Here is a 288,358-nt window from a genome sequence, read left to right as displayed (position 1 = left end):
TTGGTTATAGGAGCTTTGATTTTGTTACTTTCTTCTGTTTGTATGTTTTGATATTCTTTGTCACCAAAGTAAGATTCTATACTCTGATTTTTTTCCTGCTGTTTGCTCATTTTCCAAGGTAATTACTTCACTTTTTTTAGCTCTTTGTTAAGGTAGATCTCTGCTTCCAGCATGGGGGAGGGCAGTATACTTTCCCAAGCTTCAGGGGTTTTGTGCAGCAATTTTAAGAGATATTGTTAGGGTCCTGTGAATTTTCAGTTCTCCTAAGGTTGTATAATGAAAGGAGAGGTGTTTACTTCTCTTCTGGTCTATGCTCTGTCTATGAATGACCACAAACACTTTTTTCTGCCTTGGAATTGTGAGGAGGATTCCCTCTCCTCCACCACCACAAGCTCTACCTCCACAGGGCTCCTTCTCACCCCAGGACCGCCACCTAGGACTGCAACCCAGATCCAAGCATGGGCAAAGCAAGAGAATATTGCCTCAGTGCCACCAAAGAGATCTCTGCAATCTACCTCTCATCAGTCACTGGATCCCCCACTGTCTGTGGGCTGAGAGCTCCAGAAGTAGCCATTGCTGCCACCTTAAGGTTGGGGGCAGACCATATTCCTCTCTCACCCAGATCCTGACAGACCTTTCCTACTGACCTTCTAAGTGACCTTTGGAGGTTGAGAAGTCTGGAAAACACCACAGCTGTCAGTGATTCAGTCTCCTAAAGCCTGCTCTGGCCCCATCTATCCTGGCGCAGCCCATGGTGAACTGTGCTCTCCTCTCAGACTGGCACAACAAACCTTTCCTGTTGACCTTCCAGGTTGTCTTGGGCTGGAAATTTGCTTTACTCTGACATTTTGTGGATTCTGCTGCTCTAGAATTATTATAGTCATTTTTACAGGTATTTGGGAAAGAGCTCAAGCAAGTCCCTACTTTTACCCCTCTGTCTTGACTCTGACCCCCCAATCCAGTATCTTTATTAAGAAAACACCAAATGGGGTCACAAAGATTCAGGCATGACTAAAATGATTTAATAATGTATGTAATAGTGTGTGTGTATTTATAAAATAGGAAGGGGCACTTAAATAATTTTGTGAATGAATAAATTATGTGGTTGTAGCAGATGACTTCTAAGGTAACTTCCAAATCAGAATGTTATCATTTTAAGGAGCAAACATTAAACAAATATGTTGTTCTGGAGTCATTTTTCAGTTGTATCTGACTCTTCATGGCTCCATTTGTTGTTTTCTTGGCAAAGACACTGCAGTGGTTTGCCATTTCCTTCTTCATAAACAAAAACAATCTTACATAAAAGTCTGAGTGATGATGTATGCTAGTGAGTTTCCTGTTTTTATTTTCTTTTTTCAATTTTGTTGCTATATTGCAAAGCCTTGAGCCTTTATTTACAATTTACAAATACCTCATTTACAATGTAGTTTCTTTAACCAAGCAAAATCTTATTTACAAAGATATACTGTTCTCCCTTTGCTGAAGTCTTTTCTAAATAAACAATTACAGCTTCTATTGAATAGACTGTGTTTCAATCAATGAACAAAATCCTACTATGCACAGTGCACTGTGCTTTGAGACATGGGGGCAAAGGAAGAAGCTAATAAAGCAAACCAAACAACCAGAAGCACACCTGAATAAACCTTCCAGGAGACAAGATGGTTCGAAGACATGGGTACATAGAATGATCCCAAAACAAATAGTGGCATCTGGAAATGTGAATAATTTTGTAGTGAGCAACAATATTACAGAATTAATGCTGTTATCTTGTAGCATTCAATAGGGATTGAATATAGGACATATGTGTAATGAGAAAATGCAAATATACAAAAATGGTTCTAATGTTTGCTTGAAATACTCAGGGTAATGAAATATAATGGCAAAGCAAGACAAAATCCCCACACCCTAACAACAGAAGTCCAACAATCTAGTTTTGTTTTCTTTAGAATTAACTCATAATTTATTTGCATCCATTTATCAGTAGGCCCATAATAACCAAGATGTGGGTTTTAATAGCCCTTCTATTAAAAGTAATTTTTGCCCAATAACACCACATATAGAGTATAGAGGAAACTGCACTGTAGGAAATCCAATGACTGAGATTTAGTCCTGGCTTTGAAATTGACTAGTGCTGTGAACCTGAATAATGACGATGTATCTTTGGGCTTCTCTAAAAAGAAGGGATCATAATAGATCAAGTGTTCTTATTTTGGGGGCCATGCATCCCAAAGGGATAGATTTCAGGTGGTTCATGAACATGAATGGGAAAAAATTACTTCTTATTTCAACGTAAATGGTTTCCTTAACAATCATGTGTATTTTATTTTATGTATTTAAAAGTCATTATTCTAAAAAGTGGTCTATAAGCTTCACCAGACCGCTAAAGGTGTCTATGACACACACAAAATAATTTAAAAGGACCTGGATTACGTGGACTATTTAACCGCTTCCTGCTTTTCTTGGTTGATTGTCCTCCTTTGACCCAACACACTCTTCTTTCTCCACACAGAAATAAAAAATAATATAATGCTATGAATAATTAGTATAAGTTTTCTTCTTAATATTCTGACTAATCAGGGATTAACATAAACTTAACAGATCACTTCTATTCTAGAAGATAAGGCTTGACTTGGACCTCTCTTAACCCATACTAGGGATTATCTTTGTAAATTAAGTTTCCCAGAGATTTTTTGGGGGAAAATGACAGATGATAGACTAGTCAAGAAACTTATCATAAGCTGAAGGAAATGATTAAGAAAAAAATTAAGAACCATTACATTTCTGTTCAGAATGTCCTGGTATTGATATAAAAGTTTCTCTATGCTATATTTCCAAACATTCCCTGACATAGTTCATTTATCTGCAATTTTGTGCTCAGTTTTAGGGATACTAACAAACTACAAAGCATCTAAATGGAGAAAATCAGAATGGTAAAAGGACATAAGTGAAAGCCATACAAGGATGAGATGAAAAATTGAAATGCTTAGCTTAGAGAAAAAAAGACTCAGTATATGGCTATATGGTAATGGTTGTCAAATACTTAAAAAGATATCATTTGATAGAGGGATAGAAATCTTTCTATTTGACCTTAGATGTATGCATGTATATATACATGGATGCATACATTTCTATATGTGTATGCATATGTATTCATGTATCTGCATTTGTCTATATATATATATATATATCATATAATCTGTATTTATCTAATATTAAACACACACACACACACACACACACACACACACACACACACACACACACCCATAGAGTCTAAATAATTAGAGACATCCAAAAGTGGAATGGGCTATCTCAGGAGGGAGATTGTTGTGAGGGAGATTAATCTTCTTATTGTGGTGATTCAAGCAAAGTGTGAATGAACAATCTGTTAGGGGGTATGGTATAGTCGAGATTATTTTTTAAGGTATGAGTTGAACTAGAAGATTTCTGAGGTCCATTCCAATCTTCATATTCTTGATGCTGCCTGTTTCCCCCATTTTTTTCCACTGATTCTGACAAGAGCACTAGAGACATCTTTTTTAAAATCGTTGATATTTCTCATTCTCCTTTCTCTTTACACTGTGACCACCCTAGTACAAATCCACTTTAACCTCCCTCTCCCCCCAGGTGAATTATTGAGAGAGCTTCCTATAGGTCTTTCTGCCTCTACACACACACACACTCTCTCACCTCCAATTCAGCTTTCTTACTGCTGCAGGTTTATCTTTATATTTCAACAATTGAGTTATTTTCCTTACCTGCTAATAATTCAGTGGCTCCCTAATGCCTATCAAGTAAAATGTAAATTCTTTTCCCTGATGTTTGAGATCCTCTAACAACTGGCAGCATGCTCCTTTCTCTATGCTTATTCAGTCAAAAGACTCCACTTAAGGATCTAGAGGGCCATATGTGGCCTTGAGGGCACAGGTCCCCAACCCTGTTCTATATGCTTCCCCTCTGTATTCTGAATTTTCCAGTCAAACTTGATTATCCCCTATAACCTTGAACATAGTCTGTTTTTCTAACATCATGCTTCTGCTCAGGATATTCCCTATGCATGAACATGAATAATCTCCCTTCACTTATTGAATTTTTACCCTTCTTTTAAATCCTAACCAATGTCCCCTCCTCCATAAAACATTCCTTGATGCTTATAATTTGTAATAACATTTCCCACCCAATCTATTCATAATGCATTGGTTACTCCTTTATAATGGATGTTTCATATGTTGCTTTGTATTGCTGTTATTTGTCTATTCCCATATTTCCCTACTAGACCATGAGGAAAGGGATTCTGTCTTACTAAACACTTTTACTTTTTTTTTTAATCCTCTCTAGATCCTAGGACAGTGGATTTACTCAGTAGGTATGTAATGAATGTTAGTTCAGTTGAATTCAAATGAAATGAGTTTTTGGTCTTTTATTTTTCAGGGTTGGCATAGAACCAGTAAAAATTATAGTTATGTTTTTGTCATAACCAATTATTAGACATCAATGTGTTGGCTTTTAACATCCTTAGGAAGACAATAACAGGATTAGAATGTCTAGAAAGAGGTAGGAGCAAGCGTTTCATTGTATGAATAAGTTTGACTCCTTTGCTGAATTTTACACATCAACTCAGACATATATTTTACCTCTAGTGATTATTTTCCCCTTTAAATCTGACATCTTAGCCCTTTGCAATAGAAGAAATCTGACTTCTGACTTCCCTTATCTTTCTCAACCTCCCCTCATTCAAGGGGAGACATCAAGTCAATGATAGCATCACAGTTTTCACAGGGAGCCTTTTGAACATAGCAACATCGTTTTCCCATGGAGCATGACAAAGGAAAAAAAATTGGCAAAGAGAGAATTTTCAGGCTACTGCTGAGTGTGTTGGAAACAGAGAGCAAATGATGTACTGTCAGAAATAGCCCACCATTTTACTGCCAAATCCTACCTGTGGCGCGCATACCCCTTAGTTTCAGACCTGCCTTTTTTCCCTTTAAATCAAAACAAAGAAAAGTCTATTGCAAGTACATCTCATCATCAGTTGCTGTCCTTTAATCTATACTAGAAAAAAGAAAACTTACAGCCTTCATTTCTTAAGGAACTAAATTATAATATTACAGAATTTCGAGCTGGAAGGAACTTCAATGGCCATATAGTCTAGTGGAATCCCTAATAACATACTTGATAATCAGTCATCCAGACTCTTACTGAAGACCTCCATTGAGGGAGGAAACCCATAACTTCTCAAGGCAGCTCATTCCACTTTTGAATATCTGTAATTAGGAGGACTTTCCTGACATTCAGCTTAATTTTTTTTTCTTTGAAACAGCTACTCATTGCTTCTGCCATCTATGGCTCTACAGAACAAGCTGTTCCATTCCATAATGCTTGCTACAAAGTGAATGTCAGAGTTTGTGCTGAGGAAACCACAAAATTGAAGATTTGTATGAAAAAAGAAATTTAAAGAACATTAGGGAGAAAAAGAGAGGAAGGAATCACTCTGTAGGAATGCTTATAGGGAAGAATAAGGGCCCAGAATACAGTGCAGTGACATATACTTATGCCATTTGGGCCATAGCTGAGAGTTCTATCATTCTAGGAAGTAGCAGAACCACAACTAAGATAGGTTGAACAGGCCTTTGCCCAAGACCATTAACATCTGGGAAGATCCCTGGGACATACTTTCTCTCTACATAGTCCTAGTAGTCCCTGATCTGGTGGTCTATGCTTCAATGTAGTACAATAGCTACTCCCAAACACTGGCTCCAGGGTTCTGTTTCTGCAGCAGCTCTTTTCTAGGACTTACTAGGAACTCCAAGCCTAATAGGGGTGGGAATTGGACTGCCTTTTTTTCTGGAGCTACTACACCAACGATCAATTTGGACCATCACTGACGCCTCTTTTTCCTCTCCTTTACCCCTGTATCCTCACGACTCTACTCTTTCCACCCCAAGTTAAAAAAAAATCAAGTCTTTAAGTGGCTATCCAGTTTGGGTGATTTGGTGTCAGTGCTACCACCTGCATCACTGAATCAACAGTGGCCAGGACCTTCCTCTGTATTCGATAAAAGGATATGATGAAGAAGCCTAACACTGCAGTCATACTTTATAGGACTTATCCAGTCAAGCTTAATTGATTTGGGCTGTGGCGCTTAGAGGTTAAATCAGCATGAAAAGCTTATAACTGTCAGTAAACTACTTTTCTGAGATGAGAAAAGATCTATCCCAGGTAATAATGAATAATGCAATTTTATACCTGACTTTTGGTTTGTCTCCTAAATTACGTGACCTCTCCAGATATCCAGATTACAATGGGAAAAATGGTTAAAATTGGACATAAAGAACAGGAAAAACAAAGCAAATCCGAAATAAGAAATTTCTATACCATCTTCTCCCCACTCTGGGAGAAAATATATATTTTCAATGCCCCAGAATACAATGTCAAGTAAAAGAAGTTGGGGTTTCCTTTTCAAATATTTTAGGCAATATGACATTGGAGATTTTAAAAAATTCTTTGGCTGTCATTTTTCTAACAAGCATACTTCTGCTATCCCTGTTAACATTTATTTTCCTTGGCTTTTCTCTTTTTTTACTCTGATCTCACTTTAAACTAAATTGGTCATTTTGTCTACCAAGATCAGATTTAAACTCAGGTCCTCCTGATTTCCAGTCTCAGTACTTTATATCCACTATGCCACCTTGATGAGTTTTTGACTATGAAGAATTTGGTTCAGGTCCTGGCTCTTCCACTTACTACTTAAATAAACTTGCTGAACTCAATTAATCTCCCTGTGACTCACTTTCCTCATTTGTAAAAGGTTATTTAACTAATGTTTGCAAAAAATAACGTTCAGCTCAAAATCTAATGTTCCATAATTCAATAGGGCAGAGTCCATAGCCTGTGATAAGGGAGGTGGAGAGATTCTGTGTCAGTTCTCACTTCAGGTTGAACTTGTTAGATAACAAGCTACCAAAGAAAGTGTGGAGAACAACTGGGTGGTTCAGGGGATAGAGTGCCAGGCCTGGAATCAAGAAGAGCTGAGTTCATATCTGGCCTTAGACACTTACTAGCTGTGTGACCCTCGGCAAGTCACTTAACCATGTTTGTCTCAGTTCCCCATCTATAAAATGAGCAGGAGGAGGAGATGGCAAACCACTCTAGTATCTTTGCCAAGAGAATGCCACATGGGGTCACAAAGAGTAGAACATGACCAAAATGACTGAACAGCAAGAAAGAGTCTGGTACTACGGAAGGAGGGCTGGATTTAGACTCCAAGGACCAGGTTTTTAATATTGGCTTTTGTCTACCTTTGTAATGTAAGCAAGTCATTTAATCTCTTTAAGTTTCAGTTTTATCTCTTAAATAGATGAGTTGAACTAGGTGTTCACCAAAGTCACTTGTCTCTTTAAGTCTCTGGTCCTACTCCATTTGTCCACAGGATGGAAACCTCTAGTGTCTGTAATAGACCGAATGACATAGACATCTTCAGTGTTCACACATGTTTTCTGAGCCCAGGTGCAAGGAAGGTATCACAAACTTAATCTTTGCACATCACATATATTCTAAAGAGAAGGATATTTACTCTCCACTGTGCCACATAATTATGTATTCTATTGAATTTCAGAATCAAAGACATAGAGATGGAACGTACCTTAGGGGCCAACTCATTGTAGATGTTTTCCCCAAAACATGGGACTCACTTTACCACAAACATGCATAACATCAATAAGAAGAGTGGACATACAGAAAGGCCCATATATAGGGGACACATGGCTGAACTATGGCTGGACAGGTGGAGAGTGACATATAAAGAATATGTGTGGCCAGTATATATAGAAAGAGAAATAACTCATATCCCTGTTTTTCCAAGAAATGTGTAAAGATTTGTTCCCATGATGTCAATATATTGCACTTTCTGGGGATCCTCCTCTCAGGCTTATAGTTTCTGCTGGATGCTGCTTAGTTAAACATAATGAATCCTGTTTCAGACTCTGCTGATATACTAGGATGGTTTGTCCTCTGGGAAGAGCAGGTTTGCCATGCTTTTCTAGATTAAAGCTCATGGTATTTTTTCATTAAAAAAATGCAGGAATGCTTGACTGAGACCAACAACAGAACCTCTTCTTAGATGAGTCTTGGCTACTGAGACCATGCATTTTTTGAGCAGGTTACTCTTAACCACGTATTTAGCACAGTGCTTGGCACAGAATAAGCACTTAATACATGCTTTTTCATTTTTTCATTCAAGTGACAAACACTTTGTAGTTGAAAAATATATCATCTTTTGTGGGATCTTTACCTCTTTCACTCTTTGGAACACATTCAATTCCCTTCTGTGGATTCTTGGAGGTGTGGAATAGTCTTGTCTCATTTGAATTTCTTTTCATTTATATTTGAAGGTCTTTTCCCTGGTCTCTTACAAAATCTATTTATTGTTGTTATTAACCATATATGTCTTGGAGTTTGCAGAATAGGTTTTCATTTGTTTGTTTGTTTTCCTGGAAGTGATCTGTGGATTCTTTTGATTAGCACTTAAGTTTGTGTGTATGTGTGTGTGTGTGTGTGTGTGTGTGTGTGTGTTCAAAAGTCTAAGCAGAATTTCTTGTATTATGTCCTTGGTATTATGGTATTCGGGTTTTTGACTTCTCACCCTTAGCTCACACAATGGCACATCATCACATTTTACACCCAGTTCTGCTCATCCTCAGTTGTACAGGGAAATTTTGAGAAGGCCAAGCCAGGGAGGACAAAATTTTCAGGGAAATGACCCATAGGATGTAGATGGTATGGTCATCTAGTTAGGGTTGAGACTCCCTTCCTTATTCCTGCATACTTCATCCTCTACCTTTGATGCCTTTGTGCCCAAATACCTCTAGCCTTGCTATCTCTGCTTTACCATCACTTCTACACTCTTCCCCATCAGAAATTTGGACTTTATCCTCTGGAACCTGCTCAGCCTTTGATATACCAGCTTTGGCCATATCTTACTCATTTCCAGGTCTACACAGCACTCCCGCCAACTCCTCAGCTTTCCTGCTCTTCTTTATGAGCTCACTTTCCAATCAGAACATAAATATCTTGAGGCCATGGAATGTCCAGCAGAATCTGTCTATGGGACTCTCTATGAGTCACTCTCTAAAATGTTTATTTATCTGTATTCCCAGCTATTTATACAGTACTTAGCAAATAGTAAACACTTCATAATTTCTGTAAGCATGCATGCATGCTTCCCTCTGTCTCTGTCTCTCTGTCTCTCTCTGCTTCTGTCTGTCTCTCTCTGTCTCTCTGTCTCTCTGTCTCTCTCTCTCTCTCTCTCTCTCAGTGGGGGGGGAGGTACTTTCCATGTCATTCAGTCATACTGTCCCCTTTCCTAGATTAATCATGTTTTGAAAAAGGATCACTCTTGCCAGCATGGGGTGGGGTGTGGATCCCAAGGACGAGAGTCAGGGTCAAGGCTAGGGATGGGACTTGTTTCCTACCCCTCAGATGATCCTGAGATCAGATTTGCTAACTCTGACCTTTGCCCTCTTTCTGAGTAACCCTATGGGAAAGAGAGAAGAGATGGAATTTGAATAGAGTTGCTTCCTAAGGCAACTAACTTCCACTCCTACTTATCATCTTGTCACATGCTCTGTTTGCCCTGCCCTTTGGTTCCATCCTACCTTCCTCCTTAAAGAAATATTAGTGCTATCAGTGGTCCTTTAAATTATCCCTTCCTGTTGGGACATTTCCTATTCTATAGTAATCCCAGGATTTGGTGCTTTAGCACTAACTCTGCTTTGGGTCAGAGATTAGTCTGATCCAAGGTCTTTCGGCCGAAGTCATAGAACTAGTTAATGTAGAAATATAGATCTCCCTTGCCTCCAGGTGCAGGACACTTTCCTAGTTATGATGCTTAAGGGAGAATTCAACAACAATAAATCTCTATCAAATAACACATGTACTAGGCACATTGGACTGGATAGGAAGTGAATAAGACATAATCTCTGGCCTCAAGGAGCTCATAGACCAATAATGAAGATAAATAATATATAATAACTTTAATGCTAAATAGAATATAACTTCCAGAAGTATTTGTATTCACATTCCCTATAGCTTAAAAGCTCTCCTCACCCCACTCCAATTCTCTTCCTACTAAACTCCTACTGCATAGTAGAATTAAAAGTTTACCCAAAAATGTATGAGGAGGGAAAGATCAGAGAAAGGTTCATGGAAGAGGCTGTATTTGAATTGAGTTTTGAAGGCTAAAGAGAATTTCAATAGTCTAGAGGAAAAGAGAATTCCAAATTTAATGACTATAGTTTTAACAGGATTAAGAATATTGAGATTGGGGTGGAGTTGGGTTCCAGGGAGAGATGACTTTTGGTTGGAGCAGTACTAGGAAATGATATGTTATCTGGGTTAAATAATTTGAATTCCTTTAGAAAGTGATGAGGACCCTTTAAAGACTGAGGTGACTACTTTGTGAAACTATTACACAATCCTCAGTGCTGAGTAACTTAATAGAGCCATTGTTTTATCCAACACAGGAAACTGTCTTGGGGAAAAAAAGAATTATGAAAAGCTGCTCTGTCATAATAATTTTTGACTGTGAGCCTATGTCAGAGACAGAGAAAGTTCTGTAGCATTATGTTCCATATTTCATTGTGGGTATCATCTTCTATATAAAAAAAGTACTGATTGTGTATTTTCTCTTTTCCAACTTAGTTTTTCTGTGTTTTTTTTTCTCCTCCCTTGTACTCAATATAATTAACAAGTGAGAATCTGCCCACATTACACCAACAGAGAACAGACTAACAGAGCTTTAAAAGTATTTCAACACCTGACTTTTCAGTTAATAAAGGAATGCAAATGGTGGGATTCTGCAAGCTTACTTCATCCTTCAGCCAATTAATTTACATAAGTTAAATTAACAGGTCTTAAAAAAAGAATTATTTTCCCATTGTGATGGTAGGTGTCAATCTCACAGCAAAATACAGCAACAGTTTTGGGTCATGAATTTTAAGAAGTGATAATTCATACTAGGAAACTGTGTCCCTAATAAAATAGTTCTTACTAATTTAAAGAAACATGTGTGTACATATAGACAGAGATAGATAGATACATAGATAGATAGATAGAGACACAGATAATCATATAATCAATGGTGATTTTTCCTGAGCATTAATTCCTTGAAATAATGAGAAGTTGCTAAAGGTATTGCTATATTACCCAGGATCCAGTGAGGATGTCATTAGTTCATTTGTCTAGGTTGAAAACCAAAATTTTAAATTGCTTGTTCAGAAAGTCACCAGCCATATAATAAAAGAAATAATTGGTTAGAAACCTATATTTGATTCTTTTTATTTTTAAGCTTGTTTTATAGGAAAGAAATTCCCAAAAGATTAGCTGTTTTACCACATTGCCAATTATTATACATTATGAGTAGTACTAAAGGGATTGTCTGGAGTGCTGTGTTTACCTCCAACAGAAATGCAACATTCTTCTGAATACATAGACCAAAGAATTCAGTGTATCTAGAATCACAAAATGCTAGATGAGGAAGAGACTTCGGAGGTCATCTAGGCTAACTCATGTCTAAACAGGAATCCCTTCTATAATAATCCTAAAAAATGGTTGTATGAATCCTTCTGGAAGACACCCATCAACAGAGAACACACATTACCACAAGAGGTAGGCCATTTCTAGTGTCTAGCAGCTCTCATTTAAAAGAAAATTCCCCTACATCAAGCTGAAATTTCTTTGTACTCCTACTCACTGTTCCTAGTTCTTCCCACTGGCCAAAGAGAACAAGAATAATTCCTCTTCAATATGACTGGCCTTCTCACACTTGAACATTTCTATGATGTAGCATAGAAATATGGAGCAATTGAATGAGCACTTTGAAATCAAAGGACTTGGGTTTTAATCTTAGCTCTATGGCTTACTTCCCATGTGATCTTTGGCTTAACCTTTCTGGAGCTCAATTGCCTTATCTATAAAGCAAGAAGGATGGACTAGATTGTTTTTAAAATGTCTTCTAGTTCTAAATCTATGATTATGTGAACACATCTCCCACACTTCCCCTCAAAATATTCTCTCATTGAGGTGCTCAAATACTAGTTCTATTAGAGAATTTATATGTTGCATAATCTTCGTTCCTTTACCCATCTTGGCAGTCTTGTCTATGTACTTCTTAAAGTGTAATGCTCATAAATAAATGCAGCATGTTATTGGAATTTGCCTTTTCAATGCAAACCTTACTCATTAAAAACCCATTTTTTCCTGGCTATTTTACTCAGAAATCTATTTCAAGGCATCTCTCTCAGAAGCATTAGCTCTTACATCTCTACATGTCACACATTCCCCTCGCCTTGTTCCCATTTTTACCCTATCAAAATCTTACACATCCTTCAAGGTCAAGTTTAAATGCAACTTCCTCCATGCCCCAATCACTGACAACAAGTCTTATAGTGTTCCCATAGCATGGTTTCTGTACCTCTCCTGTAATATGACTGTCCTTATCAGATTTCCTCTTCATGACCTGGGAGGGATGAGATTTGAATCAGTCTTAGATTGTGGCTGAGTATTTTTCTTGACATTACTTCTCAGTTTAGAAAGTTGGGGAGAATGGTCAGAGGGAGAAGTCTACAGGGAAAAAGGCAGAATCATTAATACAATAGACAAGTTCGATAAACTGTCTTCAAGGAGTTAACAAATGATTAGGGAAAATAAGACATACATTAGCAGCTATAATAGAAGACAGATTGTGGTGTGTTTATTGATGCTCAGAGTCAGCCATTGCCATGGAGAACAAAGAGAATAAGGAGGGAGCTGGAACTTCCTAGTTGAAAATAGTTGGGCAGGGGTGGGGAGGTGGAGTTGTTTACTACTGTTTAGTTAGCCATTGTCAGGAAAAAAATCTAGCTTTGGCTATAGATGGTAAGTATTTTTTTTTAATCTTAAGAGCCAGAGATGGTAAGTAGGATTTGAAATGGAAGCTGGGTCGAAAGAAGGATCACAACAGGGACTGCTTCATTTAATTAGGTGCTAAAGAAGCTACAGCCCTAGACCTGGAGTCAGGAAGAGCTGAGTTCAAATCCAGCCTTAGTCACTTACTAGCTGTGTTATCTGGGCAAATCACTAATGATTTCTCTCCCTCAGTTTCTTCATCTGTAAAACAGGCATAATAATAGCACCTTCCTCCCAGTGTTGTGAATATAAAATGAGTCATATTTGTAAAGCTCTTTGCAAACCTTGAAATGCTATATGAATTCTAATTGCTATTATTATTATTAAGTGACGTTCAAGTGTTCAAATATTAAGTGGTGAGAAAAATGGCAAGATGGAGAGCTTAGTAAAGGGTTCTTTCAATTTACCATATTTAATTGTTTAACTGAGGACTTCTAGGATTCATCCTCCATTCCTCACTATCTCTTGATACGGGGGCTTGACTCCCATTTCCAACCTATTGCCAAGGCCTGTTGATTTTACCTTTGCAACAACATCTCTTAAATACACTTCCTTGTCTCCTCTGATACTTCTACCACACTGGTACAGGCCCTTATAGCCTGCTGGTGGATCAACCTGACTGAAGTTTCTCCCCACTCCAATCCATCTCCCACTCAGCTACTAAAGTGATTTTCCTAAAGGCTCAAGTCCAACCATGTCATCCTTCTACTCAATAAACTCCAGTGATTATCTATTGCCTTCAGGATCAAATAGAAAATATTGTTTGGCATTCAAAGCCATTCAAAATCCAGCCCTCTCCTACCTTTCTAGTCTTCTTACACCTTACTCCCTACTATGTACTCTTTGATTCAGTGGAACAGTTCTCCTTACTTGTTGCACAGACATTCCATCTCCTGGAATTTTCTCTTGCTGTCCACCATTCCTCAAATGCTCTCTCTCCTCATCTCTGCCTACTGCCTTACATGGCTTCCTTTAAGTCCTGACTAAAATCCCATCTTTTATAAGAACCTTTTCCAAATCCTTTTAATTCTAGTGGTTTCCTTCCGTTAATTATTTCTTATTTATCTGTATATAGCTTGTTTGTATATTAGATTGGGTTCTGTAAAGGCAATCAGTAAATGAGAAGATCTTTCCCACCCGTTTGAATAGGCTTGGGTGGGTGGGTGGAGGGGCTCTCAGGGTCCTAGGGGGAGTGTCTGGGAATGGAGCCAATGGTGGGTGCCTGAGTTCTGGTCGCTCAGATGATGTTCTAGTCGAGGGGATGATATCTGGTGACTATATGAAAGGAGAGAACATAGCTTGGAGATGGAGAGGTAGTGGAGGCAGGAGAAGGAGAAGCAGTGGCAGCTGCAGCAGCAGAAGTGGCGGCAGTGGCAGCAGGCGCTACTGAAATAGGACTGACCCTCTTGCAGACTGAGCAAGTGCTTGAGGCCAGTTGGTAATCTTACTGGAGTGCCCTAGCATTGGGGGGAAGCACCAGTATGGCTTGGCTTGCTGCCATAATGTTTTTCTGTAACCTCCTGGTCAGTATCGTGAGATGGGTATATTGGTTTTGAAAGGTTCTTGCCAGGATATGGAATTGGGGGCACTGGTCCGTGGGTCTGCTACTGTGGAGCTTGAATAAATGCTTTAAGTCCTCTGCCTTCCACTTAGAGAATTCCTTATGTTCTGCAATTCTGGACCATTCAGGCGTATTCATGATTTTCTTTGAAATCATGAATTCTGCTGCAATGATATAAGATCTCATTAAAAACTAGGACTGCCTTTTGTCTTTTTTTCTTGTATCTCCTTTGCTTAGCCCAGTTCCTGACACATAGGAGGTATTTAAGAATAGTTTATTGATTGATGAATTACAAACATGGGCATTCATGCATTCAATCTTCATTTGATTATGCTCAGTTGAATGTGAACAGTCTCACCCTCTAGCTTCTTTTGAATTAGCTCCAGCTAAAGAGGGACAACCATTGCTGGCCACACCATTGTCCTTGGCATGTTTTTACTCTGTGAGTCACATCATATTTTGACTTGTGTTGTAGCCACTTGCAAATGTTTCTTGCTTTGTCTAATAGTCCGGCAGCTTTTTGAACATAGGCTTATTTCTTATTCTTATTTGTGTAATATAACTAACCTAAAATAGGAAAATACCCACAGAGTGATTGGAGCAATCCAGAGGGAATTTAGTGGAAGTTGATCCAGAGGTGTGAAGTAAAGACTCAGTACAAGGAGTTTTGAAGATGAAAGACAAAACAAGCAGTGGCATCTAAGTCACAACAGTTTCCCCTGCTACTAGAGATGCTGGACATTGACTATCAGGATTCAGCCAAGTAGGTAAAGTCTGGATTCTTTTTATCTACAGTGATTTTCAGATTCACTCACTTCCTCTGATGAAATTAAGAGATCCTTAGCCTAGGCAAAAGCAATGTACTCTATGATGAGGTGATGAGTAAGTATGCAATTTCATTAAACTCTCCCATCTATGAACAAATGAGATAATATTTGTAAAAATGTTTAGCACAGTGCCTGCCTTGGTTTTTATGCCAGAGGGTCCTCTGGGGTTGAGTAGTACACATAGCAGGTAGAAAAGAGCACTTGTTTGCCAGTTCCTAATCTTCCTGCTAATTAATGTCAGAGATTGGGCACAGTACCTCCTAGCTGCTACCTCATATTTGGCACCTACCAAATAGTTTTGTTTGTTTAATTAAGTTGACTGAATTGTCTGTGGTCCTGTGGCAGTGATTCAGTGGTTATTCTGGCCCATGTTGGAGGGATGATTTTTCTTTTCTTTCTTTTTCAATCTTCCATAGCTTCACAGAACACACTGTGAACACACCTTACCCTCTATCCCTACCCCACCCCACTCTTAAAAAAGATAGATGTGAGATTAACATTCAATAATATTCTTATTTGCTTAGGAGCAAAATGTAAACAATACATTCAAGAAGGGATTGTGATAATGAAATTGTGTTAATAAGTTAAAAAAAAACTACTTATCAATTTAATTCAAGTAATGAGGCATTAAACATCAACTACACAAAAAAGCACTAGAGAAAGACGAAGATGGAAAGTAACTTAGTGGATCATATGGAACTTACAAACTAATTGAGGTATTGAAGAGGGTTTGGGGTGAGGGGTGCTCGACACCCCAGCGTACTGACACACTGGGTCCTGCCGAAAGAATTCGACTCAAGATTTCTCAGCCAAGGGAAAAGATAAAGTTTATTAAGAGTTAGCCAAATAAGCCTTCCCCAAGAGATCCCACCCCTTGTGATGCCTGTAAGGAAAGCGGGCCGGATCAATCTGAGCTAGATCAGATCTGACCACCTTCATGGAGGCAAGATGGAGATTATATACACAAAGGTTGTGGGAGGGATTGAGGGGTGGTCTGGGGTGGCCAGAGGAGGGGTCTAGGGAGGGACTTAAGGAGGAGTCTAAGGAGGAGCCTGAAGGGACTGGGATGAGGTCAGACTCCAGGGTGGGGGAAATAGCTGAAGGCTATATGGAAATGACAGACCATAAAGGGCTGGGGTAACAGAGCTAGGGTATAGATATTTTGATCAGGATTAAGGATGGGAAACAGGATTAAGGGTGGGAAACAGCTGGACAATAGAGGACTGGGCAAGGTAGGCATTTGGGCTTAATGGTTATAGCCTCAGGCCAAGGCCAGGTCCAGTGGGAAGATTCAAGGAGAGTTCAAGGGTTCAAGGGGTTCCCAGAGACTGTGCCCTCATCAGTATGATGAATATAGCATGAATTCAGGTTATTATGATTGAATGCAAAATATGATAAATACAAAGAAAGAGTTGAAACCAAATCTAGAACCTGGGAGCATCAAGAAAGGCTTTGTGGAGGAAGTATCATCTGAATTGGTCCTAGTATTGAGAGAGGAATTTCAGTGAGATAAGACAGGAAATGGTTTGGGGGAGTTTATTCTAAGCCTGTGGGATAAGATAGGAAATTGTTGAGGCAAGTTTGTTCTAAACCCATGGGATCACATGAGCAAAGAGACAGAAGCTGATTATGTTATGATGAGTGCAGGGCATAGAAAGCTGTTTATTATCACTCTAAAATATAGAGTGTTACTGGGAACAGTGAGACAAGGGCGTAAAAGAGAGATTGGAGTAACCCTTTAGGAGGCCTTGAATACCAAATTATGATATTTGTGCTTTATTCAGAGCAGGAAGGAACTGTTAAAGATTTTTGAGAAGTGGAAATATTGAAGAAATGTATTTGGATAGATTACAAGGGAAATGATATAAAGCATTTAGGAAGCCATTTTCCAAAGAGAGGTAATGAGCACCTGATATAGGAGTTTTACAGAAAGATGTAAATGAAGAGATAGATATGAGAGATATTGTGAAGGTAGACATAAGAGGATTTAGCAACTTGTCAGATACTGGTGAGTGGGGAGGGAAAGGCAAGAAACAAAGATGACTCTTAGATTTTGAGTTTGGGCTGGGGGAGAGGGAAAGGATATGATGAGTTCAGTTTTAGACAGTTTGAACATGGGATCTAGCAGGACATCCAGATGAAAGTGTCCTAAAGAGAAGTAAAATTCTAAGATGTTTGACAATGGAGTTAAATATTTGGAATTTCTCAGAATATAATCAATAATGGAAACCATGCAAGTAGATGAGATTACCAAAGAAAAGATTGTAGAGTAAGAACAGAAGCAGATCCAGTGTGGGGGAAGGGGAAGCCTTGGTAGAAAGTTAGCTTTAATGTACAGGGGAAAGAGGAGGAGACAGGGAAGAAGTAAGAGAAGTAGAGAGATTAAAGAAAATCCACAAAAGTACAGTGTGCTTTTTTTTAAAAGGAAGGAGGGAGTATGAAAAGAAAAGAAAATGTTCAACTATGTGAAATGCAGTAGGCAAGGCAAGATGGATAACAAAGAGATACAATAGGCAATAGGATCAATTGTAACTTTGAAGTGAACAATTTCAGTAGTGTGTGCCAGATTAGATTACTAGAATCGTTATCAGAATCTGACATAATTTGATAAATGTAAATGTAAAGCTATGCAGTTGGATTAAAAAAACTCAACTTCATAAGACCAAGGTAGAAAGAAGCATGATTAAACAGCAGTTTATGTCATTTAGTATGGAATTTGGGGAACTAAAATCTGAATATGAGACAACAATTTAAAATGACAGCTAAAAAGCTAACGTGATCTTAGGCTTCACTAAGAGTGGCCGAGAACATAGAAGATGATAATCCTGCTATACTTTGCACTGGACATATTTAATTGACATCACAAGCATGTCTAAAAGGTATGCAATGACATAAACATGTATAATAATGCCTACTATGTGTCAGGCACTCTGTTAAGCACTTTTACATTTTTTTTATTTGACTCTCATAACCACCCCAGGAGGTAGATGCCATTATTATCATCACCATTTACAGTTGAAAAAACAGTCCAACAGAGGTTAAGCGATTTGCCCAACATCACATAGCTAGTAAGTGTCTGGGGCCATATTTGAATCTAAGCTCAGTGCCCCATCCGCTTGGCAGTAGCTTTCTCTTGTTAAGGTGCCAAAAAGGGTAAGATCAAATTTAACACATGCTTGTGGGTACTTTTTAGCACACCTTTCATAGGTTGCAGACATGTACTGAGCCATGCATTTGCTTAAAGATAGTGGGAACCTGGATCAACCAAGATGGTGGGAAGCGCTGATCATGCTATCAGAGAATCAGTTGAGTCAGCTGATTCTTTAGCCTGAAGAATATAATACTTATAAGGGAATTGATGGTTTCTTTCAATTATTTTAGAGGTCCATAATGTGAAAAGGGAAGTCTTGGGGCAGCTAGGTGGTGCAGTGAGTAGAGCACTGGCCCTGAAGGCAGGAGAACCTGAGTTCAAATGCGACCTCAGACACTTGACACACTTACTATCTGTGTACTGTTAAGGCGATCAGTACCTGAGAAACTCTTTCCCGCCAGTTGAATAGGCTTAAGGTGGGGCCCCAGGTGGGGTTGACTAAGGGAGCGAGGCCAGCTAAGAAGGTCTGATTAAATCTTTGCTCCTAAGTTTGCCCTAAACGCCTAACTACTAGGTGCTAAGCCACTGTGGGCATGAAGTTCCCAGGGTCCCAAGGAGAGGCGCTAAGACTGGAGTGAATCATAGGAGCTTAAGTTCTGGTTGCTCAGACCACGCTTGATGATGTCTGAAACTGTATAAAAGGAGAGAAAACAGCTTGGAGACTGAGACTTGTCAGAGCCAGCGGCAGCTACAGCAACAGGTGAGGCCAGGCCTGCTGAAACTGAAGCCAAAGGAGCTGAAGAAGCAGGTCCTGCTGATAGCAGGGCTGACCCATGTGGGGACTGGAGAGTGCTGAGCAAGGGCTTGAGGCCAGTCGGTAATCTTCTTACTGGAGGGGGGAAACATGAATATGATTTGGTTTAATGTCATCATGTCTTTCTGTAACGTCCTGGTTACTCTTGTGAGGTCAACTTATTGGGCCTGGAAGATTTTGGCCAAGATATTGAAATGGGGACACTGGTTTGTGGGTCTGCTACTTTGAAGCTTGAATAAATGATTTAATTCTTCTGCCTTCTACTTGGAGAATTCCTTATATCCTGCAGTTCTGAACCATTCAGGCATATATATGATTTTTTTTGAAATCCTGAATTCTGTCTTTGTAATATAATGACCTTGGGCAAGTCACTTAACCCCAATTGCCCTGATTTCTCCCCACCTAAAAAAGGAAGATTTGTTTTCTCTTTGGCCTCAAAAGCAGTACTAGACATAATGGATTAGGCTGGCTGGAAAAAAAAAACAAAAACTAACAATTAGAGATGTCAAAAGGCAGAATGAAATGCATCAGGAGGGAGCAAGTTTGCTCCTCTTGGGGTTCTTTAAGCAGAGGTTGAATAACAACCTTTCAGGGCTAAGCACATTTTTTTTTTTAAATAGGATAGACCAGATGACTTCTAAGTTTTCTTTCAATTCTTGTTGTTTAATATTTTTCAATGCTCCCTGCCCTAGGCTTTGTGCCCTATTCCTACCAATCAGTTTGATTTTGACCACTTGGGTCATATTGAAAATATTCAAGGACACTCAATAGCTTATATGATTGTCTATATTCCATTGCCTTCCACAAAACTAGTCCCACTTACTACCTCTTATGTTTCCAGCACACAAATCTGAATTAGTTTGTAAAAATCCTCAATGTTGTTCTCTGTTGTTCCTTTCCTCCTACCATACTGTTTACCTGAAATCTGCACCCCCCCCCCCTTTTTCTTGGCATATTGGAGTCCTTAAAGGGGTAGTTTAAATTCCTGCTCTATAGAGCTTCCATAGTCCACTATAACCTATGGAGTTGTAGGTAGTATTGCTAATACTTTTCAGTCAAGAATTAATTATAAATAATATTGTGATGCTTCTTTTATTATTGCCTTGCATTATGTAGTCATAATAATGATAATAGCTAACATTTCTATAAAACTTCATGATTTACAAATGTAAATTTGTAAATTTGCTTTACATGTGTAAACTTATTTGATCAGTATGTTTTATTATCATCATTTTATAGATGAAGGAGCAGAGAGAGGTTAAGTGACTGGCTCAGGGTCATACAGCTTTTAAATGTTTGATGCAGGATTTGAACTCAGGACTCTCTCATTCCAAGTCCAAATCTCTATTCATCAGAACTTGATGAGACTAATATTAAATATTATATACTTGGAAAGAATGTTGGGGAAATTACACTTGAAGAACATTTAATAGGTATACTAGAGAATTTATATATTTTTTCCAGGAGATATTAAACTTTTACAAAAATTACTTAGTCTTTAATCACCCAATGGGTGTTGCTTCAGAAAAACTGAGACTTAGGAAAAGACCTTAGATTAAAAAGAAGGCCAAGGTTTCTCACCACATTAAGGCAATCTCCAGTCTTTCTGACCAATGTCTTGCCAGTGGACTCTGAATGACACTGAAGTAGAGAGTAAGGCTGTTGACTTTACACAGCCCTATTTCACCTAAATCTAATTCACTTGCTTTATTTTTATTTGTTTATTTGCTTTTGAGGTGATTGGAGTTAAGTGACTTTCCTAGGGTTAAACAACTAGTAAATATCTGAGGCTGGATTTGAACTCAGGCCCTCCTCACTCCAGATCCAGTGCTCTATCCACGGAACCACCTAGCTGCCCGTAAAGACAATTTCATTTGTAAGTCAAGACATCCTCCTCCTGATATCATTGGTCCTCTTCCTGAAAGAAGGACAAATGACAGTGAAATAGAGGACTTTCAAGCATTCCAGATGAAAAGACCAGAACTGAATAGAAACCTTGACTTTCAAATATAATATAAGACTCAGGAGAAACATAAAAGGGTAAGCAGGAAAGAGAAATCAGAAGGGATTCAGTAAGGTTAAACTGTTTACATTCCTACATGGGAAGATAAAACTTATAACTCTTATGAACTTTCTCATTATTAGGGCACTTAGAAATTATATATATATATATATATATATATATATATATATATATATATATACACAGAGGTTACAGGCATCAGTTCAGTATTATGGGGTGACATCTAAAAATAAAATTAAGGGGTGAGAAAGAGGAATTCACTGAGATAAGGGGAAAGGGAGAGGTAGAAAGGCATAAATTATCTCAAATAAATGAGGCAAGAAAGAGCTTTTATAGAGAGGGGAGAGATGGAGGAGATGCTGGAGAAAGTTTGAACCTTATTTTCATTAGAATTGGATCAAAAAAGGAATAACATATACACTCATTTGGGTATAGAAATTTGTCTTACCCTAAAGGATAGTAGGAGCAGAAAGGCATAATAAAAGAGGACCTAAAGGGTCATAGAGAGGAGAGCAGATTTGGGGAGGAGGTAATCAGAAGCAAAACATTTTTGAGGAGGGATAGGGCAAAAGGAAAGAGAATAAATGGGGGGAAATAGAATGGAGAGAAATGCAATTAAGTTTCTCTAATTAGGGCTTCATCTTTCAAATATATAGTGAAATTAGTCAAATTTGTAAAAATTTGAGCCATTCTCCCACTAATAAATTATCAAAAAGATGAAGACTAAGTTTTCAAAAATATGAACAGTAAGTTTCAGCTGAAATAATCAAAGCTATCAATAGTGATATAAAAATGACCTAAATCACTATTGATTGGGGAAATGCAAATTAAAGCAATTCTGAAGTACCATCACACACCTGTAAGATTTATGACAGAAAAGGAAAATGGCAAATGTTGGAGAGGATGTTGGAAAATTGAGACACTAATGTATGCTTGGTGGAATTGTGAAATGAGTCAACAATTCTGGAGACAATTTGGAACTATGGCCAAAGATCTATAAAGCCATGTATGTCCTTTGACCCAGCAAGACTACTACTATATCGACCTCCCAAAAAGATTTTCATTCATTCATTCATTTATTTGTTTGTTTGTTTTTGAATTTCATCATTTTTATTTAATATTTTAATTTTCAACCCTGATTTCCACAAGATTTTGAGTTACAAATTTTCTCCCCAGTTCTACCTTCCCCCCCCCCCACTCCAAAATGGCATATATTCTGATTGCCCCATTCCCCAGTCAACCCTCCCTTCTCTCACCACACTACCCCCACCCATCCCTTTTCCCCTTGCTTTCTTGTAGGGCAGGATAGATTTCTATGCTGCATTCTCTATATATCGTTTCCCAGCTGCATGCAAAAACAACTTTTATTTTGAGCATCTGCTTTTAAAACTTTGGGGTCGAAATTCTCTCCCCTCTTCCCTTCCCACCCACCCTCCCTAGGAAGGCAATCAATTCAGCAAAGGCCACACATGTATCATTATGTAAAACACTTCCACAATACTCATGTTGTGAAAGGCTAACTATACTTCCTTCCATCCTATCCTGTCTCCCTTTCTTGAATTCTGTCCCTTGACCCTGTCACTTTTCAAAAGTGTTTGCTTTTGATTACCTCCTCCCCCTCTCTGCCCTCCCTTCTATCATTCCCCCTTTTTTATACCCTTCCCTTTACTTTCCTGTGGAGGAAGATACCCAATTGAGTGAGAATATATTATTCCCTCCTCAAATCAAATCTGATGAGAGCAAGATTCACTCATTCCCCCTCACCTGCCTCCTCTTCCCTTTCTACCGAACTGCTTTTTCTTGCCACTTTTATGTGAGATAATTTACCCCATTCTATCTCTCCCTTTTCTCCCTCTCTCAATATATTCATCTCTCATCCCTTAATTTTATATTTTTAAGGTAGCATCCCTTCATATTCAACTCACCCTGTGTCCTCTATCTATATATATGTATATTCCCTTCAAATACCCTAATACTGAGAAAGGTCTCATGAATTACACACATTATCTTTCTATGCAGGAATGTGAACAAAACAGTTCAAATTTAGTAAGTCCTTTATGATTTCTCTTTCTTGTTTACTTTTTCATGCTTCTCTTGATTCTTGTGTTTGAAAATCAGATTTTCTATTCAGCTCTGGTCTTTTCATTGAGAAAGCTTGAAAGTCCTCTATTTTATTGAAAATCCACATTTTGCCTTGGAGCATTATACTCAGTTTTGCTGGGTAGGTGATTCTTTATTTTAATCCCAGGTCCTTTGACCTCCAGAATATCATGTTCCAAGCCCTTCAATCTGCTACATCTCGTGTTATCTTGATTGTGTTTTCACAATACTCAAATTGTTTCTTTCTGGCTGCTTACAGTATTTTCTACTTGACCTGGAATCTCTGGAATTTACTAACAATATTCCTAGGAGTTTGCTTTTTAGGATGTTTTTCAAGAGGTGATCAGTGGATTCTTTCAATTTTTATTTTGTCCTGTGGCTCTAGAATATCAGGGCAGTTCTCCTTGATAATTTCTTGAAAGATGATATCTAGGCTCTTTTTCGATCATGGCTTTCAGGTAGTCCAATAATTTTTAAATTATCTCTCCTGGATCTATTTTCTAGGTCAGTGGTTTTTCCAATGAAATATTTCACATTGTCTTCCATTTTTTCATTCCTTTGGTTCTGTTTTATAATATCTTGATTTCTCATAAAGTCACTAGCCTCCACTTGCTCCATCCTAATTTTTGAGGTAGTATTTCCTTCAGTGGTCTTTTGGACCTACTTTTCATTTGGCTAATTCTGCCTTTCAAGGCATTCTTCTTCTCATTGGCTTTTTGGAGCTCTTTTGTCATTTGAGTTAGTCTATTCTTTAAGGTGTTATTTTCTTCTATATTCTTTTGGGTCTCCTTTAGCAAGTTGTTGACTTGTTTTTCATGGTTTTCTTGCATCACTCTCATTTCTCTTCCCAGTTTTTCCTCTATTCTTAGTTGCTTTTCCAAATCCTTTTTCAGCTTTTCCATGGCCTGAGACCAATTCATATTTTTCTTGGAGGTTTTTGATCTAGGCTCTTTGGCTTCGTTGACTTCTTCTGGCTGTATGATTTGATCTTCTTTGTCACCAAAAAGGAATCTAGAGTTCGAGTTTGAGTCTGAGTTCATTTTCGCTGCCTTTTCATGTCCCCAGCCAACTACTTGACCCTTGAACTTTTTTGTCAGAATATGATTGCTTGTAGAGTAGAGAGTACTTTGCCCAAGCTTTAAAGTCCAAGCACTGCCGTTTTCAGAGCTACTTCTACTCCACTGTCACCTCAGGCTCTGTCACAGCAGCGCTCCTCCTCCCCCAAGAACCACCAACCTGGACCGCAATCCAGATCCAAGCAGGGCATACCAAGAGAACTTGCCTATGTGCCAACAAAGCATTCCTGCACTCATGCTCTGATCCTCTGCTAGATTGCTCCCACAGTGTGAGCCAGGAACTTGGGAAGCAGCCTCAGGAGCTTCCTGCTGCTGCCACCGCCACCGCTGTAACACCTCCATCACCCCCAGGGATGGGGCTGTCCCACTCTGAACTCGATCCTGCAGTTTCCCACTAACTTACTTTTTGGCGTTTATGGGTTGATAAGTCTGGTAACTGCCACAGCTCAATGATTCATGGCCCTAAGGCTTGTTCCTGCCACTGACTCCAGGTCTGGTCTGTCCTGGCATGGGCCTCACTGGGCTGTGCTCCACTCCCAGAACTGTGTGATAGACCCTTCCCAGCGATTGATTCAGACTCTCCTGGGCTGGAGACCTGTTTTCCTCTGCTATTTCATGGGTTCTGCAGCTGTAGAATTTGTTCAGAGCCATTTTTACAGGTGTTTGGAGGGATTTGGGGGAGAGCTTAAGCAAGTCTCTGCTTCCAGCTCCCATCTTGGCTCCACCCACCTCCCCCCCCCCCTAAAAAAAGATTTTTAAAAGAAAAAAATGACCTATTTGTACAGTAGTATTTGTAACCACTCTTTTTTGGTAGCAAAGGACTAGAAATTGAGGGGTTACCCATCAACTGGGGAATGGATGAGCAAATTGGGTTATATGATGGTTATGAATACTATAAGAGATGATGAGCAGGATGCTCTCAGAAAAACTGGGAAAGACTTACATGGAGTGAGACAAAGTGAAATGAGTAGAACAGGAGAACATTGTACACAGTAACAGCAATACTGTAAGACGATCAACTATGAATGATTTAAGTATGCTCAGCCATTCAATGATCCAAGACAACTGAAGGACTTATGATGAAAAATGCTATCCAACCCCAGAGAAAGAAATGATAGAGTTTGAATACAGATTGAAGCATATTTTTTAACTTTATTTTGCTTGTTTTTTGTTTGTTTTGTTTTTTGGTCTATGTTTTTTCTTACAACATGTCTAATATGAAATACATTTTGCATGACTACACATACATAATCTACATCAAATGGCATGCCTTCTCAATGAGAAAGGTGTGGGAGAGGGAAAGAATTTAGAACTAAAAAAAATAAATTATGTAATTTGGGAAAATAAATATTAAATATTTTTCATTCCTTTATGGACTTTATCTCCTTTATACTGTGCCCTTCCATACTTAATATATAAGAGTATGATACAGCCATCAAAGCATAACAATTTATGGGCAGAATTCTTTAAAATTTTGTACAACAAAAAATTCCAGAAGAGTTGGACTTTGAGAATTCAGTTCAACTCAACTAATTTCAGTTAACATATGTTAAGTAGAACAGAGGCATCATGGTAGGGTGAAAGGTTGCTTAAACTTTTTTGTGTCATCTACCAAATTGACTGTCTGATAAAGCCTAGGGTTCTCTTCTCAGAGTGTTTTTAAATGCCTCAAATAAAAGTACATAGGATTAAAAAGGAAACCAATTAGATTGAAACAATTAGATTAATAAATTGTGAGCTCCTTGAGGTCAGGGACTGTATTTTACTGCTTTTTGTATCCCCAGCACCTAGCATAGTAGGTATTTAAATGCTTACTGATTGATTAAAATATATTGATTGAAATTTTTAGAAAACAAATTCAGACCCCAAATTTGTAATCTTTGGTCTATTATACAGAGAGGTGTACTTGGTGTTAGGAAGATTTTGGTTCAAATCTCACCCTTGATATTTCTTACTTGTACATCTTTAGTCAATTCTCTAAGACTATTCTCTAAGACTCTATTATGGCATCTGCTTTAGTTGGAGGGATTCCTAAACTAATGATATTACACATCATTGAATAACTAACCATCTATGCCAGTGTGCTTGATGTTTGTGGAGATGCAAACTTTGGGCTGTTTTCGTCCTTTTGGGAATACCAAGAAAGTAGATAAATACCTGGAAACAGTGGGGAAGCCACCCTAATCTTCCAACTATTTATGGATTCCTGAAATTTCAATTTTATTTCCTGGGGTTAGGATATTACTACCATTTAAAATACAAATAACCTTGAGGAAAAAATAACACGTTAAACCTTATTAAACATCATGAATTTAGTGATAATTATTTTTTACTATGTAGGTCACTACCTAAGATTTCCTAGCCATCATAGCTAACATGAAGCCAGTTTTTATAGAGGGGTGAAGGAAAGTATAGATAGGACCTAGAGCAGTGGTCTTCAAAGTGGTAGCCAGGACTCCTGGGGGCCATGATTCAAAGGTGGGGGTGGGGGTGACATAGACTGAACCCAAAGGGTATGTAATCAACTAATTATAGGGTGGAGAAATTCTCATATTGCCAATTCCTCATTCCCATAGTCAACTTTGGTGCTTGTCTCCAAAAAAAAAAACCATACTATACTTTTATTTTACCAACCTTTTTTATGCTACCCCCTCTGTCTCCTGTGAAAGCTACCAACTTCCTTTTTCTAAGCAGCGACAGTCCCTCCTTAAGAAAATTTCAGCCTAACTACTACCAGGTACTTACTAGCACTTCTAAGCTCTTGGATTGTTATGAAGAAAGCAGAAACATAAACTTTAAACAGCTTACTAAATGAGTTATCACTCTTATGCCTCATCACATTGAACAAATTATCTCAAGTTATCTACCTTTTGGACATAAACACATTTCCTTGGCAATGTTTTTATAACACTTTGTACACACAATTCATCATTGGTAATGCACTACATTAAATGTTGTGAACCATATTCATACAGAATTCCTATGTATGGTCCTGAGTGTGGATTGTGGGTTTATTACTAAACCATTTATGCCTTTTTTTTTGCTGTGCTTTCAAGTCACTTGAGTACTGTCACATAGACACAACTTAAACCACCTTTTTAATTTGTTACAAGTCTGTGGGCTGTGTATGGAAAAAGTCTCTGAAATCTGTATGAGTTGAATCACTATAGTTCAGTCACACTTTTTCAGCCAGAAATGAGAGCAATCAATATCACTGACTCACACAGCCCTGACTGCTGACAGATCTGGTGTTTATTAATAAATAGAAATACAAGAACAGTCTGTTTAGAGAAATAAATAGATATTGACATTGTTTCCTGTAAAAATCAGGAATATTAGGCATTTAGGGTAATCAAAGCACTAGCAATTACTTAACAAGCATTGCAGAAGAGTGGAGTGAAGTGCTAATGTGTTTACTTTTAACTAGATATTCTTACTGCACCTGATTTCTTTTAAGCATTATTAATGTTATTGATGCTTAATCATCTGAATTTTGTTTATGGTATGTTTCTTAGTCTGAAGATTAAAAACTATTTCTTGTCTTATATATCATCATAATTTCAAGCAATACCCCCTCCCCTTCCTAGAAAGCAAATTCATGTAGCAAATAATATTTTAAAAAATTGAACGGAAAAATAAAAGAAAGAAAACAGCAGAACTTACCAATGTATCAAAAATGTCTGAAAACACATGAGGTATACCACAGCCATGAACCTCCCATGCTTGAAAAGAAGTGGGATGTGGATGCCTTCTCACATCTCTTCTTTGCCTCTTTGCTTGTTCTTTATAATTTTGCAGGTGTTTTGTGATTGTGCATTTTTAATTGTTTTATGGTTGTTCTTCCAACTTACATTATTATAGTTAATGTGAATGATATTTTCTTGGCTCTCTGCTTGCTTCACTCAGCAACTGTTCATATAGCTCTTTGCATGTTTCTCTGTATTCTTCATATTTGCATTTCTTTCTGCATGGTAGTGTTCCACTATGTTCATATACCATAATTTGTTTAGCCATTGTCATATCAAAGGGTATCTATTTTGTTTCTAATTCTTTGCTTAACACACGCAAAAATGTGTGTTCGATTAATGTAAATGGAGACTCCCTTATTGTTGTCTTCCTTAAGTTATAAATGGCTTCTGTGAGTCAATGGGCATCAACATTTTATTAACTTTATTTCTGTAATTCCAAATTGCTATCCAAAATGGTTGTACTAATTCATAGCCCAAACAACAATGCTGTAATGAACTGACCTTGAAACCCTCCCAACATTTAGTATAGCCCTCTATCCTCATTTTCCAATGTTCTGGGTGCAGGGTAACAGTCTCAAGATTGCTTTGATTTGCATTTTTCTCATTATTGGTGACTCAGAGTTTCTTTCATACGTTATCAATACTTTTTAATTATTATTATGAAAATTCTTCCTATCCTTTGGACATTTGTCAATTGGGGAACAGCTTTTGGTCTTGGATAGCATTTGTTTTTAGAAATTAAATTTATGACTTCCATATTTTATAAAAAATTTGCCCCTCTACTTCCCCTAAATCTACCTCTCCCCCTCCCCCTGAAGCCAAGGATAGACTAAATCCAAGGTCACTTCAGAACTATATAATTAAGAAAGCTGTATCAGTTGACTATACAGGAATGTAGATGTGAGCATTTTGAAAAATAGTGGAAGAACTCTCATAGAGGAAATCTTTCCAGTTGGCTCTAGTCCAGGGACTTCTGCTATCTTTCTTTCCCTGAAACTTATTTTTTGAGGAGTAATACTTCTTTCTGACAGCACAGAGAATAAGTCCAATGCTAATTTCAAAAATTAGAAAACAGCAAACATCACTCTACACCTAGATGTTGCTGCTGCTGTTTATTCTCCAAGTCAAACAAAATTATTTATTAAATATTATTTACATCCTAAGGCTTTAATTCACTACAGAATATTGGACACCATTTTCTGGACATGGATCAGCTTATTTAGATTTATATTTAAAGTGGGACCCGTATAAATGAATAGTATGTGTCCTAAATGTCTAGTACAGTTCATCTCTGTTAATGCTTAAAACTGCACAAAGATTTTTGCGACAGTCCGTATAATGCCCCAGATATGGTTTAATTAGAATAGAATAGATTATAATTATCATGTCACTTCCCCTAGATTTTTATTCTTTCTATCCAGACCCATCATCTTACTTGACAAATAAACTCAATTGAGCACAGGGCCCTTATCAACACAGATGCACAGTTTTTCTCCAACATTTCATCCTTGATATTGCCCTCTGGTTCAGGGCTGTTCAAAAAGTGACCCGCGGGCTGCATGTGACCCACAGTGCAATTTATGCACCTGCCTACAAGCATATAAATTTACATAAATGTTTTAGTAAATGAAGCCAAGCTACCACAGAGCCCTCACTAAAATGGCAAATCAAAATATATTGTCTATTATTTCAATAAAAACCTAAGGTTGGACAGCCCTGCTCTAGTGTATTAATTTTCCTTCTCAGACTTGTGATTTGAATATAATTATAACCTTATTTAGTTTAAAGAACATGAAAATTGAAATCTTAATATTTTAGTGTGAATCTCAACTCTTACTTTTCAAATGTTTGACCAAGTTATTTCCTCTCTCTGAGCTCAAGTTTTCTACTTGGAAAATATTAAAGCATTACAGAAATCTCAACTGTTGTTACAGATTTACACTGGGCTAGTGTGGTGGTTAAAAAGATTCAAGAGACATAACTTCTGGGTAATTTAATCATTTTATTAATAATGCCCTCATTTTTTAAATGCCAGCATTTTAATAAAAGGATAGTCATCTGCCCTTCTCTCTTTTAGACCAAAGAGAATCATGGTGGTTGGCTCAAGGTTTATATATCCTTTTTGAAGACAACTTCTCCAAAAGATAGCAATAACTCTGATTGGCTAACAATTGATGAGAAAATGAATATTACAATGACGGGCTGGACCTGAACTTTGATTAAGTAATTTGCTTCTTAAGTTAACCCTAGTCTTGGACAATCTATTTAAAGAATTTATGCCCCATCCTAGCCTGAGCAGAACAAAATAGCTACCCTACCTAAGTTGGCAAATTTTTTATAAACCCTAAAAGTAGTCTATTCTCGTTATCAGCAATCTCCTTCATGCGACTAACAATTTAAAATTAAGAGTTGAGAATGGGGGGAGGACTCTGAATATCCCCAAATCATTGGTTATTAATAATTGTTTCTCTCAGCCAGTAATTATTATTTTTTGATCCAGGCAAATAGCCCACTTGAGAACAACTCATTATACTGTAAGACCATACAGATTTCTCCATACTTCTCAGAAGATATGGGAATCTTTGTAAAATTCACCCTTCAATCCAGCTTTGCACATAGTAGATACTTAAGTGTTGGACTAGAATTTTAATATTCTATGTCTATAACATTTACCTAATCCAGTTATCTAGCAGCCCTGTCACAAAAGGAAATGAGTAACCCTGGCCAAGAGTCTTATGAAAGTCTGTCCTGCTCTTCTTAGTTTCTTGACTTCCTGAGGGACCTGAGGCATCTTGGTTTGATTGTTTTTGCCTAGCTGAGATTTTACTTCCAGATAAGAGAATGCAACCTCATATGAGTATGTGTCCTAATTATGTACCTCTTCGAGTCGATGAATCATGCTGTGCTTTTTTGGTGGGTATCACTTCAGTTGCTGTTGTTTATCTTGTCACATCAGGTGACACCCATCTGGTTCACAGAAACTTTTCCCACAGTGTTTATTTGGAAGGGAGTGGAAGAAGAAGTGTAAACAGCCAGCTGACCTAGAATTCATGTACAAATCCTCTTTTCATTTATTTGTCTGTATGTGATACAAACTAATAGTCCTGTACTTTAAATTTTGATATGCATGGGATCTCATTGATGTGCATGCCCCCTCTGGCAACCCATCTACATTTTCTCATCCCTTGTGAATCTTGTTCATGTTCTCCAGAAAATCCCTGGCTGAAAGGGGAGTGGAGCAGGACCAACATGCTTGGACCCATGCTTTCAGTCTCTTCCTATTGTATCAATAACAATGAAACATATGGATTTTCTTTTGCTTATTATTCACTTTCAAGATATGACTAGCTCATCTCCTTCTCCAGTCACATATTGCTTTAACGTCATCCTTGCCATCCATTTCTCCTGAACAATTTATCATTAGTAATAAGTTTCAGATTACTCTTACCCACTATGGACCCCCTCCCCCCATTGCTCTTTTGATGACCTACAGCTTCAAATTGTCAGAGAATCTGCTCATGTCTTCAAACATACAGCATCAAAGGGGAAAAAAAAACTGATGTTAAAAAGATAGGTGTTTGTAATGATCCTAAGATCATTAAAAATACTGCACAATTTCCTAAATAGCATACAAATCACTATTCTTTAACTACTGAATTCTAGGCCTTCTTCATTATCCTACTGTATTTTCTATACAAGATATATGTACTGATGGAATAACTGTATGGATTTTTCATCCAATTTCATATCATAATACAGAAAATAAATTTTATCCACTTATTTATCTTTTTTTTCCCCTTTTGTATAGTATAGCTGGACTTTGCATCTGCAGTTCTGCCTGGTATCAATTCCATAGAATAAAATGTTCCTCCCAGGATAAGGTCATCACTTCTAATCTTATCACCTCCCTTAGCCTCCTTTCCAGGGGACGAGAAGTATATGACCAAACTCTTTCCAAAGCCCTTCTTTGTAGAGAGAAGAAATCAAACTTCCAACTCACTCCACTTTGCATCTTTAATTCTACCTGGTTACAACTCCATGGAACAAGATGCTCCAGTATCAGGTACCCTCTGGCTTTCTTCCACCCCTTTCCAGACCCCTTTTGTGTGCTGTCTTCTCCCATAAGACTGCAAGTTCCTTGAGGGAGAGTGCTATCTTTTCCATATTTGTATTCCCAGTGCTTAGCTCAGTGCCTGGCTATTGTAGGTGATTTAATAAATATTTAGTGAATAGAATAGTTTTGAACCTCATTTTGGAAACTGCAAATATTCTTAAGCTTGATGCAATCATCACAATATCATTTGCAAACAAATGCATGTGGAGGACTTTACCATAGGCATCACTTTTCTACTTAGACTCTACCCTCCCTGACAATGTCAAACACTTTTGTTGAAGGTACCTTTCTCTGTTTTGTGCTTGCTTTCATTACTATTTCCAAGTACAATGGTACATCAAGGTACCCCAGTAGAGCCATGAGAACCCCTGTAGAAGCAGACTTACAGAATTCCAGAATATTAGAGTTGAAGAAAAACTTAGAATCACTTAACACAATCACCTCTTGTTATAGAAAGGAAAACTGAGGCCAGAGGAAAGAAATAATTACCCAAAAGAGGCCCAGGTTGCTTGGTTGTAAACCCAAGTCTGAGGGGTTTTTTGGGTATGTGGCACTCACTGTCTATATACCCTGTTAATTATATCAGTTCACTAGGGAATATTAAATGTAACACCTGGGGGGTATCATCCAATTCAGATGCTGGTTCCACCAGACAAGGTTACCCCATTTCCAAGGTACTCTGGGCCTGTAAACAGAATTCTCAAAACTGGACCAATGCATTTTTTTTTCTTTTAGTAGGAAGATATACTTCATTCAAAGGAAAAACATTTAGTGAAATAGTTTAGTAAGAACGGCAGCAACGAAACTTTTTCCCTACCCTATCCAACCTAGAGCATACTATCCAATAAATACATGCAACATTAGTGTGACAAGTAGTTCTGCCTAATGCATATGTGTAGGAGAAACATATCCAATGGTCAGGGTACTGTTTGGAAAGGCATTCACAAAGAGAGCTTGGGTGGTACGTTATTTTTAAAGAAATATGGAACCAGGGCTTACATTTAGGTAGTTGATAGGGCAGCTAGATGGAGCAGTTAATAGAGTGTCAGGCCTAGATTCGGGAAGATTCATCTTCCTGGGCAAGTCACTTACTTAATCCTGTTTGCCTCAGTTTCCTCATCTGTAGAATGAGCTGGAGAAGAAATGGCAATCCACTCCAGCATCTTTGCCAAGAAAACCTCAAAAAGCAGTCATGAAGAGTTGCACACAACTGAAAAAGGACTCAACAACAACAAAAACAAATGCAGTTGATACATATGACCAGGGAAGGGCAGGGAAAATATCTGACCAAGGCACAAATATGGCTAATTTAGGCTTCTGATGTTGCATGGCCATGCATATATTCTGGTGAAGACGTTATTCTACTTTCACTAGGCCTACTCACCACTACTCTCATATGGTATCTCTATCAAACATGTGACCTCTGATGGGCATTGGCCCCTGGTGGTCTCACATTGCTAAGTTTTGAGATGCTCCAGTTGTCCTGTGCACACCACTGTTGACTAATGTTGTGGACTAAATGCTGGTCACTGCCAAGAATGACTACACTGGGCATAAGGCTGGGAACCTCTCCATACCCAGCTTCTGACTTTAGCTCAAATCTTAATCAGAGTGGCTAACTCTGCCTCATAAAAGGAAGAATGGGATACGATCTCTCTTTTAGCTTAGGGATGGGGTGGAGGACCTGCAGTGTTGAAGCCTCATGTGGCCTTCTTTTTGTTTGGCCCTTTGTCAGAATCCACATTTCTTGGATTCAACCAAAGGGCCTCACTCCAGTATCTAGATGGCCACACGGGGCCTGGAGGCCCCAGATTCCCCATCACTGGCTTAGGCTCAGAACTTTTTTTCTAGGAGTCATCTCCATAGGGATGTTAAACTGCCACCAGGACAACTTCAATTTAGGTAGCACAAACTGCTAAGGGCTTTCTGCATTCCACCCTGACTCCTCAAATCATTTCCCTCCTCCTCCCCAATCTGTGTTTTCTTAATCACGAGATTCTTATAGTTCCTCACAAAAAATGTGGGGGAAAGGTGGGGTGGTGGGGGAGTCAAAGGAACAAATCTAAGTCCAGGGCTTGGGGACATTGTCTTCCTCAAGACAAGCTGCTTTTCTGTTTTTCTAATGGAAGCTCTGAGTGGTTTTGACTAAAACAACAAAGTCAACAAAAGGTTAATTTAGCTCTTATGAGTGGGAGGTTTTACAATTATAAAGTAGATTAGGACCTGGAAGAATCAAACTCAATAATTTTTAATTATTTGAAAAAAATTGTAACTCTTTATAAGCACATGGTAAGCAGACTTCAGAATATCAGGGAAGCATGGGAGTTTTGATGAGAAATCAATACATTTATGGGCAAATGTGAAGAAGCTGATAGAGATTAAGATCAAGATGCATGAAAGAGAGTGTATGGATATTGGAATACAAGAAGATAAAATCAATGAAGGGTTCAGAGACTGGAATTAGCTTTCTTGGTGTGTAGGCTTATATTTAATCACAAAGAAGGAGGAAAGAGTAGATGATGATGCTCAAGATTTTTAAGAACTAGAAGTATGAGAGATGAGGGCCCTTCCATCAGAAAGCCTCAGTCTTCTGAGTGGTAGATGAGAACAATTTGTTCCAATAGTCATGAAGGAGCTGAAGAAAGCACTGTGGAGTGCTTCAAGCATGGACAGACATTGAATATCTAATCCACAGCATCCATAAGACTTTTGTCTTGCCACTGGAAATTGATGACTCTGGAGGAGAGATTGAGGCTAATGACTTTGTGCAACTCTGCCTCACTTAAATCCAATTTACAAGAGTCAAGTGATTACTCTGTGATGTCATCGGTCCTCTTTGAAAACAAAGGACAAACAACAAAAATAGATCTTCTGAGTGAACTTGGAAGTCAAGACACCTGTTATATGTTTGGAGATGAAGTTAGTAATGTGGTATACTGTAGTTGAAGAAGCACTTAACTTGGACTCAGAGATATAGCTTGAGTCTTGGCTTTTACTTATGGTGCATTATTAGGTAAGCCAGTTCTCTTTGCTTCAGTTTCCATTTGCAAAAATAGTGGGTTGGATTAGGTGACCAATAAGATCCCTACCAGATTTCAAATTTTATGATTCTGATTCTTCAGGGAAGAGTTGTTTGTTTTTAAAGCCATCTTCTTCATCTATCATAGGAAAAATATTCATCAAAGAATCATTCTTAGCATCCATAGCCCCACACAAGAAATGTGACAAGCTAGAGATTTATCAGTTAGTGAATATAATAATCATATAATGCTAGAAAAATAAGGGACATTAAAGATGATTTAGTCCATTCAACCATTTTAGAAATGAGGAAACTGAGACCCAGAGAGAAATTATTCAGTCAAGGTTATATAAGCAGTTAGTGTCAGATCTGGAACCTGAAGACAGACCTGATTCTGGATCTAATTCTCTTTCTGCAACATGTGTGTGCATGTGTGTAAATTTCTTGACTGTCATTCCAGGGTTCATTCTGACATACCACACTGTGCCACCATTTATTAGTTATGTGACCTTGTGCAAATTAGTTGATGCCTTGAGTCTCCATGAGTCTCAGTTTCCTCATCTATAAAATGGAAATGACATTTGTTTTACTTTCCTTAGAGAACTATTTTAAGAATCCAGTAAGATAATGCATATGAAAGCACATTGTCACCATTACCCACTATGATAATGTAAGCAATTGTTATCATTACATTTGAATGTAGCTTCTCAGAAAAGATTGAAGCTGCCTGTAATGTTGAAGTAGAACATGACAGCCAAATAACCAACTGCCTTTCATATCTGAATTTAGCATAAATTTCTAATATCCTTGACAGGAAAGAACAAGTGAATGTGAAGTAGATGTGTGTCCTCAAGATGCACATCAAAATGTTGAGGTCCTACAGTATGGTGATTGCCATGGAAGAAATCCATAGATAGATTTCTGACTGACAAACTAACATCCTGAGAGAATAAAATCAAAGATGGACTCACACACACACACAGAAAAAGGCATATACATATCAACTCATTCAATTCTGAAAAAAGAAGATTGCAAATATACGTACATATACACATGCACATGAGAGCACAATGCATACACATAGGGTAAAATTAAAGGTAATTTTGATGATATGATCTTTCAACAAATTATATATACATATATAATTATGTATATATACATATATACAAAATTTAATGAATTATTTATGTATATAAGTTTAAGAGGTTTAATAGTGAGAGGTTTATTCATCTAGCCCTATTCCCCAAAAGACAACTCTGTGATACACCATGTAAACAAGGAGATATAACTCTTAATTGGGAGAGAGAGAGAGAGAGAGAGAGAGAGAGAGAGAGAGAGATAAAAAGAGACAGAGACAGATAGACAGACAGACAGACTGTCAGATAGAGTCAGACAGAGACAGAGAGATGGGAAAGGAGAAGAAAAGGTATGGACTTTGAATTTCAAATGGGGGTGTTATAGACAAGGGCCAAAACACTGCATTTCTCTTTAATTCCAGCATCTGAAACTCCAGAGGTTGCTAAGAATGCATTGATAGTGTGAGATCACCTTCTCTCTCATTGAACCAAAATTTTATATTGCTCCCTAGTTGGAGAGCCCTTTTACTCTTCTGAATTCCTTCTCCTAAATTAATCTGTTTGGCTTCTTCGATTAATGTTTTATTGTTTGCCTTGATAAATATGCTTTTCGGTGGGAGGGGATTTAAGATTGCCAGCTGGTTATCATCCTTGTCTGAGGTGGACTCACTCCTTTATTCTCTTAAGAGACTAGGGGAAATAGATTTTATCCTAAACCCCGACCCCCCGCCCCACCCCAAAAAATACCAGAATCATACTGATGAGGTTTAGAGTTGGGAGAGCTGGTTCAGGTGTGAAAGAATTCACTCAGATCTTCTCTTTTAGCCAATGGGAGCTTTTTATTTTACAGAAAAAAGCATCACATGCTTCCTTAGCAAGAAAGCTGAGACCTCAATATTTGGGCAAGTGATGCTTATATAGATGTTTCAGAATGATGATGTAGTTTTAGAGGTTTTTATGGAGGTTAAAGATTACAGACAGGATAGGATGACATAGGATGAGGGAGACAAAGGAAATTCTTTGTGGTTTAAGGATTTATGGACAGGGCAGGAGGATACAGTTTAAAAATCAAAGGACCCAGAGAGCACAAGATAAGGAAGACAAAAGCACTTCTTTTGGTACAGGTTCAAGATAAGGGGGAAAGGACTTTAGGTCACTTTCAGGTTACTGCATAAACTAGAGGTTTCACAAAGTAATGGAAAAGCAACCCTTAATATTATTTTTAACCCTTAAGGCACTGTTTATATCCATATCATTTCCTCACTCAAACTCTAGGCAGGAGAAATCTTTCAGAAAAGGGGCAAAGGTCATTGTCTTCTTTGATCACTTTTCTGGCTGGTCACATCCTCATCTTAACTCCTGACGTTATCTCATGTCCTGCTTGCTCCATCTGCTTCAAGCACTCTTTTCTACCTCACCAATACCCTTAGATTCAGGTATCTGTTATGTAATAGCTAAAACTCCAAGCCCAGTATCCCTTTTGAAGAAAGGAGAATAAGCAATTGATTTCCTACCAACAAATATCTTCCTACCATCCACAAATGTGGAAATTTAGCCAACATAAAATATGGAGGTAGTAATTTAAGATCTAGCTATAAGCTATATATACAGATCTTCTGGATCTATATTATGTGGTCAAATTTTTTCTTGTAGAATGGTTTACACTCGGTAAACCACAGTGGATTTGACATGAAAAGCAATCAAAAGGCACACAGTTTACCGAGTATGGCAGTGACATGGTCAGAGCTACTTTTAGGAAATTGCTTTATTAGTTGTGTGGCAGATGGATTTGACTAAAGAAATACTTGAGGAAAGAAAACAGATTTGGAGGCTTTGTATTAGTTCAGATGGCAGACAAAAAGATCCTGAGGTAGGATTGTGCCTAGGTGTATAGAGAGAAGAGGATAGATGCAAGACAGAGAAATAAGAACTGGCCATTGATTAGATATTTGGGGTAGAGTATAGTGAAGAGTGAAGGAAAACATCAAGGTTGAGAACCAGTTTGACTGGAATGATTGTGGTGCCCTAAATAGAAATAAGGACATTGGGAGATGGATGATTTTTCCCCCCACAAGGGGCAAAGAAATGAATTTTGTCTTAGAAATATTGAGTTTGAGGTGCCAATGGTAATTCAGCTTGAAATGCCCAAAAGTAATTGGCAATTTAAAACTGAAGTACCAGGTAAAGACTTGGGCTAAGTGATGTGTGTGTGTGTGTGTGTGTGTGTGTGTGTGTGTACATATACAGTTTTCCCTTGCACATCACAAGGGTTAGGAGTGTGATCCAGAAAATCCATGTAAAAATTTTTGACCCTCCTCATACCAGATGTTTATAGTACCTTATTGTAAAATTTGGGTTAAGTATTTGGTCATAGGCTTTGTGTCACCTGCAACTTTCTTGAAACTCCCCCAAAAATCAATTTCTTATGCTAACCTGTGACATATTGAAACCTCAATGGGGAAAGTTGTGATGGGGAAGGGAAAACTGTATATCTATATACCTATATCTATATATTTATCTTACTATATATGTGTGTATATATACATATATACACAATGTGAGCAAAAGATTTTATTTATCCTTTATTAATATTGTTTGAAACTAGCTTAATATGACTAGGAAAGTTTCTATCGTAAAGCCTATGGTTCAGGCTGACTTCAGAGACACTCCTGGAAATCCAGATGGCTGCAAGAAATGCTTAGATTCCACCCAAGATACCACTTCTAGGGTTGTATCCCAAAGAAATCACACAAGAGGGAAAGGGACCCATATGTACAAAGATATTTATAGCAGCTCTCTTTGTGGTAGCCAAGAATTGGAAATCAAAGGGATGCCCATCAATTGGGGAATGGCTGAACAAGCTGTGGTATATGAAGGTAATGGAATACTATTGTGCCATAAGAAATGGGGATGATAGGGACTTTGTAACAACCTGGAAAAACCTACACGACATAATGCTGAGTGAGCGGAGCAGAGCCAGGAGAACATTGTACACAACCACAGATATATGGATTCTGTGAGGACCAACCCTGACAGACTTCGCTCTTCTCAGCAACGCAAGGTGCAAGGACAACTCCAGGGGACTCACGATGGAGAATGCTATCTTCATCCAGAGAAAGAACTGTGAAGTTTGAATGCAGATTGACGCACACTACATGCTCGCCTTTTTTCTTCTCTTTTGTTTTTGTTTTTGGTTCTGTCTCTTCTTTCTCATGATTCATTCCATTGGTCATAATTCTTCTCCACAACTTGACTAGTGTATAAATTAATTCAATGCGAAGTTGTACATGGTAGTTATATGAGATTCCATGCCGTCTTGGAGAGGGAGGGGGGAGGGAGGGGAGAAAATCTGGAACTCAAAATTATGTAGAGCTGTGTGTGGTAAACTAAAAATAAAAAAATATTAAAAAAAAAGATTCCACCCAAGTCTTGTTTTAGGTCTACTCAATACTTATTCCCCAAATTTGAATCCCTGTGCTTAACTGTTCATATACATTTCAAATTGCTGCCTACTGCCTATGTCAGGCCAATCAGGCAAATATCTTTCTACTTTTGTTTGAATCTATACAATGGTACCACACAAAGCTTAAAGAAAATCACCCCCTTTCCTGGCTCTCTCCTTTGCCAAATGATATAATAAAGTTATTCAGATTTGGGGATTTGTTCCTACTACTAACAACAGATAGGTAGAGACATATCTACATGTACACATGTATATTGTTAGTCATGAGAACAAACAATATGTGCCATACACACACACACACACACACACACATGTGTATATCTTCATGAAAATGAAGAAACTGGTTTATGAGGCCACCAAGAGTGTAGTGAAAGAAGAGAATGGGGTATACTCAGACTCAGATGGCATGCTATAGTAATGGATCATCATTGAAACTGAGCATGTGCGAAATAATAGGAGGGAAAAACAAAGATAGAACAGTGTCATGAAAATCCAAAGAGAAAAAAGCATTCAACACAAGATGGCTGGCCAGCGGTGATGAAAGCTGAAGAGAAGTTGAAAAAGTATAAAGCTTGAAAGAAGATTTGGTAATTGAGAATTCATTGGCGATCTAATTTTGGAGGGAGAAGTTTTAGTTTGGTGATGTGTCTGAAAGTCAGGGCAAAGGGCTCAGAAAAAAGAGAGGAAAGAATGTGTAAGCAGCAAGAAGTGTAGACAGTGTTTCCACCCAGAAATTTGGCTGAAAACAGGAGAATAGATACAGGATGATAACTTGACAAGGTGGTAGGGTCTACTGAAGGGTTTATTTTATTTTATTTGTTGGTAGGATAAAGTACATTTGAGCATGTTTGAAGGCTAGATAAGGAACAAGTAGTTAGGGAGAATTTGAATACTAAGAAGGGAAGCATGATCATGTAGAGAAGATAGAAGGGAATTGGAACAAGGGTATGTATACAAGTTTGATGTTGTTGGAAAAAAACGTAAATCAGGGGAGAATGGAGGGTATTGTCCAGAGGTTTGGAGATATAGAGAAGACGTAGATGTTCTTTACAATTTTTCTCAATAAAACCAATCAACAAACATTTATTCAGTAACTACTATGTGCCAGGCATATTAATTACTGGGCATACAAAGCCAGAAAAAAATCCCTGCTCTTAAGGAGCTCACCGTCTAATGAGGTAGACAATATGAGAAGAAGTGCATACAAACAACAGCAACTATACACCCATATATGATAAATTGGAGAAAAATCTCAGAGAGTAAGTACAATAATAAAGGCTTCCTGTAGAAGTTGGCACTTATATCGGACTTGAAGGCAGTCAGGGATGCCAAGAGGAAGAGAGGAGAAGGGAGAACATTCCAGGAATAAGGGATAGCTAGTGAAAATGCCTTGATTCTAGAGAAAACCTAGGAGGCCAGTGTCACTGGACTGTAGGGTACATGGAGAAGAGTAAGGCATAAAAAGACTGGCAATGTAAGAACGGACCAAGCCATGGATGTGTATATTTAATACCAGAGTTTTGTTTTGTTTTGTTTTTCATGGGAACAGAAGTTAAGGAGCTAGCAATAGGGTGAAGTCCCTAAAGGGGGAGAGGAGAATTAGTGTAAGAGGTTGTTATTTTTGTAACAGTCTAAGGACTTTTAGCCTAGTCACAGAATGCAAATCCAGACAAGTTTTGAAAATCTCACTTTAGCCATCAGTGAGCTGTGGCAGGAGCTATACATATATGAATAGAATAATTATCCAATTATAGGATTAGAGGAAAAGATAAAAGTGCTTAGTATTTCCATTGAACTGATAGATCCCTCAATAGTTAATGTAAAAGGTATTCAAAAGTTCTCCCAGGCTCTGGGCCTGTTCAAAATTTTATCTGGGATCACTAGGCTGAAAACAAAACAAAACCTGAAGTCTAATTGAATCAAAGGTGATTTTAGCTCCCAGAAGTTAACTAGTGTTGGAGGGTCTATTAACTTTCTCAGAAAGAAAGAGACTTTTAGGTGTAAGAAATGATTGTAGTATGTTAGAAGGTAACATAATCTTGATAGAGAATCACACTAGATTATTCTTGTGTTTTTTATGTTTTATCTTGGTTCATAATATCTGAAAATGAGGAGGCTTGGCTAGACAGCCACAGAGGTTGCTGTGGTCACCAGATCTAGGAAAAAAGAGAGCTGATTCCTAGCAATTAGCTATAGAGGCAGGTATGTGTGTGTGTGTGTGTGTGTGTGTGTGTGTGTGTGTGTGTAATAGATCCCTTTAGTAATTTAGGGAAACTTGTGGTGTCCTCAGAATAATTTTTTTAAATGATTGAGAAAAATGCTAATTTTCAGTTAGAGGCTAGTGAATAATAAAAATGTCATTTCCTCCCTACGTACATGTTCGCAAACCAACTAAAGTCTATGCACAGACCTGGTCTGGATAGCATGATAAATAATACAATATAGCATAACAATATAATATAATGAAATTGATGTAATATTATATGCTATATTACATTTTATATGTAATATGCATATATTCGTATACTTATATATGTTATTTAAACATTGCTGTACTTTTGCAGGTTCTATTTTCTTTCTATTTTGAAAAGGGAAATTTTTCCTTCCCTGGCTGTGATGTTACTTCTCCTACATCATTCATATGTCATTGGCAGCATTTCATTTTATTCATATCTTTCATTTCTAGTAATACCATAATACATAGTGTTCACTTCAACTGTGCCAGGCAATTCGAATTGAGCATGGGTAGCTCAGAGCAGCTTAACTCTTTATATCAGTTATCTATTACTTTGGGGCAGCTAGGTGGTGCAGTGGCTAGAGCACTGGGCCTGGAGTCAGAAAGATCAGCGTTCAAATTTAACCTCAGACACCGCTGTGTGACTCTGGGAAGTCACTTAACCCCTGACTATATAAAACTAGAGGAGGAAATGGCAAACCCTCCAGCATCTTTGCCAAGAAAACCTCATGGAGAGTTGATCTATGGTGTCACAAAATGTTGGACTTGACTGAACAACAAAACCAATTCCTTATTAGCCATTTTTATTTTGTCTTCTAGTTCAAAGCTCATTCTCTTTCATAGAGAAATCAGAAACAAAATACAAATTGAACAGCTCTTCTTTTCTCTCTATTATGAATTATCATCATCCTCTCCATTGCAATTGACATTTAATTATAAATTGTATTACCTTCTTTAGTGTCTTGCATAGTAGCTTAGATATATAGGTAATGAATACTTGTGGAAGGAAGGAAGGAAGGAAGGAAGGAAGGAAGGAAGGAAGGAAGGGAGGAAGGAAGGAAGGGAGGGAGGAAGGGAGGAAAGATCAATTATTTTCACTCCAGCCTGTTTCCCATAAAGCCAGTCAATCTGCAGGTAGACCTACTGGCAATTGTGCCAATGCAACCACCACCAAAGCAACTATTCATAAAGTGAATTGACATCTATGTAAAAATATATGTTTACATAAGCACCTGTTGTATTTACCTTGTAATACCATGGGCTGCTCTCTAGAGATTTACAATGTACTCAGATAGCCAGTATACAAGGACACTGACTGAACCCATTTTAGCACACTTGACTCCACCTACACTGTGCTATAAGAAATGATGAGCTCAGTGATTTTAGAAAAACATGGAGATACTTGAATGAAACAATAAAGAATGAAATTAGCAGAACTAAGATAACATTGTATACAGTAACAGCAATATCGTTTTAAAAATGACTTTGAGCAAGTAAGTTAATTTGACTATTATAAATACCCAAATTAACTATAAAGGACATATTAAGAAAGATGTTATCCAGAGAAAGAACTGATAAAGAGAAGTATATATAGAACAATTTTACATATATATATATATATATATATATATATATATATATATATATATACACATACATATATGTGTGTGTGTATGCACCTATTTATGTGTAATGGTAGCTGTTGCTGGGGGCTGGGGGACAGGGAAGAAAAAAAGGGAGAAAAAAGAAATTTACATGATAATTTTGTTGTATATTTGAAAGGAATAGCAAGTTGTATACAGTAGATTTGCAGTTTCCTGTGCAATCATCTTTTATATTGTACTATGTTACAGGAATGCTTGTTTTATTCCATAAATTAAAAATTAAAATAAAAAGGGTCCATTCACAATGTATTCCTTTATCTCTGAATATATATATATATAGTATATATTATATATACATATTATATATATATATACATACACACACACACACACACACACACACACACACATATATATATATATGTATATATATATATATATATATATATATATATATATATATATATATATATATATATCAAATTTGTTTTTGCTTTTTTTGGCAGGGCAATTGGCGATAAGTGACTTGCCCAAGGTCACACAGCCAGTACATTTGTCAAGAGTCTGAGGCTGGATTTGAATTCAGGTCCTCCTGACTCCAGGGCCGGTGCTCTACTCAGTGCACCACCTAGCTGCCCCCCTGAATGTATATTTTAAGTTGAAGATGAAGGGGTATCAAATAAATTGTATTAGATCGAGCTATTTGATTCAGCCAATGATAATTAGATTGAGAACTGTGAGTACTACTGGTTAAACACCTGACTTCAGTATTTCTAAGTAGGTAGCTACATCCAAAATCACTAAAAGTGCCTCCCTGATATTGGAAGCCCTGTAAGAATTATAATTTCCTTAGATCGACATCAGAATGCTTGGGGGAAAAAAGCACATAGTATGAAAGAATGGCCTGTGGCTATAGAGTCATGGCTATAGTATTGCTCCATTTAACTAATATCTAAGTTAAAAATATTTTACAACAAAATACTCTGGAGCTCCATTTAATGACGCCCATGGTTGTTTACAAATTATTACCAAATCCCCCACAAATGCTAGACTTCATTTGCATGTCTTACCAGTCTCAGATTCAATAGCAAAACTATTAAATTAAAGGACAAAAAGAGTATAAATAATAAGAGAGAATAAAGTGGTAAAATCTTTTTCTGTTCTTGTATAAGAAGTCCTAGGGACTTTTCTCCTCAGTTTTTTCTACCAAACTTTTTTTCTATTATGATTATAAAATATGTTGTATCACCAATGTTACAAGAAGCTGCTGTGGAAGTGTAAGACTAACAACAGTAGCACACAGGAGGGCTGCTAGCACAAATTATTTGATCTGCTTTTCTGAAGGAAAGCAACTTAAAGGTGTTTACAATCTCACTTTTATTAAACATACATATATCATTCACTTAGCTCAGGGGAAAAAGTCAGCACCCTGAACTTCAGAGAAAATACAAATAGAAATTATAAGCAGAAATTATATAAACAGAGCAAATAACATAAGTCAGCAGACAGGGCTTCTGTCTGTCCATAACAATAAATACATAGTTACCAGAGAGAGAAGAACCAACATCTTGGTTTCCAAAGCTGTTTAACGGCTACCCAGAGTCTCATCTGGCCAAATCACATGAACACTCTTCCAATGAGTGAGCCTTCAAAGCAGAATGCTAATCTCAGAGTACATATACACTTCTTCAGGGTGAGCCCACAGAGGGTGTCACAACCATGTAACTCAAACTCATGTTATTTAGGCTTTCTTGTGACATTAGCAGGTCATCAAAGACTCTTGATTCAAACAAAATCAAGACTCAATCAAAAGCACTTGATTGCTTTAGTGCTGAGAAGCACTCCAAAAGGAAGAACAGTAAAAAGTTCCACTTTGCTTGCTATCACATATTTCAATAGAGATAAAATATGACTGCATACCTTATAGTTCCCTCTATATATCAGGAATTCTCAATAATTTTGGATGGCAAAGTGACTCCAAAGGTTTGAGATCATATGAACAGGAGGGACTGAATAAAATTCCTGAGTTTGGAAGGACAGTAAAATCAGTGTTTTCTCTTTATCTATCCAACAACATGTAAACTTAGCCTGACATCTGATGACTCTCACAATGTGGTCTCAGCCAATTCTTTTAATCTTAACTTATACTAGTCCTCCTCATGTGGCCTATGGACTTGACAAATAGATTGGGTTTTTTATTGACATCTTCCATCTTTATCCCTTTACATTTTCATATCTAAAATGGCTTTTTGAGCTTTGCTTGTTGAAATTGTATCCTTCTATAGTGAGAATTAGTTTTAGTACCTCAATAAAATAGTATGAATAACTTTGACATTTTAGTGCAACTGATAATGTAGAGAAAATAAGTTTAGTTACCTTGATAAGATCATTTTTCAACTTAACATAATCTAAACTTTGGATAAGCTGTTTTTCTATAAGTTGAGCACTTGTGTAGTATGGTGTAGTAAGTAACATGTATGGTTTCTTAAATAACTGATAAACATGTGAATCTTCAGATAAAACAGATTACCAATGAAAATATTTATCCATAATTCTGAAGTAATCCATATATCAAATTGTGTGGTGGACACCCAGGTGCTTTTGTTGTCACTGTTGTTCAGTTGTTTCTCTTGTGTCCAACTCTTTGTGACCCCATTTGCAGCTATCTTGGCAAAGATACTAGAGTGGTTTGCCATTTCCTTCTCTAGATCATTTTACAGTTAAGGAACTGAGACAAACAGGGTAAAGTGACTTGCCCAGAGTCCCACAGTCCGTAAATATCTGAAGCCAGATTATAACTCAAGAAGATGGGTCTTCTTGAATTCAGACCAAGCATTCTATACCGTGTACCTTCTAGCTGCCCCAACCTAGCAATGCTACTACCTAACGGCATAACATATCCCCCTGAAACCTCAGCCATTAGCCTGTTCCTTGGTCTCCTCTAGGTCTAGCTCCTGTATTCCCTGAGCTTGAGACTGAAGTAAGTCTCAGTGTTGGCTTGAGGACAGTGCTCATTGGACGATCGAGATTTTGGAGACTTTCTAGACAGTTGCATTAAGAGGGGCACATGGCCTCTGGTTGGGTGAGAAGGAACCTTGTGAAGTTTGATATGAAAGGAACCCATAAGAACTTCTAAAACAGCAGATTGGTGGTTTGTTCTTAAAGGTATTATTTGCGTGCTTTGATTAATAAATTCTGATTGCTTGCATTGAGAAGTATAAATCCAATCAGTGTTTTCCTGTCATTAGTTAGCATTTATAATAGTATACTGGCCAAACATGTTCACCATACTTTATACAGTCCTTCAGGACTTGGGTGAAATAACACTTCCTTCATAAAACTATTCTAAAATCTCCTACTGCCTACTGTTGTGGGAGCCAGCCTGGATTTCATGAAAGCCCAGGAAAAATCTCTCTCAACATGAGGTCTGGAAGATTATTGAAAAGTGAGTAGCCAGTCTGAAAAGGAAATAATTTTATTAGTGAACTAAGAAAGACCACTTTGGCCAGCAGAAGCTTTAGACTTTTATGGTACATACAGGGCTTTCATAGCTTTTTAGGTTTGCTTAGAGTACACAGCCAATCAGTAGCAGAATGGAAAAGGGGGAAATGTGAAAGCCTTGGAGTCACATGAGTTGCTAAAGGTCATATTGGTTCCTGTGGGAAATGCATTTCTTTGAGGTTAGTCTTTTCAGAATGCTCTGTGTTGACAGGAAATCTCTAAGATAGTGGAGGCCTTTTTCAAGATAAAAGCAGTCAGGCTTATCCTGTTGTTGCCAATACTGAAGAGAATAAAATTAACCCAAGTTTCTCTAGTCTCCCAACACTATAGCTTGGTTTCATTGCTTTCAAAGGTTACTTTTCTGGGAAGCAGATGTTCTATTCAAATCAATGAACATTTATTAAGCACCTACGTTTTAGGTGCTGTAGATACAAATAAGAAAAAAAAAAACAGGCAAAAACAAAAACAGTTGCTTGCAATCTTATGGGAGAAGACAATGTACAAAAGGAAGCTGGCAATGGGGTGGGGGAGGGGGGAGAGGGCGTACCAAATGGTACCCTGTGTGCTGGTATCATGATCTGTGGAGCACAAATCAAGCAGAACTGCTTGGAAAGTAGAAAATGATCTGTATCTCCTAGATCTCAACCCTCTCTATATATAAAATAAAGTTTTGGGAGGCACTGAGAGCTCTGTTGTCCAGACTTTGAACAAGGGGGTGGAAGAGGCTGAAGGGTTTGAAAAGCTGTCCAGTATCCAAATCTGAATTAAACAGCATGATGAGATTTCAGGTGAATACCTTATCCTGGGTGGGGCATCATGTTCATAGGAATCCAAACCAAGTACAGCTGCAGATGGAAAGTACAAAGTGGAGATATTTTACCCAAACTCACAGTGCAAAGATTTAACCACTTGTCCCATGCTACCGACATCCAGGAATGATTTAATTCTTCAATGCACTACTACCATTACTGCTGCTGCTACTATAACTACTGCCATCACCACTACTACCAGATATATTTATAGCCGCTTACAGTACACAGAATACTTCTATATCCATTATCTCATTCATACAACAAACATGTAAGGTACTTAATTTAGGCATTCTCAGCCTTATTTTATAGGTGAGGAAACCAAGGCTGTAACATGAATTGAGCAATATCACATGTGGGTAAATAGCAACACCAAGCATTCTTTTTAAAATTTGAATTTCAGTACCTTCTTCACTAAACCATGATTGTCTCCATAGAACTCTTCTAGACTCTTCTTGTCTTTCCTATTGCATTCTATTTTGTATTGTGGTTATTAAAATAAAAATTTTATCATTTGTATCAGGTTCTTTTTTGAAGGCTGTGATCATCTATTAATTTATGTCTGTACCTATCTTTCAGGCCTAGCACAGAGTAGTAACTAATACTTGAAAGAAAGAAAGAAAGAAAGAATAAAAGAAAAAGAAAGAAAAGAAAGAAAGCCTGAGTTGAATTGAGCTTACTCTACTACTTTCTAAGAAACCTGGTAAACCACAAAGATTGTACTATGGAAACTCTCAGACGGGAGATGTATTGATCTATTTCAATCCATCAGTCAATCAACATTTGTTAAGTAACTACCTTTTTCAACAATTCAGCTAGCAGCTGCTTTTTGCATGAAAAACCAATATGAGCCCAAAAATAAGAATTCTGCAAGCCCCGGTACTTTTGATCTTCTTTGCTAAGGAAAGCAACGTTAAGGGTTTAACAATCTTACTTTAATCCGACATACAAATATTCACTCAGCTCAGAGGAGAAAGCCAGAACCCTGAGCTTCAGAGCAAATTCAAAAAGAGCAAATAAACACAAATCAACAGACAGGTTTCTGTCTGACAAAATCATAATATACTGTTACCAGAGAAGCATCAACATCAAAGCCAGGGAGCTAATAACAATGGCTGGCCTAGAGTCACACACCACTCCTGCTGTGGCTCAGAGCTCCAAAAGAAAAAAAACCAACCTCTGGGTTTATATATCTTGTTCAGGGTCAAAGGTGAGTCACACATGCGACTCACCCACATGATCTAAAATCGTCACAAAAATGCTACTTAAACCCACATGGTCTAAAAGCCTCTGATGTCACAAACCTGTCACTCAAACCCATGTGAACTAGGTTTTCCCTTGAGGTGAAGAGATCATCAAGGACTCCTAATCTAATCAAGGACACAAAGGCCAAACTCTTCAAGGGCACTTGGCTGAATAAGTGCTAAGAGCCCATCTTGATTCCCAATACACTGCCTACTGTGTGTCAGGTTTATATTGAGCATTGGGGACATAAAGACAAAAACAATGAAATGATCACTGCTCTCTGAGACCTTATATTTAATTTGTGAGACATGTTTTGTGGACACAAATATATATGGAACAAAAATAAACAAACAAAATATATGGTAGTTAACTATCAGAAAGGAGGAGAAAGTAGGGAACTAGAATTTGGGAGAGCAGGAAACCCTTGATGTAGAAATTGGTGCTTTGACTGAGTCTTGAAGGAAGGTTACATAAATATATACACACATACATATGTATATACATAAATATTTATATACATACAGATACTATTTATATGTGTATCTGTGTATGTGTGTGTGTGTGTGTGTGTGTGTGTGTGTGTGTATAATATACATTGAGAGAGAGAGAGACTCACACAGAGACAGAGACTCAGATAGAGACAGAAAAAGATAGAGACAGAGACAGAAAGAGTATGGCTAGTAGAGAGGCAGCTGGCCTTTGTCTCTTGACTTCTCTACCTCTGATTCTATGGACCATTTTTCCTTTTGTATCTTCTTGAAACTTTCATTTTGGAAAAGAGTCCAAAAAAGTCATCCCTCTTTCTCAGATTTTGCTATATTGGCCTTGTGTGGGTATCTCCCTCCCCAAACCTCAAATATCTTTTTCCTTCTTTGGGGTGTAGGGTGTGTCTAGGGAAGACTAGAACCTCTGTTGTGAGGACTAATGAGTCCCTTTCAGAGCTGCTTTCCACCTTTGGTGTCCACTTGATCCACCTAACTTTTGCCTGTGACTCCAAGAAGCTGTAACATGCACAGTGGTCATACGCTGGCAAATTGGCAGGCAGGCTAAACCAGGCTGGTTGTAACCAAGGGATCTAAAATCTGTCAGTGAGTTGGGGAGGTGTCTACCCTAAGCATGTGAACACTTCCCCTAGTTGAATGGGTGGATGACAATAATTTGTTCCAAAGTCCATGAAGGCAGCTGAAGTAGGTGCTGTGGAGCATTTCGAGCTTGGTTAGACATTGAAGATGCCAAGTTCATCCACCATAGCTCAAGCCATCACCAGTAATCTTGACTCTGTCCTGCCACTGGATTGTGATGACTCTAGGAGGAAGAGTGAGGCTTATGACTTCGTGCAACTATGCCTCACTCAAATACAAATTGTGGTTGAGTCAAAAGACATCATCCATACCATTTTACCATTTATACCTATCTCAAAGTCCTGTGGCAACAGGCAAGTGACAAAGCGGCAGGTGCAGATACACTTGGAGCTATAGTCACAACCCTGAATGTAGGAGGCCCAGGGTATGGCCATGGTCATCTTCTCACTGGAAACAGTAATGGAATTTTGTAGCCCCCTGGGTATGTAAGCAGCCTTTTAAAAATCTCAGTGCTCACTTCCTGTTATGGGGAAGGAGCTAACAAAGGTGCCCTAGAAATTGTCTGCTTACCCAACCCTGGCCTGTTTACTACAGGAAGGGTTTACATCCTGTGGTCAAAACACAAAAAAATGTGCAAAAACTTCTGCAAAGATGATTCTACTCATCATCTGTACATGGAATGTGCGCACTTATAGATTACACAAAATCCAGTAGACCTGAAAGATGAACAACTCTTGTTGTGAGAGAACTCAGCAGGTATTGCTTCCAAATAGGAGCCCTTTGTGAAACAAGGCTGGCAAATGAAGGCCAGCTTACTGAAGTCAGAGCTGGATATATGCTTTTTTAGAATGGTGTATTGGTGATCAAGATGGGCCCTTAGCACTTATTCAACCAAGTGCCCTTGAAGAGTTTGGCCTTTGTGTCCTTGATTAAATTAGGAGTCCTTGATGACCTCCTTGCCTCAAGGGAAAGCCCAGTTTACATGGGTTTGAGTGACAGGTTTGTGACATCAGAGGCTTTTAGACCATGTGGGTTTAAGTAGCATTTTTGTGATGATTTTAGGTCTTGTGGGTGAGTCGCATGTGTGACTCACCTTTGACCCTGAACAAGATATATAAACCCAGAGGTTGGCTTTTTCTTTTAGAGCTCTGAGCCACAGCAGGAATGGTGTATGACTCTAGGCCAGTCATTGTTATTAGCCCCCTGGCTTTGATGTTGATGCTTCTCTGGTAACTGTATATTGTGATGTTGTTAGAAATCTGTCTTTTGATTTGTGTTTATTTGCTCAGTTTGTATTTTCTCTGAAGCTCAGGATTCTGGCTTTTCCCCCTGAGCTGAGTGGATGATATTGGTGCGTTGGATTAAAGTAAGATTGTTAACCCCTTAACATTGCTTTCCTTAGTAAAGCAGATCAAAAGAACCTGGGCTCGCAGCATTCTGTGTGCTGGTTGTTGTTCATTTTACACCCCCACAGCAGCTGCTAGCCAAATTGTTGAAACAAATGGTCACAGTGAAAGGGAGCAACATAAAGGTGGTATAGGTTTTGCAATCAAAACTAATTTAGTCAACAAGGTTGTATGCCTAGTAAAAGGAGTGAACAACAGGTTCACGACAGACATGGCAGTGAGTATTGGGGAGGAATAGAGTTGGAAATAGCAACAACAGTGGTCACTTAATACTGAAGACTTATGCTTCCCATGGCCTTATCACCAACACTGGTTTGGATTTACCTAAATGCAATAAAACGTCGTGGATTCATGCTTGCAGTTAACATTGGCATTTAACAGACTATGTGATTGCAAGGAGAAGAGACATACAAGATGTGAGAGTGATGAAGGCAATGTACAGTGCAGAGTGCTGGACTGATCATAGATTTATCTTCCCCAAGTTACATATTCACATTCAATAGAAGCGGCAGCCCCAAGGCAAAATGATTACCAGAAGAATTAGTGTTATCAGATTGGAGTGCTTCTCAGAGAACAGTTTGTTGCTAACTTGGAGGGAAAGTTGAGCCAACACACAGCTGGTGACAGTGGAGCAGAAAATGAGTGGGGAGCTTTCAGACATTTGGTGTACAGTACTGCATCTGGGTCAGAATACTCACAAGACTAGTTTGAAGAAAATGATGGGGAAATTCAGAAACTGCTAAATGAAAAGTGAGAACTCCACAAGGTTTGCCAGCAGAATGGTTCAAACATCTCTAAGAAGGCAGCATTTAATTCCATCAAAAGTAAAATACAAGAGAAGCTTAAAGAGATGCAGGAATCTTGGGTCAGTAAAAAGGCAGATGAAATTTATTTTTATGCTGATGGTAATAATCCAAAAACAATTTTATTATGCCCTGAAGGCTATTTATGGGCCAAAGACCTTATGATACATCTCAACTACTCAGTGCCCATGGAGTCACATTGATTAGAGATAAGGACATGATCCTAGTGAAATGGGCTGAACACTTCCATAGTGTACTCAACAGATCAATCAATGCTGAAGCCATTGACTGTTTACCTCAGGTTGAAGTCAATCCCTCTCTAGCTGAAGTTCCAACTAAAGAAGAGGTTTTGATTGTCATTTAGTTCCTCTCATGAGAAAAAGCATCTGGTGTTGATTCTACTCCAGCAGAGATTGACAAGATGGAGGGTCAATTGCTCATACAAAAGCAGACTGAAATTTTCCAGGATGTATGGCAAGAGGAGGTTATCCCCCAGGATTTCTTGGATGCCTACATTGTCCATCTCTATAAAGATAAAGGAAATAGATTATTGCACTGGTAACTAAAGTGGGACTTTCTTACTGTTTTAGAATGATAAATTTAAGTCTCTTTGATTGAGCCTTACTAGGTGCAAAGCGCCAGGCCCAAACCCCTAATTGCTAGGTGCTAAGTCCATGTGGACTTGAAGCCCTCAGGGTACTAAGGGGAGTTGCTAAGACCAGAGCCAATAGTAGGAGCCTGCATTCTGGTTACTCAGATGACGTTTAATGGCAGCTAAAGGGTGTATAAAAAGAGAGAGCAGAGCTATTTGCTTGGGGCTCTGAGTCACAGGAGGAGTCGTGCGTGACTCTGGGCCAGCCATTGTTATAAGCTCCCTGGCTCCTTAACTCAGATGTTAATGGTTTCTTGGTAACCATGAATTGTATTTGGTCTGTTTATAATGTATGTTTATAATTTGTTTGTATTTACTCTGAAGTTCAGGGTGCTGGCTTTTTCCCCTGAACTAAGTGAATGATATTTATATGTTGGTTTGAAATAAGACTGTTAACCCCCTCATGCTACTTTCCTTAGTAAAGCAGATCAAAAGAACCTCTGCTGGCAGCATCTTTGTCGTTGGGCTTGTGTTGGTCTTTCACCCCCACAGCAGCTGCTAGTCGAATTGCTGCAACAATTGTCCTGTGACAATCATGGGGTGGGGGGTCTTTCTTTTAGTCATTGCTTGCAAGGTTTTTGAAAGAGTCCTCCTTAATAGGCTGATCCTTCACCTGGAAGACGGTCTCCTACCTGAGAACCAGTGTGGCTTCAGAAAGGGTCAAAGAATGGTCAATTTCATGTTTGCTGCCTGACAACTCCAGGAGAAATGCCAGGAGCAGAACAGAGGTCTATACCCAACATTTGTAGTTCTAACCAAGGCCTTAGATACTATCAGTCATGAGGGCTTACGGAAAATTATATCAAAATTTGGTTGACCAGAGAAATTCATCAGTATTGTATGTCAATTTCATGGTGGCACAATTGCCTGGGTTCTGGATAATGGCCGATAGTCTTGCAATTTCCTTCTCCATCTCATTTTCTACATGTTGAACTGAGGCAAACAGGGTTGTGACATGCCAAGGTGCAAGCTAATAAGTGCCAGCTAATAAGTATCTGAGGCTGGATATGAACTCATGAAGATAAGTCTTCCTGATTGCAAGTCCAGTGCTCTATGTACTTTGCCACCTAGCTTCCCTCATAGAAATTCAGACTGTCAGAATTGGAAAGGATCTTAAAGGTCATAGGACCATAGATTTAAAGCTGGAAGGGAACTTAGGGGCATCTAATACAATCAATTTTTGCAGATGAGGAAACAGAGTCCTAGAGATGTTAAGAGATTTTTCTCAAGGTTTCATAGGTACTAAGTGACAGAACTCTTATTGAATGAATGAAAAGACATTTTTATTGTTACTTAGGCCCTGTGATTCAAAATTGAGTGCTCTTACCATGGCACCCCTCTGCCTCTTACTCATGACCTAGTCTGGCCTCTTTTTTATATAAATGAGGAACTTAATGCTTAGAATGGTAAAGTGGTTCTTAAGGTCACACAATGCAAAATGAGGACCCAAACCTGGGTTTTCTGATTCTAAGTTCAGCATTACCTGGTGTCAAGTAGAGAAAGGCAAAGAGATGTGCTTGTTCACTTTTAGAGGAATTCTATATTTATAAGGAGATTATGGCTCTTATTTCCTTTTTATTCATTACCATCACTAAAACAAGAAGATAAGAATAATATAGTGGGGGAAAATAGACTCCAGTTGAGTCATAGTTCCAACATAAAAACCTATCTACTTTCTTAGAAGCATCATGCTAATATGACTTTACTCAAGTAAATATAAACAGAGAAATAAAGTACTATTAAATAACTATGCATACACATTGACAGTAGCTTTTTTTTTAATCTGAAAGCTCTGAGCAGCTTTTATAGGTCTCCTGTGTAAATAAAGCCTTCTATTCTAGGGATTTAATTTCTTTTCTTTTCTTTCAGTCATTCAGACAAAAGCTTCCTATCAAATAGCTACATCCTTTCGAATTTATACTAATCAAATCAGTAACTGAGCCCACTGCTTAGGGTGTACTTCTTGGGCTTCCATGCTCCTTTACTATAGAAATGAGTTAATCCTGCTTGTGTGCATTTGTGTGTGTGTGTGTGTGTGTCTGTGTCTGTGTCTGTGTGTGTCTGTGTGTGTGTTTGCGTGCTTCCCAACTGTTTTTAATCAGCTATTTCCCATCTTTTCTCCTTATAAGTCATTTTGATTGAAACAGACTTAATCTGTCTCCATGTTTAAAAAATGCCAACTACTCTCTTGATTTCTTCAGTGAAGGCCAAAGACCACAAATTAAGCAGAGTTCCACAATTTATTCACTGATTGAGGAGAAAAAAATTGTGTTGAACTTTTCACTTAGACTTTTCTTAGTAATTGTGCTTAGGGAGTTCTGATTCTAATGGTTATCGTAATTAGGGAGCTTCCTACTCCATTATTCTTCAATAATAAAAATTCATATTTAAATAACTTTGATGTTTATGATACACTTTCCTCACAAAAACTCAGTAGCATAACAGTGCACAGAGTATAGGCTAAGTGTGCTAGATGTGTATCCAGTGCCCTTGCACTGTAGGCAGTAAAAATATTATCTGTGTTTCCATCCTTAACTTTATCAGCATAGTAACTTCTTGGCATGGAAACTCCATTTAACTCATATGGAATACAGAGGTAAAGTGATTTACTGATGGTCAAACATTTAGTTTGAGTCTGAGGGAGGACTTGAAACCACATTTTCCTGACTTCAAGGATGACCCTGTATATACAGTTATCCCTTCCGCATCATAGGGGTTAGGTACACAGCACCCTCAAGATCTGGAAAATCTGCATAAAATTTCTTGGACCTCTCTTTGTACCATAGAAGAAGTCTGAATTATTTTGGTATTAAAAAGAAAAAAAAAGGTTAATATTACACAATATCATACATATATTTTACGCATTTATTAGTCTCTAAACTTTTTTTCTGCATCATCTGGCAACCTTTGTAAAACTCTCAAAAAATTCCTATTTAATTTCTTATGTAGAACCACAATATATCAAAACCATGACGGGGAAAGTCACAATATGGAAGGGATAACTATAATTAATTAATCACTCTGATTTTTAGAATATGTTATTAGGTAAGGAAACTGAAACTCAGAGAAATTAAGTGACTTAGCCAAAGGCACATAACCAATGCATGGTCTAAGCAGGCCTGAAATCATGTACTCTGGTGCTCAGTCCAGTATTCTTTCCCACTCTCTCCCTCATCATCAATGGCACATGATGATCCTTTTTCAAAGTGTACATTTTGGGGCAGTGAGAATTCCAGCAATGATAAACCTTCACTAAGATTTATTCATATGTCCACCTTTGGTTTTTTGATTGTTCTATGATGAAAGGATTAGGAATTAAATCCGGAAGAGACTTTAAAAGACATTAGACTCACCTAACATCCTACAGAGGAGGAAAATAAGGTACAGAATTTTAGTGACTTGTCTAGTGTCACACAGCTATTATGTATCTAAGGGCAGGATTTGAACTCAGGCCTTTCTGATTACAAGTCCAGTGGCCTATTCATTATGTCATGCTACTTCTTTCCTCTGTTTAATTTTGTTATATTCTTCTCTCACCTTATCTGAAAGGTAGAGATTTATAATCTATAATTTAGTCCTGTGGTGGTAATAACAGAAACCATGTCTAAAGTACTTTCAGAAGCTCTTCCAATCCATCAACCTTGTCAGATATGTAATAAAGGTGTTATCTAGCTCAGCAAAGTGAAGTACTATAGCTAGGTAAGGTTGAAAACTTGAACACAGTCTCCAGGCTCAGTTTAGTGTTCAATGTCTTACACCACATGCTCTTCAGAATTCACATACCCATATATACTAGTGGCTCCATGATCTCAGTATGAATCCTTCCCTCTCAATGATTCAGATTGCTATCCATTCATGCTGGATCATCCTGTTACCTACTTAACTTCTACTTCCCATAATTTTATCATTGGGTATCCTTTTAACATTCTGGAAGACTTCCTTTATTTCTCTTGACACTGTGAGGGTACTAATGGAGCACTTGGGTTATCATCTATTGGTATCACTTTCATCACATGACTAGCTCACCTTCTTTTTCAACCACATATTTTTCTTATGGAATCCTTTATTTCCATTCTCTTCATTGAGCCATATAAAGCTTTATAAGATTAGGACTGGTTATCTTGAGACCACAATGACAGTTTCATTTTAAGGGAAACTATAGCTTATAGAATCTATTGATGGAAAAAGAACTGGCAATGATATATCTTAACACTTGTACAGTTGTGTATCAAAAAAATACTATCTTTCTGTCAGTTAGTTTGATTTTCTCCCTGTACCTCTATACCCTCCAAATTCCTTATGTGCCCCAAACCCTGACATGCAAGGGGCCAGCTCCAGGTCCCCTCCAAAATCAGGGTATAATTATTCTGTCTCAGAAGGGTACATTGGAATATACCTTTCCAGCTCAATGGTCTCATGTCTCTGTGCTCCCTAACAAGGCACAGCCCTTACGTGAGTTAGACTCTATGTTAATGTGTGCCTGGGTTGTGTATGGGTCCCCTTACACTCTCCCCTAACCTCTGTTTGCCAATAAAGCTTTATATTGAACCGCCTTTCATTGTTTTACATATTATTCTCATCATTTATACTCGTTAAGGCATAATTTTCCTTGATATCTCTGGTTGGTCCACTGGCTTGCCTTTAAAAATAAACCAGATGCTTGGACAAGGACTTAACCTGTTGGTAGCTGTATCTGCAGTGGGGGAGTATGACACTATAAACCCAGTCATAGAAAGCAAGGATCAACACATGAACCCTATGTCCCTGAAAGGGACTTCCTCATGCCAGAGGACTGTCACAAAATAATAGCTAATATCCAGCAATAATACAGCACTTTACAAATATCTTATTTTCCCCCCTCACAACAACTCTGGGAGTTAAGTGTTATTATTCCAACTTTACAGATGGGGAAAATGATCCAGTCAAAAGTTAAATGACTTGCCCAGTATCACACAATTAGTAAGAGTCTGAAGTAACATTTGAACTCGTATTTTCCTGACTCTTCATAGCTGCATATCTATCTATCTATCTATCTATCTATCTATCTATCTATCTATCTACCTATCTATCTCTACAATGTGTATATATGGTATAGATGGATATATGTATGTGCATACATATGAGACAACAGCTGGTATACAGGTGGATCTGAGATTAAGAAAGACCTTGGTTCAAGCCCTACCTCTGATAAATACTCACTGTGTGACCCTGGGTGAGATACTTAACCTTTCAATTCTCCATAAAACTTGCTGAAACCTTTAAGTTGAAGAGTAGTATTTGAACTTCATTAATAGAGAGAAATTGTTTCCCACCCCTGGAGTTCTTGTATGACTGATATCAATAGGTGTGTGTGTGTTTATGAGAAAAACTGCTCATTTTTCTGGACAGGTAATAGAACTTATTAGTGATAGGTTTGTAAATTTGGAATAGGTTTCATAGTTTGACCTTTATGGGCCACTATAGAATTTTGAGGAAACAAAACATGAAAAAAGTTAAAAAAAAATGTCAGTGACAAACCACTTTTTCAAATGAATTGAATAGCCTGCTGACCAACTGTATAATTTCATGACAATAAATGTTGAAACATTACTATGGCAGGAGTAAAGGTTAAGAAAGGGATGACTGCTTCTGATACTTGATGGTCATATTCAGAATTTTTTTAGATCATAATATATAGATAGACATAGATATAGATATAGATATAGATAGATATAGATTTCTCTCTATATGTAATGTTTGCAAATTCATATGGAAAAGTTTCTCATTGATAAAAAGAATCAATATAAACACATAGATACACACTATGGGTGTCCATAGCCTTAAATTTTACAAATGAGATTATTAGAGTAAGCAGAAATAAATCAAATAACATACATAATTAAATCACATAAAAAGCATATCAAATGTGATAAGAAATGAAGCAGCTATGTGGAGCAGTGGCTAGAGCACTGGGCCTGGAGTCAGTAAGATCTGAATTCAAATGTAGCTTTGGACATTTGCTAGCTGAGTGATCCTGGACAACTCACTTAACCTCTTCACTCTCCTTAATGGAATGGAAATACTAATAGCAACTACCTCACAGAGTTGTTCCGATGATTAAGTAAGAAAATACTCATAAAGTGCTTAGTTCAGTGTCTTGCAAATAGTAGGTGCTTAATAAATGTTGTTTCCTTCCTTACATTTGCAAACCTTTAAATGGTATAAAAATGCTAGCTTTTTCAGAAACTAGGTACCACTAGAGGGAGCAGTGATGGATGGTCAGATACTAATTTCCAGTTGACTTCCATAAATCCATTCATTATGAACTAAATGCTGTTTATATATTGAGAGAGATACAGAATTTATAGACATGAATTTATCCTTTTCAATATTTATCTAACGACTCAATCTTGCATGGCATCTTTTGGAAATATGCCCTTAGCTCTGGAATTCTGTTCAGAGCTTCTAAGTATAATTTCTAAAATCTAATGATACTAAGTAAAGGTTGATTTATTGATCTGTTGAATCACCTTAAAAATGATCGTCATCTGTGCATTGGCTATTTCAGTAGTAATTAGTTCCAGCTCAGGATATATTTAGAAAGATTTGGATGCAACATGATCTATATTAGAGACCTCTTCTGTGCATATATTTGCGTATACCATGAAATAGTGGAGGTAAAATAGCTACTTTGTGAATAGTACTCATTGCCTTAGGTAATGCAAATGTAGAAATGCACTTCTTTGTGTTGGGAGTAAAAATCTACATATTATTATTATCATTATTTGGGCTTTCTGAGAAAGTTGTCATCATATTATTGCTTTAATTAATGTATATAGTGATTAATGATGTTCCTTTACTATAAACATGCCCTATTTTGTCAACAGCATAGTGATCAAATATTGTTTTGCAAAAGCTTTATTAGGGAGTGTGTTGTAATGGAAAGTATTGGACATGGAGTAAGGAAGCCAGAGGGTTCAAATCTAGCATTCACTTGCTAGTTTGATCATGGGTCAGTTATTTAACAACACCACTATAATAACAAATATAAATACATAAATAAATAAAACAATAATAATGCACTTTAATCATAATATACAGCACTGTAATAATAATGATGATGGGGGGGCGGAGCCAAGATGGTCGCATGAAGGCAGCCTCTTACCGGAGCTCTCTCACAAGGTCTGTCAGATTCCTATAAAAAAGTGAATTTGAGCAGATTTGAGAGAGTCAGAAACCGCGAGCAGTCTGCGTGGGGCAAATTTCCAAGCCGGGAGAGTCTGAAAGGCCGGAGGAACGAACCTGCAGGCTCGGAGAGTGCTCGGTGCGGAGCTGCTCCAGACCAAGACAGAAGCGGCCGGCCGGGAAATCCACGTGGGAGACGGGCTGGGAGAAAGCTGGACGCCCGAAACCGGCAGAGATCCCCAGGCCTCCCAACACAGGACGGCAGTCTGTGGGAGCGACAAGAGGCAGCGCAACGCCACCGGCCGTGAAAACACCCAGTCCTGACGCTTGCAAAACCCAGGACCTCGGCTTCTTGAACTTCCAGAAGACTCAATGGCCAGGTAAAAGGCTCTAACCCCTCCCCCCCTCACCCAGAGAATTCCTCGGGGAAAAAAAAAAAAAGAGAACTGAAACAGAGGAGAGAGTAGCGGGGCTTCACAGGACAAATACTAGAAGCTCATTAGTCCCAGAGGGGAAGAGTCGGCAGGGGGCCAAGCCAGGAGCCCAGACGTAACCTTGCTCCCCCAGGGGAAGCGCCAGTCATCAGCTCAAACAACAAACAGCTGAGACCATTGCTGAAAAGCAAGTGCTGGAGAGCCCCCACAGGGAGTGAGACACCAGGGAGCCAGACCCCTCCCCCACACCTCAGGAAACTGAAGGTTATAATTCTAGACTCACAACCCCCAGAATAAGAAAGCTGGGACAGAAAGCCCTGAGACTCACAGATAGAAATTCGTTGTAAAGCCAGCAAAAGGCAAACCAACATGAAGAAGAACACAAAAAAACCGAGGACAATAGATTCTTTTTATGGAGACAGGCAGGATCAAAATATCGACATAGAAGAAGATAGCAATGACACGGTAGATACATCAGATACCTCAAAAGCTAATATGATCTGGTCTCCAGCCCAAAAAGCACTGCTGGAAGAGCTAAAAGAGGATTTTAAAAACCAAATTAGGGAGCTAAAAGAAAATATGGAAAAAATGGAAAAAAGGGAGAAAAAATCCACTGATGAAATCAAGTCCCTAAAGAATAAGATTGGCGAAATGGCTACGGAGATTCAGAATCTAGAGAGAGAAAAGGACACCCTGAGAGGTGAAATCAACCAATTGAAAATGGAGGCTCAAAAGCAAAATGTAAACACTAACTCATTTAAAATTAGACTTGAGCAAGTGGAAGCTAATGAATCTATGAGGCATCAAGAAGTAATAAAACAAAACGTAAAGAATGAAAAAATAGAAAAAAATGTGAAATATCTGATTGGCAAAACAACTGACCTGGAAAATAGATCCAGGAGAGACAATTTGAGAGTTACTGGTCTACCGGAAATCCACAATGAAAAAAGGAGCCTTGACAGTATCTTCGAAGAAATTATCAAAGACAACTGCCCAGAGGTCCTAGAACCAGAGGACAAAATAGTCATTGAAAGAATTCACCGATCACCCCCTGAAAGAGATCCCAAACTGAAAACACCAAGAAATATTATAGCCAAATTTCAGAGCTATAAACTGAAGGAGAAAATACTGCAAGTAGCCAAAAAGAAGCAATTCAAATATCGGGGAACTACAGTCAGGATCACGCAGGATCTCTCAGCTTCCACATTAAAAGACAGGAGAAATTGGAGTATGATATTCCGAAGGGCAAAGGAGCTGGGACTACAACCAAGGATCAACTACCCAGCAAAACTAAGCATAATTTTCCAGGCAAGGCGATGGACATTCAATGAAATAAGGGAATTCCAGACCTTCCTGATGAAAAGGCCAGAACTCAATGGAAAATTTGATCTCCAAATACAAACCTCAAGAGAGACATAAAAAGGTAACCAGGGGGAAAAACCCCACAAACTTCATTAACCAATAAGCTTAGGTTGCTTACATCTTTATGTGGGATTATATCATCTTATGTATGTTTTTTACATATATATATATATATATATATATATATATATATATATATATATATATATACATATACATATATAAGTCATTCTTGAGAATGATACAACTATTGTGACAAATGAAAGGGATATACATAGGTTGTGAATGCCTGTATACATTAACTGATGTAAAGATATAAAATATAAATAAGAGATATAAAGGGAGGGCTATGAGGGAAGTGGTAAGGAGGTTGTAGAAAAGGGTAAATTACACCAAAGGAAGTGGAAAAAAAAACATATTATAGTACAGGGAAAGAAGGGAGGGAGAAGAGTAGTATTTGAGCTTTACTGTCATCTGATCTAGTTCAAGAAGGGTATAACATACTCTGATAAGTTTAGAAATCTAACTTGTTCTACGGGAAGTGGGAGGGAAAGGGGGGAAAAAGGGAGGGGGGAGGGCAGAAGGAAGAGGAGAAGTAGCAAGTGGGTAACGGTAAGATAAGGGAGGGGAATAAAGAGGGAGGGTTAACTGAGGAAAGCGGCGGTCAAAAGCAAAACGTTGTTGGGGAGGAGAAGGGGAAAGGGAGAAATAAAAGCATAAACAGGGGGAATTAGGATGGAGAAAAAGACACAGATAGAAATCATAACCCTGAACGTGCAGGGGATGAACATTCTCACAAAACAGAAGCAGATAGCAGAATGGATTAAAAACCAAAATCCTACAATATGCTGTTTACAAGAAACGCATCTGAAACAGGGGGATACACATAGGGTTAAGGTAAAAGGCTGGAGTAAAATATATTGTGCCTCAGCTAAAGTAAAAAAAGCAGGTGTAGCAATCCTAATCTCAGACAAAGCAAAAGTAAAGATAGATCTAATTAAAAGAGATAAGGAAGGACATTATATCCTGCTAAAAGGCACCATAAACAATGAAGAAATATCATTGCTTAACATATATGCACCAAGTGGTAAGGCATACAAATTCTTAGAGGAGAGGTTAAGGGAGTTACAGGAAGAAATAGACAGCAAAACTATAATATTGGGAGACCTCAACCTCCCCCTTTCTGAACTTGATAAATCTAACCTCAAAATAAATAAGAAAAAAGTTAAGGAGGTAAACAGAATTTTAGAAAAGGCACATATGATAGACCTCTGGAGAAAACTGAACGGGGATAAAAAGGAATATACTTTCTTCTCAAAAGTACATGGCACATACTCAAAAATTGACCATGTACTAGGGCATAAAAACCTCACAATCCAGTGCAGAAAAGCAGAAGTAGTCAATGCATCCTTTTCAGATCATGATGCAATAAGAATCATTTTTAATAAAGTACCGTGGAAAAATAAGCTAAAAACTAATTGGAAACTAAATAATTTAATTCTAAAGAGTGAGTGGGCCAAAGATCAAATCAGAGAAACAATTAATAATTTCATTCAAGAGAATGACAATAATGAAACAACATACCAAAACTTATGGGATGCAGCAAAAGCAGTTCTTAGGGGAAGTTTTATATCTCTAAATGCCTACATGAATAAAATAGGGAAAGAGGAGATCAATGATCTGGGCATACAGCTGAAAAAGTTAGAAAAAGAGCAAATTGAAAACCCCCAATTAAATACCAAATTAGAAATACTGAAAATCAAAGGAGAGATTAATAAAATTGAAACCAAGAAAACTATTGAATTAATAAATAAAACAAAGAGCTGGTTTTATGAAAAAACCAATAAAATTGACAAACCTTTGGCCAATTTGATTAAAAAAAAGAAAGAAGAAAATCAAATTACCAGTATAAAAAATGAAAAGGGTGAGGTCACCTCTAATGAAGAGGAAATCAAAACAATAATTAGGAATTATTTTGCCCAATTGTATGCCCATAAATTTGACAACCTTAGAGATATGGATGAATATCTACAAAAACATAAACTGCCCAGACTAACAGAGAAGGAAGTGAAATTTCTTAATGACCCCATATCAGAAAAAGAAATTGAGCAGGCCATCAACGAACTCCCTAGGAAAAAATCTCCAGGGCCAGATGGTTTTACATGTGAATTCTATCAAACATTTAAAGAACAACTAATTCCAATACTTTGTAGACTGTTTGGGAAAATAGGTGAAGAAGGAGTCCTACCAAATTCTTTTTATGACACAAATATGGTACTAATACCCAAACCAGGTAGAGTTAAAACAGAGAAAGAAAATTATAGACCAATTTCTCTAATGAATATTGATGCAAAAATTTTAAATAAAATATTAGCAAAAAGATTGCAGCAACTCATTACAAGAATAATACACCATGACCAGGTAGGATTTATTCCAGGAATGCAAGGCTGGTTCAATATTAGGAAAACTATTAGCATAATTGACCATATCAACAACAAAACTAGCAAAAACCATATGATCATCTCAATAGACGCAGAAAAAGCCTTTGACAAAGTACAACACCCATTCCTATTAAAAACACTAGAAAGCATAGGAATAAGGGGAACCTTCCTCAAAATTATAAATAGCATCTACCTAAAACCATCAACAAGCATTATATGTAATGGGGATAAACTAGATGCATTCCCAATAAGATCAGGGGTGAAACAAGGATGTCCATTATCACCCCTATTATTCAATTTGGTACTAGAAACATTAGCTGTAGCAATAAGAGAAGAAAAAGAAATTGAAGGAATTAGAATAGGAAAAGAAGAAACTAAATTATCACTTTTTGCAGATGATATGATGATTTATCTAGAGAATCCTGGAGAATCAAGTAAAAAACTACTTGAAATAATAAACAACTTTAGCAAAGTTGCAGGATATAAAATAAACCCACATAATCCTCAGCATTCCTATACATTACTGACAAAGCCCAACAGCAAGAGATAGAAAGAGAAATTCCATTCAAAGTTACTGAAGGCACTATAAAATATTTGGGAATCTATTTGCCAAGACAAACCCAGGGCCTATATGAACATAACTATGAAACACTTTTCAAGCAAATAAAATCAGATCTAAATAAATGGAGAAATATCAGTTGCTCATGGTTAGGCCGAGCTAATATAATAAAAATGACAATTCTACCTAAATTAATCTATCTATTCAGTGCCATACCAATCGAACTACCAAAAATTTTTTTTACTGAGCTGGACAAAATAATAACAAAATTCATTTGGAAAAACAAGAGGTCTAGAGTATCTAGGATATTAATGAAAAGACATGCTAGAGATGGTGGTTTAGCCACACCAGATATTAAACTGTACTACACAGCAGCAGTCATCAAAACTGCCTGGTACTGGTTAAGAAACAGGGGTGTGCATCAGTGGAATAGGATAGGTACACAAGTAGGTGAAATCAACAAGTTTAGCAATCTACTCTTTGATAAACCCAAAGAAGCCAGTTTCTGGGCTAATAATTGACTATTTCACAAAAACTGTTGGGAAAATTGGAAAATGGTAGGGCAAAAACTGGGCATAGACCAATATCTTACACCATATACCAAAATAAAGTCAAAATGGGTTCATGATTTAGGAGTAAAAGTTGATACTCTAAGTAATTTGGGAAAGCAAGGAATGGTTTACTTATCAGATTTGTGGAAAAGTAAAGAATTCATGACCCAACAAGAGATAGAGAGCATTACAAAATGCAAAATGGATAATTTTGATTATGTCAAATTGAAATGTTTTTGTACAAAAAAAGCCAATGCAACAAGAATTAGGAGGGAAGCAGAAAATTGTGAGAAAATCTTTGCAACTAGTATCTCTGATAAAGGCCTCATCTCTAAAATATACAGGGAGCTAAGCCAAATATATAGGAATACAAGCCATTCCCCAATTGAGAAATGGTCAAAGGATATGAACAGGCAGTTTTCAGAGGAAGAAATTAAAGCTATCTACAGGCATATGGAAAAATGCTCTGGATCGCTGCTGATTAGAGAAATGCAAATCAAAACAACTCTTAGATACCACATCTCTCCTGTCAGATTGGCTAAAATAACAAATCAGGAGAATGATAAATGCTGGAAAGGATGTGGGGAAATTGGAACATTGTTACATTCCTGGTGGAGTTGTGAGCTGATCCAGCCATTTTGGAGGGCGGTTTGGAACTATGCCCAAAGGGCTATAGAAATGTTCATACCCTTTGACCCAGCAATACCACTTCTAGGGTTGTATCCCAAAGAAATCACGCAAGTGGGAAAAGGACCCATATGTACAAGAATATTTATAGCAGCTCTCTTTGTGGTAGCCAAGAATTGGAAAGCAAAGGGATGCCCATCAATTGGGGAATGGCTGAACAAGCTGTGGTATATGAAGGTGATGGAATACTATTGTGCCATAAGAAATGGGGATGATGCAGACTTCATAACAACCTGGAAAAACCTACACGACATAATGCTGAGTGAGCGGAGCAGAGCCAGGAGAACGTTGTGCACAGCCACAGATATGTGGATTCCGTGAGGACCAACCCTGACATACTGCGCTTCTCTCAGCAACCTAAAGGGGCAAGGACAACTCCAGGGGACTCACGATGGAGAATGCTATCTTCATTCAGAGAAAGAACTGCGAAGTTTGAATACAGACTGAGGCACACTACATGCTCGCCTTTTCTGCTTCTCTTTTGTTTTTGTTTTTGGGGTTTTTTTTTTGTTTTTTTTTTTTTGTTTTTTTTGGTTTTTGGTTCTGTTTCTTCTTTCTCATGATTCATTCCATTGGTCAAAATTCTTCTCCACGACTTGACTAGAGCATAAATTAATTCAATGCGAAGTTATACATGACAGTTATAAGAGACTTCATGCCGTCTTGGGGAGGGAGGGGGGAGGGAGGGGAGAAAAACTGGAACTCAAAACTATGTAGAACCGTGTGTGGTAAACTAAAAATAAATAAAGAAAAAAAAATAATAATGATGGTGAGATATATCACTTCAAAATATTGTATAGATAAAATGATTGTTCTTTTAAAAAATTAAAAGTATTGGGAGATAATCATTTTTCTATAGTTTCACTGAAAGCATCCTCCAAAGAATGGAAAGCATTTTCGGGACCATTCCAGTAGCAAACAGGATGATGGAGGAGAAATGTGTTTCATTCTCTCTGCCAACATAAATTAGACTTCTTATGTGAAGTATTTTCAAATCTTTCTATTTGATGGCTATCTATTAGGGGCATATATTACAATTTTGTACTTATTTTTTTAATGTATCAAGGATCATATTCTTTTTGTATGGATCAAGGAAGTTGGTGTAACAACAGTGCTTCTAGCAGGTGCTGTGAAGGTGTAAGACCAACACCACCAGCATACAGGAGGTCTGCTAGCAAAGGATCTTTGATCTGCTTTTCTAAGGAAAGCAAATTTAAGGGGTTTACAATCTCACTTTAATTAAACAAACATATATCATTCTCTTAGTTCAGGGGGAAAAGTCAGCACTCTGAACTTCAGAGAAAATACAAACAGAAATTATAAGCAGAAATTACATAAACAGAGCAAACAATACAAATCAGCTTACAAAGCTTCTAATCATCTGTCCATAGTAATACATACATAGTTACTGGAGAGAGAAGCACCAACATCTATCTCTGTTTTCAAAGCCAGGGGAGCTCTTTAATGGCTACCCAGAGTTTTGTCTGGTCAAAATACCCAAACACTCTTCCAGTACATGAGCCTCCAAAGCAAAATGCTAACCTCAGAGGATATATACACCTCTTCAGGGTCAGCCCACAGAGGACCTCACAACCATGTGACTCAAACTCATGTGACTTAGGCTTTCTTGTGACTGAAGCAGGTCATCGAAGACTCTTGATTCAATCAAAGACTCTTGATCCAAACAAAGGCAAGGCTCAATCAAAGGAACATGATTACCTTAGTGCTGAGAAAAGCTTCTTGAGGAAAAAAAAACAGCACAAAGTCCCACTTTGTTTGCTATTACAGGCAATCAAATAAAATAATATCACAGTTCCAGCAAAATTTATTTTTAAATTCTTAGAGATATTTTGAGGTCTACAATTATAGTCTGGGATTTGCTATTTATTATTAAATAAAGAATAGCTATATCCTTATTCTAGCTAGCAGGTCATATCTTGCTCAGAATTCACTAAGTGCTAAATTTTTGCAGCCTATGGTGATGTTTTGCACAATTTTTACTCTTTCCATGCAGAAACTGGATAAATCAATAAGTCTAGACTCCTTCAGGATAACTTATCTAAAATTTAGGTGATGATAATCTTACCCTGAATTTTTGTCATAAATTCTTCTGCTACTATAAGCAAAGCTACATGATTCAGCCATTAGTTGTACACTTCTGGGTTGAGATATTTTTGGCTGAGTTCATTTGGATATCACCTGTGGAGGGGTTTTTGATTGCTCTCTTGGATCATAGTCATTTCATATATTCCATCCACAGGAAAACCATTTTCAATTACAGCCAAGTTATGAACCTCTTGTCAGCCTTTACTATTGAATAATGAAGTGAGGTCTGCTGGTTCCAAATTCATTTCTCTAAGCTTCTAATCTGTGTATCCAGTACTTTGAGAATATATTTCAATTTTTGTTCTCCCCTTTGACAGAATGTGCTAATATTTCTTTGGCACCTGTGTTCCATATTGTGTGGTTTTTATAAGTAAATTTTTGAAATCTGTTATTGTCCATTTTACAATTATGAAATTGTATGTCAATATTAGTATCATGCTGGTATTAATTACAAAAAATATACAAACATGTATTCTTTGTAATGGTCTTCAGTATCAGTCTGTCAGTCTTTTGAAATACACAGCTACAACTTTTCTTCATAAGTTTATGATTGTTGTATCTTCACTCAAGGGAATCAACATACTTGCAAGCATCCCTTTCTATTGCTTCACCTTGACCTCTTGTTGTAGGTATGGCAGTAATGCCATCATGATCTTAATTCAGACAAAATTTGGAGGTTAAATGAGGCACTTATCAATTGTTGAACAAAAGAGGTTTACCTTGGCCCAAAACAGCAAGGATGCACATTATGGAAACAGAAGTAATTACTTTTAGCTTGGTTGACAATGGCCACCCACACTTCCTCCCATAAACATGTCTGATCATCTAGTCTACAGGATTTGCTGACTCTCCTGCTATTAGGTACCAAACAAGTCCGCCCTGGAACCTTTTATGCCACCAGGCCTGAAAGCTTTTTCAGAAAAACTGAGGCCAATCAGGTTGGCAGTGTGGGAGTGGGGAGTTAATTGAATTTGGGAAGCTGAGGCCAATCAAGGGTAAGGAAGCTGGGGAAGCTATGTCAGGAAAAAGTAAATGTGAAGACTGTAGCCTCTATTTTCACAAGAGTTTTATACTTATTGTCATGTATAGGCATAGCTATATATCTATATCTGTATTTGTACGTGCATATGCAAATGTGTGTTTATATGTATAATATTTGGAGAAAGATTTCACAAGACGAAAAGTCCTTTAGCATGTTCTTCAATGGACTCATAATTTTTCCCATATTTTTATTATTTATTTAATATTTTTATTTTTCAACATTGATATCCACAAGTTTTTGAGTTATAAATTTTCTCCCCATTTCTACCCTCCCCCCACTCCAAGATGGCATATATTGTGATTGCCCCTTTCCCCAGTCTGTCATCCCTTCTGTCACCCCACTCCCCCCTCCTTATCTCCTTTCCCCTTACTTTCTTGTGGGAAAAGATAGATTTCTACACCCCATTACCTGTATATTTTATTTCCCAGTTGCAAGTAAAAACAACTTTTTTTGAGCATTTGTTTCTAGAACTTTGAGTTCCAAATTCTCTCCTGTGTTCCCTTCCCATCCACCCTCCTTGAGACAGCAAGCAATTCAACATAGGCCACATATGTGTCATTATGCAGAACACTTCTATAATAGTCATGTTGTAAAACACTATATTTCCCTTCATCCTATCCTGTCCCCCTTTATTCACTTTTCTCCCTTGACCTTGTCCCTTTTCAAAAGTATTTGTTTTTGATTACCTCTTCCCCCAATCTACCCTCCCTTCTATCATCTTCCCTCTCTTGTCCCCTTCCCCCCTACGTTCCTGTGGGGTAAGGTACTCAACTGAGTGTGTATGTTATTACCTCCTTAAGTCAAATCCGATGAGAGCAAGAGTCAATCATTCCCTTTCACCTGCTCCTCCTCCCAATAGAACTCCTTTTTCTTGCCACTTTTATGTGAGATAATTTACCCCATTCTGTCTCTCCCTTTCTTCTTCTCCCCATACATTCCTCTCTCACCCCTTAATTTTATTTACTTTTTTAGATATCATTCCTTCATATTCAACTCTCCCTGTGCCCACATATATCTATCTATCTATATCTATATATATATATATATATCTATATATATATGTGTATATATATATATATATATATATATATATATATATTTCCTTCAACTACCCTAATACTGAAAAAATTCTCATGAATTACAGGCATCATCTTTCCAAGTAGGAATGTAAACAAAACAGTTCAACTTTAGTAAGTCCCTCATGATTTCTCTCTCTTGTTTACCTTTTCATGCTTCTCTTGATTCTTGTATTTGAAAGTCAAATTTTCTATTCAGCTCTGGCCTTTTCATAAAGAAAGTTTGAAAGTCCTCTATTTTATTGAAAATCCATATTTTGCCTTGGAGTATTATACTCAGTTTTTCTGGGTAGTTGATTCTTGGTTTTAATCCTAGCTTCTTTGATCTCCAGAATATCATATTCCAAGCCCTTCGATCTCTTAATGTAGAGGCTGATAGATCTGGTATTATCCTTATTGTGTTCCTCCCATATTGAAATTGTGTCTTTCTGAGTGCTTGTAATATTTTCTCCTTGACCTGGGAACTCTGGAATTTAGCAACAATATTCCTAGGAGTTTTCTTTTTAGGATCTTTTTCAAGAGACGATGAAAGGATTCTTTCAACTTCTACTTTACCCTCTGGTTCTAGAATACCAGGGCAGTTTTCTCTGATAATTTCTTGAAAGATGATGTCTAGGCTCTTTTTTTGGATCATAGCTTTCAGGTAGTCCAATAATTTTTAAATTATCTCTCCTAGATCCATTCTCCAGGTCAGTGGTGTTTCCCATGAGATATTTCACATTACTTACATTTTTTCATTCTTTTGGTTCTGTTTTATAATTTCTTGATTTCTCATAAAGTCACTAGCTTCCACTTGCTCCGATCTAATTTTTAAGGTGGTATTTTGTTCAGTGGTCTTTTGGACCCTCTTTTTCCATTTGGTTAATTCTGCCTTTCAAGGCATTCTTCTCCTCATTGGCTTTTTGGAGCTCTTTTGCCATTTGAGTTAGTCTATTTTTAAGGTATTATTTTCTTCAGTATTTTTTTTTTGGGTCTCCTTTAGCAAATTATTCACTTGTTTTTCATGATTTTCTTGCATCACTCTCATTTCTCTTCCCAAATTTTACTCTACTTCTCTAAGTTGCTTTTCCAAATCCTTTTTGAGCTCTTCCACGGCCTGAGGCCAATTCATATTTTTCTCTGAGGCTTTTGATGTAGGCTCTTTGACTTTGTTGACTTCTTCTGGCTGTATGTTTTGGTCTTCTTTGTTACCAAAAAAGATTCTTTTGTCTGAGTCTGAGTCCTTTTACACTGCCTGGTCATGTTCCCAGTTCATATATGTCATTCCAGGTTGTAATGAACTCTATCTGCTCCTCATTTTTTTATAGCACAGTAGTATTCCATTACATCCATATACTGCAATTTGTTTAGCTATTCCCCAATTGATGGGCATCCCCTTGATTTCTAATTCTTTGCCACCATAAAAAAATCTACTATACATATTTTTATACATAAAGGTCCCTTTCCCACTTATCTGATCTCTTTGAAATATAGCCCTAGAAATGGTATTCCTGGGTCAAAGGATATGCACATTTTTATAGCCCTTTGGGCATAGTTCCAAATTGCTCTCCAGAATGGCTGCATCAGTTTGGAAGTCCACCAACAATGTAGCAATGTTCCAATTTTCCCACGTCCTCTCCAACATTTATCATTTTTCCTGTTTTGTCATGTTAGCCAATCTGACAGGAGAGATGTGGTACCTAAGAGTTGTTTTGATTTGCATTTCTCTGATCAACAGTGATTTATAGCATTTTTTCATATGCCTATAGATATCCTTAATTTCTTCCTCTGAAAACTGCTTGGTCATATGCTTTGATCATTTCTCAATTGGGGAATGACTTGTATTCCTATAAATTTAGTTCAGTTCCTGTATATTTTAGGTATTAGGCCTTTATGAGAGACATTGGCTGTAAGAATTTTCCCAATTTTCTGCTTCCCTATGATGTTTTCTCTAAGTGTCTTTTACTCAATCTTCTTCCAGGTCAAATCACCAAAAAGTCTACTCTGGACCTTCTTCTTCCTCTTTACTGTTTTGCTGAGTTTCCTCATCAGCTCCTATGGGTTCAATATTTTCATTATAAAATGATTGCCATATCTAAATATCCAGCCCTAATCTCTCTCCTGAGGTCTATTCTCACGTCCTCAACTGCCCCTAGGACTTCCTGAACTAGATGTCTCAGTGATATCTAAATTCAACAAGTTCAAAAACCCAAACCATTTTCTTTTCCTCAACATCTCCTCCTCTTCTAACTCTTCTCATTACTGTTCTGGGCATCATCTTCCTCTTAGTCAACCAGGTTCACAAACCTTAGGGTCATACTTGACCCCTCTCATCCTCACTCCGTATAGATAATCTGTTTTAGAATTTTACCATTGCTGTTTTCACAATATTTCTTTTATACTTCCCTTTCTCTTCACTCTGTCTGACTAGTTCATTTGAATACCTAGTTAGCTACAAAGTTAAATAGATTATTTATTAAAGGTGTCCTATGTTCCAGAGGATACAAAAAACAATAAAAAAATTCATGTCCCCCTAAAGCTAACGTTCTAAGTGGGGAGAGAGGTGATAAAAGGGAACTAAAACAATATGTAAGGAGGTAAATGGTATAGTAAGTTAATAAGGAGAAATGGTTCCAGACAAGATGAGGTAAAATATACCACCTGTCTTGTCTATCATCACCTATGATTTTGAGGACATTCATGCACAACAAATGATAACAAGATATTTTGGTTATCTCAAAAGTTAAAGTGTCTCTTTAACTTGGAAGCCATAGTCAGTTCTACTTAGGAAAAAGATACTTATCAACCACTAGAAATCAACCTCTCTAGGCAGAGCCCAAGAATTGTGTATATATCTGTGTGTATGTGACATTGTGTGTGTTGTGTGTGTGTATGTGTGTGTGAGAGAGAGAGAGAGATTGAGAGAGAGAGAGAGAGAGAGAGAGAGAGAGAGAGAGAGAGAGAGAGAACAAGAGACAAAAATCCAAGGGAAATTCAAATGTCAGTTGAGATTAGCCTACTTTGTTTCACCTTGCTTTCCAGGTTGTTCATTTTGGAGATAAGTTAACAGATTGAGATGATGCCTAAAAGATGCTAGGCAGAAAATGTAGTAAACTGACATGGGCTTATTTTTAATCTGAATATAGACATGAATTCAGGAATGACTTTAATCTCTGTCTTTCATAGGTATTCAAGATAGCCGAAATCACTAGCCTACACCATCATCACCAGAGACAGAGGAGTAGGAGGAATCTTCCTCTCTAAAATGTGTTTTTCAGTGTAGTAATGCATACATTTCAAATTCATTCTTTGATTTTTCAATTTATTCTTCTTTGAGGCTGGCAATGCTGAAGGGTTGTGCTGAAAAGAGATTAGAGTTGTGTAATAGAAATGGCAGAGAAAGTGACAATTGGTTACTGCCGTGGTCAATGTGAAAAATTATTCTATTTTAATGACTAGGATGTTGATGTTTGGGAAACACAACTGTCGGGTAAAGTGTGAAGTATTCAACTTTTTATTTAAAATAAAATTTAAATTATGGTTCATTATCTTTCCATATGAAAATTAAACTACAACAATTAAAACACAGGCAAGAAACATTTTGTATTTACAATGAAGAACAAGGTAGCAATTACCTATGTTGGATGATTAGAAAGTCCTTGGATCCAGAGGCTACACATTCTCATATGGACTTTAACTAAATATTATTTATTCAAAAAGATTTACATGAATTGTGGGAGAATATGAAGTATAAGTATTGTTTTTGAACAGGAAAGGGCCTACTGAAACGAAATAAGAACTAACAATTGTGTGATATTTTAACGTTTATAATATACTTTCCTTGCAAATACCCTGTAGTTGCAGCAAATGTTATTAATCCCATGATATGGGTTAGAGAGACTCCAAGAGACTGAGAGTCTCTGATAGACACTCAGAGTGATTAAGTAACTTACAAGTTTTTGTATTCCTACATTTAGCATAGTGTCTGGTGCATAGTAGGAATTTTATAAATGTTTGTGAACTGGCTGATTTACTAATGCCAGAGCCAGCATTTGGACCCTGTAATCCCGACTTCCCATCCTGTGCAATTTGTGATGTATCACACTTTATGACAATGATAATGGTAACACTGTCTACATCACTGGGAACTAATGGAAAGAGTAATGAGCTAGACATACTAACCTCAAAAGACAGTTGTGAGAAAAGTGCGTTGTAAATTTTAAAGTGCTAGAAAAAAAAATTAGTTCTTATCCTAATTATTGTAGTATTACACTTGATTAGAAGTCAATAGAAGAGGCAGCTAGGTGGTGCAATGAGTAAAGCAGCAGCCCTGGAGTCATGAGGACCTGAGTTCAAATACAGCCTCAGACACTTAACACATGTACTAGCCGTGTGACCTTGGGCAAGTCACTTAACCCCAATTGCCCTGCAAAAAAAAAAGAAAAAAGAAGTCAATAAGGCAGGGTTCTAAGTTTGGATTACATTTTTAAGTCGAATTAAGGACATAAGTATTTTTAAGAAAGTCACCTAACATCTTGGTTGTACAATTTTCCCTCCCATAAAACAAACAAACAAAGAAAAATCCCATAAATGGCGCAGTGACTAGTGCCTAATCTTGAGTAGTAGATGAAATGGAGCCTTCTTTCCTTGCCTTCTGTTTTAACAACCCAGCTAGCAGCTTCGGTGGGGGCGTAAGATTCCTCCCCCACAGCTGGCACCCAGGGGGCTGCTGGAACCCAGGAGGCTGCTGGGACCCAGGAAGCTGCCAGGAAAGCACAGGTTCCTTTTATCTGCTTAAACAAGGAAAGCACAGTGAAGGGGTTGACCAGCTTACTTTAATCCAGCATTCAGTTAGCATACAGACAACATTCATTTAGTTCAGGGGAAAACACCAGCATTCAGTTAGCATTCAGTTAGTTCAGGGGAGTAAGCCACAGAGTCCAGAGGCTCAATGAGGTAAGCTGAGTCACTCAAAGTAAACAAAGGCCATTCCAGTTACACTCCACCCCTTGTGCTCTAGGATACATGTCTTACTAGATTATGTATCCTAGAGCACACACATTATGGTCTAATTACAAAGGAAACTAAAACATGTCATTCACAGTAAAGCAAAACATATCATTCGGTGACATTCCCAAATATTGGTTTACGATTCAAATGTAATCCACCCCTAGATCCCAGCCAGATAATCTCTTCAATCAATCATCCCAAAATAATTATTAATAATTCAAATGTCTACCCCTAGATCTTTGTATCCATTACATAAGATCAATAATATCATAACAATAAAACAACATAGCAAGGATAACACAAAATAAGTACTCAGAACAGTATCATCCTTCCCCCCAAAAAAAATTGGGGCTCAAAATCTTGGGGTAATGGGTGAAGGTCTCATTTTCCATAGCTTCTTCATGCTGAAATTGGACGTAGAGCTGTGCCTGCCCCAAAAAGTCCCATTCCAGAGGTCAGTTCTTTCAGCGAGCTGGCAGGAATTCCAAGAACGCTACATGTTTAGGCAGTCACCGGAAAGTGCAGGGTACTTAAGCCTAAAGGAGACAGAACTAGCAACAAAATTAACCAAAACAAAGAACAAAAAGAGTAGGCAAGTATGGGCTATTATCATTTAAATAAAATCATCTCAAAGAACATAAAAAGTAGGCAAGTATGGGCTATTATCCTTCAAATAAAATCATCCAATATCAGAAGCCAAACTCAGGTGGGAAATGTTTCTTTTCAAAAGGAACACGCTAAGGAAGCCAAGAGGATCCCACCCTAGATGGAGACTAGGATTGTCCTCCCAGCCTTTCCCCAGATGTACAAGCTTTCCTCGGTTAATCACATGAGGCCACCTTCCCTCCGGGTATGACTTCATCTGGCTTCCGTTTTACCCATACCTTAGCTCCCAACATTATTCTATCAATGGAGCAAGACCATTTTGCTCCTGTTTCAAAACTCCATGTACAATATAATCTCAGGACATTGGTCCTTTCAGCACAGTCCTCCGGGGCCAGGCTTATCAGCTTAAGCCCTGGGAGGAAGGGATTATCTCCTGCTCTGGGCCCCTGGGAAACCTCGCCCAGCACTTCCACTCGCCTGTTTTTCTTCAGGCTTTCCTTACTCCTAAGGCTCCAAAGTACCCTCCTGTTTTCCTTGCTCCTGAGTCTCCACAGAACCATAGCCACCTCAAGTACAAAGAGCAGTCCAAAAACAGGGAAACATTCAACCAAACCAGCACCCCAAAACGCCATGCTCTCTTGTTAAAGCCAGATCCTGCCGACTACGCCATATGTTTTAACAACCCAGCTAGCAGCTTCAGTGGGGGCGTAAGATTCCTCCCCCACAGCCAGCACCCAGGGAGCTGCTGGAACCCAGGAGGCTGCCGGGACCCAGGAAGCTGCCGGGAAAGCACAGGTTCCTTTTATCTGCTTAAACAAGGAAAGCACGGTGAAGGGGTTGACAAGCTTACTTTAATCCAGCATTCAGTTAGCATACAGACAACATTCATTTTTTTCAGGGGAAAATGCCAGCATTCAGTTAGTTCAGGGGAGCATACAGACAAGCATCAAGAGACAGACCAAATACAGATTCATTGACTTACTTCAGGGGAAAAAAAAAACCAGCACCCTGAGGTTCAAAACATTCATTTAGTTCGGGGGAAAAACAAACCAGCACCCCGAACCTCAAAACCAAAATACAAACAAATTACAAATATCAACAGACAGACCCAATACAATTCATAGTTACCAACATCTGGGCTCGGCCCGAGAGCAAGGGCTGGCCCAGAGTCAAGCTTGCTTGCCGCTGCTCCCACACCAACCAGAAGAGGAAAGAGAGCTTCAAGCTGTCCTCTCCCCTCTTATAGAGTTTTTGACATCATCAAGCACCGCCTGAATGACCAAGGCCGATTGGTTCTTGACTTGGCCCCTCCCCCTAGCGTAGTACGGGTTCTGGAGCTAACACCTCCCCTCAGCCAGCCCCATAACTCATCACACAGGAAATTGATTCCTGGTATGATCGCTGGACTTCCTGCCCCGGGAGAGGAAGCCACAGCATCCAGAGGCTCAATGAGGTAACCTGACTCACTCAAAGAAAACAAAGGCCATTCTGGTTACACCTTCCCCCACCAAAAATCAAAATAACCAAATATCCAATATCCATCAGTTCCTTATGCCTCTTTTAGATAATGAACTGACCCTGATGCCTTGACTCTGCCCCTTTGTGAAAAATTGCCCAGATTCTTAAACTAGAGTAGGGTTAGTGAGGATTAACCACTCAGATCACCAGTCATTCTCCTTTCTATTTTGGCATAACTCTCCTTAATATATTATTTACTGTGTGCTATATTCTTTATATTACCCCTTTTCAAAAAAGGATATTATTTTAATGTATTTAATCATATTTCATGGTTTAAAAAAACAGCATTATTCAATACATAGTAAGGGAGGCATCACAATATAGTGTACAGAGATAGGGCCTCATAGCCAGGAAAACTTGGTGTTAATTCCTATGATTGATATACTCTGTTTGTATGATAATGGCCAAGTGACTTAACCTCTCAGTGCTCTAGGCAACTTATTAATGACCAGAAACTGTGCTAAGCACTAGGGGAAAAAAAATAAAAAGCAAAATTAGCCCATGTCATCAAGGAACTTATATTCTAATTAATTAGCTGGTGCTAAACCCCAAATTCAGGAACCCAATTCAGATGGTTGTCAATAAAGGTGGAACTGCCCATTTCTTGGAATTCTATTGCTGACCCATACTGACAGGAGGAAACAGAAGTTAAAAGAAGGTGGCTAGGGACTCATGTCCAGAGTCAGGTCACCCTAGGCAAGCATATGTTTTCCATTACACTGTTTCTGCTGCTGGAGGTGGTAGGGGTAAGAAAAATATCCTTGCCCTTGGCTCAAAATTGCTAGAAATGAATTTCAAAGCAGAAGGACCTAAAAAGAGCAGGAAAAGCTTTTATGACACCCTTAGAATCTATCCTCCTGACTCATGAGTCTAATCTCCTATCAGGCATCAATCATCTTTGACAAAACCTCCCTCCTCCCCCATCAGTCAGGAATTGCTTTGTCATCCCAATAAAATATATCTTTCAATGAGAAGACAAATCATAAGTTCAACACCATATGAGATACACTGTTCTGACAAAGGTACATGACATTTAATTATTAAATAGATCATAACAAAAAATCAGTTAATTTTCCCTTCGCCTATGGCTATACTTTCTTGAAATTCTAATAATTTTATGCTTCTAGCAATTAGCAATGTTTTTTTTTCTATATTTGTTTTGCTTGGTATTGTTTTTCTCTTAAAAGGACCTCTTTTCCTATTCTTCCATCATTCCCACTCTCCTTCCAATCATTTATTATGTCTGAAACTCTAATCTTCACAGTTTGCAAGAAAACAGAAAGGGGAGTATGCTTTGTTTAATGTTTCTAGATTGAGCTTACAAATAATTGTACAACCCTCAAACAACTAGGTAATTCAGTCAACTCACTAATCAAAACTCAATCCAAGTCAATGTTTGTTTAAATGAACAAATTTGAATGAATTACCAGTGACTGTTACTTTCCTTATACCTCATGGGAAATTTGAATAGTTTGAATGTTTTGAATAATTTTTATACATGTTGTTATTTTGAATAATTTCAATAATTTTTATACATATTATTATTTTTTAAAATTCCATTAGCAGTATTGCCACAAGAAGTTTAGTATACAGAAACAAAAAGTTCCAGGTTAGGTCAACTTCTTTGTTTGTTTTTCTTTTTGGTCATTTCTATATTAAACTGCTTTTTAAAATTATAGTTTCATTCCTACATAACATCAACTTAATTCTAGGAAATACTTTAAGCTAGCTAAACTACAAAGGAAGCTATATTTTTTAGCTATTTACAATTGAATTTACAAACTCAATCCTAAAGGTCAGAAGATAAAGTCAGTCCCCTAATGCCATTATATTTTGAGGATAACTCAGAGAAGAAATCATTTAAGGAAAAAAAAAATTCCAGCACTAACAGTTCGTCTCTGTTATGTTTGCTAATGCTGCCAGTTAGAGGAAAGGCTCTAGACAGGTAATTTGAAAATAGTAGACTACTTGTCTGACCAATGAGTAGATGAATAAGTTGTGTTTCCCCAAAATAAAGTAATTGTGAATGTCTATTAAATGTGGACAATAGCCAAAATGTTCAGAGTTAAAAAAAAAAAAAACTACAGACATGAAACTACCTCAAGTGTAGCAAGAATTTTAAAGTATTAAAATATTCCAATTCCTGTAATTTTTAATCAAGCAAAAAACTTATTTAAGATGTAGGTCCAAGTTAATTAACTTTTAGATGTTAACCCTTCACCCGCACAAGTTCTCCCTCTGTAGAAAATGAATTCAATACAACATTATTTTCTTATCATGAAGGAGTATTAACATTCACTGAACCAAAAAAAAAGTTATTAAAAGTGGAGGGAAATGAGGAATTAATCGGGGTGAATGGTATTTTTAACTATTTTATTGTTTTCTGAGTTTTGAGTCTCTATGTATCCAATTAGAAATGAATATTGGAAATTTTATGGGAGATAGAACATTAAACACATTTTTTTAAAACCTGAAAATTACATTTCCATTCCTCAAATTAAAATTATCTTTTAGGAGAAAAGATTTTGTTCGGTGATAATGCAAAGATATTAAGGGTATCTAGGAGCCAGATTATAGTGAATCCCTCCCTCCAAACTACAGTGGGTTGGGAAGAAGCTTTTCCGCTTAGACATCATGCAGCACTTTGATATGCAACTCTCTCATCAACTTTAAAAATGATTTGCATTATCATCCCTCTTATGCCCTTACCATAGCATAAGCTTAATGAGGGCAAGACCATGTCTTTAAAAAAAAAGATTCTTTATCTAATCCTATACTTAGAACAGTGTGTCTCACATCCAAATCACATATAAATACCTGTTGAATGAGCAAAGCAATGAATGCCTGATGGAAGAAGAGGCAAACTGTATTGTAAAATTCTTTAAAATGGAAACTTAACTTTCCCCTTATCTTTAGAGCTCTCTTAGTGATTACCTCAGTGTTCTCTATATAAGTTAGCTGGAATGCTTTTGAGCTTGAATGAATGTAGCCTTATTATGTGCCAGAACTCAAACAATCAGCACAATGTCACTTGCAAATGGAGAAAGTGGAGTATCTCACCATCTATAAGAATCCTTCTTCAATTTGGCCTTGGTCTTCTTCACTACAATGCTCAAAAAGATTGAATACCATAAAACAGAGAGAAATGTTTGTCAAAGTGAGACAACTGATATCTCCCCTACTGCCAACACCAAAGTAGAAGACAAATACAAACACAGAGGAAGGGAACAGGTGGTGCTTGAAATTTACTTTCATCTAGCCAAAGGAAAGATGAATATACACATAATTGTGACACTGAACATAGAAACTAAACTATTATCAATACTTAAAATGTATGCACTGAATGGTACAGTTTATAAACAATTAATATTAAATACTTAAGCTAAATTGATTTAGAAGCAGAAATAGTAAAACTTTAATAGCGGGAGACCTCAATCTAACAAAAGACAAAGGACTTAAAAATTTGAGTGGAATTTTAGAAGTTAGCTATAATAGCTCTCTCGTAATTACTAAATGAGAATAGAAAGAAGTACACATTTTTTTTCATCTGTGCATAACACTTTTACAAAAACCAGCCATATAATAGGGTATAAGAACCTCAAAAAATGTAACAGGCACTAATATTAAACACATCCCTTACTAAGCAATATGAAAATTAAAAATGTGTTCAATAGAGAGGCACTAAAGGATGGATTAAAATTAATTGATGATTTAATAACAATTCTAAAAAATTGCTGAAGCAAAGAACAAGTTATAAGGGTGAAATATAATCTCATTAAAGATACTGTCAACAATGAGACAACATGCCAAAATTTGGAGAATGTACTAAAAGTAGTACATAGGAAAAAATGTACACCTATTACACACCATTGACTAGAAAAAAAGAGGAAGATCAATGAATTGGTATTTAAGTTAAAAGAAAACAGAACCCCTAAAATGAAAAAAAAAAAACTCAAACACAAAAGTAGAAAATTTTAAGATTAAATCAGAGATTAACAAAGTTGAAACCACAGATCAATTCATAAATTTAACTTAGGCTTTCTTTCAAAAGCAAGAAAATAGTAAAGCCATTATCTAATTTTTTTTTTTTTACAGAAAGAGGAAAATCAAATTATCAGAATCAAAAAGGTAAAGGCGAATTCAAAACAAAAGCAGAAGGAATAAAGGAAATTATTAGAAAATAATTTGCCAAAGTATAGAACAATAAACCCAACAACATAAATGAATTAATATTCACAACAAAATACAAAATGGCCAGATTTACACAACAGCTTATTTAATGATTCCTTGTTAGGAAAAGAAGTTGAGCATGCCATAAAGAAGTCCCCAAAGGGAAAAAAATACTTTATAGTACAAGATTGATTTACAAGCCAATTCTATCAAACATTCAACAAACATTTAATTGCAGCATTATGTAATTTTTAAATGAACATAAGAAGTCTTACCAAATAGTTTCCATAATAAAAAAATTCATATACCTGAACCAGAAAGAGAAATAACAGAAACTAAAATTATATGCAAATATCTATAGTGAATACTAATGTAAAAATGTAAATAAAATATCCAAAAAAGTGAATATTTTGACTAGATTGTATATATTATGTAGAATTCGAATTATAAATGCAGGGTTATGTTAATATTATGAAAACTATCCACAAAATGGACCATACTGATAACAAAAATTATAAAGATCAAATAAAAGAATAAAAACAAATAAGATTATATCAATTGATGCAAAAAAGATTTTAGTAAGATAAAACACTCATTTTTTATTAAAATATTATAAAACATAGTAGTAGGTATACCTTCCTGTGATATAACAAGTAGAAACTATTTAAATTAAGAGCCAACACTATATGTAAAAGGGATAATAAGATCAAGGGTAAAGCAAAGATGTTGATTAATATCACTACTATTTTATTTAATACTAGAAATGTTAGCTGTCACAATATAAACAATTAAAAAATAAATTAAGGAAATAAAGATCATCAAAGAAGATTCAAAATTATTATTTTGCAGTGATATGTTTTAATTAGAGAACCTAGGAAGTCAGCTAAATTCAATTGAAACAAATAATTTCAGCAAAGTTGCAGGACATAAAATCACCCACAGAAATCATTAGTATTTCTGTATATTAAAACAAAAGGGAGCAAGAAGAGACGGAAAGAAAAGTACCATTTTATATTATTAAAAATGCATAAAATTATTTGGAGTCTACCTACCAGATCACATTGTTGATTGTTTGTCCTTCATTTTCTTCTTTATTATTATTATTTATTTTATATTTTTAGTTTTCAGCATTGATTTCCACAAGAGTTCGAATTACAAAATTTCTTGCCACTTTTATGTGAGATAATTTACCCCATTCTATCTCTCCCTTTCTCCCTCTCTCAATATATTCCTCTCTCATCCCTTAATTTGATTTTATTTTTTTAGATATTATCCCTTCATATTCAACTCACCCCATGCCCTCTGCCTATACATGTATATGGCTGACCCAGAACTCCTTTCACTCTGTCCCAGCAGCTTTTCCCACTAACCTTCTCTGTTGTCTTTGGCATTTTTGGGTTGAGAAGTCTGGTAACTGCCACAGCTCACTGATTCAGGGTGCTACACATATTCTGCCTGACCCTTGGTCTGGCTGGTCCGGGCTCTGCCCATGCTGGGCTCTGCTACACTCTGCTTCCAGCTCTGTGTGACAGACCTTTCCCAGCTACCATCCAGGCTGTCCTGGGCTGAAGCCCTGCTTCCCTTTGCTATTTTGTGGGTTCTACAGCTCTAGAATTTGTTCAGAGCCATTTTTAAGGTGTTTGGAGGGACCTGGAGGGGAGCTTAAGCAAGTTCCAGCTTCCCAGCCGCCATCTTGCGTACTTCATTTTCAAAGAAGAACAATGACATCACAGTATGGTCTTGACTTGAATGTGAATTAGATTTAATTGGGTCAGAGTTGCATAAAGTCCTCAGATGCCTTACTCTCTTCCAGATTCATTAGAGTCCAGTGGCAAGACAAAAGTTAATTTGACTGGTGATGGCTTGCAATGCAGTGGGTAACCTTGGCATCTTCCATGTCTAACCAAATTCCTGCTTTACCTACCATCATGACCACTGGAACAAACTTTTCTCAGCAGCTCATTCTTCACATATTTGGGGTAGATACCCCTCCCAACTCACTGAAGGGTTTGAGGCCTGTCAGTTACCCTTAACCAGATTTAGCCTGCCTGCCAAGACTGTTTAATGGGGTGTGGCCACCGCACTTGCTACAGCTTTTTCAAGCCACAGGTGAGAGTTAAGTGCTAGGTAAACACCAAAGGTGGAAGAGCAGTCATGAAAAGTGTTCAATAAATTCTCACACCAGAGGTGCTAGTCTTTCTTGAATACCCCATTGTAATGGTAATGTAAATTTGAAGATCTTTCCCACCCATTATTAGGCCCATGTGACCTGTTTATGTCATAGGAAGCCTAAGTCACATGTAGTGGGAGGAGCTTGCTGAAGGAGAAGGACAGGAAAGGGTGGAGCAGGAAATGCTCAGATCACTTAGAGCTGAGGGAGAGAGCAGAAACACGAGTGCTAGCTATGCTGTGAGTGTATTTGTGGGAAGGCCCCAGCAGAGGAGGTGGAAGGTTATGGGATGGCGAGGCTCCATGCTGTGAAATTGTGTATTAATTTCCTTGCTGTTATGACAAAGTGGACTTCCTGGTTTTGGGAGTTAGTTGCTGCTTGGAGGGATTGGTCTTATTGTTTCTGAGGTTTGGTTCTCTAGTGTCTGAACAAATGTTTTACTTCTACCTTCTATATGGAGAGTCTCTCATATTTTGTGATACAGAACTACATAGGCATATTCACAATTATCGTCGATGTTTTGTTTATTGCCTTGCTAATATTCCCATGTACCAGATCACATAGGAGAAATAAGAATATACATATAGACTTAAATAATTGTAGAAATATTAATCACTCATAGTTACACCAAGCAAATATCATAAAATTGCTCTACTACATAAATTATTTTACTAATTAAGTCCCATATCAATAATAATATAAAAAGATAATGAGGAAATTCATCTAGAGGAACAAAAGGTCAAGAATTTGAAGGGAATGGGTGAAAAGAAAATGTGAAAAGGGAGCCTAGAAGTAATAATAATAATAGCTAGGATTTATATAATGCTTTCAAATTTGCAAAAAATTTAAAAACATCATCTCATTTTATCCTGACTTCAGCTCCTTGAATTTCATATTAAAATTATCTCTATTTGTGAGGAAAATGAATTAGGCAATAATTAAGTAACTTGCCTAAGATGACACAACTAGTAAGAGCCTGAGGTAAGATTTGATCTCAGGACTTATTGACTCTAGCTCCTATGCTCTAACCACTGTGTGACCTGGCTGCCTCAAACTATACAAAGATAAAAAAAATCCTCAAAATGATTTTTAAAAGATCAAGAATAGGTTGATCAGTAGAATAGATTAGTTTCCACTGCTTGAAAACAAATAATAAATATTTGCTAAAATCAAGAACTTGGACTTTGTGGTAATACTTCACTGTTTGATAAACTCTCCTCAGAAATCTGGAAAACAAACTTGTAATTATAAATTAGTATCCTGTCTGTAAACCAAGATAAGCTCCAAATGGTTACACATTGACACATAAAGTATCATGTCATAAACAAATCAGAACAAGGAAGACCATACTTTTATGATCTTTGACATCTATGGTAATGGACCAAATAAGAAGCAGAGAGGATCACAGAAGATAACATGTGCAATTTTGATTACATAAAATTAAAAAAAAGTTTTAGTAACAACAAAACAAATTCTGTCAAATTAGAAGAAAAGTGAATAACTGGATAAACTTTAAAGCAAGTTTCTATAATAAGGGTATCATTATATACACACAAACATTCACATAATAACAATACACATAATAATAAAAGTGTCATTTCCAATATATGTATACATATATGTTCATGCATATTTATAGATTGAGACATATTCCTATTCTATCTCTACCTTTATATCTATCTAAATACTTATACCTACACATACACACATGTATGTGTCTATAATTCACATATTAAAATAAATATCAAAATAAAATCAAAATATCAAAAAGAGATGTTTATTTTTAATTGTATTTTATTTTACATTTTATTTTTCTAATTTATATTTATTTTATTTCAAATACATGTGTGAGGGAGACATTTCTCACACTGAAATTAGTTTTGCTTAACTATTCTTATTTGTTACAAGGAATGGCACGACAGGGTTTCTCTCTCTCTCTCTCTCTCTCTCTGTCTCTCTCTCTCTCTCTCTCTCTCTCTGCTTCTGTCAATGGAAAGAGGTGAAAGGGAAAGAAAATAAAATTTTGTTAATTTAAAAATAAAGCAAATTTTAAAAAAGAACAAAGATTACCTTGGATTTTGGCACATATAAGAACAAAGGGAAGTCCATATAGGAAGAACAATTCTGGCAAAAATATAGTGAGAAAACCCATGTTATATTCTGGGGACAGCAAGGTTATTCCTAGATTGTAGAGTGAATGGAAGTAGGTAGTAGAAGAATATTCAATCAACCAAAAAATATTTCTCAAATTCCTACTATGTGCCAGACACTAGACTAGGTGATGAAAATGCACTTGGAAATGAATCAATCCTGGTTGTCCAACTCCTTGTAATAGAAGAGAAGAAAGCCTGGAATGAGAAGGGAAATGAAATAAAATGTGTAAATGGTATTCAAGTTTTGCATAAATTTCCTCGAACATTTTAGTGAATCTTTGAGTTCATGACTGCATGTACTCTCTCTGATGATGTAGATCTGAGCCTGTTGAGTTCTTCACATCCTGTGCTATTTTTTTTTTTTACCAATCTCAATAGACTTCAGAACATACATTTCCCACCCCCTCCAAATGTGTGAAGGTGCCTCCTCTATGTCTCCAGATGTTGCATCAATGCTGATAGAACATGATGATTCTTTTTTTGGTTATCCTTTTCTTGCTATATAAACAATGCATGATTTTTACCCCAGTTATATATTTCTCTTATATATTTTTTGCCTTGTTTTCCTTGAATGCTTTCTCATTTGCAATATGTTGCAGTCCTTTCATGCACCATTCACCTATCAACTATTGCAGTGTGATTTATGCGGCTCATCAACAGGCATAGAAATTTACATAAATGCTTTAGTAAATGAAGCTGAACTACTCCAGAGCTCTCATTAAAATGGCAAATCAAAATATATTGTAAATTGCTTCAATAAAACTTAAGGTTGGACAACCCTGATCCATATAATCTCTACAGTGACCAGTGATCTCTTTAGTAGCCAGATCCAATGGTCTTCTGTCAGTCCTCATCCTCCTCAATCTCCATGCTACATTTCACACTGTTGACCATCTTTTCCTGGACATTTTTTCTTTTCTGAGGTTTCATGACCTCACTCTGTCCTAGGTCTCCTTTTATCTGTCTGATCAATCCTGTTTATTCTCCTATGCTATTGTATCATCCATATGCAGCCCTCTAATTATGGTTGCTCCCCAAGTTTCTGTCATAGGCTCTCATCTCTTCTCCATCTACACTCTTGGTAACCTCATCAGTTCCCGTGGGTTTAATTATCATTTTATTTTATTTTTAATTTAAGGAATAAAACAGGCATTTACATAAAAAGAACAATAAAAAGATGATTATACATGAAACTGCAAATTTGTTATGTACAACTTGATATTCCTTTTAAATATACAACAAAATTATCATGTATTTTTCTTTTTTTTCTTCCCTTATCCCCTTCCATAATAGAGATGGCTACTATTAGACACAAATAGGTGTGTGTACATCTATATACACATACAGACACATACATATATGTGTGTGTCTGTGTCTGTGAATGTAAAATTATTCTATAGATACTTCTATTTATCAGTTCTTTCTCTGCATGTGGATAGCATTTTTCTTCATATATCCCTTATAGTTAATTTAGATATGAGTAATTTGCAAAATAACTTATTCATTCAAAGTTGCTCTTCAAACAATATTGCTATTCTGTACACAATGTTCTTTTGGTTCTTCTCATTTCACTCTTCATTATTTTGTGTGAGTTTTTTTTCCATTTATATCCTAAAATAATCAGCTCATTGTTTCTTATAGCACACAACTTTCTTTATGAAATCTTTCTGGAACCTTTCCCCTCAACTTCTCTTGCCCTCTTCCCAAAATTCTTGTATTTAACTACATTGCATTTATATCTATTGATTTTATATGTATCAGCTATATATTTATTTGTATACTTGATGTCCTTCTCCAAATACAATAGCTTCATTGCTTGTGCTTGTACCCCAAGTCCTATCACACTATAGGAGGTCTAACAATTAACACAAATAAAACACAGTTGTTCCACCAGTCAGTATTATGCCATCCATATGCGGAACCATTGGTTATAGAAAATGAAGAAGTTTTGAATTTTGTGAATAAGTTAGCTTACCTTGGCAGCATAATTTCCAGTAATGTACACATCAACAATGGTTTCACACACACACTGCCAGAGCTAGATCAGTGTGTGGGGGGCTCTGAAGGAAAGTATGAGAGAAAAGAGGTATTAGACTGATTACCAAACTGAAGGTCTAGAGAGCTCTTGTGCTGATCTCATTGTATGCCTGTGAAACTTGGACAGTATAATAGCACCATACCAGGAAACTGAATCACTTCCATTTGAATTGTCTTAGAAAGATTCTGAAGATTACCTGGTAGGATAAGGTACTGGACACTGAGGTCATTTCTCAAATTAAGCTACCAAGCTTTCAAACTCTACTGCAGAGAGCACAACCCCGATGGATGAGCCATGTTGTTTGAATGCCAAACATACTCTTGCTTAAAAGACTCTTTTAAGAACTCACATAAGCACTCATGTAGTGTTCAGAAGTGATAGAAGGGCACTATCAAGGTCTCTCTGAAGAACTTTGGAATTGATTGCATAACATGGGAGACACTGGCAAAGGATCATCCAGGATGGCATACCCACATCAAAGGTTTTGTATTCTATGAGCAAAGCAGAATTGAAATAGCTCAAAAGAAATGTGGGATGCAAAAATTTAGAGAATCCATCTCAAATGTTCACATGGACTATTTGTGCCTGACCTGTGGTAGAGCATTCTGAGTTTTTAGGTCTGATCAGCTACAGCTGGACACACTATATCTTGACTCCAACATTGTGATTTCATTTTGTTCCTCTTTGAGAAGGACAACATACAACCTATCATAGTTCCCAGCACGCAGTCAGCATTTAATTAATACTTATTGGTTGATTGGATGGACAAATTAAATGAAGAATAAGTTGGTCCCTGTGCTGAAAGGAGAAGGAGAATAAAACAGATGGTCTGAGAAACAACAATTATTATTTTTTGACCCAAGGTTGTTCCTGAAACAAAGATATAGTTTTAATAGACTCAGGTTTTGAATATCTACTTTGGGATCAAAGGGGGAAGGCTTGAGAATTTTCCTCATGTTGGGCATTACTGCACAAATATTATTTCCTTAATAACCTTCTAATCCCTTTGATTTAGATAAAATACCCCATATCATATCTAGAGAGGAACTTTAATAAGGAATTATTACTAAATGAAACTAAGGTTTCTAATGTACTCTCAGTAAAAATTACTTGAATACTTTGCTTCTTAAAGAAAATGGGTTTTGAACACTAAAAAAATTAACCAAACTATTATTTGCATCTTTAAAGTGGGAAATCCATGTTTTCAAGCCAGATGGCTTAATGGCATAAGCAAGAAATGAGACTCTTGGGATGTATAGACATGAACACATGCACATTTAAACCTAAATATACTAAAACTGAAATCCAATTCAAAAATATTCACAGCTCCGGAACAAACTAAAGTCTGCAAAAATGCACTTAGGAAAAACATTTTTGACTTGGGATACATTCAAAAGGTGAATATTAGATTCTCTGTGGCTTATGATCATCTCTTCTTCTGACTGTTTCATTTCATGGAAATAAACAGCAGAGGAAAATGGAGTACGATAGACGACAGCTTTCAGAGCAACAGCAACATTTCAGAAACCCCAATTTAAACTAAAAAGTAAAGAATTGAAAGAAAAGCCTAAGGTTTGTATTATATGGTATTCTTCCCTTTTATACTTGCTCTATTAAGTTTTAAACTCTTTTATGCTTTAAATTACAGTTACAGTCAGGAAAGCAACTTGGAAAATACTACATGTTCAATATTTATTTTCCATCAGTAACTTCTATAGAAACTTGTGTGGTTTCCAAAGCCATATATTTGCAACTCATTGCTACAAATTCAGTCCAGAATGGGAGAGTCAAGCTTTGTTCTTTTTACTCTTTATAGTATCATTAGTAATAAAATGTAGTTGACTATCTTTCTGCTGATGCATAAGATAGGATTGAATTAAATTCACTGGCCAATATATGCAAACTCTCAAGTGCTTGCTCAGGTTTAAAAAAATGTCAGAGTAAGCAGATCTGAATCCAGAATAAGAATCTGTGGCTGATAGCTATGTCACATTCAAAGGTGACATTTTTATTGTATTGTTTTTGGAAGATCTACACTGATAATGTTTTGATTTAATAGCACAAAGAAACAAGCTTCTTTATTTCATATAATAGAAAACTATCTATTTTATCATTAGATATCTTGTACTTGTGAAATTATTTTAACCAAATGTAGACTTTAAATTGATTTCTATTATTTTTATCTGATTATATTCAGGCTTAAGAGGAAGTCTGACATGGTGGGTAGAGAGGTGGCTTTGAAATCAGGAAGACCTGGATTTAAGCTTTGCCTCTGACACAATAACTATGTGACCTTGCCCATTTCATTGAACTTTTCAGGACTCTAGGCAACTTTTCTTAGACCAGAGGTAAAAAAGAATGTACAAATAAGCACTTATGGAAGCAGTTACCTAGTGATTTACCTATATGAATAAACCACAATTTGAGTCCCTGATCTTTTTAGAATGCTTAAAATCATCAAAAATTTAGTGATTATAATAATAATGTTATTATCAGATACTGTGGAGGTGTAAGGCCAATAACATCAGAACATAGGAGAGCTGCTAGCACAGATTCTTTGATCTGCTTTTCTAAGGAAAGCAACTTTAAGGGGTTTACAATCTCACTTTAATCAAACATACATATATCATTAGCTTAGTTCAGGGGACAAAGTCGGCACCCTCAACTTCAGAGAAAACACAATAAGAAATTACAAGCAGAAATTATACAAACTGAGCAAATAAACAGAAATCAACAGATAGAGCTTCTAGCTGTCTGACCAAGACATTACATACATAGTTACTAGAGAGAGAAGCACCAACATCTTGGTTTTTCAAAGCCAACGGGCTCCTTAACAGCTACCCAGAGTCTCCACACCAATACTCTACCAATGAGTGAGCCTCAAACAAAATGCTCACCTCAGAGTATATTTGACTTCTTCAGGCTCAGAGTGCTTCACACCTCTCCAGGATTTCACACCTCTCAAGAGTTTCATACCTCTTGAGGGTTTCACATCTCTCTTGACCTAACTAGCAAAAGGGTGTGGGCCTTCCTACAAACAAAGGCAAGAGTCAATCAAAAGCATTTGATTGCCCCAGTCCTGAGAAGCACTCCAAAACAAAAGAAAACAAAAAGTCCCATTTTGCTTACCATTACAATGATCCCTTTCAGTTTTGCATCGAATACAAGTTTTATTATCATGTATTGTAGATGAGATCTAATTTAGGTCAGTCTAGCAGTTTCAAAGTTTTAAAAGCAATGAGCATTCATGGAAAATAAGAAGTAATTAATAATAATTGTCTGTCAACTTCAAGATTAAGAGGAAATAAAATAACATTTAAAACATCAACTTCAGCCTTAATAGTCACCAAATCAGGTCAGGAGAACTTAGGAGTCTCTACAGTGAACAACCAGCTCCTTGTTTCCCACAAGCAATAAATGCTAGGTAGTGATCACAGCAACCAGTAAGACAGGCATTCCCCAAAAGTACAACAAGCTCTTCAGTCCCTATGGCAACCCATCACCTTGCCATTCTTGAGTGCAATACTAGCAGAACAGGTTTCTCTGATGAAATATCCTACTAAGCAAAGCCTCTTTATACTAGCCCTCTCCCATAACTACCTTCTTACAGAGCCAGTATAACTCTCTTGCTGATGGAACAACTGCCTCCTATGAAAAATGCTGGGTGGGGCTGCCCATGGAAAATTTGAAAGAGAGGGGAAAGGAGCAAAAGGAAAAGAAGGGAGATGCTTTGCCAGTTGCACCTCCCACCTTCAACAATGCACATATATAACTCCTATCACAACATATTACTGGATGCCTTTATCCAAACCTTTAATAAAAGTTAAATAATATATGACAAAGCAAAGATCTCTTAGATACTGTACAAAAGACAGCCTTCAGAACTGACATAAAACCATTAATGATTATACATTAGGTGAAGGTTTTTAACTAGTTCTAAATCCACTTGATGATACTATCTTTTAGCCCAAATATCTTCATTTTATTGACAAGAATAGCCTGAGAAACTTGATCAAAGACTTTAATGAATTATAGCATTTCACTGCTTTATTGACCTAGTAACTATTGGAAAAGGAAAGATATGTAGTTTAGCAGGACATAACCTTGATGATTCCTTGTGGTCATCAAATCTTTTTAGATGTAACAACCTGGAAAAACCTACATGATATAATGCTGAGTGAGTGGAGCAGAACCAGGAGAACATTATACACAAGCACAGATATATGGATTCTGTGAGGACTAACCCTGATAGACTTTGCTCTTCTCAGCAACACAAGTTGCAAAGACAACTCCAAAGGACTCTTGATGGAGAATGCTATCTACATCCCGAGAAAGAACTATGAAATATGAATGCAGATTGAGGCACACTTCATGCTCACCTTTTTTTCACTTTTTTTCTCTTTTGTTTTTGTTTTTGGGGTTTTTTTTGGTGCTGTTTTTTCTTTCTCATGATTCATTCCATTGGTCATAATTCTTCTTCACAACTTGACTAGTGTGTAAATAAGCGCAATGCGAAATTATATGTAGAAGATATATCAGATTCCATGCCGTCTTGGAGAGGGAGGTAAGGGAGGGGGGAATCTGGAACTAAAAATTATGTAAAATTGAGTGTTGTAAACTAAAAATTAAAGAAACATTAAAAAAATAAAAAAATCCTATAGTAAAAAAAAATCTTGTTAGATGTATGCACTAGATATCCCTTTAATAATACATTCTGGATTCTTAAATGTAGCTAATACTTTTGATCTAAAGCCAAGAATCAGATGTGTATGTAAATGATATTACCTATCAGTTTTTCCAATAAGAATATAAGTAAAGCAAAGATGTCCATTATAAATTCCATTGTTTTACATAGTGCTAGAAATTCTAATTATAGCAACAAGACAAGAAAAAGAAGTTGACATAAGCATAGGAAAGGAGGTAATAAAATTATAATTTTTCCAGATTATTTGATCTTCATAGAGAATCCTAGATAGACACCTAACTGAATTAAGTGAAACAATAACTTTAGCAAAGTAGCAGGATAAAATAAACCCAGATGATTCAATAGCCTTTCTATATAATATCAACAAAACCTAAAGAGAGAGAAAAAGAAATTCCATTTAAGATAGGTATAGAACATATCAAAAATATTTATGAATCTATCTACCAAGATGCATTTAAGAAATATATAAATATGAGTACAATTTTTTTTAAGAGAAAGAAACAGAGACCTAAATAGGAGCCCAGATTTTGTTTATGGTTGGTCTATGCCAGTGAAATAAAAATGACAATAATATCTAAATTAATTTCCTTAACTCACTACTATGCTAAGAAAACTGACAAAAGATTATTTTAGTTAGCTAGAAAAATGATGCCAAAGTTGAAATGAAAAAACAAAAAGTCAATATTCCCATGGGAAATAATGGAAAAATATAGGAAAAAGAAGGGTTCCATAACCAGAAGCACCAGATTTGTAATGATCAGAACTAATCATCATCAAAATTATTTGTTAGTAAGACATAGAGAGATTGATTAGTTGGATACATTAGGTATACAATCTATAGTACATACAAACACAGCACAACATACAAACATAGTAGCATAGGTTTCCTTAAACTCAATGATACCAAGTCATTACAAAAATTACTGGGAAAACTGTCTGGCAAATTGGTTTAGACCAAGATCTGACAATATATGCTACAATGAACATAAAATGGTTATGTGGCCTCCATATAAACATTATATCATAAATAACTTAGAAGAGCAAGAAAAATACATTTCACAATCATGATAGGAGAAGAATTCTTAATTAGACAATGGTTCTAGTTATCATAACCAGATGGTCATAGAAGATAAAATGGATAATATTGATGCCGTAAAATTAAAACGATATATCTTTTTCATGAATAAACCCAATGTTGTTACAAGTACAATGGATACCATTAGCTGGGAAAACAATCTTTGTATCATCTTTGTCTGTTAAGATCAGATATCCAAGGTACATAAGCAATTGATTCAAATATATCAAAATGATGTCCATTCCCCAATTGATAAATGATCAATGATATGAAAAGAAATTCTTCAGAAGAAGAAATGCAAGCTATCAACAACCATAAAGAAAAAGAAAAGCAACTACATAGTTGACTCAGATAAATTCAAAGTCACTCTGAAGTTCTGTCATACCTATAAGATTTGCAAAAACGGAAAATAAGAAATAATTCAAGTCACAGTGTTGAAAAAAAGTAACAAAAGGTCATTGATTTAGAAAGAAGGTCCTATTGCTCTTTGAGAGAGCAATACTAATATCACAGTGATTCTACAAACCAAATTGTAGGGACTTAAGGAGAAAATGACTGTCTAGAAAATTGAGACAGTGGGTATAGATTACATGCTTGACAAGTCCAATAGCTAAAGGGAGAAAAGAGATTAAACTATGGCACAGCCAAATGAAAGGGTAGCAAAATCATGTAGAGATTTGATGCTTATAACAAGGACACCTATGCATGTTCAAAGGTGTAAAGGAAAAAACTCATGAAGGGAGAGTGGTATAAGATGCCAGGGATTCCATGTATAATTGTGGGAATAGTATCTTGAAGTATTTGAAATGGGATTTTTACACTTTCTTTTCTACAATAGTTTTTGCTATCCCTCTCCTTTGTCTTTATTGTTAAATGCATAGTCCAGACCTAGGTTTTACGCAACAGAATAGATCTAACTCTGTTGGCTATTCTCTCATCCTTTTACTCTATTAATTTGTTAATGTAATTAAAAATATTTAATGGATCTTAAATGCAATACCAATTTTTCTATGATCTTTAATATTCTTTCTATATTACCCCTCATACACATATATACTTGCTTTCAATCCCTTCTTTGGGTTCAAACCATCCTCTATTATCCCCAAATCTTAATGGACAATGAAGATCAAGAGTTTTCATATGAAGACTGAGTGAATGAATTGAAGATTGATAACCTAGAGAAAAGAACACTTGAGAAAAATATACTAGCAGTCTTCAAGGATATGGAGGGCCATCATGTGAAAGAATTTTTTTTTTATTCTGCTTGGTCCCAGAGGGTCGAAGTGGGAGTTGCAGAGAGGCAGATTTTGGCTTGCTACAAGGAAAGACTTCCTAAAAATAAGAGATGATAAATGGAGAAAGAGCTGCCTTAAATTAGTGGGTTTCCCCTCACCATAAGTCTTTAAGCAAAGGCTTGATGGACACTTGCTGGATATGTTGTGGAGTGAATTCTTGTTCAGATTTATGTTGTAGTACCTGACCTCCAAGGTCTCTTTCAGCACAGCTAAGGAAAATTGCACAGATCACAGAATACTAGACATCTCATTTCAGATAGTGAGCTTCTTGAAGCAGGGAGAGTGCACCTTAGTAGAAATCCTTAACAAGCTAGTATTTGTGAGTATATTTGCTGACTTCCATCCTGTTCTGCAAATCTATGTTACTTTTTCTCCAGCTGCAAAGGGAATGATAATGATGACAGTGCACATCCTGTGTCTGGTCTATGTAAGCTCCATCCATAAAAGAGCTGACAATTGCAATATTTATGTCTTTAAATGTAGTATCTTTGCAAAAGCTGATGTGGGTGTTTCAAAAGAAAATTTGATCACCCATTCTACAGGATGTGAGCTTAAAAAGGATATTGCTGCTGTGTGAAATTCATTGAGAGAAATTCCTATTCAAAGTGGCCACTGCTTTTATTTGAATAAGTAATCACATCAAAAGCCTACTTCGAATTTACTTAACACTTTGATCCTAAGTTGCCATGATATCAACTAAAAAGGCACAAGTATCTGAGGATCAAAGGTAATTAAGCCATTATGACATGCCACCCAAAACAGCCCAGATGGCTTGTGAACTAATACACAGAAAGCACATTCCTAAATACAGGATCAGTTCATTGCACATGAATATCGAAGCTATTTTTAAAGATGCTTTTCTTACCATGGCTTGTAATACACAGACTATATGGTTATTTAAAATAACTCAACTTTTATGTATTTAATAATCACAAAGTGCCTTTCTTGGAAGACCATTATGAACTAGGTAGTTGGTATTATTATTATAATTACATAAATGAAGACACTGAGGCCCAAAGAGGTACCTCATAGTTGCTAGCTATGAAGTTTCAGAGGTGGCATATGAACCTCATTCTTCTGATTCCAATACTCTATTCATTACACCATAATGTTCTTATGATGTCTTTACACGATTGCTCTATTGTCTGAGTGGCAGAAAGTCAAGTCAGTCTCATACATGTGGAGGTGACTACATTTTTTGTTTAAATGTATTGAAAGGATTTGCATAGGAAATGTATAGATTGAAGTAGTTTATTCAGAAACTAACATTGTTTAAATATTTTAAATAATGATGATAATAAAGTAAGCATTAATATTTGTGCAAGAGGATAGTATTTGCTAATGTAGCTATGGTATTGTGGCTACAGAAGTGGCCTTAAAATCAGGCAGATCCTGTTCTTACTCACTGTTGTTGTTGTTGGTCCTTCATTCTCAAAGAAGACCAACGACATTAGCAGGAAAATGTCCTTGACTTGCAAGTGAATTGGATTTAAGTGAGGCAGAGCTGTGCAAAGTCATCAGCCTCAGTCTCTCCTCCAGAATCATCAGAGTCCAGTGGCAAGACAGAGGTCAAGATGACTGGTGATGGCCCCAGAAGCAGAGGAAGACCTTGGCCTTTTTCAGCTAACGTCTTTTCTACATCTAAGTTTGTCTGGGGCAATGCCTATTCATTCTGGCTGGGTGAACCCAAATAAGTCAATTAACCTCTCCTTGCTCTTGTTAATTCTTTAAAATTCCAAGTTGAAGTGATCATGCTGAATTCTACTGGTAATTTCCTCACTCAAGAGTTACCCATATTAGCAAAATCTCAGGTCCACACCCTATCCTCTACCATTCACTAAGTCATGTTCCCAGAGCATAGCAAATAAGCTATTATTCTCTGGCACCAAAACACCCAAGAGTTACCATCAGGCCTTACAAACAAGCACTATCATCTTTAGCACATGTAAGTGCTGCACTTATGGGTGCCTGCTTTTTAACTCTTTGCTGTGACTTCTCACCTTCCAAAATAATGAAGTTCTTTTTCACTATGACTCAGTGCTGAATATAGGGGCTTTTTTGATCCTTGGCAAACGTTCGTTGGATTGAAAGTGACCATAGTCCTTTGCATTCTCGTAATAAAGGATGAAAACACAGAATGTTGGGGCTAATCATACTTCAGAGATCATTCTCATTTTGCAGATGAGAAAACTTAGGCCCAGTGAGGTTAAGTAAGTCCTAGGTCAGACAGCTAATAAGTGGCAAAACAGAGTAAAACTCAAGTCTCGTGACTCTTAGACCATTCATCTTTCCAAAATATCATGTTGAATTGGGCTTTGATATAGAAACATAAAAATGATAGCCTCCATATGAAAAAAAAATATTATTTGTAACTCAGGGACAGAAGGTTGATATTGTTTTCAAGAAAGATGTGAATGAAGTCAAAGTAAAATAATAGGCCACCATTTGGAAGGGCTTAATATGCTACTTAGTAAAATTCTTTCTTGGTCATAGATTGCCCCATAGTACAGGTCCTCCATCTTTTTAATATAAATTATTTGTTGTTGCAAGGTCTAAGAGAAAAGGAATCAAAGGATCAGTACTACTCCTGGACTAGAAATAAACCACTACAAAAATGTACACAGCCCAAAGAGTAATCTTTTTAGTAGCAGGAGATAGAAATCAGCTATGTGGGGTTATGATTCAGGTCCATACCTCACTCTCATGCCTCTACAGGACTTATTATTGCTGCTCGCATATCCTTTTAGATATATTCTGTGGGCCATAAGGCTGAGCAGTGAAGGGCCCAACCATAGACCTTTCAAAACACCTGGAGTTGTTAGACAGGTACACAGATATACCATATTAGATCCTCACTGCCTACCTTCTTCTGAAGAACTATAGCCAATACCACACCAAGGGAGACAGGAAGGGAAACCTGAACTACCACATCTGAGAAACTGCAAACTTTTGAGAATCCTACCCACCATTCATTTTTCTATTCCTTTAAACAATACATTGTGTTTCTACTAAAAGTATAGACTAATTTGACCAGAGTATAACAAGAATAAAAATCATGCTAGTCATTCAACTACTATCTGAGGCAGAATTCATAAGAAAGAACTTTTTTTCTTTTTAAAACTTATTATTAATTTTAAAAATTCTTTTCTTTTTAAATTTTGTGTTCCAGATACTTGCCCTTCCTCTTGTCCCTCCCCCACCCACTAAGGCAAGCAATATGATATAAATTATGCATGTGAAATCATAAAAAAAACATCTTTACTTAATAACCACAACACAAAAAGAAATAGAAAATTTTATTTTAATTTGCACTCTGAATTGATCAGTTCCTTCTCTTGAGGTAGAGAGCATTTGTTTTTTATCATGAGTCCTATGGAATTGTCTTGGATTATTTTATTGATCAGAGCAGCCAGGTCTTTCCCAGTTGATCACCGTTACAAGAATGCTGTTACTGTGCACAATTACTTGGTTCTTCTCCTTTCACTTTGCGTCAGTTCACATAGGTCTTTGCCATATTTTTTTTCTGAAATGACCCCCTCATCATTTCTTATACTAGCACACTAGTCTCCATCATAATCATATACCACAACTTGTTCAGCTATGCCTCAGTTGACGAGCATCCTCTCTATTTCCAATTCTTTGCCACCACAAAAAGAGCTGCTTTAAATATATTTGTATATATAGGTACTTTTCCTTTTGCTTTGATCTTTTTGGGCTAAAGACATAGTAGTGGTATTGCTAGATCAAAGGGTACGCACAGTTTTATAGCCGCTGGGGCATAATTCCTGATTTTTCTCCAGAACAGTTGGGCCAGTTCACTATTCCACAAAATGTCCACTAATGTATTAATTTTCTGTCATCTCTTCCAGAATTATCCATTTCTTTTTTCTATTTAGTATTTTCCCCTGAATTACATGTAAAAACACTTTTTAACTCTTGTTTTTTAAAATTTTTGAGCTCCAAATTCCCTCCCTCTCTCTGTCTGCTTCCCTCTCATTGAGAAGGCAAGCAATCTGATATGTGATACATGTGCTGTCCCTCAAAACATATCTCCATGTTAGTCATATTGATAGGGGAAAAAGATAAAAAAGCAAGAAAATGCAGAAATTAAGAAGAAATATGTTCCCATCTGCATTCAGACTCCACTAGTTCTTTCTCTGGAGGTGGATAGCATTTTCCATTAAAAGTCCTTCAGAATTGTTTTAGATCATTTTATTGCTGAAAATGACTAAGTCATTCATAGTTGATCATCATAAAATATTGTTACTACTATATAAAGAGTTCTCCTGGTTCAGGGTTTGGGAACCTGTGGTCTTGAGGCCATATGTGGCCCTCTAGGTCCTGAAGTGTGGCCCTTTGACTGAGTCCAAACTTCACAGAATAAATCCCCTTATTAAAAGGATAGGTTCTGTAAAATTTGGACTCTGCCAAAAGGCTGCATCAAAGACCTAGAAGGTCACATATGACCTCCAGGCCACAGGCTCCCCACCCTTGTACTTGGTTCTACTCACTTCACTTTGCATTAATTAATTCATGTAAATCTTCCCATTTTTTTTTTCTGAGAGCATCCTGGCCGTCATTTCTTACAGTACAATAGTATTCAATCACAATTATATAGAAACACTTGTTTAGCCATTCCCCAATTGATGGACATCCCCTTAACTTCCAATTCTTTGCCATCACTAAAAATAACAAAACAACGAAAACAAACAAAAAAGTGTTATAAATATCCTTGTACCTAGAGGTCCTTTTCCTTTTTGTTTTTTCCCCTCTTTTTGGAATACAAACCTAGTAGTGGTATTTCTTATTCAAAGGGTATGTCTGGTTTTATAGCCCTTTGGGCATAGTCCCAAATTGCTCTACAGAATGGTTGAATTTTTATACAATTTCACCAAAAGTGCATTAGAGTCTCAATTTTCCCATATCCCCTCCAACATCTGTCATGTTCCTTTTCTGTCAAATTAGCCCATCTGATATGCTTGGGGTGGTAGCTCTGAGTTATTGTAATTTGAATTTCTCTAATTAATAGTGATTTAAAGAATTTTTGTGTGACCATAGATAGCTTTGATTACTTCATCTGAAAACTGATTTCATAGCCTTTGACCATTTATCAATTGATGAATGGCTCTCATTTCTATAAATTTTACTCATGAATGAGGTCTTTATCAGAGCAACTTGCAGTAAATCACAGTTCTGATTACTATATACTTCCCTCTATTCTATTTCCACCGTGTTTATCCTATGCTTTTTCTGTTTGCTTTTATACTGTCCATTCTCAAAAGTGTTTTTCACTTTTCCTGGTCCATACTCTTTTCTCTCAGCCACCTGCCCTTCTCACATGCCCTTTCCCTTCTACTTTCCTGTGTGATAAGATAGATTCCTATACCCAATGTGCATGTATGTTATTCCCTCTTTGAGCCAATTCTGATGAGAGCAAGGGTCACATATATCTTCCCATACACTATTAAGATCTTTTATCAAAGAATTTACCCTATTCTACCCTTCTCTTTCCCCTTCTCACAGTGCAATCCTCTATTGCAACCTTTAATTTTATTTTTTTAGATAATCATCCCATCATATCTAACTCATACTTGTGCCCTCTGTCTATATATACACCTTCTAACTGCCTTAATATGAGAAAGGTTTTAGCAGTTACAAGTATCATTTTCCTATGTAAGAATGTGGACAATTTAACCTTATTGAATCCCTTCTGGTTTGTCTTTTCTGTTTACCTTTTTATGCTTTTCTCGAATCTTGTATTTGAAAGTTAAATTTTCTATTCAGTTCTGGTCTTTTCATGAGGAATTCTTGAAAGCTTTCTATTTCATTGAATAGCAATTTTTCCCCTGACAGATTATGCTGAGTTTTTCTGGGTAAATGATTCTTGGTTATGATCCTAGCTCTTTTGCCCTCCAGAATAACATATCTGAAGTCCTCTGATCCTTTAATGTAGAAATTGTTAAATCTTTTGTTATCTTGTGGCTCCATTGTTTAAAATGTTTTGGGGAGAGCTTAGGTGAGTCTCTGACTCCCCCAATATTTGCCATTTTTGATAGGTATAACTTAGTATCTCAGAGTTATTTTAATTTGCTTTTCTCTAATCAATAGTGATTTAGAACATTGCTTATATATATGTAGATAGCTTTTGTGGGTAGCTAAGTGGCAAAGTTGATAGAGTGCTAGGCTTAGAGTCAGGAAGTATCATCTTACTAAGTTCAAATCTTGCCTCAGATACTTACTAGCTGTGTAATACTGGGAAAGTCACTTAACCCTGTTTGCCTTGGCTTCTTCCTCTGAAAAATGAACTGTAGAAGGAAATGGCAAAGCACTCCAGTATCGTTGCCAAGAAAACCCCAATTTGGGACACAAAGAGTTGAGTATAACTCAACCAAAAAAATGATAGCTTTGATTTCTTTTTCTTGAAACTGCCTGTTCATATCCTTTGACCATTTATGATTTGGGGAATTTACACACACACACACACACACACACACACACACACACACACACACACAGATGAGGCTTTTATCAGAGAAACTAGTTGGAATTTTTTTATATTCCTTCAGGGTCTATGATGCATGTTAGGAAAATGTAGTTTCCCTGATTTTTTCTTTCAGTTAAGACTATTTTTCTTTTCTTATGTCTGAGGTCATGATTGACAAACATGCATTTTTTTTTTGCTTCAGTTGAATTCTAATAGATTTTGTTCCAGCCCTTTATTTTAAATTTGTATGACTTCTTGTTTTAAGTGTATCTCTTGTATATAATCTAGGTTGGATTCTGGGATGCAATCCATTCTGCTGTCCACTTCTGTTTTATGGGTGAGTTCATCTCATTCCCATTCACAGTTATGATTATTAACTTTGTATTTCTCACCATCCTATTTTCTTCTGTTTATCCTTTCTTACTTTATGCTATTTCTTCTCAAAACTCTCTTTTGTTTCTGACCACTGCCTCCCTTAATCCACCCTCCCTTCTATCAGCTCTTCCCTGACCAAGATATCTTATGCCCTCGCACTCCTTTATCCCATATTCCCTTTAACTGAGTGTGTGTGTGTGTGTGTGTGTGTGTGTGTGTATGTGTGCATTTCCCTCCTCATACCAATTCCAATGACAGTAAGGTTCAAGCATTGCCCACCATCCCCCCATTTCTCCTTCTCTCCACCATAAAATCTTCCTTGTATGTCTCTTTTAGGTGAGAAAATATTCCCCATTCTACCTCTCCCTTCCCCCTTCTCCCAGTGCATTCCTCTTTCTCATCACTATATATTTTTAGAGATTATGCCAACATCATCAACTCACATCCATACACTCTGTCTATATAGAAGTCTTCTACCTGTGCTAATAGTGATAAAGTTCTTAGGAATGGCAGCTATCATTTTCCCATATAAAAGCGATTACCTTATAATTAACTCTTTCACATTTACCTTTTTATGTTATTCTTGAGTCTGTGTTTGAATGTCATATTTTCTATTCAGGTCTGGTTTTTTTCATCAGGAATGCTTGAAAGTCCTCTATTTAATTAAATATCCATTTTCCCTCCAAAAGATTATACTCAGTGTTGCTGGGTAGGTTGTTATTGGTTGTAATTCTAACTTCATTGCCTTCCATAGTATCATATTACAAGCCCTCCACTCCTTTAATGTAGAATCTGTGAAATCTTGCATGATCCTGACTGTATATGATATTTAAATTGTTTCTTTCTGACAACTTGCAATATTTCCTCCTTGACCTAGGAGCTGTGGAATTCATCTATAATATACCTGGGAATTTTAATTTTGGGATTTTTTTTTGGGAGGTGATCAGTAAATTCTTTTGATTTCTAGTTTTAACCTCTGGTTTTAAAATATTCAGAAAGTTTTCCTTTACAATTTCTTAATAATTCTTAAATTATCTCTCCTTGATATATTTTCCAGGTCAATTGTTTTTCCAATGAGCTATTTCACATTTTCTTCTATTTTCTGATTCTTTTAACTTTGTTTCATTGTTTCTTGTAATCTCTTTGGGTTATTAGTGTCCACTTCCTTAATTCTAATTTTTAAGGAATTATTTTCTTTAGTGAGCTTTTGTATCTTTTTCAATTTGGCCAATACTGATTTTTATGGAGTTTTTTTTCCAGTGAATCACAGTGAATTACTACTAGGCGAATTCTGTTTTTTAAGGTGCTATTTTCTTCAGTGTACTTTTCTCCCTCTTTTACCACACCAATACTTCTCTTTTTATATGTTTTGCACTACTTTCATTTATTCTTTTCTAGTTTTTTCCTCTAATACTCTTATGTCATTCCTTAACTATTTCAAAAATCCTTGCTGGCTTGGGTTCTTTTACAATTTTTCTTTGAGACTTTGTTTATAGCTGTTTCAACAATCTGGCTAGCAGCATTGTGGGGGTGAAAGATCAACACAAACCCAACAACAAGCATGCTACCAGCTTGCTGCAAAATCCCAAGTTCTTTTGATCTGCTTTACTAGGGAAAGCAATGTTAAGGGTTAACAAGCTTACTTTAATTCAGCATACAAATACCATTCACTTAGTTCAGGGGAAAAAGTCAGCACCCTGAACTTCGGAACAAATACAAACAAGTTACGAACATCGACAGACAGACCAAATACAACTCACAGTTACCAACATCTAGGTTCAGCATGGGAGCTCATAACAAGGGCTGGCCCAGAGTAACACATGCCACCATGGCTCTGGGTAAGAGCTATGAAAAATAGAAAGCTACCCCCTGGTTTTATATCTTTTTCAGGGTCAAGGGTAAGTCACACATGCGACTCACCCACGTGACCTAAAATCCACAAAGAGGCAACTTAAACCCACGTCGTCTAAAAGCCTCTGAGGTGGCAGAGCCAAGATGGTGGCTGGTAAGCACGGACTAGAGTGAGCTCAGTACACGAGTCCCTCCAAAAACCTATAAAAATGGCTCTGAACCAATTCTGGAATGGCAGAACCCACAGAACAGCAGAGGGAAGCAGGGCTCCAGCCCAGGACACCCTGGATGGTCTCTGGGTGAGGTCTATTCCACACGGAGCTGGGAGCTGGGAGCTGGGAACGGAGTGGAGCAGAGCCCAGCCTGAGCGGCGTGGACGATCCAGACCAGAAGCCGGGCGGAGGGGGCCCTAGCGCCCTGAATATGTGAGCTGTGGCAGTTACCAGAACCCTCGACCCACAAACACCAAAGACTGCGGAGAAGGTTAGTGGGAAAAGCTGCGGGAGTGGAAGGAGTTCGTGGTTCGGCTTCCAGCCCTGGGGGCAGCGGAGGTGGGGCAGCTACAGCTGTTGTTACTTCCGACTCCAGGCCCACCTGGTGAGAGGAATTGAGTGGCGGATCAGAGCAGGAGTGCAACAGCCTGCTAAAGACCTAAGCCCAGTCTGGATTGGGGGTCCTTGGGGAAGGAGGAGTGCGGCTCTGACAGAGCTGGCACCTCCCCCCCAAACGTAGAACATAGAACTCGTAAGTCCACAAGCAGTCATACTCCACTGAAAAACTCAAGGGTCAAGTTAGTTGGTTGGGAATATGGCCAGGCAGCGAAAACGCACCCAGATTCAGTCTCAGACTTTGGATTCTTTCTTTGGTGACAAAGAAGACCAAAACATACAGCCTAAAGAAGACAACAAAGTCATAGAGCCTATAACCAAAGCCTCCAAGAAAAACATGAACTGGCCCCAGGCCATAGAAGAACTCAAAAAGGATTTGGAAAAGCAAGTTAGAGAAGTAGAGGAAAAATTGGGAAGAGAAATGAGAAGGATGTGAGAAAACCATGAAAAACAAGTCAATGACTTGCTAAAGGAGACCCAAAAAAATACTGAAAAATACACTGAAGAAAACAACACCTTAAAAAACAGACTAACTCAAATGGCAAAAGAGCTCCAAAAAGCCAATGAGGAGAAGAATGCCTTGAAAGGCAGAATTAGCCAAATGGAAAAGGAGGTCCAAAAGACCACTGAAGAAAATACTACTTTAAAAATTATATTGGAGCAAGTGGAAGCTAGTGACTTGATGAGAAATCAGGATATTATAGAACAGAACCAGAGGAATGAAAAAATGGAAGACAATGTGAAATATCTCCTTGGAAAAACCACTGAGCTGGAAAATAGATCCAGGAGAGATAATTTAAAAATTATTGGACTACCTGAAAGCCATGATCAAAAAAAGAGCCTAGATACCATCTTTCAGGAAATTATCAAGGAGAACTGCCCTGATATTCTAGAGCCACAGGGCAAAATAGAAATTGAAAGAATCCATCGATCGCCTCCTCAAATAGATCCCAAAAAGAAATCTCCTAGGAATATTGTTGCCAAATTCCAGAGCTCCCAGATCAAGGAGAAAATACTGCAAGCAGCCAGAAAGAAACAATTTGAGTATTGTGGAAGCCCAATCAGAATAACCCAAGATCTGGCAGCTTCTACATTAAGAGATCGAAGGGCTTGGAATGCGATATTCCGGAGGTCAATGGAGCTAGGATTAAAACCTAGAATCACCTACCCAGCAAAACTGAGTATCATGTTCCAAGGCAAAATATGGAGTTTCAATAAAATAGAGGACTTTCAAGCTTTCTCAGTGAAAAGACCAGAACTGAATAGAAAATTTAACTTTCAAACACAAGAATCAAGAGAAGCATGAAAAGGTAATCAAGAAACAGAAATTGCAAGGGACTTACTAAAGTTGAACTGTTTTGTTTACATTCCTACATGGAAAGATGATGAGTATGATTCATGAGACCTCAGTATTAGGGTAGTTGAAGGGAATATGCATGTATATATATATATATATATATATATATATATATGTTTATATATATATAAGTGAATGTGTATGTATGTATATATCTATGTGTATATGTATGTATGTGTATGTATGTGTATATATATATATGTGTGTTTATATATATATGTAAAAGAGAGAGAGCAGACACAGGGTGAGTTGAAGATGAAGGGAAGATATCTAAAAGAAATAAAATGAAATTAAGGGATGAGAGAGTAACATACTGAGAGAGGGAGATAGGGAGAGATAGAATGGGGTGGATGATCTCGCATAAAGGTGGCAAGAGGAAGCAGTTCTATGGGAGGAGGGGAGAGGGCAGGTGAGGGGGGAATGAGTGAACCTTGCTCTCATCAGATGTGGCCTGAGGGGGAATACGATACATACTCAGTTGGGTATCTTACCCCACAGGAAAGAAGGGGGAGGAAGATAAAAAAAGAAAAAATAAAAGGCAGGGGGATGAGGGAGGGGAGGGCAGATGGGGGTGGAGGTAATCAAAACAAACACTTTGGAAAGGGGACAGGGTCAAGGGAGAAAATTCAATAAAGCGGGATGGGTTGGGAAGGAGCAAAATGTAGTTAGCCTTTCACAACATGAGTATTGTGGAAGGGTTATACATAATAATACATCTGTGGCCTAGGTTGAATTGCTCAACTTCTTAGGGAGGGTGGGTGGGAAGGGAAGAGGGAAGAGAATTTGGAACTCAAAGTTTTAAAATCAGATGTTCAAAGACAAAAAAAGTTTCTATATGCAACTAAAAAATAAGATACACAGGCAATGGTGTGTAGAAATTTATCTTGCCCTACAAGAAAGGAAGGGAAAAGGGGATGAGAGGGGAGGGGTGTGATAGAGGGGAGGGCTGACTGGGGAACAGGGCAACCAGAATATAAGCCATCTTGGAGTGGGGGGGAGGGTAGAAATGGGGAGAAAATTTGTAATTCAAAATGTTGTGAAAATCAATGCTGAAAACCAAATATGTTAAATAAATAAATTGCATTTAAAAAAGAAAAAAAAAAGCCTCTGATGTTCCAAACATGTCACTAAAACTCATGTGTAAACCAGGCCCTCTACTGTGGCAAGGAGGTCACCAAAGACTCTCAATCTAATCAAGGAAACAAAGGCCAAACTCTTCAAGGGCACTTGGTTGAACTGAGTGCTAAGAGCGTGTCTTGTTTACCAATGTATTGTCATTCTCTAAGTTTATACCTTCATCTTCCCTGCTACTGTAGTAGCTTTTTATGGTCAAGTTCTTTTTTTTTGTAGCTTGCTCATTTTCTAGTATTAAAGTAGGGCTCTGCTCACCTGGGGATAGGGAGGCACTGTTCCAAGCATCAAGCTTTTTTTGTGCTGCTATTTTCAGAGCTAGTTCTTGGGGTCTGCAAGTTTTCAGTGCTTCCAAGGTAGTGTTATCCTAGGAGACATGTGGTCGTAGGTCTTCTGGTCTGCTCTCTGCTCTTTATCCAGGAAGGGGCCCTGATCCCCTGCAACTTTAAGTACTAGTGTTTTTCTTGGCCCTGGAACTGTGACCAAGTCCCCTGTTCTCCTGCAGCCCCAAGTGGTACCACTCCTCTTGGCCCTGAAACTTTGACCATGGCACCTGCTCCCTTATGACCAATCAGAAGCACTCCTTTCTACCTAGAAACTGCAACCCTGAACTGCTTATGGAGAATAGAGGTTCCAATCAGCTTCAGATGCACCCAGGACTTCAAAGGGTCCTCTGCAATCCTCTGTTCCCCTTACAGTCTCTAAGCTGAGAGATTCTAAATCTACTGCTGCTGCCACTGCCCATGTCTTGGCTACCTCCAAGGACAGTAGCTTGTGCCACTGCCATGCTCTGGGCTTGCATTCACCCTCACATTACATACCTCTTACACACTTCCTAAGTTGTTTTAGACTGAAAAAAATATCTCCCTCTGACCTTTTGTTGGCTCTGCTGGCCCAAAATCTGATTCGAGGCATTATTTTAAAGATTTTTGGAGGGGAAGATTGAGAGAGTTCAGCTGAGTCCTGACCTGTACTCTGCCATCTTCATACTAAGTATTCTTGATTCCAGTTCCATAAGCTTCAATACCTGATTATAAATCTCTACTTAGATCCTAGTTGTGTGACATGGAGTAAGTCACTTAGCCTCTTTAAGTCTCAGTTTCCTCATCTGGAAAATGGCCATAATAATAATATATACTTCTCTAGATTTTTATGAAAACCAAATGAGATAATGTATCTAAAGTCAATGAGTTAGCATACTAGTATTTTTTAAGTGCTTACTATTTTCCAAGCACTGTGCTAAATTCTAGGGAGGCAAAAAAACAAAACAAAACTCAAAAACAGGAACCTTGCCCTGTATAGTATATAGGATACCCCTTCTTTTTTTTCCTCCTGGACATATGGTACTAGGTGTCCTCCCATGCTTCCCTATTTCTATCAATGCACTACATTTTCAGAGTATCCAATACCATTGAAAAGTCCCCATACCAGGTAGTCATTTCTTCACTAACTAATGCAACATAAACTTCTCAGTCACTAAAAGAGGTCCTAGCCCATTGGAAACTACAGAAGGAATAAACTGACTAGGAAACTAATTATACAGAGTAAGCAATCTATGGGCATAGCTACATGTCTCCAAACTGTACTTGTAATTTCTGTGCCTACTTTCTTCAGGAGGAAACATGTCATTATAACAATTAGTAATCTGTAGAGGCCTTAATGTGTCTTGCTGGCTTTGCCATTTACCTCAATGGTCCTCCTTATTCATGAGATTAGCTTTTCTGGAACAGCTCTTTAGGGAACTGTTTATATCTGATAATGTTTACCAAACATTATGCTTTAAATTTGTGATGTCCGTATTTACAATTCTTTCAGCTTGGGGTAAGCAGTATCTTAGACTGAATGTTTCCTTTCAAACTAAAATCTTTCTATTTGGATTTGGAAATTCTTTTTGACCTGGGATTTTGCCAGCTTTTTAAAGTTATAAATGGGAGCAAACACATCTGGGCAAATAAATTTTAACATAGATAAACATAACACCTATTTATAATTAAAAGCTTACCAGGACTACTAGAGCACTCTTTGAATTGGTCTTTCTGCCAGGTCACTGATGAAATAATCTTCCGAAAGCAGACTTCCTAAAATCCATACCACTTTCCTGTTCAAGAAACTTCATTCTATTTTCTCACTGGTGAAGTACTAATTAATTACCCTTACATTTAATGACTCCAAAATTTTTTTCTCTAACCTATTTTATTAGTTTTATTGCATATTACTCTCCTACCAACTTTTCTCTAATCTTGTCCTTTTCTCTCCTGTCCCCAAGAATTGGCCTAGTATTTATCTTATGCTTAGAACTTTTTTCTTCCTCATTTCCACCTGTTGAAACCTGTCTTTGTTTAAGATCAAGTGAAAGTCAAATGTTCTCTTAAAACTCTGCTAATTTCTTTCTCAATTCCCCACCCCCCAAATTCTTTTTTTCTAGATCTCTTCTGGTAAGGGGGCTTGTCTGAATGTGTTCAGATCACCTAACATAGAGTTACCCTGTTTCCCTGAGTTCTTAAACCACCTGATATTAGATACCTCCTTTAATTGGCTGCTGAACTGGAAAAGGTAGTGTCTTTTTAACTAGCCAGAGACAGTAGTTCTTTCTTTCCTGCTTCTTGCAGAATGTAAAGATGAAGTTCATCTACCACAAAAAGGCCATGAACTGAACCAGGAGGGGAAATACCTTTTGCCCCCTTTCTTATTTATCCCAGCTCTGAGAAATGGATTTGTTTCTGTTTTGTGTTGTTCTTCTGAGTTTCAGCAGCCAGTGATGATCCTACACTTAACCAAGGAGTTCAAGCCATCACAATCCTAGAGCCTGGATTTCAGGTGAGATGTTTGCAGGGTGCCAAAACTTGAGTCTGAGGGGTTTTTTGGGGGGTGGGGAGGGGAAGTTGACCTGGAATTTAGGACTGTGCTCTATGGAAATTGCACTAACATATGAACATAATCCCTTTTTCCTGCCTCAGAGACTGAGGTATGCAAAGGGAGAGAAAGATTAAGTCCCATGTATTGGAGAGTAAATTTGTGTCTTTGTTATTATACACTTTGAATAAATATTCCTTTGATTAAATGGATTACATAGGATTCAAAAGACTCATCCATAAAATGGAGAAAATACTATAGGTGGGAACTAGAGCCAATGGTGCCAAATCTCCCCAATTCCTCTTTAAATGTACTGGAGAACCCTGGAAGAAGTGTGAAATATAACATAACTAGCCTTGAGGTGGTGGGGGCCAGAGGAGACATTGTTATACTTCCGTAATAGTTAACATCTATGTAGAAATTTAAGGTTCACAAAAATGACTTCCTAATAGAAATATTGAAAATAAGGCAGGGTCAGTATTATTGTCCCTATTTTAAAAGTCTCAGAGGGGTTAAGAGATTTGATGAACAGAGCCAGGGCGCAAATTCATTTTGCTTCTGACTGTTTTTATTTACCATATTGCTTCTCCTTTGCCTCTAATGTTATACTTATTTGATATTTGCTGTATCCCCAATTAGATTTTACTTTAAAGCAAAGATTCAGTTGTTTTTCAATTTTGTGTTTTTTCCAATTAAGTTCCTTGAATTCAGTAGATATTTCATACCACTGATAATACATAGTGTTTACAGAGTGCTTTCAGGTTTACAAAGTGTTCTCTCTCTCTCTCTCTCTCTCTCTCTCTCTCTCTCTCTCTCTCTCTCTCTCTGTGTATATATATATGTATACATATATATACACATATACATACAAACACATATATGTCTATATATGTACATACACACATATGCACACACCCCTATATTTCTATATTTTATATATTTATCTTATTTGATCCTTACAGTTACCCTGAGAGTTAAGTATTACTTAGTATTATTAATTCCTTAATTATTTATAATTCCTTAAGTATTATTCCTCATTATATAGATGAGGAAATCAAGGGTCCAAGCAATTGACAATGTTTATTGCATTGAATAAAATCGATATAGACCTTTATAACATTCAATGTCTTTTCCTTTGATCTTTCTATCTCCAGTGCGTAACATTCTATCTGTCTCTAATGTAATAGGTATTTAATAAGTGATTGTTGAGTGATTAATGCCTCTTCTGTATAACAGCCATTCAAATAAAGATAACTCTTCTGTTCTCCCTGTCTTCTGTTTTCTTTCTATTTCCTTTATTTTATCTTCATATTGCATGCACTTAAGACATAGCCTCATCCTGGTCATCTACCTTTTAATGTCCTAGAGGTTATCATTGCTTTTCCCAGAAATGAATATAACACTCCAGATGTCATATGAAAAGGGTATAGTACAATAGAACCGTTACTTCCCAAGACGTGGGCATTGTATTTCTTTATTGACTGAGATTATAGTAGCCATCTTGGCTGCCATATTGTACTTTTGACTCCAGTTAAACAAATAGTTCACTAAAAACCCAAGAAATATTGGTCTTCACAATGCCAATATAATTATCATGTGTCAATAACATAAGCCAGGCTTGAATAATGCAAGTTTGTGTATGATCTACTTTTCTTTAATCCCGCTCCTATGGAAGAGATAAAATGGGTCCCCTCTTCTATGTAAGAGCTGTCACTGTCTCTAATGATAAATCTCTCACATATTATTGAAGTTTATTCCCAGTTCAGTTAGAACATTGCTTCTCTGGCTCCCTGGATCACAGAACCATAAGCTTTTGAGCTGAAAGAGATATTAGGTATATCTAATCCCATTTCCTTGTTTTAGACTTGAGGAAACTGATTTTTTGATAACTGAAATCACCTGTCAGATCCACAGAGATTAGGTGAATCAAAATTCAGATAGTGATTCTCTGACTTTGAATGTTCTTACTCTGCTGGAACTGCTGGTTGTTTACCTCTTTCTAAAAACCATGAAGAGAACTTTTCTTAAAGAGGAATGTTGCCAGCAGGTGGAGTCGCTAATCAATCAGTCCAAGTATTTATTGAATGTTTGTCATATCCCAGGCTCTGTGATAAACTCTGGGCATACAAAGATAGGTCAAATATGGTCTCTGTCCTAATAGTTATATATAAGTATCGTATAAAGAGATTGAAGGTAATCTTAGAGGAGAAGACTCTAGAAGCATGGGAAACTAGAAAAGGCTTCTTGCAAAATGTATAGTTTCATGGGATTAACAGTTGGTTACTGCCAGCCATGGATCTATTGGGTTATCATAATGAAAGCATAGAGGCAACAATGCATCCTTGCATCATGCACAATGCATCCTTGTATGTGTTTAAAATAGCTCTGTAGGGTAGACAATTGGGGCTATTTTGACACAATAAACACACACTGAGATCTGGCACTTGGTCTTATTCACTAAGTCAGTACAAAGTAAATATATATTAAATTGAATTTCAAATAACTCTCACTTTAATTTTGTGACTTAGGAATCATTGCAATACCTCAATAAAATTGATAAAGTCTATTTTTTGAATTTTGGTTTGTGAACGTGAGTTGTTTCAGTTCCTCAGTACGGTTTTCCCTGAGCCATGTGTTGATGTACTTCTCATGGAACTCAAAGTCACAGGGGAGGACACGCAAGCAGCCTGGGCTGCAACTTACTGGGGCAGATGACCCACATGCTCGGCTCTTGTGAAGGAGGGCTTGGACCTTGTGGTGCCAGGCTCTCAGAGGCCGACATTTTCATCTCTGCCAGCAGCATGTCTTTGCGCTCGTGGATCAGGCGGCAAGTGGTCAGCATGGCCAGCCCGACCACCTCCCTCCCTGGCTCTATGAGGATCCCACACAAATACTGCTCTAATTCTGCGGGATCGCCCTTCTCCAGCCGTGGGCTCCCAGTTCTTACAGAGCAGGGCACCTTTGGCATACTCTCTGGCCAGGGAGGAATACGGAAAATCCTCGCAGCCCTGGCTGTTTGCCTGCCTCGATCCCGCCATCCCCGAGGAGTGCTCTGCCCCATAACAAGGCGAAGTTCACGGCGGCAGCCAAGAACATGCCGGCGGCTCCCGGGCCTGAACCACAAGATAGGACAGGCACTCTTCACCCAAGACCAAACTGAGATATTCCCTCAAACACCAGGGAGGCCATTCCACCACAGTGACCCATGCAGGGAGTACTGCCTGTAACCTTCCCCTCTGCTGATGCCTTCAAGTAAACACTCATTCGCAAATCCTAGTTGTCTGCTTGCCTGAGTCCTCTCTTCCCACCGTCCTGAGAGCTTGTAGTTCTAAGTTCTTAATGGCTACCATCAGAGTATATATATCCTTTTTAGGGCACCAGGGCTTCATACCTCTAGTGACCTAATTAGGAAAAGCCTCCCTTAATCAAGCTTCCCTTAACTAACTCCACCTGAGGCTTATTAAGGGGATTAATGGGCAGGGAAGATCTTTAATCACCTTAGGTATCAGCAAGGCAATAAACACAATATCAAAGATAATCATGAATATGCCTATGTAGTTCTGCATTGCAAGGTATGAGAGGATGTCCATAAAGAAGGTAAAAGAAGTATAACATTTATTCAGACAACAGAAAATCACATCCCATAACCAAACGTTCAGCTCCCATGGCCAGTCAGCCCACTTTATCATAACAGCAAGGAACTTAAACACCAGGCCTGAAGCCTGGCCATCCCAAAACCTCTCTGACCATCTGCTGGGTCTTCCCAAAACAAACTCACAGTACAGTTAAGTCAGCCTGTTTAGTTCTAACAATCAGGAGAGCAGTCATTAGCAGCCATAACATCTTTTTCGCAGTATTTCCTGTGACAACTTCCTTTTCCTGTCAGGAAGCTCCTCCCACCACATATGCCTTAGGCTTCCTGTGGTGTATGCAGGTCACATGGCCTATTATTGGGTGGGAAAGATCTTCAAATCCAAATTGCTACTACAGGGCCCCAAAATCTTTCTTACCCATTACATAGGGCAATGGGAATTCTTGGATAACTGGTGTCGACAGAACTTTCTACAACAATATAACAGGGATAACACAAAATAAGTATATAAAACAGTGTCATCATTCTCCCCTCGAATGAATGAACCTCAAAATCTTGGGTTAAGGGGCAAAAGTCTTGTCCTCCAAAGCTTCTCCCTGCTGAAATTGGACATAGAGATGTCCCTGCCCCAAGAGATTAAGAGTCCCATTTGAGAGGTCAGTTCTTTAGCAAGCTGGCATCTGGAAGGTTGATGCCAGGTCCAGGGATGACACATCACAGTTGTGGACAGGTCTAGAGATGACACATCGTAGTCATGGACAGGTCCAGAGGTGACATCCAAACACATCAGAGGGTGACAACTGGCTTAAGCCATCAGGCATCTGCAGGTGGATGGTACTAAGCCTGCAGGAAACAAATCTCACAAACAAATTTAATAGACAAAAGCCAAAAAGAAACAGAGACTATCATAGACTCATTCACAATAGAATACATGAGTGAAGGCTACAATTTTATAATCATTTTCTCCTGGGTAAACCACTGTTACTTATACATAAGTGTACCACGACACTGTCTTTCCCATGTGCTATAATTTCTGCAGCCTTTGGAACATTGTCCAGCTTCCGTTTTACCCAGGCTTTAGCTCCCAATTTTATTCTATTGGAAGAACCAAGTACTTCCTTTCCTCTGATAGTTATTTCGGAAGGAGGGTTAGTTTTCACCAGGGGTATTGTTTCACAAGGAATAATAATCAATTGAACTATTCTATCATTTTTACACAACTGTATAGGTTCTTCACCTAAATTCTGGAGTGTCACAATAATTTCTTCTCGATAACTAGAATCTATCACTCTAACCAATACATATTCCTTGAGCGGCTAATTAAGGTTTAGGTAATATCTGTACAAAATTATTCTTAGGGATTCTTATACATATCCCAGTAGAGATTTCTCTTATCTCTTTTCTATCCAACCAAAAGTTCTCTAAACAGTGTAAATCATATCCTGCCAAACCAGGTATTCCTGGATATGGTGGTGGTACATCTTCCCTCACAGTCCAATACTTAATATTTTGGATCTTATGTGTTTGCTGTTTTCTAATTTGCAGATTCAGGGTCATCATTCTTTCTAGAGGTGTACTTCCTCCTAATGGTCTATTATTAAATTATGTAAAGCAGTGAACAAATTATCCTTCCAATGTTTATAGGAATTATTACAACTTAACTTTCTTAACTGTTCTTTCAACAGTCCATTCATTCTTTCTATCAACCTAGATGCTTATGGATAATACGGAATATGATATATCCACTGTATATTGTTTAATACATAATCTCTTCATCTCATTAACTTTGAAATGGGAACCATTGTCACTTTGAATCTGCATTGGGGTTCCATAATATAGACTTATAACATTAGAGTTTTACAGGTGTTTTTCTGGGTTGCATTTTTATAATATATATAGTACACCTGAATAGGTGTCAACACAAGTAAATATAAATTTGCATCCTTTATCTTGGGATGGTGGTCCAATATAATCTGTCTGCCAAATCTGGGCTGGAACTTTTCCCCATGTTATTTCTCCAGTTAGTACCCGAGGAATGGTTTGTTTCTTTTCCAATTGACATATATGACATTCCTCTGTTACTTGCTTTAACAATGAATAAGAGATACTAATACCTTGATCTTATGCCCACTGATGTGTGGCTTGGACCCCTAAATGGCTGGCCATTTGGTGGACCCATTTTGCTAGTATTGGATCATCAGTTGGTGTCAAAGTAGGGGCAATATGTTCAGTAGCAATCTTTGCTAGTTGGTTAGCATTTCCTATGACATAACTTCCTTTTCCTGTCAGGAAGCTTCTGACACCACATATGTCTTAGGCTTCCTGTGACATAAGCAGGTCACATGGACTATTAATGGGTTGGGAACATCTCCAAATTGCTACTACACTTTTTAATACCCTACTACCATCCATATGGCTAAGATGGAATAAGAAGTTACAGAAAACAAGCTTCTTTGGATTTCTGACCATAATGTTTAATAGAGCTAACAGGATATACACTCTCTACTTCATAATAATAGTCACTAGTCACAAGGCAATTCACCATCTTCTGGGTGTAACCATTTCTGAATGTGATAATGGTTTTAAAAAAATATGTTCAGGCTATCGATTTACACATATAATAGACCTCTATTCAGACCCCTTAGGCCTTAGCAAGAAATTATATGTGTTACAATCAGATTAGAAAGGCACTATGAAGGCACTACATATCTTACTCATATAAAATACTAGTCTGAATGTCATGGTGCAGCTATTTTTCTTTTGTAGTTTTGCTCTATATATTTTGAAGTACATAAAATAGACAATTTCCAAAAGCTAAGAAATTGAATGTAGTAGCAGTTCTTTTAAACCCAAATTTGGTAGAAAATGGTAGAAAAATGTTACCTAGGAACTATGCTGAAGACTATACTCTTAAACCACACTTAAGGATGTGATCAGGAAACCATTTTTTTAGAGAACTCCTCAGCACATTGAGCTGATGAGAACTCTAAAAGAGGAGTGCTGTCTTATTGGGTCTTGAGCTAAGTAACTTGAGCTAAGCAACTTCAAACTTTTTTTTGGAGGGGGAAAGGCAGTGCAATTGGGGTTAAGTGACTTGCCCAAGGTCACACAGCTAGTAGGTGTCAAGTGTCTGAAGCCAGATTCAAACTCAGGTCCTCCTGACTCAGGGGTTGGTGCTGTATTCACTTCACTACCTAGCTGCCCCCTCCTCCGCCTTTGTTTTTAGAGGGATGGTCAAGTTAAAGTTTGGTAAGGTGGTCAACTTTGCATTAGCAATACAAAGACAGAATGAGGCCAACAATTTTGAACAACTAAGCCCCACTTAAATCCAATTCAAATGAAAGTAAAGGTGCCGTACATGATTTCATTGATCTTCTTCTAGAATGAAGGGCAAACAACAACTTTACCACCAGCAACAGCAATACAAAGCTGAAAACCATTGCCATTTTACTCAACAGGGATATATCATAGGAAAAAGGCATTTTTAAATTGGTCATGGGGGCTATAAGGGATGACCTCAGAGGTCACCTAGGTCACATCCTCATTCTTCAATTGAAGAAACAGGAGGAGAAAAATTACAAGTGTAACTTTGCCCTAGGTTACACAGGTAGTAATATTCAAATTTGAACTCAGGTCCTCTGAATCCAGAATTAGCACTCTTTCTACTCTTAGAGACTGTCCCCATTCACAAAGAATGTAAGATACTTGAGGGCAGGTCTGGCTTGTTTTTGTCTCTGTGTTCCTAGTGCTTAGCATACGTCCTGACACAACAAATGAATACTGAATTGAACTGAGAAAGGTAGACACCAGAAGGCAAAGGATTATGCCAATGGCTTTGTTATATTGGCCAAGGGGTCAAGATGATAGCAGTTCAGGGGTCAGAGAGGTATACCTGGCCAGTCCTGAGCTCACTCTCTGACCCTGGTTCTTTTCTAATCTAGTGGATTTGGAGGCCTTAATCATAGAACTGCTCATCTGCAATTTATTAGATGACTAATAAATGGCAACAAGAAGTCTTAAAAGTAAGACTGCCATTGAGCAGCATACTCATCCTCTTGGATATGGAGAAGAAACCCTCACTTGGTGTCATGTTGGGGCACAGGGAAGGCCTGCTGTTCTTCAGCACTACTTGCTATTCACTGAGGTATTCATTTTTACCATTAGCCCTTCATGACTTTCTTTTAAGACTTTCATATTTATTAAAATACAACTACTTCTAGGAGTCATCAGATATTTACATACAAATATGAATGGACTTTGAACTCTTTCCCAATGAATTCTTTTTTTGGGGAGAAGTAAAAAATTCAAAGGCACTGATTACTCAGAAGGTGACAAGACGAGGTGAGAGGGGCAGCATTAAACTACATAACAGTGAAACCAAGGACATAAAAAATGAATTCCTTCACTTCACAGTATTTCCTAGCAGAGTATCACAGTGCCCACTCTACTATATGGCATATACTTATAGCTATATACCTATATTTAACAGACACATAATTCTTGGCGTCTCGAAGATGATTTATCAGGATCACCTACAAGTCATGTTTAACATTGAGGATACAATAATCAAAAATGATATCTCACTATATACCCATAGTTATTGAAAATGGTAATCCATTATTACTGGAAGGCCTCCAAGATCAAATATAAAATATTATTTTTGAGATTCAAAGGCCTTCATAACCTATTGCCCACCTTTCTAGTCTTCTCCAATGGCATTGGTCCCCTTGCTTTTCCTCGCAGAAGAAACGTCATCTTCAAAAACCAGGCATGTCACTGGCTAATACGCATGCCTGGAGTCCTCTCTCTTTTTATCATAGCTTCCTGGATTCCCTGGATTCCTTCAAGCACCAGATAAAATCATACCTTTTACAAGAAACCTTTCCTGGTCCCCTTTAATTCTAGCACCTTCACTCTATTGATTATTTCTGATTGATCCTGTATATAGCTTGTTTTTTCTTGGTTGATTACATTTTATCACTCTCAGAAGAGGGTGACCCTATAGGGTCATTGAGAGCAGGGACTATATATTTGCTTGTCTTTATATTCTTAGCACTTATCACAATGCCTGGCACATGGTGGGCAAACAGAATAACTGACTTTTTCCAATGGATGTTCTTAATTCACATAAAGTACCCAAGTACACAATGGGAGAGCCACCTGAGATGAACTGGTAGCTCCTGGAAAGCTAGCAACTTGATACAGGTTATATATAGGTTTCACCATTTTTAAAGGAAAAATACAACTGCATTCACTCATGAAAACTTTTGGGTTCAATCCAGATTTTTCTTTAGTCATAGTCCTAGCTCTATATTGAAATCGGTTAATTGTTGTTGTTGACTGAGTCAAATGACCCAACTTTGCTTGGGATTGTTATTGGTATGGTCCTAATTTCTTTTTTTTTTTAAATTTTATTTTTTTAATTTTTTTTTTTACGATTTTTTTTAAATGCAATTTATTTATTTAACATATTTGGTTTTCAGCATTGATTTTCACAACATTTTGAATTGCAAATTTTCTCCCCATTTCTACCCTCCCCCCCACTCCAAGATGGCTTATATTCTGGTTGCCCTGTTCCCCAGTCAGCCCTCCCCTCTATCACCCCCCTCCCCTCTCATCCCCTTTTCCCTTCCTTTCTTGTAGGGCAAGATAAATTTCTACACACCATTGCCTGTGTATCTTATTTTTTAGTTGCATATAAAAATTTTTTTGTTTCTGAACATCTGATTTTAAAACTTTGAGTTCTAAATTCTCTTCCCTCTTCCCTTCCCACCCACCCTCCCTAAGAAGTTGAGCAATTCAACCTAGGCCACACATGTATTATTATGTATAACCCTTCCACAATACTCATGTTGTGAAAGGCTAACTACATTTTGCTCCTTCCCAACCCATCCCGCTTTATTGAATTTTCACCCTTGACCCTGTCCCCTTTCCAAAGTGTTTGTTTTGATTACCTCCACCCCCATCTGCCCTCCCCTCCATCATCCCCCCGCCTTTTATTTTTTTATTTTTTTTTATCTTCCTCCCTCTTCTTCCCTGTGGGGTAAGATACCCAAGTGAGTATGTATGGTATTCCCCCTCAGGCCACATCTGATGAGAGCAAGGTTCACTCATTCCCCCCTCACCTGCCCTCTCCCCTCCTCCCATAGAACTGCTTCCTCTTGCCACCTTTATGTGAGATAATTCACCCCATTCTATCTCTCCCTATCTCCCTCTCTCAGTATGTTACTCTCTCATCCCTTAATTTCATTTTATTTCTTTTAGATATCTTCCCTTCATCTTCAACTCACCCTGTGTCTGCTCTCTCTCTTTTACATATATATATATATATAAACACACATATATACACATACATACACATACATACACATACACATAGATATATACATACATACATACATATATATATATACATATATATATATACATATATATATATATATATACATATGCATATTCCCTTCAACTACCCTAATACTGAGGTCCCATGAATCATACTCATCATCTTTCCATGTAGGAATGTAAACAAAACAGTTACAACTTTAGTAACTCCCTTGCAATTTCCGTTTCTTGATTACCTTTTCATGCTTCTCTTGATTCTTGTGTTTGAAAGTCAAATTTTCTATTCAGTTCTGGTCTTTTCACTGAGAAAGCTTGAAAGTCCTCTATTTTATTGAAACTCCATATTTTGCCTTGGAACATGATACTCAGTTTTGCTGGGTAGGTGATTCTAGGTTTTAATCCTAGCTCCATTGACCTCCGGAATATCGCATTCCAAGCCCTTCGATCTCTTAATGTAGAAGCTGCCAGATCTTGGGTTATTCTGATTAGGCTTCCACAATACTCAAATTGTTTCTTTCTGGCTGCTTGCAGTATTTTCTCCTTGATCTGGGAGCTCTGGAATTTGGCAACAATATTCCTAGGAGATTTCTTTTTGGGATCTATTTGAGGAGGCGATCGATGGATTCTTTCAATTTCTATTTTGCCCTGTGGCTCTAGAATATCAGGGCAGTTCTCCTTGATAATTTCCTGAAAGATGGTATCTAGGCTCTTTTTTTGATCATGACTTTCAGGTAGTCCAATAATTTTTAAATTATCTCTCCTGGATCTATTTTCCAGCTCAGTGGTTTTTCCAAGGAGATATTTCACATTGTCTTCCATTTTTTCATTCCTCTGGTTCTGTTTTATACTACCCTGATTTCTCATAAAGTCACTAGCTTCCACTTGCTCCAATCTAATTTTTAAAGTAGTATTTTCTTCAGTGGTCTTTTGGACCTCCTTTTCCATTTGGCTAATTCTGCCTTTCAAGGCATTCTTCTCCTCATTGGCTTTTTGGAGCTCTTTTGCCATTTGAGTTAGTCTGTTTTTTAAGGTGTTGTTTTCTTCAGTGTATTTTTCAGTATTTTTTTGGGTCTCCTTTAGCAAGTCATTGACTTGTTTTTCATGGTTTTCTCACATCCTTCTCATTTCTCTTCCCAATTTTTCCTCTACTTCTCTAACTTGCTTTTCCAAATCCTTTTTGAGTTCTTCTATGGCCTGGGGCCAGTTCATGTTTTTCTTGAAGGCTTTGGTTGTAGGCTCTGTGACTTTGTTGTCTTCTTTAGGCTGTATGTTTTGGTCTTCTTTGTCACCAAAGAAAGAATCCAAAGTCTGAGACTGAATCTGGGTGCGTTTTCGCTGCCTGGCCATATTCCCAACCAACTAACTTGACCCTTGAATTTTTCAGTGGGGTATGACTGCTTGTAGACTAACGAGTTCTATGTTCTATGTTTGGGGGGGAGGTGCCAGCTCTGTCAGAGCTGCACTCCTCCTTCCCCAAGGACCCCCAGTCCAGACTGGGCTTAGATCTTTAGCAGGCTGTTGCACTCCTGCTCTGATCCGCCACTCAATTCCTCCCACCAGGTGGGCCTGGAGTCGGAAGTAACAACAGCTGTAGCTGCCCCACCTCCGCTGCCCCCAGGGCTGGAAGCCGAACCACGAACTCCTTCCACTCCAGCAGCTTTTCCCACTAACCTTCTCCGCAGTCTCTGGTGTTTGTGGGTCGAGGGGTCTGGCAACCGCCGCAGCTCACATATTCAGGGCGCTAAGGCCCCCTCCGCCCGGCTTCTGGTCTGGATCGTCCACGCCGCTCAGGCTGGGCTCTGCTCCACTCCGTTCCCAGCTCCCAGCTCCCAGCTCCGTGTGGAATAGACCTCACCCAGAGACCATCCAGGGTGTCCTGGGCTGGAGCCCTGCTTCCCTCTGCTGTTCTGTGGGTTCTGCCATTCTAGAATTGGTTCAGAGCCATTTTTATAGGTTTTTGGAGGGACTCGGGTACGGAGCTCACTCTAGTCCGTGCTTAACAGCCACCATCTTGGCTCCGCCCAAGTATGGTCCTAATTTCGAAACCCTTTGAACAGCACTTCCTTTCATACAGAAGGATAGATCCTGAATATTGGATTATTGAATTAGTATAGTTGGAGGTCATATTAATTCACTAGAAAAAAAAAGTATTATACTTGGAATTGAAGGTCTGGGTTTGAATTCTGCCTTTGCAACTGAACTTGCTCATTGACAAAGCATTCTTCTTGGTTGGTGTACTTACCTGTAAAAAAGAGAGGATTGGACTAAGTGACATCTATGGGTCCTTATAGATCTCAAAATATAAGTTCCTTTGAAGTTCCCCACTTTTCATTGTAAATTACATTATAAATTACAAATACAACTATGAAATAGAAATATAGGTTGCAATATTCAAGATTTTTACTCTACTCTGTTTTGGTCCTCTGATTTGGTTGTGAAGTCTCATGAAAAATCCTCCCCGTGATAGTGTTCTAAGGTGTTGTTGATATTGTTTTAATTCTGACATAAGTAGTATCTTCTGCTTCCAAATTGAATATATAAAGATTTTATTGGGTAAAAAGGAGACGTATGTAAGTAATCAATTAAAATGATGAAAGACAGTTCATAAAATAAAAGATTTGCATTTCTGCAGAAAGAAATGTGTTAATAACTTGCAAATGGGCATTCAGGTTTTTTGTGGGGGGCATTGAAACTGCATGTATACTCTAAATATAGGGAAGTGCTATTTTAATATTTTTGTACTGCTGAAATTCTAGTGTTATATGACACATGGTTTTGCTATATTATCCTTCTATTCAGTTTGCATCTTTAAAAGTTAAATCAGAGACCATTAAAAGTTATATTTTAGTGCATGGCTTAGTTTATAGTTTATAGATATTTTTATCTGCCTCTATAAATAAGAAATGCTGTTTATTACCCATGCCACTATATTATCCAATAACATTCATAGCTAAAGTAAATTCCACACTGACCCAAAATATTGGTCTTCTATAAGCAAAATGAACATATTTTACTGCATCATTGTTTTGATACTTATTAATAACTACTATAGTATTACCCAAAGAGAAGATGATTTTATAATTTAACTAAATGGATTATCTATGTTTCTTCCAATAATAATAAAATCCCCATGGAAATTAAATTATCTCGTGACACACTTCTTAAAAACGTTACAGTTTTTAGTCAGCATGTGATATTGGGAAATATTTCAAGCTGTGTAAAATGGATTAGTCAGGACTATTCCCACTACAGTTCTTAATTAATTATGCCATGATATGCAGGCCATTTATTCCCCTTGTCCTTTCATTCATGGTTAGTACCTAAAATATACATGTGGTAGAAAACTATTAGACAAGGCATCAGCAAGAATGCCCATCATCTGTCAGAGATGAAGTGCAAGGCAATCATTGTGTTTTGTGTTGGCTATGAGGGGCTGATGAAATAAATAGAATATGTGACATGATGTCTCTTTCATCTATGAAAATATCATCTCAGAGGTTATGCTTCATTAGCTCCCAATGTAGCATGCATAATAAAGGAAGAAGGCATAGCTTTGCTTTGATTCATTGTAGGAAAGCTTATCAGGGCTCCTTTCAAGTGACAGTTTATTAAATAAGGTGAATAATGGAAAATATTCAAGCTAGAAGTGATTCACAGCCCTGCATTTGGCACATGATTACAAAGTAAAGATGACAGCTCCATGCCTCCATTTTGTGTGATTATGAAATAAATGGGAAAAGATGTGTTGAGTTCCCTGAAGGAAGCTCCATGGGTTTTATTCTCTTTTTTCTTTTCTTCCATTTTTGTCCTTTAAGTTAATTCAGCCTGAAAATTTGATGGAAAAATGACTTCATTGTAAAATATAAAGAATCATAATGTCTTCCAAGTTAGAGCAGAGTCAGTGAAATTTATTTGACATATACCAGATCTTTTCAAAGGTCATGGAAAGCTAGGGCATTTCATTCATTCATTCATTCATTCATTTTTTTTTCAACAAAATTTTGAGACTACTAAGCTTGGTACTTTAATGGAAACAAAGAAAACTAAAGCATGGGCATAGCCCTCCATGTGGTTATAAGCTAAAATGAGATAATTCATTTAATCCATCAAACATTTAGTAAGAAACAAAAACACTTCACTAACTATGCAAGAAACTGTACTTCAGGATCTAGGCTTTAGATCCCCCTGAAGCTAAAAGTTTAATTTGAGAGATATGGCATAATCAGAAATAGATTTGATTCAAGGTAAGTTATGGTAAGCATGAAAGAATGGCTATAGACAAGTTCTATTAGAAATGCAAGATGGTACAAAAATATTTATAGCAGCTCTTTTTGTGGTGGCAAAGAATTGGAAATTGAGGGGATGCCCATAAATTGGGGAATGGCTAAACAAGTTGTGGTATATGAATGTAATGGAATACTATTGTGCTATAAAAAATGATGAGCAGGCTGACTTCAGAACAATCTGGAAAGACTTATGTGAACTGATGCTGAGTGAGGGGAGTAGAACCAGGAGAACATTGTGCAATGACTGACTTTGATAGACTTGTCTCTTCTCAGAAATGCAAGGTTCTAAGATAACTCCAAAAGGCTCATGATGGAAAACGCTATCAACGTCCAGAGAAAGAATTATAGAGTCTGAATGCATATCAAAGCATGCTATTTGCTGTCTCTCCTTTTTGTTTTGTTTTGTTTCTTCTTTCTTGTGGTTCATTCCATTGGTCATAACCCTTCTTTACAACATGACTAATGTGAAAATATGTTTAAAATGAATGTATATATAGAGTCTATATCAGATGGCAAACCATCTTGGGGAGGGGGGCAGGGAGGGAAGGGGAGAAAATTTAAAGATCAAAAACTTGTAGAACTGAATGTTGTAAACTAAAAATAAATATTTCTAAAAACAACAAATGAAAGATGGAATAAATCGCTTTAAGCTGGAAAAAATGTATCAGGCAAGCTTTATGAAGGAGTTGGCACCCAAAATGAGGTTTAAAAAAATAAAAGTACTTTAATACACAGATATCTGCAGGATTAAATTTGAAGTGACATTTGAGCTGGGCTTTAATGGATGCAGGGGCAGTGGGGAGGTTTTTTATTTAATATTTCATTTTTCCCTCAGTTACATGTAAAACAACTCTTAACATTTGTTTTTAAAACTTTGAATTCCAAATTCTCTCCCTTCCTCCCTCTCCACTCCCCTTAATTGAGAAGGCAATTTGATATAAGTTATGCATGAGTAATCATGCAAAATATTTCCCTAATAAAAGTGTTGTTTAAAAAAAAGTAGATCAAAACACAAACAAAATCCTTAAAAAATGCTTTAATCTGTATTCAGACTCCATCTGTTTTTTCTCAGGGGATGGATATAGTATTTTTCACCAGAAGTCCTTCAGGGTTCTTGGATTGTTATATTGCTGAGAATAGCTAAGTCATTCACAGCTGATCATCTTAGAATATTGCTGCTACTTTGTACATAGTACATTTCACTTTGCATCAGCTCATGCAAGTCTCTCCAGGGTTTTCTGAGAGCATCTCACTCATCATTTCCCATAGCACAATAGTATTCTGTCACAATCACATACCACAACTTTTTCAGCGATTCCCCAATTAATGCGTGTCCCCTAAAATTTCCAATTCTTTGCCACAAGAAAAGAGCCGATATGGATATTTTTATTCTTATAGGTCTTTCTCTTTTTTATTTTATCACTTTTGGAATACAGACCTAGTAGTGGTATTGCTGGGTCAAAGGTTATGCACAGTTTTATAGCCCATTGGGCATAATTCTAAAGTGCTCTACAGAATGATTGAATCAGTTCACAATTCCACCAACAATGCATTAATGCCCCACTTTTCCTACTTCCCTTCCACCACTTGTCATTTCCCTGTTGTGTCTTATTAGCCAATGTAATATGTATGAGGTAGTACCTCAGAATTGTTTTAATTGGTATTTCTGCAATAAATAATGAGCTAGAACTTTTTTTTAATATAGCTGTAGATAGCTTTGGTTACTTCATCTGAAAATTTCATATATTTCTATCATTTATCAATTGGGGAATTGCTCTTACAAATTTTCAAATTGCTCATGTAAATTTACAAATTGCTTTCAAATTTACAAATTGCTCTTATAAATTTGACTCAGTTCTCTATATGTTTGAGAAATGAGGCATTTGTCGGAGAAACTTGCTTCAAATACTTTTCACAGTTGTGTTGGTAAGCAAAATGGGCTCTTAACACTTAGTTCGACCAAGTGCCCTTGAAGAGTGTGGCTTTTGTTTTCTTTGAGTAATTCAGGGTATTTTATTCAGTCTTACTAGGTGCTAAGCCCCAGGCCCAAACCCCTCTTAGGTGCTAAGCCTATGTGGGTGTGAAGCTCCCAGGGTACCAAGGGGTGGTGCTAACTCAAGAACCAATCATAGCAGCCTAAGTTCTGGTCATTCACATGATGTTTGATGACATCTGAAAACCAATAAGAAGAGAAGACAGAGCCATTTGAGCAGGGCTCTCACTCTTGGTGGCATTTGGAGACTCCCGGGCAGCTGTAGCTAAGAAGCCCTCCAGCTCGTAAACCCGAATGTTGGGACTTTGTTAAACTTTGGTAACTATGCATTGGGATTTGAATCAGACAAGGTCTGACTGTTGATTTTTGTAATTTGTTTGTATTTTATTCTGAAGTTCAGGGTGCTGGTTTTTTCCCCTGAACTAAGTGAATGATATTTGTATACTGAATTAAAGTAAGCTTGTCAACCCCTTAATGTTGCTTTCCTTATTAAAGCAGATCAAAAGAACCTGTGCTTTTGCAGTGTGCTGCTAGCATGCTTGTTGTTGGGCTTCTGTTGGTCTTTCACCCCCACAACAGCTGCTAGCTGGATTGTTGAAACAACAGTTATCATTGCTAACTGAATTTCCCTCCATCCTATTTCCCTCCTTGTTTATTCTATTCTCCCTCTTCCTTCACCCTGCCCCTCCTCAAATCTGTTTTGCTTCTGTCTACCCCCTCCCTCAATCTGCCCTCCCTTCTACTACCCCTCCTCCCTTCGCTTATCCCCTTCCTTTCCTACTTTTCTGTAGGGTAAGAGAAATTTCTATACTCAATTGAGTGTGTATGTTATTCTCTCTTAGAGGCAATTCTAATGAGAGTAAGATTCATTCAGTCCACTTCACCTCTCTCTTCTTCACCTGCACAGTAAAAGCTTTTCCTTGCCTCTTTTAAATGAGATAGCTTATCTCATTCTACCTCTCTCTTTCCCTTTCTCCCAGTACATTCCTCTCTCACCTCTTAATTTGACAGTTTTTAGATACCATCCATCTATAATCAACTGAAACCTGTGACATCTGTCTATGTATACTCCCTCTACCTACCCTAATAATGAAGATCTTATAAGTTACAAGTATCATCTTCCCTTGTAGGAATATAAACAATTTAACCTTATTAAGTCTGTTGTGATTTTCCTTTCCTGTTTACCTTTTTGCACTTCTGTTGAGTCTTGTGTTTGAAAGGCAAATTTTCTATTCAGTTCTTGTCTTTTCTTCAAAAATGCTTGAAAGTCCTCTATTTCAAGGTGGAGCTAAGATGGCGGCTGAAAAGCAGAGACTTGCATGAGCTCTTCCCTAGGCCCATCCAAACACCTACAAAAAATGACTGAACAAATTCTAGAGCTGCAGAACCCACGAAATAACAGAGGGAAGCAGGGTTCCAGGACAGAAAAGCCTGGTTGTTCACGGGGAAGGGTCTATCTCACAGAGCTGGGAGCAGAGAGGAGCACAGCCCAGTGTGGGCCACGCCAAGACCAACCAGACTGGGAGCCAGACTGAAAAGGCCACAGGGCCCTGAATCATTGAGCTGTGTCAGTTACCAGATTTCTCAACCCACAAACACCAAAGACAACAGAAAATGTTAGTGGGTAGAACTGCTATAACCAAGTGAAAGGACTGCGCAGTTGGCCCCAGGCCCAGGGGCACAGAAGTGGTGCAGCTCTGGGGCTGCTTCCCGCTGCAGTTGCTTCCAGCCCCAGGCCCACCAGGTGGGAAGAATTAAGTGGTGGATCTGAGCTGGAGTGCAGAGCCTGTGTGGATATGAATCATGGTCCAGGTTGGTGGTTCTTGGGGAAGGAGGAGCGATGCTGTGGCAGAGCTTGCTGTGTAGAGGTAGCTCTGTAAACAGCACCAGAAGGCCCCTCAAACTTGGGACAAAGTACTCTCTACTCTACAGGCAGTAGTACCCCGACAAAAAGCTCAAGTGTCAAGCAGTTGGTTGGGAACATGAACAGGCAGTGAAAATGGACCCAGATTCAGAATCAGACTTAGGAATCTTTCTTTGGTGACAAAGAAGACCAAAACATACAGTCAGAATAAGTCAACAAAGTCAAAGAGCCTACATCAAAAGCTTCCAAGAAAAATATGAATTGGTCTCAGGCCATGGAAGAGCTTGAAAAGGATTTGGAAAACCAAGTAAGAGAAGTAGAGGGAAATGGTGTGAAGAGAACTGAGAGTGATGCAAGAAAATCATGAAAAACAAGTCAATGACTTGCTAAAGGAGACCCCAAAAATACTGAAGAAAATAACAACCTAAAAATAGACTAACTCAAATGGCAAAAGAGCTCCAAAAAGCCAATGAGGAGAAGAATGCCTTGTAAGGCAGAATTAACCAAGTGGAAAAGAAGGTCCAAAAGACCACTGAAGAAAATACTACCTTAAAAATTAGATTGGAGCAAGGGTGAAATATCTCCTTGGAAAAACCACTGACCTGGAAAATAGATCCAGGAGAGATAATTTAAAAATTATTGGATTACCTGAAAGCCATGATCAAAAAAAGAGCCTAGATATTATCTTTCAAGAAATTACCAAGGAGAACTGATCTGATATTCTAGAGCCAGAGGGTAAAATAGAAATTGAAAGAATCCACTGATTGCCTCCTGAAAAAAGACACCAAAAAGAAAACTCCTAGGAATATTGTTGCCAAATTCCAGAGCTTCCAGATCAGGAGAAAATACTACAAGCAGCCAGAAAGGAACAATTTGAGTGTTGTGGAAACATAATCAGGATAATACAAAATCTAGCAGCTTCTACATTAAGGGATCAAAGGGCTTGAAATATGATATTCAGGTAGTCAAAGGAGCTAGGATTAAAACCTAGAATCATCTACCCAGCAAAACTGAGTATCATGCTCCAAGACAAAATATGGATTTTCAATAAAATAGAGGACTTTCAAGTTTTCTCAGTGAAAAGACTAGAGCTGAATAGAAAATTTGACTTTCAAACACAAGAATCAAGGGAAGCATGAAAAGTTAAACAAGAAAGAGAAATTATAAGGGACTTACTAAAGTGGAACTGTTTTGGTTACATTCCTACATGGAAAGATAATGTGCGTAATTCATGAGACCTCAGTATTAGGGTAGCTGAAAGGAACATACATACATACATATACATATATATACATACACACATATATGTACACACACACACACACACACATATATATATATATAAAGACAGAAGGCACAGGGTGAGTTGAATGTGAAGGGATGATATCTGAAAAAATAAAATCAAATTAAGGGATGAGAGAGGAATATATTGAGAGAGGAAGAAATGGAGAGATAGAATGGGGTAAATTATCTCACATAAAAGTGGCAAGAAAAAGCAGTTCTTTGGAAAGGAAGAGGGGGCCGGTGAGGGGGAATGAATGAATCTTGCCATCATCAAACTTAACCTGAGGAGGGAATAATGTACACAATCAATTTGGTATCTTACCCCACATGAAAGTAGGGGGAAGGGGATAAAAAAAGGGACAATAGAATGGGGGGCAGATAAGGGAAAGAAGTAATCAAAATCAAAGACTTTTGAAAAGGGACATGGTCAAGGGAGAAAATTGAATAAAGGGGGACAGGATAGAAGGGAGGGAAATATAGTTAGTCTTTCACAACATGACTATTTATTGGAGCATTTTGCATAATGATACATGTGTGGCATGTGTTGAATTGCTTGCCTTCTTAGGGAGAGTGGGTGGGGAGGGAGGAGGGGAGAGAATTTGGAACTCAACGTTTTAAAAGCAGATGCTCAAAAAAAATTTGTTTTTGCCTGCAATGGGAAAATACGATATACAGGCAATGGGGCATAGAAATCTATCTTGCCTTAGAAGAAAGCAAGGGGAAAAGGGATGGTGGGGAGCGGAAGGGGGTGATAGAAGGGAGGGCTGACTGGGGAATGGGGAAATCAGAATATATGCCATCTTGGACTGGAGTGGGGGGAGGTCAGAATTGGGGAGAAAACTTGTAACTGAAAATCTTGTGGAAATAAATGTTGAAAACTAAAAAATATCAAATAGAAAAAGGAAAATCCTCGATTTCACTGAAAATCCATTCTTTACTCTGAAGGACTATACTCAGTTTTGTTGGGTTGGAGATTCTTGGTTGTAATCTGTAATATCATATTCCTAACTCTCTGATCCTTTAGTGTATAAGGTGCTAAAACTTCTCTTATGCTGACTGTGGCTCCATGGTACTTGACTTGTTTCTTTCTGGCTGTTTCCAACATTTTCATCTTGACCTGGGAACTATGGAATTTAGCTATAATATTCCTGGGAAGTTTCATTTTGGGATCTCTTCAGATGGTGATCTGTGGATTTTTTTTCAATTTTTATTTTCCCTTCTGGTTCTAGAATATCAGGACAATTTCCCCTGATAATTTCTTGAATGATGATGTTTTTTTTTTCCCTCAGGGCTTTCAGGCAGTCCAAAAATTCATAAATTACCTGTTCTGGATCTATTATCCAGGTCAGTTGATTTTCCAATGAGATAGTTCACATCATCTTCTATTTTTTCATTCTTTTAGTTTTGTTTTACTGTTTATTCATTTCTTTTTTCTCACAAAGTCATTAGCTTCCATTTGCTCAATTCTAATTTTTAAGGAATTATTTTCTTCAGTCAGCTTTTGTACCTCCTTTATCAGCCAATTCTACTTTTTAAGGAGCTTTTTTTTTTTCTTCAGTGAATTTTTGTGCCTCTTTTTCTGTTTGGACAATTTTGCCTTTTAGAACATTCTTCTCCTCACTGACTTTTAGGACTTAGTTTGTTTTTTAATATGTTATTTTCTTCAGTATTTTTTGTGTCTCCTTTACTAAGTTGTTGATTCATTTTTCATGATTTTTTTGCATCGCTCTCATTTCTCTTCCCAATTTTTCCTTTGCCTTTCTTACTTGATTTTCAAAATCCTCTTTGAGATCATCCATGGCCTGAGACCCATTCATATTTTTCTTGGAAACTTTGGATGTAGGAGCTTTGACTTTTTTTTCTTTGGAGTGTGTGTTTTGATCTTCCTTGTCACCATGGTAACTTTCTATGGTCAGAAGTTTTTTCTGTTGTTTGCTCATATTCCAAGCCTATTCACTGTCTTTTAACTCTTTGTTAAAGTAGGGCTCTGCTTCCAGGGTAGATAGCACACTATCCCAAGCTCCAGGGGTTTTGTGCAACTGTTTGCAGATACTTCTAGGGATCTGTAAATTTTCAGTTCTTCCAAGGTGATATGATCCAAGGAGAGGGGTACACTACTCTCCCCGCCTATGTTCTGGTCTGTGAGTGCCCTCAAGCTCTCTTTTCTGTACTGGAATTGTGAGGAGCTCCACTACTGCTTCAAGCTCTCCTATGTCAGTACTCCTTCTCACCTTGGGAATGTCACTGAGGACTGTGACCCTGATCTGAGTATGGGCAAAGAAACAGAATCCTGCCTCGGTGGTAGCACAGAATCCCTGTAATCTCCTACTGGCCAGTTGTTTGACCCCCCTTACCATCTGTGGGCTGAGTGTTTCATAGGATACTGCTGCCACTGCTGATTCAGGGGCTTCTAAGGCCTGTGTTTAGTTTTCTGGGGCCAGGGCTGTCCTATCCCAGCCTATATTGAGCTGCACCCCTCTCTCATCCTGGGCCTTTTCTGCTGACTTTCTATGTTGTCTTGGGCTGGAAAATCATTTCACTCAATCTTTTGGGGAGGGTTCTGCTACTCTAGAATTTGTTTAGTTTCATTATCTAAACATATTTTCAGGGGTTAGGGAGAGATCTCAGGCCAGGATAGTCCCTGACTTTACTATGCCATCTTTGCTCTGCTTCCCCCTAGCCCATTTTGAGTGGGAAGTTTTGACAGGTAGGTGTGGAAAGGAAGGCATACTAGGAAGAAACAAAGCAGTATGAGCAAAGGAATGAAGATAAGGAAAGTTTTCATACCTATAAAGTATGTTTAGTGAGTGACTAATAATCTAAGTTCTGTATTACACCCTCTAACTTGATATTCCCCCAGGCACTCTGTCCTGGATTCATTCATTCATTCATTCTCTCTCTCTCTCTGTGTCTCTCTGTCTCTGTCTCTTCCTCTCTCCCTCTCTCTCTTTCTCTCCTTCTCCCTCTCCCTATCTCTAATCAGTTTACAGAGGATTTTTTTATCATCTCTATCCTAATGACTCACAGATTTACAATATGTCCCAATCTCTTTCTGAGTTTCAAATCCAAGTTGCCAACTGGACATTTCAAATTTGATGTCATAGAGACAACTTTAATTAAAAGTGTTTGAAATATACCTTCTTATTGCCATCCTCCCCAACCCATTCCATTTCCAAACTTCCCTATAACTTCCATAGCTGGAAGACAATACTTTTTTGCTTCCTCAATAACTTTTATTTTCTCTCAAGACATTTCAATCCTAATTGAAACCTTTCCTGATTCTTCCAACTACCAATCCCATTAGACTTTCTAAGTACCTTTTATTTAACTTATCCTACATATGGCAAATATATATATATATATGTATATATACATATATATATGTATATATATATATATATACATATGTATATATATATGGAGAGAGAGAGAGAGAGAGAGAGAGAGAGAGAGAGAGAGAGATGTATCTATGTATATTTGCATATACATGCAAACTACACACTCTTGTGAATAGAGTTGTTTCATTCATTATGTTATATCCCCAATGCCATGGACACTCTGCCCCTACAATAATTGAAGGTCAGGTATATTATATGTTAGGCCTCCCCAGAATTCTCTAGGTATCCTTAAAGGGTGTGGATGTCTCTCCTTTCTGACATTAGCTAAAGTCCCCACCAAATTATACTCCCAATTTTAGGGGATCCATGCCCACCAGGTCCAATGAACCACTTAACAGATTAGCTTCTACAGAGGAATATTTATTTCAAAGGTGTAAATAAAGCCATCATACAAATATGTCCTTCCAATATCTTAATTTTATACCCCATATAATAGCCCAGTCTCTGGAAAGGGGACTAAGACTGGCTTCACAATTTGGCTCAGTTCCTAGAACTGAAGGAGACAAACAAAACTGACCAAAACTTTAAAAGTATTTTTCAGCCACAGGGTATAAGGGGAAGCATAGCAGCCCTCAGAACCTTTCCCACTCACAGTATTGTGTCCATATTGCAAATGAGTGATTCCTTGACCTCTGTATACAGGAGGAATAAATGAGAGGCATTGTGCCCCAGTCAGGTAAATTTAAAGCCTTAGGCAGTTCCAACTACAGAGGAAAGAGGCTGTATCCAAGCACATGGTAAGCTCACACAAATTTCCCAGTCTTCCTGTCTCCCAAAAGCAGATCCATGTCATCACTCATGTGGATACTTCTATTTTTTGTGATCTGGGCATGTGCCAAAGCTCCATTACACTAGAGTAATTTATGGTATATAGTTAGCACTTAATAAATTCTTATTGAATGATTGTCAGGAGCTTAGGTTGTATTTAAAATACGTGATGAGATAGACCTGAATATGTAGAAAAAGGCCAGATTGTAAAAGATCTGTAATGCCAAGTAAAGAAATAGTTTCTATTCTTGTTATTTTTGTTTTTTGAAGGCAAGACTAGAGGGTAATAAAAATAATATATGAAATCCAGCGATAGAGCTTTACAGTTTGCAAACATATTACATTCCTATTCTCATTGGAGCCTTTCAATAACCCTGTGAATGAGGCAGTGTTGGCCTTTGAAGAATTCTTATTTTATAGATAAGAAAACTGAAGATCACACAATTGGAGAAACTTGCCCAAAGTTTTACACAGTAGTAATTGAAGCCAAGATTTGAATTCAGCTCTGCTAATTCCAGAGCAAGCCCTCTTTCCAATGTGCCACAGCTATATCCCTATAGGCTTGAGGGATCCAAAGTAGATTTGGGAGCAGTGGGATGGCACAACATGGCATTTCATGAAGATTAATTCAGTAGCAGTAGCAGTATAAAAGTGGAGGTATTAGTATTCTGGGGAGAGTATCGTAACAGTCTAGGCAAAAAGTAATGAGAGCTTGAACTAGGGTGATAGCTATGGGAACAAAAAAACAGATGGATGATAACAAGATTGGTGGATTGTTACTCCTCTAACATGCCATGAATTAATATAGAATTGGACCTTATTAAGCAAACTATAAACTATAAAAGTAAACAATTAAAATTCACCAGTAACTTGACTTTTATGGGTAGACCATTGCTTTCCAATATAGTTGTTCTATTGAAGGGAGTAGTGGCTGTGATAGTGAGAGAATTCCTGCATGTGATAATAGTTTTATTTCCGTTGGTTCAAATCTCTGTTTAATAGTACCAAGTATGGTACAAAGGCAGAATGTGCACATTCTGAATCTTGTTGAAAGCCATGCATATAGCTCCTTTGAGTACATTTTTGAAAGTACTATGATAAAACTGCTAAAGCTATACTTCCAGATGTTTGCTATGTTTTATTTGAGTCCTATTGCCAATTAACCCCCAATAAAAACATTTAGATAGACATAAAAGTAGGTAGTGGTAACATTTTCTGAATTGTAAACTGGTTTTTATAGTGATAGGAGAGAATTTGACTAGCAAGTGATCCCTTCTTTTGGAATTTTATACTTGAAAGTAATGATTTTCATGTACTTATGCTGCATAGCTCAACAGAGACTCCTATAAAAACTCTTATCATCCAAGAATACGAGCTGACGCTAAAACAAAGATTATTTTTTAAATAAACTTCTTAGGGATGGGAAAGCAAATTCTGCTCTCTGAATTATTTTGAGTTTCAGGTTTTTTAAGAAAAATTGGGCTAATGGGCCAAAGTCATAATTCCTAGATTCTCAGTACTTCTATAGGGGGATTGGACAGATTGCCTGAACAGTGACTGCATTAGAAATGCTGCCAGGGTTGTTTCTAAATGGCCTTATCTTCACATGTAGACCTATAAAGGCATAGTGATTTTCTGTCACTGCAAACTGTATGAAGCCCTGGGAAAGGATACAAGATATCTGGGTGAGGGAAGACAATACACAGCACACTTTCCCTTATCTGTCCCTCTTCTGGGAGAAACAGAAACACCCACTTCCTTCTCAGGAAGCCCAGACAATGCAGCTAGGTTTAGAGGTTTTCCTGTAAATGGGGAAGTCGACCTAGAGACAGGGAAGTTGTTAGCAGCCTACTTACCCACCAATAATCACCATTTTCACTTTAAATATCTCATCTCTTTGCCAGTCCCACATACTGGTGACGGTGGTACCAAAACATTTCACCTGTGGTAAGCTTCACTATTTTAACAAGCCTAACTGGGTACACACAAAAAATATTACTTCTTATATTTCAGCTAATTCTGTGAATAGGATTCCAGAGATGAAATTTAATTTTGAAAACCATTCATAGAATTTGGGAGGCAGAAAGGATCTCAGAAATAATCTAGCATGAATATCATATTTTACAAATGAGGAAAGAGAGGATACAAGGAAGGAAGTTATTGGTCTTAGGTCATATAGACAATATATGGCAGAATTAGGGCTCAAATCCAGGTCTCCTGGCTCCAAACATTGTTCTCTTTCTGTCATCCCGGGATTTCTCCCTGCTAAAATACAGCTTTAAGAATTTACATACCAAACCAAGGATTTAGGATACTCTTTGTGCTCTTTGGAATGAAGGTGAGCTGGGAGTGGTGGGGGTGGAGTGGTAGGGCAGAGCAGGCTGTGAGAGTAAAAAGTTTAAAGCCTTGAGAAAAATATTTTCTTTTAAGTTTCCTGATATTCATTCAATCATCCGGACACAGTGACATTCACTTTGATTTACTAAAATATGTCAATTGTGTTTATCAGGGGAATCGTTTTCAACTGCTAAGTTTATCTATTATGGGATAAGTATCTCCTTGTAAAACACTCCTCACACTGGCATAAATGATGTCACTTTTTGCTTATTTTCCAGTTACAATATTAAAGCTATCCAAACCTATTTATCAAAAAATGTGTGTACCATACACTATATAGATTTGTGTGTATGTACTTGTATACATATACACACACATACATATACACATATATGTATGCATGTATATGTGCGTATACATATATGCATATATAAACATGCATATACACACGTGTAATATATATATATATATATATATATATATATACACATACTAAGAATAGGGTGGGTAGGTGGGGGGAGAGTTTAGACTAAAAGCTCTTTCTAGTTCTAAATCTATGATGCTATTCTCCTACAACAAGGAATACATGCAGACAGATATATTTCAGTTGTTTTAATGCTAGTATGCATAGGCCAACATAAGCAAGGATATGATTTTTCCACTAAACACAGAAGATAATAGATAGAAGATAAAGGAAATAATAAACATGGAAATGAAAGAATGGATAGAGAAACAAATTCTATAATCAATATCCAAAACATGATAAAGGAGATCTTATACAATACTTGTAGTTCCCATTTAGAAATGTTATTACCACTATTAAGCGCATTTAAAATAAGTATGTTCTTGTTTATTTTAATTCTTAGAAATGTGGCTGCTTAGAAACCTAGTAAAGGCTCCCCTGCTTCAAATACAGAAAAATAAGTCTCAGTTTTTACATTTTCATGATGAAGTATTTGTATCAACCTGCAAGAAAATAAGGCCCTGCAGATTTTTGACTCTCCAGGTTGTGGGTTGACTACATCGATATATCACCAAGATCATAAAACAAACAAAAAATAATTTTTCCTTCGAGTTCATTTTATGAAATCTGGCACCAATTAAAAGACTACATCTCTTTTCGTTGGTCGGCTATTTTTGGAGATTTAAATCTGACTGCTTTAACACTTCTGCTGACACATCCTGGCAAAGTGGAGGAAGCACAAATGGATTTCTTAAAAGATGAAGGGACATTCCTTTTGCAGAAAGGGAAATTATCAAAATAAGATTGTTTTTCTTTTTAAAGCAAATGTAGGTGATAATCATTGCTGAGTATTACCAGGGGCTTGAAAGTGATTAGAAATCAGTGAGACTGAATTTAAGCTCATTATTCTACATTTTCTCTTTTTGTATCCTATGTCCTATGTAAACGTTAAATTTCTTTTGTACTTGGACCTACTTTCAGTGAAGAAATAATAATTTTGCAGCACCCAAAAGAGTGAACTTGGTCCCCTTTTGGGAAATACACTGCAATCATCATCATCATCATCATCAATATTGTTATTATTTAATAATTATTATTCCATTTTTTCCACTGTTGGCCAAAGGTTATAAGGATAGTGCTGGGATCAGGAAGAGAAAGAAGGAAAAAAAAAACACATTCTATATCTATGTAATCCTTCAGAAAAAAAAAGAAAACTGTCAAAATTCCACTAGGAGAGAACCTCTCCTAGTCTCTTTTTTTGAAGTACTACCAGCACAATGCCAAAGCATGACTGTTAGTAGCTCTCCCCAACCTTGCAGAAGACATCTCTTGTAGTAATTCTGTCTCAGAATTTTTATCTCTCTTGGATACCTAAAGATCTAGGAAAAATATTCTAGAGAAAAATTCTAGAGAAAAATAGGAATCCTCTATGCTTAGATAAGGACTTAAACAAATAAATTTAACATTTTGCATAAAAGAGTTAAATGTCCTTATGAACCTGTAACCAGAATGGCCTTTGTTTTATTTGAGTGACTCAATTTATCTCAGTGAGCTTTACTAGGTGCTAAGCCCCAGGCCCACACCCCATTAGGTGTTAACGTAATCCATGTGGATGTGAACCTCCCAGGGTCCTAAGGGGAGGGGGCAACTCAAGAACCAATCACCAGAGCCTGAGCTCTGGTGATTCAGGTGATGTTTGATGTCTGAAGCCCTGTAAGAAGGGAGGACAGAGCCATTTGTGTGGGGCTCTGGAGATGGTGTTGATGAGGAGACTTCGGGCAGCTGTAGCTAAGGAGCCCTCCAGCTTGTAAACCTGGATGTTGAGACTTTGTTCAACTCTGGTAACTATGTGTTGGGATTGAATCAGACAAAGTCTGTTGATGTTTGCAATTTGTTTGCATTTTGTTTTGAAGTTCAGGTGCTGGCTTTTTCCCCTGAGCTAACTGAATGATATTTGAATGCTGAATTAAAAGTAAGCTTGTCAATCCCTTCACCTTGCTTTCCTTAATTAAGCAGATCAAAAGAACCTGTGCTGTTGGCAGCTTTCTGGGTGCTGGCTGTGGGTGAATCTTATACCTCCACAGAAGCTGCTAGCCAGATTGTTGAAACAGAACCCTAGTATCACTACTTCTTTTTTTATATGTGTATATGTATATATTTTTTACATATGCATATATATATTAATGCATGAATTTAGTATTAATCTAACATTAAAATAGAATAATTTTGATACAATATTTTTAAATAAACATTTATTATGTCTTCATCCCACTAAACCCTCTTCTACCCATTGAACATTTTTTTAAAATGTAAAATCCTGATAGCAAGGAGGCATAGCTCAGCAAAACAATTCCCACAATAGTCATAGGCGCACACACACACACACACACACACACATATACATATATAAACGTATATATGTGTGTGTATATATATACACGTATGATATACATATGTGTGTGTGTTTCATTTTTGGATTTAAAGTCTGTCACTTCTCAGACAGGAGGTGGGCAATGTGGTTGACCTTCAGTTCTTTGGACATGGTTTATGCTCATATTAATCAGAGCTCTAAAACCTTTCAAAGTTGTTTTTCTCTATAATGCTATTGTCAATATATAATTCATTATCCTAGGTCTGTTCAGATCACTCTCCATCACCTCATCTTCCCAGTTTACTCTGAAACATTTAATTTTTTTACTTCCTAAAAACAATAATATTATATAACATTCATATGCCATAATGTGTTCAGCCGTTTTTCAGTAACTATATATCCCCTCAGTTTCTATTTTCATTTTTCTACTACAAAATAAGTTATTGTAAATGAGCTACAAAATGAGCTTTAGTTTGTATTTCTCCAAATTTAAGTGATTTGGAATATTTTTAAAATATGTTTATTGGTAGCTCAGTTTTCTTCCTTTGAAAACTACTTAATGTGTTAGTTTCAAAGCTAACCTGTTTCACTAACTCTTTCAGAACTTCTTTCTGTTTTCCATATTTAAAAAAATGTTGTGATATCTTGATTTTTTTCTCTTTTTCTACATACTGATTTACTAGTTTCCTTGTCCTTTCCCAATGCCCTCCAAGTTAAACAAGTTAACAAGTAAGTAGAGTCACACAGAACAAAACTGTAATTTAGGTCATTATGTATCAGGCAGAACTTGAACACAAGTCTTCTGAATCCAGGCCTCCTCTCCATTATTAGACATTGCATGATTTCTGAAGAAATTTGGTAATTAAAACAAAAAGGCAACTGATAACAAGAACAGATTATATTTATACACCATACAATTTCATCCATGGACAGATCTCTGATGTGAAATTGCCCCTATCTAATACAAAACAATTTTAGGGCACTGAGAGGTTAAGTGACTCATTTAAAGTCAAAGTTAATATGAGTCAGAGGCAAAGCTTGAACTCATTTCCTCCAATCTCTGGAACCAGAACTTTTCCTAAGCTATCCTGTCTCTTAATATGGAACAAAGAGTTAGCATTTGGGGTCAAAATGAAGAAAATTGAGGAAGGTAGAAATATAAGCTATTTTTCAACAAGTTGATTCTTATAGAAAAACAAATCAGAATTTGGAATCTAGAATTAGATATTGAAAAGAAATCAAAATTGACTACTCTATCAGCTTTACTGTATGAAGTGAAAAAAACATGATTTTGCTTCAGAATTTGCTAGATAATTTAATATTCATGTAAGTAGAAATATGGAGATCATATAGGAAGACAATATTATTGAGGACTAGGTCTATAGCCACAGGAGAGGAGGTCAAGTGCTAGATCCACCATTTACTATCTGTATGAACTTAGTCAAGAACTTTACTTCTAAAGATCCCCTTTCCCTCATGTCTTATCATGTTCTGAGTATAATTTAGGGAGATTTCTTGGTAGTTTGCAACTGATATTGGAATGAAATGAGATACTCATTCTTTATTCATAGGTTAGCAAAAGGATAGTAATCTAGACTTATCATCAGGTGGATACTTAACAGCTCAAATAGATATACTTCCCCTATACCTCCCAGCTCCCTTCCATATACACATGGACTCTTACCTCCTCATCCTAGTATAGTGTAGCAGTTGAAATAGATTTGAGACGTCTTCAATCCCAAGGACCTGAACTCCATGTGAGTGGGCCTTTTTATGCCATTAGATGGGACAAGAAGCAACAACAACATGACAACATCAGCAAGAAATTATGAAACCTACTATGTGGCTTTTTAAACTGCACTAATCAAGATTTCACAACAGCTTTCTTGGTTTATAGAGGGGAAAAAATAGCAATTCAATCAACATGGTAAGGAATCGGGGTACTCTGACCTAATATCTTATCACTTAGCCAGATGAGTGGAGGATGGATTGGAGTAAGAAAGAGACTTGAGGCAGGGAAAGAAACCAGCAGGCTATTACAATAGTCCATGTTTAAGGTGATGAAAATCCATTCACTAAGATGGCAGTAGCCTCAGAGGACATAAGGGGCTGGTCAAAAAACATTATTAAGCCCCCACAGTGTACAAAGTGCTATGCTGGCAATAAGACTATGAAGATAAAAAATGAAACAATTCCTACTCTCAGGGAGTTTGTGTTGTATTGGAATTCAAAAAATGGCATGCATTTATGAGTAAATAGCATGCCTACAGAGGAACTTACTTGTTACTATAATGACTAGGTCTTTAGTTAGTGGGTAATGTAAGTGCCAGAGTCAGAAATTTCTGTTTTTGATATAACTCGAGTCCAAAAATCCATTAGTATGGGACAATCTCTTGATTGGTAGAGATCAATGACCTGCATTTGTATGAGTGGCAGAACAGAGTTAGTGAAAGTAGGAGTGTTAAGAGCTCCAGTCTCTCAGGTCTAGGCAGACTGCAGATCTCCTGAGTATCTTCAGCTCTGCAATCTCTTCTGACATTTCTGAATTCCAGCATTGAGAAGGAAGACAAACAATACTAACAACACTTCTGGTTGTTGTAGGAAGAATGAGAATCTGGAAAGAAGCAAACATGAAGGGAACCCCAGTGACACTGTTATATTTGTTTGGTATATAGCTGTGGTTGTATTGAGGTCAGGGAACCATATGTTGAAGTTTTGGGGTTCTTGGGGCCCCAAAATACTGACATTCTGTGTCCTGCCAAATGAATTTGACCCAACCTTTCTTGCAGGCAAAGAAAAACAAAGTTTATTAAAGATTCCCATATTGTGTAGACTCTTAGGGAGCCTGAGCATTTGTGACTCTAATGGCAGTGGGCCAGATTAATCTGAGCTGAGCTAGATTGAATCTGAGAGCCTTCATGGAGGCAAGATGGATCTTATATACAGAAATGTTGTGGGAGGGATGTAGGGTGGTCAAGTAGTCTGGGGTGATGGGAGGAGGGGTTTTGGGAGGATTGTGATAGGAGTGGGGTGACTGTGGGGTGCTGGGGTGAGGTCAGACTCTCTGAATGGGAGTAAGGGTGGGAAATAGCTGAAGGATGCCTGGAGATGACAGACAATGGAGAGATAAGTTAACAGACCTGGGTATAGAGATTTTGATAGCATTAAGGGTGCGAAAGGACTGGAGGTAATCTGGAGGTAATCGGACAATAGAAGGCTAGGCTAAGCTATTTGGGCATGAAAAGCCAGATCAAGGAGAAGAATTCAGGGAGAGCTCAAGGGTATTGCCAAAGTCTATATCGCATCAGTTTCAGTAACCTATACCCCATCAGTTGGGCTGATGCATACTTTGAAATATTCTAGGTCAATTATTCACATTTCTCACCACCATATACACAGGTAACATAAGGGCAGAAGAATTAAAGGATTAAAAAATAAGTGATTTCATAGCTATTTTGGATGTGTGCCTGGATTTTCTGCCATTTGTATTTTGTATTTTCATTGCTTCTCATGGTCAGTTGTTAATCTAGACTCAAGCTATGTTACTTAAAATAGATAAAAGTGAAATATATCATCATCTGGTTCCTTTGCACTGTGTGAAAAAAAATTGTATGAATATTTGAAGTTGTTTTTTCAGTTGTTTGTAATATATAATACCTTAAAGTATGAGTCAATATAATTCGATAAATATTGCTTAAATGCCACTATGCAAGGTTCTATGCTATATGATGGGAATAAAAAGAGAAAATTTAAAGTCCTTGTCCTCAAGGAACTTACATTCTATATGTATGATATAAGTTGAATAGAAGTAAGTAAATATTAAATAATTTTAAGAAGATAATAGCCATAGATACAATGGATAGCTCTAATAAAGTGCCTACTATGTGCCAGATGCTAAGCAATTTACACAGATTATCTCATTTTCTGCTTTACACATATGTTATAAATATATTCACATTGTCTAGGAGAAAACAATACTCATTGGGAAGCCAGGATGTTTAAATTATATTTTACATGTATTCATTCTGAATAAATGGGTACATGCCCTGAACAGAGTACAAGGACTCAGACATACGCCAGTCCTTTTAATAACTCCCAATTTGAATCACCTGCCAGGCTGTCCATTGGCCAGATGTAGCCCCCTGACTGCCTACATCAGGCCCTCCTCAAATGACTCATTTAAGCATGCTTACAAGCCTCTAACCCTTCACTTGAGCAGAAGCCTGGTCTCTGCTAGATCACAGCTCTGATTAGAACTGGTTCTAATCAGTCACGTGACTGACAATCTGCTAAAGCTGGAGGGGTAGGGGAAATATTTTCAACTCTGAGGAAACAAACCTGCTTCCACCATTTCTCACAGATATTATCTCATATTATCTTCACTTGTGAAGTAGATGCTAATATTATTTGGACTTGTAATTTAAGTTTTAATGCAAGAAGTCAGAAACATTTAGTCTGTCAGAATCATAATAACGTGCATCATTTTCTGGGAAAGAATGGATTTGCCTTTTAATGCTTTTTGCTTTGTATCCTCAATACCCAATACAAAGTAATGCAGATAGAAGACACTTACTAAAATTCATGCAAGTGAATTGAATTAGACAAGGAACCTGAATGTAAAACGCTTATCATGTGCTGAAATTAAATTTGTATGCAATTATAATTTTGGCTTTAAGATGATGTATCATTCTAAAACTAATCAAAATAAGGTTTGATATGTTTAGTGAGTTATGTTAGCAGACAGTTACCTCAGTTGGCTAGAGGATGCTTCAAAGGAGGCCAAAGTTATACTTTATCTTTCTAAATAGCCCCAGTTAACCTTAAGCCATTCCAATCCTACCAACTACATCCTCCCATCTTCCTATCTTGTAACTACATGTTATTCAGCCTTCCAAAGGAAATTGTGTGGACTGATTGAGAGACTGTGAATGGCTCTGTGCCAATCTATCACTGCTACTAGACAAAAAACTCCAAGCGCAGACTCTGCTGGCATCTTTGTTTTTAAAATATTACACATATTATTTAGCAAAAGAAGACTAATCAGTTTTGTTGACTGATAAAGAAAGAACTGAGCAGTAATAGACTAAATGAGGAAAAGTATCAAAATTATATATTTAGCAGTCATGCAAAAAGTGGGTGCTAATCAAACAGACTTTTGCAATATTGACTGGAATATGTTCTCATAGAGATGGTATAGTATAGTGGGAAGAACACTTTATTTGACATTAGAGGAATTTTCTCTAAGTCATAATTCTGCAACTTACTATCTGTGTGACCTTGTGCAACTATTATGACCCTCAATTTAGACATCTACAAGATGGGGATAATAATACTATTTCTGGTAACTACTGAAGGGTTTACTGTGAGGGAAAGCATTTTGTAAGGGAAAAAATATATTCACTTTGCATGTGTGACAAAATGGCTAAAGGCACCCTATTCTGGTACAAGGGAGGCAGACACTGCTTGTACTTGAGTCTGAGGCCATGAACTTTACATATGACTATAATTGCATCAAGATAGATGGCAATATAGGGGCTATGAAAGTAATTGCCCTGGAACTTGGGTAAGAATTTCAGTTCTTTACCCTCCAGAAGGAAATTCTTCCCCAAGGAGAAGATCCCAGAGCTGCAGAAGCTGAAGAGCTGAATAAAAGGTAATGTAAGTGAAAGTAAGAGGATGAGAGGGGTTGAGCCAAATGGCAGTTGGAAAGCAGGGACCCTCCAAAAACCTATAAAAATGGCTATGAACAAATTCTAGAACTGCAGAACCCATGAAATAGCAAAGGGAAGCAGGGCTCCAGCCCAGGACAGCCTGGATGGTCGCTGAGTAAGGTCTGTCGCACAGTGCTGTGAGCAGAGTGGAGCAGAGCCCAGTGTGGGCCAGGAGGGACCAACCAGACCAGGAGCCAGGTGGAACAGGCCGTAGAGCCCTAAATCAGTGAGCTGTGGCAGTTACCAGACATCTCAAGCCTAGTGGGAAAAACTTCTGGGATGGAGGGAAAGGAGTTTGCAGTCAGTCACCACCCCGGGGGCAGCAGAGGTGGTGCAGTTCTGAGGCTGCTTCCAGAGCTACAGCTGCAGTTCCTTCTGGCCCCAGGACCACCTGGCAGGAGGAATTAAGTGGCGTATCAGAATGGGAGTGCAGAGCCTGCTTACATCTGAGTCAAGGTCCGGGTTGTCAGTTCTTGGTGGAGGTGGAACACTGGTGGGGCAGAGCTTGCTGTGTAGAAATAGCTCTGAAAACAACAGTGCAGCCTCTCAAGCTTGGGACAAAGTACTCTCTACTATGCAAGCAGTCATACCCCAATGAAAATCTCAAGGGTCAAGTAGTTGGCTAGGCACATGAACAGGAAGTGAAAACAGACTCAGATTCAGACTCAGATTTTGGAATCTTTCTTTGGTGACAAAGAAGACCAAAACATACAGCGAGAAGAAGTCAACAAAGAGCCTACATTAAAAGCCTCCAAGAAAAACATGAACTGGTTTCAGGCCATGGAAGAGCTCAAAAAGGATTTGGAAAAGCAACTTAGAGAAGTAGAGGAAAAATTGGCAAGAGAAATGAGAGTAATGCAAGAAAATCATGAAAAACAAGTCAATGGCTTTGCTAAAGGAGACCCCCCAAAATACTGAAGAAAATAACACCTTAAAAATAGATTAATTCAAATGGCAAAAGAGCTCCAAAAAGCCAATGAGGAAAAGAATGCCTTGAAAAGCAGAATAGCCAAATGGAAAATGAGGTCTAAAAGACCACTGAAGAAAATACTATCTTAAAAACTAGATTGGAGCAAGTGGAAGATAGTGACTTATTGGGAAATCAACATATTATAATCAACATGAAAAAATGGAAGACAATGTGAAAAATCTCATTGAAAAAACCACTGACCTGGAGAATAGATCCAGGAGAGATAATTTAAAAATTATTGGACTACCTGAAAGCCATGATTAAAAAAAGACCCTAGATATCATCTTTCAAGAAATTATCAAGGAGAACTTCCCTGCTATTCTAGAGCTAGAGGGTAAAATAGAAATTGAAAGAATCCACTGATCGCCTCCTGAAAAAAATCCCAAAAAGAAAACTCCTGGGAATATTGTTGGCAAATTGTGGAGCTCCCAGATGAAGGAGAAAATACTGCAAGCAGCCAGAAAAAAAAAAATTGAATATTGCAGAAACACAATCAGGATATCACAAGATCTAGCAGTTTCTACATTATAGGACCAAAGCGCTTGGAACAGGATATTCCAGAGGTCAGTGAAGCTAGGATTAAAACCAAGAATCACCTGCCCAGCAAAACTGAGTATCATTCTCCAAGGTAAAATATGGATTTTCAATAAAATAGAGGACTTCAAGCTTCCTCAGTAAAAAGACTAGAGCTGAATAGAAAATTTGATTTTCAAACACAAGAATCAAGAGAAGCATGAAAAGGTAAACAAAGAGAAATCATAAGTGACTTACTAAAGTTGAACTATTTTGTTTACATTCCTACATGGAAAGATCATGTGTATAATTCATGAGACCTCAGTATTAGGGTAGCTGAAGGAAATATACATAAATACATACATACATACACACCTACATGTGGGTGTATATATATATATATATATATATATATATATATATATATATATATATATGTATACACGCACACACACACACACAGAGGACACAGGGTGAGTTGAATATGAAGGGATGATATCTAAAAAATTAAATTAAATTAAGGGATTAGAGAGGAATACATTGAGAGAGGGAGAAACAGAGAGATAGAATACGGTAAATTATCTCATAAAAGTGGCAAGAAAAAGCAGTTCATTGGAAAGGAAGAGGGGGCAGGTGAGGGGGGATGAGTGAATCTTGCTCTCATCTGATTTGACCTTAGGAGGGAATAACATACACACTTAATTGGGTATCTTACCCCACAGGAAAGAAGGAGGAAGGAGATAAAAAATGGGGGATGATGGGAGGGAGGGCAGATAGGGGGATGAGGTAATCAAAAGCAAACACTGTTGAAAAAGGACAGGGTCAAGGGAGAAAATTGGATAAAGAGCAGTAGGATAGAAAGGAGCAAAATGTAGTTAGTCTTTCACAACATGAGTATTGTGGAAAAGTTTTGTATAATGATACACATGTGGCCTATGTTGAATTGCTTGCCTTCTTAGGGAGGGTGGGTGGGAGAGAAGAGGGATGAGAATTTGGAACTCAAAGTTTTAAAAGCAGATGTTCAAAAAAAAGCATTTTTCCTTGCAACTAGGAAATAACATTTACAGGCAATGGGGCATAGAAATCTATTTTGTCCTATAAGAAAGTAAGGGAAAAGGGGATGGGGGGAATGGGGTGACAGAAGGAAGGGCTGACTGAGGTACAGGGCAATCAGAGTATACATGCTATCTTGGAATGGGGGGTGGGGCAGGGTAGAATTCGGGAGAAAATTTTTAATTCAAACTCTTATGGGAATCAATGCTGAAAACTAAAAATATTAAATAACTAAATAATAATTAAATAAAAGTAAGAGGATGAGATACTTTCCATGATCTTCACAACATCTAACACAAACCACCATGGCTTGATGCTGAGGATAACCACGGAATAAGACTATGTTTTGATGGGAGGTTATACTAAATGATTTCTAATACCCAAATCTGTGATCCTAAGTTTAAAAACAGGCTGAAAGAGATGGGACTTTTAATTTGAGCTTTATGGTAGGAAGGTAGAAACACTGAGTCTATCAGAATCATAATAACATTCCTCAGTTTCTGGGAATGACTGACAATACCACCAAACCCTAATAAATTGATACAACTTTTAATATGTGTAGAATGGATGATGATACGTGTGTGAGTATATATAGAATAGAGAGACTATGTAACAACTAGAGGATTTGATCATTTTGTAATTAATCAAACAAGAACAGAGAATCTTCATGTGACAAACACAAAGAACTTTTTCTTAAGTGGTTCTGTGTGTTTGGAAAGAAAGTCATGTTTCTGTGAAACAGAATATTTCAAAATCTAAAATCTAATCCTCAAAAGAGACAGTGTAAGGCATTTTTATAAATGAACATCAGAAATCTCTTCTTGTTTGTGGGTTCCATTTAAAATCAACCTACATTCAAAGACTATTTTGAGGAATGACTAGATGGCTTTTTAAGCTCAGTGAGTATTCAAATAATTAGGCTGGGAAAGATTTTTTCTGTTGGCCAATGTGTATTTTCTATTGTAGAAGGTCTAACATGGAGAAAATTTAAAATTTATGGAAGTAAATATTGAAAACTAAAAATAAATAAATTAATTTGTAAAAAAAAGAAGGCTTAACAGCTACAACAGAATCTGAAAATAATCCTTTAGATTACAAACTTTATTTATTTTCTTCAGTATTTTTGGGGGTCTCCTTTAGCAATTTGTTGATTTGTTTTTTATGATTTTCTTGCATCACTCTCATTTCTCTTCCCAATATTTCCTCTATTTCTCTTACTTGATTTTCCAAATCCTTTTTGAGCTCTTTCATGGCCTGAGAGCAATTTGTATTTTTCTTGGAGGCTTTTGATGTAGGATCTTTGACTTTGTTGACTCCTGGCTGTGTGTTTTAATCTTCTTTGTCACCAAAATGATTCCATAGTCTGAGTCCTTTTATGGAGTTTGCTCTTTTTCTTAGCCAATTACTTGAGTTTTGAGCTTTTGGTCAGCTATGACAGCTTTCAGAGTCCAGAGTGCTTTGTCCCAAGCTTCAGGGGTTTTGTGCTGCTGTTTTGAGAACTGCTTCTATTCTGAGGTGGTATAATGCTCCTTTCTTGGCTTGTGCTTTGGTCTGTGAGTGCAAGCACTCCTTTACACCGTGTAACTACAAGGACAGCTCTCTCTCCACAGTTACCACAAGCTCTTCAACACCAGTACTCTTCATCCTCCAAGAACTGCCAACCAGGACCATGACCCAGATCCAAGCAGGGCAAAGCAAGAGAACCCTGCCTCTGCACCAACAAAGCACTCCCTGCATTCGCACTCTGATCTGCTACTTGATTCCTCCCACTGTGTGGGCCAGGGGCTCTGGAAGCAGCTGCTGGAGCTTCCTGCTGTTGTCTCCCACCACTCCCAGAGTCTAGGGCTGGACTTTGCATTTCTCTCACCCAGATACAGCAATTTTCCCACTGACCTGCTCCATCGTCTTTGGCGTTTGTGGGTTGAGAATTCTGGTAACTGCCACAGCTCAGTGATTCAGCGTCCTGGGTCTTGCTCTGCTGGATCTACTACAGGCCTGGTCTGCCCTGGTGCAGCCCACACTGGACTGTGCTCTGCTCCCAGCGTGGTGCGAAAGAGCCTTCCCAGCAACCATCCACGCCATCTTGGGCTGACAACTTGTTTTCCTCCATTATTTATTTCATGGCTTCTGCAGCTCTAGAATTTGTTTAGAGTCATTTTTTACAGGTGTTTGGAGGGATTTTGGGGAGAGCTTGAGTCCCTCTTTTCAAGCCGCCATATTGGCTCTACCCCCTACAAACTTTATTTAAAATGTTGGTGTGTTTAAATACCCATTGATCGATGAAAATTTCATAGAATACAAGAATCAAAGTTGTACATAGATTTGATAGGCAATTAAGTTAATCCACACATTCAGTATGTTACTAGGCACCTCCTGACTTGGATATCTATTCTTGGCCATAATCATGTGTGTTGAAGGGACCTAGAAATGACTCTGTCTCTACATGAGCAGTGTTGGAATCACTGGCAGTAGAATGACTGTGCTATTCTTTTATGACAGCTATGCTTTTATGACACTTCACCAATGTTGGCCTACTTTCAATGCTTGTGGTCTGTGATTTATTTTTACAATAGGAGTGAGTGATTATAATAAACTGTCTCCATGCTTTTCCCTCAGGGTCTCCTTTTATTCTGAACTAAATTACCACTAAATAAGATGAACATGTCCATATACAAAATAAAACAGAAGAGGAGGATTTTTTGTGAAACTGAGAATCTTTAATAAGAATAGCTTGCCGTTCTAGTTAAGTACATACTATATTCAACATGTTATTTTTGAAACTGTCCTGCTTCTCTTTTTCCTATTTTCATTCTCTTCAATGCGACTTAAATGTTTCAATGATCCTTTTTTCGCATTTTCTTATTCTCCCCCACAACCTCTATTGAAAGGAGAAAAAAAAACCTTGCAGCAGGTGTGTGTAATCAAACAAGATGCATTTTTTGTGCCCAAAATGTATGGCTCAGTTTGCGCATAAAGTTCATCACCTCTCTGTCAGGAGCTGGGCAGTATGTTTCATTTAATAGTACATTGGGATTATGGTTGGTCATTATATTGATTAGAGTTCTTACATCCTTAAAAGTTGTCTTTCTTTTCAATGTTGATAGTATAAACAGTGTTCTCTGAATGATGCTTACCATCACTACACTTCTTTTCTCCAAGCCTCCTTGCAAATGGATTTGGGAATTTTGATAATGCCTTTATAGATATTAGCTCCTTAATCTTTTTCTTATTAAGAATGTGCCCTTTTTAGTAGTTTACATTTAATTTTTATTTTATTGTTTGTCTCAATTACATGTAAACAAAAATTTTAACATTCATTTAAAAAATGAGTTCCAAATTCTCTCTCCCACCCTCCCTCCTCTTCATTAAGAAGATAAATGATATGACATGGATTATAACAATCTGATATAGATTATTCATATGCGATGGTGCAAAACATATTTCCATATAAGCAGTATTGCAAAAGAAAACAGATAAAAAGAAAGAAAAACAAAGAACATAAAAAGTATCCTTCATTCATATTCCATCAATTCTTTCTTTGGATATGAATAGCATTTTTCATTATAAATCCTTTGAAATTTTCTTAGATAATTATATTGCTGAGAACAGTTAGGGCATTCGAAGCTGATCATCATACAATATCGCTATCACTCTATACAATGTTTTCCTGGTTCCATTCACTTCACCTTGCATCAGATCATTAAAAAAATTCTCTCCAAGCTTTTCTGAAACAATATCCTTCTTCATTTCTTGTAGCGCAATAGTGTTCTATCGTAATTCTATGCCAAAATTTGCTCAGCCATAAGAGCTCCTACATTTTTGTACAAATAGGTCCTTTCCCCTTTTCTTTGATCTCTTTGGGATACAGACCTAGTAGTGGTATTTCTGGGTAAAAGGGTATGCAAAGTTTTATAGTTCTTTCAGCACAGTTCCAAATTGTTCTCCTGAAGAGTTGGCCTACTTCACAGCTCCACCAAGAATACGTTTATATCCATTTTCCCCCCACATCCCTTCCAGAATCTCTTATTTTCTTTTTCTGTCATATTATCCTAACTAATAATGTGAGGTGGTATCTCAGAGTTGTTTTAATTTGGATTCATCTATTTATTTATCTATTTATATATCTATTTATTTATTTATATTTTTATGCATTTATTATTTCCCTCTTTTTCTCATGATTTAGAGCATTTTTCATGTCATTATTGATAGCTTTGACTTCTTCTGAAAATTGCCTGTTCATATCTTTTGACCATTTATCAATTGGGGAACAATATTTATGTTTTTTTTTTTCTTTTTGGAGACCCAGGGTCGCACAGTGAGTAAGTGTCTGAGGACGGATTCAAACTCAGATCATCCTGACTCCAGGGCCAATGTTCTATCCACTGTACCAGCTAGCTGTCCCCAAGAATGCTTATTTTTTATAAATTTAACTCAATTCCCTATATCAGGGCTGTCCAAAATGTGCCCCGCCTTGCAGGCTGCATGCAGCCCACAGTGCAATTTATGTGGCCTGCCTACAAGCACATAAATTTACAGAAATGCTTTACTAAAAGAAGCCGAGCTACCACAGAGCTCTCACTAAAATGGCAAATCAAAATATATTGTCTATCATTTCAATAAAAACCTAAAGTTGGACAGCCCTGCCGTACATATTTGAGAAATAAGGTTTTTTTCAGAAAACAAAACCTGCCTTTTTCTGGTTTCCTCTTTTCTTTCTAATTTTGGCTGCATGAGTTTTGTTTATGCAAAAGCTTTTAATTTTCATGCAATTAAACTATATTAATTTGTTTCTCACAATCCTTTCTATCTCTAGTTTGGTCATAAGCACTTCTCTTTATATATCTGATAATCATATTTTTCCATGCTCCCCCAATTTACTTATATCACCCTTTCTGTTTAAATCATTTATTCATTTTGACTTTATCTTGGTATTTGGTGTAAGGTGTTGGTCTATACCTAGTTTCTGCCAAATTGATTTCTAGTTTTCTCAGCAATTTTTTCAAATGGTGAGTTCTTACCCTAAAAGCTTGGGTCTTTTCATTTGCCAAACATTAAATTATTACAGTCATTTATTACTGTGTATTGCATACATAATCTAGTCCACTGATCCACCATTGAATTTCTTAGCTGGCACCAGTGTGGCTTTAAAATTTAATCATTTCATTAATAATGCCAGCGTGTTTATTAATAAATGGATGATAATTTGGCCATCCCTCTCTTAGACCAAAGACAATGATGGAGGTAGGCTCACAGTTTATATGCCCAAGTGAAGAGAAGTTTTCGCAAGGGTGGCAGTCAACTATGAATAGTGAACAGTTAATGAGAGAATGAACATTACAATGAGGGGCTAGACAAAGGTTTTGATTATGCCATTTACTTCTAGTTATCCTCAGCCTTAGTCAATTTATTCAAAGAATTTATACCCACCTGAACCTGAGCAGAGCACTATGGCTTCCCCATCTGTGGAGTCTAGATAGAAAAGAAGGTCAGCTCAGCTTTCAGAGACAGGTATTGAAATGAGGACAAAAGAAAAAGGGGGGAGTATGAATCTCCTCAAAACACTGGCTATTAATTATCATTTCTCTCAACAGATTGTCTTGATGATTCCTACTTTGTAACATAGTTTGAAATCTTGTACTACTAGGCCAGCTTCCTTCACATTTTTTCCCATTGATTCCCTTGATATTTTTGAATTTTTTTTTTTATCCCAGATGAATTTTGTTAAGGCATTATCAAACAAGACTTCAAATTACAAATTTTCTCCCCATTTCTACCCTCCTACCCACTCCAAGATGGCATATATTCTGGTTGCCCCATTCCCCAGTCAGCCTTCCCTTCTGTCACCCCACTCCCCACCATCAGCTTTTCCCTTGCTTTCTTGTAGGGCATGATAGATTTCTATGACTCATTGCCTGTATATCTTATTTTGTAATTGCATGCAAAAACTTTTTCTTTGAACACCTGCTTTTAAAACTTTGAGTTCCAAATTCTCTTGCCTCTTGCTTCCTCACCCACCCTCCCTAAGAAGACAAGCAATTCAACATAGGCCACATGTGTATCATTATGTAAAACCCTTCCACAATACTCATGCTGTTAAAGACTACCTATATTTTGCTCCTTCCTATCCTATCCCTGTTTATTCAGTTTTCTCCCTTGACCCTGTCCCTTTCTGAAAGTGTTTGCTTTTGATTACCTCCTCCCCCATCTGCCCTCCCTTCTATCATCCCCCTGTTTTTATGTCCTTCCTCCTTTTTTCCTGTGAGGTAAGATACCCAATTGAGTGCGTATGTTATTCCTTCCTCGGGTCAAATCTGATGAGAGCAAGATTCGCTCAGTCCCCTTCCCCTGCCCCCTCTTCCCTTCCTACAGAATTGCTTTTTCTTGCCAATTTTATGTGAGATAATTTACCCCATTCCATCTCTCCCCTTCTCTCTCTCTCTCAACATATTCCTCTCTCATCCCTTAATTTGATGTTTTTTTTAGATATCATCCCTTCATATTCAACTCACCCTGTGCCCTCTGTCTATATATATGTATATGTATATTTCCTTCACCTACCCTAATACTGAGGTCTCATGAATTAAACACATCATCTTTCCATGTAGGAATGTAAACAAACAGTTCAACTTTAGCAAATCCCTCATGATTTCTCCTTCTTGTTTACCTTTTCATGCTTCTCTTGATTCTTGTGTTTGAAAGTCACATTTTCTATTCAGCTCTGGTCTTTTCACTGAGAAAGCTTGAAAGCCCTCTGTTTTATTGAAAATCCATATTTTGCCTTGGAGCATGATACTCAGTTTTGCTGGGTAGCTGACTCTTGGTTTTAATCCTTGCTCCACCGACCTCTGGAATATCCTATCCCAAGCCCTTCAATCCTTTAATGTAGAAGCTGCTAGATCTTGCATTATCCTGATTGTGTTTCAACAATACTCAATTTTTTTATTTTTCTTTCTGGCTGCTTGCAGCATTTTCTCCTTGATCTGGGAGCTCTGCAATTTGATGACAATATTCCTAAGAGTTTTCTTTTCGGGATCTTTTTCAGGAGGTGATCTGTGGATTCTTTCAATTTCTATTTTACCCTGTGGCTCTAGAACATCAGGGCGATTCTCTTTGATAATTTCTTGAATGATGATATCTAGGCTCTTTTTTTGATCATGGCTTTCAGGTAGTCCAATAAGTTTTTAAATTATCTCTCCGGGATCTATTTTCCAGCTCAGTGGGTTTTCCAATGAGATGTTTCATATTGTCTTCCATTTTTTCATTCCTTTGGTTCTGTTTTATAATATCTTGATTTCTCAGTGAGTCACTAGTTTCCATTTGCTCCAATCTAATTTTTAAGGCAGTATTTTCTTTAGTGGTCCTTTAGACCTCCTTTTCCATTTGGCTAATTCAGCCTCTCAAGGTATTCTTCTCCTCATTGGCTTTTTGGAGCTCTTTTGCCATTTGAATGAGTCTATTTTGAAGGTGTTATTTGCTTCAGTATTTTTTGGGTCTCCTTTAGCAAGTCATTGACTTGTTTTTCATGATTTCCTTGCATCACTCTCATTTCTTTTCCCAATTTTTCCTCTACTTCTCTAAGTTGCTTTTCCAACTCTTTTTGAGCTCTTCCATGGCCTGAGACCACTTCATGTTTTTCTTGGAGGATTTTGATGTAGGCTTTTTGACTTTGATGACTTCTGGCTGTATGTTTTGCTCTTCTTTGCCACCAAAGAAAGATCCCAAAGTCTGAGTCTGAATTTGAGTCCATTTTCGTTTCCTGTTCATGTTCCCAGCCAACTGCTTGACTCTTGACTTTTTAGTTGGGGTATGACTGCTTGTAGAGTAGAGAGTACTTTGTTCCAAGCTTGAGAGGCTGCACTGTTGTTTTCAGAGCTATTTCTACACAGCAAGCTCTATCTCCTTCTTCCCCAAGAACTGCCAACCAGGACTGGACACAGATCTGAGCAGGCTGTGCACTCCAGATCAGATCCGTCACTAAATTCCCTCCACAGGGTAGGCCTTGGGCCCAAAGCAACTGCAGCTGCAGTTCTGTAGCTGCACTACCTCAGCTGCCCCTGTTGCTGCAGTTTTTCCCACTAACCTTCTCTGTTGTCTTTGGTGTTTGTGGGTTGAGAAGTCTGGTAACTGCCACAGCTCACTGATTCAGGGCACTAGTGACTGTTTCACCCAGCTCCCAGTCTGGTTGTTCCAGGCCCAGCCCATGCTGGGCTCTGCTCTGCTCCTCTCCCAGCTCTGCACTATAGACCTTACGCAGCAACCATCCAGGCTGTCATGGACTGGAGCCCTGCTTCCCTCTGCTATTTTGTGGGTTCTGCAGTTCTAGAATTTGTTCAGAGTCATTTTTATAGTTGTTTGGAGGGTCCTGGGGGAGAGCTTTAGGCCAGTCCCTGCTTTCCAGATGCCATCTTGCCCCCACCCATTTTTTCTAACTTTCTAATTAATTTTCAATTTTTTTTTCTTTTTACCCACATTCCATTCACACACACAGACACACACAGACACACACAGACACACACACACTTCACACACAGTGTGAAGAGGACATAATAAAAACTTTCTTGAGTAGAAACTTTGAGGAAAGATGCTTAAAGTTACCATAGCTAGGCTCATACCCCACCTTTCCCTCAGCCTCCATATGAGTGTGCTTTTCTTTCTTTATTAGAAATCGTTGCTGCAGGCTATGAATTATTGAAATTCACTCTCAACTAGAAATGCTTGCTTTCTTTGTCATCAGTGAGGGTGAGTGAGGTCAGTGTCCCACCTTCATTAAAGAGTAACTGGGTGCAGTTCCCCAGGGTTGATGTTGAAGTGACTTCTTGTTTTTAATCACATCTGACTCTGTGAATGTATTTGAGGTATTCTTAGTAATGATTCTGTAGTGGTTTACTGTTGGCCATTTCTCCCTCTCATTTTACAGATGAGGAAACTGAGGCAAGTAGGGTTTAAGTGACTTGCTGAGTCACATAGCAAGTAAGTCTTGGAAGTTGAATTTGAATTCACATTATCTTGCCTCTCCTCCCCATGCTCTCTCTCTCTATCCACAGTGCCACTTAGCTACCCCCAAGATGAAACTTGTTGGGCATTATACTGCCTCTGCTTTAGCAGTAGCTTAAAATTTGAAGTCAGATAGAAACACTGGATTCTTAACACAGACCCTTCATTTTTCTATGGGAATTAAAGTGTGTGTATGTAAGGAGGGAGGAGTCCCTCTCTTTTCTTCCCTTGTAATTTCTATTACTTTTTTGATCCAGTTCCTATTATTTTGAAGTAGTGAGAAAGCAAGCCTAAAAGCTCTTCTTCTAGCATATATCTCAAAGTCTGTGCTGATCTATTGCTGAAATACAGGAAAGTATATGACTGTGGACGTTGGATAAAAAGCAAAGAAATAGAGACTTTCGTCCTTTTTAATCTACATGCCAGAATTTTCTAGACAAATCCTATCCTAGGGTGTGAGAATAGCTTAGTTAATTGGAGAGAGATCCTGTCACTCTGGACCTTGCCGGAGTTATTCAGGGTCCTATGCCCAGCTCATGCATCCCCATGACCGAGTTTGGATGTCTTCTCTATGTAGCTTGCTCTCCATAGGACTATTGTATCACTTTGATTATTCCCCCAGGTAGTGAGCCAAGTTGATCCTCTTCATCCACCCCTCAAGGAGCAGAAGAGAAGTGAAGTTAGCCGATCCTGGTAACAGAAGAAGGAGGTAACCACAAATCTGAAAGGAGGTCAAAGTTCAATTTTTATCATTTAAGACAATGCAACTAAAGTGATAGGGAACCTTGCCAATCTTTCATCTTCAGGAGCTTTTTTCCTTCCCTGTGACCATGATCAGGAAAGGATTCAATTTTCTCTTAAATCTATCTGAAGAACTTCTGAACACTACTGTATAAGGTGACAAATGAATCTCTCTCAGCCATGATGGAACTAACAAACATACACTAACCTCATAAAATAATCATAGTCTGTCTTTAGTTTATCATCTAATTAGAGGCCGGATATTTTTTTCCTTGAGGATTCTGAAATGCCTTACTTTGCACTGATTGAATATGTCAATTTGTGCATATAAACATTTGTCATTGCATAATGGCATTACCAGTGTTATCTCTTGTGTCAACTGCATGCACACTCAAATATGTGCATGCTTTATCTGTTTTGAAAATCAATTATATGGAATAGTAATAATTATGATAATAGTAACTGATAGTAAAAAACCCAACTCTTAGATACCATCTCGTACTTATCAAGTTGGCTAATATGACAGAAAAGGAAAATTACTAATGCTGGATGGTATGTGGAAAGAAACGGGACCCAAAAATTTGTGAGATGCCTAAATTATTAAAACAGGAATCAAAATACTAGATTCTTCAACTACTAGTTGACAGCTAGGTTTCCAATGAGATGATTAACCTGAAAGTTTACAAATTGTATTCCAGCTGATGATTTTGTTATGCCTCGGAAAATAGCAATTTTGGCTACTTCTGTATATTGGAACTGTTTCCCTTGTCAGACTGCAGTGAATTTATCATTATGTTCGGGCATTTTTCACTTAAAAAGATATTTTTGTTGTTCTATCACAAAGATTTATCTATATTTTATCACTAATTAATTAATTCTCTTAGAAGAAAAAAATTATAAAACTAAATGCTATTCTATTAATAGGAATGACAGATGAATTACTAATTGTACAATTACTATTTTACATGATGTACCAGCCATGAAATGAGGTGCCTAGTGTCAGTCAAAGAAACACTTTAAGTAATTTTCTATCAGGTAATTAACTTTTTTTTACCTTGAAGTTGAGATTCCGAAGTACCAGAAAAAGTAATTTATTTCAAGAACATTGTATAATTTTCATTTAGGAATGAATTTATTACCAGAGTAATTTTTCTTTTAAGAGAATAAATAGTCCACAGTCCTGCTAAGAACATTTCATGTTGCTTTAATGCCCTCCTTAAAATATTATGTTTATCTAGTAAGTATTGGTTCAAAAAAAGAAGTAGAAATCCTCTAATGTTAAAATATTAGAATTCAGCATATGATACTTTGGACTAAAAGATACCTTGGTCCTTTCTGAGAGGATGACAATTAATTTCTAAGTAGATGCTCAGAGGAAGTCTTTTTAAAACGGATCTTGAATAATGATCAAAACATGTTAATCCATGGGAAGGTGACATATCTGGCTATCTCTCTGAACTTTACATAGGCCAGTCTTCTTTCTCTCATCCTTAAATCACATTATTTTTGCTCTTTATTGAGAACCAGTGCCTACTTTATTAAGAACCAGTGCCCATTATGAATCAGTACCTACTTTCTTCTGGAAGCTACCTCTGACAAATCACACACATTCTAATAAGATAATTATTATTAAATGGCATTTATTAAGTGACCTTTACACTTGAGTGCCCAATGCTGTACAAAGTAAGTTAATGAGAGGGAATAGTCTTTTTAGACTCTCCTAATGAAGAACAAGCAAATGGTGTATTATAGAATAGATGTTAACATCAGTTACAATAGGGAAAAATATTTCCATGTGTACAGGTACTGAGTATTTGTGTGTGGACTAAGGGATATATGGAAGTGGAGGTATACAATAAAGGTTACACACCTTGTTGAAAAGAGATGAAATTTCAGGTTATGCTTAAAGAGTGCTTAGACTGCTTGGTGTGGAAGGGAATAACTCATTTGGCAATTACACATGGGATAACTGAGATGCTCTGAAAAGTTACAACTAAAGGGGAGGTCAAGAGATTAGTATGGGTTAAACAGAATAAATGGATTCATGCATGGTGAGAAGTAAAGTGTTGACATAATTAAATAAGCAATTGATTCTTATTGAAATATGAGGACTGATCTTTATTAGTGCCCGTAGAAGGTTTTGAAGAGAATAGTGATAGCATGAAGAAATATGATCTTGGTAGTTTAGTGGAAGATCAATAATAGGATAGAATTAGAAATTGGAAGAGCAGGAATTGATTACCATAGACAAATTAAGGTCATGACATGAGGTTAAGCTAAAAAAGTTGATTTTTGTAATGAAACACAATTTCATTCAAGTTATGACCTAGCTCTACCGATTAGAAGGTTTTGTGAAATTGACAGACTATTTTTCCTATAAGATATGTCATGCTTTAATTTTCTGAAAGTAGAAAAAAAGAAAAATGTCAACCAAAACAGTCCTTATCAGGAAATGGAACATATGTGTTATGTTATTTATAGAGAATCACATGCCATTGTATACTAATTCACTTTGGAGGAAGTGAAAGGGATGTGTCAAAATCCTGATTTTAGGGATGCTGTGGAACAGGCAAAGCTAATATATATATATATATATATATATATATATATATATATATATATATATATATATATATATATACACACACACACACACACACACACACACGCATATAAGTGCATATGTACATAAATGCTTATTCTATACATTTATGTATAAACATGTTTTTGTGTCTATATACATACATGTACACGTGTATGTTCATTATATAAAATAAGTATATAACATATATTCACATTTTTATATATAATATGCATATATAGAGTATAATTGTGAGTGTTTGTTGTAAAAGAGGAGACAGAGAGGAAGAGCAGACAGAGACAGAAACAGCCATTACAACAAATTGTAAACAGACAAGAAATTTTAATTTGAAAAGATTTCTTAATCGTGAAATTTCACCTGCCCTGACTCAAAATACATATAGTTGTTCTTTTATTCCATATCTATCTATCTATCTATCTATCTATCTATCTATCTATCTATCTATCTATCTACTTACCTACCTACCTACCTCTATATCTTTCCATTTGTCTTAGTTTTAATTGTAATATATTACCAATTGCAACTGTCCTGACCTATTATTGTATTATAGTTTCCTAGAATTTACATGTGGAAGTAGGCCTTAGAGGTTTTCTAATGCTACCCACTCATTTCATTGAGAAATTGAGGCCCAGAGAACTCAAGTGAGTTGCATAAGATCACACAGCAAAAGAATCATAGGATTAACAACTGGGAAGAACTGAGAAAGTCATCAAGCAAGTGACCCAGTACAGATTCAAATCTATGTCTTCTGACTCTAAATCCAATATGCTTTCTTCTTCCATGATGTAGTGCCTGCGTTAACATGAGATATAAAGTACACCTGAGCATCCTGTCCATGTAAGGGCTATCTTGGTTGAGGCAGCAGTGTCTATAGTGATAGCAATAGCAGAAGTTGTAGCCAACCCAAGCAATTCTAATTGCTGATTTTCCAACAGAAACGTTCAATATGAATGCTAAAGCCAAATGTCTTCTGGACTTTTTTGATACTTTGATAGATGCTCTGTTATTGGACTAAATACAATCTTGGGTAACTTTTTTTTTAATCCTCTTTAGTAATTCCACATTCCACATTCCACAATTCCTACATTCATGCAAACTCCCAGACTCTTCTATTATTGAGTTTCTTCTAATGAACACTTGTCTGGCCATTATATTGTAGAAGAGATTTCTTATCAATATGGTTTGGTCTAGGTAGTTTCTGAGGACTGTTAAAACTCTCAAATGTTGTGACTATCTTTCTCTTTCATTTTTTCTCCAATTATATTACAGTAGAATACATTTTCAGAAAAAGCTTCAAGAAAACAGGGGTTGCTTCATTTTTATGTTATTATCTCTAGTTCCTTTAATGGTGAGTGTGTCTGTGTGCGTGTGTTTTGTGTGTGTGTGCGAGCACGCATTGGGAGTAGGGGGAGTTCAGACTCTAATTTTATCCATGTGTGGAACTCCTTCCACTTATGTAAATCAGCAGCTTACCTATTTTCAGCTTAAGGAAGTTGCTTCAGAGTCTGTGAGGTTAAGTGATTTGCCCAGCCATTTAGTATGTGTCAGATAAAGGACAAAATCTGGAATTGCCTGATTCCCTATGTATGAATATACAAATTCACCCATCCTTTCTACCCTAAAATCAGAGGTTCTTAAGAATTTATGTGCATGAGCTATGAATCTCTTTGCTATATGGCAAAGCATATGAACCCATCTTAGAACTTTTACCAAAAAATTAATAATCAAAAGAAATGCTAAATTTCATCTAAAACTAATAAAATATCTTATTTCCCCCTATACAATTGATTTCCCCCATTCACTGATGCTCTGAAATCTCTTTATGGATCCTTTGGTGAAGAAATTTTCTTCTAAATGACAAATTCTTTGAAGAAAGTGGTCACAATCCCCACTGTGTTCTATTGTATCTCCTGAGTTTTCAGGAGATTGTATTTATCTCATGTTGTGAGTAATCTACATATTAATTCTAGAAAATATAAGCATCTGAAATCTTTCAACTTTACTTTTCAATTTGATTACCATGAAAGGAAGTTATTCAAAATGAAAGGTAGAGATTTTGAGAAGTTGAAGAACCTGAGACAAAGATCAAATTTTCTTAGGACACTATTCACTTCATTGGGCTAGTATTTCAATGCTACATTGATTCTCCATGTTAGGAAGTGCATTCCCTCCTTCAAATGACATGAATTTTCAGACTATCTTTTCATTGAAAATGAAAGCCTTTAGAGAAAATCTCATTAGTTGTCATAGTTGCCATTTTCTGAGGATACTATCAAATACAAAAATGACAGAATGTATTATGGTGTTAGTTACTGTGGCCTAGGATGCAGGATTTCCATAGCACTATAACACAGATGTACTATCCCTCACCATGTAAACTTCATGTCTTAACCACAGTCTAACTGGATTTGAAGAGAAAGGAAGAACATGTTAATGGATGTTAGTGCATTTTATCTTTCACAGATAAACTATGACAGGTGTTACTCTTTCTGATAATAAACCAGTTTTTTTATTTAAAAATCTTTTTAGAGCATCATAATGCATCTTGGGTGGGGGATGAAAGAATATAAAGACAAATACAAAATACAACAGAAAGAGACAAAGAGGAACAAAAAGACAAAAGGACAAAGAGACAGAGAGAAAATGACAAAAGGGAGAGGGAGAGGGGGAGGGAGAGGGAGAGGGAGAGGGAGAGGGAGGGAGAGAGAGAGAGAGAGAGAGAGAGAGAGAGAGAGAGAGAGAGAGAGAGAGAGAGAGAGAGAGATCTTTAAGTAAGCAAAGACTTTTTTGTAATGGAAAGCAGAAAATAATCATAACAAGTTTTGAATTTCAATCCAGTCTAGATGTACACAGATCTGTACATGCTAATATTTTGAAACTTATGTTGTTAAAACTTCATTTGATTTACAAGAGTAATGTGGAAAAGGTTTTATTCTGTCATTTAGTTGTTTAAGGATATTTATCCTGTCTTATTTTTGTTGTGCATGCAAAACACAAATACAAGTGGCAAAGTGATATTTATATGAAGTGGAAAGATAATTATAGGACCGTGAAATATCTATTGAAGTTACGAATCTGGAAAGAACCCCAACGTGATTGCAGTGACAAGGCTCCTGTGGCTTTGAGGCCAGGTACCTTTCATGCTTTTTATTGCTAACAAGTTACAGGTGTGAACTCTTGGAGCCAGTAAAGCAGGACTGTGAGAGAGGTGATGACAGTTTTGGGTTCACAGCATACACATAATCAAAATGAATCTTTATGCTTGGTTTAATTTTCAAGAATTCAAGGTTTTTTAACTAGAATATACTTGTATTTCTTTTGTGAAAATATAAACGCCTCTTATCTGTTCAGTGGAACTATTTTGGCAGTCAGGGCAGTTAGGTGGCGCAGTGAGTAGAGAATATTGTTCACTAAGTCAAGAAGACCTGAATTCAAATTTATTCTCAGATACTTATTAGCTATATGACCTTAAATAAATCAATTAGCCTCTATTTGTCTTGGTTGCTTTAAGGGAAAAAATAGGATAATAATAGCACCTACCAATCCAGGTAGTTGGGAGGATAAAATGAAATATTTGCAAAGGGCTTAGTACGGTACCTGTCACAAACTGGGTGCTATATAAATGCATCAGGTGTAATTTCAGTTATGTCCAACTCTTTGTGATCCTCTTTGGGATTTTCTTGGTAGGGATACTAGAGCAGTTTAGCATTTCCTTCTCTAGGTCAATTTACAGATATGGAAACTGAGGTAAACAGAGTTCGGTGACTTGCTGAGGGTCACACAGCTAGTAAGTGCTTGCACCCAGATTTAAACTTAGATTTTTCTGACTCTAGCCCCAGTGTTCTATTTACCTGCCATGTAGTTACCCATATAAATACTAGTTATTACTAATTATTATTTCAGTAAGGCTTGCAGTCTTTTTACAAACAAGGTCAAACTGAAAGTATGTAGGAATTTTCCCCAAAGTAATGACTTTGTATTTGGTTCAAAAAGCAACATACTTAAAAGCTTTAAAATTGGGAAAGTAGACTTCTAAGTACCACTATAAGAACTCATCTCTTCAGGTAAGTTCAATTGTATGTTCACAAACTACTTTCAAGCATATTTAATAATTTGCTCCTCACTATAACTCTATGAAGAAAATACTAGAAATATCAAGGTTCTAATTTTGCAGACAAGGTCATTGACACTTGGAGAATTTAAATGATTTCTCCAAAGGTCATATAACTAATGCATAGCAGAACCAAACCTGGGACCCATTAGGGAACCCAACCTTGTGTCTAGGGTTCTTTACAATGCAATGTAGTTGCCTCACAAAACACTTATTATGAATGAAATATTTTTAAAGTGCTTAGCACAATGCCTGGAGCATGGTAGCTCTATATAAATGCTAGCTATAAAGTGCTTCGAGCCACTGGATGAAAGGAGATGATGCTGTGTAGAAAATATGTTAGGATTGGTTGATGAGTTGGTCATGCCCTATATGGCATCTGATTGGTTTCCTATATGTTGATTGCCTCTGAGGTCTTTTCAACTCTAAGACTCTCCTATTTTGTGAAAAAAATGCCCCTTAAGAAAACAAAAAGAAAAAACCTACACACACAATGTTTCCTGTCTGACATTATTATGTTGTAAGATAAGGTGAATTATATTATAGTTATTTAAAAGTTATTAAATACCAAGAAAGTAACAAATACATTTGTTATAAATTTTTAAATGGATTTGAAACTTCTATCAGAAACTAATAATCTAGAAAGTTTTTCAGAAGAAGCCTCTTATTGTAAAAGGCTTTAAAATTTGTGCCACATAAAGCAACTGGGCATGTTAAACCTGGAGAAAGGAAGATGTAGAGGGAATATAATAGCTCTCTTCAAGCATTTAAAGGTCTGTCATTTGGAAGCAGATAAGACTGAGTCTGTTTGGTACCAGAGAACAAAGCTGGAAAAATAGTTGAAAGTTACAAAGATACAAATTTAGTTTTCCTAGGGGAAAAAAAAACAGCTATATAACATAATATTGTCTATTGAACTTGATATAAATCTAAGTTAAAAGAGAGACCTTAGTACTTCAGTTGATGACAGCGAAGTAACTTTATACCAGTTTGGGGCAGTAACCATTAATTGAATGAATGTGGGAAGGTCTGAGTTGGATCATTTTAATAGCATTATATGCTAACAATTACTACAATGCCCAGTGCCCAAAACATGGTACGGTAAGAAGAGCATTGGCTATAGATTCAAAGAATGTGGGTTCAAATCCTTCCTCCAATGCTTATAACCTTTGTGATATTTGGAAAGTCACAGCATCCCTGGGCCACAATTTTCTTATCTTTAATATGAGAGAGGTAGAATAGCTGACCTCTGATGCCCCTTCAGGTTTTATCTCTATGATTCATCTATAATGTGAAAAAAGAAATTCCCATGGTTTACAAATGAAATCTATCTCTTCTCTGTTTATCTAACAGCCCCATGGTATGGTAGAAGAAGCCAGGTTAAAAGACATAGACTCATTTCCTGGCTCTGTAATTTTCCTTTTGACTGACCTCAGGTTAGTTAGAAAACCTCTCTGCATTTCAACTTTATTTTTTTTTCACGTATACAACTTTGGAAATAATACTCCTACTACCTACTTCATACTTTCAGAGGGTTAATGAGAAGGCCAATTAAACTAATTTATATAAAAGCATTTAGTCAACTGGAAAAAAAGATTAATATCTCAATCTATTTCTGCATAATTTCTCTAATCACAGTGACTTCATTGTGAATTATTTGCTATGATTAGTAAATTATATTATTTTAAAAATGACATCACCCACCCCATCTTCTTCAAATATCATGAAGCTGAAATCAGGATATAGGAGTGTTGCCTGGATACCTCAGTTATAATCCGTTTCCCCATCTTATATTTTCCCTTTCTACTTTATTATTTCCTTCAATAGTTATCAATCCACTTGCTTCAATAACTATACAAGGTGGACTTTAAGATAAGATTCCACCAATGAAGCTCAGAATAGATGACCCAAAATCTCATTCAGCTTTTCCAGATTTATCTCAACAGGGATTTATGATTTTTTATAGATTTCAATCAAATAAACTATTGCTTTCTGGAAAAGGCTAGAAAACTCATATTTTGGTATTACTCTATAAATCTATACTGAAAAACTAAATATTTGAGGATTATTAAATGAAATGTGAAATAGGTAGCTACTCTTAGTAGGAAGGGAAACTTTTCATTAAGCAGGTGAAAGACTTATGGAATCTTTTGATAGGGACATTGAAAGACATCTAATCCAACCATACAATCAATGAAAGAAAATTTTTAGAGCCTCTTTAACACATGGTAACCTAGTTTCTACTAGAACAGCTTAATCTCTGGGAAGTTATGCCAAGGATTCAAGTGTATCCCACTATAGCTACTTCTGGTCTTCTGATGGTCTTCTGACCATCAAGAAATAAAGGAGATAGTTGTCAGAAGCAGGCTGGTTACAAAGTAATAAACTCTCTGGGGCAAAATATGAAATATTGAGCAATAGAACATAATCCTCAATTTTTATAGCATATTTTCACTACAATCCTGATGATGATGCTGTAGAAGAGAAGAGACCAAAGGATCACAAATTTTAGATTGTCTATAAACATTAACATAAGTACTATTACTCAAAATGAAGATCTTTTTCCAAAGATAAAATCAATTCAACTCAGTTCAATTAAATCTAAGCTGCATTAACTGCTATTATTGAGAAGATATACTATGATAAATACTATGGATGTTGAGACAAAAAGAAAAGCAGATCCAATCCTCCAGGACCCTACATTCTATTAGATGATAAAAAATAGTATTATTGATTTCCAATTTTTCCTTCTGCCATCCCACCTCACCCAATTTTGCAGTGTAGAAACCAAAATACAGAGAGGTTAACAAAACTAGCAAGTGAGTCCGGATTTTATAACTAGGTCTTCTTGACTTCTAGCTCAAATGTCATCTCTCTAATGCACATAGTATCAATTACTCTTTTTATATAAACCCTAGAGGGCATGACCAACGCTTGGACCAATCCTGACATATTTTCTACATAGCGTCATCTCCTTACATCCAATGGCTCAAAGCACTTTATAGCTAGCATTCATATAGTGTTATTATGTGTCAGGCACCATGCTAAGCACTTTATAAACATTTCATTCAATCCTTATGACAACCCATGGGTAGGTGCTATCATTATAATCACTTTACAGTTGGAGGAACTGAGACTTACCAAAGTCATAAAGGTATTGTGTCTAAGAACTGATTTAAACTTGTCTTCCTGACTCTAATCCCAGTTACTGTGCTACCTGACTTCTTGCTTGGTTAACTATATTGCCCTTAGTTATTTCATCTTTTTGTTTGATTTAATCAGCAGAGATGGGTTGGTCTTGATTCATACATTCATTTCAGAAATATGTACACATATATGTGCAAATATCTCTCTCTGTAATCTATGTGTCCATTTATCTATCAATCTATTATCTATCTATCTACCTATCTATGTATTAGAACATTGATCCAGATTAAGAAATGCAAGTGGCAAATTCCCCTCAGAAACTCCATTCTTATATATCATGAATATTTTTAAAAGATCATCAAAATATATGAGTTCAAAGAGATGTCAGAGGTCAGCTATTCCAATAGGTAGCTAAACTAAAATCCCTTATAAAGCATATTTGACAAGTAGTTATCAACCTTTATTTGAAGATATTCAGTAAAAGGAAACTTATCTCCAAAGAAAGCATATTCTATGATCAGAGAACTCTGATTTTTGGAAAGCTTTGTCTCACATTGTTCCTTGTTCATCTGAGTTGAGACTAAAGATTCTTCAATATCATATCTCAAATTTCTACTGAACTGGATGTCTCATAGAGAACTAACACTTGACATGTCCAACCAAACTCATTTTTTTTTCTCCAAACCCTCCCACCCACTATCTTTCCCATCACCCAGGAATGAGGTGATAAAAGGATTGGACCAGGGTGGTGGCAGTGTTAAAGGAGAGAAGGAGTATAATAGAGGTGCTATAAAGGTAGAAATATCATAACTCAGCAACTGAATGGGTACTGAGGGAATGATATAAAGTGAAGAGTGAAGAATGACAACTAGATTATGATCCTGCCTATTAAATATTCTGGCTTCCTTCAAGTCTCAGCTCAAATTTAGGAGAGATGTATTACATATGATCTTAACAGAAGTATACTTAATTTTAATCATTTCTTTATTAACTTATGGTGGATTATCTAAGTTGCAGTTTATATTTTGGAAAGTAAACTGTTAAAATTTAACTATTAATGCCTTGTCTAAGTGAAACTGCTGCTTTGTTGGTATATCTTTTTTTAAATTATTTTCATGTAGCCAAGTCCTTTGAAAAATAGTATTTCATCTCACCACCTTGACTGTTGGAACAAGAAATGATAAACTTTACATGTCTGAGAATTCCTTCCTTGAAGGGATACTGGACCATTTCACAGCTTCCCATGAATGAGATCTTCAGAATGTGACTTCACTTTTTTGTTAGGAGTGTAGAGAATATCAGGTGTGAACATACTAAAAAGTAAGCAAAAGATCATTCTAAAGCAAAATATAAATGATTTTCATACCACTTTCTAGTGCATGCTACATTCAATTTTAAGGTGACTAATTTAAGTTTGATACTCTAAGGGTTTAATTGATAGATAATTTCTCATCTTTTATCCTACTGATAAGTGTGTTATCAGTGATTCTTTTGCAGTTTTGATGTTATATTTTTGAATTCCTTGCTTCACTTTAATAAAAAATTAGATTATGCTCCATTTTCCTAATAATTCAGAGCATTAATTATGTAACATCTGAGGTCTTCAATTGTTACAACATTCCATTACATGATAGACATAAAGTCTAAGTTAATAGCCTTGGGAAGTTATCTAATCTATCCTCTGATCTTCAGTGAAGATAGGACTCAAATATCCCCAAGTGATATAACTCTATTCTGTGCCTAAAATGTATAAAGGAGACAACAGCCTTCCTTGGAGATTCATATACTAGGGATTCCCAGACCTTTCAGGTAGGAGATTGTTCCTCATGCCCAATCAAATCACCTATAATTTAAGTTTCAATTTGGTTCATTCGAAGAGAAGAAAGAAAATGGCATTTTACCACTTCTCCAACAATATATGCTTATATTCGTCTTTTTCCATTTCTTTCTAGAGGTATTTCTTAAACTTTAATAATTTTTTTTATTATTTTCTCCTGGACCTCCACCATGTTTTCCTTATTACACTTAAATTCTAGGAACCAAATCTGAATAATCAAATGATTCCATAAAAGCTTTGAAGGAAGAATGCCTCATGGTACCTATATGTAATAACCATACCCAGGGAACATACTTTACATAACCAGGCCTACATAGAGCAGTAGAAGCAAAAATCAAAATTTTTGAAAAATCAGATTACATTATTTCTTAAAGGTTTTTTCTATGGCTCTATTTATTATAGAAGTAACTGGAATTTATATAATGCTTTATATTTATTAAACTATCTCCTTTAAGCCTTACAACCAACAGTTACTATAGTTATTGCTATGTTTTTGCCCTATGTTTAATAGTATTTTATTTTTTCCAATGACATTAAAGGTAGCTTTCAACATTCACTTTTATAAGATTTTGAGTTCTAATTTTTTTTCTCCCCTCCTCCCTCTCCTCTACCTTCCCCAAGATGGCAAGCAATCTGATATAGGTTATACATGTACAATCATGTTAAACATATTTCTGTATTAGTCAGATTGTGAAAGAAGAATCAGAACAAAAAGGGGGAATAATGTGAGAAAGAAAAAAATGAAAATAATATGCTTCAATCTGCATTCAGATTCCACAGTTCTTTCTCTGGATGTGTATAACAATTTCCATCATGAGTCTTTTGGAATTGTCTTAGATCATTGTATTGCTAAGAAAAGCTAAGTCTATCATAGTGGATCATCTGACAATGCTCCTGTTATTGGGTACAATGTTCTGGTTTTGCTTGCTTCACTCAGCATCAATTCATGTAATTCTTTCCAGGTTTTTCTGAAATCTGCCTGCTCATCATTTCTTGTAGCACAGTAGTATTGCATTGTATTCATAGACCATGACTTGTTCAGCCATTCCCCAATTGATGGGTTTTCCCTCAATTTCCAATTCTTTGCCACAACAAAAAGAACCAGTATAAATATTTTGTATAGGATTGGCATAAACCAGGTTAAAAAAGACTACAGAATAAACTGGGGAATAAAAACATACTAATCTGTACTGAGAACATTAACGGTGAATTTAAGCTGATTCTCATACCCTACTATATTAATCCGGGCATTGACACATACCTGCTCTCTGGGCCATTTAAAATAATATAGACAGTATCCATGTAGTTTATTTCTCACAGTTCTCATGATAAAGGAATATTATTTTAGAACAGATGGTATATACAGATAGGGAAAAAATAATCCAAATGTCTTTGTGTCCCTAAAAATTGCCTTGGTGAAACCAAATCATACTGCTCTCATATTGGCCAAACACACATATCCCAATCAGGCATTTCCTCAAAACATTTCTATCTCAATCATTCAAAACTCCTCTCTCTGATAGTTCAGCAGAATTTTTAGCTTAAAAATTAACTGATTTTATGATTAAATTAATATTAAGATAAGCATTACACTCAATACTCTCATGGTTATTTGTATCTCAGAAGAGGGTTATACTAACTTAAGTTAATTTCTAATTGACAAATGTGCATAGCAGATATTTTTAACCAAAGAACCTTTCTATACTTAGTCTTCCCACCTTCCTGTCACCACTGCCCTTTGTGCCTAATTTGATAAGAAATAAAATGAAAGTAATTAATAAAGGAAATGTGAGCAAAAGAAGCAGACCTAAATGTAGAATAAATAATGGCATCCTCATTAAAGTGAGTTAGAGAACAAATAATAGAAAAAAATTATGTTAAAAATAATAAAGATAGAACCTTTCCAATTTTGTAGTATACAGATGAAGCTGTCCTGACAAGAAACAAAAAAATCTTAAAAATAGATGTTAATGAAATTAAAAAAACTGATCATTCAATTAAAATATTATGAAATAAATACATTTTCATTGAACAAATATAGAAGTAATCTTAAAAATTAGAGAAATAGAGAAACTTGAAGGTAAAACAACAGTAATGACAAAACAACTTGGAACAAGTTCTGAAATGACAAAAATGTATAAACTATTCGTTAGCCTCATCAAGAAACAGAAGAAAGTCAAATTACCAAAAAATTTTAACTGAATAACATAAATTCATAAGAAACAAGAAGTAAAATGACTAATCAGAAACTAACATCAACGTTATATATTAGTAAAACAAAGAATTCAAAGGAAACTGAGTTTCTATGAAAATATTAGTCAATTATAAAAAACATCTGAATTGACACAATTACTGAAAAAGAAAGCTTTGTGCAAGCCATAAGAAAAAAAAATAATGCCGAAAGCTGGGGAGGTAATGGTGATGGAAATCCTGGGCCAGATGAACTCTGAGTAATTGGAGAAAAAATAATGGTCCTGGGCAACAGATACTGAAACATATTCCTATTGTCATGGCATATCTTCATCCAGAGAAAGAACTGATAAATAAATGTATAGAATGGCTAAATACACACACACACACACACACACACACACACACACACACACACACACACACGTTTAAGTCTAATGGTAACCATCTCTAGGGCATAAAGTGGGGGAGGATGAAAACTTTATTATATATTTAAAAGGAATAGCAAGGTGTACGTAACAGATTCACAATTTCGTGCATAATCATCTATTTTTATTCTATTCTACTATGTTATGGGAAGGCTTACTTTATTTCTTAACTCCCAAATAAAATTTAAAAATTAAAATAAAGAACAGGAAGTATCATCAATAAATGTAGTCACTGTATTGGGTGTATTATATCAGTTTTTCCTTGTTAAAAAGATGCAGTCTTTAGTGTTCTATGGCTGTACAAGTGACTGATTTAAAAACAAAAGCATCAAAATTTTGAAAAAAAATAAAAAATAAAGAATAAAATATAGTTATAGGTCATCTTCTCTTACAGTTCACTTTGATAAGTTATCTTGTCTTTGGGGTAGTATGTATGATGACTTTGAATCACAGAGTTGTAAATGTGGAGGGCCTCATATACATGGGTATAACTAGATTCATCAAACTCGTTTTAAAGATGAGCATCACACAATAAACTTTATGTCTACATAGGGCCATTATGTCCAAAGTATTATTTTATCCAAATATCCCACTCTTTTCTATTCAGCATGAATGGAAACTTGCAGTTCCTGACATTTAACATAAACTATAGCTTCTAGCTCAAAATATAGGTAAATTGTCAGTTGTGCTTTGTTCTATTTTCTTAGAATAAAGTTAATATATCTAGAAATATATTTATCCCCAGCTCATAGCTATCTACGGAAAAGAGAAAGTCATCAATTAGTGATAGTCCTCAAAAAAAGTCAACTATATGCAGAGTTGAAGAAGGATGCCTTTAGCAATGAATTATACTGTGGTCTGTGATCAATTTCTCATAGATTTAGATTTCTGATTAGCAAGGTTCTGAGGCACTAAAAGTGCCTATAGTGGAAAAAATGAACTCGTAGGGATCAGCAGAATAAGCAGACTTGGAACTTCATACAATAACAGAATTCCAGTAATAAAATAATTAGAACATAGCAGCTATCTAGTCTACTGTGTCCCTAAAGAGAATCCTTCTTTTTTTGGGGGGGTTGGCAAGGCAATTGGGGTTAAGTGACTTGCCCAAAGTCACACAGCTAATATTTGTGTCAAATGTCTGAGGCTGGATTTGAACTCAGGTCCTCCTGACTCCAGGGCTGGTGCTCTACTCACTGCGCCACCTAGCTGCCCAGAGAATCCTTTCTATAGGCAATCAGACAAGCAGTTATCAAAATTTTGTCTGAAGATCTCATTTACGGGGACCCACTAGTCAGAGTATTAATTAACAAGCAGTATAAAGCACTCATGTCAGGTTCTAGGCTAAATCTTGGGAATAAAAAGAAATGCAAAAAAATAATGTTTTCGCTCTGATAAATTTCATGTTCTAATTGAGGAGTCCACATCATTCCCCAAGATATCCTATTCTACTTTTGAATAGATGTAATTTTATTTAAGTTTTTCCCTCATTTATCTGACTTGTTTTCCTCTTTGTAACTTGTACTCATTGCTCTTACTTTGAATTCTGAAGCCAAATTTAATCCCTCTTACAATAATTAAAGAGCATTATGATTCCTCCGTATTAGATTTCTCTTCCTTGGCAAAACATGATTATTTCCTTCCACTGATATTCGTAGGACATGAATTCAATGACCTTTACATCCTAGTGACCCTGTTTTGGATGTTCTCCAGGTTGTTGATGTCTTTCTTAAAATGGAATGCCCAGAAAGAAACAAAATACCCAACTTCCAGAGTGACTGAGCTTGAGAACAAATTGTGTGGATGTGTGTGTGGGGGGGATGGAAGAGTAGGGGGCGGCAGTCAGAGGTAAAACTGTTAATTTATTTTTAATTAATTTAAGCATTAATTATGTCTATTTAATATCACAAAGACTTAGGAATAATTCAAAAACAGACATTTTCAATCCACCTAAAGAAATGTTTTCAGTTATTTCCTGCCATGAAACAAAATTCTTATATGATATTTTTACATTTGTTTAAATTTATCATTTATTCTGACACTATTCTGGGAATTAAACTGAACCTAATCATAGAGTTAGTTGTATAAGATTGTCTGAGTTCAGGTAATTAGTAAACTGTCATGGATAATATGCAGCATAATTAATATAACTTAATGAAAAGTAATTTAAAAAGTCCTCATGTTCCTCCCTAGAACTACTGTAATGAAGTTTATATTTAAAGGTCATAATAAGGGCAAACAAATTTTTTAATACTCAGAAATGAGTTGGGCAAAACTTTTGATATCCCATGTGACTATTTGGCAAATATATTATTTCAGATATAGCAGCAAATTTATACAATTGATATAGGAAACTCAGTTAAAGGTCCTTATTAATTTTCACAGAGGTGTCATCATTTAATACATTTAATTAACTTGCTTTTCAAATCTTTAAAGTCCAGGAGAAATTCATTAGAAACTAAATACAAATTGAGGGAAAGCTTTGACATGCACTCTCATAAATGATAAAAATACAAGGCATTTTCATATGAGCTATAATAAACTCTCTTTTGTTCTGTATTCTCTCAAATTGAGGTTTCTAGTAATTTTCATGGACCATGTGAAAATGGATGCTTATAATGTTAGCCTCCGCCATAGCAATGGCTAAAATGATTTCATAAACAGCAAAGAAATATTCAACTATGTTTAGTACAATTTTAGTATTAGATATATTTTATTATCTCCTCACACTTTAAACAGTGCTAACCAATGCATGATTCCTCATTATCAGAAATACACATCACACTGTTTTCCACCTAAGTTTGTCCCATAATTGGTATTATTATTCAGTTTTTGCCAATGCATATATTATATATGTATATGTATGTATATATGTGTGCATGTATGTATATGCATGTGTATGTGTATATGTATGTACATATATATATGTGTGTGTGTGTGTATATATATATGTATATATATATATATATATATATATATATTTTCTCAAGGGGCTCTCATTTTAGAAGTGAAGCCTACCTGTGGCAGTGTCCTACATTTTGGTCATGAGAATATAAATGGCAGTTTTCCATTAACCAGACTATCTGACTTCCCAGAATACTGTTCTTTGCCTCTTCTGCACAACAAAGAATATTAAAAGCACTTCTTCCTCTAGGATCATGAGTGTCAAGTCTATTGAAATCTATTTGCATCTTAATTGATAGCATTTAGCACTAGCCTAAAAAGAGATGATATTTATGTAGAGTTTGAAAAGTACTTTCCTTAGCACAGAACTTTGAGGTCAGAAACAGAGGTTTATGATAATAAAATCACATTACTTACATGTTAAATCACACCAATTTTAGAAGCATATAGTAATACTTCACTAAATCCTGTTCTAATATTTCAGAAATTCTGAGAAATTAGAGGCTCTGCTGAAAATGGAATATTCATAACACACATGTTTGTAAATGCTTCAAGATTTGTGACACACTTGAAAATGTCATATAAGGATCAGTTGAAGGAAGTAAGAATGTTTTAGCCAGGAAAGATAAGATTGGATTTCAAAACAAGAGAACCTGGGTTTAGATTGGATACATCATTTAACTCCTCTGTTCCTCAGTTACCTCATGTGTATAATGAGCGGTTTGAATTAAAGGATTTCCGAAGTCAGTTGGAGCTTATGAGCCTATTATCCTAAGTATTTTACTGGTTTGTGGAAGAGTGATTAGGGTTCTGCTTAACTCTTGAAGGCAAAGCTAGATGCAACTTGCAGAAACCAAACAAAATAAAACAAAAAACAGACTTAACCCCAATGTAAAGGAAAGGTTCCTAATAATGAGCATTGTCCAAAAGCTGATATAAATGTTCCTTGACTGTAGATTTAGTAAAAGTTGAATATCTTTTTGTTAGAGATACCAGTGCAGCAATGGTTCAGAGTAGATGGCCCGTGAGATCCCTTCCTTTTTGAGATTCTGGAACAATACTACAAATTAGCTAATATAAGTGACATGCTGCACATTCTGCAGATAACAAAACTAAGGGATAGAGAGGTTTACTGATTTACCCTCAGTTCCAGAGCTAGTAAATACTCATGCTGTCCAGTTGTATCTAACTTTCTATGACCCCATTTTAAGGTTTGCTTGGCAAAGTTATTGAAGTGGTTTGCCACTGCAGTTCATTTTACAGATGAGGAACTGAGGCAACTGGGTTAAGGAATCTCCCAATGGTCACACAGCTAGTAAGTATCTGAGTCAAGAGTTGAACTTATGAAGATGAGTCTTCCTGATTGCAAACCTGCAACATTTACCTGTCCCCCTACTACTTACAGGAAATTGAATAGGAAATTGAAATAGGAAATAGAAAATTGAAACACATTTTCTTAACTCCAGCTCTAATGCTGCTCCCATCACATTATACTTGGTTTATGTAATATGCTATGGCATTTATGAGTGACTTGCCAATAAGTTGAATATTAGTAGGGTAGGAAGTAGAAGGGAGAGTAAGAGGGTATTCAAAATTGTTGCCAAACTGAATAATACTTTGTATAAACTATAACAGCTGCAAAGCAGTATGGGAAGAAAACCAGTTGGAAGTCCATTAAACCAGAACCTAACATATTTAAAACTAAAAATTGTTTTCAATACTTTAGTAATGAGATTTTTAGAAAATCAGGTAATTTTACTTAAAAGGATCCTTCTGTATATATTAGAACAAGTTTTGGTAGAATCTGCATGGGCCAAAGCATTAAATATGTATTTTGTGTCAGTTTAGTAGTAGTTCAAATTTATAAATAAAAATCCAGTTATACAAGCAAAACAAATATTATAACCCCCATCTTGTAATGAGGAAACAATGTAAGTATCTTCCTACCTTCCTCTGGCTTTTAATTGGTAGGTCCCAGATTTAGAAGACAATCCTTCCACCCCATTCTCTGTGCTTTTTTCCCCCGTTACCCAGTAAACTAGTGAATTTCATACTGTTTCCCATTGGGTTAATCCCTGAGTAATATTTTATAGGCTGACAGATTCTAAAGCCAAAGTAAACCTGAAGCCATCAGATTGTTTGAATCCTTCTTTTTACACATGATCAGACTGAAGCTCAAAGAGGTTACCTTGCACAATATCACATAGATAAATGAGAGAGCCCAGATTCTAACACAGGTCCTCTGAACTAAAATCCCTCTTTCCACTAAACTCTTTGCTCTACATGCTAGGTATTTTATGTTTTACATGTTCAAAGAATTATAAGTTGATGCCTAAACTCAATGTTGGCATGAAAATCCAAAGAATATTATTTTTATTTAATATAGTACTCAATGGGTAATATTCTAATGAGCAGGTGTTCTCATGAATACCACAGTTCATTCATGCCTACCTAACCTGTGAAACTCTCATTTATGTCCCTGCAGTAGAGCAGTAAGCATGTTGCTTACTTTTGCTATGTGATCAATGCATCTTCTTTATCATAAATGTATTTGATCATACATATTAGAATATTTCTACTGTGTAATTCCTTGTTTGTAATGTGTTGGAGCCTGCCCACACCCATTATGCATCTTTCCACTGCCCTATTTGTGATTCTCAGCTTCAATTATTTAAAGACTATGGTATTCCATGACTCAGAGACACACAACATCACCAAAAGGATATTGCTTTCATAAAGATGACCCTATGTTTCAGAGAAAAGCTTAGTCATTAAAAGAACATTGCAATTTCCCAAGGCAATCCATCCTGTCTCTTCCTCCTGTTCAATTCTGGGATCAGCTCATTGTCCATTTGCAGTCTGTCCAATACACATGGACAAATGAGCACCAAAGGTTTTTCATCTAATTATATGTCATAATTTGGCCTATAGGCATTTTCTATCCACTTATGTGAATACTTTTTCCTGTGTGGTTAGTTAGGTCAGACTCTTTTGAATGATTATCAATCTCATTTAGGAGTGCCTGTAATGTTCCCATCTACTGTTATCAACTGTAGAACATCATTTATAAAAGCATGCCTATTCCCTTCTAATATTCTCATTAAGGATTCCCTCAATGCATGTATAGATTATTCTTTTAAAAAATTTATATAGACAGGAGAAAAGGGATATGGGTTGGTCATTATTAGTCTTCTCTCAAGCCAATTTTTTCCAAGATTATTTTTAGTGACTTTGATATCACTCGTTCCTAGTGATACCTTGAGACTCTGTGCCTCAGTGCCTGCAATTCAGCCTCAGCACAAACTTTCTTTATATGTACATAGTCTAATCTCAGTGCTTTTCCCATGCCCTTTGTATTTTTTTAAAGTATGCAGAACTATGATGTTAAAGTCCAAGCGTGGCTTCCATGAAGGTGAAAAGTTTATTATAAAAGTCTTTGCCGAGCTCTTAGGTCTTCTGTCTTTTTTATTTTACACTTTTAAATTTCATCCTTAAATGCCCTTTGAGCCTTTGAGCAACTTTGTCTGGAGGTAGCTTTCATTGAGCTTCCATATTTTTTCCTTACTTCTAAAGTTTTGTACGCTCATGAGACAATACTTCTCATAATCTTTGCTGGATGATTTTACAAATGAGTTTGCATTTTAAAACAGTGTTGCCCTTGACAGCCATAAATCTGTCCTTGGCAAAGAATGCACTATTTTGCTGATTGAGATTTTTATATGATTTTGTTCTTCTGATTATGGCATTTATTTTTTACTGAATAAATGTCTATATGAAATTCTTAAAATTGAGGTCAATTCTTTTCCTCTATACATTTTCCTTTTATGGCATCAGTAACTTGTTTGGATAGGTCAGGTTGAAGTTGTTTTCATTGCATATCATGTATTTTAAATTTTTTCTCAATAAAATATACAATTATAACCATTTAAATTAATACAATGCCATTTGAAATCAATGACATTAAGAAATTTTAAGATGTCTGTAACAACAATGTGGCTTGCAGCTGCTGCTGAGGTGTAAAGCCCAACAAGACTAGCAATAAGAGCTGCCAGCACAGGTTCTTTGATCTGTTTTTCTAAGGAAAGCAACTTTAAAGGGTTAAAAATTTCACTTTAGTCCAACATACCTATATCATTCCCTTAGTACAGGGGGAAAAGCCAGCACCTGGAACTCCAGAGGAAATACAAATAGAAATTACAAACATAAAATATAAACAGATCAAATAACAATATTCAACAGACAGGCTTTGTCTGATCAAGACATTACATACGTAGTTACCAAAAATAGAAGCACCAACATCTGGGTTTTTTTCAAAGCCTGGAGGCTCCAGCGGCTACCCAGAGTCTCCACACCAACACTCTTCTGGTGAGTGAAAGCCCCAAACAAAATGCTAAGCTCTGAATTTATATACCCTATTCAGGGTCAAAGGGCATCACAACCATGTGACTCAAACCCACATGACCTAAAAGATTCTTCAGGAACAAAGAGTGTCACAAACATGCAATTCAAACCCATGTAAACTAGGCTTTCCCTTCAGGTAAGCAGCTCATCAAAGACTCCAAATTTAATCAAAGAAACAAAGACCAGACTTTTCAAAGGCACTTGATTACATAAGGGCTCCAAAGGAAAAAACAGTAAAAAAAAACGTCCCACCCTGTTTAACCTTACAATGTCTTATTGCATTCTTATTAAAATCTGGTTAAACTTTCAGCTTAGCCTTTTTTTCATTTAAAAAAGCATAACTGTCTTTTCTGCAGCACATTGGAGCAAGGGTTGTATTAGATAATATGGAGTCTGATATGATTAGGAGTCAAATCTATGTTTAAATATAGACCTGATATTTACTGCCTATGTGAGGTTGTGCAAGTCAACTTCATGCTCTGTTTCATTATCTACTCCAATTCACTCAAACAAGTATTTTAAGCATCTACTATGAGAACATTACTGGAGACTGTGGTAATCAAAGGAAAAATTAAAATAGTCCCTGCCTTCAAGGAGTTCACATTCTACCGAAGGGATACAACATTCTAACAGACATACCTGATAACTTAAGGATGAAGATAACACTAATAATTAGGGGGACCAAGAAAGACTGGTGGTAGGAAGTAAGCCCTGTAAGACCTCATCTGATCCTTGAATGAAGCTGGGATTCTAAGAGATCTCTAAGGTGAGGAGATGGGTTATTTCAGGCATTCTCTTCAAAAGCATGGGGGCAGGAGATAGAATGTTTTGCTTAGGAGTCAGTTATTAGCATGTTTGGCTGAAACATTGTATGAAAATGGAAATATTATCAAGAAGGGAATAATATAATTTACCGCATATAACATGGAGAGGCATTGTGAGATAAATGCTTTGTAAATGTTCAAACATTTTTAGAAATGTGAGCTGTTCTTAATTCCAGTTCTTCCATTCAATAATTCCATTGATTTTTTCAAGTATAACTTTTCGAAAAGATTAACACTCCAATAAAATGCTAAAAACTTCATTTATGTAACATTATGTTACTTTTTCAAATGTTATTATATTAATAAAAATGTACTTCAAATAATATGCTTATAAAAATGAGATCTAAATGCCAATAATAACCCGAGAAGTTAATGTCAGCTGCCCATTTTACATTATCTGCACATGTTTTGTCATCTATTAGAAGTTAGAGGTAGCTAATAAGTCTGGAGAAAAGCCATTTTATCAAAGTGCTATGAAAAATAACTTTCTATGCTGAATACATATGGACACACATACATACATGTGTATCTTTATACACATATATGGAATGTATATATATATATATATATAATAATTAAATTCTTGAAATTAGAATTATCATTTAATAATAGCAATACTCTTAGATGAAGAAAAATAGAACTATTTATTGAAAGCTCAAGGTGTCAGAAGATTTTGTTATAAGTTGAAATATTGATGAGCCCTTTTGTTCAATCTGTAGTGGAAAGATACACATGTTCTGACCATCTTTTATTACAGCAGGGGGCAGCATGGTCTACCATTTTCTCTGCTATTGACAATATTGATAAAATTGAGATGTACTAATTAACGCAAACCTCCCCAGACACTGTGTTGCAAATAGAATCAATATTAGGAGGCTGTTAGACATTGGACAGTTGTCATTTCCTCCAGTGATTCAGTTACCAGTTGCTAAACATTTGAGACAAAATCCTTTTTTTAGTCAACACTATACATGAGAGTAATAAAAGTAACCTGGAAGACAGTATGTGCTGCTGTGCTTCATAGATTTGTATCTCTGCAAGTATCCTTAAAGAGAGGCAACACTGGTTTAAGTGGAAAAGGTGAAGGGCAAATTCAGGATAAGCTGTTTTCATCTTTTTTTTGTGCCACTAGCTTGCTCTGTACCCTCAGCTAATCACTGTTCCTCTCTGGGCCTAAGCTTTATAGTTAAATGGAAGAAGATTGGAACAAATGATCCCTAAGGTTATTTCTTATGTGCAATTTGTATCTGCTTGCATGTGTACACACTGTCTCCTAGATAGAATGTAACTCTAGGGAAGAAACAGCTTTATTTTTGCTTTTGTAATCCTTCCCTAGTACAGAGTTTGGGACATAAAAGACATTTAAAAATGCTCGTTGATTGATGGATTGGTTGATAAATAAACACAATGATTTGACTGGGGAAGAGAAATAACCAGGAAGAACTGGAAAGTGGAAAGTGGCTCCTGACTTGAACCCTGAAGGAAACTAATGAGTCTCAAAAATGGAACTGAGAAAGCATTCAGGACACCCTGTGCAAAGGAGGCAGGAGCTTAAAAGATTGTTTAAAAGATTAACCTCTACAAAATGACGATGAAAAATAGAATGGAGTCAGCAAACATAAGAGGGGCTTTTAGTTTTGTATCAGGCTGTGATCTCCTTGAGAGAAAGGACTGTCTTTTACCTTGCTTTGTATACAGTGCCCAGAGACAAATAGATGCTTAATGAATGTTCATTGAATGACAGACTTTTTGATGTAAGAGATAATAGTGCACCACCATGGATGCTTCTGGAGCAGAGGAGTACTGTGGTCAGACTTGTAATTTAGGAAGATTATTCTGGCAACTGTGTGGAGGATGGTTTAAAGAAATGTAAGACTATAAGCAGGGAGATCAATTCAAGTAAACCTAAACACTTTTAAATTGTAAATTCTTTCTAGAGAAAAAAAATATTTGATCGACAGCTTAATTGGCATATGGAACTCCCAGTGAGTAAACGAGTAAACTCTCTCTCTTTCTCTCTTTCTCTCTCTCCCTCTCACATACACATACACAGCAAGTAGAAAATTGCACAAATTATAGTCTTAAGAAGGTTAGAAGGGAGGGGTAGAGAAATGAGATTTAAAACATCTTGCCTATGATCACACAATCAATATGTTTCAGAGGCAGGACTAAAATCCAAGTCTCACTGATTGCAAGGTGAGTTCTTTATATATAATGACACATCGCCTTTCAGTCTTGCTATAAATGGAGGCTCACATCTCGGAAAATATGGAGGTTAATCTTTGGAAAGTCTTTTATTTATATCAAGGTCAAATATGTGTGGATAGCTATCTATCTAGATGGATGGATGGATGGATAGATAGATAGATAGATACATAGATACATAGATGGATAGATAGATAGACAGACAGAGTTGTTTTAAGAGCATGGGGAGCTAAAAGGCCTTTGGCATATTCTGCATATTTGATTCTAAAGGTAATCTCACAGAAAAGGGAGATCTTAATGTATTAGTTCTGAAATATTAAGCCATAAAACCAAAGATTTCTGTTATTGCTGAAAGATCAGCTTGCTATATATCCCTGAGTCAGACTGAGGAAGCTATATTGTCTGTAATTTAGCATACATTAGAAGAAGCAGGAGGGAAATTGATTATTAATTGCCCTTAAAGTAGCAGAACAAAATTAATGATGTCACAGACTCTGGATGGAGAAGAGATGTTTCTTAAAAGAAACAGAGAGATAGCTATGACTATGAATCAATTTCACCTGGGCTGAGAGATACTACTGATAATTAATGTCCAAGCAACTTTGAAATCAATGAGGCCTGCCAAGAAAAATGATGAGACCTATATCATTGCCATGATTTGTTATAGCAGGATCCAATCATGAGTCAATAACTAAGGTGAATTTAAGCACAATTTCAAAATACTTTAGTTCAAAAACATGATCACCATTCTCATATTGCAAGGGTACTTCATAGGGTCACAGGATCACAGAATTGGAGCTAGGAGGGACCTTAGAGATTGTCAAGTCCCGTCATCTCATTTTACATATGAGTCACCCAAATACAGAGTGATTTACCAAAAGCCACAGAGGTGGAACGTAGCAGAGCTGCGGCTATAACCCAGTTCTTATGGCTTGAAGTCTAATTCTCTTTCCACTGTAAAACCCAGCAATTGACATTTCTATTACACTTGAAGACTTAGGAAGCACAATTCCAAAACGAAAACAAAAATAACAAAATAAAAAACTCTTTCTGATGAGGTCTGATAAATGTTATTATCTTTATTTTACAGAAGGGGAAAACAGAGGCTTGGAGAAGCAAATTTACAGGATCAAAATCTGACTCATAACTAGGTAAATATCAGAAGTCCAGTAATGTTCCCACTCTATCCTAAAGTCTCTATACCAAGAGAATATTTTGATAATTATTCTAGTTAAAAACACATGCCTTGCTTATTGACTCCTCACAATATGGAAATTAGAATTATATATCAACAGAGCACATAAATTTGGAAATGAATCTTTGCATGCATTCATGCGTGCATGCATATGTGTGTGCGTGCATGTGCGCACGTGCATGTGTATATTTGTGTTTGAAGTTTTATTCTCTGTTAACCTGAAACTACTAGGAAAAAACTTTATTTTTGTTTTTTGTTCAGAAGTAGATCTTGTCTGTATTGTATTTGACACTATGCCTGCAACAACTAAAATTTTTGTTGTTCAGTTCTTTCAGTCTTGTCTGACCTTCTGTAACCCTATTTTGCAGTTTTCTTGGCAAATTTACTGGAGTGGTTTGCTATTTCCTTCTCCAGTTCATCTTATAGATGAGCAACTGTGGCAAACAGGGTTAAATTAGTTGCCCATAGCTGATGCCACATAGCTAATAAGTGTCTGAGGTAGGATTTGAACTCATGAAGATGGGTGTTCATAATTCCAAGCCCAATGTTCTATCCACAGCACCTCTTAGCTGCCCAATGTGGCATTTAGAGCTCTCTCTCTCTCTCTCTCTCTCTCTCTGTATACACACATACATACACATATATGTATAAATACACATGCGCATACACACATATATTTCTATCTATAATGGAATAACTATGGGTTTTCTTTTTAAATAATAATTTTTATTTTTATAATATCTAATCAATTTGGGAAATTGCAAAGTTCTTTTCATGACCCCAAGCTTCTTATTAAAATTGAGTTCAACCTTTTTTATGCCAACTTTCTTTCCTCATTATTTGGCTATGAGACATGGATCACTGCAATTGCTGAACAACTGAAATTGATCATTAACCACAGGGCAATGGAGAGGCTCATGGCGAGTGTAAGCGGCAGCAACTCATTAAGAGCAAGGAATTATGAAGGAGAAGTGATATAAAGGATGTCATCTAAGAAGTGTATTGGCAAAAAAAGAATATGGGACAATTGTGGTTAGAGTGAGGGGAAATCAATGCACATCCTGTGTACTTTCAAGAAATCATAAATTAGACCCCTTGTATATGGATCCCATGTGGTAACCTTATGGGAGAACACTAAAAAGCATCTCACAGTGATGGATTGCTTTCAGTCTCCATCACTACAGGTAACCAGATAAATGAAATCACACATTCATTTAAATATTTTTGCATGTCCTCTGTGTAATTACAGTGTTTAAATTATAACATATTTTTTGCTATATGAATTTTTCTGACAGGAAGCATGGGATATTGAAAAAAAATGTTGGATTTAAAGTCAGGACACTGAGTTGAATTCTAAGCTCTGACACATTAAATATGTCAAAGTGGGAAGGGCATTTAATCTCTCTGGCTCTGTTTCATCTTCTGGAAAACATGTGCACTCCCTACCTCTTTAGGTACATGGTATAGTGAAATAGTGGATACAACAGAAGACTTGGAATTAGGGAGTCCTGAGACTGAATCCTAACACAGACTATTACTAATCATATGATGCTGGGCAAGTCATTGAGCTTGTACAGGCTTTGGTTTCTTCATCTATAAAACAGGGATAATATTCAGATCTACCTCACCTGGTTGTCGTGAGGGTCAAATGAGATCTGAAATGCTTTGCAAACCTTAAAGCAACATGTAGATGCTAGCTATCATTATTGCTATCTCTAGGAGCAGGGAGGCACAATGGACAGAGGGATAAATGTAAAGTTAGATGGATTTGGGTTCAAGATCCTCCCCCAATCCAAACTAGCTGTGTGCTCTTAGGAAAGTCAATTAACTTCTCTCAGACTCAGTTTATTCATATGTAAAAAGGGCATGATAATAATAATACCTAGCTTACAAGATATATTGTAAGATGCAAATTAAATGATATATTTTAAGCACTTTGCAAAACATAAATCATTACGTAAATGGGAACTATATTATTACCTCATAGATTTGTAGTGAGGAAAGCAGGATTATACAATAACTGAGTATTATACAAGGCTATAGAAATGTGAATTGTTCTTGTTATTATTTCTGTATGCAAATTATGCATTAGAATAGTGAAATTACAAGTTAAAAATTATCACCATCTTAGAAAATTTGACTTACATATTTCTACTTTATGTATAAAATTATAGGTATTATGAATAAAGCTATGAAATGGATATTATATATGCTTCCTTGAACAGAGAACCCCCCCACCTTGCAATTAATTAAAAACACTTCAAATATTCCATTATTTATCTTTCAGACTGAAGGACATGCTTTCAGACACAGAGCAATATGGACAGTACCCAATTAAATTGTCATATAAGGAAAGCATGTGTCATTAAACTTACGAGCTGAGATGAGCATATACAAAATGAAAATATCTCTCAGGCTAAATGTCAAAATAATGAGATTCCCTCAATTTATCAATTATATGTAAAATCATTTCTCTGCATTGCATTCTAAATTGATATCTTTATACTGTGGCCTTACTGACATGTGCATTTGTACACACCAAAGAGATTTGGTGAATGGCTGAAAGATTTTGAAAGAAGCCATTCATATTGTCTTCATGAATTCTGTTGTTCTAAGTTTTCCTCCAAATGGTTAATAAAATTTTCACTATGGCAGAGTGGTAGTAAGAGAATAGTTTTAAATTGCCTCTTAGGGAAAAGTTAATTAAGGAACCTGACACTAAATGGGTTTTGGAGTTCATAAAAGTACACCTGGAGCATGAATGAATTGAGGGAAATGATGGATTGTGAGAAGATGAGAAGCTCAGAATGATCTTTGACAAATTCTGGTTGCTATTGTAAAGCATATTGGGATAATTCTAACTTAATTTTTTTTTGTTTTTCTATGGCCAACTCAAAGTGAAGAGGGTCCACATTCATATTGTATAATTTTGGGGATAGTAGAACTAGAGCCCCTGACCTTCACGGAACTTAAAAGATCACTCCCTGCTCCAGTCCTCTCCCAGAATCATTTCTTAGGTTTGTACAAGACATAGGGGGAACTGTCTTCAGGTGGTCACTGTTATAAAGTGCATGTGGGAGCAGAAGGTATGGGGGGAGAAGGGGGGAAACATGACATCAGCAGACCAAAGTACATAAAACACATAAGATTAATGACTTGTGACTGTAAAGATCAACAGATGGAGTCCCAGCATGAAGGAACATGGGATGTTAATATTTTAATAGGGTTGAGATAGAAAACAAGTGTCTGCTTGGGGACCATAGTTCGTATTAGAGTGAGTCTTTCCAGGATACAGACAGCATACAACATGACAGAATCCTAGAAATCATTGTACTTCAGTCCTGGAAGAGACCTTAGAAATTTGGAAGGGACCTGAACAAAAAAACAGCACTTTGTTCAAAATCACAGAGGTAGCTAATGACAGGATGTGAATGTGGATCTTTTACCACTTTGGTGATCTTCTCACCATATCATCACATCCCCCACTAAAGAGAACTCATTTATGTTTTGGAAAGAGAGGATATATGGAGATAAAATGTTGGCATACCAGGGCTTCATGGAATTTGCTAGCATCCAGCTATTCTGCTACTGGGACATGACAGGTGGTTCTACTCTTCCTCCCTCATTTACATCTCTTGACCTCAAATGTTCAAAATAGTGAAAGTGAATATTTGGACAGAAGAAATAGTTTAGGGCAGGGTCCAAAACAAAAACAAATGTTAATGGTAAAAAAGTGAATAGCCTATACATGGGATTTCTTATCAGTCTAGCCCTAAGATATATTCAAGTAAAAAATGTAAACATAGTCAAATAAAATATGCAAGAAATAACAGAAATAGACATGTGATTTCATTCTCACATTTCAATTCAATTCTGAAAATATGTCTTCAATAACTTCTTTGTGAAAGGCCTATGTTAGGCACTAGGAATACAAGGATAAGAAATGATCCAGTTCTCTGACATAAGAATCTCAACATCTCTGGATAGCTAGGGAAAGGAATATAGGAAAAGCCATGGTAGGGCTATGTTAGGGATAAAGGAGAGATCCAGGCCATGTGCAGTAGGAAAATCTGAGGAGAGAAAGTACAGTTACCATTGAATAAAGGCAAATTTCACATGAGAGGAAGCACCCAAATTGTGCCTTGAAGGAGGAAGGGAATTTTGACTAATAGTGTAGACAAGGATGAACATGATTTTAATGAATATGTGGAGATCGGAAAGGGTTGTTGAATATCTGGAAACAACTAGAAGTTCAGTGGGCTGAAATGTAAACTATGTGAAGGAGAGTAAGGTGAAATAACATTGGGAAGGTACACTATGGGCTGGATATAAAGATAGGGATGAGGATTGAGCCTGTGATTTCATTGTAAAGAATTCTTCATAAGGAAATCCCCTCTACTAAGGCAGACTGGCACTTTCTCTGAAACTTATGTCTTTGAGATTTATGTCCATGAGAGGTTAAATGAACTGCCAATGGCCAAACAGCCAGTATGTGTCAAAGGCAGGAATTAAACACAAGTATTCCTGGCTTTCAGGCCAACTCACTGTCTACTAGGCTACTCTGACTAAGGGGGTGTCAAATACTGAGCTGAGGACTTTTATTAAAAAATACTATCTGAAAGTGAGCCATTGATAGTTTTGAACAAAGAATTCCATTGTCAGACCTGTGCATTAGGGAAGAACACTTTAAAAACATTGTTCATTCATTTGTTCACTCATACATCCATTTATTCTTTCATCCATTCCTGCCAGGCATTGTGCTAGATACCAAGGATGCAAATATAAAAATTAAACAGTTCCTGGCCTCAAGGAAATTTCATTCTGCTGGAGGTGGGCAACATGCCCACAGAAAAATAAATGCAAACTAAAAACAAAGTAGATTAAAAATAATTTCCCATGGTATAGGGGTAGCAATTGATAAGGAAGAAATATGAGGTGGTACATGAGCTGAGCTTTGAAGGAAGGTAGAGATTCTCTAAGGTAGAGGTAAGGAGGGAGTAGATTGCAAGCAAGGGGCACTTCTACAAAAGAAAGGGCCTGGAAGTAGCACCACAAATTTAGAAGACTATTACCATAATTCAGGTAAGAAGTGATTTAAGACTGAACAATAGTGACGTTAGAAAAAAGTGGAGAGAAGGATATGAGAGATGTTGTGGAGGTAAAATTGGAAAGATTTGGGAAACCATTGGATATGGTGGTGAGAGAGAAGGAAGAGTCAAGGATACCCTAGGTTAGGAGTGTGGGTGACTGGAAAATTGTGGTTCTCTTAACAGAAATGGGAAAGTTTGAAGGATGAACAGATTTTGGGGAAAAATAACCAATCTACTTTGAGCATGCTAAGTTTGAGATGTTGGTGCAATATTCTTGTATAGCCAGGAGTAAGAAAGGTGCTATTGGAGTTTAGGGAAGTGATTATGGCTCAGTATATACATTTGGGAGTCCTCTGTGTTGAGATGATACCTGAGTCCATGGGAGATGAATAATTCACTAAAAGAGTATAAAGAGAGAAGAGAAAAAGTTCCATGACAATCTTGGGAACAATCCCACACGTCATCTCTTTTTTTCTCTCTTACTCTACCCTGATCTCTTGTTCTTTGCTCCTATCAATGACTATACTGAGAAGGAAACAAAAAATAAAGAAAAGTGAGGGGGCATTAAGGAGAAAAACATGAAAAAGTGTAAGAGTTATACCTTCAACAATGCACATATCTTGCCTCAAGAAAGGAATCATCCATAGTAGTACTGAAATATAAATGGTTTAATATGATCTGTTTCTGGCCAAATAAAATGTTAAAATATCCAATGCACTAGATTTTTATTATGGAGATTTATTCTTAAAATAGAGATAGTGTATTCAGGAAATTTGAACTAATGGAATCTCAGGAATAACTACAGCACTCTGTCTCAGTTCTGCTTATGTTACTGGCTGACTGAGCCGTCAGTCAGCATCAGGTCAACCATTGACAGTTTTTACTAGTTGTTCAACTGCTGCCAACTGGCCTGATATTGATTGACATTTCAATAAGACAGTGTCAAAGGACACAGGCACTCTGGAAGATCATCCTCTAGCTCTTTTATTAATTCATTATAATAAGAGTGTTCTAGGCGGGGGAGTGTTAGAACAAGTTCAAATATGAATTTAAGTTAGTGGATAGTTAAATATTCAGTGTGAGCATCAACATTTTTGAAATCAGCAAATACTACAAGTCAAGGCTTCATTTATGCTTTTGTTAGTTATCTAGACTCTAGACTTAAGAAGATGATGAAGAAAAAGGCTGATAATACAGACTGAAGTTAAAAGTGTTACGAAAGTAATTTTTCCCCCTGGGGACTCAGTTACTAAACATTTATCAGCACATTGCTAATTCAGGCATTTGTCTGAGAAGTTTTCACTACTACTCATGCAAAAGGGAATAGCTTCATTGGTCAGGGACACAAAGCCCTTGGAGTGCTGTTTCATGAGTGCACCCATTGTCACTTTGTATAACTAAGTGTGAGACCTGGAGATGAGAGTGACAATAAGGGCAAACCTGCTTCTTTCCTTTTTTTTAAAGCCTGGTGCTAACCAATTATCTTTTGTTTCCTATGACTGACAGCCCTCACTATCTAGCAATGATACATGTATCTATATATTCTAAAATTCAGTTCCTGTTGCAATGGTTGCAAGAACCCAAAGTGTTTATCAAGCATATTCTCTTAATTAAATTATGGGAGTTGCAGGAATAAATGCGAGGAAGGAAGCAGATGACGATGATGATGCAGTCAGCATTGGTTTGCTTACACTGGTATTTTTTCTCCTGTGAACTAATGCTGAACTCCACAGTTGAGGTTCAATGTTGGTATAAATCATGGATGAAAGAGCACTGCTGCCAGCAGAGTCTGTTACTGATGGAAACACTTCATTTGCAGCAACTTTGCAGATATGTCTGGACCCCCTTAAGCTGCAAGTTAAAATAGAGAGCCTCATTCAAAAGCTGAGTAAAGTGGAATCTCAAGTGAGTTCAAAATTTATTTGAAGATTGATCAACCTATCTTCACCTCCAGGGCAGTAAAACTTGGCCAAATGTTTATAATGAGGTCTTTGGCTTCAACTCTTCTGACAATTTTTAAATCTATAGCTCTAATCTTACACTCTTCTCCCGAGTTCTGGGTCTCTATCTCCCAGCTGCCTTGTGATGCTACTTTGAAGTTTTACCTGAATTACCAACTCAACATATGCCAACTTAAAATCATCCTTTTTTGCATTACATCCTGGTCTCCCTTTGCACCTACCCTCTTAGTGTCAATACCACCACATTTTCTCATGTTCCTCATTACTCACTTTCAAAACACAGATGTGATAATATCATTTCTTAAGTGATTCTTCACAAAGAATTCCATGTCCACTCCGGGCCCTGTTATGCTTCCTCTCCTCTTAATTCTAGGAGAAATTAATGGTGTCTCTATTATACAAATTATCACCTAAATATATTATCTTCGCTTTTATTTCTATTGTTTCATGTATCTTCAACTATATTATAAACCTCTTAAGGGCAGGGACTACACATTATAGGATATAAATTCTACCCATTACTTAGCCCACTGATGAGGACGTACTCTGATACTCAGCAAATGCATTTTTTTTTAAATTTGCTCACTTTAACTTTCTTTACCAGAAGGACAGCAGACATTTCTGTTCCTAGCAATTGCTTCAGATACTGCTATATATCCTTGGCTATAAGGGCCTTCCCTGAGATGGATAAAAATGACAAATAGTTCTCACATGCGAAGAGCTAACAAAGCTCTGACAAATCTTTGGAATTGTTCTTTTGCAGTTTGATTTTTTCCTCCTTTTTTGCTTCTGCTCTCCCTGCTTCAAACAGTTGCATACAATTTGTCTTATTAAGAGATGCCAGTGATAGTAAACAGGAGATACTATGTCAGCCTCAGATTTAACCAATTGAAAACTAAGAGATTTAGCCTTATTGTTACTCTCTGCCTCAGTCCTTATCTTTGAGGAATTATAGGCCTTAGCATAAAGATTAAGACCACTCATGCATGTCGATGTATATGACTTCATCTGGCAAAGAAAACAGCTACTCAGACCATGTTGGGGAAGAGCCTTACACAAACCAATGATTGTAATCTCCCTTCCTGACTACTCTAAGTTGTCTGCAGAGGTGAAAACACTGGGAGTATTGGGTAAATTGGTTTCCCCAATCCCTGATGTAGGTGCTCAAAGAAGTCAGATCATCCTGTGTTTACAAGGTGCTCTTCCTTTTAGCAGAACAAAGACCTGTATAAAGAGAATGGGAGAGTGGGCAAAACAGCTGCACTCCCTTCTCAACCAAAATAAATGTATATCAGATACATTCTGAGGAAAAGGAGGGCATTCAGACTAAAAGGAAAGAGCTACTGAAAAGATGGTGTAATATATGCAAACAAATGGATAAATGTGAATATATTTCAGTAATTGTCAATACCTAACAATATGCTTAATATAACATTATATCCATTTTGTGGAACTACCCTATGAAGCAGAACAGATATTTGAAGCCACTTTACTATCTATGTAGCTTTTCTTAAAACCATTTTCTGCCAGGAATAATATGGGTTGAAGGATCACTAATGATCACAATAATAAAATAAATTCTGGCCTAGTTTATTTTTAGATTAAGATGAAATGCCACCTTTTGAATAAAGCTTTTCCCAATCCCAACAAGTTGTAGTCCTTCCTACCCCCAAATTACCCTGTATTTATTTTATGTGCTACAATAATAATTATAATAGATAGCATTTATGTTTTAAAATTTGCAAACTGCTTTTGATTCTTACAACCCTATGAAGTAGGTTTTGTTTTTTCTTCATATCTTTTGTATTTGCATTGCCTCAAAATTTGAATATGTATTCCTTTACCACCCACTGAGACAATGCTTGTGAGAAAAAATTAAAAAAAAAAGAAAAAATAGTTCAGCAAAACTGTCATAATGTATCACAAATGTCACGGAATCCAAGTCTGACGAAATATGCAATGCTTCATACACAAAATCCCATATCCCTGCAAGGGAGGGGAGAATTATTTTCACATCTTTTCTTCAAGGCAAAAACCTATTCAGTAGAATTATTTTACATAGTTTTCAATTTCCTTTTTGTTTTCATTCATTTGCATCGTTAGAGGTTTTGTGTATATTGTTTTCCTGATTCTACTTACTTCCCTCTGCACTAGATTATGTAATTCTTTTCATGCATCTCTGATTTATTTGTTTTTAATAATAAGGTAATATTCCATGATGCCCCACAAATTGTATAACTACTCCATAATTGATGAGCAACTATTTTGTTTCCATTTCTTTACTGAAAAAACAAATGTCGCCATGAATATTTTGGTGTAAATAGGAGCTTTTTGCTTTGCCCTTCTCCTGGTACATACCCAGTAGTGGATTTTCAGGGCCAAAAGATTGGTGCTTTTTAACCCATCTTAAGCAAGATTAGTATAGTTTTCAAAGTATGCTTTGATTCATTGAGAAGTCTCATTAGGTTCTTAATCTCTTTCTCTTCTATTTAATAGTGTGACCTTAAATATCCAGGTGTAAACTAATATGTGTGTTTGTATATGTAAAAGTAGGATTGGCAAGTTTTTTTTAGAATGCTTTAATGTGGATTAATTTACTAAATTATAAAATATAAATATTCTGTATATGTAAGATAGAAAAAACGAACAACACTGTCCCAGAAGATCCTGGTTAATGTTAACACATAAGTGAGGAACAAGTATAGCTCAGTTAGCTACTTAGTTCCAAATTGCTCTCCAGAATCACTAGATTAGTTCACTACTGCCCTAAAAGTGAATTAATGTCTCAATTTTCTGACATCCCCAGCAACATTTATCATTTTCCTATTCTGTCATGTTAGCCAATCTGATGGGTGTGAGGTGGTAGCTCTGAGTTGTTTTAATTTGCATTTCTCTAAACAATAGTGATATAAAGCATTTTAATATGAGTATAGCTAGCTTTGATTTCTTCATCGGAAAACTGTTTACATTCTTTGACAACTTTTATCAATTGGTAAATGACTCGCATTTTTTTAAATGTGATTCTGTTCTCTATATATTTGAGAAATGAAGCTTTTATCAGAAAAAATACTTGCTATAAAGATTTTCTCACTGTTTTCACTTTTCCTTCTAATCATCACTGGATTGGTTTTGTTTTTGCAATAATTCTTAAAATTAATGCAATCAAAATTATCCATTATCAATAATTGCCAATAATTCTCTATATCTTGTTCAGTCATAAATTCTTTTCCTGCCTATGTTCTTTCCAGTTTTCCCACCAGTTTTTTGTTCTCCCAGATGAATTTTGTTAATATTTTTTTCTAGCTCTATAAAATAATTTTTGTTATTTTAGTCACTATGAAATTGAATAAATATATTTAGGTAGAATTGTCAATTTATTACATTGGCTTGGCCTACCAATGAATTAATATTTTGCCAGTTGTTTAGATCTGAATTTAAAGTGTTTTGTAATTATGATCACGTAGTTCCTCAGTTTGTCTTGGTAAGGAGAGTCCCAAGAATTTTTTACCATCTACAATTGTTTTAAATGGAATTTCTCTGTCTCTTGCTGCTGGATTTTGTTGGTGATATATAGAAGAACTGATGATTTATGTTTGTTTATTTTATATCTTGCACCTTTGCTTAAGTTGTTAATTATTTCAACAAGTTTTATCTATTTCAAATAGTTTTTTAAGTCGATTCTCTAGGATTCTACCATCATATCACCTGGAAAGAATGAAAGTTTTATTTCTTCATTATCTATTTTAATTCCTTTAATTAATTTTTGATTATTGATACACCTAACATTTCTAGAACAATATTAAATGATAGTAGTAACATGGGCAAACTTGCTTTACTACAGAATTTATTGGGAAGGCTTTTAAGTGATCCCTATTACAGATAATACTTGTTGATGGTTTTAAAGAAATACTACTCATCATTTTAAGGAAAGCTTCCTTTATTACTATGTTTTGTAGTGCTTTTAGTAGGAATGAATGTCATATTTTGTCAAAAGCTTTTTCTGCATGTATTGAGATAATATTATTTATTTTGCTTTTGTTATCATTTTGGACAAACATGCTGATAGAGTTTTCTAATATTGAACTAGCATTGCATTCCTGAAATAAATCCCACCTGGTAAAACCATATGACCTTTATGATATATTGCTGTAATCTCCTTGTTAGTATTTTATTTTATTTAGTATATTATTTTATTTAGTATTTATTTAGTATATTATTTTATTTTAAAAAATCACATTAATATTCATTAGAGAAATTGATCTATAGTTTTCTTTCTTTTTCTCTTCCTGGTTTTATGTATCAGCACTATATTAGTGTGAAAAAAGAAATTAGGTACCACTATTTCTTTGCCTATTTTTCCAAATAGCTTATAGAACACTGGAATATATTTTTTTTAATATTTGGCAGAATTTACTTGTGAATCCATCTTGTCCTGGGGACTTTTCCTTGATGAGTTCTTAATGGCTCATTCTATTTCTTTTTCTAAGACAAGGTTATTTAAATATTCTGTTTCTTCATCTATTAATCTGGGCAATTTATTTTTTTCATAAATATCGATCCATTTCATTTTTGTCACATTTATTGGTATAGAATTTGGTAAAATGCCTCCTAATAAAGGCTTTATTTCCATCTGCACTGGTAGTGAATTCAAGATTTTCATTTTGGACACTGCTAATTTGGTTCTCTTCTTAAAAATAAAATTGATCAATTGTTTATTTAGTTGCTTTTTAATAAACCAGCTCCTAATTTTACTTATTTCTTACTTTGAATTTTATTAATCTCTCCTTTTAGTTTTTGGATTTTCATTTTGTCATTTATTTGAGGATTATTATTTTGTTCTTTTTCTAGTTTTTTTTTATTTTGTTATTGCACACCCAGTTACTCTTTCTCTACTAAAATAATGTAAGCATTTACAGATATAAATTTTCCCCTAAGTATTGCTTTGTCTGCATCCCATAAATTTTGCTATGTTGTCCAATTGTTATCATTCTCTTTTTATAAAAATATCATTTCTATGATTTGTTCTTTAGTCCACTAATTCTTCAGAATTAGATTAGTTTTTAATTAATTTCAATAGTCCTTTATTGAATTGAATGTTTATTGTATTATGATCTCAGAAGGGTGAATTTGATATTTCTTCTTTTCTTCATCTGGTTGTGCGGTTTTTATGCGCTAATATATGGTCAGGTTTGTGTAGATGCTATATGCTGCTCAGAGGAACAAAAAAAGTATATTCCTTTTGATTCCAATTCAATTTTCTCCAGATGTCTATCTACTTTTCATTGTAACTTTTCTAAAATTCTATTCATTTCCTTAAATTCTTTCTTGTTCATTTTGTGGGTTAGATTATCTACTTCTTAGAAGGGAAAGTTGAGCTTTGACTTAATATTATTGATTTAATATTAATGATATTGATTTAATGTTCATTTTCTCCTACTAACTCATGTACTTTATTTAAAATTCTGTATCCTATATCATTTTGTATATATGTTTTGTATTGATACTACTTTTAGCAAGATGTAATATCCTTCCTTTGCTTATTTAATTTAGATCTATTTTTGTCTTTGTTTTGTCTGAGATTATGATTGTTACACTTGCTTTTTTTTTCTTAACTTCAGCTGAAGCATACTAAATTCTGCTCCAGCCCCATAGTTTTATACTGTTTGTGTCTCTCTGCTTCAAGTATCTTACTTAAAAACATAATATTGTAAGGTTCTGGTTTTTAATCCACAATGCTTTGTTTTCACTTTATAGTTGAGTTCACCCCATTCACGTTCGTAGTTATTATTACTAACTGTATAGCTCCTTCTATCCATCTTTTTCCCATTTGTTTCCCATTTGGCCAGTTCTACTTTTTTAGAATTTGTTCTCTCCAGTGGATTTTGTGTCTTTTTGCCATTTGACCTATTGAGTTTTTAAAGTCTTATTTTCTTCAGCATTTTTGTGTCTCCTTTAGCAAGCTGTGGCCTTTTAAAAAAATAATTTTCTTGCATCACTCTCATTTCTTTTCTTAATTTTTCCTCTATCTGTTTTATTTGGGTTTTGAAATCCTTTTTGAGCTCTTCTAGAGCCAGAGACCAATTCACTTTTTTATGGGAGGCTTTGCATATAACTGCTTTGATTCCAATGTCTTCTTCTGTGCTTCTGCTTTGCTCTTCTTTTCACCATAGTAATTTTCCATGATCATATTCTTTTGTTGTTGCTTGCTCATTTTTCTAGCTTATTTCTTTACTTTTAATTTTATGGACTTTGTTTCGGGCATGGAGGTTTGGCAGGAGCACATTCACAGAACTATGTCTGGGGATCTGTAGATTCTCAGTTCTTCCTAAGTAGTAAGATCTAAATGTGGTCACTGTTCTCCTGGACAGTTCTCTGATCTGAGAGAGGCCACAAGCACTCTTTTCTGCCCTGGAACTTCAACCAGGTTCTCCCCAAACCCCTTTTCTTGCTAGCATTCCTTCTTGACCTAGGACTGCAACCTGGAATTGTGTATGGGCAATGGAATAGAACTTTTTCCCAGTGTCACAAAAGTCTCTCTATAATCTTCTTATGAGCAGTTATCTGACCTCCTTACAGTCTGTGGTCTGAGAGCTCCAGAAACCAACATTGCTGCTGATTCAGTTACCCCCTCCCCCTACAAGATCTGCTGTTGGCTTTCTGGGCAATGTATGTACTGGCACTGCTTGTGCTGGCCTGCATTGCACTCTCACCCCAGTAAGACTTTTTTTTTTTGGCCAAACTTCCAAGTTGTCCTGTGCTGGAAAATTGTTTCACCTCATCCTTTTCTTGGTTCTGCTACTCCAGAATTCATTTTGAGGTATTATATTAACATTGTTTGGAGGTGAATTGGGGAGAGCTCAGGCAAATCTCTGCCTTTATTCCACCATCTTGGTTCAGCCCTCAAACTGAAACTATTTTCTTAATGACTTTTAAAAAAAAATTCAATGGTCTTTTCTCAATCTTCATCTTTCTTAAAGTACCTCAGATATTTTCTACATTCAATTTTTATTATACATTATTATTATAGTATATATAATTGAATTATTATGTTGTATATAATATATCATTAGTACATTATTATATAGATATTCTTTCTTTTTTGGCTTCTAAGACTCCATTACTTTCCTGTTTCTTTTACCTTTCCAACCACATTCAATCTCAATCTCAAAGAAATATAGAAACAGATTAACCAAGCAAAGGACCATCTATTACAAGACACTTGACTAATATTCATCTAACTCTTCCTTGAACACCTTGGATCTGGGGGAGCCCACAAACTCCCAAAGATGCTCTTTCTGTTATGGACAACTCAATTTGTACATCTTTCTCAATGTTCTGGTTCTGCCCTCTTGGACTAAACAGAAAATTCTGATCTTTTTTCTTCATGAGTGTTTCCTTTACTGAGTTCTATTCTTGACCTTTTGATATTGGAGTTCCACTAAATTTCTATCCCTAGCCAAATTTACTCTCCCATAGGAATTTATGACTTCAGCTACCCCTATCCGAAAATATTTAATCCATATCTTTAACTCTTATCCCTACCTTTCCTTGAAAATCTATAACTTGAGCCCTGCCTTCTCTGCCTTTAGCAAATTCCCCTTGCTATTCTACTAACAACTCAAATGTAATGTATTTAATATCAAACTCAACTTTCCACTCAATAAACCCCTTACTGTTTCTTCTGACTTCTCTATTTCTGTCAGTCATATCACAATTCATTCATTGATCCATGTTAAAGAACTATATTATATTTTTTTTCTTCTCTTGGCCCAATTTTTCATGTATGATTAGATGAGTCAAGAAATATTTTTGATTCTAGATATAGAATATCTCTTGCATCAACATCTTTCCTTTCCTACTACATCTTCCCTAATAAATGTCTTAATTGCTACTTAACTAGATTATTGGTCTTACCATCTTATTATTGTTGTCACTTGTGTTTTTCTCCTGCCCAAGTCACTGTTTGCACCACTGCTAAGCCAATCTTCTTGGCATGACATACAGAATTCTGCAAACCTTAATACACTATAAACATGTTAGTTACTATTTTTAGCTATTCATCATACACTTCTTCTCAGAACTTGTTAATGGCTCCCAAGTAACCTTTCATTTTCTTACACAGGCCTTTAATACTTTCTACAATCTGATCCCACACTAATTTTTTAGCCATACCACACTATTCCCCAATCAAATGGGACTATTTTCTTTTTTGTGTGCATTTTTTTTCTTTTTTTTTTAAATTTATTTAACATATTTAGTTTTCAGCATTGATTTTCACAAGAGTTTGAATTACAAATTTTCTCCCCATTTCTACCCTCCCCCCCCACTCCAAGATGGCATATATTCTGGTTGCCCTGTTCCCCAGTCAGCGCTCCCCTCTGTCACCCCACTCCCCTCCCATCCCCTTTTCCCTTCCTTTCTTGTAGGGCAAGATAAATTTTTACGCCCCATTGCCTATGTATCTTATTTTCTTGTTGCATGCAAAAACATTTTTGTTTGATTTTGAACATCTGTTTTGAAAGTCTGAGTTCCAAATTCTCTCCCCTCTTCCCTTCTCACCCACCCTCCCTAAAAAGTCAAGCAATTCAACATAGGCCACATGTGTATCATTATGTATAACCCTTCCACAATACTCATGTTGTGAAAGACTAACTATATTTTGCTCCCTCCCAACCCATCCTGCTTTATTGAATTTTCTCCCTTGACCCTGTCCCCTTTCTAAAGTGTTTGTTTTTGACTACCCCCACCCCCATCTGCCCTCCCCTCCATCATCCCCCCATTTTTTTTCTTCTTCCCTCTTCTTTCCTGTGGGGTAAGATAATGGGACTATTTGCTAATTCCATATAATGTTCTGTACATTTCTACCTCTTTTGTTTATGATGCCCTGATTGTTTTTTTTCTCTTGCCTTCTACCTGATGATAAAACCTTAATTATCCTTTATATTTCGGGTAAAACATTACTTCATCCATGAATCTCTGATCTCTCAAGTCGATAGTGATCTCTTTCTCCTGTTTGTGTTTCTATGGTACTTTTCACCTTTCTTATCTATATGCCATATATTATTCTCTATTCTTGTTATCTGTGTTTACATAATATCACTTTTCAAAAATTTAAGGTCCTTGAGGATAGGAAACATGTCTTGTATAACATTTTATTTCCACATGCTTACCTGCTAAACATAGCACTCTGTATACACTACACATTTGTAAAAAAAGCAGCATTTCAATGAGTTATTATTGGCACTTTTGCCCAATGGTTGAATGAATGACAACACCAATAAAATTGAATTAGCATACACAAAATGAAAACACCACGCTTTAAAAGGTAATATTTCTACACTCCTCTCTTTTGTCCTTCATTTTTCTCCTTCAGCATTAAACTTTGAGAAGAGTCAAAGATGAAACCCACAGGAAATGCTAAAAGTGAATAAATATAACTAGTGCCTAACACCTCCTCTCCTCAGTGCTGTTAGAGAGAAACAACATTTATTTTTTTTAAATGATGTCTTTGAAAAGCTTTAGTCTGGAAATACATGAGAGGTTTCTTAACATACAGATCCCACCCCCACCCCTTCAATTTTCAGGCATAGAATAAGTGGGAAGGAATGGTTGGGAGGGTAGTCAGCATCTCCCTGTATATTTAGTCAGTAGCACATCCTAACCATTCCCGAGAGACTACAATTAGCCTATTTCTAACTTCTCCATAGAAAGACCATTTTATAATTTACCGTGATTGCTCATTTGAATGTATAAATAACTACATAGTTAAAAAATCATTCTTGTATTTAGCTAAAATCTCTTATTGAGGTTAAATCTACTTCTGTTTTCAGTGTATGCTGGAAAAGAGATAGTCCCCTTTGGAATAACAAAGGATAGTCATCCTTTGTTGACTAATTCTCCATCTTAGACTACATCAAGGGAAGCATCATTTTTAGAAGAAATGACAAGGTGTGGTGTAGGAAAATCCTACCGTAACTTGCTCCTAGGCAGGCTATTTCTAAAGTACTGTTTGAAGTTCCAGGTACCATCTTTTTGTAGGGAACTTCTACAAAAGGAAGAGGGAGCATCTACAAAAGAAAGAAAGCAGGATGATGAAAAGGCATTACATGGGGATTGGGTGGGAAAACTAGAAGTGTTTACCCTAGAGAAGAGAAGAATTTGGTGAGGTATGAGTAGGAGTATATTGGTTGACTTGAAGAATTGGAAAGTTCATTATGTGGAAGAGGAATAAGAATTCTTATTCTCAAAGGACAGAGTTAAGAAGAGTCAGATTTAGTATTTTTAAAAATATATTTTTATTCATATATTTTGTTTTCTTTTCATCAGTGACATTTCCAGGTGTATTTCTCACCTTACTCATTCTAATAAATTACAAAAGGACCAGATTTAGGCTTGATGTAAGGAAGAGCTTCCTAACAATTTGTGCTATCCTAAAGTGGAATTGGGAAGTATTAAGCTTATGATTACTTGCCATCTTCAGTGAGAAGCTAGAAAATTGGTATAATATAAAGATATTGAATGATTTTTCCTCAGCCTCTCTTTGGACTAGATGGCCTCTGGGGCTCTTTCCAATTCAAAGATTCTATGATTCTGTCCTTCTGTGAGGCTTTAGCCTGAACTTTCTGGTACAGGACCATACACTTATATCCCTGTATATAACTGTAAAGGATGATGACTTTGCTTATTCATCAAAAGTTTATTGAACATCTATTTCACATAAGGGATGTTATTACTTGAGCTGACCTTTGACCATCTGATACTTAACTGGTTTAATAATAACCTTTCAGTAGTCAGAGCCAAGATGGTGGAGTAGAGTCAGGGACTGATCTGAGTTTTCCCAAATTACCTCCAAACAACTTTAAATGAACAAACCTCAAAATTAATTCTGGGGTGGCAGAACCAACAAACAGGTGGTTTGAAATAATTTTTTCAGTCCAAAACAACTTAAACTTTCAGCAGGAAAGGTCTACCTCACTGGGATGATAGTAAAATTTAAGCCAATACAGGCAGAGTCTAGTAAGTCAGCAGCAGGTGTTGGAACAACCGAATGTGTGGAGGTGGCTTCTGGAACTCTAAGCCCACAGTTGGTAAGGAGATCAGCCAACTGGTCAGAAGGAGATTACAGGGCACATTTTTCTGAGAGTGGGTGCAGGACTCTGCTGTTGCATTGACCATACCCAGTTCCAGGTGGTCATATTTACAAGGCTAAGAGGAGCACTAGGACACTAGAGCATGTGGCTAGAGGGGAGCTAAGATCCTGATCACAGTTCTAGGGAGGAAAAGAGTGCTTGTGGTCATTAACAGACCAAAACACAGGCCAGGAGAGCAGTGACCACACCTCTCCTTACATCGTACTACCATGGAAGTATTGAAAACTTACAGATCCCCAGAACTAACTGTGAGAATAGCAACATGAAAAAACCCTTAAGCTTGAGAGAGTACTCTCTTCACCTTGGAAGCAGAGTTCATTTTTAATATAAAACTAAAAGTTAAGAATTAAGCTGGGAAAATAAGCATACAACAACAAAAACAACAAAGAACCTAACCACAGAAAGTTACCATGGTAACAGAGAAGATCAAAACACAAACCTAGAAGAAGACTACAACATCAAAATACCTACATTAAAGAAAAATGTGAACTAATCTCAAACCCATAAAGAATTCCAAGAAGAGTACAAATCAAATAAGTAAAAATCAAATAAGAGAAATAGAGGGAAAATTGGAGAATGAAATGAGAGTGATGTAACAAAGTCATGAAAAAGGAGTTAGCAGCTTGGTAAAGAAAACACACAGAAAAGAAATACCAAAGAAAACAACATCTTAAAGAACAAAACATACCAAATGGCAAAAAGGTACAGAAATTCATTGAAGAGAACTCCTTAAAAAGCAGAACCAACTAAATGGAAAAGGGGTTACAAAAACTCACAAAAGAAAATAATTTGTTAATAAATAGAAGTGGGCAAATAGAAACTGATGATTCAAGGAAACATCAAGAAACAATAAAAGAAAATGAAAACAATGAAAAAATAGAAGAAAATCTGAAATGCCTCTTTGGCAAAACAACTGACCTGGAAGATAGGTTGAGGAGGATAACTTAAAAATTATTGGACTAACTGAAAACCATGATCAGAAAAAAAGCATGGAAATCACATATCAATAAATTATCAAGGCAAACTCTTGTGATATCCTAGAAACAGAGGCTAATACAAAAATTTTAAAAATCCACTTATCACGTTCTGAAAAATATCCCCAAATTAAAATTCCCAAGAATATTATAGCTAAAGACCTCAGCTCCCAGGTCAAGAAGAAAATGTTGTAATCAGTCAGAGGAGGTGGGGGCATCAAATATTATAAAGCCACAATCAGGATAACAAGATTCAGCAGCTTCTACATTAAAAGATCATAGGGATTTCAATAGAATATTCCAGAGGACAAAGGAGATAGATTACAACAAAGAATTACTCACCCAGTAAAACTGAATATAATCTTTCAGGGAAAATAGATAATTAATGAAGTAGAGGACTTTCAAGCAATCTTGATGAAAAGGCCAGAGCTGAATAGAAAATTTGACATTCAAATGCAAGACTCAAGAGATGTATAATAAGGTAAACAGGAAAGAAAAATCATAAGGGATTCAGTAAAGTTAAACTGTTTACATTCCTACATGGGAATCTGATAAATGTAACTGCTAAGAATTTTATCATTATTAAGGCAGTTAGAAGATATATACCTAGACAGAGGGACCAGATATGAGTTGACTATGATGGAATGATTTCTAAAAATAAAATAAAATTAAGTGTTGTGAAAAAGGGATACTTTGGGAGAACAGGGAAGGGAGAGTTGAAATGGGGTAAATTTTCTCACATAGAAGAAGAATAAAGAACATTTACAGTGAATCAGAAGATGGGAGATGGTGGCAATCTACAACATTTTAACCTTACCCTCATAAGAATTGGCTCAAAAAGAGAATAACATTAATACTCAGTTGAGTGTAGAAATTTATCTTAGTCTACAGGGAAGTAGGAGGCAAAAAGATGAAGAGAAGGAGATGCTGATAGAAGGGAGGGCGGACTGGGGGAGATAGTGGTCAGAAGAAAAAACACTTTTGAGGAGGGACAGGGTGAACAGAGATAGAGAAGGATAAAGAGAAGGAAAACAGGATTCAGTAATAGCAATGGCAAAATGTTATGGTAAGTTTCTCTGATAAAAACTTTATTTTTCAAATATATAGAGAACTGAGTCAAATTTATAAGAATACATGTCATTACATAATTGATAAATGGTCACAGAAAATGAACAGGCATTTCAGGCAAAGAAATCAATGCTATCTATAGTCGCATGAAAAATGCTCCAAATCAATAATGATTAGAGAAATACAAATTAAGGTAACTCTGAAGTACCACCTCACCCCTATAAGATTGGCCAATATGACAAAAAAGGAAAATTAAAATGTTGAAGATGTGGAAAAATTGGAACACTAATGCTTTATTGGTGGAGTTGTGAACCGATCCAACCATTCTGGAGAGCAATTTGGAACTATGCTTAAAGGGCTATAAAATTGCATACCCTTTGACCCAGCAATACCACTACTAGGTCTGTATCCCAAAGACATCATAATAAAGAGAAAAGGACCCACATGGACAAAGTTATTTACAATAGCTCTTTTTATGGTGGCAAAGAATTGGCAAGTGAGGGGATACCTTTCAGTTGGGGAATGGCTAAACAATTTGTGGCATTTGAATGTAATAGAATACTGTTGTGCTATAAGAAATGATGAGCAGGCTGATTTCAGAAAAACCTGGAAAGCTTTACATGAACTGATACAAAGTAAAGTGAGCAAAACTGCGAGAACCAGGTACACAGTAACAGCAATATTGTATGATGATCAAGTGTGAATGACCTATCTCTTCTCAGCAATACAATGATAGAAGACAGTTTGGAAGGACTTATGATGAACATGCTATCCACCTCCATGTAAAGTGAATGCATATCAGAACATACTTTTTTAAACTTTCTTTTTCTTTTTCTCTTCTTTTCTTTTTTTAAATAATTAGTTAGTTTTCAGTTTTCAATATTCATTTACATAAGTTTTAAATTTTCTCCCCCTCCATCCCTAAGACAGCATGCAATCTGATATGTGCTCTACACATATATTCCTATTAAACACATTTTCACATTAGTCATGTTGCATAGAAGAATTATAATGAATAGGAGAAACTATGAGGAAGAAAACAAAACAAAATAAAAGAGAAAAGAGTCTGCTTCACTCTGCATTCCAGTTCCATCATTCTTTCTCTGGATGTGGATGGCATTTTCCATCATGAGTCCTTTGGAAAAATTTTAGGTCCTTGAATTGCTGAGAAGGGCGAAGTCTATCAAAACCAGTCCTTGCACAGTGTGGCTGTTACTGTGTACAATATTCTCCTGGTTCTGCTCACTTCACTCAGCTTCAGTTAATGCAAGTCTTTCCAGGTTTTCCCAAAGTCCACCTGGTCATCATTTTTTATAGCACAATAGTATTCCATTACATTCACATACACAACTTGTTCAGCCGTTCCCCAATTGATGGGCATCCCCTGGATTTCCAGGTCTTCACCACCACGAAAAAGCTGCTATAAATATTTTTGTACATGTGGGACCTTTTCCCATTTTTATTATTTCTTTGGGATACAGCCCTAGAAGTGGTATTGCAGGGTCAAAGAATATGTACATTTTTAAAGTCCTTTGGGCATAGTTCCAAATGGCTCTCTAGAATGGTTGGATTAGCTCACAGCTCCACCAATGATGAGTTAGTATTTCAACTTTACCACATATTCTCCAGGATTTATCACTCTCCTGATTTGTCATGTTAGCCAATCTGGTGTGATGTGGTACCACAGGGTTGTTTTGATTCACATCTCTCTAATCAGTACTGATTTAGAGCATTTTTTTTTTATGACTCTAGATAGCTTTAATTTCTTCCTCTGAAAACTGCATGTTCATTTCCTTTGACCATTTATCAACTGGGGAATGCCTTGTATTCTTGCAAATTTGATTCAGTTCTCTATGTATTTTAGAAATGAGGCCTTTATCAGAGACACTAGTTGTAAAAATTCTTTCCCAGTTTTCTACTTCACTCCTAATCTTGGTTGCATTGGCTTTGTCTGTGCAAAAACTTTTCAATTTTATGTAATCAAAATTATCTATTTTGCATTCCATAATGTTCTCTGTCTCTTTGGCCATAAATTCCTCCACTCCCCATAAATCTGACAGATAAGTTATTCCTTGTTCCCCTAATTTGTTTATAGTATCTGCCTAGGGGTCATGTACTCATCTGGATTTTATTCTGGTATACAGTGTCAGACATTGGTCTATGCCCAGCTTCTGCCACACTATTTTCCAGTTTGCCCATCAGATTTGTCAAACAGTGAGTTCTTATCTCAGAAGCTGGGGTCTTTGGGTTTTTCAAACAGTAGATTGCTATAATCATTGACTACCGTGTCTTGTGCAACCTAACCTACACCATTGATTTACTCCTCTGTTTCTTAGCCAGTACCAAGTGGTTTTGATGATAGCTGCTTCATAATATAATTTAATATCTGGTATGGCTAGACCAGTTTCTCTAGCATTTCTTTTCATTAATTCCCTTGATATTCTGGACCTTTTGTTCTTCCAGATGAATTTTGGTGTTATTTTTTGTAGCTCTATAAAATAATTTTTTTTGTAGTTTAATTGGTTGGTCTATGTTTTCTTTCACAACATGACTAATACTGAAATATGTTCTTAATGACTGCACATGGAATACTTAAATTACTTGCCTTCTCAATGAAGGGTGAGCGATGAGAGGATGAGAGGGAAAGAATTTGGAACTTAAAATTTTAATAAATAACTGTTAAAATGTTTTTGCATGCAATTGGAAAAATAACATATTAAAAGTAATTATCGTCTCTTGCAAAATTTAGCTTAGTCCACTTCATAAGGAGCTGACCTTGGAGTCAAGAAGAACTGAATTCAAGTTTTGCTTCTTAGAAATAACAGCTGTGTGACCAGAGCTAAATTATTTGACCTCACAATGTCCCAGGTAATGACACTGTTCAATACTAAAATGATGAACGTTTGCTATGAATTGAGGCAATTTTCAGAGATCCCTGAACTGATCAAATCACAGGTCAATCCTGAGCTACAACAAAATAAATGAACACAAAAATCACATTTATTTAGCACTTTTAAAATTTTAAATACTTTTCCTAACAGTGTAAGAATTGAATATCAGACTAAAGGTTTAGAGCTAGTTCTTCTGATTCTGGCCAATGTTTTCAGAGAAAATATTTTTGTAATTTATTCATAACCAATTATTAAATTAAGATCCAGGCTTTTCACCTCTGATTCTTCATTAAGACTCAGTTCCTCTGGAAGGTCGGCCTCTGAAGGATATGGCTGATTGAGATTACCCCTAACCCTCCTGGAACATGCTCTTTGATCTTGGGCCATGCTCCACCCAGCAAGGAGGAGGCCTTACTTCTGTTGAAAGTATAAACAGAAACCAGTCTAGAAAAGTTCTTACCCCAAAGGAAATGAGCCGCTGTCCTTGTACCCTTCTATTAGAGTTTTGGGTGACCCAGCTCCTGAAGGAGAAAACCAACCAGAGTGGTCTGGATGGAGGTGAATAGCCCTGTCCAGATTGCTGGAAGTGGCCAAATCTCATGATCAAGCCACATTCTCAGTTAGGAGGCGGAGCTAAAGACTCCTCCCCATTATAAGGCCACAGCCTCAATATATGTCCACCAATCAGAGTTGATTTTCACTTACATTTTCACTACTCAGGGTTTATTTTCACTTGTCATGGTATTCCCTTTTACAAAGGTGTTTGAAGTATTCAGTGTCTTTGTTTATTGAAATTGTTGTTCATCAATTTATTGCTTATTAGCCAGCCTAATTAATAAATTGATTATTACCCACAAATTCGCTCAGGTTTTTTCACTCACTATAATTCTTTCCTCTGTACTATGATGACAAGATGATATAGAGAATAGAAATCCAGGATGATCTGGGTTCATGATCTACCTCTGACATTCACTGAGTTTGTGACCCTGGGCAAGTTATTTTCCCTCCCAGCATTAACCCATTTAGAGGCTTATAGAGATTGACCTCCTGAATGAATAGAGGAAGTTTCCTCATCTGGTGTTCCCCGTACTAATGAGATCAAAGGCACGGGTCTTGTTTCTCTTCCTTACCTGGGAGGTAAGTGACTCAAGTTTTGCTCTCCCCATTTTAGGGATGTGGATGTAAAAATGCAGAAAGTAGAATTTGCTTTCCCAAACTCACTAATCCAATAAATGTCAGAATCTCATAACTCTACATCCATATGCAGGGTCTTTAGGCCACTCTAAACTGTTTTCCTAGCTTTCATTGCTTTTCAATTAACTTTGTTCAGTGGTTCTACATTCTAGCCATTTATTTCTCATCATTGCCTTCCTTTAAATCCTCTCCACTGATTCAGCATCTCTTAAGAACATCATTACCTTGAAAGCTAATCACTGTGTCTAAAATGGACAGCCATATTGAAGGTAGACTTCAGCAAAATTGTAGATGCAAAGCTACGTTTCCAAGCTCTTCTATTCGGTACACTACTGTATTCAAACTATTTAACACAACTCCCCATTACATTCTAATGTCTTCAGGCCACCCCTCTGGCTGAAGTGTGTTCCTAAGTGGCCCACAAACATTTATGTAAGTGATCGCTAAAACTGATAACTCCTTTCTTTCTAAATTCAAATCTTACCTTCTAGGGCTAATCGAATGAGCCAATCTGAAGAAGATATTAAAAGGTAATTAGAAATTCTGAGGTTTGTTTAAGTAGATCTAGTGAAAGTGCTTCTATATATGTGGAAAAGTTATGACTAAAAACTGTAAAGGTGGAGGAGATCTGGAGAGGTTCCAGTTTATTCCGACAAAGAGAGGACTCTTGCCTACAAATTCATAGATTCATGGAAGTACCAAAATGTTCATATTGGTATTAGCTTCATGAAATAATCAATTTAACGAGCACTCACAAGGCAGTTACCAAGTGCCATGCAGTGTGTTGAACACTGGAGACATAAAGAGAAAAGTGAAATTTACCCCATGGCCTTAAAATGCTAATATACTGAAAGGAAGATTGGTTTTACACATATAGCTATTAACCACAAATAGCTAGGAGGACTGGGAAAAGTGGGTTTTTTTTTTTAGCAATATGTAAAATTCAAATAGAAATGGGGGCCTTTAAACTCTACATAAGTATCCCCGAAGGCTGCATATTGAGTTAATAAACTACATATTTACATTATCTATTTTTAAATTTTTTTTATTAATTTTCAATTATATTTCAAATACATTTTATTTTGCTTCAGGCTATACTTGGAAGTGCTGGCTGTGTTTGAAACCCTTGCTATGAGATCATGGTTAACTTTTAAGGAAACCATGGATTCCAGAAGGTGGAGACAGATTGAGAGAACATTACTGGGGTTAATGTCAACTATTACAAAGGTAGAGGGACCTGGAGCATGATGTGTGAGGAATGTAAAGTAATCTGGTAAAGTGGGCACAGAGGAGGGTAGCCTCTATGAAGACTAGAGAAAGTGCCTCAGTGTGAAGAGCTTTAAATGTCAAGCAGGGGCGGCTAGGTAGTGCAGTGAGTAGAACACTTGCCCTGGAGTCAGGAGCACCTGAGTTCAAATCCAGCCTCAGACACTTCACATGCTTACTAGCTGTGTGACCTTGGGCAAGTCACTTAACCCCAATTGCCCTGCCTTCCCCCCTCAAAAAGACAAATGCCAAAAAGAGGAGTGTATTGTAGATCCTAGAAGTAATAATACATCATTGGAGTATATTGAGTTGTGTTGGGGGAGGTGTTGTGATTGGACATGCATCTTTTGGGGGGTTCTTTGGTAGCTGAGTGGGGATAAATTGGAAGGAAGATACTTAAGGTTGGGAGACCAAATAGGAAGCTCTTACAATATAGTCCAAGAGAGAGATGATGAGGATCTCAACTGGAATACTGGCTGAGTAGAGAGAAAGGGACAGATGTGACAAATTTATGTACATAAGAATGGAAGGACTTGGCAACTATTCACATGCATCAGAGGAGTCAGAATGAGGAGTTAAGACTGACACCAAATTTGCAAATCTATTGGCTGGAAGGGTGCAGTCGTCCTTAATAATAGTATTAAGAGAAGTTGGAAGAGGGGTGGGTTTGGGAGAAAAGATAACAAGTTAATCCTTCCAGACTTTTTTTTAAACAGGAATTTTCTTTACCTTGATTCCAAAATACTGTAGTAAGAACTTTCAGTTCCCTAGAATACCAAAGGGAAAGATATATTAGGGACAGTTCATGCATTTTACTGTCCATCAAATGATAGAATGTATGAAGTCATTTACTAAGTTTATGCACACTGTTATAGGACTTCAAGGCAGAATATGGTATAGAAATCATCTTGGCCAATAGCCTTATTTTACAAATGAGGAAACTGAGATCCAGAGTGGCTAACCCAATGTAGAGTATGACATTAGTAGCAGACCTAGATTTTAACCTAATCCTTCTGAATACAAGTATGATGCTTATTTTACTAGATTTGAAATATTACTTTTCTCTCTGTTTTCAGATGAAGACACTGAGGCACACAGAGAATTCAATGAAACTATTTGAGACATAATCTTTAAATAAGTAACCAGTGATAATGTGGCAGTGTTCCTCATGCTTTTTTTCTAAATTCTCAATGAATTTCTGATGTGATCTTGCTCACATAGTAACTCCTTCACTTCTAGTCCCTATACTCCTTCCCACAGCACCAGGGAGTCTCATTTTGTATGTAATGAAGCAAGCAGGGATGAATAATGGCATTTTAAACTTCCCTTTTGTCTGAAACATTACATTTTAGTTAAGTGATTCCACCAATCTGTATGTGATTTTTCATTTGACTAATCACTATGTTCCCATTCTCTATTTACTGTTCCACTGCCGGCTTCTGGCAGTGTCATTTGCTTTAATCATTTCCTTTGTATCCAGTATGTTGGAAAGAAAATGCAAAGCCAATCCTGATGTTTCACCTTTCTGATATATATTTAAATAACATTTCTCTTTCTTCTCATTTCCATTACCTCTCCCACATACCTCTGAACCTCCTTTCTTTACTCATAGGTTTAACATTAGAAGAATTAGCCAACTTCTATAGTTCATTTTGGAGTCCAAGGGAAATAAAGCTTTGCAATTGGGAAGGGTGATATGGAAGATAATCTCAGAGTTAGAATGGTCTTCTGGGGTCAACTACTTCAACAGCTACCTGAAGCATGAGTGCTCCCTAATGCATCCATGAAAAGTATTCATCCAGCCTTTGCTTGAATACCCCCAGTGATGGGGAAGCCACTGCTCATTCTATTTCTGGGCTGCAATCATTGTTGAGAATTTCCTTATACTGAGTGAAAATCTGCCTTTCTATCATCTACACAAGATCTACATCTGCCCTCTGCAACCAAGTAGAATAATTTTGAATCACATATCTGTGCTTTAAATACTTAAAGCAACATAATCATATGCCCCTTGAGTATTTCCTTTGCAGACTACACCCTTCAACCAATACTCATATGGAGTGGTTTCTAACCCTCTCAAACTCCTATTCATCTTCCATATGTACTTCAGCTTATCAAGCCTTCTTAAAATGTGTACCTATAACTTCTCCATTCAGAGTAGAATTTAGTGTCCTCAACACGATCATTCTAATAATGCAACCCAGGTTGATGCAACTTTTGGCTACTGTACATGCCATAATGATGCCTCATGTTGGACTTGCAATCCACTAAAATCATGTTAACAAGAACTGCTGTCTCTCCATTCTTTCACTTTGAAAAGGCAACTGTATATTGGAATAATTATTGGTGGTATAGTCAGGAAAGAACTTAATTCAAATACTAGCTCTCATTTTCTTGATGTATGACCTGGGGTAGGTCATGTTAATTCTCTGGAATTTAGTTTCCTCATCAAGGGTCTGTTCTGAGGAAAGTGTTCAAAATGTATGGCATTTAAAAAATGTTAATTATTATTAGCATAGTATTTTAGAGATGGAAGAGACCTTACGTATAATTTTTCTAATAAACTCACTATACATTTGAAGAAATAAAGGAATTAAGAAGGGAAATTTCTTGCCAAAGATCTCGATAGTGACAAGATCTAAACACAGGGATTCTGACTCCAAACCTAGGGGTTCTTCCTATAAACCAGGCTGCCAATGTGGTCCAGGAAGTAGGTGAATATTTTAAAAGAACCTAATACTTAGAGGTGTTAGAACATTACTTGAAAATAATCACAAAAGAATTTTTTTTAATAAAATAGAGTTTAAATGCCTCTTCTGCAAAATGGGATGAATGAAACAAAAATCAAACCTGTCTGAATCAAGATGTCAGTGCAATTCACAAGACAGAAAGGTGTGACTGACCAGTTTCCTCAAAGATATCTCATACATCACTCAGAGATATTGATCATTGTGAAGCGTATGTTGTCTCTCCTAGGGTCAAAGATGACTCAAGGGCTTTGTTAAGTGACACTTTCTCTGTTTCAAGGAGTACCTGCTGATGGGCTATTGAAAACAAGGAAATGCTCTTGAATGGATTTAACCCACAAATACTAAAACATAAATATTGATTTCTATTTTCTCCAACATGCATACTGGTGGTTAGAAGTATTTTTAGTATTTTTATTCCATTGCATCTCTGTTCTACTGGAAAGAGAAATGAAATCAAAGTTAGGAGACCCAAATCCAAATCTCAGCTATGTCATATTTTAGCTAATTATCAATACTTGTGCTCCAGTTTCCCTTTGTAAAATCAAAAGGCTAAAGAATGTAATATATAATATCTGTTTAATCTCTATGAATCCTTTGTGACCCTTATAGGTATTCATATATAAATGTTACCCTTACCTCCAGAAAGATTCCCGTTCTGATCTATATTCCACACTATTTGACTAGCACTGACCAAATCCTTTCTCTATACAAAGACTTTCAATGTCTCACCATTTTAACTTCAATTATAAAGAGACTAGTGAGATATTCAAGGTCTTCCATGGTCTGCTTCCTAAATACCTTTTTCAATTATCTCTTCTACCACTTTCCTGCCCCCCCCCCATATATTCTTCTCTAGTAAAATTGGAAGATTCTCTGTTCTCTTTTCTCATCCCGTTCCACTCCCATCTCATGATTTATTGATAATCCATGGCATTTAACCCTTTCAACCTTCCTTCCCTCCTTCTGCCATACTAATTAAACCTTTAAGAACCAGTTAAAATACTACCTTCTCTAAAAAACAAACAAAAGAACAAAATGAAAAGCAACAAAAAAACTCCTTGACCCCTCTAATTCATACTCCAACCTAAAGCATCCTCTCCATCCTCAAACTACTCACAACATTTTGCATGTCTCTTCTTTTTGTACTAATCACATTCTTCCTTGAATCAGTTTCTATATGGTCACAGAATATTAGATCTAAAAGGAAGAGTGTGTCTAGTTTCCTCATTTTAAAGATAAGAAGACATACCTATAGAGATAAAGTGAGTTGTTCAGTAGTAAGGAACAAAGCTGAGGTTCAGACTCAAGACTTCTGACTCTAAGTCTGCTGATCCTCCTACGTATAAAATGCTTCCTCAAAATACTTGTCTCTCCAAATCCTCTGTTTCCCTGTACTACAATTAGTGTTAGAATTTGGGTTCGTAAATCACTAATGCCTTACACACAATAGGCACTTAATAATTGCTTGTTTAGTTGAATGTATTTTGAATCTTTTTTAACCAAAAAATTAATAAGTTTCTCATAAAAATTGTATTTTCTGGTATTAGGTCATGAAGGATCCATCTTGGATTTGTTCTATAGTTGAGGTGTATGCATTAGCAAATGCCACCACACATACGGTCAAGAGACCTGTACTTGTATCCCAGTTATTGTATATAAAATCTACATGAACTTGGCAAGTCACAACCTACCTGAACCTTGTTTTCCTCATTTGTAAAATGGAGATGATAATACTCAACCTACCAATTTCACACAGTGCGTGTGAGGAAAGCATTTAGTAATCTATTAAGCACTAAGTAAATGTTAATTTTTCATTATTTTGAAGCTTACATATATTATGCTTCACAACAACCACCAGGCAAGGGAGTCAAGCATGATTATCTCTGGTCCCTGAATTCGTAAAATTCAGAACCATGTCTTTCCTAATTAGGGCATATATCAAAACTTCCTTAATAACCTGGGAGGTCGTTGACCTGGAATGGCCTACTGGCTCTGTGACCTCCTCACCCTGGAATATTTCTCTGCAAGGTCTGCTCCCCTTCTCCCATTCATGAGTCCCTCCTGAAGCTTCCATTTTTTTGAACGTACCAGGTTAGTCTGGTTTCTTTCTTCTTCAGGCCCTGTTCCTGATTTCTTTTTTTTATTTTTTTTTTTGGAGGGTGAAAGGCAGGGCAATTGGGATTGAGTGACTTGACCAAGGTCACACAGCTAGTAAGTGTGTAACATGTCTGAGGCCAGATTTGAACTCATGTCCTCCTGATTCCAAGGTCGGTGCTCTACTTACTGTGCCACCTAGCTGCCCACCTGTTCCTGACTTCTTGTCCTTGTTCTAAACACCTTTCTTCTTCTCCTCCTCCCTCTTCTATTTCCCTTTTTTGCGTGTTGCTTTGCCACATTAGAATATAAGCTTCTTAAGGGCTTTGCACAGTGCCCAGCACATAGTAATAAATTAAGCAATGCTTCCTTCATTTCTTTGGATAAAGGAACTTTCTCAAAATGGTGACATGGTCATGAAGATGGTCATGGTGGTGACAATCTTTCAAGTGACAGGATAAAAGGGTAAAATTGGAAAGCAACAAAAATGACAACAAACCTATTACATTTTCTATTCTTACATATATGGAGAAATCCTATTACTCTTAATGCCAACAGAGGCCATCTGTTTACCAAGTTTGTTTCCATGTTTTAGTGGAAAAACTAGGGTCTTGTTGACATAGTTACAATGCATTCTGAACTATTCTTAATCCTGCCCTACAAAGACTCTCTGACCTCCTTTGTTATAGATATTGAGAGGGAACAGTTTCTTCCTGTAACAAAAACACCCATTTATATACTAGAGAGAGAAGAGCTTAACTCTTCACAGTTCTTTTCTTATGTCAATCATAGTTAACCACCTTTCAGTAACTTTGATGGTTGTGTAATAATGATGACCCACAGTTTTTATGGTTAACAAAGTCTTTTCCTGACAACAAATATGTGAGCCAGGATTAAAAATGTTGTCAACAATGCATTATAGAATAAGGAAACTGAGGATGAGAAGTAAAGTTAATTACCTATGATTACACGATTATTAAGTGATAGATTAGATCCAATATTAGAACCACGGTCTCTGGATTCTCAATTCAGTAATCATTCCACTCTACCAAAATATTCCTCTACTTTCTTCACCCTGCCCTTAATAAATGTCAGAATTGATTATCTGGTACCTCTCTGCAAGTGGGCTTGTTTTTCATCCTACCATACTGCATATCTAAATGCTTTATTAGAATTATACTATAATAATTACCTTAATGTGACATTTATCCTTTAATTCATTTCAAACATTTATTAAATGCCTATTATGTGCAAGACATTATGCTAAGATCTAGGTATAGAAAAGGAAAAGAGAAAAGAAAAGGAGAGGAGAAGGGAGGAGAGAAGAAAAAAATATCATCTGCTCCCATATAATTATCAGTTCTATGTAAACAACTACATATCCAGCTCTAATCTCTCTCCTGCATTTCACTTTCCTATCCCCAATGCTTTCCCACGTCCACCAATAAGCCCACCAGCATCTCTCACCCAGCGTTTCCAAAACTGAAGGTTATTCTTACCTTAAGACCAATTTCCCTTCCTCCAACCTTCCCTATGTAAGCTGAGAGCATCACCATCCTACCAGGTCTATAACCTCAAAATAATCCTTGTTTCCTATTCCTTGCTGTTAAGTCATTTATTCCTATATAATTCTTCCTGACTCCATATGCCATAGCACACCAGGCCCTATTATCCTCCACTATCTCCTGAAGTCTGCACATATTTTCCATGATACTATCTGTCCATCTCATCCTCCTCTGTCACCTTTTCTTTTTGCCTTCAGTCTTTCCCAACATCAGGGTCTCTTCCAATAAACCTTTATTCCTCACTTCTCATATTTAATCTGTTGCAAATTCCCCTAAATTCTAACTCCCTGTATTTGTTCCTCTCTGCTCATGTCACTTTACACGGAATACTGCAATATCCCCTTGGTTGATCTCTATGTCATTGGTCAATTCCTCTCCAGGCCATCTTTCACAATTCCCAAATACTTTCTAATCATGTTTCTCACCATTTCCTTCTCCTTTTTTCAAATCTTTGTTTTAATATCTCTCATATTGAATGCCAGATAACATAAAAACTTCTTAGTCTGTCATTTAAGGCCTTCCACTGACTCTTTCCTCTCCTTCCTTATTACATATCATCCCCCTTGCATGCTCAATTATTGTCAAACTGGTTTAGCAGTTGTTTCTTGAATACACCTTCTCTGCCTCAGTTCATTCCCCCACACCATCTCCAATCACTGGAATGTACTCAGTCAATAATCAATCAGTAATCCTTTATCAACTACCTTTTATGGGCCAGGTACTGTGCTAAGCACTGGAAATGCAAAGACAAAAAAAAATCATGGGGGAAATGTATAAATAAATATCTACAAGATAAAGACAAGGTAATCATATTAACTGTAGGGTAACTGTAGGAAATAGGAAAGTTATAGCAAGTAGATGAAAGACATCATGTAGAAAGTATCAAAGAGAAGAAAACCAAGAAATTTTAAGGCAGAGGTGAGGCATGAGTGCATTCCAGGCATAGATGAAAGCTAATAAAAGGTAGGGACGTAGGAGAAATAATTCTACATTTTTGCCACCTGGAATTTATTTCTTCAACATTCAACACAACACACCTCTTCTATGGAACCTGTCTTGTTCTCTCCTGCTATTGTTAGCCCCCTCCTTAACTATTTCTAGAGCATTTTCTCATGTCATAAACTTCTAATAGAACTTAACTTTTTTGATGGAAGTGACTATTTCATTTTTGCTTTTGTATCTTCAGGCTAAACACAGTTTTGTGTGTGTGTGTGTGTGTGTGTGTGTGTGTGTCTAATTACTAGCTGTATGACCAAGGGTCAGTGATTTATTCCTATTTACCTCAGTATCCTTATCTGTAAAATGAGCTAAAAAAGGAATGGCAAATCACTGTGGTATGTAAGCCAAGAGAATCCCAAATGGGATATGAAGAGTCAGACACAATTGAATAACAACAATGACATGTAATTCTTCATTATCTCCAAATAAATCCACAATAGGGGTATACACACACACACACACACACACATTAAAGGGCTATTATTATTTTATTCTTTTTCTTCTTTTTGTTTTTAATTGTTATAGGATATTAATCTAGAACTGAGGCCCTCAGATCATAATTAGCCCACCTTGTTTTCCAAACCCACATTTCCTTATCACATGCAAACCAACACTGGAAATATTTTTATATCTTTCTTGCTTTTTATAATACCATAAGAAAAATTTTGGTTTCAACAAGATTGGTTTACAGATCAGGAAGAATCTTGGGATTACTCAAATTATATTCAGCTTCCCATATGCAATCCAGTCTACTTATTTTCTATTAAATTCTAATCCTCATTTACTGTCCATGTATGGTATGAATCCAAGATCTAATATACACGAGTTAAATCAATGAGGCATTTATCTAATTGCATGTCAACATATTAACTGTGCCTTCTAACATTGTGTCATTTGAACATTTGATAAATGTGCTGTTCATGCTTTCAGCCAAGCCATTAATAAGAATATAAACACAGCAAAACAAAATTTAAGGCTAAGGGAAGGTCTGAAACACACTGTACTCGAAGTCTGCTTCCCTTTCAATATCGGTCTGGTCATCCAACCAGTTCCATGTTACATTAGGGTCTCCTCTGTTTTCATCTCTGCATAGGAAAGTGTCTTCTGCAAAGTGGACCTTTAACATTTTTCAATATGAAATTAACAGTCTAATCTATTTCTTTTCATTTTTATAAGGATCACATGAGACTATGTGAAACACCTTACCAAACTTTAGATAAACAATGTCAACAGAATTCTATTGATCCCACAGTGTAGCAGGTTATATAAACTAGCATTTATTAAGCCTTCACTACTTGCCAGTCACTGTGTTAAATGCTGGGAATAAAAATACAAACCACAAGAAGCAGTCCCTGCCTTCATGGAGCTACATTATAATGGGAGAGGATGACACATAAAAGGAAGCTTAAAAGGTAGAGCTGGTACAGTTAGAATCTGAGCCCAGAGAGGAATGAATGAATATTGCTGGCCTAGGCAATCTCCTTAAAATAGAGGTTCTGGGAGGAACTGACCAATCAGAGGAAGGTATCACAGGGGAAGAATGATCTTCCTAGGTGAGAGGCACACTAGAGTGATCAACACTTTAAATCAGTCTGACACTGCATGTTCCTGCTGAAGCCATGAAGATTTTCTGTGGTCATTGATTCATTTTTGCGAAATGTGTATAAACTATCCAATTAATTGATGTTCATACACTACTACTTTCTAGATTTTTTACAAAAATTCAACTCAAATTCAGTGGCCAATGTTTTATAAACTTCATACTTCACTTTTTTGAAAATCAGGACAGTGTTCCTTCTCTTATCATGTTTCTCCTCTCCTATTGTTCGTGATAATTCAGAGACTGATCATATCAGCTCAATAATAACATCTGCCTTTCTTTCTCTGCTCTCCTCTCTTGGTAATTCTCCACCCCCACTTAAGATATGGTTCTTTTCAGGCTGGTAACATGAACTCAGAAAGGGATGGCTAGGAGCTCTCTCATGATCTCCATACTAATCTTGGGTATCAACTCTCTACTATCCCTAATATTCTGTTTTTTCCTGTCCAAATTAGTCTTTAGTAGAGAAAAGAGAAAGAAAAACATACCGTTTCCAATCCTCTGTTTTCATTGAACCATACACCCAAAGCAGCAGTCCTGACTTTTCTTTCATTGTGCTCTTTTCCCCTATTGTACTTTACCATACATCTATGCCCCAGTTCATGTATTTTATTGCAAGTGTACATCTTGATATACAATGCTATTCCATACCTATCTAGCTATTCTATTCCTTTCAAAATAAGTATATTGACTTAGAGCCATTTTGCTGTCTTGGGGCCCATCCCAACAAGCCTCAATGATATCAATGAGTTCAAATTTGCTTCCTTTCCTAAGCATACATAGTTTACTTTTCCTTCATGTATTTTTCTAAAGACACCTGAAGCCATGTTTGTTTTGTGTTTTTTTTATCTCTCTATTCCTAGATTTTTGTCTTCTGTAAATTCCTGAGTGAGTCTCCTGCAATTTTTTTTCTTTATACTATATAGCTAATGTCAATGGTTTATAGCTACTGTTGATGATATCTCACTTGGTAGACATGCATCATCTTGTCATTTTGTTTCTCATTTTCAGTTTAAAATTATTTTGATTGGGGGGCGGAGCCAAGATGGCGGCCGGTAAGCACTGACTAGAGTGAGCTCCGTACCCGAGTCCCTCCAAAAACCTATAAAAATGGCTCTGAACCAATTCTAGAATGGCAGAACCCACAGAACAGCAGAGGGAAGCAGGGCTCCAGCCCAGGACACCCTGGATGGTCTCTGGGTGAGGTCTATTCCACACGGAGCTGGGAGCTGGGAACAGAGTGGAGCAGAGCCCAGCCTGAGCGGCGTGGATGAACCAGACCAGAAGCCGGGCGGAGGGGGCCCTAGCGCCCTGAATATGTGAGCTGTGGCAGTTACCAGACCCCTCGACCCACAAACACCAAAGACTGCGGAGAAGGTTAGTGGGAAAAGCTGCGGGAGTGGAAGGAGTTTGCGGTTCTGCTTCCAGCCCCGGGGGCAGCGGAGGGGGGCAGCTACAGCTGTTGTTACTTCCAGCTCCAGGCCCACCTGGTGGGAGGAATTAAGTGGCTGATAAGAGCAGGAGTGCAACAGCCTGCTGAAGATCTGAGCCCAGTCTGGACTGGGGGTCCTTGGGGAAGGAGGAGTGCGGGTCTGACAGAGCTGGCACCTCCCCCCCAAACGTAGAACATAGAACTCGTTAGTCTACAAGCAGTCATACCCCACTGAAAAACTCAAGGGTCAAGTTAGTTGGTTGGGAATATGGCCAGGCAGCGAAAACACGCCCAGATTCAGTCTCAGACTTTGGATTCTTTCTTTGGTGACAAAGAAGACCAAAACATACAGCCTAAAGAAGACAACAAAGTCATAGAGCCTACAACCAAAGCCTCCAAGAAAAACATGAACTGGCCCCAGGGCATAGAAGAACTCAAAAAGGATTTGGAAAAGCAAGTTAGAGAAGTAGAGGAAAAATTGGGAAGAGAAATGAGAAGGATGCGAGAAAACCATGAAAAACAAGTCAATGACTTGCTAAAGGAGACCCAAAAAAAAATACTGAAAAATACACTGAAGAAAACAACACCTTAAAAAACAGACTAACTCAAATGGCAAAAGAGCTCCAAAAAGCCAATGAGGAGAAGAATGCCTTGAAAGGCAGAATTAGCCAAATGGAAAAGGAGGTCCAAAAGACCACTGAAGAAAATACTACTTTAAAAATTAGATTGGAGCAAGTGGAAGCTAGTGACTTTATGAGAAATCAGGATATTATAAAACAGAACCAGAGGAATGAAAAAATGCAAGACAATGTGAAATATCTCCTTGGAAACACCACTGACCTGGAAAATAGATCCAGGAGAGATAATTTAAAAATTATTGGACTACCTGAAAGTCATGATCAAAAAAAGAGCCTAGATACCATCTTTCAGGAAATTATCAAGGAGAACTGCCCTGATATTCTAGAGCCACAGGGCAAAATAGAAATTGAAAGAATCCATGGATCGCCTCCTCAAATAGATCCCATAAAGAAATCTCCTAGGAATATTGTTGCCAAATTCCAGAGCTCCCAGATCAAGGAGAAAATATTGCAAGCAGCCAGAAAGAAACAATTTGAGTATTGTGGAAACCCAATCAGAATAACCCAAGATCTGGCAGCTTCTACATTAAGAGATCGAAGGGCTTGGAATGCGATATTCTGGAGGTCAATGGAGCTAGGATTAAAACCTAGAATCACCTACCCAGAAAAACTGAGTATCATGTTCCAAGGCAAAATATGGATTTTCAATAAAATAGAGGACTTTCAAGCTTTCTCAGTGAAAAGACCAGAACTGAATAGAAAATTTGACTTTCAAACACAAGAATCAAGAGAAGCATGAAAAGGTAATCAAGAAACGGAAATTGCAAGGGACTTACTAAAGTTGAACTGTTTTGTTTACATTCCTACATGGAAAGATGATGAGTATGATTCATGAGACCTCAGTATTAGGGTAGTTGAAGGGAATATGCATATATATGTGTATATATGTATATATATATATATGTTTATGTATATATATATAAGTGAATATGTATGTATGTATATATCTGTGTGTATATGTATGTATGTGTATGTATGTGTATATATACACATACATACATATATATATGTAATATATATACATATATGTATATATGTAAAAGAGAGAGAGCCGACACAGGGTGAGTTGAAGATGAAGGGAAGATATCTAAAAGAAATAAAATAAAATTAAGGGATGAGAGAGTAACATACTGAGAGAGGGAGATAGGGAGAGATAGAATGGGGTGGATTATCTCACATAAAGGTGGCAAGAGGAAGCAGTTCTATGGGAGGAGGGGAGAGGGCAGGTGAGGGGGGAATGAGTGAACCTTGCTCTCATCAGATTTGGCCTGAGGGGGAATACTATACATACTCAGTTGGGTATCTTACCCCACAGGAAAGAAGAGGGAGGAAGATAAAAAAAAATAAAAGGCGGGGGGGGATGATGGAGGGGAGGGCAGATGGGGGTGGAGGTAATCAAAACAAACACTTTGGAAAGGGGACAGGGTCAAGGGAGAAAATTCAATAAAGCGGGATGGGTTGGGAAGGAGCAAAATGTAGTTAGCCTTTCACAACATGAGTATTGTGGAAGGGTTATACATAATAATACATGTTTGGCCTAGGTTAAATTGCTCAACTTCTTAGGGAGGGTGGCTGGGAAGGGAAGAGGGAAGAGAATTTGGAACTCAAAGTTTTAAAATCAGATGTTCAAAAACAAAAAAAGTTTTTGTATGCAACTAAAAAATAAGATACACAGGCAATGGGGCGTAGAAATTTATCTTGCCCTACAAGAAAGGTAGGGAAAAGGGGATGAGAGGGGAGGGGGGGTGATAGAGGGGAGGGCTGACTGGGGAACAGGGCAACCAGAATATAAGCCATCTTGGAGTGGGGGGGAGGGTAGAAATGGGGAGAAAATTTGTAATTCAAAATGTTGTGAAAATCAATGCTGAAAACCAAATATGTTAAATAAATAAATTGCATTAAAAAAACCAAAATAATAAGTAAATAACAAAAAAAAATAAGTTGAAGAAACTAAAAAAATAAATAAATTATTTTGATTATATTTTCAGAACTTAAGGAAAATACATTTTAATAGCCCCTATTACATGTACTCTATTTCTAGCCAAGAACTCATCAATCATATATTTCAAGCTATATTGCAGAAATCCATTTTTTATGAGAAATGTTCTTCTCAACCTGATGTTCACTGCTTCCAAAGTCCTTCCCTTCAGCTAGAAGCAATGTTGAAAACATCTCCTCTTGCCCGGGACTTCCTAATTCTTAGCAATTCTTTCTAGGTTAATTTTGTCATTTAATCTGCATGGATCACCCCAAATGAATTATAATCATCAGGTCTGATGAATCTTAGAATGCTCTTTATCATTTCCAGGATACATAATCTGGGAAGACAGTACACTTCTCTGTTGTTCATGTCAGCTCATTAAAAAGCTACCTTGGATGCCTGAAAGAGAAATCACCAATAAATACTTCTCATTTCATTTTCCTTTAACCTTTACTTCTTAATAATCATTTTTCTAATAATCATTTTCTAGCCCTGTACTAGCTACACTTTTCTCCTTCCCAATCTTATTCCCTTGGTGAACCAGTTCAAGTCTACATTATCCTCTTCTCCTGAGTCCCTTGCCCCTCATTTTATCAACAATTTGGCCAACCCAAGCCTCAACTTTGTATCATACCCACTATCCACTGTCTCCATTCCTATATAGGTACCACTAAGAGAATCTGGAGAAAATCATGAAACCTCACTGGCAATACCACTACCCTGGCACAAGTCCTCATCACCTTACTCCTTTTACTTTAGAAAGTACTGGGGGTTTTGAGACTTAGAATGTGTTTTTTTCAATCTCATCTCATAGGAGTTCAAATCTCATATAAAGCATGGCCAATTTGTTTTGCTCAACTGTATTTGTTTAAGGTTTTTATTTGGGTGGGGAGGCAGGAGTCTTAAAGAAGGTAGGTGGGGAGGAAAGAAAATTAGTTTAATTGTTAAAAGGCAAATAAAAGATACTAAAAACATGGGATTTGGAGTCAGAAGACCTATGCTTAAGATTCTAATTTCTCTATTTACTTATTGTGTGACCTAGGATTTCAACTCCCAGACCACTGTTAGAGTGTTTGGGGAGTATCATTCTGAAAGTCATTTTATAATGACATTCATTAGAGCAGAATTATTATGAAAACATGCCATTTGCTGCATCAGACCCAGGTCTAACTTAATGACCTAAGGTTCCACCCAGATTTTCTTTACTCTTGCTCAGCAGCTTATTTATTTGAGTCCTTATTTATTTCTACACATTATTTAAATGGATATGGAAAAGTTTTATTAACAAGGGCACCTCAGACCCTCCATTCTTTCAGCTTTGATTGGCAGTAATGCAAATAGAAATGCACTTTCAGATTCTTCCAGAAACTCTTGGGACTGGCTACTTTATATTCTCAGGCTTCAATGCATGACTCATCCAAGGGCAGGCCTCTCAGGAAGCTATCAGTACTCTTAACCTTCAAGGTTGAACAAGAAAGATGATCAATCAAAAATCCTAGAACTAGTTACTGTTCCAGTAATAGCAAAACCCACATCAGTAGGAGATGTGTCCTTCCAGGGTACCTTATCCCAGACAGTAGGCTACATTAGATATTTGTAGAAAGACTAATAAAGGGAACCAACTATGCACCATAGCTACTGTACAGTAACGTATTTCCTGACCTTTAAAAAAATAAAATAGCTGGATATATATGACTGGAGAAATTCAAATAGGATATCCTTCATCAAAAATTCCTTTTCTATCAAAGTACACAAGGGCTGTTTAAGCTTTAAGAAGCAGTTTTTATCTTGCTTCTTAGGAGTTCAAGACTCTGATTAAACATGGACATAGGCAACATGGGAATTTGTTTTGTTTGGCAATCAATATTTACTTCACAGGTTTATTTTCTATTTCTTTTTTTTTCATTTTCCCATTTAATTAAGGATAATGTAAGAAGGAGAAAGTATTAATGTTTGCTAATTGAAAGAAATAAATTTTACACAAAAATTTGTGATTTGGAATGAGAAATTTAAGATTTCAGATTCTAGTTCTGCTGAGTACTGATTGTGTGACATTAAACAAATCACTTAAACCTTGGGGAGTCTAAGGTTTCATATCTATAATATGAGAGGGGGTTGGATTAGATGATCTTTGGACTCCTTTTGAGCTCTAAATTTTTGTTTGTATTTCCTGGAGAAAACAGAGAGGAGAATAGACAGTCAGTAGAAAAGTGCTTATTAAATGATTACTGCAGAAAAGCTTACTAGCATTTGATCTAAGTCCAGGTTGAAAGCTTCAAAAATTGCCATTGAAAGTTGCAATCCAAATGTCAGCTCCCTGCCACTGCTGCTGTTAAAGAAGAGTAAGAAAGTTGGAGAGGCAGAAATGGCACTTTAGGCCCTGGACCACCTTAGGACTCAACTCATACTGTACCAACTATAATGCAGAAATGTCCATTTTGTCTAGACTGTTATTTGACTCTTGTGAAAAGAGCAATCAACATAGAATAAAATTAAATAGAAAGTTCAAGTGGTTTTGCAATCATTGCTGAAAGGAAAGCACTTAACTCTTAATAGCAAGTGAAGTAAGAATGGATTACCATTACAGCAGCAGCAGACCCAGAAAAGTGTTGTCGGTGGGTTGCTTCTCACAGAAGGAATTCTCCCAAATAACTTTATTGTTCAAAACAATATTTCCACCAAGTTCTAAGAACCAAAAGAGCTCTTTAGCAATGGCTACATTGGCCTGTAAGACATAAGGGCCCATCAGATTTTGGAGCTATTGAAGGAGTTTGCCCAGGGAGCAGAATGGCTTTGTAGGCTTAAGCAGCCCCTAGATGCCATTGCGAATGCTAGGGTTGACTGCTTTTGGCTTCACCTTATGTTTCCTTTCAGGTGAAGTTTATCATTTAATTATAGCAATCAACCAACCTTTATTAAACCCTTACTTCATGCCAGATTTTTCTAAGTGCTGGGGAAAAACCAAACAAACAAAAAGGTGCTGCTCTCAAGGATCTTTTCTTGTAAAGTAGGAGGAATTTCAGCAAATTGGTCAGGGGTATTGTGAAGTTCAAATCCTAGTTTCAATTCCACAGAACAAGATGCCCCTCTCAAAATAAACTCATCACTTCTAAACTCATCACCACAATGCTATAACCCAAGCATCATAGAAACCACCTTCATCAGCCTCCTCTCCCCTTTGTTTCAAGGGTAGGTACCAGACTATGCCTTCCTTTATAGAGGACAGAAACTGGACTCTTGGTTCCTTACTCCATTTCGCATGTGCTACCTGGTTTGGTTTCAGCCCCACAGAATAAGATGCCCTACCCCCACCCCTACACACACGTGCTTTCTTAGCATTCTTTTTTGTATTGTCTCTCCCTTTAGATTGTAAGTTCCTTGAGGTTAGGGACTGTCTTTTTTATTAGTTATGCTTAGCACAGTGCCTGACAATTAGTAGATGTTTGATTAGATTGGAACTGAAATAATGGATGCAAAGCACTTTGCAAACCTTTAAAAAAACATATAAATGCCATTTATTGAATTCTTAGCAATCAGTAACCAGGCCTCTATTCAGCTGATGACTTCATTCACTGAGCCTTCAACTGTCTTCCTGCTAAGTTCAAGAAATGTTAATAGAGGAATTGAATTCAGGGGCATGTTTGTAAATGACTAACAGCTGGGCTTTGGTGGGCAAGGTAGAAGGGCAGGGAATGTATGCACACACACACCTTTATGTTTAATATGCATTAACACAGTATTAGATTTAGAAAATGAACAAAACAAATAAAGCCCTGATTTGTAGTGATTTCTAATTTCTGGGGTATAAATACTCTCACTGAAAATTTAAGTTAGTTCTTATAAGTCACTTAGAACTGGTTTCAGTACACCTGTGAAGTCAATCAAAACCTAGGGTTGGAAACCCTCTGGCTCACCAGTTATTTCCTCTAAGCTGTGCTATCACCTATCCTATCAATTTTCTATAAAACTAAATAAACAAATAAACTAATAAATGAATTAATGAAACCACCCTCTTTGATGATTGCTGTTGTCTCTGTTACATGAACTCCAATAGACTTCAATCCTTTCTTCACTTGTTGAGTCATTTCAGTTGTGTCTGTGGCCAATTTGTGGTTTTCTTGGCCAGGATACTGGAGCAGTTTGCACTCCCTTCTCTTTACAACGTGTTGGTATTCATAGTCTCTCAATATGTGTTTCACTGTGCTACTTCTGTTGCTCAAATCCCTTCAGTGGTTCACAATTGGCTATGGAGAAAAAGTCATAGATACTCAGCTTTATATCCAAGGTCTTCCACAAACTAGACCCTGCCTACCTGTTACATATTCAGGGCTCTGTCTCCTCAAAGTGCTCCTGAGTTTGGGCTCTCTTGGAGCTTAAGTGCTTTGTTATTGGACCCAAAAATTTTAAAGAGACGTGTTATATTATATGGTGCCCACGTTGTATGACTGATTCTCTTCAACAAATCAGAAAAGATTTCCTGAGTGACCATCATCTGCTTTCATCCAATGAGTGAAATAATTCAATCCTCCCCAATTAGTCAAGTACTTCTTAACAGTTAGTTTAAACCTTCCAAAAGTCCTTGCTTTCTATCTTTATATGATGCTGAGTATGATCCTATTCTTACGCAATGTCGTTTTTTTATTAAATGTAATTATTAAAATGTTTTAGTGTTTAAAATATTATGAACATCTCCTTTAGTATTTATGTGTTGGGTTATAGGACATGTAAGGGCAGGTAGGTGGTGCAGTGAATAGAGTGCTGGGACTGGAGTCAGAAAGACCTGAGTTCAAATTTAGCCTCAGATACTTCCTAGCAGTGTGTCCCAGGGCAAGTCATTTAACCCTGTTTGTTTCAATTTCCTCATATATAAAATGAGCTAGAGAAGGAAATGGCAAATCATTCTAGTATCTTTGCCAAGAAAACCCCAGATGGGGTCATAAAGTCTCAAACACAACCGAACAGCAACAAAAAAGTAGATGTGATTTTATAGGATTTAAAAATATATAGCAGTTATATCAAATGTGAAAGCTTATTGTAGAATTTACTATTTCTAGACCAGAGCTGAATACAAAATTTGACTTTCAAATACAAGACTCAAGAGATGCATGAAAAGGTAAACAGGAAAGGGAAATCATCAGGGACTTAATAAGGTTAAACTGCTTATAGTCCTACATGGGAAGATGATATTTGATCATAAGACCACTCTTATTATTAGGGTGGTTAGAAGGAGTATATATAGACAGAGGACAGAAGTGTGAATTGAATATTAAGGGATGCTATCTAAAAATAGAATTAATGGGTGAGAAAGGAATGTACTGGAAAAAGACAAAGAGGGGTGTGGAATGGGATAAATTATCTCAAATAAAAGAGGTGAGAAAAAGCTGTTATAATGGAAGGGAAGAGGGGGGAGGTGAAAGAGAATGAGTGAACCCTACTCTCATCAGGTTTAGGAGAGAATAACATATACTCTCAATTGGGTATCTTACCCTACAGGAGAGTAGGTGGTATGGGGATAAAGGGAGGATGATAAAAGGGAGGGCAGATTGGAGGAGGGGGTAGTCAGAAGCAAACACTTTTGTAAAGGGACAAGGTTAAAGGAGAAAATGGAATAAATGAGGGGAGGAATAGGATGGAGGGAAATATAGTCTTTCACAACATGACTATTATGGAAGTGTTTCACATAATGACACATGTATAACCTATATTGAATTGCTTGCCTTCTCAATGAGGCCGGGTGGGGAAGGAAGAAGGGAGAACATCTGGAATTCAAAGTTTTAAAAAACAAATGTTAAAAATTGCTTTTATATGCAACTGGGAAATAAGATATACAGGCAATGGGGTATAGAAATCTATCTTTCCCTACAAGAAAGTAAGGGGGAAGGGAATAAATTTTGGGGGGGTGATAGAAGGGAGGATAGACTAGGGAAGGGATAATCAGAATGCATGGCATTCTGTGGTGGGAGCAGGGGAGAGATGGGGAGAAATTTTGTACTGAAAATCTTGTGGAAATGAATTTTGAAAATTAAAAATAAATTAATTAATCTTTAAAAAAAGAGAAATATAACTCTGAAGGACTTATGGTGAAAAATGCCATTCATCTCCAGAGAAAGAACTGATGGTTTCCGAATATAGATTGAGGCATACTTTTTTTTAAAACTTCATTTTTCTTGAGGTTTTTGTATATGTTTCTTTCACAGCATAATTATTATGGATATGTATTACATGACTAAACACATTTAATCTATATCAAATTACTTGCCTTCTCAGTGAAAGAGTTGGGTAGAGAGGGAGGGAAAGAATTTGGAATTAAAAGTTTTAAAAACAAATGTTGAAAATTGTTTTTGCATGTAAATGGGGGAGAATAAAAATACTAAAAATAATTTACTTTTTCTGTTCATTCTTCATAAAGGTAAAAAAGCAATGGATAGCTGTCCACTTGTCACTGACTAATACCTTGGGCAAGATTGGAAGAGATATTGGGTGGCCAAGGTTGCCTCAAACTCACGAAAGTAAAGGAATAAATGAATATCTAAATAAGCAAAAAAATAAATAATACATAAATTAATAGATAAATGAGATAATAAACTGAGTCTGATGAATTGAAAAGCACAGAATCAGGTAAAAATTAAAAGTGCATTGTTAGGAGAATTTTTAAAGTATTCAATCAGGTGAAAATAAAAATGTCCATCTATATAAGTTTAAGTCTTCTGGTTTAGACAAATTGGAGAGTGCTAAGTCAGGAAAGAATTAAAGTGCCAAGTTTGTTGAATTTTTAAAGTATAGTCATATCCCAGAAAACACTATTGCATCTTCCCTTTACAAAAACAAAGACAAATGTTATGTTCCCCCAAAATGCATTTTGTTGATCCTATTAGAAGTGCTGATTCATGTTAAAATCTTCTGGTTGCTGAGTCAATGTGCCAACAATATGCCTAGTCATTTACAATGTCAATGTACGCCTTACTCTAGTATTGTGCTGAATCAGATGAAGACACTATGCTGAGTTATACTCTGGTTCTTACCATCTACGTCAATAATGCGCCAATGCCTCAATCCATTCATTCTGTACCCAGAGAAGATAACTAAATCTCCATGGGTCTTCTGTTTGACATTGGGGTGAATCGCTTCACCCTCTTTGCCTCAAACTACTCATTTATAAATGACAGTTGGAATAGGTCACAGCTAGTGTCTCTTCCAAATCCAGGAGGCTTGATTCTGAGTTTAGGCTTTTGCTTGTCATATTCATTCTGCCACGTAATTATGCACTTACACATGTTGACCTATTGCATTTCTATCATTATACAGTTTCTTGAGATATGCCTTGTGCAAACTTTCATAAGCTTCTTAATAATAAGGACTATTTTACTTTTGTTTTTGCATCCTCAGCATCAAGGACACATAATAGGCATCCAATGGTTGACTGAGAAATGCAACATTTGGAGTATATCTCAATGAAGAAGGGAAATATTTGTATTTCCTTTCCAATCCAACATCTGAGCAATGGATAGAGACAGACAGAGGTAGAAAGACACAGAGACAGAGAGACTGAGACTCAGAAAGAGGGAGACAGAGACACGGAGAGGGACAGAAAACCTCAACTTTAATCTAGTAACGTGCTGAACAGCTTCAGTACAATACATGCCTCCCTCTGCTCCAGTAAAGTCCTCCTTTGTTGCCTCACCATTATATAAATATAACCTTTGAATTTTCAAAGTTCTACCAACATATTGAAGTTTTGTCATGTTTTACTGCATTGGAAAGAATACTGAGAGACTTGATAGGCAAACAACAGTGTGTTTGTTGTCTGAGGACCAGCCTAGCCAGGTTCAGAAAGGCTCATCATCAGGTTGGGCCAAAAGGGGTATCTCCACCCCTGCCAACAATTCCCTCCTTCCAGCTGTATGAACTTATGAAACCACATGGTAAAGCATCGGGGGTTCTGAATTCTGCATCTTTGAAATCTTTAAATATGTTCGTGTCATTGTAGTTCCCCCCACAAGTCCATTTCTTATGCTTACTTAAAAAAAGAAAGAGCACTTGTCAGCTGCCCATTTTCAATGACCAGTACCCAAAGGTGATAAAAAAATCAGTTTCGGTCATTTAAAAACATTACCACTTGAGTTAGGAGCCCTTAAATTGTGTTGAGACTTTAAAATTCAGGCGTTAAAAAAGTTATTAGTTTAAAAAATGATCCTTTTAGGAGTTGAATGTTCTTGAGTACTAATTATAACTTTTAATGATTGCAAAGTGCCCAGGGAGACTTGAATGAAGAAGGCTATAAGAATGTGATTCCTCTGTAAAAATTGTCTCCCCACACACCATGGTAAAGATGAAGAAAACGTGTTTTAAAACCCAAAGGAAAGGGCTAATTGTTTAAAGTTCACTAAATGTTAACAGTTTCTCTATGACCCAGGAGTCATGTGAAAGAATTTACAGACACATGTTCTGAGAACTCTTTGACAGAATTTCTACCCTAGAGTGAAAGAGAAATACTTCCAAAAATTTAAACAAAGATTTTGCTTCCCTGGCCTGTAAAAGACATTGTCTAAGCCAAAAAAAAAAAACACTTGGAAAAAGATACAGCAATCTATAGTCCTGACAGGGGGATTCTTGCTTGTTTCTAATGGGCTAAAAGGAAACAGTGTTTTTTCAGCAATTCATCTTTAAATGGAAATTGCTCTCAAGTGCTTTGAAGGTCAGGGTCCATGGCACTTTGAGTTCGGGACTGTATAATTCACGATCGGACAAGGTAGAGCTGCCTAAAGGCAAACATTATTTCCTATACTAGATTTGAAGCCCTCTTTTCAAATTCCTTTCTGTCATGGTTCATTTGCACTCTATTTTCTGAAATCATGGACTTCAAACTTGTGCTCTCTAACCACTTTGCAATCTTCAGAGGGTAAGAGGTGTTATTACTCTTAATTGTTGTCAGAAGCCAGCTACATTGTATAGATGGAAGAGTAAGATAGTCTTCTTCTTGGGGGAAAAATCAACTCAAATAGAGCCTTATTTTATTTCTCATACAGACGTAGATAGACTGCTTGGGTGAGATAGTTTATCTCAAATAGCTGTTACAAATGACAGCGTATTTTTCCAATTTACTCCCTAGTGGTTGTTCTTTTCTTGAGGGGGATCTAGACCAATAATTTAATTAGTTTAGGGAAGTCCCAGTGTGAAAATAATCTCCAACAAAGCGTAACAACTTACTTATAATTTACAATCTTTGAAAGTTATTTTGGATGGTGACAGGTCAAGTGCCTTACACGTCTATGAATAGACAATGGGTATGTAACAGAAGGCAGACTTGAATTCAAGTTTCCTTGGAAAACAAGACACTCAAACACTATTCTCCAGGGCTTATCATTGTGAATATTAAAAATAATGGGCTCAAATTTACAATGAGCTCTATGGTTTTCAGATTCAGGGCTGTGAAGCAATCTTTTCCATTTCATCTACTATCAACACTTAATAGATATAGCCAAGTGTTAAAATAGAGGTAAAGCTAGGTATGGTGATGTAAGACTGTCATCCTGCTGCTGAGGGAGCTGAGGTCACTGGATCGCTTGAGTTCAGGAGATCTAAGTTCCATTAGGGCTAAAACCAATAGAATAGTCAAACCAAATCAGGTACCAGTATAGTGAGCCTCTAGGATGGACAGCTAGGCTGTCTAAGGAGAAACAAACTGGACCAGGTAAGAAAAAATCTGGAGCAGGTTAAAGCTTCTGTGCCAATACATTTTAGTACTGGGCCTATGAGTGTTTCTGCATATCCAGCGTGGGTAGGATAGAGAGACTCAGGATAAAAAATACTATTGCTCTTCTAGATCTAAATAATCTTATACTGATAATTTCACAAGTTGTATGCTTATCTATCCATAAAATCTGGTTTCACAAAAATGAATGTTAGGATATAAAAGTTGATCAGTCCTTCTCCTCCATCCCCTTATGAAATGATAGAAGTAGAAGGAGCCATCCTACTAATTATAGGGATAAGAAAACTGAAATACAGTAAGGGAACATGAATTGCCTAAGATAATGCAGTAAAGTGTAAAGTCAACGCTAAAACCCAGATTTATTCTCCAGGGCTGTTTGGATTATACTATGGCATCTCATCTTAATGAATTTTAGTCCCTTTGGGCCAGCCACTCAAACTCTCTTGGAACTCAGTTTCCTCCTTTGTAAAAAGAAGTCAGATTAGATGGCCATAGAGTTCCTTCTGTTTCTTAATCTGTAATCTGTGGTGAAAAAGCAAGTCCAAGACCAATAAGAAGAAATATGTTTTAACTGACATATTTTCCTCAGCTTTCCTTCCTTGACTTGTTCAGTGGTTCCATTCATATAAGACTCTTCTTGACCCCATTTGGGACTTTTTTTGGCAAAGATAATGGAGTGGTTTGCCATTTCTTTCCCCAGCTTCTTGTACAGATGAGGAACCTGAAGCAAACAGGGTTTTTTGACTTACCCAGGGTCACACAGCTAGTAAATGTCTAAGGCCAGATTTGGGCTCAGGTGTTCCTGACTCTAGGCCTGGCGCTCTATTCACTGTACCACATACCTGCCTCTTCCTTAACTTTAGGTCACCATTTTCTGGGGGCAGGGTACACTATAACCCAAAATACAGGTTGATATTTTCTTTACAAATGATTCCAGTACCCAGGACAAGTACAAGAAATGCATCCAGATGAAAGTGGTACCAAATATACTGTCAATTTTGTTGGTGCTGTCAGAGACACTGGGATAGCTTAATCCAGCCCCAGGGTGGAATAGGAAAGACAGGGTCAAAGAGGAGTTTCTCTGGGGGATATAGTAATAGAGGAATGAAGTCATATTCTAGCCTCCTAATTTAACTAATTATCCTTTCTCTCTGGGTTCTAAGCTCAATTGCTTCCATGTTACTAAAGGGTTACATATGTTGTAAGTGGCCTTTGCTTTTTTTAGACTCTTAGGTAATAACTCATTTGAGCTTCTGTAACATGAGAAGGCTGGGCTAGATTACCTCTAGGTCTCTTCTGGCTCTTAGTCTATGATCCTGTGATACTTCTTTATCAGATCTTCTAACCATCCTAGTATAGTTCTCTAACAACAATGTTACTAGCAGCTCCTGTGGAGGTATAAGACCAACAAGAAGACCAACAGCATCAGCACACAGCAGGACTGCTAGCACAGTTTCTTTGATCTGCTTTTCTAAGGAAAGCAACTTTAAGAGATTTACAATATCACTTTAAACATACATATATCATTCACTCAGTTCAGGGGGAAAAGTCAGCACCCTGAACTTCATTGAAAACACAAACAGAAATTAAAAGCAGAAATTATATAAACAAAGCAAATAACACAAATCAGCAGACAGAATTTCTAACTGTCTGTCCACAGCAACACATACATAATTACCAGAGAGAGAAGCACCAACATCTGTGTTTTCAAAGCCGGGGGTGGGATGGCTCCTTAACATTTACCCGGAGGCTCATCTGGCCAAGTCACAGGAACACTCTTCCAATGAGTGAGCCCTCAAATGAAAATGCTAACCTCAGAGTATATATAAACTTCTTCAGGGTCAGAGGGCATCATAACCATGTGACTCAACTCATGTGACTTAGGCTTTCTTGTGACTTAAGCAGGTCATCAAAGACTCTTGATTCAATCAAAAACCTTTAACTCAAACAAAGGTAAGGATCAATCAAAGGCACTTGATTGCCTTAGTGCTGAGAAGCATCCCCCAAAACAGTGAAAAGTCCCACTTTGCTTGCCATTACAGTTTCTAACAAATGAAAGGAATCGATTTGTCTTTGATTCTTCTTTGAGTTCACTGGGAGATGTAAATTTACTGCTTGTGAAAGAAGAAAACCTACTTGGGGATAAACTAAACCAATTAAGGTATTTCAGTGTGAAAAGATGAAAGTTGAAAGAGGATATTATCTAGGTTCATAAAATCATGAAGGGTACAGATGGAGTACTAGCCAAACTGTTTGCTGAAATCTGCAATCCTAGAATTAATAAGCATCCTTTGAGTTCCAAAGAGATAGTTTGAGGGTGAACGAAACCAAATGCCACTGTATTCCATAAAGAATATACGTAAAGAATTCATTGCCCTCAACTAGTGGTAACTGGTTGAAGAGACAAATTCAAATAAACTTAGAAAGGATTTAGATAAATCCATTATGAGTTAAAATAGAAACTAGGGAAATTTGCTACTGTGCACTTAACTTTTGGAATAGAGCATTGTAGAAGATAATTCCCATGTTCCATTAGGATCTTCAGTACCATTTTCAGTCTTTGAAGAGCTGTACATGAAGAGTTGTAGCTAATGATACTAGCACCAAGGACATATTAAACTTTGTAACATATCATACTTCAAAGAGTCTAACCTAACTCCAGGTCCAGTGGGTTTGGGGGATAGAGGGATCCAACTGTTCCTTTTCTCTTATCTCCTAATAACCACCACCCAGAAACTCACTCCTTCACACTTTCCCAGGGCTTATCTTTCCTTTGACAGTTCCCATAAAATTATGACTATAGGCCTATGAGAAATAGGTATAGTGTTCTCTGGGCTTCAATCTCCCTAATTAATGGTAATGTGTGAGGGCAAAGCCCTAGTTGCTCCAATCTAGTTATGGCTCTGCCAATTCATAATTAGTCCTTTGTGGTATTTGTGTACCAACAGGGAGAGGTATTAGTAAAATATGAAGGTGCTTTTAAAAGAGCAATTATTATTCTATGGGTTGTATTTAAATTACAATTAAATTATTGGGTATATGGAATATAGTCTTTGTTACAAATCTGTAATACTGTGGATAATTTATCAACTTGTCACACATAGAGATAAAATGCTGATCCATATAGCTATGTGCTAGTGTCTAATGAGAAAGAAACGACAAAGCTAATGGGAATTTTATTCCACTCTTCTCTGCATCTACTTCACTTAGTAATCTTGGGAATTTTTGTTTGTGGGGGAAGATGTTGCTTCAAATAGATGTTTCTGTTCTTTTAGCCTCCTCACAATGAGGGATGCCAAATGGAAAGAGTGAGTAAGCAGGACACTGTGACATAACAAAATGTGGGTCAGGCTGATGTAAAATTTTTCTTCCAAAGAGAACTGGGTCAAGTGATTAAAAATGATTTTCAAGTCTGTCATAGCTCAAGTCAAATCTTTGCCTCTTCTAGAAACTTGATAAGGTAAATAGGCACCTGAGCTTGGCTGTTACAAAACAGGTTTTTGAAAAGCTGTCCCCTGCCATTTGGGATCTCAAGCATTCCCAAACATACTCTACAATGCTAAGTTATAGGCAGTGATGAAGGACAGCTTTAGGAATTATTATATTTTGTCATCAGGTGAAATGTGCTGTACATTTATGCACATATATGGAAAATTAAATAAAATCACTAAATGATAGATATATAGGTCACTGTCAGGTTCATATTTTAGTTTGGTAGGACCTACCAAAACCTATGTTCTGCTGCCATTACCATTGATAAACCAAGGTCACTCCCAGAACCTGATCTTAATCTTTACTGTACAGTTTAGCTGACAAAAAAAAAGTGTGTGTGTGTGTGTGTGTGTGTGTGTGTGTGTATGGGGGGGGTTGGGTTAGTCATGCTGATTCAGTAAGTAAAATTCATTATGGAAGAGAGAACCAAATCAAACTATTTCAAGGAGCAGGCAACCCAATAAAGAAGAAATAAGGAAGAAAATGCTAAGAAACTAGTTCATATGCCCTAAGGACGATAAAGCTGTGCATACAGTTTGATCCAGCAATACCACACCTACAGCTCTGTCCCAAGGAGATTATACAAATAGGGAAAAGACCTATATGTACAAAAAATACTTATAACACCTCTTTTTGTGGTGACAAAATTGGAAATCAAGGGGATGCCCATCAATTGGGGAATGGCTGAACAAGTTGTGGTATATAATTGTAACGGAATACTCTTGTGCTATAAGAAATGATGAACAGATGGACTTCAGAATGGCCTGGAAAGACTTATATTAACTGATGCTGAGTGAGGGGAGCAGAACCAGGAAAGTATTGTGCACAATAACAGAGAAATTGTGCAATGACTAACTTTGATAGGCTTGGCTCTTCTCAGCAATGGAAGGTTCTAAGACAACTCCAAAAGACTCATGATGGAAAAAAAAAAAAAAAAAACTATCCACAACCAGAGTAAGAACTACCAAGTCTGAATGAAGATTGAAGCAAATTATTTGCTCTCTCTTTTTTTGGTTTGTTTCTTCTTTCTCGTGGTTCATTCCATTGGTTATAATTCTTCTTTACAACATGATTGATTAATGTCAAAATATGTTTAATTTGAAAGTGTATGTAGAACCTATATCAGATTGCATGCCATCTTGGGGGGTGGAGGTGGGAGGAGAGGGAGGAGGAGAAAATTTGGAATTCAAAAGCTTGCGAAACTGAATCTTGTAAACTAAAAATAAATAAATTAATAAATTAATTTAAAAAGAAAAAAGGAAATTTCAGTTCAGAAACTGGGTGATAACCAGTCTTTAATCTTTAAGAGAAACTATTTCATGTGATATGAGATGCCCTTATGTCTCCTAACACCTTTTCTCATCCTCCTAGTTGATAGTGATCCCCATCCCTCCAAATTTTATCTTGTATTGCATATATATAATATATATATATGTGGGTATGCACATATACATATATGTATATACATGTACGTATATACACTCACATATACACATACACAGATGTGCACACATGTGTATACATGTGTGTTTCTGCGTGTGTCTATATACACATAGATAGATAGATACAAATATAGATAGATATACAGAGAGAGAGGGAGAGAGATGTCTTCCCTAATACAATGCAAGTCCTTGAGAGCAACATTTTATTTTATTTTTCATTATATTGCCAACACTTAGCACGATACCAGGCACATCAAAGAAACATAATAAGTGATTGTTAATGGATTGATTCATGCTTGCAGTAGGGGATAAATCTTTCAACTGAAAATAAGAAAGATCTGAATTTGAATCTTGCCTCAGATGCTAATTGGCTGTGTGAGCTTGGGCAAATCAGTTAACTTCTCCTGGCCTCCCTTTTCTCACCTGTAAAATGAAGGAGTTGGACTCAATGACATCTAAGTTCCCTTCCAGGTGAAATCCATATTATGAACCAACGATCCTTCTATATCTTAGTGAGTTGATTTTTATGAGCAAAATGATTCATTGCATGGTGACCAGTGGTCTAGTTGGTGAGGCTCTCTTGTCTTATCTAGGCTGGTGCTTAATGGGTCACTCAATAGGTCTCTGTTAATGCCACAAATACACCTATAAGACTTAGTAGAAGTCCTCAAAATAATGAAGTTATCATGACATGAAAAATGTTGCATGAAAATTGAACATTTATGGAAAGTTAAATAAAATTATTGTATAACAAACATAGAGGTCACTGTCAGGATCATATCATAGTTTGGTAGGACCTACCAAAACCTTGGCTCTGCTGCCATAACCCTTGATAAACCAAGGTCATTCCTACATTATGATGAAACAAGAGAAGAGGTATTTATAGGGGCATTGATATTTGACATGGTTTTATTTATTCTATACACCCTGATTTCCTAGTTTTCTCAAATTCAATTTTATTTTGTCACATAAGTAGAGAAAATTTACCTCTTTCTCTTCTTTGCCCAGATGGAGGACGATCAGTGTGGAACAGTACATAAACTATCTGACTTTGTTAAAATATCGGTTAGCTTTTCTAAATTACTCCTCCACCACTTCTTTTTTATTTTTTATTCTTTACAAAATAAGGCTTGCTAGGTATGAGAGGGGGAAGAAATGTATTTGAAAATGAAGATGATGTGAAAATCAAAGATGTAAATATAATTTTTTTAAATAAATGTTGAAAAAGTTTCTCCCTCAGTCCCCTGGGTAAGATGAACATTTTTAAGGAAGGGATAGTAAACATTTCAGCTAAATAAAGAATAATAACTATGAAACAGTTAGTTGATTGGCATTGAGGTAATATAATAAATAAAATAATATAAAAATTCCTATTCTTTGAACTGCCTCTTAAAAATATTAGTTAAGGAAATGGATTTTTAGGGTGATAACTACCCAATTCTAATTCCTCATTTTGCTATCGAGGTTATCTGGGGTTCATAAAGGCTGTGCTAATGGAGCACAAACTCTGGGAGATTATTTTGCCTTTGAAAGGTAGAATTACCTTTTTATGATTGCAAGAGTCTGTATCTTTTATGAGAGGACCAACCTAGGTAAAGATGGGGAGGCTCACCATGAGTAAATTGGCCAGCAAGTGATGAATCCCTTGACAATCCCTTTGAAGTATATCTTAGGTTGAGACCTTCACAATGAATTTCAAGTACTTCACGGTTAAAGTATAGTTTAGCTATAGTGGTGAAAAGATATCCTCTGTCTTCCTGTCCTGAGATTTCCTTTGTATACTTCCCTGATTCAGAAACATCAGGGTCTCACAGGTTTTATGAGAGCTGGAACTGAAAGGGACCTTAGAAAACTTGTAGTCTAATCTCTTTATTTTAAAAATGCAGAAATTGAGGCACAAAGAGAAATGACTACCCTATGCCCTTAACCCTTCTTGTAGGGTCACACCTCCCAGAATGATTCTGAAACTAGGAGGTGAGGAGCTCTAATACCAGAAGGGCTGTGCTTCCCTCTAGTACCTCCCCCTTCTCTTCCCATAGCCCGAGGACACTCAGATCCCCACTGAGTTGTTGGAATGCTCAGACAAACTGGATGAAATGAGAATCACCGTATTACTCCTTTCAATGAGATTGAGGACAACTAAAATTGAAAATTGTCAGCCTTCCAGATCCTTGTTACTATGATCTGAATTATTGATGGACCCTTTATAAGGACTCCTAGGTCTTGGTATCTATATTCTATATGCTTCACCCTTCAGGATGCTGGAATTTTCTGTTGAAGCTACAGGAAAACTTTCTTTTATGTTTCATTGCTCTTGAGAACAGAGACAGTCTCACTTTTTCTCTTTTTCTCCACAGCCTGTAACACAGTGCTTAACGTATTATAGTTGCTTCATAAATGCTTTTTCACCCACTCACTCACTCATTTCAACATCAATTAATTAATTCATTATTTTTTCCCATTTTATTGTACTTTATTGTACTTCTCAGATATTGTGAGGAATTGTTTTTTTAAAACTTTATTTTTAATTTGTTGAATAAAAACAAGTATTTCTACAACATAGTACAATAAAAAGATGATTGCATATGAAACTATAAATCTACTATGTATAACTTGCTATTCCTTTCAAATACACAACAAAATTATCATGTAGATTTATTTTTTTCTTCCCACCCCTCCCCTGCCATTAGACTCAAATAGGTAGATAGATCAAAGATCTATATATCAATGTGTGTGTCTATGTGTATATACATATACATATATATATATATATATACATATATATATATATATATACATATATATATATGGAGAGAGAGATGTGAAAGTATTCTGTATGTGCTTTTATTTATCAGTTCTTTGGATGCACATAGTCTCTTTTTTCATATGTCCTTTATAGTTAATTTGGGTATTTATAATAGTGAGACTAACTTATTCACTCAATAACTTATTCACTCTTAAAATAGCATTGTTGTTACTGTATACAAAGTTCTTTTGGTTCTGCTCATTTCACTCTTTATTATTTCATGCAAGTCTTTTTATGTTTTTCTAAAATCACTGAGTTCATCATTTCTTATAGCACAGTAGTACTCCATCACAACTACATACCACAACTTGTTCAGCCATTCCTCAATTGATGGCCATCCCTGCCATTTCTAGCTCTTTGCCACCACAAAGAGAGCTGCTATAAACATTTTAGAATATATAGGTTCTTTTCATTTTCCTATTATTATTATTATTATTATTCATTCCTTTTTCCAATGTCACATGGACAGGATCAGATGAGATCAGCCAAACTACAATCATAGCTATAAATCCAACCCATGTCCTCTCTATCTTTATCTTTCTTGTATGAAGACTGAGAATTTACAGACGGACGAGACAAGCAGAGTATCCTCCTTCAGTTTCAGCTATAGTGATCAATATCCCCTCCTCCAGGTAATGATCAGCCTAAGAACATAACAACTAGCTTAACTCTCTTGATGTCCTGGAGACCTATGTGGCTCCTAGGCTGTTGTTGTTGTGTTTGTCATTCATTCCTAAACAGGACTATGACCTCAGGGAAATGATGACATGACTTGCAGTTGACATTGATTTAAGTGAAGGAGAGCTGTGTAAGGTCACCAGCCTCACTTTCTCCTCACCTACTAGACATAACAAGGGGCAGTCTATATAAAAGAAACTACCCTAATTAGGCTGGCCAGTGATACCAGATAACCCTATAGCAGTGGTTCTTTGTAGTTTGTGAATTTATATTTTTAATATTTTTCTAGTTATATTTCGATGCAGTGGGTTTCTTTTATGATCCTATGAATTTTATTGTATGCATTTAAAAGCATTATTCTATGAAGAGGTCTATTGGTTTCACTAGAATGTCAAAGGTGTCCATGACACACAAATAACGTTAAAGGACCCCTGCTATCCTTTCTCAGAGCCTCTTGAGGGGCTTTAGCCAACTGCTGAAAACATAAATTTATTCCTATTCAATAGAAATTGTTTTTGGTATCACACTGGGATCCTTGCTGTCATGATGCTCCTGAAATTCAAACCTCAAACCTAGGTCCCTTGTCTATTGCACTTCCCAAATGACTGGACAGAAATAGGAAAATTTTCTGTCATTTCACCAAAATGTTTGAGAATTCAATCATAGCTCTAAGGATGATAATATTTCCAATCTTTCTTGTTTTAGTATATAATAAGGTCCCCCTACTGGTACAAAGCAAAGCCTGGGCATGCTTGTGTTGTAAATAAAATGCTGACTTCAAAATATTGAGAGGAGACAACATACTTCTGTCCTTTGCATGGATGATATTTTCTCTCAAACTGAGACAGCAAGAGTTTTGGCAGTGAAGAAATTTCAGCACAGGTTCCCCGCCCTCCACTCTGGATGGAAATAGTCCCCCCAGTCCTACCTCCCCCTCCTACAATCCCTCTAAGCATTACCAGAGCCAACTGCTGCAGCTATATTATTGTTTACTGTTTAACAGGCTGAATGTTTGGATTTTGCACAGAGGAAACAAAAAAATAATGCTTAAAATTCTCCTGGCTCTTCAAACCAGACTCAGATGGCCTCAGTTACTCAATTGCTTTGTGGCCCAATGCGTGTTTCTGAGGCTTATTTTTTTCTATTTCCTCATTTTTCTCTGTTTTCTCATTTTTAACATGGGAACAATTGTCCTACTTTATCTATCCCAGCAGACTATTATATAGATTGACCAGCGAATGTCTTTATAGTGTTTTGAAGTTCAGAAAGACTCCATCAATGTTATTATCGATTTTTTTATTTCATCTTCCACAAGTATTCAGAATCCAAGAATTTCCACCCAACACATTTCATGTCATGATAACTTCAATTACTTTGAGTGCTTCTATTAGGTCTTATATTAGCTTGTGATACTCTGTTCGTACGAAAACTAAAACAAAAAAATATTGTAATTGTTCCATATTCACTTTGGAAAATGAATGCTCTGCTTTAAGAGAAATATTTCATTCCAGAGATCATTGTTGAATGCCCTCTGCCATTTCAAAAGAGTCACACACTCACACAAAAAGGAGACTAGGGAAATATATTTTAAGGAAGCTGAAAGAAAGAAACTCATGAAATCATGGGGTTCATAAATGATAAATTAAATATACAACATTTGAAAAGCTATATGCATGTAGTATATTTTCAGTAATGAAAATGTTCTGAATGAGAAAATGTATTTTTTATCACAACATTCTTAAAAGGGTTATAGAATATGAAACAAAGAATTCAGCACTTATTTATACAGAATTTATATAAAGAAGAAAAAGAGAAATAAGAAACTCTATTTGCTATTTGGAATCTTGAGTTTAGGAAGTACTTGAATGGACATTTGGCCCAACTTATTTAAAATAGCAATGCCCAGCATAATGTTCAAACTTCTTTTTGAAGACACACATTCACAGGAAGCTTAGTATTTTCCCAGGTTATCCCTTCCACTTCAGGACAGATTTAATTATATGTTAAGTTTACCTACTGCCGGTTAAAACCTATCTCTCTCAAACTTTTACTCATTCATGATCTTAGTTGTAGAGCACAAGGCAATTTAAAATAAATCCTCTACATCAGAGATATGAGACATTCTCAAAATGTATTCTGTGGACCATCGTGGGTCCCTCAGTTCTTTTTAAGGTTAAAACTATTTTCATAGTAATACTAAAATGTTACTTATCTAATAAAGTATTCCTCTGCTTTTCCAATTATATATCAATGTGAGGACATATTTTCTTCACATACTTCCAGTAAAGTAACACCGCAATAGACTGAAAACAGATTCAGATAGGAGAATCTAATTATTTTTATTAACCCAGACATTAAAGATATTTGGGGAAATATTTATAATAACATCACTCTTTTCATTATCTTTCCTTTTGGAATTATATTTATTTTTCACAAAATAAGTTATTCATGTTAACATGGGATTTTTTTATACTTTTAATTAACTAATACATAAATAACTTTAACATTTACCAGTTTTAATTTTAATATTGTGAATATTGATAGACATAACCACAAAGTCCTTTGGGTTCCTCAATAATTTCTAAGAGTGTAAAAGGCTCTTTGAAATCCAAAAGTTTGAGAACTTCATTTTACATAATACATATTGTCTCCATTCATTCATTCATCTACTCATTCAAAAGTGATTTCTCAATTTTATGTCATATAATGAGGACTGGACTAAATGTTGGGAGAATTTTTAAAATTATTTTAGAAAAGCCTCTGATCTCGTTGACTTTATAGTCTTCTAAGAGTGAGGATGAAATAATCACAGATCACTATACTCAGATGAATCTGTGATTGTATCAGTTTGAAAAATACCTCCAACAATGTGGATTGCTGCCTTTCCCTGCTTGCCTCTTGTGACTCTTGTCCATGCCCCCCCCCCAGTATTAGGACATTTTAAGTTTAAGGGAAAGTGTGATCAAGAATTTAAAAAGGGGGAAGCATAATATGCATTCAGGTGAATATTAGTCCAGATGATCTGGCCTATAGTCTACATCTAAGGGGGTAACATGAGAGACAAAAGCTAGAAGGGTAGAGTAATGTCCAATTTTGGATGGCCTGCCATGTCAAGCAAATGAATTTGAACTTTCCTTGAGAAACAATAGAGAACAGCTGAAGGTTACAAGAGTAGAGGTGCGAAAAGGTCAGATGTGTGCTTAAGGAAGATTTCCTTGCCAGAGAAAGGGTTTGGAAAGAGAGGAGATTTATAAGATAGAAAGAGGCAATAGATAGAAAGATAGATAGGCAGACACACACACACACACACACACACATATATATATATGCACATATACATGTGCATATATGCATTTATTTATAAGTATATATGCATATGTATTTATATATACCTGCATATATGCATATATACACACTGTGTGGATATGGAGCTCAGCTGGTCAGATACGTACATGCATACATGCATATGTAAATACATACACACAAATCAACACATGAGTAGTTATATACATATGTATATATATACATATATATATATATATATATATAAATTTAGAGAATTATGAATATTTGAATAGAGTTGTTAGTTGAAGCCCTGGCAAAAAATGACATCATAAAGGCTAAGTAGAAAGTTGAAGATTTAACCTTGGAGAATATCCCTGATACGGTTAAAGAAGACTCGTTTGAGGAAGTAAAAAAAAAAAAAAAACTACCACTGAGAGAGGTTGTTTTTGAAACAAAGAAGAGTCCATTCAACAATAGATAATTATTGACATTCGTTGTTTAAAATTTTGATTGCCGAAATTTCTCTGTGTCTCCCTTACTTCCTCCTTCCCTAAGACAGTAAGCAATTTGATACAGGTTATATATGTGCAACCATATAAAATATATTTCAATATTAGTCATGTTGTGAATGAAGAAACAGGCCAAAAAAAACCAAACCATGAAAAACGACGTGCTTCAATCTCCAGTCAGACTCTATCAGTTCTTTGTTTGCATGTGGATAACATTTTTCATCATGAGTCCTTTAGGATTATCTTTGAAATTGTATTGCTGAGAATATCCAGGGTGTTCATAGTTGATCATCATACAATATTGCTGTTACTTTGTACAATGTTCTCCTGGTTCTGCTCACTTCACTTCATATCAGGTTCTGTGAGTCTTCCCAGGTTTTTTTTTCCCTGAAATCTGCCTGCTTGTCATTTCTTATAGCACACTAGCATTCCATTGCAATCATATACCACAACTTGTTCAGCCATTCCCCAATTGATGAGCATCCCCTCAATTTCCACTTCTTTGACACTATATAAAGAGCTGATATGAATATTTTTCTATAAATAGGTCCTTTTCCTTTTTTCAAAATCCCTTTTGGATGCAGATCTAGTATTGCTTTATTGCTGGATCAAATGTATACACAGTTTGATTGCCCTTTGCACATCGTTCCAAACTGCTTTCCAGAATAGTTGGATCAGTTCCATAGATGGATCAGTCCATCAACAATGCTTTAATCTCCCAATTTTCCCACATCCCCTTCAATATTTGTCATTTTGTTTTTTTGTCATATTAGCCAATCTGATAGGGGTAAGGTGGTTGTAATTTGCATTTCTCTAATCAATAATGATTTAGAGCATTTTTCATATTAATATAGACAGCTTTGTTTTCTTCATCTGCAAACTGCCTGTCCACATGTTTTGGATATTTTTCAATGGGCAATTTCTTGTATTCTTATAAATTTGCCTCAGTTCTCTATATATTTGACAAATTAGGACTTTATCAGAGAAAGCTGCTATAAAAATGTTTCCCAGGCTTCTGCTTTCTTTCAAGTCTTGGTTGCATTGCTTTGTTTTAATCTACCATACTAACACCTTGTCATTGCTTGTTTGATTTCACAAAACTTTTTTCCTCCTAAAACCCTCATATGAATTAAATTTAAATAAATTAAAACTAATTTTATTTTGCCAATTTCAGACTCATTCTCCCCCTCCATTCAGATAATTAGAGATATCTTTGGATGTGCAAAACTTGGATTAGGAGTCTACAGATTAAAAGAAGCAAACTTCTGTTCTTTATGGAATAGGTAATGGGCCCGTTAGCTCAGTCCTTAAGAGGAGACACAAAGTGCTCTGTTCCTTTAATCACCATATGTATTTTGTAGAATATGTAGAAATTTTGTAACTCGTTCTGTTCTGCTAAACATATGGTGAAGAGGAGTCTCTCTGACTGACTGCAGAGTTGGAACTGGTGGAACATACAAAAGGCACTATTAGTTGACTAGAACTTTGCCCACTTCTATGTCTGACTTCTAGGTGAGAGAAAAGATAGACTGTTATAATGTTCTTCCCCACAGAAGGCCAATATGTGGCCTTTGAATATGGGCCTTAGTTCTTTGCTCCCACTTTTGTTATTTTGAATTAGATGAAAGCAATTGGAAATGGAAGTCTGGGATCAGAGCCCAGTCTAGGGTTCACAGCTAGCCCATCCTATCAATACCCTAAGGAACAATGAGCCACTTCCAAAATATTCTCTAGGGGCTGAGCCAATTGTTATCTGAGTCTGGTCCTTATTCAAAATTGACACTGCATTTGAATCTAAACTTGGAAACCTCATCATCAGGAAACTCATTATCCTGAAAGATGGCATCAGCTTTGGCACTCATACCTCAGCAGTACCCTCAGTACCCTCTGCCCCTCTGAGTGCAAACCTGAATGGTGGAGCAAAGAAATCCTGCCACAGCCTCCATTTAAAGAGGCCAATCATCTGCTCATTTCCCATAAGCTTGAACTCCTTAGACTAGGATCCATAAAGCTCCTGTATCTGCTACCACACACCCTCCCTGCCAACTCAGTTTCCAACTTCCATTGGTTTATTGTCTTCCCCCATTAGACTGCAAGATCCCTAGGAGCAGGAGCTTTCTTTTTTCATGTCTGTATCCCCAGCCCTCAGCACAGTGCCTGGTACTTAATAAAGTTTTGTTGACTGACTAACTTGATGAGAAAAATGCTATGTAGAAAATGCATTAAGTATGAGCCTACTTCTCTAGATTCCAGAGTGATATACACCAAGTCATGCCCTCCTCCCCCCCGCAGAGGATAAGATATTTGGTCCATCATTCTAGCTGTATCATTAAAGTAAGAACTCATTTGTAAAAGTTAATTGATGTTAAATAGCTGAATGGAACTGGGATGCTAGTCACCAGTTTGTAACAGGGGAGTCACACTGGAATTAGGGCTTGAGCCCATAGTATAGAATTTGAGAATGATACTCCTAATCCCTCAATTGGTATCCTTAAAACTCTGAGATCAACCTTACTCTGGGGAGTGCAGTTAGAATATCCCTACATTTAAATCATTCTTCCCATTTGCATTTGATATTTACATTCAGTACCTTGTCAACTCCATTGTTTTGCTTATGCAGTCTCTCCGGAGGCATCATTTCTAGGCAGTGGCTTAGAGGAAGTGTCACTTCAGGGAGTTTCAAAATCAGCAGAGCAGAAAAGCAATCCATTAGTTGTATCAGAGAGAACTTTGATTAGAGGATTTTCTTCTTTGAGATGAAACTACCACCATTGCTGATGGAGGCTTCACCGATAGACCATAGATGTGCATGTGTGCAGTCATGAAAACACAAACATCTAAGCAAGAATCATAGGGATAGGAAATGGAATATTCTTTGTGGCAAATAGTAAGTAGTCCAGTTTGGCTGGAAGATAGAGGATGTGAGGAGGATTGATGAGAAATAAGATGGAAAAGAAAGTGGTAGAATGACTGAAAAAGTGTTTAAATAACAAGTAGCAAAGTTTATATTTTATCCCAGCAACAATAAGGAGCTACTATCTCATAAGTATGTCATGTGTGTCTGTGTGTGTAAATAGATGAAACATGCATGAAGGAATGAAGATTACCATATATGTATGTATGTGTATGCATATACATGTGTGCATATATGTGCACGCATATACATAGATTGTATGTCTATATATGTGTGTGTATGTATATACATGGATGTGTATAGAGACAGAGATATGCATAGGGAAATCTTCATTTATATATACATACATACACATATATATATGTAAACATATATGCATATACATGTATGTGTGTATAACCTATATACACAAAATTAATGTATCTTACCCCAAACAAAGAATGGCTCCCTATTGCCACTAGGATAAAATATTTGGCACTACTGCAATCATGCCACAGTCTGACTTTACAAACATCTTGTCATTGTTCTGCCTTAATTCCTTTATCTCTCAGCCAATCTGGACTAACTGATATTCACCATATCGTATATTTTATCTACCGCCCTTATGCCTATCCTCAGTCTGGCGCTTATGCCTGGAATTCACTCATCTCTTACATCCACTTCTTAGTAACAATTCTTCCTTCAAGACTCAGTAACCATCAACCCCTGTAAGAGCCTTTTCCTGCCAAAGCCAGGACCCTCTCCATAAGATTTACTTACCTGTATATGTATGATATCTTTCTAGTAAAATGTAAATTCCTTGAGGAAAGGAAAAGGTGATTTGGGGTTTTGAGGGGGTATTTTTGTGTTTCTAGAACATAGCATAGTTTCTTTGTAAATAGTAGGTATTTTTTAATGAAAATCTGTTTTCTTGACATTGCTATCACTTTCCAAGGATGCCATCTATTTCTTCTCTAATAGGGTCCTCCATTATAACAAATATTAAGCAAAACAAACCAAAACTTGGTTCATGACTGATGCCTGCCTCATACCATGCGGTAGAGCAATTTTTGTTGTTATTGTGGAATATTTCTATATCTACCCTTTAATAAATATTATACACAGCATCTGTCTAAGTGTTGATGTCTTGCAATATTGCTTCCTTTTACATTGTTATGGTCATAAATTGTATTCTTGATGCTACTTTCTGCATTTTGCATAGATTTATTCAAGTCTTCCCAGGTCTTTCTGTAGTCTTTCTTTTTGTCCCATTATACTGTAAGATTCTTGAGAGAACATTCTATCTTTTGCTTCTTTTTGTATCCTCAGAACTTAACACAATGCCTGGCATATAGTAGGTGCTTAATAAATGCTAATTTTCTGATTATTTCTATTTTTTGGCTCAATGCTCTTCCATTATGCTGATCTATCACAACGAGTTCATCTATGCCTCACTTTCAGGGCACCCACTTTCCATTTTTTGATTAATACAAGTGCTACTATTCATAAGAATAAGTTCTTAATAAATGCTGGTTGAATTGAATGGAATATATCATCATCATCATCATCATCAAAATAGCTAGTATTTATAGAATGTCTACTATATGCCAGGCACTACACTAAATGCTCTACCAGTATTATCTCATTTGATCCCCTAAACAACCTCGAGAGGTAGCTATTGTCTCCATTTTACAGATGATAGAGTGGGATAAACAGAAGTTAAGTGACTTGCCTGGAGTCACAGAGCTAATTAGTGATTGAAGCTGGATTTGAATTCAGGTCTTTCTGACTCTAGGCCTAGTGCTCTATCCATTGTACCTCTTAGATGCCTATTGAATACAGATATATTGAATGTAAACCTTAGTCTCTAAACAACATTCTCTTCCCTCACCCACAAAAGGATTCTCTATTTGTATGGACTGGGATTAATCTCTGGCTTCTGATCCAAAGAAGGTAATTTTCTTGCTTTGATTTTTATGTCCCTACCTGGAGCTCCAATAAAAGAAATAAAAATCATCAATATACAGTTTAAATTTCATTTAAGTTTCCTCAAACATGATTAATAGTATCCCTGACTCTGCATATAGTGACTCAATATAGAATATAGATTCTGGATGTGGTGTAACCTTTATTTTATCCTCCCCATTCCCTGCCCCCCCAAATACATATTGCACAAGACTTATAGGACATGAATACATATAAGAAAACAAATTCAGAGGCTATGGATAGAAGAGTACAAGGTTTAGACAATGCTATTAAATTTGAACATGGTTCCAATAACACACAGTTTCTAAAGATGAGCCTGATTGTATTTCAAGAGGCTCATCACTTTTTTCAACATCTTACCATTAGAGAATAAATGTTTTTAGTGACTGCAACTGGTACAAATAATGTAGAAAGGATGTAATAGCATCACAACTTCTACTAATCAGGGCAGTAGCACCAATACTGATGAAATCATCATGGATATCTTGATTTATCAAAGTGTGTGCATGTGTGTGTGTCTGTGTGTGTGTGTGTGTGTGTGACTATTTGAATACAAAAAAATGTAGCCTTTTCCCTTGTTAATCTAGGCTATAAAAATAGATTAATGAAATGCCATTCATTGTTTTTTTGTTTTATGTTCTTTGCCACAAGGCTGCCCTATCCTAGGTTGAATGCCTCATATATTATGGCAGTTAAATAGATGGGCTACTCCACTTTGACCTTTCCATGGTCTACGTTGGTTTGGTAGCTCATTTCACAGCTTTTACCATTTACTATCCTGTCATCCAATGGCAAGGGCAGTTCAAATGTTTTCTAATCAAGCATATACCTCTCCTGAAAGGTCAGTGCACTAAAATGCTATATATCAGAGTTTCAAAATTTTGATTCATCATTCCTATGAAAAAGATCCTAATTAGAAATGTACTACATTAACCCTTTAGGATCAATGTTCATGATGTGAATGTTAAAGATGCAGTGTTCATAGAGAATACACCCAAACTAATATACTTAGTAAGTCCTCAATAGAGAATTGGCCATTGCAACATTCCTGTCATCTATTTTGAGAATGCCTGCTGGTTGCAGAAGTAGCTTTAATAGATTTTCAAGTCTTTCTTTGAATGGATGTCACTATAGATATAAAAAATGTACATTGAGGGTTATTTAATCCTAAATCTAATTCATTAGTGGCTTACCTGCAGAAGACATGGATGGAAAATATTAATTTGCAAACTGTTTGCTCTGAATTCAATTTAATCCAGCAAACATTTATTAAGTAGCTGCTGTGTATACTGGGGAAGCAACAGTTCAGATATAATACTAAACTTGTTCTTATAAAGCTTGAGCCTCAGGTAAGGCAATATGTATCTATAAACATACAATAAAAGTAAAGCGCATAATAAACACATCAAAGAGGTATAAAACAAAATATATGTGTCTTCTGTGGGGATAATGGTCTCTATCTTATGGGGATCAGAGATTTCATCGAGGAAGAGGATATTTCAATTGAGTTTTAGTTGTATGATAAGTATTTAACAGGAGAACAGAGTAATGGAAAGACATACTAGCCTAGACAGAGTAAACATTATAGACAAAGAAAAGGTATTAGAAAAAGTACACAGAGTTTCTGGGAAACAGACAGTTGTCTTATTTAACGGGAACATTAAGCATGATAAAATGGTAGGAAGCTGAAGTGGGACCTTAAGTGTCAGGTAAAGATTTGTGTACTAGTCTATGGGGAGCCACGGAAGAATTTTGGGCAAAGGAGTGACATGATCAGGAAAATGAATTAGAAAGAACATTCTTTCAGTAATATGAAGGAAGAAGAAGAATGAGAAGAAAGGGGAAACATCAATACTTCTATGGATTTAGTGGAATACGTCTAAATGGTTGGAAATATATGGAGACGTGTACTTGTTAACCAATTGAATATAAGAGGTGAGTGAGAGGAAAGTCCCAAAGATACCACTAAGGTTTCAAACATGGAATACTTGAGGAAAAGAAAGAAATATGAGGATAGAGAAGCAGATTTGAGAGGAGAGTTAACAGCTCGGTTTTGGACATGTATTGTTTGAGGTAGTTGGAACAGCTTGGTGTAGATGTCTTGAGGCAGTTGAAAATGTAATGAATAAGCCTTATAGACTTTTTACCTTAGGGTCTGCATTGCTGTTTGTAATGAATACTCTTTGGGAATTCTAGAGTTGAATCCATTCTATTTCTTAATACCTAGGATTTGAAGGAAGATATCCTGGGTTTTTCAGCTAGCTATAACATTATTTATCTTTCCATGAGGTTACCTATACTTTATACATGCACATAGGGTATCATAATTAAATGCAGGTGTTTCTTTCCTTCTTTGTTTTTAGAATAGCTGAATTCAATAGAAAATAACTATATTTTTTCAATTATGTGATACAGGAGAGGATTCTGGGAAGATGGCAGAGTAAGTCAGAAAAATTTCAGCTCATCAAATTTCCTACACACACACATACACACACACACATACACACAAACACACACACACACACACACACACACACAAAGAACATCAACTCGGATTAGCAGAAATAAGCACAGGGTAAAGCAGTTGTCCTAAGACAATTTTAGAAGACTCCAGGAAAGACTCAACCTCCAGGGGCAGGGGTTTGGCCAGGGTGTAGTACAAACACCTCCAGGATGACACTGCGGAATCAACAAACAACAAGTCCTGGGGACAGCTGGGTTGAAAGACAGCCTTAGCCTTGGAAATTTTCATCTCAAAGACCAGGTAGGGGTCTGATAACTGAGAAGGAAAAGATTGAAGGATTTTTCATTGCTGAGAGATGCCAAATGCATCCTGGGTTGTGGTTGTGGGGAAAAGGACCTAGCACACACCTGGTGAATACAGAAGCAAGGGACAAGGTCCTTGTTGGCTGTGGGCACTTAGTAGAGCAAAGTCCCCGGTTTCAGTTCTAGAGCAGAGAGGACAGCTATAGTTTGCATCCAACAGAGAGACAGCAGGGAGCAAGTTCATTTGTGGGACGGTGTGATGGGGAGCCCCAGCTGTGGCTTAGGAATATAGAGGCAAGCCCAAGTTGGGCCCCATCCTAGACCCAATAGTAAGAAGAGCCTGAGGCTTGGGCCATGATTACCCAGACCTTGTGACTATAATTTGATTACACTAATAGCTGATAAAACTAAACTAAACAAACAAATAAATAAAAATGAGTAAGCAGAGAATGAAGTACCCAACCATGGATAATTACTGTGGGGGCAGAGAAGATCTAGGTTCATATTAAGAGGAACATATAGAGTTTTAAAAGAAAAGACACTCCTTTTTCAATGAGAAACATCAAATGGCTCCAAACAAAAAAAAATCCCTTGGAAGGACTTAAAAAAGGATTTTAAAAATCAAATAAGAGTGGTCACGGGGGAAAAAGAGAATAAAATATAAGAGCAATCCAAGAAAATCAAGAAAATTATGTAAAGAAAGTCATCAAACTGAAAATAGAGTTTCAAAAACTTATGGAAGAAAATAATTCCTTGAAAACTAGATTTGGGCAAGAGGAAGCTAATGAAGTTCTAAGACACCAAAAAATCATAAAACAAAATCAAAAAAATGAAAAAATAGAAGAGAAAGTGAAAAACAACTAATCTGGAGTATAGATTGGGAAGAAATAATGTAAGAATAGTAGAACTACTTGAAAATTATGATTAAAAAAGAATCTTGATATAATATTACAAGAAATTATCAGAGGAAATTGCCCTGAAATTCTAGAACAAGAAGACAAAATAGAAATAGAAAAAAAAACCCACTGATCACTACCTGTAAGAGATTCCAGGAGGAAAACTTACAGGAACATCATAGCCAGGTTCCAAAGCTCCCAGCTTAAGGAGAAAATGTTAGAGGTAAAGGGAAAAAAATATTACAGAACTACAGTAAGAATTGCAAAAGTTCTAGCAGCTACTATATTGAAGGACTACAGATCTTGGAATACTATGTTCCATAGTGCAAAAGAGCTGGGGTTACAACCAAAGGTAATTTACCTAGCAAAGTTAAGAATACTCCTGGATGGGAAAAATAGACAATTTAGCAAATTCAAAGGCTTTCATGTTTTTTTCTGAGAAAAACACGAGAACTTAATGAAAAATTTGACATGTGACATCCAGGAGAAATGTAAAGTAAACATTAAAAACCAATTATAAGGGGATAAATAAGGCCAAATTGTTTACTTCATGTATGTAAAAATATTAGCAGTACTCCTATGATTGTCATCATTATTTGAGTAGTTTGAGAGAAAGGCATGAACTGAGTTGAATATGATGGGGCAATTCTGAAAAAAATAAAATTGTGAAGGGAAAGATAAAAAGGAGTAATTTTCTCATACAAATGAGGCATAAAAAGAAGATTTGATGCAAAAGAAGCTAGTAATGTGGGAAGACAGGTACTGCTAGAACTTAACTCTCATTAGCAATGGGGTAAAGAGGGAACAACAGAAGGTAGAGCCAAGATGGTGGGGTAAGGCAGAGACTCACCTGAGCTCTCCCCTAAACCCCTCCAAATACCTTTAAAAATGACTCTACACAAATTCTAGACAGCAGAACCCACAAAAAGACAGAGTGAAACAAATTTACAACCCAAGACAATTTGGAAGGTTGACAGGAAAGGTCTGTTGCACCAGGATCAGAGAGGAGCACAATCCAGTGCAGGCTGTGCCAGCACAGACTGGGCCCCAGTAAACCCAGAGCAGACCTGGGGCAAGTGAATCACTGGCAGCAGTGGCAGTTTCCATACCTCTCAGCCCAAAAACCTAAAAGACAACATTGAAGATCAGTAGGAAATGTCTGTTGCACATGGTAGAGAGTAAAGCACAGTCCAGTGCAGGCCATGCCAGCACAACTCCAGCCCTAGAAAACCAGGAGTAGGCCTTGTGAACCACTGAATCAGCCATGGCAGTGGTGGCAACTGTTTCTAGAGTTCTCATGCCACAGATGCTAAGGGGGTTGAACAACTGGCCAGAAGTTTACAGGGGTCTTTTTGCTATCACTGAGGTAGGACTCTGTTGCTTTGCCAATACTTGGATCTAGGTGGCAGTCCCAGGTGGCACTCTCAGGGCAGGGAGGAGCACTACCATAGTGGAGCTTGAGGCCACAGTGCATAAGGGTCCTTCCTCACAGTTTCAGGGCAGAAAACAGTGCTTGTGGTCATACACAGACCAGGAGAATAGTTAACACCTCTCCTTAGATCATACCTTCTTGGAGGAATTGAAAACTTACAAGTACCTATGAAAACAACTGCAAAAAACCCCTGAAGTTTGGGACAGTTTGCCCTCCGCCCTGGAAGCAAAGCCCTACTTTAGCAAAGAGTTAAAAGTCAATTAATTGGCTGGTAGGATGATTAAACAATGTAAAAGAACTCTAACTATAGAAAGTTACTATGGTGACAATGAAGATCAAAGCACAAACTCAGAAGAAAGTGACATGTCCAAAGCCTCCAAGAAATACATACATACATACATACATACATACATGTGTGTGTGTGTGTGTATGTGTGTGTGTATGGATTGGTCTCAGATCATAGATGATCTCAAAAAGGACTTTGAAAATCAAGTAAGAGAGACAGAAGAAAAATTGGAAAGAGAAATGAGCAACGCAAAAAATCACAAAAAAACAGTCAACAGCTTGGGAAGGGAGAAACAAAAACAAATTAAGAAAATAAAACCTTAAAAAATACACTAAGCTAAATGAAAAAAGGGTCCAGAAAGACAATAAGGAGAAAGATGCCTCAAAAAGCAGAACTGACCAAATGGAAAAGGAGGCCCAAAAGCTTATTGAAGAATTCCTAAAAAATTGAAATGGAATAAATGTAAACTAAGTATCTTATGAAAAATCAAGAAATAATGAAACAAAACCAAAAGAGCAAAAAAAATAGAAGACAATATGAAATATCTCTGGAAAAACAACTGACCTAGAAAATAGACCCAGGAGAGATAATTTATGTTTATTTGGACTATTTGAAAGCCATGATCATAAAAAGAACTTAGACATGTGTTTTCACAATCCGACTATTAGCTTCTGTGGGGGTGAAAGATCAACACAAGCCCAACAACAAGCATGCTACCAGCATGCTGCAAAAGCACACGTTCTTTTGATCTGCTTTTCTAAGGAAAGCAATGTTAAGGGGTTGACAAGCTTACTTTAATTCAGCATACAAATACAATTCACTTAGTTCAGGGGAAAAATACAGCACCCTGAACTTCGGAACAAATACAAACAAATTACAAACATCAACAGACAGACCTTGTCTGATTCAAATCCCAATACATAGTTACCAGAGTTTAACAAAGTCCCAATATCCGGGTTTATGAACTGGAGGGCTTCTTAGCTACAGCTGCCCGGGAGTCTCCACACGCCACCAAGAGTGAGAGCCCTGCACAAATGACTCTGTCTTCTCTCCTTAAAGCATTTCAGATGTCATCAAATGTCATCTGAATGACCAGAACTTAGGCTCCTGTGATTGGCTCTGGAGTTAGCACCTCCCCTTAGTTAGCCCCACCTTGGGCCCCACCTTAGTTTTCAATCAACACCCACATAGGTTTTATACCTAATAAGGGTTTGGACCTGGGGCTTTTCACCTAATAAGACTCAATGAAATATGCTGAACTACTTAAAGGAAACAAAAGTCAAACTCTTCAAGGGCACTTGGTTGAACTAAGTGCTAAGAGCCCATTTTGCTTACCAACGCAACATCATCTTTAAAGAAATTATCTAAGAAAACTGCCCTGATATTCTCTAAAACCAAAGGGCAAAATAGAAATGAAAAGAATCCACAGATCACCACCTGAAAGAGATCCCAAAAGGAAAACTGCCAGGAATATTATAGTCAAATTGCAGTTCCCAGGTCAAAAAGAAAATATTATAAGCAGCCAGAAAGAAACAATTCAAGTATCATGAAGCCACAGTCTGATAACACAAGACTTAGCAGCTTCTACATTAAAGGAGTGGAGGGCTTAGAATATTATATTCCCTAGGGCAAAGGAGTTAAGATTAAAACCAAGAATCATCTACCCAGCAAAACTGAGTATAGTCCTTCAAGACAAAAAAAAATTGATATTCAATGAGATAGAGGACTTTAAAGCATTTTTGGTGAAAAGACCACAGCTGAATAAAAAATTTGATCTTCAAATACAAGACTCAAGAGAAGCATCAAAAAGGTAAGGCAAGAAGGGAAATCATAAGGGCCTTAATGAGATTAAACTGTTTATATTCCTACATGAGAAGATGATATTTGTAAGTCATAAGACCTCTCTCATTAATAGGGTAGGGTAGTTAGGAGGAATATTTATAAACACAGGCCACAGGTATGACTTTAACATGAAGGGATGATATCTAAAAAGTAAAATTAAGCTATGAGAGAGGAATTAGTTAAAGAGAAAGGTAGAGGTAGAATGGAATATATTATCTCACACAAAAGAGTCAAGGAAAAGCTCTCACAGTGGAGGAGAAGAGCAGGGAGAGAAGGGCGAGTGAGTGAACCTTACTCTCATCAGAATTGGCTCAGAGAGGGAATAACAAAAACACTCAGTTGCGTATAGAAATATATGTTACTGATGGGGGCGGAGCCAAGATGGCAGCTGGAAAGCAGGGACTTGCATGAGCTCCCTGCCAGGTCCCTCTAAAACCCTATAAAAATGTCTCTGAACAGATTCTAGAACTGCAGAACCGACAAAATAGCAGAGGGAAGCAGGGATTCAGCTCAGGACAGCCTGGATGGTCACCGGATGAGGTCTATCATGCATGGAGCAGAGGGGAGTAGAGCCCAGCATGGGCAGCGGCAGCACCAACCAGACCAGGAGCTGGGTGGAACAGGCCCTAGCGTCCTGAATCAATGAGCTGTGGCAGTTACCAGACCTCTCAACCCACAAACACCAAAGACATCAGAGAAAGTTAGTGAGAAAAGCTGTGGGGACCGAGTGAAAAGAGTTCGCCATTCAGCAGCAGGGGTGGTGCAGCTATAGAACTACAGCTGCAGTTGCTTCCTGCTCCAGGCCCACCTACTGGGAGGAATTAAGTGGCAGATCAGAGCAGGAGTGTAGAGCCTGCTTAAGATTTGGGTCAGGTCCAGGTTGGCAGTTCTTGGAGAAGGAGGAGTACTGGTGTGGCAGAGCTGGCTATATAGAAATCACTCTGAAATCAGTGGTGCATCCCTTCAAGCTTGGAACAAAGTACCTTTTACTCTACAAGCTGTCATACCCCACTGAAAATCTCAAGGGTCAAGTAGTTGGCTGGGAACATGAACAAAAAGCAAAAACAGACTCAGATTCAGACTCAGACTTTGGAATCTTTCTTTGGTAACAAAGAAGACCAAAATATAAAGCCAAATGAAATCAACAGAGTCAAAGAGGCTATATCAAAAGCCTCCAAGAAAAACATGAACTGGTCTCAGGCCATGGAAGAGCTCAAAAAGGATTTGGAAAAGCAAGTTAGAGAGTAGAGGAAAAATTGGGAAGAGAAATGAGAAGGATGAGAGAAAACCATGAAAACCAAGTCAATGAAAAAAAAAATTGAAGAAAACCACACCTTAAAAAATAGACTAACTCAAATGACAAAAGAGCTCCAAAAAGCCAATGAGGAGAAGAATGCCTTGAAAGGCGGAATTACCCAAATGGAAAAGGAGGTCCAAAGGACCACTGAAGAAAATACTACCTTAAAAATGAGATTGGAGCAAGTGGAAGCTAGTGACTTTATGAGAAATCAAGATATTATAAAACAGAATCAAAGGAATGAAAAAGTGGAAGACAATGTCAAATATCTCATTGGAAAAACCACTGACCTGGAAAATAGATCCAGGAGAGATAATTTAAAAATTATTGGACTACCTGAAAGCCATGATCAAAAAAAGAGCCTAGATATCACCTTTCATGCAATTACCGAGGAGAACTGCCCTGATATTCTAGAGCCAGAGGGCAAAATAGAAATTGAAAGAATCCACAGATCGCCTCCTCAAAAAGATCCCAAAAAGAAAACTCCTGGGATTATTGTCACCAAATTCCAGAGCTCCCAGGTCAAGGAGTAAATACTGCAAGCAGCCATAAAGAAACAATTTGAGTATTGTGGAAAAACAATCAGGATAACACAGGATCTAGCAGCTCCCACATTAAGGGATCGAGGGGCTTGGAATACAGTATTCCAGAGGTCAAAGGAGTTAGGATTAAAACCAAGAATCACCTACCCAGCAAAACTGAGTATCATGCTCCAAGGCAAAATATGCACTTTCAATAAAATAGAGGATTTTCAAGCTTCCTCAGTGAAAAGACCAGAGCTGAATAGAAAATTTGACTTTGAAACACAAGAATCAAGAGAAGCATGAAAAAGTAAACAAGAAAGAGAAATCATAAGGGATGTACTAAAGTTGAACTGTTTTGTTTACATCCCCACATGGAAAGATGATGTGTATGATTCATGAGACCTCAGTATCATGGTAGCTGAAAGGAATATGCATATGTATTTATATGTATGTGTATATATATACATATATATATACACACACATATGTGTGTGTCTATGGTCTATGTATGTATATGTGTAGGTGTATATATGTGTGTGTGTGTATATATATGTATATATATATATATATATATATATATATATATATATATGTATGTATTGATAATGTATTGAGAGAGGGAGAAAGGGAGAGATAGAATGGGGTAAATTATCTCCCATAAAAGTGGCAAGAAAAGCAGTTCTGTAGGAAGGGAAGAGGGGGCAGGTGAGGGGGAGTGAGTAAATCTTGCTCTCCTTGCATTTGACCTGTGGAGGGAATACCATACACACTCAGTTGGGTAACTTACTCCACAAGAAAGGAGGAAGAAGATAACAAAGGGGGGATGATAGAATTAAAGGCAGACAGGGGGAGGAGGTAATCAAAAACAAACACTTTCAAAAAGGGACAGGGTCAAGGAATAAATTTCAATAAAGGAGGACAGGTTAGGAAGGAGCAAAACATAGTTAATCTTTCAAAACACGAGTATTGTGGAAGGGTTTTACATAATGATACACATGTGGCCTATGTTGAATTGTTTGTCTTCTTAGGGAGGGTGAGTGGGGAGGGTAGAGGGGAGAAAATTTGGAACTCAAAGTTTTAAAAACAGACATTCAAAAACAAACAAAAATAAGTTTTTGCATGCAACTAGGAAATAAGATACACAGGCAATGGGACATAGAAATTTATCTTGCCCTACAAGAGAAGAAGGGAAAGGGGGATGGGAGGGGAGTGAGGTGACAGAAGGGAGGGCTGACTGGGGAGCAGGGCAACCAGAATATACACCATCTTGGAGTGGGCGGGAGGGTAGAAATGCAGAGAAAATTCGTAATTCAAACTCTTGTGAAAATCAATGCTGAAAACTAAATATATTGAATAAATTAAATAAAATTTAAAAAAGGAATCTATCTTACCCCACAGAAAATTAGGATGTGTAGGCAATAAAAGAAGGGGTGGGGGTGATAGATACAAATAGAAGGGGGGCAGATTGAGGGAGAGGGTAGTCAGAAGCAAAGGAGGGACAGGGTGAAAGGAGAGAGAGAGAGAGAATAGAATGAAAGGAGAGATAGGATGGAGGGCAATTCAGTTAGCAATAGTAACTGTGAAAAAAATTGAAGCAAGTTTCTCTGATAAAGGCCTCATTTCTCTAACATATAGTGAACTGAGTTAAATTTATAAAAATAAGGGCAATTTCCCCAATTGATAAATGATAAAATGATATGATCAGTTTTCAGATGAAGTGATCAAAGCTATCTACAGCCATATGAAAAAATGTTCTAAATCACTGTTGATTGGAGAAATGCAAATTAAAACAATTTTGATTTACTACCTCATACCTATTAGATTGGCTAATAGTACAGAAAAGGTAAAAGACAAAAGTTAAAGGGGATGTAGGAAAAATGAAACATTAATGACCTGTTGGTGGTGTTGTAAACTCATTCAACCATTTACACTTGCACAATATTTGTTGATGGATTGAAGTTGCGTTCTTTATTTCTTCATCAGACCATCACTGATCATTATAATTATATGGTATTCATCTTTGTTTTAACATTATTTTTCTTTCCATTATTTTTGTCATTTAATTTGATGTTTTCCTGGTTATTCTTAAATTATCATGCTTCAGTTCATATAAGTTATCCCATGTTCCTATAAATTCCTTATATGCATTATTTCTAGTGATACAATAAGATTCCATGACCTTTGTCTAGCTACTACTCATTTTTAGATGTTCTTTCCCACATTAATATGAACATTCTGAGGGTTAGGGACTGTATTTCCTAATTTTATCATCAGGGCTTGATATGGGACTTGACAGTAATTACTAAAAGCTTTTTTTCATTTATCTGTTCATTCATTGCACTTATATATCCAAATTCATTTGTCCATTCAATAACTGATGAAAACCTATAGTGTGTACATTTTTAAGGTAAAGCATTTCCAAAGGGGGGAAAAACTATAAAAAATGTATTCAATATTCATTTGTTATTTTGTAGAAATAAAAACAAAAAAGGTATGAGGTTTTTTTTTTTTAAACTAAAGTAAACATATTCTTTTGGGATACCATGAGGTATCATTTGGAGTAGGATGATCAATTTCTAAGCTAAATATAATCATTTAAAAAAACTACAAAAATATATCATAGGAGCATAGGGTGATTGGTATAGAACCACAAGGGGTCTTTAGTTGATACCCCATATATTATAGATGAGAAGACTGAGTACCATGTTGAGACTTCTCTGAGGTCACATAGATGGCAAGTAGTAGGTAAGCATTTATCCTCTGGCTCCAAATTCAGAACTGCTGTCATTGCTCCATGATTCCTCCATTGCTGCATCAGAGTTACTTCTTGATTTCAGTGTCTCTAAGCCATAGTGCCAAGAGTCAGTGTCTTTAGGGAATAATAACAGGTTATATTATGTAGTAAGCCTGGTAGAACAAAAAAATTGGGAAAAATATGAGAAGAATATAATACCCCCGTTAGAGATGGTTAAGGGTTTGAGGAAGAAGAAGAAATGGAAATAGATAAGTTGTCTCAATAACTAATACATTTTTTTTAAAGATGGCCTGCAGACTACAAATTCAGGGGCTAAGAGTAAATAAACTTTATCTTGAGCACATTGTGACTTCATTTATCAAATTTTATTCTTCTTGAAAATGTTTCTTTTTCTTTTACAGAGGAATTAATCCTTACTTAAATTCCTTTGGTAGCATTCCCATTCATTTGTTGGTCACTGAGTCATAGCTAAATCCTTGCAAAATGAATGAATAATTTATTAAGCTTTAGTTACAGTCAACAAAATTGGTTAACTGGTTTATAGGTCTCTCCTTTTACTTCTTTTTTTTTCCCTTCTCATTCCCCTATATGCCAATTTTTCTGAAAAAAAAATGGTCTCATTATTATGTCATACTTGCAAATAAAGTGGGGCAGAATGCAAACCTTCAGAAGTACATCTAGCTTCTAGCAACCTATACTGCCAGCCCAGATCTACCCACATATAAACTATTCTGCTACTAATTCAACTGGTCAAGTCCATTTTGATATGAAGTAAAATTTCATGGCTAGTTTACACTTGACCATTCATTTACTACAATATTTCAAGGCTTCATGATTTCATCATTGTATTTGATATCTTTGACCAAAAGACATAAAATTTATAAAGCATTTAGAACAATTCCTGGAATGTAGGAGGTGCTATATAAGTGCTCATTCCCTTCCTTTTCCTTTCCCCTTCTCATTCTTAGTGTTCCCCCAATACTTCCACACCACAATCTTCTCACATCCTAGTACACAGTCTTTATGATTTACTGTGGCTAAAGGGTATTTGTCACTTTATGGACAAGAGGATTTGTCCAGTTTAACTGAATGCTAGAGAGTACGGCCTAGTTGGTCTTCTGCATATGGTCTTAAAACAAGAATATTATTGTCAAGGCATTCAAGCCTAATTGATTTTTTTTCTAAAAAGGAAACACATGGGTTGGTTGTTTCTTGTCATTGTTGAAAGATGGGGAAAGCATATATATTTGTAGGTGTGTTGGTAAGCAAGATGGGCTCTTAGCACGTAGTTGGCTTTTGTCTCCTTTGAGTAATTCGGTGTATTTCATTGAGCCTTACGAGGTGCTAAGCCCCAGGCCCAAACCCCTATTAGGTGTAAAACCTATGTGGGTGTGGATTGGTAACTAAGGTGGGGCCCAAGGTGGGGCTCACTCAGGGGAGGGCCTAGTTTTACACATGAGTTTGAATGGTAGGTTTGGGACATCAGAGGCTCTTGGACCACATGGGTTTAAGTCGCCTCTTTGTTACCATTTTAGGTCATGTGGGTGAGTCGCATATGTGACTCACCCCTAATGCTGAAAAAAATATAAAACCAGTGGTTGGCTTTCTCTTCTTTGGAGCTCTTTCCCACAGCAGTGGTGGCGCAAGTGACTCTGGGCCAGCCTTTGTTGTGAGCTCCTGGGCTGAACATAGATGTTGGTAACTATGAATCTGTACTTAGTCTGTCTGTCGATGTTTGTAATTTGTTTAGGGCTCTCACTCTTGGTGGCATTTGGAGACTCCTGGGCAGCTGTAGCTAAGAAACCCTCTAGCTCGTAAACCCAGATGTTGGGACTTTGTTAACTCTGGTAACTATGTATTGGGATTTGAATCAGACAAGGTCTGTCTGTTGATGTTTGTACTTTGTATTTGTTCTGAAGTTCAGGGTGGTGGTTTTTTCCCCTGAACTAAATGAGTGGTATTTGTATGCTGAATTAAAGTAAGCTTGTCAACCCCTTTAACGTTGCTTTCCTTACTAAAGCAGATCAAAAGAACCTGTGCTTTTACAGTGTGCTGGCAGCTTTCTGGGTCCTGGCTGTTGGTGGATCTTACACCCCCACAGAAGCTGCTAGCCGGATTGTTGAAACAGTAGACAGATGGTAAAGTACAATAAACAATGAAGAAATAAAAGTAGTGAGGAGTGATACTGGTGATTGTCAGATAATATGGAAAACAGGATGGATTCAAGGGTATATACAGAGATGTGCTTGTTGAATAGAAGAGCAAGGTCATTTATTTATAGAGAACAAAAGAGAAGTAAATGAGACTTTATGTCAAGTTGTGAGATGTAGTAAATGACCTCACAACAAATGAGAGTGTTTAAATTCCATGTCTCTGTACTTACACATCTGAATTGTATTCTCTCCTCATTTCTGCTTTATAGAATCCTAGTTTCCTTCAAAGAATAGCTGGCTTTTTACTTTCTTCTTGAATCTTTCCTTATCTCCTTTATGTTAGTAAGCTCTCTCTTTTGACATTTTTTATTGCAAGAGACATAGTATATACATTATATACATACACACACATATATCATATATGTAACATCTGTATGTATATATGTGTGCATTTCCTACCCTTAAACTGTCCATACAAAACATGTTTTATCTGCAGTAGAACATACACACTTTGAACTGTGCCTTTTTAATTTTTTTTAGATTTTATCACTTTTCTCATTTTTTGTCTTTGAGCCTCCAGTAACAAGAACTTTACTATTGAAAGCTCATAGTAGACATGCACTGAATTAAATAGAAACAAAATACTAGTATGGTGGTCAGCAGTTATGGTGTATGTCAGAATTTTTAGTGAAACATCAGAGACTAGGCAGTTGGACTACATTATTCCTCCTACTGTGAAGAGTTGGAAGAGTCAAGAAGATTCAATGAGGATGAGTAGCTTGTCTATTTTCTCAGTGCAAGGTATCTGTGTATTGAAGCTGCAATGTTAAGGACTTTCGGTGACAGCTTTAGCTGGATTTCTGATATAGCCCTGGTTTTAAGACTTTATCCTGTCACACTAAGCATATGAGTTGAGAGGCCAGATATGACATGCTAGTCAATGATGTAAACCACAAGGATAAAATAAAGATGGAAACTTGTAACATTCCTTATGTGTTTCATATATGTTATCTATGTGTTGTTGCCTATGCAACCATGATATGAAGACTGGTACTTGACCTCTCTGAGTAAATAAAGACAAATGATCAAAGTTAAAATGCCAGGTTTATAACATAGTAGCCATGATGTTCCAATTGAACAAAATCTATTTTCTGTGTGTTACTGTGAGTTCTTTATTACATTGTGGGTTTGAGATTTTATTAGTCATTGCTGGAATGCAAACAATCAAAGTTATTGCAAATTTGTACAAAATGACAGTGTAATTGCTCCCATTAATCTCAATATACAATTTACTAATATGGAGACTGTTACAACTTTTAGTGGTAAAAATCTCCAGACTCTCTCAGAGACTTTCAAATGCTCTAAGCAGTAGAGAAATGCATTCTAAACAATAATTGTTCCTATTGGGACTAGAAGTGTACTCCATAAAATAAGAAATTGTTTCACATATATGTTTTATAATCACAAAACTAAGATATATAATCATAATTAAAATCAACAGTTTGAAAATGAAATGTAAATTTGTTTTCTAATTCAAAGAATTAGCAGCAAAACCATTCTTGGAAAAAATAATTTTGACTATAACCAATTGTAAGGTGATAGATTTTTTTTATTTTTTAAATCAAAAGCAGTATGAATAACAGCATCTAATCATTTCTTTTAAAATATTCCCTTACTGAAGTAAGGTGAATTCCCTTTCATCTATTTAGATTGTCTTTTAAGAAAATTATCTTTCCTGTCGTAATTAATCGTTCTCACAATTTTCTTGCGTTCAGTTATCTGTTAGGGTTGTATTGTTAGAATCACATGATGCATTTTATAAGTCTGCTGAGCTGTGATTCAGGAAGATGTGAGCTCAAATATGACTTCAGATGTTTATTAACTTTGTGAGCCTGGGCAGGTCACTTTACCTCTTAGTGTTCTACCCTTCTCTCTAAGACTATAAGATAAATCTTGGACAGATGGAGAATCAGCTGGAGTTAAAATTGAACAGGGAGGGAAGAGTGCTTTAAATGATGCCAATCTATTCCCAGAAACAAAAAAAATGCATCTTTTAACATCAATATTTTTCCAATGATGCTTCCTGGCTACGTATAATAGAATACTGCATTGTCCAAAGAAGCAAAAGGATAAGTGATTCTTAAAGTAATAGAGAATAGGTATAAGTGATGGGAGAATATGGGTGTAAGGAGGCTACAGTAAATTACCAATGGGACTTTCAAGCAGAAATAAACTAAACCAGGGTGGGGAAGCTTCAGTCTTGAGGCCACATGCGGTCCTCTAGGTTCTCCTGTGTAGTGCTTTGACTGAAACCAAACTTCAAAGAGAAATACTTTTGTTAGGGGGATTTGTTTTCTGAAGTTTGGATTTAGTCAAAGGACTGCAACTGAGGACCTAGAGAGCCACATGTGACCTCTAGGCTGCAGGTTCCCCAACCCTGGACTAAACAATATCGTTAAGGTCTTGTATAATTATGAAAGGAGCTATGCCAAATTAGGTGCAAGAATAAATAATAATAGATAGATGATGACCCATACTACACTGTTGCTAATGTAATACATACCTTTAAAATATTTGAGGAAGGCCTTCAGAATGTTAGGTGAACTTCTAGTGCAGGATTCATAAAAGATCAGGTCAAGAATCACAGAGGTTAAGCAAATATGAAATTTGTTTTATTTTAATTTTTTTATTTTTCTTTTCTTGCCATCCAGCCATAGTTTATTTCATTATATCTGTGTATCCTTTTTTGCTATATTTGTTTTTTTAAAGATTAATTTATTTATTTTTATTTTTCAACATTCATTTCCAGAAGATTTTGAGTTACAAATTTGTTCCCCATCTCTCTCTCATCCTCCCCACTGCAAGATGGCATGTATTCTGATTGTCCATTTCCCAATCTGCCTTCCTTTCTATTACCCCTCTCCCTCGCTTCCCTTACCCCTGCCCCCTTCTTCTTTTTTTGAGGGGGGAAGGCAGGGCAACTAGGCTTAAGTGACTTGCCCAAGGTCACACAGCTAGTAAGTGTGCCTAGCCTCTGAGGCCAGATTTGAAGTCAGGTCCTCCTGAGTGGAGGGCCGGTACTCTACTCACTGTGACACCTAACTACCCCATCACCACCCCCCCCCACTTTCTGGTAGGGGAAGAAAGATTTCTATACCCTGTTGCCTATATATCTTATTTCCCAGTTGCATGTAAAAACAATTTTTTAACATTTATTTTTAGAGCTTTGAGTTCCAAATTCTCTCTCTACTCACCTCCCTACCCACCCTCCCTAAGAAGGCAAGCAATTCAATATAGGTTATGCATGTGTCATTATGCAAAACACATAATAGTCAGGTTGAGAAAGACTAACATTATATCCCTCCACCCTATCTAGTACCACATTTATTCAATTTTCTCCTTTGACCCTCTCCCTTTTCAAAAGTATTTGCTTCTGACTACCTCCTCCCCCAATCTGCCCATCTTTGTATCATCTCCCCCACCTTTTCCTCTTCCCCCCTACTTTCCTATAGGGTAAGATGCCCAATTGAGTGTGTGTGTTATTCCCTCCTTAAGCCAAATCTGACGAGAGCAAGATTCATTCATTCCCTTTTAACTACCCTTCAACTACCCTAATACTGAGAAAGGTCTCGGAAGTTACAAATATCTTTCCATGTAAGAATGTGAACAGTTCAACTTTAGTAAGTCCCTTATGATTTCTCTTCCTGTTTCTCTTTTCATGCTTCTCTTGATTCTTGTATTTGATAGTCAAATTTTCTATTCATCTCTGGTCTTTTCATCAAGAACGCTTGAAAATGAGATTTAGAAAGTGTGAGCAGTCTGAGTGGGGCAAATTTCCAAGCCAGGATAGTCCAAAAGGCTGAGGGGATGAATCTGAAGACTGGGAGAGCATTCAGCATGCAGAGATTCTCCAGAGAGCACCCAAGTGGAAGCAGTTGTGCAAACCAACCAGCGAAACAGGCTGGGAGAAAGCTGGGTGCAGAGATATCCAGCAGAGATACCCAGGCGTGCTGACGGGAGTCTGTGGAAGGGATGAGAGGCAGCAGTGCAGTGCCACCGGCCATGAGACATCAAATCCTGAGGCTTGTGGCCCAAAGGTATGAAACATGTTTTCTTTAACTTCTGGGAGACATAATGGCCAGGTAAATGGCTTTAATCCCTCACCCCCTGATGCAGAGAATTCCTTGGGAAAAACACTGGAATAGAGATAGAATTGGGGCTTCAGTGGCCGAGCAGTGCAAGATCCTGAGTCTCAGAGCAGCAGAGCCAGCAGGGGTCAACACCAGGAGCCCAGACATACCTTTGCACCCCCATGGGAAGTGGTAGACACCAGCACAAACAACAAATAGCTGAGACCTTTGCTGAAGAGCAACAGTGCTGGAGAGCAGCCCCAGAGGAAGAGGAAACTTCAAGCAGCCAGACCCCTCTGCCATACCTCAGGACACTGAAGGCTATAATACACAAAGCCAGTAACTAGACTCACAGTACCCAGAACAAGAAACCTGGGAGAGAGAGCCCTGAGCCCCAAAAGTAGCTATTTACTATAAAGCCAGGAAAAAGCTAACCAACATGAAGAACAGAAAAAAAAAAACTGAGGACCATTGATTCTTTTTATGGAGACAGGCATGACCAAAATACCAATTTGGAAGAAGATAGCAATGACATTATACCCACCTCTGATATCTCAAAAGGGAATGTTAGCTATAGCAATAAGAGAAGAAAAAGAAATTGAAGGAATTAGAATAGGCAAAGAAGAAACTAAATTATCACTTTTTGCAGATAATATGGTGATTTACTTAGAGAACCCTAGAAAATCAAGTAAAAAACTACTTGAAACAATAAACAACTTTAGCAAAGTTGCAGGATATAAAATAAACCCACGTAAATCCTTGGCATTACTATACTTTACTAACAAAGCCCAACAACAAGAGATAAAAAGAGAAATTCCATTCAAAGTTACTGTAGACACTATAAAATATTTGTGAGTCTATCTGGCAAAACAAACCCAGGGCTTGTATTAACATAATTAAGAAACACTTTTCACATGAATAAAGTCAGACCAAAATAAATGGAAAAAATATCAGTTGCTCATGGTTAGGCCGAGCTAATATAATAAAAATGACAATTTTACCTAAATTAATCTATCTATTCAGTGGCATACCAATCAAACTACCAAGAATTATTTTACAGAGCTGGATAAAATAATAACAAAATTCATCCAGAATTTTGGGTAATAATGAAAAGAAATGCTAGGGAAAGAGGCCTAGCCATACCAGATATTAAACTGTACTATAAGCAGCAGTCATCAAAACCACCTGGTACTGGCTAAGAAACAGAGTCGTGGATCAGTGGAATAGGACAGGTACACAAGATGGAGAAGTCAATGACTATAGCAATCTACTCTTTGATAAACCTAAAGAATCCAACTTCTGGGTTAAGAATTCACTATTTCACAAAAACTGCTGGGAATATTGGAAAATGGCAAGGCAGAAACTAGGCATAGACCAATAACTTATACTATATACCAAAATAAAGTCAAAATGGGTTCATGGTTTAGTAATAAATGCTGATACTATAAGAAATTTGGGAGAGCAAGAAATAGTTTAACTATCAGGTTCATTTCATTAAGCAAAATTATTTTTTAAAAATTTTTTTATTTAATATATTTAGTTTTCAGCATTGATTTTCACAAAAGTTTGAATTACAAATTTTCTCCCCATTTCTCCCCACCCCCCCATCCAAGATGGCATATATTCTGGTTGACCTGTTCCCCAGTCAGCCTTCCCTTCTGTCACCCCACTCCCCCCCATACCCTTTTCCCTTCCTTTATTGTAGGGCAAGATAAATTTCTATGCCCCATTGCCTGTGTATCTTATTTCTAGTTGCATGCAAAAACTTTTCTTTTTTTTTTTGTTTTTGGACATCTGTTTTTAAAACTTTGAGTTCCAAATTCTCCCCCCTCTTTCCCTTCCCACCCAACCTCCATAAGAAATCAAGCAATTCAATATGGGCCACGTGTATATCATTATGTATAACCCACAATACTTATGTTGTGAAAAACTAAGTATATTTTGCTTCTTCCTAACCTATCCCCCTTTATTGAATTTTCTCCCTTGACCCTGTCCCTTTTCAAAAGTGTTCGTTTTTTATTACCTCCACCCCCATCTGCCCTCCCTTCTATCATCCCCCTTTTTTATCTTCTTCCTCCTTCTTTCCTGTGGGGTAAGATATCCAATTGAGTATGTATGGTATTCCCTCCTCAGGTCAAATGCAAGGAGAGCAAGATTCACTCATTCACCCTCACTTGCCTTCTCTTCTCTTCCTACATAACTGCTTTTTGTTGCCACTTTTATGCAAGATAATTTATCCCATTCCATCTCTCCCTATCTCCCTCTCTCAATATATTTCTTTCTCATCCCTTAATTTTATTTTATTTCTTTTAGATATCTTCCCTTCATCTTCAACTCACCCTGTGCCTGCTCAATCTCTCTCTCTCTCTCTCTCTCTCTCTCTGTATATATATATATATATATATATATATATATATATATATATATACATGTACATATATACACACTCACATATACATATATATGTGTATATATATTATATATATATATATATATATATATATATATATATATATATATATATATATATATACATACACATATTCCCTTCAGCTACCCTAATACTGAGGTCTCATGAATCATACACATCATCTTTACATGTAGGAATGTAAACAAAACAGTTCAACTTTAGTAAGTCCCTTGCAATTTCTTTTTCTTGTTCTTTTTCTTGATTACCTTTTCATGCTTCTCTTGATTCTTGTGTTTGAAAGTCAAATTTTCTATTCAGTTCTGGTCATTTCACTGAGAAAGCTTGAAAGTCCTCTATTTTATTGAAAATGCATATTTTGCCTTGGAACATGATACTCAGTTTTGCTGGGTAGGTGATTCTAGGTTTTAATCCTAGCTCCATTGACCTCCGGAATATCATATTCCAAGCCCTTTGATCTCTTAATGTAGAAGCTGCTAGATCTTGGATTATTCTGATTGTGTTTCCACAATACTCAAATTGTTTCTTTCTGGCTGCTTGCAATATTTTCTCCTTGATCTGGGAGCTCTGGAATTTTGCGACAATATTCCTAGGAGATTTCTTTTTGGGATCTATTTGAGGATATGATCGGTGGATTCTTTCAATTTCTATTTTGCCCTGTGGCTCTAGAATATCAGGGCAGTTCTCCTTTATAATTTCTTGAAAGATGATATCTAGGCTCTTTTCTTGATCATGGCTTTCAGGTAGTCCAATAAGTTTTTAACTTATCTCTCCTGAATCTGTTTTCCAGGTCAGTGGTTTTTCCAAGGAGATATTTCACATTGTCTTCCATTTTTTCATTCCTTTGGTTCTGTTTTATAATATCTTGATTTCTCATCAAGTCACTAGCTTCCACTTGCTCCAATCCAATTTTTAAGGTAGTATTTTCTTTAATGGTTTTGTGGAACTCTTTTTCCATTTGACTAATTCTGCCTTTCAAGGCATTCTTCTCCTCATTGGCTTTTTGAAGCTCTTTTGACATTTGAGTTCATCTATTTTTAAGCTGTTGTTTTCTTCAGTATTTTTTCGGTCTCCTTTAGCCAGTCATTGACTTGTTTTTCACAGTTTTCTCACATCCTTCTCATTTCTCTTCCCAATTTTTCCTCTACTTCTCTAACTTGCTTTTCCAAATCCTTTTTGAGCTCTTCCATGGCCTGAGACCAGTTCATGTTTTTCTTGGAGGCTTTTGATGTAGGCTCATTGACTTGGTTGAGTTCTTCTGGCTGTATGTATTGGTCTTCTTTGTCACCAAAGAAAGATTCCAAAGTCTGAGACTGAATGTGAGTCCGTTTTCACTGGCTGGCCATGTTCCCAGGCAACTTACTTGACCCTTGAGTTTTTCATTGGGGTATGACTGCTTGTAGAGAGTAGAGTGCTTTGGCCCAAGCTTGAGGGGCTGTGCTGTTGTTTTCAGAGCTATTTCTGCACAGCAAGCTCTGCTACACCAGTGCTGCTCCTCCCCTAAGAACTGCCAACCAGAACTGGACTCAAATGTGAGATGGCTCTGTACTCCAGGCCAGATCTGCCACTTAATTCCTCCCACCAAGTGTGCCTGGGTCCAGTAGCAACTGCAGCTGTAGCTATGTAAGCAGCCCCAGAGCTGTATCACCTCTGCTGCCCCTTGGGCAGTGGCCCAACCTTTCACTCTTTCCCAGCAGCTTTTTCAACTAACCTTCTCTGTTGTCTTTGGTGTTTGTGGATTGAGAAGTCTGGTAACCACCACAGCTCACTGACCGAGGGTGCTAGGGCCTGTTCTGCCTTCCTCCTAGCCTGGTTGATCCAGGCACAGCTCATGCTGGGCTCTGCTCCACTCTGCTCCCAGTTCCCTGAGATTGACTTTACCCTGCAATCATCCAGGCTGCTCCTGGCTGGAGCCCTGCTTCACTCTGCTGTTTCGTGGGTTTTGCAGTTCTAGCATTTGTCCAGATCCATTTTTTATAGTTGCTTGGAGGGACCTGGGGGGGGGAGCTCATCCAAGTCCCTGCTTTCCAGCCACAATCTTGGCTCTGCCCGCTACCTATCAGATTTATGTGAAAAAACTAATTCATGACACAAGAGATAGAGAACATTACAAAATTCAAAATGGATAATTTTGATTATGTTAAATCGAAATGTTTTTGTATAAAAAAGCCCAATGCAAGAAAGATTAGGAGGGAAGCAGAAAATTGGGAGAAAATCTTTACAACCACTGTCCCTGATTAAGGTCTCATCTCTAAAATATACAGGGAACTGAGCCAAATTTATAGCAATACAAGTCATTCCGCTATTGAGAAATGGTCCAAGGATAAGAATAGGCATTTTTCAGAGGAAGAAATTAAAGATATCTATAGGCATATGAAAAAAATGCTCTAAATCACTACTTATTAGAGAAACACAATCAAAACAACGCTTAGGTACCACATCTCTCCTGTCAGATTGGCTAAAATAACAAAACAGGAAAATGATAAATGCTGGAGAGGATGTGGGAAAATTGGAACATTGTTACATTGCTGGTGGAGTTGTGAACTGATCCAGCCATTCTGGAAGCAATTTGGAACTATGCCCAAAGGACTATAAAAATATTCAACCCTTTGACCCAGCAATACCACTTCTAGGGTTGTATTCCAAAGAGATTACACAAGTGGGAAAAGGACCCATATGTCCAAAAATATTCAAAGTGGCACTTTTTGTAGTAGCAAAGAATTGGAAATCAAGGGTATGTCCATCAATTGGGTAATGGATGAACAAGCTATGGTATATGAATTAAATGGAATACTATTGTGCTATAAGAAATGGTGATGATACGGACCTCATAACAACTTGGAAAAAACCTACACAGTATAATGCTGAGTGAGAGGAGCAGAGCCAGGAGAACATTATACACAACCACAGATATATGGATTCTGTGATGACTAACCCTGATAGACTTTTCTCTTCTAAGCAACACAAGGTGCAAAGAAAACTCCAAAGGACTCATGATGGAGAATTCTATCTACATCCAGAGAAAGAACTACGGAGTCTGAATGCAGATTGAGGCACACTTTACAGTCACCTTTTTTTCCCCAATTGTCTTCAAAATCAAACAGACAAAAAAAGAACAATATTCACTTAATGACACTATATGGGTTTAAATAATGGTAGACCATTATATAAGAATTTAAATTGTGAATAATTTGAAGGCAAAAGTAAAATGAACAGTGGGAATAAGGAGATTGTTATATATTGCCAATAATGACTTAAGCCCAAGGAAAAACATTAAAAAAATAATCAAGGATGTGTGTGACTAGAATAAAGATTTGGTTAAGTTACAAAAATTGGAGACAGGGGATGACAGCATAAATGAGACAATGCCATTTCCAAATTATTAAAGATTAAGTATAGATCTCCAAGCTCCCACTGAAATGGGAGATAAGGAAGAAAGGAGATCTTCTATGAAGGATTATGGAAAGACCTGAAAAAGAATCATATGGTTTAATTTTAGTCAAATATTATTTGTATATTTAAAGCAATCCTTAACAGAGATCATTCAATACCTAATTCCTCTAGGATATATTAATACATGATGAAGGTTATATTTATGTTAGTCATTTGGAACATATAGTTGCTTTGCAGAGGAAGCAAACTGATATAAGGACATAAAGCTAAAGCATACTTCTGTTTTGAGAATGTTAACCTTTGGAAAACCTATACATACTTAACGTTTTTCTTTACGGGAGGACATAGGGTCACAATCTACAACAGTGAGAAGAGCCATAATGGTGAGAAACATAAGAATGACCATTTCAATCGTGAAATCAAGGGCCTCTATATCATATTAAAAGAGAAACATTTAGCTTGGAGAAGAAAAGGGTTGGGAGGGAAATGATGGCCATATACAAATATGCAAAGTAATGAACATATACAAAATAATCACAATTGAATGTGGTAAAATTATAACGACTAAACTTTTAGCCGAAAAGACAGATTTAAGAGGACAAGTCCTCCTGGTTCTTTGCAGAAGTAGGGAGGTCCATGAGTGTGGAATATTGCATATAACATCTGATTTTTTAAAGGGCTAATTAGCTTTGCTATTGCTTTTTCTCATCTTTTAAAATTATTTGTTTAAAACAATCACTAAGGTGGTGGGCATGGGAAGGGGAAAAGATATAGGGTAAAATATAGGTGATATAAGAAAAAGTCAATAAAATTCTATTAAAACAATTAAAAACAAAACCACATTTGCAAAAAAAACTGAAATAAAGTTGACATTCTCCTTCATCTCAGAGAGATGAAGAGATTTCTTAAACCCTAGGAGTGCTGGAGAGACAAAATGCTCAACTAGCCATGATGAAAACAAAATAAAATCAAAAAACCCCAAAAACCAAACAAACAAAATGAACCAAACCAAACCCAAACTGAAAATCTCTATTACAGAGATTCAGAAATATGTTGAGTTCCTTGAGTAGGTTGCCTTTCCTTGAAGTTCAAACAAAGCTGGCTAAAGACTTGTAATAGTTATTTTCTCTCTCATTCTCTCTCTCTCTCTCTCTCTCTCTCTCTCTCTCTCTCTCTCTCTCTCTCTAACTCTCTCTCTCTCATACACACACACATACACACATACATATATATATATACACAGTAGTTATTCACTAAATGTACATGTAGTGAATAAGTACTGTATACACACACACACAAGATGTACACATATATACACAAAGAGCATATAACAAGTATACAACATATTCATGATATATTGTAGACAATATTCTTAATCAGAAATTTCTTAGATTATATGGTCTCATTCAACTACAAAATTCTGTCATTCTGTGAAAGATCTATAAAAGCAAAAAAAAATAATTTTATCCATATGATCATCCTTATCTTGGATTCTACTGTATATTTACAGTTGGATTTTCCCAGAAATATATACATACTTGCTGACTGATCTCACATACTAAGATAATACTACCAATTGACTGTGGCTATTAATAGATAAATTTAGTTTCTTATGGCAATCCTTGTCATAGACTTGTCTTTGTTACAGGCATATTTAGGTCAGAACCATTGTACTATAATTATCTTGAGCTTTAAATGTTGTCCCTAAAGTCCTTGAAATTGCATAGGTATAGACATGTTAAGGATGTTAGCACATTCTGTGCTCCAAACCTCAGTATGATTTCCAAACTTTAAATGAATAGCAGCTTATTGGAATTACAGAAACCTCCATGGCTAAAATTATAATAGTAGCTACCATTTATATAATATTAACTATGCTTGAAGCATTGTGCTAAGCAAATTAATACATTACAACTCTCTCTTTTGACTCTCAACACAATCCTGGGAGGTAGGTGATATTATTATTCCCATATTAAAGATGAGAAAACTGAAGCAAAAATAGGTTAAATGACTTGCCTAGGGTCACATAGCCAGCAAATGTCTGAAGCCAGATTTGAAATCAAGGCTTCTTCACTCTAGGTCTGATTCTCTATCCACTGAGCAACCTAGCTGCTCTTTTGGCAAGTTTCCAAAGTCTTTACTACAAATCTTGTTTTGTTTTTTGTTTCAAAATTTAGCAGCAGTAATCTCAGATTTCCTGGTACATAGAAAGAGCTTAATAAGGTCCAGCTGATGTGACAAGTCTGATAGGTGGAGTTTCTGAATGTAGAAGGCTTTTTACAAATCACAAGTGAGAGAACAAGGTGTTGGTCATTTTTCCCCCTTTTTCTGTTTTCTGTATTCTGGTCATGGTACCAAATGAGTTGGAAAGCCAATCCTTAACATATTTTGGAGCAAATTCTCTCCTAAATTATTGTCCAGCAAAGCAAAATTAATTCAGGCAATTTCAGTGTTTTCTACTACACTTGCTTTCTCTGATCTCTTCTATTCTGGGGTTATGATTTAAAAGTCAAGGAGAACAGTGGGAAAGAAAAAAAAATCTTCTGTAGCTGCTTTCCACTTTTTATCACCCAGTGAGTATTTTGTGCGATTGGTAAATATTCAGTACTTAAAGGACCTGTGATTTCTTTGGAGAGTGTAGTCAATCCATTGCTGAAGAGTATGATTCTATAAGACCTAAGAGCTTAATGAATTGCAGCAGGCAATAGTGATTTTTAATAAAGGATTTGACCTTTCCTTGTCTATTTAGAAAGTGATATCTAATATAGGCCAACACAACTCCTGAAACAGTCTAAATAGGTTTGGAGGAGTTATTCTTGGCATCAGCTGAGAGTATAATCACACCCTTGAAGTTATGAATCCTTGACAAAATAAAGAAAGTATAATACCTTTATTTGATAACTTCTTCCTCCTTATAAAAAGACATCATTCATTAATGTCCCCATCAATGACATTATATTATCTATCCCATAAAGATGTGAGAAAAGGGCTTTGTAAACTTTAAAATATAATATAAATGCAAATTGTCAGCATCATTAACATAATTACCTAGGGAAAAAGCATGAACCACCTAGTATATCTCCTTCATTTCTTTTATTGGATGGAGGCTTGCACATAGTTCATGCCCAAGTCAGGTTTATGCAACAAATCAGGGATTCTTAATGTGTGTGTGTGTGTGTGTGTGTGTGTGTGTGTGTGTGATAGATTCTTTTTTGGCCTCATGGAGTTTATGGACCCCTTCACAGAATAGTGTTTTTAAAAGCCAATAATAAAATACATAGCTTTACAAAGGAAATTAATGGTTAATGAAAATTAAGATTCTTGATTCCTATCTGAGTTTTCAGACCCCAGGAAATCTATCCATGAACATCTTGAGGGGCTATGGACCCTAGTTCATACACCTCTGAACTAAAGAGACTGCACACTCCATGAATTCAGGGACTTTGTGTTTATTTGAGCTATATTTGTTTTCACGTATCGGGCACAATGGTCTTTGTATAGTGGGCCTTTAATAAATGTTTTTTGAATGAAAAAATGTCGAAATAAATCCATGGTTGAGTGAAATAATAGGACCACTCTTCTCTAACTTCAAGTGACATGAGAATTATTGTGTTCAGTTTCAGGTGTTGCATTTTAGAAAATACTTACGGATTAAGCCAGCCACAGGAGACACAATAGTTGACATGCAAGGCAATGGTGGCTGTATGACCTATATGTATAACCATTTATGATTATGAAGCTGAGTTTAGATGGCTTGTGAAGCATATAAGAGTCTTATAATGAAGTTTAAATTCTAGCTAGAGAGATTGGGATAAGGATAAGGAGAGAGTCTGTGATTTCACTGGTTTAGGGAACCCTCGTGTCCCAAACATGGCTCTAATAATTCCTTCTTAATTCAGGTTTGATGTCAAAATGAAACAAAACACTTGCAAGTCATTGATTATTTAACAAAGTTCACTTTGTCCTAATCACAAGTATATGCACCCAGGATGCAATGGTACACATCACTTCTCTAGACACGTATCTGCTTGTCCCTACCTGGAAATGAGGTTAGGAGGTTGTCAGGAAAGAGTGACTCATATAAAGACCCACAAAATCTGAGAAGCCTAAACTTTATATGGCTGGGACTTTGTATGCCTCCAAATGACCAGGAAAAAGGGTTCAGGCAGGTTCCAAGGATATCTTTGTCTTTCTTTAGATCTTCTCATGTTGTGAATGGAAGGAAGGAAACTAGATTCTTTTCCTGTCAGACCAACGTTAAGGCACTCCCTCAACCAACACAGGTTAGCACCTTTCCCTTCAACTTAAAGTCTTAGAAAGCTGCTTAGAGCATGGAAAGATTAAGTGACTTGGCCAAGGTCATACAGCCAATATGTATCAGAAATGAGACATGGACCCAGGTCTTTCTGCCTCTGAGGCCAGCCCTCTATTCATTTGGCCAGGCCCTCACAATAGATAAGAAATACAAACAAAATCTACAATAAAAGGCAGGATTTGACATCAGTGTTGGTTTCCAAAATCAAGTCAGAACCCAACCCAGGAAGTCAAGAGGGAGAAGGGAAGGAAGAGTGTTGCTGACTCATTTAGAACTATATCCTTTGGGAGCAGGCCTCAGGAAGAGGACCTTCCTAGAGATATCAGACTTTGGGCCTACTTCTCACCTAATTCCTGTCCTCTAGAACCGCAGAGGTAGAAGGATCATAGAGGAAATCTGGTCCAATTAGTAGCAGCATAGTAATTCCCTCTAAAGTATTCACTTGAATACTTGAATACTTCTATGAAAGATGAATCCGTTACTTCACCCATTTCAATCTCTGTTTGGATTCTCAACTTTAAATTGAGATAACTCTCTCTCTCTCTCTCTCTCTCTCTCTCTGTTTCTCTGTCTCTGTCTCTCTGTTTCTCTGTCTCTCTGTCTCTCTCTGTCTCTCTATCTCTCTCTGTGTCTCTCTGTCTCTGTCTCTCTGTCTCTGTCTCTGTCTCTCTCTGTCTCTCTGTCTCTCTCTCTCTCTCTCTCTCTCTCTCTCTCTCTCTCTCTCTCTCTCTCTTCAACTTACACACATGGCTTCCAGTTCTGTCCTTTGTGGCTAAACAGAAGAAATGCCATCCCTCTTTCACATGGAAACACTTCAAATACTTTAAAACAGCTCTCATATCGACCTAAGGCTTTTCCTTTCCAAGCTAAGATTTCTCAGTTCCTTCAATTGTTTCTATGACATGTTTTCCAATGCCCTCATCATTTTTTTCAGACATCTCTGGACACACTCCAGTATTCCAGTGTTTCTTATAAAAGTAGCACCAAAACTAAGCAATATTATTCTTTTGAGATAACTACCATCTCTAAATAAGACAATATTTCTAACTCTGGGAGTGCTAAAGAGAAGAGGTTACCTGACACATATTTAGGAGGCAGGAGAAGGAATGATATGTCTTGGGATAGAAATGGTATATGGAATTCTATTCAAAAAACACTTATTAATATAGACAGAAGAACATTTGTGTCATGTGAAATGGGATAGTATATGTCTATTACATCAGCCATTCAGCCAGGAAATAAGAAAGAGGCCAGACTATCTGGATTATAGGAGGGGTTTACCCTAGGCCTGCTCTGTGCCCATATTTCTGATTGTTGAGAAAGGCTATTGGCAACTGGGACTGGGGCTGACACCCTTTGGGATTTGAGTCCCTAAAGGAATTTCTTAAAATTTCTGCAAGCATTCAGGTTTTTTTCCCCAGAATTCATAATGTGATGAAGCTTTGTTTTTTGGTCCCAAGTGAAGAGCAAAAATAGCCAAGTGCATTTCCCAAAATATTCAGCACTTCTTAAGGGATTGGGGAACACATATACTCTAAGGCTTTTATTGCTATGGACAAGAAATGAAAGAAAAAACTTGAGTGCCTTCAAGGCAGAGTTTTGAAAATGTAATTACTAGCTTCACCCATTTTGTTTCATAGCCTTGAGTTTAAAGAGTAAAAAAAAGAGAGAAAGAGAGATTAGAAACATGAAACATGGATCAGGCAAAATGAAACTCCATATGAATTTATTCCCTTGTTTCCTATCAACACAAAAGTATCTGATATTGGTCAGTACTCTGGCAAAATGGAAAGAAGAATGGATTTGGACCCAGAAAACCTAGGTTTGAATCTTAACACTTTCACTTGTTTTTAAGACCCTCAGTTTCTTTCTAAATTTAATAGGTATATTAATAGTTGCTATATATATACCTCACATAGTTGATAGGGAAAATATGGAAACATACATAAAATGCTCTATGAATGCAAGTCATTTAAAAATTATTATTCCATGTTCACATTAGACATCTTTTGACAAAATTTTTGTAGCAGGGTGAGTAAACAAGAAATCATATGTTGGAACTATGTAAAGTCAAATTACACAAGAATACAATAACCTGTTATTTTACTTATAATCCTCTCTTGTCTGGGCAATAATAGCTCACATGAATGTAGGATAGAGACATTTTTTTAAAGCTCTTCCTCTACACACCCAAAAAAACATGTAAGGGAGCATAAATTTTAGAAATCCTATTTTACAGATGAACTAACTGGAGTGATGGGTCTTTATAAAGTCATAGGGCTAGCAAACTTTGGAGTCAGTGCTCAAACCCAAGACATCTGACTACAACATTTGGATTTTCCATAGCATCACAGCTGCCACAAGCACCCAATATTTGAGGGGTGGAATGATTTGTCCGCAGAATTTAAGGTTTTGAATTATCATCATTACTCTCCCCTAATTCCCATTTGAAATCAAATTGCAGGAGACAGGAAAATAGAAAAGGGGTTTTCTAGGAAAATCCTGAAAATAGAAGTGAAAGTGATGAGTTCTCATTCATAATATTAGTAATTCTAATCCTTCATAGGTCTCACAGTAGAAATTTATTTAATGATCCTATTCATTAATATCAATGATGCATAAAATATTTCTTAACCAGAAACATGCCTCTAGACTTTGTTATGCCCCAAGAATTTCTTCTTTCCAAAAGATTACCTCATCCCTTGAACTCATACCTTCTGATCCTGGCACCTCTCTTCCTCTGATTGGGAGGGTAGAGAACAGAGCATTCCTCCCCAGACCTCCATTTAAGGATACCTTCTCCTCCTCCCTATGCTCAATGTTTAGCATAGTTCCTGGCACATGGAAGATACTGAATAAAAGTTTGGTGACTGAATGTATGCTCACAAATATCATAGAAAATTTCCAGCATAGAGTCCAAGTAGGAGAGGAATTCCCTACAAATCTTTCATGAGTTCCTCCTGGTGGTTCTGTTTTCAGATGGCATTGTCCTGATAACATTCCAGAATCCTTTAGTACTGATCAAATGAAATCAACAGCCACTTGAATGAGGTTGCTCTGAACAGTCTGTACAGGAAAAGCCAAGTCATTCAATCAAAAAGGATTAATCAAATCAAATGCCTACTTCCTATGTGTCAGCAAAATAGAGGTATATAGTGAGTATAAGTGTGCTACTCCTTATTTAATAACATGATGAGCTGTGCATAAGAAGCAGATATGTCAGATTAATAAAGAGAAAAAGGAGAACTAGCCTATAGGAACAGGAGTACAAGGCTTAACAGGGACAGTTTGAAGCAGACCTAGGGAAAGCCTCAGGAATTTAGATCCACTATTGAGAATTTAAAGGAAGATGTAAGTCAATGACTCCCTACTCTTTTGAGTAAAAAGAGGGTAGAAATGGGGAGAAAATTTGTAATTCAAACTCTTGTGAAATTCAATGCTGAAAACTATATTAAATAAGTTTTAAAAAAAGAAAAAAATTAATCTGCTTGGCATTCTAAGCCTCCTCTCATCCTAGATAACTAGGTGGCACGGTGAATAAAATGCTGGGCCTAGAGTCAGGAAGACTTGAGTTCAAATCAAGCCTCAAATATCGTATAACTGCATGACCATGGGCAAGTGATTTAACTTCTGTCTGCCTTAGTTTCCTTAACTATGTAGTGGGATAATAGCACCTATTTCTCAGGGTTGTTGCAAGTATCAAATAAGATAATTGTAACACACTTAGTACAGTACCTGACACATAGTAGCCACTATATAAGTGTTGGCTACTACTTCACTCCATGAAGTCTGTATTCTGCTCAGAAAAAAAAAAAAACTATTCTTTTCCCCACAAATAACCCCTATGCTTTTATTTGTTTTCTTTTGTTTTTTCATGTCTTTGCTTACATAGTTCTCTATGGCTGGAATGCATTCCTCCCCTTTCTTGGTTGGTTGGCATACCAATCTTTTTAAAGCTCTACTCAATGAAGTCTTCCCAGATCTCCAATTCTTCTAATCCCTAAATTGTCAATACCTTTTTCTCCTCTTTGGCTTTGCTTACCTAGCCCTTTATACTTCCCCTTCCTCTCCCCTTTCATAGCCACACCCACACTACAGGACCCCTCACTAACCTTCTAACTTATCTCTCTGCCTCCAATTTCTCATTACTCCAATTCATTCTCTGCCTTGCTGCCAAAGTGATTTCCCTAAAATCCAAGTTTGACTCCATCACCTACTCAACAAAATTAATTCTGTACTCATAGGGTCATATATAAAAGTCCTTTGCTTGGCATTTAAAGCATTTCATCAAGTAATTTTCAAGCCTTCTTATACTTTCCTGCATGTACTCTACAATCTAATTCCACTGGACTATTTGTTCTTCTTCAGATACAACTCTCCCTTTTCAGTTTCCCCACTTTTTTTTCTTTTTCTTTTTTTTTTTTTGGAGGGAAGAAGGCAGGGCAATTGGGATTAAATGACTTGCCCAAGGTCACATAGCTAATAAGTGTGTCAAGTGTCTGAGGTCACATTTGAACTCAGGACTCCTGACTCCAGGGCTGGTGCTACTAACTGTGCCACTTAGCTGCTCCAAGATTCCCCACTTTTGCACTGGTTATCCCACCTGCCCAGAATAATCTTCCTCCATGCCTCTTCCTCATAGCTTTCCTGGGTTCCTTCAGGGGATTCAAGGGCCACCTTCTGCAGAAGGCCTTCTCCATTGCTAGTGTCTTCCCTCTGAGATAATCTTCATTGACATTGTTTCTATCTTTTATAAATGTTCATACTTGTTCATATCTTCTCCCTCCCCCCACTAGAAGGTGATAACTACTTGAGAGTAGGGATTATATTTTCACCTGTGTTTCCTCAACATTTAGCACAGTGCCTGACTAAACTTTCTATTGTACTTAGCTCATAATACTGGATATTTTTCTTATCTGTCTATTTTATCCCTTTATCATACTATAAATTCCTAAAGGTCATGGTTCTCTGAGCAAATTTAATTCTTAGTAAATATTTGTCAAATTAGATTAAATCTATTCTTAGCATTATTATTTGAATAACAAGTACTTATTTTATGTTATCTTTTGAATATAAGCATGTTCTGAAATAAAACCCTCCAAGGAAATATTAAGATTTGAAAAAGTTAGATTATAATTATAGTTGGATATTTAATTTTTGAGTCATTTTGCTGCAAATTCTCTGTAACCGCATGATAAGACTAATATCTGCCAACATTTCCCCTGAGGTTAGCTCCAGGAATGGGGAACCTGCGGTCACGAGGCCACTAGTGGCCCTCTAGGTCCTCAAGCACGGCCCTTTGACTAAATCCAAACTTCATACCACAAATCTTTTTATTAATGGGTTTTGTTCTGTGAAGTTTGAATTCAGTAACAGGGCTGCACTTGAGGATCTAAAGGGTCACATGGGGCTTTGAGGCCACAGGTTCCCCACCCCTGCTCTATATTCTACAATCTTGTATATTTAATGACAGAATTTGATTTAAAGGAAGGTGTGTGTGTGTGTGTGTGTGTGTGTATGTGTGTGTGTATACATATATACATGCATATACATAATTATTTTCTTTTGTGAGATCCAGATGGTAGAATTTTAGTCTGTGGCAATAACAGGCCCCAACTTGTACAATCTAAAGTATTAATGGGTTAATTCTTAGATTTAACAAAAACAGGAATTTAAACTGAAGAAGCAGTTTGAAAGAGAAAGAATTTTCCAGCTTTTTTCTCTACTTTGGAGGCAACTGCCCACACGCATCAAAAGAAAACACATACAAAACACAGGTTTCTGATCATAGTTCCTTCCCCAGTGATAATATTTTAATACTTTCCTTTTACGTGTCACTAGAGATGTTATTTACTGATCATACCGACTATGAGAGATAAGCATGAATTGTCTTAGTTTCACATGAGAAAGGTTATGAATCATGATGTAAAAATCTCACCAAAAAATTGTGCCATTTTTAGTATTTTCCTAAAGAAACAATTATTCATTGTAGACCAAAAAGTAAAATGTGTACATTACAATTTTTTGTTTAATTGGATGGCATGTCATTTTTATGCCATTTGGGGAAAAAGATGAGGAAAGCATGTATAGAAATAAAAATTATGAATAAAAGTTCAGTGTTTTCTTTGGATTTGGAAGAGTTAAATTTATCATATATGCTTATGAAAATCATAATAAAAATATCCATGAGTTCTTTCCAAACATTAGATACTACAGTTGGGAAACCTGACATTAAGGCAAATATTTGTATATGAGTCTTCTGTCTTTGATATCTACAAATCTGTAGAAGTCCTATCATAATTAATACTTTCTGTTTGACTCATAATCTTCAAGATATTTTCGTTGATATCTGAACGAGAAATAAACTGTTTCCTTCCTGAATCTGGGCCACCTGTTTCCTAACTTTCAGGATCCATTTTCTTCAATAAATGTTTCAGAAAGACAAAATGATTAGAATATGTCTTCAGAAGTGGTAGGTCAAAGATTAGATGGAGATGAAATGAGATTAGAGAAGATAAGAGGTAAGGAAAAGAGTCAGAGACCAAAAAAAACTCATTTGTTCTCCAAATGTGGTTTATAGGAGATAAGCAGGTTCTTTAAGATGTCAACAACCAATTTAAGAGGAGATGTAATTGCAACTGAATATAGTGAAAATTTATAAATAATACTGTTTATTTACGCAAACAAAAGGTTGCATCCAGTACAGCATCTTTGATTTATTCTTATAAGTTACATTTGTTAATTTGTATCAGTAAGATTGAATCCAAAAAAGTGGTCCACTGATGACTTCATTTCAGGATCCATAACGTTTAAATCTGGTGTTTTTATTAATTTTTTGCCATCTTGAATTTAGACTCAAACCCTTTGTTTTATTATGTATTGCATATGTATTTAACATCATTATTTTTTTAAATTTTGAGTTCAAAATTATCTCCTTGCTTGCGACTCCTCCCCCCTCACCTTCTAAGTTGCCTTCTAGGCAACGAAAATTGTATTAATTAATTATACATGTGAAATCACGCAAAACGTATTTCCATAATAGCCACATCACCAAAAAGCAAAAAAAAAAATTGAGGAAATTATGCTTCAATTTGTACTCAGAGCTCATCAATTCTCTCTCTCTGGAGATAAATAGCATCTTTTCATCATGAGAACTATGGAATTGTCTTAGATCATTGTATTGATCAAAGTAGCCAGGTTTTTAAAAGCTGATCTTCATTATTATGTTGCTATTATTATGCACAATCACATTACAGTTCTTCTCACTTCACTTTGCATCAATTCATATAAGCCTTGCCAAGGTTTTTTTTTTCCTTCTGAAATCACCCTCTTGTCATTTCTAATAGCACGATAGTACTCCGTCACAGTCATATTCCACAATTTCTTCAGCCATTCCTCGATTGATCAGCATCCCCACAAATTCCAATTCTTTGCCACCACAAAAGAGCTGCTTTAAATATTTGTATACAAACAGGTCATTTTCCTTTTTCTTTGGTCTCTTTTGGGGTATAGACCTAGTAATGATAGAACAGTTTTATAATGCTCTGGGCATAGTTTCAAATTGTTCTCCAGAAGGAAAAGCAGTTTACAGCTCCACCAATGGTGTGTGAGTTTATGTGTTTTTCCTCCACCTCTCCAGCAATTGTCATTTCTGGTACTTCAAAGTTGTTTCATATATATATATATATATATATACACACACACACACATATATATATACATGTATATATATGTATGTATGTATAATATACACATATATATTCAAATTAGTCAATAAGTTATTCTCTAATTAATAAATAATTTAGAACTTTTATTCACATAAATATAGCTTTAAATTTTTCTGAAAATGATCTGTTTAAATCATTTCACCATTCATTAATTGAGGAATGGTTCTTATTTTTATAAACTTGACTCAGTTACCTATATATTTGATAATTGATGCCTTCATCAGATAAACTTGTAAAAAAATTATATTATTTCATTGTCTATGGTTTTGTTGCTGTCTGACTCTTCAGGACTCTTTTTGGGGTTTTCCTAGCAAATATACTGGAGAAGTCTGCCATTTCCTTCTCCAGCTCATATTATAGATAAATTTCTATGGGGCATTTTAGGAAAACACAGTTTTCATTATTACCTCTTTTAATTAGGTCCTTTTTTTGCTTTTATGTCATCTGAGATCATGATTGCTAGCCCTGATATTTTTTTTTACCTGAAGCATAATGGATTTTGCTCCAACTCATTATTTTTATTTCTCTGTGTCTTTCTATTTCAAGTATGGCTCTTGTAAACAGCGTATTGTTGAATTCTGGTTTTTAATCCATTCTGCTATCCACTTCCATTTTATGGGTGAACTTATCCCATTCACAGCTATGAATACTGTGCTTTTCCCTCCAATCCATTTTTTCTGTCTATTCTTCTCTCTTAATTTTTATCTTGTCCTTCCTCAAAACTCTGTTTTGCTTCTGACACTTGATTAACTTAATCTATCCTCCCATTTTTCATCCCCTCCTCATATCTCTTATCTCCATCACCTCTTGTTTCCCTATGGGGTAAGATAGACTTTTAAACCATAGTCTATGTATGTAAGTATACATATGTATAGATAGATTTATATATCAATAGATATAGATACAGATACATATACATATATGAATTATATATGTAATGTATGTGTGTATATAATGTGTATGCATATAATATATATATATATATATATGCATACATATTATGATGCTTCTTCCATGTTTGTCTTTTTAGGCTTCTCAAGTCTTGTGTTTGAATATCAGCTTTTCTATTCAGTTCTGGTCTTTTCATGAGGAATCCTTGAATGTCCTCTATTTTGGTAAATATCAGTCTCCCCTCCCCCTCCAGTATGGTACTCAGTTTTGCTGAATAGGTGATTCTTGGTTGTAATACTAGTTCCTTTGCCCTCCAAAATATCATATTATAAGACTTTTGATTCTTTAATGTAGAAACTGCTAAATCATGTGTATTCGTAACTATGGCTCCACAATATTTGAATTTTTTCTTTCTGGATGCTTCCTATATTTTTATCTGAAGCTAGGAGCTCCAGAATAAGGCTACAATATTCCTGGGATTTTTCATTTTGGAATTTTAGGTGGTGATTGGTAGATTCTTTTAATTTCTATTTTACCCTCTCAATCTAAGTTTTCCTTCCTAATTTCTCAAAATATGGTGTCTTGGATGCATCTTTGTTCATGACTTTCAGGTAATTCAATAATTTTTAAATTATCTCTTTTTGAACTATTTTCTAGTTTGATTGTTTTTTTATGATTTTTTCACATTTTCTTCTATTTTTTCAGCTTTCAACTTTGTTTTATTGTTTCTTAATGTCTCATGCAGTCGGTGGTTCCATTTGCTAAATTCTTTTTTTTTTACTCTGCTCTTTATTATTTCACGTCTTTCCATGTTTTTGCTGAAATCAAGAGGCTTGTCATATTGTACAGTAGTATTTTTCTTCTTTTTTTTATCTTTAGTTTCCAACACATGGTTCTACATAATTTTGAGTTCCAGATTTTTTCCCTTCCCTCCCCCCTTCCTCCCCAAGATGGCACAGAATCCCATATAACTACCATGTATAACTTTGCATTGAATTAATTTATACACTACTGAAATTGTGGAGAAGAATTATGACCAATGGAATGAATCATGAAAAAGAAGAAACAGAACCAAAAAAAAACCCAAAAACAAAAACAAAAGAGAAGAAAAAAAGGTGAGCATGTAGTGTGCCTCAATCTGCATTCAAACTTCACAGTTCTTTCTCTGGATGTAGATAGCATTCTCCATCATGAGTCCCTTGGAGTTGTCCTTGCACCTTGTGTTGCTGAGAAGAGTGAAGTCTGTCAGGGTCGGTCTTCATGGAATCCATGTATCTGTGGTTGTGTACAATGTTCTCCTGGCTCTGCTCCACTCACTCAGCATTATGTCGTGTAGGTTTTTCCAGGTTGTTACGAAGTCCCTATCATCCCCATTTCTTATGGCACAATAGTATTCCATTACCTTCATATACCACAGCTTGTTCAGCCATTCCCCAATTGATGGGCATCCCTTTAATTTCCAATTCTTGGCTACCACAAAAAGAGCCGCTGTAAATATTTTTGTACATATGGGGCCCTTCTCCCCTTGTGTGATTTCTTTGGGATACAACACTAGAAGTGGTATTGCTGGGTCAAAGGGTATGAACATTCCTATGGCCCTTTGGGCGTAGTTCAAATTACTCTCCAAAATGGCTGGATCATCTCACAACTCCACCAGCAATGTAACAATGTTCCAATTTTCCCACATCCTCTCCAGCATTTATCATCCTCCTGCTTTGTCATTTTAGCCAATCTGACAGGAGAGATGTGGTATCTAAGAGTTGTTTTGATTTGCATTTCTCTAAACAGTAGCTATCCAGAGCATTTTTGCATATGCCTATACATAGCTTTAATTTCTTCCTCTGAAAACTGCCTGTTCATATCCTTTGACCATTTCTCAATTGGGGAATGGCTTGTATTCCCATATATTTGGCTCAGTTCCCTGTATATTTTAGAAATGAGGCCTTTATCGGAGATGCTAGTTGTAAAGATTTTCTCCCAATTTTCTGCTTCTCTCCTAATTTCGTTGCATTGGCTTTTTTTGTACAAAAACATTTCAATTTGACATAATCAAAATTATCCACTTTGCATTTTGTAATGCTCTCTATCTCTTGTTGGGTCATGAATTCTTTTCTTTTCAATAAATCTGATAAGTAAACTATTTCTTGCTCTCCCAAATTACTTATAGTATCAGCTTTTACTCCTAAATCATGAACCCATTTTGACTTTATTCTGGTATATGGTGTAAGATATTGGTCTATGCCTAGGTTCTGCCCTACCATTTTCCAACTTTCCCAAAAGTTTTTGTGAAATAGTGAATTATTAGCCCAGAAGCTGTCCTCTCTGGGTTTATCAAAGAGTAGATTGCTATAGTTGTTGACTTCTCTATCTTGTATTCCTATCCTATTCCACTGATCCACACCTCTGTTTCTTAGCCAGTAGCAGATAGTTTTGATGACTGCTGCTCTGTAGTACAGTTTAATATCTGGTATGGCTAGGCACTAGGCTCTAGCACTTATTTTCATTAATACCCTAGATATTCTAGACCACTTGTTTTTCCAGATGAATTTTGTTATAATTTTGTCCATCTCAGTAAAATAATTTTTTGGTAGTTCGATTGGTATGGCACTGAATAGATAGATTAATTTAGGTAAAATTGACATTTTTTATTATATTGGCTCGGCCTAACCATGAGCAACTGATATTCTTCCATTTATTCAGATCTGACTTTATTCGTGTGAAAAGTGTTTCATAGTTATGTTCATATAGGCCCTGGGTTTGTCTTTGCAAATAGACTCCCAAATATTTTATAATGTTTACAGTAACTTTGAAAGCAATTTCTCTTTCTATCTCTTGCTGTTGGGCTTTGTCAGTAATGTATAGGAATGCTGAGGATTTATATGGGTTTATTTTATATCCTGCAACTTTGCTAAAGTTGTTTATTATTTCAAGTTGTTTTTTAATTGATTCTCTAGGATTCTCCAAATAAATCATCATCTCATCTGCAAAAAGTGATAATTTAGTTTCTTCTTTTCCTATTCTAATTCCTTCAATTTCTTTTTCTTCTCTTATTGCTAAAGCTAATGTTTCTAGTACCAAATTGAATAATAGGGGTGATAATGGACATCTTTGTTTCACCCCTGATCTTATTGGGAATGCATCTAGCTTATCCCCATTACAAATAATGCTTTTTGATGGTTTTAGGTAGGTGCTATTTATAATTTTAAGGAAGGTTCCATTTATTCCTATGCTTTCTAGTGTTTTTAATAGGAATGGGTGTTGTATTTTGTCAAAGGCTTTTTCTGCACCTATTGAGATGATCGCATGGTTTCTGCTAGTTTTGTTGTTGATATGGTCAATTATGCTAATAGTTTTCCTAATATTGAACCAGCCTTGCATTCCTGGAATAAATCCTACCTGGTCATAGTGTATTATTCTCATGATGAGTTGCTGCAATCTTTTTGCTAATATTTTTTTTAAATTTTTGCATCAGTATTCATTAGGTAGATTGGTCTATAATTTTCTTTCTCTGTTTTGACTCTACCTGGTTTGGGTAATAGTACCATATTTGTAT

This window comes from Trichosurus vulpecula, chromosome 9, assembly GCF_011100635.1.
Source record: "Trichosurus vulpecula isolate mTriVul1 chromosome 9, mTriVul1.pri, whole genome shotgun sequence".
Classification (NCBI taxonomy): domain Eukaryota; kingdom Metazoa; phylum Chordata; class Mammalia; order Diprotodontia; family Phalangeridae; genus Trichosurus; species Trichosurus vulpecula.
This window is presented reverse-complemented; position numbering follows the sequence as displayed.